The sequence below is a fragment of the Stegodyphus dumicola genome, chromosome 9 (assembly GCF_044657685.1).
Source record: "Stegodyphus dumicola isolate Sdum_Otavi_A_Nest chromosome 9, ASM4465768v1".
NCBI classification, from domain to species: domain Eukaryota; kingdom Metazoa; phylum Arthropoda; class Arachnida; order Araneae; family Eresidae; genus Stegodyphus; species Stegodyphus dumicola.
Genome location: NC_140776.1, coordinates 69,055,073 through 69,343,430, shown reverse-complemented (window position 1 = coordinate 69,343,430; position 288,358 = coordinate 69,055,073). Strand labels below are relative to the sequence as shown.

General features: G+C 33.5%; 1 protein-coding gene and 1 long non-coding RNA gene across 6 annotated transcripts in view; both read right to left on the bottom strand.

Moving 5' to 3' along the window:
* LOC118199653 (uncharacterized) overlaps window positions 1-9,173 on the bottom strand; it is a 14,979-nt gene extending 5,806 nt beyond the window's left edge. Inside the window, exons 1-2 of the long non-coding RNA XR_004759977.2 lie at window positions 8,960-9,173; window positions 8,402-8,589 (exon numbers count right to left, since the gene is read on the bottom strand). This is a non-coding gene — a long non-coding RNA (uncharacterized LOC118199653). The remainder of the gene's footprint in view (window positions 1-8,401; window positions 8,590-8,959) is intronic.
* A 37,648-nt stretch (window positions 9,174-46,821) lies between these two features.
* cno (adherens junction formation factor afadin) lies at window positions 46,822-243,319 on the bottom strand. Of its 5 annotated transcripts, XM_085823561.1 has the most exons (32): window positions 243,069-243,318; window positions 159,548-159,740; window positions 159,346-159,455; window positions 152,871-152,972; window positions 152,611-152,782; window positions 146,915-147,199; window positions 144,886-145,038; window positions 143,482-143,585; window positions 142,965-143,165; window positions 133,497-133,546; window positions 132,693-132,943; window positions 120,818-121,023; window positions 113,002-113,242; window positions 112,119-112,384; window positions 108,462-108,629; window positions 107,324-107,498; window positions 104,675-104,763; window positions 90,239-90,373; window positions 90,064-90,129; window positions 86,754-86,827; window positions 86,545-86,663; window positions 84,962-85,786; window positions 79,928-80,065; window positions 75,142-75,571; window positions 66,320-66,610; window positions 65,463-66,128; window positions 65,222-65,330; window positions 64,971-65,018; window positions 60,785-60,964; window positions 59,382-59,555; window positions 55,531-55,644; window positions 46,822-50,595 (listed from the first exon to the last, which is right to left on the bottom strand). In XM_085823561.1, exons 1-32 carry the CDS (start codon window positions 243,177-243,179, stop codon window positions 49,744-49,746), a joined length of 7,098 nt encoding a protein of 2,365 aa, XP_085679687.1. In that variant the 5' UTR covers window positions 243,180-243,318; the 3' UTR covers window positions 46,822-49,743. The 5 variants fall into 5 exon arrangements, with proteins under 5 accessions (XP_085679687.1, XP_085679688.1, XP_035207092.1 ...); XM_085823562.1 differs by lacking the exon at window positions 64,971-65,018; XM_035351201.2 differs by lacking the exon at window positions 84,962-85,786 and having other exon boundaries at window positions 243,069-243,317.
* Window positions 243,320-288,358: the final 45,039 nt, after the last annotated feature.

The following is a 288,358-nucleotide window of genomic DNA, read 5'->3' as shown; positions in this document are numbered from 1 at the left end:
TTTAATGTTAAAAAAATTTACTCTAAAATCTTTATTCTCTGAAAAGTTTGGATGTAAGCGGCACCTGAAAAGTACTACAGTGGAAAAAATATCTGCAAATATGAATAGTGTGCAACTACAATGAAAATATTTATAAACTTATTAGGTATTTCTCCCGCCTTCTTAGCGTGCCTTCGAGGCATAGTGGTCTGCACCACGCTGGGCGCGTATTCCAGAGGTCCGTGGTTCGATTCCTGCGAAGGTGTTGCTCATTTTTCAAGTCTCCTGCTTCCCCCCCCAAAAAAAAATATACCTAATGTCTCTACAAACTATTATATTAAAAAAAAAATCTAGAAAGTTAGAAAGGGCGAAATGTCTAGAAAATATGAAGCGATATCTTGCATTATAGAAATTCTTTTGAAGTCTTGTACTCTTGCAGAATAACTAGATTTTCATGATCGGTAAGTTAAGAATTCTTTGTAATAGAATAGGTGGCTGAGCAAATTTGTTCAGCGCAAAAAAGTCTGATCGATGGGTACGACGCAGGGTCATATAACTGCTTCAAGACTGTTGAGATGATTGCAGTTTTCGAATTGGTCAGGAAATAATTGAGCTGGAGCACGTAACTGGATGATTTTGTAAATTTGAATATCTTGATTCCCATATGTTTTATCATTCTATTTCTTATTCTGTCTACCCCATGGCATTTTCTTTTTTCCCCTTTATTTATGTATCTCAAAACTTCCAGAGGCATGACTGCATCGATTATTGTTTGTGGGTGTTTTCGTAATGGAAGTGACTGTGTGTTCTGTTTACAGATGAGAGATGATGTTTATGCAAAACTAAGAGAGCCAACTATCAGCTAGTGACTCAGATTTATCAGTTTTCAGTATATGCCATCCCGTTAGCCCATAGGTACGGTATTTTAGTGTAGCATGCTTTATACTTAGAAACAGCATTCCATATGAAATTATGCTCTGGAGAACTAAAGTATTTGGTCCACTGGAATTGTACTTCGATCTTGATAAGGATCATGACTTCGTGATTGAGTTCATTTATGACCTAACCAAACACGCGATAATAAATAATAACTTTATAAAAGAAACGAAACTAAATTTGTTATCGAGCATGATGATGATGATTGTGACATCAGTATACTCTTTTTACATTTTTAATCTGTTGTCGCTTGCAACGTTCTTTTTTATACTAATTTTTTAAACGGCAAAACAAAAGCAAGAATGAATTTTTCGTATTATAACATCTTTATTATTCTTTGTAGCGCTCGATAAATCCTTGTTGATTTTAGTCATGACAACACCTCAAACTAAGCGATAGGTGAAGTGAAAGTAGAAGTAGTAATTGCTAGTAGAAGTAGTTGTAGTTATTATGACCAATAATAATTGTTGCCTGTATCACTCCCGTACCAGTAACGAAGTTATGTTACTCTGAAAACGTGGTGGGGAGAAGATACAGATATACGTTGATACAAATATGTAAATTGAAATTATGCACACAAACAAAAACATAGTTAAGTTTTAAATTAATATGAAAGAGTTATAATTTCAAGAAGAGTCAATAACGTCATTGAAATGAACAGGAAGTTTTACTTGTCTTCCACAGCGTTTTGATTTTTTAAGTTGTTCTAGTTGCTGACTTATAACAGATGTATGCTTACTTGGCAGAGATGTATAACCATTTTTTGAAGTTGGAGACAAAAGTTCATTAGGTTGTAAGACATAAGCTGGTTTTAACCTATCCACAGAGATATTGTTTTGTTTATTTTTAATTGATAGAAGAAAATATTTCGGGGTTCTGCGCAGTACCAAAAAAGGGTCCTTCATATGGGGGCTTCAAAGGTTTTTTTTTACTTTGTCAACCCACAGAAACAGATGCGAGCATGTGTACAAATCTTTTGGGATGAAAATCTTTTCTTTACATTTGGATTGGTAGGTCGTTAAGAGAGCCATATGATTTTGAAGATTGCTTACAAAATTATCATTAGATATTGGCATGTTTGATTCTTTAAAAAATTCGCCAGGTAATTTAATAGTTTTGCCATAAACCATTTCAGCTATTGTATACTTAGTTCTCATGTAGAGCAGCTCACAAACCCATAAGAACTGTTTGTAATGGTTCTGTCCAATGAAGAGAGTTATGACACCTAATAGCTGTTTTTAAGTACGGTGTAGACGTTCAATTTTTCAATTACTCTGAGGATGGTAAGAAGTTGTATGGTTTACTTTTACATCACATAGCGAGGCCAAATTTCGAAACAGTTCTGAAATAAATGGAGTTCCTGTGTCAGTTCCTTGCAGAAAAATCGTTGTTGTTGCTAATGCTCACTTGTCTGACCTATAGTTAGCCCAAGCCTACGAAATTCCTCGAGAAAAATCGTGACATTGTAAGAATTATGTTAATTTTATTAACAGTTAAATTTTGAGTGAAAGTTCCTTTCCTATCTATTCTTAACTTCAACTTACACTTCCGGCCAGAACGTAGTTTTAGAATCACATCTGAATACATAATGAGGAAGAGCGGTATTTAACCGCGAAATTCTTCGGTCTTAGGGGGAGAGAGAGATACCAGGTATTCTGGCTGCACGCGTCCGCCTTTTTAGGCTACTCTCTCGTAAGCTATTATCACGCTCGGCCGTAGGCCCTTGATAGCTTCGCAGTCTATTAACGTTAAAGGGCCAACTCTGTTAGAATTTTGATAGCTTCGGATATACCTCTTTAGTTTAAGTTAATTCTTAGTATCTTAAGTTCAAGCCGAAGTGTCAGCTTTATTGTACACTCCAAGACGGAGTTTTTTTAGACTTTAGTTGGAATAATAAAGGGCTAGTTTACCCTTCTATCTTGTTATTTCCTGTCACACGAACTCAAGCAATTATTCGCTTATCAGTTCTTAAGAATCTTCACTTCCAAAAGTAACTTAGAATTACAAAGTGAGGAACTCTACAACATAATGCTAACGATAAGATTAATTCGGTATCGTTTTTGTAAGAACTCAAATATCGGCCAAATCTTCTGCTTTAACTATTCTATTAAGATGACAAATCCATACCTGATCAAAGTGTTACAATTCCGACACAAATTAAAAGTTCAGTGCATCAGATGCAGATGTGTGATCAAAAATATACTACAGCGAGACAAATATAGAGTCCTTACAAATTCATCGAAATAACTTCCATAAGGATGAAAATGGGCGGCCTTTTTGAAAAATGCACCATTCTAAAAAGTTTTACCTTGACGAAATAATCTCATGTTATTGTTTGGGTTAGTGGAATTTGCTTTCATTGTCGATTCTCTGATGTCATTTGTCCACTTCTAATTTAGTATCTAATGAATAATAATGAATGAAAGCACCTGGGTGAAGTTTTAGAATCGTACAAAATTGTACCTCACAGAAGATGCCTTTTATGCAATACAGTGAAATTGAAACAAAATTCAGAGCCGAATAAAAAACTGACAACCGAAGGTAATTATTAATATATAAAAAAGATTATATTGCTATAATGTGCTTCTTAGATTAAAGAGAATAACTGCATTTGACTGCGAATAATATAATGTTATGCGAACAAGGAATAAATTATACTAATACCAAATAATGAAATATTTTAAAGATTTATTCCACATATGGAGCAGCATGTAAAATGGCATGAATGGATATATAACAGATCATTACTTTGCAAAATGAATGATTAGAGCTTATGGCAAGAAAATTTCGTCCAGAGTTAAGCAATCAAAATATTATTGTTACAGCGGACTGCACCCCAAACGTTAGTCACATCGAACAACTTTCTTTAATCATCAGATTCGCTGATATCGCTCATAATATCGCAATTATAAAGGAGCATCTCATTGCCTTTTTAGTTATTAATAAGGTAACTGGTTCAAGCTTTACACTGTTTCTATTTTAAACTAAGACCTTAAATTAAATAATTGCAGAGGCCAAGTGTACGCGAATCGGGATAACATGAAAGGAAAAAGAAATCTTATTTGTATATAGAAAATATCTAATCAAAATCCATTAGCTCTTTTTTGTGCTGTGTAGACGTCATATACTTTATTACATTGTAGTGCTAAAATATCATCGATACAATCTTGTAAGACCAATACCGGAAGTTTGACCCAGGATCGATCGCGAACGGGCTGATTGCATGATTGGTGTTCCGCACGTGTAACATGAATTTGTGTCAGTTTCCATTAAAATGTCTTCCATGAAGTCATTCCTCCTCTTTGGTAGATAACTTCCAGTATCTATGTGCGTGCTTCCAGTATTCAAATAACACATCTATTAATTAGAAATATCGTTAAGAATGTCTTTCTATCCTCACACTAATTCACAAGGCTTCAGGAAATCTTCTATGGTGACGACGAATGAATAATTATGCTGAAGCATTTGAGGACTATCTGTCTAAAGGATGTCATGATGGATTTTTCCAACTTGTAGCAATTAACTTGTAGCAGTACTTAACAGAGCTATAGAGACCTTTTAGAATTTTTCAAAGTCAGGAAGCTTGAAGAAATCCGCATTTCATTTGTCGAGATTCGAACTTCGGACCTCCCAATGTTAGTCGAACCATCCAGTTACACGACAAAGGCACGCGGAAAGGGGAAAGAAAACACCGCATGGAGAAATGCCAGAAATTTTAATTTCTCGTATAAGAATATAATTTTTCAGAATCATAGTGAAACAGCATTAGTGTGAGTTACATTTTCCTTCGACAAATGAAAAGATTTTTTCAAAGAAGTACTTATTTCGCTAATTATGTTATTTCAGGCGGTGCATTCGCACTGGCTGATATACTATAGTAGTAGTGAAACCAGTTAGTTGCGAAATCTTATGCCAATTAGTTGTAACATCCAATTATCCTATCGTTTCTAGCGTACGTCATTAAACGCTTCCAATTAATTTTATATTTGCTATTTTAATCCAAACCGCGTTTCGGAAATCCCAAACTCATGGAGCGCCATCTAGGATAAAAAATCGGAATGAACCACAATTAGTTTAAACGTTATCAAATATCTTGAGAATGGGTTTTTTTTTTTTTTTTTTTTTTTATTTCCACCGAGAAATTTTAAAATGTTCACAAAGGTTTATTCCCATATCAACCCTCTGATGTGCCCCCAGGTATACGTACACTTCTGAAGTAAGAATGGCTGAAAACGAACCATGGCCTTACGCATAGCACTTTTTCGGGGGTTCTTAAAGTCTTCCTTCCTTGTTTTTATTACAGAAGAATAGGATTGTCAGGAATTACAAGATAATTTGGGATCTTCTAAAACCTGAGACTTACCTTTTGGGCCTAAATTGTAATCACAGTTTGTTTTTCAAAATAAATAGTTATTGAACCCTCTGGAAAAAGAACCGGTTTAGGTGAAAATACATTTCGAAAATTAAAAAAATTGTTTTTCTGCTTCTGTAATGGCAGAATCTTCCAACTTATGGCAACTAATGGCAGAATCTTCCAAAGTTTTCAACTTTTCTTTTACATCTCTAGTTGCATGTTGGAAATCTTAAGATACATCAAGTTTATTTTTTGTCTTGGCAATTTTATAACTTATTTTATTTAAAATATTAACTTTGATCTTTACTTCAGTGTTCAAAATTATCGCCAGATAGCTTACTTTCTAAAAGAACTTTTAATTGCTTTGCTTGTCATTCAAATACCCAGTATCCATGATGAAAATGTATAATATGTCTTGTACAGAAACCAGTTTTGGATGTTAATAACATTCTCTTGTTAGATTAAAAGATGAATATGACGAGGTTATTTACTTCTTTTGTTTATGAATAAAACATATTTGAGATGATTAACAATTCCTTGATGGAGTAACATTTCATTGTAATTCTGTCATCACCGTCTTAGCGTTTGTCATCTGTGTGTTAAAATTCATTGTAACTGTGTCATCTATAGCTATTTGTTTGCATTTCATATCAAAACACTTTACGCTATATTCATTTTTGTCTTCCTACAAACACTGTTATTTTCTTTCTTTCTTTTTTATTTAAAATTAAACAATCATTTTTTGAAGAACAACAAAAAATAGGTCGTGAAATATTAAATTAATCAATCAACATTAATTAGTATTGAGATAAAATTGAAATTGAAATTTCTCTAATATGTTAATGCAGTATCAGATCTCAGATAAATTTATTTTACTGATATGGTCAATAGTGTCATAAGCAGGATGCCTACCATTAGTATTTTATATTTATTGCTGAATATAATATTTTATAAATTTTAACAGTCTAGAACAGGGGTCGGTGACACGGTGCCCGCAAAAAGCAAGTGTCCGCGTTCAAATAGCTAAATCCTAAAATTTTTAGATTTAGAAATTTTAAATAAATAATCGTAATTCTAATAAATAGTTTTAGTATGAATTCTTATTTTAGCTTCACCATTTTAACAGTTGTACGAATTATATATTTAACCATTTGAAAAAACTGAATCATAGCGATATCCAGATAACACTACGTGATTAAATGAATCAATTTTCAATTGCTAGAAGCTTCTTATTCCGCAAACAGTGAACTGTTTTCTGTCCATGTTACCCTAGTCTATTCCGTCCAACCCCGACGTCCTAAGCTTTTACATCCGTTAGCTTTGTTCCTAAATTAAATTGCCATTTCATGAATTTATATTTAAAGCTCTAAGCAGAGTATGCATTATTCTCTTACTGAAAATATACAGATAACCGTTTTTGCAGTGGCCGGTGGTAAGAAAATAATTTATTTTTAGCTGATGGTTTGTGTGTGAACAACTTATTTCAGGTGTACAACAACAATTTGTAATTTCGGTACTACTTGATTTTTCCCCCGATTTCAAAAGGGCACCAATATTATCGCTGAAATTAAATTACTCGCATCTAATTTGTGGCTACCCTATATCTGCGATTGCTTTTAATATGGCATCAAATGGCTTATATTTCCCAGAGGATTTCAGCCACATGAATTCCGAAAGATATGACTGTAGATGGAGTCCAGCCGTACTCCTTTTCTTTCGGTTTCTCTATTTAACAGAGCTCCACAATATAACCACAATTTATGTGTGAGCACCCGATCTTGGATCAACAAAATCAAATGTGTAATTAATAGTTAAATGACTGCAGCTAACCTTTTCAAGCTCCCCAACAATATTAATATATTTTCGATCCTTCCACTACATCGTCTACAGTCATTGATATCAGTATGCTTGCTTCCCGATTTGGAACCTCAATAAAAAAACATTCGCCACTTCCAAGGCATAACTCGCCGCATATCCACCCTCTTGTGGAAGAACTCGGCCAGCGTTGTTTTTTCATCCCACGAACAAACGCTTGTCAGTTTCATCTATTTTTCAAGGCTGACTTATTCGTCCCTTAGGTCGAAGAAAATCTAGCGAGCAAACCTCTCTCATGAAACTATTCCAGGCAATCGTGGTATTATGACTCATTTTGAGCTGTTTATCCTCCCATTTAAGCGATATTAGTTCCTCTGCCAACAGTAGATAATGCGCAGCGTTATTAGGGACCTGGAACCACTAAACCCAGTTGTTGGATTTAATGCCTTTTTTTTTTTTTTTTTTTTTTTTTTTTTGTTTACAGCTTTTCACGTTCACCTCCACATACTTTCGTTTACATATAATTTCATTTCGTGGCAATTCACACATATTCGACTGTAAGGCAATATACTATGTTTTCCCTGGAAAAACGATAGGTATCTTCTTAACTCCTCTTTAAATTAAAATCGCCAACTTTCTTTTACAATATTTAAATTGAAAAAAGACAATTACGATATCATACGGTTCGTCAAATAGAAATCGAAAGTGAAATTACTGTTTTTTACATAAATATTTAAACTAAAAAATGAATATTATGATTTCAAGCCGTTTACATAATTTGGCAGTTTATCACGGTGGCCGTGAAAATCAAGTAATACCCAATTTTCTTGCTTGGCTAGAAGCATTTATGAACAATGTACTGTAGCAAAATTTTTTCATAAGCATTTTGGCAATAGCAAAACAAATGTTAGAATATTACAATTTTTACAATCTAAATAAATGGACTCTACTTTAATATTATTATTATTTTTTTTTTATTATCGCAGCCGCCATGGGGGAAAAAAAAGAAAAGAAAAAACAGAAGACGCATCATTTTAGTGTTGAGTAGGAAGAACAATTTTGTTTCATTTATTACAAAAAAAAAGTAGATGCTGATTATGCAATTCAGCTGTAGCTATTACTGAAAATGTAACGCTGAGAATATTATGGCGTACGCCGAACGATCACTACAATGCCAGCCGAACTCCTGTGTTTCGGAAATATGCCTTCCTAGTAAAAAAAAGGTTGCCAATCCCTAATCTAGAGTGTGCAGTACTAAATTTAATGCTCCCTTCCTACCGAATAACAACAAAACAAAATGATAAATTCATACCTTACCTTCAAGAAGTAGAAGATGATAATGAACAAACCAAATCAGTTTTAACTGCACATTAGAATCCTTTGCATATATTATAATCTCCTTCGTGGCGTGATTGGATAGAGCATGGGCTAGCATTGGGCAGGTCCGGTGTTGAATCCCAAAGACAGTACTCTGAATTCCTTCAGTTTCCTGACATCGAAAAATTCTAAAAGACAGTATAAAGAAAATATATTTTTTATTCTTAGCATTTATCTCTCATCAACAGTAATTTAAACGTAGATAACTAAGGCAATGAAAGATCGCTTTCACTTTCTAATTTCATTAATAGAAGATAAAATGAAAATAATTATGATGCATTCTCTTATGAAAAATCTAATATGTTAAAAGGATATCAAATGAAAAAGCAAATTTAATTGACGTTGGTAAATTAATAAACCATTGTCGGCTGGATACCTTTAGAAAGTTATGCACGAAGGTTATCTGCCTAAGAGGAGGAATACTTTCACGCACAACTTTCTAAGGAAGATGATTGGTTCGTATTCACGTTGCACATAGAAAAAAACACGAAAACCAACCTTTTCGCCTATGAGCCCGTTCGCCAGACTTTTCGCCTGTGATCGAATTCCCAACATTAAGCAGTGTTAGCCACTCGGTCATTGATAAGGCAATTAAGAGACGAAAGTGTAAGCTCTTCTAAAATGACTTCATATAAAAGAGACAAAAGAAATGTTTTGCCTTATATGCTCATATAAATGATTCGATTGTGCCAAAGCATGCAATGGAAAGGAAAGATATCTTCAACTGAAAGGAAGAGATATCTTCAAGGAGGAACTTTCTAGGAGAAACTCGTTCGTATTCAAATTAAATATAGGTAAAGCTATTGAAATGACCTTGCAAACAGCATTTCGCCGAGATTACAAAAATAGGTCGAATAACCAGTATTTAGCTGTTTTACATGCTCGTCCACTTAAAAGGTTTGTTGTTATTGCTCATGCTCATTAGTCATCCCAAGCCCACGAAATTCCTAATGGCAAAGAGCGCAAGATTACATCTGCCGTTGGCAACAGCCTTGAGCACCTAACAGGTGACAGTGCGATTTGGCTAAATTCCGCCGCCAATTCTGATGGAGAGCATCCCGGGGGAGGGACGGGTCCAACGGTCTCCCACCCCTCTCCCCTACCATCAAACCGCACGATAGGACTTTCGGCTCGCCGCATATGTGTGCCGCCATGCCACACCGACACCATGCATTTACAAACATCCATGCCTTCTCCGGGATTCGAACCCGGGATTTTATGTACTATGAAGAGTTATTTAGTTTAGAAAAATTTTATAAAAGGAACGAATAAATACCTCCCTTTTTCTCTTTCATGTAAGAATATCTATTAAAACATTAAAATCAGATTAAAATTTGAATGGTAAAATTAAGTGCTAGTTTTATAACTGAGATTCCCAGCAAAGATTATTAATAATTAGAGGTCTAAGATTCATATAGTGTTATTCTGATTGAAAAGAAACAAAATCAATTAAAATTTAATACATTTTCTCCCAGATTGCCCTATCAACGACCGAGTGGCTAACACTGCTTAATGTTGGGAATTCGATCACAGGCGAAAGGGCTGGCGAACGGGGTCATAGGCGAAAAGGTTGGCTTTCGTGTTTTCCCCCATGTGATATTTTTTTTTTAGTTAGTACGAAATGTTTTTACTAGGTGGTCACGCTGATTGTAAGCCTCAAAGATTTGAAGAAATATTATACATTATTATATATAAAATATAATTAATAAAATTTATAATATATATAATATATATTACAGAGGGTGTTTATACATTTTTAGAACGATTTCGGGGCCGTTTAATTAGTTTTTAAAGTGCAAACAGTATTTTTTAATATATTCGACCAGATAACCCTTTTTCTACAATATAAGTCTTCGTTGTGATTTTCATGTTAGAAAGGTTTTTCGTAAAATTTCTAGGAGTGCTGATTTCAGTTCCTCTTCCACTACTTTCTAAAGTCCATCAATCCTGGTGGGTTTGCTTTTAGAAAGAGAAAACCCACTAGAAGAAAAAGATCAAAGTGCTCTTAGAAAGAGCTCTAATAGAAAGAGCTCTTTTCAAGAGACCAAAGAAACAATGTCTATAGGTGAACCGTAAGGAGACTTTAGCATTAATACGTTGAAAATGTATATAAGCAATGCCTGTATTAGTCTTTTTTTTTTTTTTTTTTTTTTTCAAGGAATGCAGTGGTACTTATCAAAGTATGATTTTATTTTGTCTTGATGAAGTTTCACACTTTGAAAGTCATTGGAATAAAGAAATGGAATTTCTTCTGTAAATCTGGGACGTAAAACGTTTTCTTGAGAGTACGTTGATTTGGTTTTAATATTCTTTTTCTACTCTTTTTATTTTTAATTTCCCCTGTAAGAGAATCCTGCGACAGTCATAAAGCCCTTATTGAAACTTTCTTTGCATTCACGGAACCAGGCTTCTACAGACTTTTCTCTTCGTTTTTTATAATTAATGTACCTTTTTTTAAATTCTATTTAATTTTTTGTAGTAGTCATTTAGGTCAGTGATCTACAAAAAGGGATACGCGTACCCCAGGAGGTACACAAAGTGATCCTTGGGGGTCCACAAAGAAGTAAGCTCATGATCACTTGCATGTTGAATGATCGTATATATTATATTATATTATATTACAGGGGGTACAAGTTATAATTATTTTCGTCTTGGAGATATGCGATAAAAAACAAGTTTGGAGATCGCAGATTTAAAAAAAAAAAAAAAAAAAAAAATGTTTCATCAGCCGTTACAATGTTTATTGCTGGCCATTAAAATTGCAACACCATGCAGGAAAGCAAATACAAAAAAGATATTTATTGCACGTAAACAGTATGGCATGAAGACAAAATGATTAAATTTGTAAGCATTTTGGAGGTTTACAAGGGTGCGAAATTAGTAGAAACAGCTGCCACTCCTGGCAGCTAAAATGGCCCTTACGCTATAGGTATTGAGGGTTAAACTGGGCTTGGATGACAGAAATGGGCAACTTATTCCATGCTGCTTCAAATATATCCTACACTTCATCAACCGTATTAGTTGGAGAGGGGTGTATCCAATGGCTGCCCAAACCAACACACCAGGTGCAATGGCTCTATGCCGATATCGAATGCAAGCAGGCGACGTGCGGTCTCCTCAGACCCTCCAGACACATATATGGCCGTCAGAATACTGCACGTAAAAACGGGACTCGTTAAAAAAGAAACATTGTGCCACTCCTGTACCCAGCTTTGTCGTTTGGTGCACCAGAGGAGCCGTTTCTCTCTATGTTGTATTGTCAAGGGAAGCCGAAGTAATGGTTACTGTGCTGATAGTCCACGCTGCTGCAAACGTCAACGCACCTTACGAACTGATACTGGGCGTGCTGCAAACGTGCTCATTTCCTGACAAATGGCCAGTGATGTGATCGTACGGTTTTGCAAGCCTGACCCCACAATATGTCTGTCTTTTCTGGCGTTAGTCATGGGGGGGCGTTGAGATCCTGTATGCCGTTCAGTATGACCCGCAGCAATTCATTGATTACTATTAGCATGACAGTGGTTGGATATTGACCAATGCGATCGGCGATATCATGGAACGATAATCTACACTTTCGATAGGCAATCTATCGAATTTCGAAACTTGAAATTAAGCAATTCCTCTTCGAGGCATAACACAATATTCTGAGCAAACTCCAACCTTACGTAGCACTTTTCGAATGAGAAACTCGCTACACAACTTTTCTTTTATGCATTGCTTCAGATGTCGTTTCTCCCTCCTGCGTCGTCTAAATGCGCTTAAATACTAATTATTTGTATATCCCAAACTCTTCTTCCTTTCATGTGATTTTTGACGTTCGTCAGATCATTCCTTCCTGGTGTTGCAAATTTAATGGACATCAGTGTATTTCTATCCTATTCGTTTTCATAAAGGATTCTACAAATTGTTCTGCATCGAGCCACATGCCTCAGCATCAAAGCTGTTTATGTTTTTTAGCTTTATTTTAAATTGTAAATCTTGTTTTATTATTTAGTGTTGCTACAAAAGTAGTTATAGACTTTTTACAATTAATTTTCTGTGTCGATAGATTTTTCTCTTGTTACCAAAGATTTAATTTTAGCGACATTAGAAGCAACAGGCACCTTTTTCGGGTATTCGTTTGGAGTCTTCTTTCCATGTAAAAGTAATGACTGACGGTTTTTTCTTTTCCGATTAATAATCTTGCTTATTTTTCATTTACAGTGTCTCACAAAAGTGTTTGCACACTTTAAGAATCTGCAGAAAAAGCGCTGTAACCCGGAATTGAATCCGAATATAAGTCCAATATTTTTTTCATACCATCTCCATGTGATTTTGAATAAAACCAAACTTTTTAATTTTTAATACTGACTTACTTTATTTTTGTAAAATTGAAAATGTAAGGAGGCACCGATAAAACACGCCACGAAAGTGATCGTACACCGAAATATTCTTAAATTTCATAACTAAAATTATCGTCTACCAAATCTTTTTTATTTTTGTACTTAGGTGATATTAAAAAATTGTTTGGCTTTCTTTTTTGCTTGCTTACTTCGTTATATTTTATTTAATGTTTAAGAATGTATTGTAGTCGTAAGGAAGCAACGGACAGCATTCAAAAATTTGCAATTTTTTATAATAAGGATGAAAATTCGATTCGGAATATCGCTAAATTAGTAAATTTATCCCATTCCATGGTGCAGTACGTGATAAAATATTCTAAAAGAGAAAATCGGATCCAAAATAAAATAAGATTGTCCAGCAAAGAGCATTCAACGTGATCAGAGATTTATAGATAGAAAATTTGTGAAAATTTCACGTTTGAGTGTTCTAAAGATTTCTACAAAATTTACTGAAAATGTTTCTCTTTCAGGTTTCACTTAAAACTGTTCGACGAGTGCTCAGATAGGCTGGATTACACTGGCGCTCTGCTCGAAAAAAATCTTTTAAAAGTGCAAAAAATAGAAAGCTTAGGTCTTTTCATCTCAAAATCAATGGTAAATAAGCCCGAATCGTATTAGAATCATGCCTTATTTGCAGATGAAAGCAAATTTAACATTTTTGGCTCCTATGGGCGTATAATTGCATGAAGAAAAAAATGAGGAGTCTAATCCCCAAGACCTTGGTTGGGACAGTAAAACGTGGCGGTGGAGGTGTTCCAATGAGAGGGTACAAGCCAGTATCAGGATTAAATAGTTTAGTATTATTAATGGCGCAATGAACCATGCTCTTTATTTAAATATTTTAAAAGATAATTTAAAATTATACCCCGAAAATCTGGATACAGGGAACAACTTTATTTTGTATCAAAGAATCCTAAGCACACGGCCCTCAACCTTCGCCTTTTGAGTGTCTATAATTGCCCCAAATTCTGAAAACACCACCTACAGAATACATTTGGAGAGAATTAGAGTACGAAGACACATTAAAGCAAAAGACGAACTAAGAACAGTAATGATGGAAGGAGGGAGGAACATTGATGCAGTGCAGATATTACAATAAAAAAAAATTAAAAAAAAAAAAAAAATAAAAAAAAAAAAAAAAAAAGAACTAGTTGACTCCATGGCCCAAACGTTTGAAATATGTCATAAATACTGCAGGATATACTACAAAATACTAACTGACAGAAATACTACAATGTTTACTAATATATGCAGATTTCTTTGAAGTGTACGCAGACTTTTATATGGTAACTTTTCTGTTATTTTTTTATTACTGATTTTCCAAAAAAAAAGTTTTAATGTGTTCATTAAATGTAGTTTTTGCTAATAGAAAAACTATTATTAAAAACATTTTCCTTCTAAAATATGAAATTTTTTAATGAATAAAGGAATAAAGGAATCTATACACTAAAACTTGTAGGCGTACGAACACTTTTGTGAGCCACTGTATAAATTTTAATACCATGCATTTCATAGCGTTTTCGAATTGTGGAACTAGAATATTTCTCTTCAGAAAAAGCACAAAAACATATCCTTCAATCCACAGCTTCTTTACAAGTGACATTTTGAAAGAAGAATATTAAAAGTTGCAGACGATTTCTCATTTCAAATAATAAGTTGCTGGCAGAAATTTTTATTCCAAACCATTTGCTTTTTAAAATTATTTATCGAAATTATTTTAAACACCCTTTGTATTTATATAATTCAAATATTTGCGCACTTTAACTCGAAGGAGTGACTTTTGTGGAAGCAATCGTCTTTATTAAGTTTGTATGAAACGTCTACCTGATTCGCAATTTACTGGAAAAAAAAAATCTACATTAAGTAATACAGCTATACCTTCCTTAGTCACAGTAATCGATTCAGCCGATATGCCTGTCAGTCTGAAATCGGACTAATTCAGGAATTAAATACATGTAAAAAATGGTAATTTTTGTTAAAAAATTTTCTTTCTTTTTTACTTCCTTGCGCAAAGTAAAGGAAGTATTGCAATCGAGAAAATTTTCGGATATCATATTTCAACGAAAATATCAATTTTGACCGTTATCGAATGCAATTTAACGATGTTTTTGCGTGACATCTGTATGTTAAGGATACAATGAAGGATTCTTTTTCTCCAAACGAATTATAAAACTGATTTAAAATAAATTCAAAAGATAATTTTTCGTAGCGTCTGTACGTATGTCCGTACGTATGTATCTCGCATAACTCAAAAATGAATAGACACAGAACGTTTAAATTTTGCATATAGGACTGCCACAACATGTAGTTGTGTACCTCCTTTTTTAGTTGCAGCCGCACCAAAAGTATTTAATTACCTCTTGTGAGTTTTAATTATGCCTTTTCACTAAAGTTTTATAATTTCATTTACATTTTAAATTCTTTGAATTATATGCTCCTTGTTTAAAGGTAAAATTCTGATTTGTATTTTTCACTGAAGTATTTTATTATTTACGTTTTCAATTCTTTAAACAGAATCCTTTTTTTTTTTTTAAGGTGCAAGATTCTAATTAGAATTCCCTTTCTTTTTCCCTTGCTTTGGGGAGGGCCCAGAATTTTCGGGTGAACTATTATAATTAAAATACATTGAAATAGTTCATTGGCTAATTTTGGACACAGAAAAGCAAGGATTTTTGTGGAAGAGAGATTTCAATTGATTTCAGTGTTCTTCCTCCTAACGAAGTGGCATTGAAGTTAATAGAATTCCTCTTCTATTATATTGGTTTTTCTTTAAGTTTCATTGATTTTTTGAATTGGAGCTGCTTGTTTGAAGCTGCCTGTTTTGGTTTTAACATTTATTAAATTCTTTATTGCATTTATAGGATAATTTGAAATTTATTACTTATGAATTTCAAGTTTTGGTCTTTGAAAAATTGGTTCTAAATTTCTTACTTTATGTCTTTAATAATAATTTTTCAGCAGCTCATTGCGCGAAATACTAGACATAATTATACTGTCTTTTTAAATTGCTTTGTAATTATGTATATATATATATATATACATAATTACAATATATATAGTCTTAAATTCAATGCGAAATCGAGTTATTCTACTACTTGCGCAATAGCTGCAAAGTAAGTTAATAATAATTTATTTTCTAAAGAAATATTGATTATATTATCTCCTAAGATTAATTTTAGTAGAATTATCTAAAAAGAGTGAATGCATAGTTAGTAAGTTAATTCCGAAAATTGTTTTAAGGTAACTTGAATGTAAATTGTTAAAAATGTTTAACGGGGACTTGAATTAAATCATGAATAACTAAATTTCAATTGTAAAAAGAAATTAAATTAAAAGCAAGTAATCATTGCCATTGATCGGAAATTAGTTGACTTTTCAAGGGGAACAAATCAACTCCCGTTCATTGAACAATAATTAAGAAATAAATGCGAAGATATATATATATATATATATACCCGCTCTCTTACTCGGCTCGGTGAGCACAGTTATTTTATTCTTATATGTTGGTAAATTGTGTATTTTTTTGCTTTAAATATGATTGAATTATATTATTCTTATCTTCCGGTTAAGGTTTTTATGCCTTTAGTTAAACTACATGCAATAGTTGTAGAATTATCAACAATTTAAAAGTTGTTCAAGTGCGGTTAAGCCTAATTTTTTAACCATAGCAGCCATATTTGTTTACATTTGAAACTTAGCAAAATAGGGAATTAAGTCAGTTTCTGCACCTGCAGTGTCTTTTTGCCGAATGGGACCAGAAGCTTTCAGTCTCATACACCGAAAAATCTGCCTTCTTACCCGCTGGTCGAATTGCTTGCCTTTGCGTACAAACTCTAATTTTAACTGTAAAAATTGGTTGTTTTTTTAATTGTTCTTAACTGTATTTGGTGTTTTGTATTTTTCTATATTTTTCAATTTTTAATAAAGATATTTTGAGGTTTTATGTATTTTTGCCTTGCCCGGAATAAGAACTGAATGAATTGAATCAGACATATATATCACTAATTTAAGAAAATAAGTTTAAATGAAATGCAGCAAAATATGCGTATAATTTAATATTCCGTACAAGGAGGTCATGTGGTGTACACGTCAGATTTTTTAATAAATAAAAACGCAGTTTATAAATTCAAATGTCTTTGCTAGAAGTAATTTTCAAAAATGCATGCTTTATGTGATTCATTTTTGCTCTCTAAAAATTATAACGCCAATATCTGCACTTTTTCTTTTTTAGTTGACTTTCTTTATACACTTCTTGGTAGCAACGAATTACACTGTATATCATTCAGAGAATTTAAGGCCACGCTCAATATTGAAAACTATTTCCATAATATGCCCTGGCAAGGTCTCAACTGTTTCAATAATTCCTTATAATTGTTAATTCTTGCGTGGGTACTTTAATAGAGTTCGTGATTGCCTTAATTATTTTCCCGTTTTTCATTAGCCCGTTGTTTATCTATGCTAATAAGTTTTCGTTTAACGCATCCAATCCTACTGACGTAATCTAACTCATTGAAACCAGGTTCCTGTCCATTTTCCACTAGGTTATTAGACACTTCAAAACGAAACATCGAATGTCCCAAGCACAGGTACAGGGATAATCCCAGAAAAACAAAAGTATATATCATATGGCATGGGTTTGAAACCTCAGAAAAAGAGATTTGCCTGTTTAAGGAGGGGAAAAAATAGTCTTTTTATGTACTAAAGAAATAATGTTGTGTACTAATTATTCAGATTTTAGTCTTATTTTGCTCAATTAAAATTGAGTTTGTTTTGAAATTTTCAAACCGGTGAGCCCGGACTATGAGACATATTGTGTAAATAATAATAATAATAATAATAATAATAATAATAAAAAAAAAATATGGTTGCTCATTTTAAATTGTTTCAAAATAATTTTTGAATAAAATCACTGTTTCAAGCGAACTTTTAATAGGATTCTCGAAAAGCGTATTTAATGCAACCTGCAAGCAGTACTAATGTACCGCTTGAATCATTATGTTGTATCGATGCAGGAATGTGAAAAATGAACAATGTCTTCGGACCTCCCGAATACGCGTCGAACGTGCTTCTAGTTACACCACGAAAGCACACGGAAAGGAGAGAGAAAATACTTTATAACATAATTCCCAATACCCCCAATTTATTATTTTTTACCAAAAGAGGCGTTAGCCCAGAAGGGCTATTAGTCTCGAAACGGCATTTTGCGTTGAATCACTAAAAGCGTTGCATCACTTTTCAAATTGTTACCTCAAATATTATAACCCTGTATTATATTTAAAGAAATTAAATAATGAAAAATCTGCATAAATGTGTTTATATTTCTCGCACTGTGAAAAAACAACAGTACCTAGAATCATCAAATTCTGAATAACGTAGTACTCCACCAGAATGTGAATACCTGGGAGACCGAATTTGAAATCAGGAATTTGTTTTATTGCTTATGTCATATTTTGTAAAATTTTAATGAATTTTCGATTAGCAAACTCAGTGATGTCAAAGCAAGCAATGTCAACACTGCACAGAAAAAAAAATCTCCAGCGCCCCAGACTGTCTATTGGAAATCCTAAAGATATGCTGTTTTTAAATATTTTTACCTAAAGGGACATTATTATGCATCTTTTTATATTTTACAGATCCTCTAGCCCAAATGCTCTCGAAACGAATATGTGTGTGTAAAAGGCAGAAAGCTCCTTTGGGCTTAATACAAATCTAAAAGCTTTGAGTTTTTTTTTTTTTTTAAACAGAAAAAAGCGCTTTTGTGTAAAACTTGCTAACCGTGAAGAAATAGTATGTAAAATATCCAAACAGTAAATAGATTCATAATAAATTGCACTGCATAATAAAAAGATGCCCTTTCTATTGACGCTTATGGTTTTAGTAGTTACGTAAGACTGATTTCTGATATCAAAGAACTGATCTTTGTTTTTATTGAAATAAAGAAAGTGGCTTTTCTGTTGACGCATATAATTTCAGCAGTTAGGTAAGCTTGATTTCCAACCTTAAAGAGCTGGTCTTTGTTTAAATTAAAAAATTGCAGTAGAAGATTTGGAAGAGGAATCGAAAAAAATTCGTATTTCTCTTAACCCTCTAACCGGCAAAGCCGTATATATATATGCCGAATATATATCCTAGAATATTTTTATGATATCTCTAAGAATATATATATACGTGCATATTAAATTATGTCAAAGAAACTAAGGCAATATATTAAAAATACGCAAATCCAGGTATAAAATACCAGAAAAAGTTTTACATTGAAATCAAGAAAATAATTTTTTCTCAAACTAGTTTTGGGAAATTTGTGATTTCTTAGAGAACACCATGGCCTGTCTTAATGCATAACCAAAGTAGAAAGCATTCCTCATAAGACTTCATTTCAAATAAGAAAACCTTACATCAGTACCAAACTTCAAATTAAATAAACACCAAAGTAGTACCTAACTCTAGTAAGTACCAAACTTCAAATTAAATACACAAATCTCCTTGAAGAACGTAGTTGTAACAGGTCGTTATGGTGCAATGTAATTACTGTGAAATTCAACATCCTAGTAGAAATGTTTGAAACTGAAGAAACCTACATTCAATTTGAGCCACCTGTTGCCTTTACGGATGTCGGCGACGTACTGTTTATTTTGACTCGAGCACCAAAAAAATGGGTGGTTAACGAGTAAAGCCCAGTGGCGCGTATCAGTCATCTTTTCATTGTTCCTATCCATATCGTCATCTTACGAAGTGGCCCTGAACCCATGGTCCTCCGTGATTTGGCGTGTGATCCCGTCTACGGTAATCAACGTGATCGTCCGTCCATGCACGATTGATAAAACCGCTCTCACTCGCGTTTATAGGGGTTGCCTGTCTTGGCAATACATTGCCCCCTTTTTTTTTCATACTTCAAAGAACACCAGATAAACGGAAACTAATTTTCTGTCGCATTATTCGTTTTATTTGGTTGTGTAAAAATTGTCTGCTGAAGCATTGAAAACTTTTCATTTAATTGCCGGGTAGTTAAGGGCAAGGAGCTACCTGATGTGTTTTTTCGGACTAAATCTCAGCGACTTTTACCGTATTCTCTCGTATTTTTTCTTTTTTCCTATAAAAACATATGAAATTTAGGGACACTCCTTATACATGCGAATGATTAGAAATAGGTACATACAAACATGCAGCAACACAGTAACATGTGTAACATAGCAGCGCGTATTTAAGATTGATTGCAGGATTTTAAAGGTGTGGAATATCCAGTGTTCCAAACGGCTCTAAGGATGATATGCTGTGGCACACAGGGTGCCTGCCAGCAATAGTGATACTGGTAGTATAGGCATCTACTCTAATGATATCGACAGGGACAGTAACACAGAAAGACTTTTACCGATAATAAAGAGTTTGTCTTAGTGAGTAGTTGTTGTTGTTGTTGTTATTACCAATCTCACTTGTCTGACAATGGTCAGCACAAGCCCACGACATTCACCGGGGCAAGGAGTTAAATATTCCTGTCTCTGGCAAGAACCTTGAGCACCACGTAGATGACAGAACGACTTTAGCTCAGCTGCGCCTCCCAGTTTTGAGAGAAAACACCTCGGGAGAAGGGTAGGGGCCTGAGGGCCTTCCACCCCTCTCCCCCCTACCACCAACCTCTGGAGAGAACGTTTGGCTCGCCGCATATTTAGAGTGCCTCCATGCAGCACAGGTATTAAACATTTACAAATATCCATGTTGTTTCCCGGGATTCGAACCCGGACCCTTCAGTACGGTACTCAGAGTCACTAGCCACTTTCCCTGTTGGGCGGCTCAGTGAGTGGTGAGTACTGTATCATTTTAGTATCTTTCACACCTCCCTAAAAAAAATGATTGTAGAGGATAGATAGGCTATCAGCGGCTTATCCTCGAGAATTTTTATTTAATTAGAGGTTAAAATTAAGGGTAAAACTTATACACGCAAGCGTCTCATACACGCGAGAATACGGTATTTTCTATAATTCAAAGTGTTTTATACGGGTCGGGCAATCTCTCTTCCTTCCTTATATCACAAAGTACATTTTCTTGACAATATTTATCTATCTTATACCACAAAGTAAAGTTAATTTTCTTGACAACATTTATCTACCTTCATTCATATTAAAAATATGTGGACCGTATACGCCGCAGTGCTATGCAGAGTCGTTTATATTTAATTTTTAATAATCAGTTAATATTTAATAATCATTTTAATAAAAACATGAAGATAACGAGACGTTCAATATTTTCTCGGATTTAGTTAAAATTACATTTTTCATGCACTTTAACATGGATTCAACATTCTCTTTTGCGTTATTCCTCCGTAAGAATTAGCGTTGGAAAACCTTTCGAAGAAATGTCTTTTTCCCTATTCTTTCTCCTACATATATCCGATAGAATTTTTAAGTCCATAAATATAAGTCCATAATTTCCTAAGAATAAACTTCAAGACATTGTATAATAACCAAAAGCGAATATATAACGTTATACGTTTAGAATCGTTATCATGATGGAACTTAAATGTATCTTGAATTCCAAGTTTTCTTGCACAAACTTTCAGGTTTTTACTTATCTACATTATTTTTTTTTTATATATATAACTTAAGAGTTTCAATCCCAGAGGCACTGAAACATCCTCAAACTATTGTGCTTCCATCCACATGCTTAACAGCAAACAATAAGTTTTACAGATTCAATTTTTTTATTCAGCTTTCGCCGCACAGCAATTCGTCCATCGGACCTAAATAAATATATTAATTTGCGACTCGCGTGTGGAAATAATATTATTTTAATGTGATAAAACTTTGCTTACCATAGATTTTGCGCACGTCAAGTGACGTCAGTTGACGAAGAATTTCGTTCTTGCTGATCGGTCCTTTTATCTACATGGTCTAATGATTATTCTAACAGTTTTACTGTTAACTTTTATTGCAAATCGTTCTTCTAAACGCGACGTAAGTCTCGCAGCATTGATATTTGTGTTTTATAGCATATATCTCCGACTCTTCAATATTAGCTTGAAATGTGATCCAGACTTATGCTCATATTCAACAGTTCCACGTTGTTTCTATTGTTATATAACATCAAAGATAGTTGAACGCTTTACATCAAGTAATTTTGTGGATATTTCGCATATTTTTACCATCTTTAAAAAAATGAATACTGTTAGATTTCTAAGAGGACTTGTCGTTAATTTTTAACGTCCTGCCGTGCTCACCTTACATATGGAATTGTTAATATATTTTGTTAAACAAATTATAACTTCCGGATGCACACGATAACTCTTGTGACATATTTTCATTTAAAATAAAAAAATATGGCAAGAACCTCCATCTATCAAAGCATCTCATCAAAAGTTGAGAGGACTCGAATCATTATGAGATTTTCGAATAAATTAATAACTTTGTAGTGTTATAGCTAAATTAAAGTTGTTTAACTGCTAGAACCTACTAGAACTATAAAGCGACTGTTCGCTAAGTTCTGCTGGGTTAGTAATAAATGCAGAAGAAGGGTTAAAATACTCTTTTATTTTAACTAAAATATATTCATAGATGGCCCGCTTGGTCGTACAAATAGCACTTGTGGCTACTTATGACTTTAAATTAACTCTAAGCTGAATAATCAGAAGAGATTTAATGCTGCGCAGAGAGATTTAATGCGTAGCTGACTCTTCAAAGACATTAGGTATTTTTGGGAGCAGGCAAGATGAAAAATTAATAACGCCTTCGCCGGGAATTGAACCGCGGACCTCTCAATTACGCGCTGAGAGTGCAGACCATTACACCACGAAGGCTCGCTAAGAAGGTGGGAGAAATACTTTATAACTCTTTGACTAATATCATCGGCGTAGATTAATTGTCAGTTAATATGCACGGACGTAAAAAAGCAAGCTTTAACGAGTAGAAATAGCGTGGTCGAAAGGTAGAATACGCTCTGTCTGAAGTACCTCAGACCTCAGCTTAAAAAGTAAATTCTATCCTACTTTGCATAAAGCGTGAAACTGAAAACTCATTCTGGCAGGAAAATGAGGGTATAAAGGAAAGACTGTTTCTAAAAATTAATAGAAAAATAAAATAAACCCCTCCCCAACGGTTTGAATAAATTATTTATTACAAGGAATATTTTGATGATATTTATTTTGTAACAAGCAAGGTTTAAAACAGATGGAAAATACTACATTAGAACACAAATTGAGTCCATGTTCCAATACGTAATACAAGATTTATGTAAATAAATTTCAAAAATAGGAGTGTAATAATAAAGACAAATGTGAGCCACTGCATATATAATTCATAAATCATCAGTTCATCTTTCAGTATTCTTGCACAAGTATATAAAAGGGAAGAATTTATACTACGTTGCCGAATGGCAAAAATCTTCGTTTCTTAAATTTCAGCGCTGAAGATGATTAAAATTGAAAAGTGTATTGTATTTGCCGCATGAGGTACAATAGCTCTGAAGTACAAGAAGATTTCCCAATAAATTAATTTTATATACCATTCATTAATAATCTGTTACCAGATTCATTAGAAAGCAACAAGTAACAGTTTATTACACTAACTATACTGTTTATGAAAAAAAGCACACTTACTTAAGAGCATTATAGAGTTATACTAAATGTTTTGTCTTCCTAATTATTAAAACTTGAATTTGATTATGAAAGTTATTTTGAAAGTACACGAACTGGCAATACATGGTCAGTTCTGTCACTTTCGCTCGTGAAGATACTCTGTGTCCAGCGATTTTTAATGCAGTGGAAAGGTATTTATTTCATCCCTATAAAGATCAAATTATCGTTTGCATTACAGTGACGAAAAAACTGTTAATTACCATACAAAGGATTGCTAATACGTTTTATGTCAAATTACTCAAAAATAAGTAGGAAACGTTTTGAGATAATCGAAGAACATTATGAAAGCACAGACATTGTTGAGAAAAAGGTGGATGTTTACCTATTTATGATCTATTCACATGAACTTTATATCATTGTAGCAAAATATCGCCATATTATTATGCCCTAGTGGTGTGCAAGACAGGTGCTAGAATCACATCACGTAAGTAAAGAACAGAAGCGCCATCGCTGTTCAACTAGTGGAAAAAGAATTTTGAATTCTTGAAGAGAATAATCATCATTGACTGTTAACTGATCAGGTATTATTATCTAAAAACAAAGCAATAGTCCAGTGCATGGAAACTCCGTGAATAGCCGCTTCTAAAAATGTTTCCTAAAAAACAAGTTAATAATTTTATTTATTTATTTATTATTTTTTTGGGGGGGTGACAAAGGGACTTTAGATGGGCTATTAATCTCGAAACGGCACATAATGGGGCACATGAGGCACATGGTTAGTCTCGAAACGGCACATGAGGGGCCAGATGGGCTATTAGTCTCGAAACGGCACTTTACGTTGTATCACTAAAAGTGTTATCACTTCTAAAATTTTTGTCACCAGATATTATAGCCCTGTAAAAAAATTAAATAATGAAGAAGAATGTGCATGAAATTAAAAAAAATGAGAAATCTGCATGTCTGTATGTTTTTCGCATTGTGAAAAAACAACGGTACCTAGAGACATCAAATTTTGAGTAACGTAGTCCTCCACCCGCATATGAGCACTTAGAAGCCCGAATTTGGAATTTATTTTATTGTCTATTTCATATTTTGTAAAACTCCAATGAATTTTTTATTAACAAACTCAATGATTGCAAAGCAAGCAATAGCAAAACAGTACCGAAAAAAAAAAAAAAAAAAAAAAAAATTCAGGCACGCCACGCTGTCTATCGGAAATTCTGAAGATATGCTATTTTTAAATGTTTTTAGTCCAAAAGTGCAGTAACCCAAATGCTCTCGAAACGTGTATGTGCCTGTAAATGGGGGGGGGGGAGCTAGTGATGTAACAAAATGTCTGAAAACTTTCAATTTTATATTACGCCCAAAGGAGAGTTTTTTTAGCGTTTTGTGTGTTACATTTTATTTATTAAAAGTCATGTTCTTCGCTCTTAAACCATAAAATTAAATTCAACAGCAATATCACAAAATAAGAAATCTCGCGCCTAAAATATCTGTGCTTGAAGATGCATGCGATGTTAATGTTAATGGAATGCTTTGAAATAGTTGAGTTTGTTAATCAAAAGTTCGTTAAAGTTTTACAAAATATGAGAAAAATAATAAAACAAATTCCAAATTTGGACTTCCAGATGTTCATAATCGAGTGAAGGACTACGTTATTCAAAATTTGATGTGTCTAGGTACGGTTGTTTTTTCACATTGCAAGAAACATACATGCATTCATGCAGATTCTTCATTATTTAATTTCTTTAAATATAATGCAGGTCTCTAATATTTGGTGGCAACAATTTGAAAAGTGATTCAGACTTTTATAGTGAACAAATGCAAAATGCCAAAATGAAATTAATAGCTCTTCTGGGCTAATGCCCATTTGGGCTACACTTTTATCTCCAGCGCGCAAGGCTGTCTATCAGAAAACATTCAATAGGTTAGTAAGAAAACTGAACATTGATATGATAAACTGAGAAAAGACTGAAAAAAAAAAAAAAAAAAAAAAAATAACAGAAAAATGTATGCCAACACTAAATGTTTCATTGGGAATTCTAAACGTATGCTGCTGTGCTATTCTAAGCGTATACTGCCATGCTGATTTCAAAATTTTTGTAATTTTGGTGTTGAATTTTGTGGCGCAAGTGCGAAGAATATGATGCTTAAATAATAAAGCTTAAAGACCAAAAAGGGAAAAAAAAAAAAAAAAAAAAAAAAGGAAAAAAAATTAGTAGCAGAGAATGTAACAGCAGACTGGTAGCTGCGATCTCAGCGAGAGCGTAAGAAACCCTAACAAACCCTTCTGAGCGACCGTTTAAATCTGAAATCTTTCAGGTTTTTTATCATTATTATTTATGGCTATGAAATGATATTACAGCAGATATTACACAGTAACAAAATATAAATGGTAATTATTATGTTAATATTTTGCAAGTTCGTTTCCAGATAGTAATTTGAAGGGAGGGGAAAAAAATCTCTTTCAAGAAGAATGGTTTCCCTTCCAGGATAAGGCCACATGTTAGACCACATAAAGCCTCATGGGAGCTTTTCAGAAAATTAGTGAGCAGTGTCCAGTCTATCTACCAAACAGCCTAGATATAGGAAGGGTTAAAAGGACGGAAATTTAGCACAGAATGGGAAGTGAAATCCGCCATAAAAATACAGAGTGTGTGAAATAACACGAGTGTGTGAGTACAGAGTGTGTGAAATAAAACGGGTGCTGTTTTGAAAAAAGCACTCACATCAGATTTCTTAATCACATGGATTTCAAATTAAAGTCTCAGTCTACGAATATTCTGAACATTTACATGAATTTTTCTATCACAGGAATGTTTATCCTGGACTAAAGATATTTGTTTTCTTCCTAAGAATATGATATAATACATTATTACTCGAAATAAAAAAATTAAAAAATGTAGAACTAAAGTATTAAGCAGGAAAGAACTTTTTTTTTATTGCAGAAATCTTAATATATTACTAGCGGGCTATACCTCCACAAGATATTGCTAGCTGATTTGATTGCTAGCGGGCAAGCCCGCCAGCTTTATTCACGTATGCATCCACAACATTCTGCATATATATATATATATATATATATAATCTTAAATTCACTTAGTGCGAAATCGAGTTATTCTACTACTTGCACAATTGCTGCAAAGTAAGTTAATAATAATTTATTTACTAAAGAAATATTGATTATATTATCTCCTAAGATTAACAATGCGTGTGTGTATGCGTGTGCAAAGATTCATACAATGAGTGCAAAATGTATTTGCATTTGAGAAGAAAAAATTATAGGTTCAATATACATCTGAAAAAAAAAAAAAAATGTATAAACACATTTCAATATGAATGAAATCCTTTCCATATACATCTGAAAAAAATTTGTATATGAATGAAATCAGTTACTCAATAGCATTTCAATAGTTACTCAATAGAGTTTCTTTTTCAAATTCAGCTATGACAACGCACTCGAAGGCAATCTGCCTAAGGGGAGGGATGCCTTCCTGGAGGACGTTTTAAGGAAAACTGGCTCGTATACACGTTACAGATGCAGAAAATCACTAAAATACCCATGCAGCCAGCCCGTTCGCCGGGATTCGAAAGTTGGTCCAAACTACCAGTGTTCAACGACTTTAACAGAACCATAATTAGTCCAAAGGGGCAATTTACCCTGAAGGACTATTAATTTCGTTTTGGCATTTTGCGTCGAAAACGTTAAACGGCTGTATCACTTTTCAAATCGTTGCCACCATACATTATCGCCCTGCCTTATATTTAAAGAAATTAAATAATAAAGAATCTGCATAAATGTATGTATGTTTCTTACATTGTGACAAAGCAACGGTACCTAGAGCCATCAAAATTTGAATAAAGTAATCTTTCATAGAATATGAGCATGTGGAAGCCCTAATTTGAATTTGAAATTTGGTTTATTATGGATATCAGATTTTGTAACACTTCATCAAATTTTTGATTGAAAAACTAAACGATTTCAAAGCGAGCAACGGCAACACTGTACGGAAAAAAAAAAAAAAAAAAAAAAAAAAGCATTTTTATCTCCAGCGTGCGAGACCTCTGTATCAGAAATTCTAAAGATATGCTTATTTTAAAATTAATTTGCGATATTGGTGTTGAACTGAGTTTTATAGTTTGAGTACGCAGAACATGATATTTAATAAATAAAGGTAACATACAACACGTTAAAAAAACACCGCTTTGGACGTAATTTAAAATCTGAAACCTTTCACATTTTTTTTATATTACTTTTTTTTTTTTAATCATGACCTGCTTTTTAAAATTTATATCAATATCAAACAATAATTATTGAAATGCGTGGAACAAAGCGTATCTGTTTCTGCACTGATATTTTTTATATGATTTTGCTGCTCTGTAGCTGCACTTCACCCAGTATTATTTAAGCGAGTTAAAAATGCTCGCCAAGTGTGCCAACTCTTGGGTTTGTTTTCAAGTTCGTATAGCGTGCATTCATATCATGTTCCATCATCGTGTCTTGGAAACAGTACACAGGCCCATATTCCTTCTTTCTTTCTAGCAATAACAACAAAACGTACGTTGCAGAGAGGTTAAGCATGGGGGGGGGAAGATCAAGAAAAATATGAGTCCATGGCTTAGGCTCACGAATTTTCCTCATTACACGAATGGTCAAGTTCAAAGACAATCGTCGCCGTAGGCGATACCATTTTGAAAAAAAATGAAACATCGATGGTGAAGATAAACCGTCCGCTATTGTTTTGTGAGAAGATGATGGGTGACAGACTGAGTTCTGCCAGCTGCATCTGTATGATTTCTTTCTTGCACAAGTCGGAAAAGGCAAACGTAATTGTTGATTTGACCATTGACGCATTAATTCGATGTCTTCAGGCGTAAATCAACTGTGAAAGATTTCGGTAGTTGGATTAAGATGCGAAGAAGTTGTTTTTCATCGGATAACGAACTTGACGCAACTAATGATGACATGTCGTAAGGGTTTTCGGTTTATTATTATTATTTATTGAGCATTGTTTAACTCGCAGAAATATGGTAATTTGGATTTTAAAAATTAAACAAAAGCAAATTTCAAGGTCATCACAATCGGATTTTTCTTGTTTTAAAGGACCTTGCCGTTCTGTACAGTACGTTGAAACGAAAACACAAATTCTGGGTAGAATAGTTTAGCAGCAGAACTTGGCATATAAACTATTAACAGCCAAAATCTGCTACTAAACTATTATCATCCATAGCTTTGAATTCGAGAAAAATGATTGTCTTTTTTATGCGAAAACAATAAATAAATAAAAGTAATAAATGTGTTGTTGTGATTTGTCTTGACAGAACATCAGCAAAGTCCACGAAATTCATCGTGTTGGCGAGAGCCTTGAGCAGCATACAAGTGACAATACGACTTAGCTCAGTTACGCCCCCCCCCATTTTGAAGTTGAGCACTCCGGGGGAGACGGGTCTGAGGATCTCCCACCCCTCTTTCCCTGCCGCAGCCTCTCCAGAGGACTTTCGACTACCCGCAAAATTAGACTGCCCCCCATGCTGCACAAACACTATACATTTACAAACATCTCTGTCTTCTCTGGGTTTCGAGCCCGGGCCTTCTGTACGGCAGTCAGCCTTTCTAACCACTATACCGGCTGGGCAGCAGTAATAAATGTATAGCACAAAAGTAATAGTAAAAAAAATTGCATGTGCATCTTCCTCTTCTATTTTCAAGAAAATTAAAAGCAGATATAGAAGATAAATAAATCGCTTGACATTCTGAATTCATACGCTTTTTTCGGTATTTTTAAAAATAACTTATAAAAATTAACACGAAGTTGAAATTTTTTTTTAAAAATATTTCTGGCCTTATACGATTTTTATAAGAATAACGCATGAAAAATACCATTGGAGGTAATAGTAATTTCCACTTTTCGCAGTTCTAAGATTTCCATAAAAATAAAATCTGAAAATATGTTTACATTATCCAAATTATAGCATTTTCATGACTGTGTTACAGTGGCATCGTGTTATTGAATTTAAAGCGTGGACTTAATGCATGAAAAGTAGTCAATGAAACTTTTTAAGAAAACGTAAGATGGTTAATTTTAGAACAGATGAGAATTTTATCTAGAAGACAAAACAATCAAAGTCTTGCAGTCAGGAGTAGATGGGGCGGTCCGACAAAGAAGCCAAAGCCTTTGTGCAAGTTAAGTTATTGTTCACCAAACACAAGGAATTCGTGACATCCTTATGAACTTCAGTTTATATCATGAAGAAAGTCACTAACATATAGCAGCCAGCATCGTTATGAAATCGTCGGGCTAACCGGACATGAACATTCCCTACTTTTGTGCTATGAAGTAAAGAAAATGGATCCATCAGTTATGAACTTGCGAAGAACTAACGATGATGGATTGTTTCATGCATTTTTTAAACCATCGAAATCAGGAAACGATAGCCTCATAGCGCCCGTGTTTGAAATAGTACATTTCATACATATTTCTGAGTGAAATTTGATAATATACATTGGCGTACAAAAATTAAGGGCGAAGTTTAGAAATGCAACATCGGTAAAAACTACCGAAGGAACAATTAGGGCATTGTTTAAAGTCTAAAACAGTAAGAACTATTCTTTTCCTTACGAAGATTTAAAATGATTTTTTTTTTTTTTTTCCTTGATAGTGCCGTACTACTCGTCGCTTGGAGTAGCTGTTAGGATTAAAAAATAAAAAGCTGTGTGCATATAATTGTTTCTAGAATTGCTACAAAAGTTGCCAAATACTTTTTTTTTTAGAATAAATATGTAGGCAATATGCCTTTAATGAGAAAATATTTAAAATATACATTTTGTATAGGCTACCAAAAAATGGAATCTAATAAAGATTAATTATGTATTAAACAAAGGCATTTAATGAAAAAGATGTGTCATCGATAAATGGCATATCTCTGACGAAATTCACAATTGCATAACTGAACAAAATAATCATGATATATATATGATTAAGAATGATTTCAGTACCATACAACAAATACTATGTGCGTCACAAATAAAACCGACTATTTGTACAATATAAGAAAGTAATAGGCTACAAATAACCGTTACAATTTATAAGAGCATAGATGCATTCAATGTCAGATACGTCTGTTCTACGTAAAACCATTTCTGATTTTAAATCAGTAACATAAGTAGTGGAAAAAACAAAACTGAACAATAATAAGCATCAAACACAATAAGTTAAACAATTACCATTATGCAGTAAAAATCTAAACCCCGCAAGAACAAAGCTCAGTCGTACGTAGTCCAAATCGAAAGAGATATGTATTAAAAGGTCCATGAACAGTGAAAAATTGAGTATAAAAATTCGATGAGCTTCTTTGACTGAGTGAAACTTTTGGAAAGAAAGAGAAGACTCGTCTTCCTGTGGAGTCATTAGTCCATCTTTCCTGCCATTTCACAAGTAGTGCATTTAAAGTCTTGCTCTTCAAGTGTGAAAAAAGCAATTTCGTTGGATTTTCAATTCTGTTGATATCATTAGCAGCCCATTTAGCTAAAGTATCTGCTTCTTCGCTGCCCAGTATGCCAACATGAGCTGGCACCCAGGTAAGAATAGGTCTTTCAGATGAATTAAATCTTAGCAATTTCTCTTGAATAACTTGTACAATCGGATTTCTATTCGTAATGCCTCAGATAGCCTGCAGACTAGATAATGAATCACTGAAGATCTTAGTCTTGCCCGATAGATTTCTTTTAACATAAGTGAGAGCAGCGTTTATCGCTAAAAGTTCTGCCTGAAAAACAGTATTTCTGTTATCAAGCCTTCGAGTCCATGTAATACCTTTTGAGTATTGTTAAATACACAAAATGCACAACCTGTTCCCCGTTCAGTTTTAGAACCATCTGTAAATAGAGCAATGTCATTGGCTACTGGAGCCGTATAGTATAAATTGACTGCAGATTTGAGTTTTAAAGAGGCAGGATGGACAAGATTAGATGGAACCCGTAGTTCATAATCATTTACTAGGTGATGTTGGTTCCATAAATCCCCATTCAATCGTAATCGTAGGATTCGTCCTAAGAAATAGTCTCTTTGAGCCTGCAGATCTAATGGAGGTATACCCGTAAAAATCTGCAGTGACGCTGTCGAGGTTGTTCTATAACCTTTGGAAATGAGCAATAGCTGATGCCTCTGTACTGAATTCAGTCACTCATAGTTTTGTTCATATTAAAACCCCAAATGGAAACTCCGTACAAAAGAACTCTTTCAGTGATTGTTTTATACCACAGCCGCAAGATTTTTGGGGAAGTACCCCAGTTAAGGCCTATAATCTTTGCTATGCCATTCGTAAGAACGGCACATCTCTGTTTAAGATGTTTCACATGTGGAAACCAAGTCAGCGTATTGCTGATAACAAAGCCTAAATATTTCAAGGTGTTTGCACATTTTAGGGGCCTTCCATGGATTTTTATTGACGGATTTCGACGCATTTTTCTTTTCCTACCGATAAACAACATAGTAGTTTTTTCTTCGGAAATTCTTAATTTATGCACGTCTGCCCACTCTACAAACTTATTAATCGCTTGTTGAGCTCTTACTTCAATATCCTTTACATCTGAGATAATTAACAGAAAATCATCGGCATAAGCTTGCAGAGTTACTTGTTCAGTATTTTCAAACATAATTAGTTTTCCTGCTTCTTGCTAGAAGCGGTTTTAAGATCCGCGTCCTGGGGTATTCTACAGTTTCTTCGCATTTTGTTTTCAGCACCGAAGTTCTAGCACTTTAGGGTCGGTTTCTTATCACTAATATTCCGTCTCAAGGCATTCAGTTGTCTGCAGAGTCGTAGCTAGGGTTTTCAGCGCCCAGGGACAACTGAAGATTTCGCACCCCTACTGCTTGCCAAGGATGAAAAACATTTAATTCTAAAATTTCGTAATATCAATTTGGTGCCCCTTGGATGCTGCGCCCGGGAACAGATGTCCCACCTTGGCCCCCTCTAGCTACGCCCCTGGTTGTCTGGTTAAATCGTCTAGACGAAGAATGACTTGATTCACTGGCTCTTGGACTTGAGCAGCTCTGATTGGGTGGCGGTCTCTACGAGTTGCTTGCTGGGCTGCATGGAATTTCATGGCGTATATTAAAGCGCTTTTTAAATCCTTGCAATCCGTCATTCTTAGAGCCTTCTGTATTTTCGAATGCCATTCGATGAAGTACTGCAGGAACGGGATTTCCCTTGTTTCTCTCCGGCACTCCGAAAAGGCTAGGTGGGACATCCGTGGCGAGCTCCTGGAATGTTTCCATGGGCTTCTGTTTAAGGGATTTTAATTGAAGCCTGCTGCTGTCTTTGAAACATTTCTCCCCGAAGCGCAGCTGCAATGCACCGGACAAAGCTTCGAAATCTAGCCTTTGGTTTTCGGGTAGAGCTTGAAGGATATCGGCTGTGTCTACTCTAAAAAAAGCGGCGAGATGACCTATACAGCACACTTAGTTGCCATGACGTTGCAGTGACCTCTCAATGTTGTATTTTCTTCACATTACATTTGTGACCACGGTACAACGTTGCGTGAATGTCGTATGGATGTCACATACACGTCGCAGCAAACGTTTAATGTGACGACAGGTGACAGGTGACAGGTGACGGAGGTCGGGGACGCCTGGTGTTTAACACAGGTAAACAGGCGTGTGTCCCACGCCCTTCCCTATCTAGGAATAACAACTCCCTGGGGCCCCGTGAGGCTGCCTTGGGAGTTTATAATACAGATCTAAAGATCAATACATGGCCAAACAGGGGCTGAGGATTATTGTTTGACAATGGTTGCGTGACAATAACTTTGTGCATGGCTGTTGGAATAACACAGATACATAAAATACACAGATACATAAAAATATACAAAACATAAAACATAACACAGATACATAAAAATATACAAAACAAATACAAGAATAGATACATATACAGGCAAAAACAAACAAATACTAACAGATACGAACATAAGGGTGCATTGATATTAAGATAAATATGAAGAGAGACACATATGTAAGATACAAGAGTAAAAACAAGAGTAATAAATACTTAAAGAGTCATATGTGTATTGCTGGTATCCTTGGGGTTGCAAATGTGCTGTGAGCACTTAAACACAGAGATGAAGCTATTAGTACCGGATGTAGAGTTATGGTGCCAGGAGTTAGTGTTAGAGTTCGTTCAAAGTACAGTCTGCACTATAGTTCAAATTTGCAGGAGTTCAGGCTACACTAAAATTTAGTGTACACTGTGGTACTAATAGCACTAAATTTGGAGTTTGGCACAGTCACTAAGTTTTAATGCAATTGCTATAGGTTGGTACAGTCACTACAGCGCAGACACTATGTTAGGCACAATAATTTCAGTACACAGTCACAATGGTTGCACAGTTACTAATTACTGTGAACAAGTTTAAGAGAATTATCTAAGTCACGGTGTAGGTACTGATGTTCACTGATGTGTGCACTTATGTAGTCGGAGTTGGTGCATGATGTATACGTGCGGTGTACCATTCATTGCAATAGGTTGGAAGGTGATGTAGGCATTCGAAGGCACTTTGAGTTCACACAGTTGGTACTCTGCTAGCACACCGGTAGGTAAGTTCTAAAGAAGATTGACGTGTGCACATAAAGTTGAAGGCTTGGTGGCGGGGCGCTTTTGTTTAAAAACTTGTGGGGGGTGGCCCCTGAGTGAAAAGCTTTTGAAAAGGTTGGATAGTCGGTAGGGGCGACGAAAAGATGATCGTATTTAAAGAGTTGCTGGATAGGTCGACAAGAAATTCGCAGTCTTCCCCGCCCTGACCTTGCACACGTAATTCTTCTTTAATGGGAGGTATTCCTGCGCGCTGACCTCCCTCCGCCCGATTCATTGCTATGTGTTTCAGTAAATTTTAAAATAATGTAGAGTAAATGCCTTCGTGGAGGACTTTCTAAGGGAAACTGGCTCGTATGCACGTTACACATGGGGAAAACCACGAAAATACCTATGCAGCCAGCCCGCTCGCGGGATTTGAACCTCGGACAGAACTACCAGTCTTCCGGTCGCCCGCTGGTGGGCATCGAAGGTTCTGAAAACTTCGTATAATTGCGCTGCATTATACTATGGGACAAATATTTCTTTTAGTGTAAGAGGAGGAGTTTTATATTTTCGTTATTTTTAAATTTTAACAAAAGTTCTAAAGTTATCCCTACAAAATTAAGTAGTGGAATACTTTTATTTTCATAAATACAGCCAATTTCAATTTGAACTTAAGAATAACTGAAATTCAGCTTTAATTGCGTACTTTCTAAAATGAAAGGCATAAACGTGTTTTCATTTTTTTATATTGAAGAAATCAATCTATTTCTCTTCAGTTAAACGTATACTAAGGAAACTGTTTCTTTAATTCTCGTCTAGTAAAAAAATTATAACATCATTGCTAAAACATGTATTGATGCCTTTTTCGCATTTCAACAATTTGAAATCCTTTTTGATTTCAATAAAGAAATCAAATGAAAACTTTAAAGAAAAATTAAGTACTTTAAAGAAAGTAAAGCATCAGGGTCTTATCATCAGATTTTAATATCTGAAACTAATCTCATAACTACTTTTCCTAAACATTTTTATTACGTTTCAAGTGCTTATACATATACGTTCCAAATTCTTATACATACAGTATACGTGCCCCATTATTTTCATATGCCTGATTCACCCAAAAACGGTACGTCTCTGTGTTGCACAGATTCATTTAGATTACATTAATAACTTTTTGAAAGTATGCATTGTAAAACATGATATCTTCATATTATTGAAATTAAATTAAAAACTGAATCGTGTTTATATTAAAGGAGGATAGCAAGAACGCCTATATTTCATGTTACCTATGAGGTAACACATTTTCCGAATCCTCATCTTTGCTCTGAAAAATCGTATTAAAATAATTCCAAATGCCCTGATTTCATTGTCTGTTTGTAGAAATTTGTGAGTAGCAAAAGATCTTCATTCATTTTTCTCGCGCTTCTATAAAGTTCATGCATCTCTGGTATTTTTCTCGTCGATAATCGCTTCATTCTTAATTATAATTTTTAAATTTATTTTCAATTATTATATATTAATTATTACTGCTATCATTCAAGTCAGTATACAATAAGTGTTTACTCCCCATATGTGTTGATTAAATAAAGGAGCTTGTGTACTTAAACGCATAAACAGCCGAGTGAACTGAATGTTGTAAAGAGAGAAGTAGAGGGCGCTGCTTGGCAGTAGCGCAATGCATGTAAGTAGAAACGAAATGTCGTTTGATTAGGCAACATGATTTCTGTGAAGGTAGTCCACCTAACAATAGGACAGTTGTAAATATGTAAATATAACGAATAATAAATAGCATTAGAAAACTGAACCATCGGATGTTTTGTGATTGCTCTACGGGCCGCCATGGATAAATGCAGGTTCGTCACAATGGTGCATCGGCCGGGAATGTTTGGATTTGTTAAAGTGAACTTCACGAGGAAGTATGTGTCCAGACCATGCCCTAGGTAAGAGCATGATTATTATTAAATTTTGAGCGTGTTTGATTTGAATTTTGATAATTTGCAGTCTTGGGTACATTTGTGTATTAACGCGAAATAATGGCAGAACTAGATAGATTAAAACGAAAGAGAACCGCATTGAGAACGGTAGTATCTAAACTACTAAAGAAAGTCGAGGATAGCTTAGCAAAGAAAGATACAGATGAATTATGCGAAGTGCATGAATTATTAATAGAAAAGAAAAGTAATTTGAAAGAATTAGACGAGGCAATTCATTCCGTAATTGAGATAGATTCTCTAGAAGCGGATGTAGTTAGTTCTGAGGAATATCAGGAAAAATGTTCTCGAGCTATTAAACGAATTAATCTAATGTTGGAAGAGGATAAAATAAGTATTAAAGATCCTGAACAAAACTTGGTTAGACTGCAAAATGTACAAAGTATGGTAAAACTTCCAAAACTAGTTTTAGAGAAATATTCAGGTGATCCTGAAAAATTTACGGAGTTTTGGAACAGTTACGAAAGCACTATAGACAAAAACGAAAGTCTTAGTAAGATAGAAAAATTCGCATACTTGAAAACATTACTTACAGGTGCCGCGAGTAATGTAGTATCTTCATTAGAATTAAATGCAAAAAATTACGATGAGAGTATAAAAACTTTGAAGGATAGATTCGGGAAAAAAGAAATAATAATTAGTCAATTCATGAACAAACTGTTAAATTTAGAACCAGTAAGGAATTCAAGTAATATTAAAGCTTTACGTAGGTTATATGATGAAATCGAAATTGCAGTTCGGAATTTGGAAGCGCAAGGAGTTACGAAAGGTTCATTTGGTCAGTTATTAATACCTGTGTTGTTAAAAGCTATTCCAGAAGAATTCGTTCTGGAATTTAATCGAAGGAAAAACCCAAATGAAGAAATTAATGTTTCAGACTTGTTGGACTTCATAAAGCGGGAAATTGAATGTCGTGAAGCGTCGAGTTTATTGACGCGAGATAAAAGAAATACCTTGCCTCCACGTTTCGAACATGCTAAGTCTGATTATAAAAAAATTCACAGAAATGTACCTACGGCTGCCAGTTTCAGTGCTGTTGATAATCGTGCATGCATCTTCTGCGAAAAGTCCCATAACTCATTTTCTTGTGACAAAAGCATTAAAGAAAAATTGTGTAAGTTACGTACTGAAAATAGATGCATTATTTGTTTTCGAAAATATCACATTTGGAAATCGTGCAGAAATAAAACTAACTGCTTAAAATGCGGGTTTAAGTCGCATCATGAGTCACTATGTACGAGTAGTTCAAATCGTAACAAAGCGCGAACGGCTTCAAATCAAAACATAAAAGAATTGTGCGAAAGCTCGCGAGACAATTAAGTAGATGAAACACAAAACTCCCCGAAAGAACACACGCTTTCTGTTGTTCCTTGTGATAAATCATTGAATAAAAATGCTTTATTGCAAACCTGTTCAGTGTTAGCTCATTATGACGGAAAGTCAGAGTTAACTAATTTAATTTTCGATTGTGGTGCTACACGAAGTTTTGTTCATATTAGTGTAGTTAAGAAATTAAACTTAAAATTTGTTGGAGAAGAAACATTGTCTATTTATTCTTTCGGAATGAAATACGCAGTACCTAAAACATATAAGGTTGTCGAATTCTGTGTTTCAGATGCGAAGCAAAAGAACAAAATAAAAATCAGCTGTCTCGTCACTGACGCCATAACGGCTGCGCGTATGACCACGCCGTCAAAACAAACACTAAAAATGATGTATGAGTGCGGATTGCGAATCGCTTGTTTATGTAAAAGAAGCGTTGGAATTCTAATAGGTGTGGATTATTACTGGAAGATGGCAAGGGGGGAAAAGATTCAAATAGGAAAGGAAATTTATGCGATTTCTACTATGTTTGGATGGGTCCCAGTTGGCCTTCAAGGTAAAGAGAGCGAAATAGTATCTCAAAACACGGCACTAGTAAACCTTTCTTCTTGCGTAACTGATTCATTGAGATCGTTATGGACTTTAGATTTGATGGGCCTTACCGATGACTCAGCGATTTCTAACGAGGTGAGAGAAATTATTCAGAGCTTTGAAAAGGAAATATGGGTAGAAGGCAATAGATACTATGTCAGTTTATTATGGAAATCAGAAGCAGGGCAATTAGAAAATAATTTCGGAGTAGCATTAAGACGATTTGAAAGTCTTAAAAATAGACTTATTAGAAATCCTGAGATTTATCAGCAGTATAAATCCGTAATTGAAGAGCAAATGAAGGAGGGTATAGTTGAGAAGTGTTCACAGGAAATAACGGAGGCATCGTATTTTATGCCGCACAGGGAAATAATAAAACCTAAGGAAACCACAAGGTGTAGGATTGTTTACGACGCGAGCTCTTCTAGAACTAAAGGTGTAAAGTCCTTAAATGATTTTTTAGACATTGGACCTAGTTTGATCCCCGTGGTTTTGGACATAATTTTAAAATTTCGGAAATATGAAATTGCTTTCAGCGGAGATTTAGCTAAGGCCTTTTTAATGATAGGAATCTTAGAAAAGGATAGGGAATATTTAAAATTTCTTTGGTTCGGGAATAATGAGGAAAAATATAAAGTTTTAAGGTTTAAACGTCTTCCATTCGGACTTTGCTGTAGTCCAGCAATTTTAGCGATGACTATAAAATTCCACATTAAAAAATATAAAAGCACAAATCCAGAAAGTTATGAAATGTTAGATTCCTCGTTATATGTAGACGATTTATACTACGGTGCAGACACTATTGAAGATGCATGTCGATTATCCTCAGACGCGGTTAAGATTTTTAAAGACGCTGAGATGAATTTGAGAAAATTAAGGTCAAATTCCGAGGAACTTAATTCCTGGTGGATTGGAAAAGGTTATAACATAGAACCAGCTAAAGAGTCAAAATTTTTGGTCATGATCTGGAACTCTGAAGCAGATAAGATCAAGTTGAATTGCGAATTTTTAGGAAATTTATCCCATGACAGTGCTGAGGCCACAAAAAGGACTATTCTCCAAATGGTGGCCAAAGTTTACGATCCAATTGGTGTGTTTCAACCCTTTGTGATGAAAATGAAAATTCTGTTACAAAAAATTTGGACATTAGGTGTGGACTGGGATACCCTTCCATTAGAAATAGTTAAGGACTGGAGTCGCTGGCAAGCTGAATTAAAGATATTGGAGGATTTTTCTCTTCCGAGAAAATATTTTGGTAGTAGTGAAAAATCTAAGGTTAGTCTTCATGTATTTGCTGACGCTAGCCCTAAAGCGTACGGCGCAGTAGCATACTTTAGATACCTTGATTCAGAAAACATTATTTGCACCAGTTTCATTACCGCAAAGGGTCGCGTAGCTCCACTCAAGACTATGACTTTACCTCGTTTGGAGTTGATGGCTGCTTTAGTAGCCGCCAAATTGTCTATGTATTTTACAAAGCTGTTTCCTGAACTGTGTCATCAAAAGTTTCTTTGGAGTGATAGCCAAATAACTATCTACTGGATAAAGGGATGTGCAAGAAACTGGAAACCCTTTGTATCAAACCGAGTTTCTGATATTCAGTCACTCACGGATCCTGAATGCTGGTTTCACTGCAGTGGGAGTGAAAACCCTGCTGACCTTTTATCTCGAGGAGAAAATGCCTTTAATCTTGTGAGAAGTTCCCTTTGGTTACAGGGACCTAGCTGGCTGTCTCAACCTGAAAGTGTTTGGCCAGTAAATCAACAGACCAACATCGACAAGGAGAGCGTTCAGAACGAAGCAAGGGTGCAAACATCTCTTCATGTTTCTGTTCAAGACGTAGAATCTTCAGCATTACTAGAGTTAACGCGATTCAGCAGGCTGCTGAAGGTGTATCGAATTACGGCTTATGTTATGCGGTTTGCCAACAATATAAAACGAAATTCAGTGAAATTCAAAGGTCCATTAAGCTCTGTTGAGATTTCACGAGCTGAGCTCTATTGGGTAAAAGTTACACAACGAAAATACTTTGCGAAAGAGATTCTAGATCTATCAAGTGGAAAATGCTTAGAAAAGACATCGTCGATTTATTCACTTAACCCAGAATTGGATACCCATGGTCTTCTGCGTTTAAAGGGCAGACTTCAATTCTCCGACTTTGCTTTCGAAGAAAAACACCCATGGCTGTTACCTTATAAAGATAGATACAGTGAACTAGTAATTTTTGAGTCTCATAACAAATTGTTTCATGCTGGAGTCGAAGCTACCTTAGCCGATATTAGAGAAAAGTTTTGGATCATAAAAGGACGCCAATTCGTCAAGTCCACGTTAAGTAAGTGCTTTTTGTGTAAAGGATACAAGGTGCGTGCCGGTACACAGGAAACCGCTCCTTTACCACCTGATCGTGTTCTTCAATCATCTCCATTTTCTGTAACAGGGCTGGATTATGCTGGTACCTTTTTTACAAAGTACAGCAAGAATAAACATTATCTGCTTTTGTTTACATGTGCTACAACTCGAGCTTTACATCTAGAACTTGTCCCTTCTATGAGCGTGGAGAATTTCATGCTTGCGTTTCGCAGGTTTATTTCTCGTCGTGGATTGTGCTCAACGATATATTCTGACAATGCCAAGACATTCAAATGTGCTGATCTCGAGTTGCGAAAAATTTGGAAGTGTATTCAACATCCATCTGTACAAAATTTGTTTTCTTCCCACGGTATAACATGGAAGTTTATTGTGGAAAAAGGAGCATGATGGGGAGGGTTCTGGGAAAGGCATTTTAGAACGATCAAAACTTGTTTAAGGAAAATAGTTGGACGTTCTAGTCTCTCTTTGAATGAGCTAGAAACAGTCTTCGTAGAAATCGAAGCCATAATTAATTCAAGACCCATAACGTACGTGTACAATGACCCTTCAGAACCCTCACCGCTAACTCCTGCTCATTTCTTAATTGGTAAACGTTTACTTTCTCTTCCAGTTAGAAGAGTGTGCAGAGAAGACTTGATTGGGTCTAGACATTCCTTGATCAAAAGGTATAAACATCAACAAACCTTTTTAAACCACTTTTGGAATAGGTGGAGGAAGGATTACTTGCTTTCTTTAAGATCTGTGAATTTATGTCCACCTACTAAAGTGTCTGGTCACTTTAATGTTAATGATGTAGTCCTTGTACATGACGACCGTTTACCTAGGAATTTGTGGACACTAGGTAAGATAATAGAAACTTATCCTGGCAGAGATGGTCAGGTTCGCTCTTGTCTAATAAAAACTCAAACAGGTAATCTAAAGAGACCAGTACAATTGCTGTACAACCTTGAAGTGCATAATTAGTAGTAAAGAGTTACAGTGTAATAATCTAATTTGTTGTTTGCACATATGTCATCTTCTGAATATCTTTATTAATTGTTGCTAAATGTAGTATAGTTTATATAATTATTGCGAATTTTGATTTAGTATAATGTTTCTTATTTAGTAATTACTTTATAAGTTGATTTAACGTGTTTAAACATTACTTAATTGTTATTTGTAATTTGATGTAGTTTATAGAGTATTCAAATGTTGTGTTTGATTTAGAAATTATCGTTTATTTTGTATTCGGTTTCTGTGAATTTAAAGAGTTCACAGGTGGGGAGTGTTGTAAAGAGAGAAGTAGAGGGCGCTGCTTGGCAGTAGCGCAATGCATGTAAGTAGAAACGAAATGTCGTTTGATTAGGCAACATGATTTCTGTGAAGGTAGTCCACCTAACAATAGGACAGTTGTAAATATGTAAATATAACGAATAATAAATAGCATTAGAAAACTGAACCATCGGATGTTTTGTGATTGCTCTACGGGCCGCCATGGATAAATGCAGGTTCGTCACACTGAATGAAATTCAGTTTACCGTATGAGAAACGAATAGAATTTAAGCATTGCTGTCAAAGTCATAGTATAGCGTATATTCTAAGAAGTGAGTAATACAGATTTTCCGTAAGTCAGCTTCGGTAACAATAATTGTTTTATGAACTGGAATAATTAATTCATGCAAATTTGTTATGCTTTTGCATACGACTCTATTTGTTGAGAGAAAAGAAAAATGCTAAAATATTTAAAACAAATGCTTCACATTAATCATCAAATGAAACAAATTATGCGATATTTTTACGGTAATACAATTATTTAAATATATTGAAGCTTTGCAGTGTAAGACAGTTGTTTTAAATTTATAGCTTAAAAATCTCATAAAATTGTAATTTGTCAATGGAGTAATAATGGTGAAAGAGAATGCCCTTTTTGTGTAACTAATATAACTTAGTATAAATATTTATTTCCTGTAATTTAGTTTATATAACCACGTTTCCCAGCTACTGACTTTTGTAACCATAGCTATTTGTTCAGTAGTATAGATTAAGCAACAAATCGCTAATTTGGAAACGAAGATTGTAGTCAACTAATTTGGAGCCTATGATTGTGTTGATTTATAAAAGCTTTTAATTCAAAGCGAAACATTTCGTTATGTAACAAGATAATAAAATAGGTAAATGTCCTATATTTTAATATAGTACTAAAACGGTTTTTCTTTCATACAGTTATCAAAATAATTTAGCTCTTTTTCTGGAAGGAAAGCAATTAAAGAAAAAGAGGAATGGAGAACAGAAAACAGTATTAAAAGCTAAACTGTTGAAAAATATTCCAAGCCAAATAGAATTTTTCTACAGTATTTCTGTTTAGAATGAGGGGAAAAAAAAGGTATTAAGAAATATAGTTATTATAAACATTGCAAGTCAAAGAATATTTTTTTGAAATATTTCTATTTCGAAAGAGGGGGAAAGAAGGTGTTAAATTAAGAAATAAAATTAAATTTTTAATAAGTTATAATAAGAACTCAGATTTTTAATTCAATTTACGAATTTAGGAAAAATATGAACTGTCTTTAATATTAAATTCTAAAGAATGAAAGCAAAATTATATAGCTTCTGAACAGCTTATACTAAAAAGTATTAGCAATTTAATAAAGTTAGAAAATGACCATAGATCACTTTTGCATCAGATATATTTAACACGTTCTGCATTTTCTGTACACTCTAGTGTACACAGATATGTAACAAACATAAATGGATTAGTTATATAACCTTAATAGGGTGAGATACAACCTCAATAAGATGAAGAAATTTCAAATGATTATATTGGATATTTTCAATTATTTAAAAATTTCGAATATTACGGAAGTATTTTAATACCTTGAAAAGTACAATACCTTAATCATTAAAACATTGCTGTAGTTACCTATTCTCTAAAATAGGAGTTCATCACTCTAATCATGTAGAAAGTAATCCAGTGTTGCGTGACATCCATTTACATCTTTAGTGACATTATATTCATGGCACTTTATGCTGCATTCATGTCACTCTATGGTTTTTTATTAAGTCGAAATGAATTGTTACATGAATGTTGCGTGAGACTTCACAACAATATTACAGTATAACTTCACAACAAAGTCGCAGCGTGACTTCATAGCGGTGTCACAATGCGACTTCACATCAAAGTCCCAATCTGACTTCACATCAACATTGCAATGTGACGTTGCAAAAAGCGGACATTAAGCCTTCCTACAACGTTACTGCGACATTGAGGTCGTCGCAATGCAACACGTTTGCAATGTTGCAGCGACGTGCCGTGCTGTTGGGGGACAGGCCTTAGCTTGGGAATCCCATCATTCGCTTCTGCCGCTATAGAAAATTATGTCTTATAGACTTGCCAAGATGTCTTTCTATCGTATGTGGGTGGATAACTTCAGAAAAGGACGAGAAGGCGTGGGTAAAAATTTAAAACCATCACTATTGCTCCCTACCGTCGGTATGAATTTCTTTAAGATATCAACTTCTTTGGCGATCGCAGAAACCTGTCATCAAATTATTGTTCAATGGCAGAAACTCTCTCTTCTATTTGTTCTTTTATGGAAGATACTCTTTCTTCTATTTGTTCTTTTATGGAAGATACTCTTTCTTCTATTTGATCTTTTACAGAAAAAATTCTTCAATGTGTCCAACTTTACTTTTAACAGCGTCAATTCTGCCTTCCATAGCCTGGAATTTGTTTCCTGTTATGCAGGTAATTTCTTTTTTCATTTCCTCTTGACCTGCTTCAATCTTTTGTTGAATAGCCTTCATTTCTTCCTTAACAGATTCCTGATCAGCTGTCATCTCCTCATTTAAGAGCCGTTCCCACCGAGTTTAGCTGAGCTAAAGGAGTCAGTTCCATGTGTCGACTAGCTTCGCTATGCCTGCAGTTCAGATTTTTCAACTTACTGCCCCATGGGAAAAAACTGGTTTTGGAGATGGGTAGGCTACGTCAGTTGTCTCAGATAAACCTCAGTGTGAACGGCCCTTTATGGATTCCTGATCAGCTTTCATATCTGCTTTTTAAATGCAACAAAGACTGACACAAGCTGTCTTAACTGCTCTTCCATTGGCCTTGTTACTGGCATTCAATCTCACTTTCGACACCAAAAAGTGTTGCGTGTATAGAAGTTCGTAACAGATTGAATGCACAAGTCTGAATAAAAGGTTAATAAAATTCATTCTTATCAAGATATATAACAGAATGCTGGAATTTTCCTCAGAGATACTTACAAGTGTTCACAATATCATACAATATAATCATTAGTTATCCTTTAAACTACTAAAAACGTCAAATAGAACGCAATCCACAGCACATAGAAAGCTAATCCGATCAACAATAACAACTGAGCTGAAAAGTTCTCTCTGGGCTTTTTATAGCTTTTAATGGGTGAGAGAGTCTAGTAATTTTTACTTCTCGGGATTTCTGGAAAGCAAAAGAGTAGAATTACGGTTACAGCTAACACAATAGTCAATTACATTTATTCAAATTAAATATAAATTACTGAGATAAACTTTTATTGAAAGTTAAATGCACATGCTCCTTTTTCTTTTTTTACTTTTTCTGTATAGCTTTCTCTTTACACTTGTCTCGGGCTGCATTGCATGGGAAATTAAAACAATTTTAATTATAATTCTACTAATATTAGGATATCTAAATACAAAATTCATAACAATGCTTTTTCTAAGTGTTGCAGTTTTAGGGGCACCAATTTTAAAGTCAATCACATTAAATTTATATTTATAAAATATAAACAAGCAATAATTTCTTTTCAATGATACTTTTCAAAATACCTTGAGTATTAAGAAACCTAACGATACTTGCATTCCCATGGATTTCATTTATCTTAATTTTTTGTATTTTCCTTTTAGTTTTGTAGATGGTAGCCTTCTGATTAAGGATGGCACACTGAAAGTTAAGAAAATGTAATTATCAACTGTGAATTTCCCCCTTCTTATTTAAATTTCTTATGTATATATTTGTTTTAGTATTATTCTATCTATAAACTATATACATATGTTAATTTGAAGTTGAAATAACACATTTATTATTCCAGAATATATTCCTTAATTTGGTTAAACAAAAGATTATGTGATCTGTGACATTGCTACTCCACTCTACGTTTGAATTACTACCATACTCATAGTCACCAAGATAACTTTCATATATATTATGAGATTGTCACTTATGTTTATATTCAAATTTTTTAAACTGGTTAATCAGTCACCCTTGAAATCATTAGAGCTTTATTTTAAATCTACGCCAACCTAAGGCTTCTTTTACCCAAATTTTCAATTCTACATCTGGAGAAAGTAATAAAAAATGTGACTTAAAATTGCCATCATGCTCCTTAAGAAATTTCTTTCTTTTTTTTGAGCAGTTTGGTCAAGCCATATACTAGGACTGGATCAGATTATGGCAAAAGCGCTCAAGAGCTCTTTGCCTAAGCAAAAATCTTGTGGAAGGGTGGGATACCCTAAGGGAAGTGATACCTTTGCAGAGGACATTCTAAAGGAAGCTGGGTCGTATTCAATTTATGCATGGCGAAAACCACAAAAATTTTCCCGCAACCAATCTGTTTGTCTATTCTCTGGGATTGAAAATCTAAATTGAAATCATAGTGTTCAGTGATTTTACCACTTGGTTGCTGGCAGGCTACTGTGCATTTAGAGTTGAGCTAATGATTTTGGCTGAGTAAGTTAAATTTGACAAAAGATCAATAGATAAGCATGTTTGAAGAATATAAGTTTACTGTCTAATAATTAAACAGATTCAAAAATGTTTTTAGAAGTCATTCATAGACTATGCAAGTAATAAAAATATTTCTTAAACAAAACTAACCTAAAAAATAAATTTCATTATATGCATTTCTCAAAAAGAAAAATAATACAAAAATCCTTTAAGATTTTATATTACACCCAAAGGGGCGTTTTTGAATGTTTTGCATGTTACCCCTGCTTATTAAATATCATGTTCTTTGTACTTAAATCATAAAATTCAATTCAACAGCATTATCACCAAATATTTAAAAGAGTATATCTTTAGAATTTTCGATACACAGTCTCACGCACTGGAGATGAAAATGTCTCCCCCCACATTGCTCGCTTTGAAATCATTGAGTTTGTTAATATCTGACAAAACATGAAATCGATAATAAAACAAATTAATTAGTAAATTAGAGTTTCCAGATTGCCCATATTCGGTGGATGATTACATCATTCAAAATTTGATGGTACTGTTGTTTTATCAAATGCGAGAAACATACATACATTTATGTAGATTCTTCATTATTTCTCTAAATGTAACACAGGGCGATAATATTTGGTGGCAACAATTTGAAAAGTGAAGCGGGCATTTAAAGTTTTCAACGCAAAATGCCAAAACGGAATTAATAGCCCTCCGGGGCTAACGCCCTTTGGGCTAAAAAAAAAAAAAACTAATTTTTTAAAACTGGTTGAGGGTCAAGAGAATCTTGTCATATAAATATTTTTAATGGTTGCATTTCATGTACTTTACCGATTTAAAATTATATACAATAAAATTAAACACAGAACAAAAATTTATACATTTATTATATTACAGCTACAAAAGGATGGCTTGATAAGTATATGGTAAAAATTATACACTATATTAACATAAAACACATTGCTTACATGAAACTGACCAGCAATAAACTATACAATTTCTTCTTCCATGGAAGGTAACACAGCATAAAAGGCAAGCCTTAATGAAAACATAGCTGCTTTTCTACGAGGACGGATTCTATGCAGTTTAGTAAAGTGATGAAATTTCTTGGTAACAGGTCATAAATACGATTTTACTAGGCTTTTATGATATGTAGAAGTGTCAAAAAAGCAAATACCAGTAACAGAATGAAGGCACTATAAAAGATTCCAAAATAATTTTGCTCTGAAACACAGCATTTCAAAAGGAGGTCTCCAGCAGTCATGATAAGTAAATATATTTAAATCTGTTCAATGACGATTTTTTTTTTTTTTTTTTTTTTTTTTTAAATTTGAAACTTATTTTTTACCACAATTGCACAGTATGGAAAACTATTCAATTCATAGCAAGCAAAACATAAGATGAAGACTTCATTCTAATCAAGTTGTTTAACATTTCAGTAAATAAATTTTTTTAAATACATGATATAAAGAATAAAATTTTAACATGTTTGATAAAAAAATCAATATTATAAAACAGACCTAATTGTTCTTATGCATTTTAAATTCATTTATTCATTTTAGTTTTTCTAATTGGCATTACTGAATATATGAGCAGTAGTAAACTCCATTCTTCACAAAGCAGTACAGGAATCTTCAATATTTTTACTATAACACCTATCTTTGATTATCGTTTCTTACATACTAAGCATCTTATTATAATTAAAAAATATATATGAAATATGCTTTAAATTTCTCAACAATAAATAAAAGTAATCACAGTATAAATGGTTTTGCATACTATAAAATCAATATCCTTTAAAGCACTGTTTAGTATTAACTTAATCTGTACATTTATTTTACAATAAATAGCAGAATTGTTTCATTATTTCTAATTATTTTATATATTTTCAATAAGGCACAGACAGAGAAATGAAAAAATTATATAAAATTTTATCAATCAAATTCAAAAATTTTAAATAAAAAATTTTACAAACTGTTTATATAACACAAAAGTTCAAACTTACTTTATACAATATGTGTAATTTAACACATGGTTTAAATAATAAACTAATAAATATATTTCTTATTCCTATATTCTGCAGGACTTATTATAGACTAAATCTTCTGTTCCTTTCAAATCAATATTCACTCAACACACACACTTACAAAAAAGTTACCATTTGCATTTAAAATCTCGCTAAATCTTAATTTTTCATTTAGAAATGTGTTAAATCAAAAATTTTTGTAAATATTGCAAAAATTAAAGTGATTTATACAAAATACTGTACAAATGTTTCTAAACATAATTTTATAACCGTAAATAAGTTTAAAATTTTATATACCTTAATGGATGAATTACAGCATATAAATCTGGTATTGAAAAAGAATTATTAGGAAAAAAATATGGTTATTTACTGTTACATATTGCTATAGAGAAAAACATTGTCTTTTTCACCTTTCTTTAGAAAGTCAGAACACTAAAAGAAACATATCCGATATAAATACTTAATAAAAAAAACAGTGAGAATATAATTTTGGAATTTTTAAAATTTAAAATAATGGGTTTTAAATTAAGTGTAAAAAAAACACGTTCTTAAGCTAATAAAACTTAAATTTAGCAATCAAACAGTTTTCTCCCACCCTTCTTTCTATGCACACACATATGCTGAAAGTTTTTATTATTGCATTTTAAAGCTTTATCACTGTTAACAGGCACATTTTAAGGTATCAACTCTTGTCAAATTATTCATTAAAAGTGAATAGTTCCATACTTTTTCCATTAAGAGTAGAGATTATAAAAATATTTCAGCATAGAAGACTTACAAATTAAGCAACTAACACAATACAGAAAATAATTTGCACATTTTTAACTTAGTCTTAAACTGGTGCAAGTGTAAAAGTTTAAAAACATCGTGAACAATTTAAACAGTTCTACTTTATTGCATTCACTTGGTCCCTAAGCAAAAGCTTAAAATAAAATAATAAACATGGATCTCCTACAGTAAAACAGTTTTAAATTTACTGATTGCACACAAATATTTGCCACTGGGACATCGGTGAAGGGAAAGAAATTAAAAATATAAAAGTTCATGCTCATATAAATTAACAACATGGAATCATGCTAAAATTCTATGCAATTCTTCTGTTGATAAAATCAACCTGATTAAATGTCAACATAACAGTCAGCTGCACTATTTCACTTAAGCTGTATAATGACTTTTAAAAACACTCATACATTAACAGAAAAATTCATATTTTAATAATCAGCCACTTAATAGAACAAATCGTAAGTTTCTTTTCTGAAAATTAAGAAGGTCATGACTTTCATTGGAATAAACAGAAAAGTGCACATTGCTAGAAGCATGTTATAGATATAAAGTTGTTTCATGTATTTAATTCAGACGTAATTAATACTGGTTCATGGGTTTCACAGTGACATGGTTGTTATGAAGTTATCTAAATACATATTACAGATATTCAACACAAATTTTTAAACTAGAAGTCTATACAAAATATCAAAAATCTTTCTTTACAAATGCAATATATACTATCATGACAATATATATGTTCTCTTATATAAAACTCTCCAGTAGGTTTTCCTTGATTACACTTCTAAGTATAAAAAAAACTCAAAATGGGACATCCAGTGTATAGCGGCATAAAAATGTCTGTAAAAGAAATTTTTAAAAATGATATACATAAGCATCATTCTTTTCCTTTCATGGTAAGACACACAAAATGCTGCCCATGAATAAGTAGAATTTCAATACATAAATACATTATTAGCAGATTAACTGCCTACTTAATTGCTCAGTTTCCATTTAAATTAGTTTCAATATCCCTTTGAGCCCGAGATATTTTTACTTTATCTTTTGGAGTTTCTGGCTCTCCAACTTCTTGTGCAAACATTTTCATTTTCTCTTTGAACGTTAACTTTTCAGGGCCAGGATTTTTTGTAGTACCCACCTGCTGTGTGCGTTCAGCTTCAATACGCTGACGAGGATCCCGATAAACCTCCTGAGTACCTATTACGCCTGGAGTGTTACCAGGATTGTAAGTATTAAGGTTCTGACTATTATGAGGGGTTGCAAGAACCTCATTAATGTCATCTAATGTGTATGAGGACCCACCAGAACCCATCACATCATGATTTCCATTAGAATCACAGTCAACATTCTCCACAGAAGATTCGTGGAATGAAACTTTTTTGGGGTAATGTGGAGTACCATTATCACAATTCCTCATTGAAGATGAAACATAACGGTTGCCAGTCATAGCAGACATTTGATTTGTGACTTCGTAAGATGACTTTCGAGCAGGAGGTGCTGGAGGTTCTTGTAATTTATCATGATTCAACATTGAGTTTTGTTGATTCTGATATGATTGATTTAATCGCTGATTACGCAGTGATGTTGATTTCTGACTACTGACAGTCTGATAACAAGGTTCACATGGAGGAGGTGATGTAGGTAAGGGAGGAGGAACATCTTGATTTGAGATTTCAACTCGATTAATTTTTTCCGTAGTAAAATTTACTGTGGATTGCTGATGATTAACTGCTGAATGTTGTTGGTTGTTTACCATTATCTGGTGGTTCATAGGTGGTTGGCTGGGACGATTTGGTATCTGATGAGGGACACTATTGGGTACCTTAAATTCATCCTGAAATATATTTAACAAATAAATTTATAAAAATTATTGTACAATAATAGTACAAAATTAGAATGTAAAAGCACTTGAATACTTAAGTTCTAAGTATGTAAGAAATTTAAGCATTCTGAACAATTCAAGAAAATTAATCTTTTGAAGTTATTCAACAGTAAAGAACAACACCTGATACAATTTACCAAACACATGGTTCAAAATACATAAAGGTTCTAATAATCTGAATGTTAATACAAATACAACCAAAAAGATATTATACTTCTAATATTGCTTTCCTCTTCCCCAAAAAGAAGGAAGTATGACTTTTTTTGTTATTTTGTATAAATGCACTAGTAAAGTAACTAACTAGGTATCATGCAAACACTGTTAGAAAGGGCAGATACAAGATAATATTTTCTACAGAAAAGGGGGGGGGAAGTGACATAAAAGTATATTAGGTGTTCTACTTTAGATGTTTGTTAAGGACAAATTAATGAACAATGTCTAAGTCCATATATGGTATATGTCAAATCCACTGGTAATTTCATTGTTTTTGTAACAATAATAATAAATAAATAAATTTGATGTGTACACCACATGGCTTCCTTGTACAGAATATTAAATTACATGCACTTTTTCTTGCATTTCATTTAAACTCATTGGATTGAATTAAATCTACTTCGTCGATAGCGCATTAACCACAATAGAATAAATACACTCTTTAATATGCACTATATTTGTTTACTATAGGGACACTCTGGTGCTAGGCTCACTTAACAGCATTATATTTTGTTGTTCATATTATAACTCAGAATGCACAAAAATTATATCATGTTCTATTCAAATACTATAATTAATATAAAAAGATGTATAAAAGAAATTAAACAAACCAGAAAAGAAACAGTTTTTTACAGATGATTCAGTATTTCTCATTCAATTAATTCAGTTCTTACTTCCCGACAAGGCAAAAACTATTTCCTCGAAAAAATTCCAGAAAAGATTAAGCATGATTTAATTCACAATAATAAATGAAGGCGGTATCTTTGTTGCTGCGATGCTTAGTCTCTCTAGATTGGAAACAAATCTGCTATTCTGCTGTTTCAAATGTACACAAACATGTCCACCATGTTATTTAAAAATTAGGCTTAAAAAGCTTTTAAATTGTTGCCTCTTAAACAGCTTTTAAATTGTTGATAATTCTAAAAATATTGCTTGCAGATTTCCTAAAGGCATAAAAACCTTAACCGGAAGATAAGATCAACAAAATTCAATCATTTTTAAAGCAAAAAATGCACAATTTACAAACATACAAGAGTAAAGAAACTGAGATCACTGAGCCAGGTAACAGAGTGGATACATATATATATATATAAATATATTTATATACGTTTGGTGTGGCTGATTGCAACCAAAATACGAGGTGCACATCTACATGCTATAGCAGTCCTATATACAAAATTTCAACATTCTGAGGCTACTCATTTTTGAGTTACGCGAGATACATACGTACAGACACCATGAAAAAATCTTTTCAGAATTCATTTTAAAGCAGTTTTATAATTTTTTTGGAGGGGGAAAAAGTCTTATTCTGTCCTTACATACAGATGTCATGCAAAAACATTGTTAAATTGCATTCGATAGCGATCAAAATGCATATTTTCGTTGAAATATGCTGCCTGAAACTTTTCACGATTACAATAGTTTCATTTAACAAACTCAGTAAAACCAGCTATAAGAAGAAATATTAAAGAAAATAGCTACAGCAGAAAGGGTCATAGCAAAACTCTCAAAAGAATAAAGCATTTTTTTTAGTTTATTGTAAAGCCCCTATCACATATGCTTCCGCTACGTGGGACTGAACATCTAAAGGGACATGTCTCAGAACCCACACATTTTCATGGCAGCTATGTAGCTGGGTTACCATTTTCACTTGCCAAACAGTAATCGATTATCACTCAGATTGGGATTGAATGATCCTTCAGAAGCAGAATATTCACTTGATTGGTTGATTTCTACACAGGACAGTGCTGCACATGGAAAATTTTTGGCAAAGTTTCAAAATATCCTGCATAGCTGGGACATCATTTGCGTAGCTGAGTGGGACTTTGTTTCCAGCACAGCCGTTTTTTCTAGGAATTCTTCTGTTTAAACGAATGCTACCAGAATCTCGTTTCTCAGACAAGTTCTGTCGCTAGATGTGATAACCCCTTAAGGATGAACAAACAAATGTTTATTAAACTGATGCACTAAAATTGAGAAATTAGGAGGGTCATCTTTATTTCCCTCATCACTAGCTAAAGCCCTAAGAGTTCAACCTTACACTGCCAATGCTGATGGAAAAATGTATTCTGTACGTATATACATATAACAACATACAAAACCCAAAAAAAATTGATACATCTAAACTTGGACTGAAACCTCAGAAAGTCACATTCCTTATATAATAAGCATTTCACAGCTGTATTCACTGGAAGCTGATAGAACATAACCAAATATTAGATGCTATCTATGCTCAACAGCTAACAAGAGTTCAGAAAATTGTTCAGACAAAATGCTCAGTACTAGCGAGTAAGTCCCTTTCTAGCATAACACTAAATTAAAAAGCTATATATATAAAATTAGAAAGCTCTCAGATTTTATATTACTCTCAAAGGGGCATTTTTTATCATTTTGTGCGTTATCTCAAAGGGGCATTTTTTTATCATTTTGTGCATTATTTATTAAATATCATTTTCTTCTCAAACAAACCACATAAAATTCAATACGGCAGCAATACCAAAAAACATTTAAAAATAGCATGCATATCTTTAGAAATTCTGTTAGACAGTCTCATTTGCTGGAGATAAAAAGTTTTTCTTTCTTTTCTTTTTTTTTTTTTTTCTTTTCTTTTTTTTTTTTTTTATACAGTGCTCATTGCTCGCTTTAAATCGTTCAGTTTTTTAATAAAAAATTTTTTTAAAGTTTTACAAAATGTGAAATAGGTAATAAAAAAAAATAAAACATTCAGGCTTCCAGGTGTCTTGGTTGGAGGATTACATTATTCAAAATCCGATGGCTCTAGGTACCGCTGTTTTTTCACAATGCAAGAAACATACATACATTCATGCAGATTCTTCATTATTTATTTTTTAAAAACATAATATAGGGTGATAATATTTGGTGGCAACAATTTATAAGAAGTCATTCTCCATTTATAGTGAAACATCACAAAATGCTGTTTTTAAACTAATAGCCTTTCTGGGCTACTACCCCTTTGGGCTAATAATACGCACGGAAGTTATCATACATTAAAAACACATTGTGTATTCCAAAGAACACATCCTTAATGATGTTTAGTAGGTGATTTATTAACTAGTTAAGATTAAAACCCATACTAAAAGCTAGATTCTAAAAATCTTCTTGTTACTTTGGAAACTCAGTGCTTCCAAATATATCCCAGTAATGTTAAGTAGTTTCAATTTCTAATTTATTACTGAGTTATGAAATTTTTTGAGTAATTTTTACCTAATTAACTGTCTGTTTCTAAATAATTCAGAAACAGATACCGATAAAGGATTATTTTTGGAGTTTTTTAATTTTTTAAACAGTTATGTAGTTTGCTTTTTTTGGGGGGGGGTTCCTTTTTTTGTTTCTTTTTAAGTTCCTTTTATAATATATATTCAAAAAAATACTATAGAATACAGATTAATTTCATCTTTTATTCCACAAAGTACAAAATGAGGCTTATACAAGTAAGTTATAGTATGAACAAACTAGCAAATAAAAACAAATAAATAAAATTATTTGAAATGTTTCAGATTTTCACAATCTCTTTCTGAGCTCGCAGTCTACCAATCTGCTGTTACATTCACTTCTACTATCACTTTTTTCCAGATACTCTTTGTGGATAATACCACGGTATTCCTACCAGATACAAAGCCTGATCTTTCTGTTTGTCAAATTGTGCTTTGCAACGGTACCAACGGGCTCGCCGGGTGCAGGCCAAACCCCTTTTTTGCCTGTGTTCTTGAAGAAAATCCACTTTTCATCACAAGTGATAGTTCAATAGACAGTCTTGAGCACTGGAGATAAAAATATATATATATTTTTTCCATACAGTGTTGCCGCCACTCACTTCGAAATCAGAGTTTGTCAATAAAAAATTCCTTGAAGTTATATAAAATATGAAATAGATAATAAAACAAACTTGAAATCCAAAATTTGGGCTTTCAGATGCCCATGTTCAGGTGAAGGACTACTTTATTCAAAATTTGATGGGTGTAGGCATTGTTTTTTCACCATGCAAGACATGCATACATTCATGCAGATTCTTCATTACTTAATTTCTTTAAATATAATACAGGCGATAATATTTGGTGGCTGTAATTTGAAAATAAATATATTGTTTATAGTGATTCAACACAAAATGCTGTTTCAAGACTAATACCCATTCGGGACAAACATCCCTTTTGGACATATATATATATATATATAAAAAGATGGATCTGAATTGGGAAACAGGTCACATCTTTTGTACTTCTTCTATATTCTCGTTTCATCTACCTACCCCTAGTTTTACTTTTTAAATGCTTACAATGTTAAGAAGTATAACAACACTATTATGAAGTACTTTTTTATACCATAAGATAGGAATTTCTGTAGAAAAGAAATTAAAAAGTCATTAAGTACTGAAGAAATGTATTACAACTCACTTTGAAACACTAAAAAATACAACAAATGATTGATTGGTGAATTTATGATTTTTGATGACCAAAAATATATTTTTTGATTATACCTCAAAAAAGTTTATGTGGCACAACTTCCTTTGAAAGTAATCAATGTGGAAATCTGGAACAAAGACTTCAGATTTATATTTGGTTTTAAGTGATATTGCTATAATTTTTATTATTATTCAACTAAATTTCTTTTCTAATTAAAAAATACTAAATGTAAGTTAAAAACAATGGAACAAACCTGACGTCGTCTTGCTTCTCTGAGCAATCTTTCTTCTACATTCTTTGCAGCTTCTAATTCTCGTTTTCGTTGAACTTCCTCTAATCGCAACTGACGCAAACGACCTTCTTGCTCCTATACAATATATCAAGATATTAGAATGACAAAAAAGAATGTAATAAATTCTACTATAAATGGGTAATTCTTTAGTTATTTAGAAAAGGAAATGCTAGAAACTGCTGGAAAAATGTAAAAACAATAGGGGGGGGGGAGAATCTCTTAGAGCTATGTACAAGCTCTCGTAAACTGAAATTAAAAATTTAGAATTTTCTTGAAAGCCTAAGCTATCTCCAACTGAAGAATTTTAAAGAAGACTCTTCCAAAAGGCACATTCTTTGTATTTTTTTATGGGTAGAATATTAGATGAACAAACAATACACTGATAAAATTCTGTGCTCTACTGACAATTATTCATTCCCTCCTTGTTTCACAGCTGAATTTTCAAAACTTCACTTACTCTGCGTTTTAAATTAAGTACTGAAGCACATCAAACACTCGAATATCAATGGAGATCTTCAAAATAAATACCAGCAGTGCAGACAGAGAAACTTATGGAACAATTTCTAACGATAAATAAATTAAGAAATTTCTACATTTCCAAAGTAGTCTTAATTTAATAAAATTTTAATGACTAAAAATCTTTCAACATTTTAAACAAAATTAACTACAGGGATATTTTTTAATCTGATAATGGAATTATCTTTTCCAAGCTTTATTTATCCTCTAATTAAACACCACATATTACAAATGAAGCACTTTAAAAAAAAAAAAAAAAAAAAAAAAAAAAAAACCTGCTGATCTAAGGGACATACATAATTCTAAAAGTATTTGCTAACGGTTTCATGTCCCTTGTTGAAATTGAACATATTCATGACTTTCAGGCTTATTCTATCCCCTGCTCAAATATTCATTCATTTTATTTTAAATGCTTATGATTATAATAGCACTTCATACCTGACTATTTTCAGAAAATTTTGGTCTAAAAGGTAGAAGCATGAGAATATGCTACCCTTGTGGTCATTTACATTTGTGCTCAGTTTTCATTTATAAATCATTAATAATATAACAACAGTTCTTCATTTTAATGACAATTAAGATACTTTTGAATTATTAGATATTTTAAACACACAAACATGCATACCATACAGACCAAAAAAGCAAAAGGAAAAAAGTTCGAAAATAAAATGGAGCATTAATAAATTTTAACATAGTTTATTCACATTTGATAGAAAATAATGAAGTCTCAAATCAATATGAATATCAGGAATGTTTTTATTTTTTTCTGTTAGGGAAAGACAATTTTATATATGTTTTTCTTTAAAAAAAATTCAATGATTAAGCTGAAAGAATCTATCTGCCTAGTACTGTTCTAAAATGCAAGTATTAATACTTTTTTAAAGACAATTTTTGTAAAAAAAAATTATAAGAACTTTTCTTCAGAGTCTACTATTTCAGCTGATAACAGCTGTTTAAAGCCAACATACATAAACTAATACATTCTTATTTTTGAAATACATTGAATAATTAACAGTTTATATCACTTTTATATCAGCTTCCCGTTATAGTTACCCAGACTTGTTTTCAAAGATTGCAATAACCATAATCTCACTATTGAAACAGATTTAACAAATATTTCATCAACTTCAGTTACAAAGGAAAGAAATCAATACATTAGTTTTCTTTTCTTTTCTTTTTTTTCATACAGAACATTTTCTTGGTGTGTTGCACATTAACTTTCTTTAGTTGTGTACTTTATTTGTTACTGAAATTTAAACTCACATTCTTCCAGTCAGAATTCCCTTATTATATATTACAATGTCTTACTACTATATATGTATATATACACTACAAAAAGCCTAATGCTGTGGAAAAAGATTTATTATTATGCATATGTTTTATAAACTTACCTTACAGAATCACATTTTCCCACCCTGGCAAAAACATTTAAGGACCCACGTGTGTTACTTGATGATCTAGCCAGAAGCTACTTTTCCCAGTACGAAATTTGGCAGTTAGTCAGAATAAGATACGTGTAAGTTTTAAATTATGGTTTAGGCTGGACTAGTAAGCACATTTTTTTTGGTAAACCTTTTTTATTTAAAGTTTTTACTACTCCATTTTGTATTCAGGAATAATGTTATGAAATAAATACTTAATACATCACTTTTAGTTCCATTTTATTTTTCTCCAAATTTCTCTAAACATTCATTGTTTAAAGTAGCCTTAAAAAAAAAAAAAAAAAAAAAAAAAAAAAACTCAAACAATAAAACAAAAATTATGATTATGAAATCAAAAATTTTAGGAACTGATCCAATGCATCTAAACCCAGCACCCATTTGGAATGTAACACATAACCTCACGTCAATTTTTTTTTTTAATATTCTTCACAAGTTTCATCCGATAAAAGTACATGTTAGCACCTTAGGAAATTTCCAGTTATAATATTATTCAGATGTATATAAAAAACTAACCTCTTAAGGATTGCATTATTATAAAAAAACCATTCTAAAAGTATCCATATTTTTACTTAAGATGCTTCAAAGTGATTATATTCTGGAGTGAAAAAAAAACCATTTTCTATTTTAGAATAAAGTAAGCCAACGAAAAAGAACATTTAATTCTATAAAAAAAATATATATATAACAATTTTGTATCTAAATCTTGGCTTTTTCATGATATATATATATTTGTGCAAGGATGTTACCTTTTAATTTTAGTGTCTTGACACTTCCACAGATAATATAAAAATATTAATAGCAAGTGAAATTTCGTATTAAATTGTCCAAGTGATAAAATGCCTTCATAACTGCTTTCAAAAATCAATTTATTTCAGAGTCACCACTGGATACAATGATATTATATCATCACCTGAAAGGCCTATTTTGCATGATTCCATAATGTGCACAAACAGCAAACATTTTTTTAAATCAAAGAATTATGTGAATGCTGCAAAGACCAAGGAGCCTAAAATCTGCTATTACTTTAAACTCCATACATGTAAGCGTGACAGTCTTCCTAAATATAATCTAAAACAACAGGACTTTCTCCTAGCTACAACATCCAAGTTAGACAGTGAATTATTTAATACATTCTTTCCCTACAAAATTTCAGCTCAGGAATATAATATTATAGGCACCTATAATACAAATAGATACTTCAGCCACATACAATGACAGAAATAAACAGTAATGGGTTAAGTAAAAATCACCCTAATACAAATAGATATTTCAGCCACATACAATGACAGAAATAAACAGTAATGGGTTAAGTAAAAATCACCCTAACTTTTGCTGAGCAAACAAGAAATCAAATTTATTTCGTTCCCCCCCCCATAATATATATATGGCTATAGATTAACCTTCAAGAACTAAAATGATCAAAATCAAATACCACAGTAGTTGCAGTTTACAGAATTTCTACATTACCCTTCCCTCTTCTAAGACAAGAGAGTAGAAGGAATGATCAATCTTGGTATCATTGGAAAGCGACTTACTTGGTATCATTGGAAAGCGACGTTTTCATCAAAAAGCTTTTCTTGAATTGTTTGTTTTTTCTATTTATTCCTTTATTTAATTACATTTATTTTAAATTTACTACCTCTAATAAATCTTTTTTGAAATGAGTAATCTTGCATAAATGATATTTCAAAAAAGAAGGGGAAGCAGCATGTAATATGAGAATATCCATCTTTTTAAATGTCTTAAAGATTCCATTGCCTGGGTTCCAAAAGAGTTAAAATTAAGCCCATTTTCTAAACAAAAGAATGCAAATATTTAAATCAGCAATGACATTGTTTTAAAACATAGTTATACCTCTAATGACTGCTGCTGCCTCTTCCAATCATCATTGTGGTTTGATTGTTGTTGTAACTTCTGTTGAGTTTGATTTTGCTGCATCTCCCATTCTAAGCGACGCTGTCGAGCTCGCTCCAAATCTTCCTGCATTTTTAACTTGCGTTCACGGTTTTCAGCTCTATCCAACAAATCCTGGTGAATTGAGAGCTATTTAATTTCGGTAAACAATGTTTCCACAGAAAAAAAATATTTTCATGCACTGCCAGAAGTTTAATAGGATATGCAGCATAACATATTTAACTGAAATAAAACTGTAGTTCATCAGCAGTTAAAAGTTAACGCAGTAATTTATGTTAGCTAAGGTTATTTCTAACAAGTATTACATTGATCAATTTTACTACTGATAAAATTATTAGCGAATATTTTGTTGACTGCTCACACATGCATATTTAAATTTTGTTTCAAACTTGAAAAATTACGCAACAAAAAATGAAGTAAAATTTTGTTCCTGAGATGAATGATTCATGCTTTTAAATGAAATATTTTGAAGCAAAATACACAAAGATTTAATATTAATTTCTTTATTATGCATTACAACTACTGAAAAATCAAATATCAAATTATATATTAATATGCATTACAGAGGAACACAAGATCATTTTTGGGGATAAAATACTTCTCACCAAAAATATGCATTAATTTATTTACACAAACATTTTCAACATTTTGGAAATAACTTACAATATCAACCTAAAGAAATGAATCATTTAAGAAATATTTCAATTGTTTGACTATATTACACATTCAGGCAGATTTCACTTTTTTTACCATATATTTCAAAATTAAAATTCCATATATTTATTTTTAAACATAGCACAGCACTTACAAAACATTCAAATGTAGTGACTAATAAAGAATTAAAATTAAAAAAAAAAAAAAAAAAATGAAAGACACATTTCTAGAAATAATACTGTACAATACAGCAGGGAGGAAAAAATTAAAAATTTATCAGCAGAATATCCAATACTATATCATAGACAAAGACAAATCTACTACTATGCGTGTGGAGTAACACCCACATCATACAATGCAAGAAATTATTAAACTAAAAACTGATGAAGATTATATATGTATCCACAGCATAATATAATCAACTAAATAATACTGTGGGTCCACAATTTTTTTTTTTTTTTTTTAAGGAAATGTATATAATGAGGAGCACAGCGCCAACAACTATAAATTACAACTAACAGCAATTGAACAAATTACAGTAATAGCATTAGTATCATTCTGTTACATAGTTTAGCATAGGTTAAGATAAGCCGTATTTCATATTCAAGACATTTAGTTAAAACCACAGTAATCTTTTTCCATATATGCATTCAAATATAAAAGCTTTCTTTTGACAAATCCACACTTACTTCATCATCATCTTCCTCTTCCTCCCCATGGAGTTCTTCAGCTCTTCTTTGAAATTCTTGCTCTAATCTTAAAGTCCTTAAACGATCCTCTTGCTGGGGAGTGAGATGTGAACGACTCTCTAATTCACGGATTTCTTCATCACGAGCTCGTCTTGCCTCTTCAAGTCGTTGTTTATGCAACTGAAATTTAAATAAATATATTTTAGCATCGCAGTTAAAACTAATTTTTGTAAATAAATTAATTTAAACCAACTTTGCTAATTTTTGGATTATTATTTTAGTCCAATTCTACATACAATGTTGAAATTAATCAGTAACACATTTTACAATGCTCTGCATGCATTGTAAATCACCGAAGATCTATAAACAGCAGAACTAAATGGATAAAGTGTAACGTGCCCTAGAAAAGGAAGTTCTACCAAAATTATTTAAACTGCACATACCTAATAATTATACATCAGTCTCATAAATAAAACTCTATTAATTTTCATCATTAAAAACTTGTGTAAACTTGCGTTCATGTGCTCAATAGAACTCTTAAAATTTCTGGATTATTATAGATAATTTAAGACGCGGTGGCACAGCAGCAACACAGGTCTGGGGTTCGATCCCTGATCTGGGCAAGGTCGACTCAGTCTTTCATCCCTTAATTTCTATATTTTGGATCGATAAAATGAGTACCAATTCACTTGGGGACTAAACACTGGGGGTCCTGAGACAAGTTGACCACTTGTTCAGGGTGTATGCTTACGCACCTCAGGGCCAACGGTCAAGAAAGCAGATTTCAGGGCACTGCAGGCATTGACCCACTAGGGCTGTTACGCCACAGAGTTTAGTTTTTTTAGATAACATAATTAAGTTGCCTAGATATTTTTAATTTTTAATATTTGTGTTTAATAATATAAAAACTGCTTAAAGCATTGTTATAAAGAATACTTTATGTCTTAACTGCACATTTATATGCTAGTAAATGTAATTAAATGTTACGATTTTCAGTGGATTGCTGGTAACTAACTCATAATTGTTGATACGCATTTAGGCCTTTTGAAGAAATCAGCAAATGAATAAGATCACCAAAATCAATCATTTCAGAAATTATTCCAGTATTAAATTGATACCCAAAATTAACTATCAATGTGTTATGAATTATTTGATGTTGGAACCATGAAACATACTGAAAGGTAGGAAACATTTTTCACTGATTAAGATTCCAAAAGGAAAAACTCCCCCCAATAAGAATCAATTTTATAAAGAAGAAGTTAACACTACTTCACTCCCATTAATAAAGATATTCCTTATCAAAATCTTCTCAAAGATAATAAAAATTATGATCCTATTAGTACGATCTATAAATCTTTTTGAGATACTGTTGTACAGGATGAGTATGTATTGTAAATGCTCAATGAATCTATGAGCAATCAATATTCCTTCAATTATTTAATTTAGGCAAAGCACACAAAAGAACCTGTCCATCTTAACTTTATCAAGTTTGACCAACAGATCTCCAGAAATGGAATGAGATCTTGTACCCTCAACCTTTTTTTGCTCCATGCACCCCTCTTTTCACCACTGCTAGAAAATCATCCCCTCCCTCCCATTTCCAAAACTTAAAATACATATGTACATTTATTTAAATTATTTTGTAACATGTTTTACAAAATAAACAAAAAGTGTAGAATATGCTAAATACCAAAATTAAAGTTTTTTTTTTAAATTTTAATATTTATAAACTAAAACTAAATACTTAACACCTAAATAAATGACTCGCAACATTTCCCCTTGAAACTATGGAACCCCTGGCTGAGATGATAAGTGGACTTTCTATTCAATATTTTTATCTGTCCTATTGCCACCAAGACACTACAATCACAATGAAAGCAACTAATTATCGTAATTTATCTAAAACATTTTAAGAAATAACTTTCTCCACCAGCTATTATGGTGGTTTTCAATCTAGAAAAAAGGAGAAGCACAAGATAATTTTACTAAAACTATGCTCAACAAATATCATTTTTACATTATGATTTCACCAATTCTGAAAATGAAAAAAGAATAGAAATCTCCAGTAAAAATGTTTTGAAGCATTAGTTGTAAAATTGAAACATTCACTAAAAAGAAAAGAATTGTTTTGTTTTTAATTAACAAATTTTGCTTTATTTTAAAATAATAACTTCAATAAAGGCCTTGATATGAATAAACGTAGAATTTTTCATATGTATTTAATTTGCCAGGTATTCTTAATTTTAAGCTGAATATCCAACATCTAAGTAGATAAACCAGACAGATTTGCTAGTTTCCTAGATTGCATCCCTAGTTTTATTATAAGAAACAAATTACAAATACATACCATTTATTACAATAAAGACTAACTCTGTGTAAGTTATATTAGCTTTTAAAAATAATTAAGGTTTGAATAACAACAAAACAAATTTCCATTTAAAAAATATGTTTCCTATTGAAGATTACACAGAAAATAACAGAACCAGGGGGTCACAAATCCCAAATAAATGTATAATTGTTCACCTGTACTTACAAGGTTCATTGAATTTAATTACATGCCCAACAATACAAATACTAATCTACTATTTGAAATGTAAATCATTACCAGTAAAAGCAATAAACAATTATCTTCCCCAAATTATTGCGGGAAAAAGATTTTATCTGACTTTTTTAAAGAGAAAGTCACTGAGATTCCCTAACCATTTTTCACTTCACTAACCTTCTAGTAGAATCACAACCCTGCAATTATAAAACATCAAATTTCTAGTTTAAGGAAAAATATGCTTATGAAATTTGTTCCACCTTATCCACAGATTTTTAAATTTACATCCATGTAAAAAATTATTTTAAACACATTGCTCATACTTTTTATTAGCTTTATATAAATTTGGATTGTTACCAAAAATTAAAACCAAATTAAGATTGATTTTACAACTTTTTATTACACACATTTTACTGCAAAGTGATGAAAACAATACCATAATAATTGCTTTTATTTAGATTTAATGCTATCTTATTTTAGCAACAGGAATAGAATATTTTTTCGCAGTTTCTTTGTGTGTGGGGAGTTTTTTATTATTTTTTTTTATTTTTAAAACTATTTTGCTTTTACTTCATGAAAACACATTTAAAATTTTATTCATATGATTCAAAACAATATTTAGATTAAAATTCAAAATAATTAAAAGCATGATTTTTTTCAAATTAGATATTTATTCACTGATTTTTTTTGAGAGTGGAGTGATTAGAATTTTGACTTTTAGATATATTTTATATTCTTATAATCACAAAGAGATCACATTACTTTATTCTTCATAAAAACTATTGCTAACATAGCATAAAATTAAGCACCCTATTAAAAACTGTGGATAAGCTTGTTTCAGTGTCTTTCAATAATAATAATAAAAACTCACAAATTAAAAAAAAAGGTCATTCATATACACACACATACCAAACTTTACACATGCTACATGCTTTCTTTTTAAAATATGTATTTTATTGTTTTTATACCAGCATATATTACTGTAAAATTATTAGCTCAACATGGTCGGTCATTAATAAATAAATATCATACTAGGAAAACTTCATAAGCCATGTCTGAATAAACAGAAACTGAATAAATCCATTCTGTTTCTTTTATATGTGCCTAAATCACTGGCCAGCATGGATTTATACAACAGTTCAAAATTAGAAATAACAGTTTCCCAAACCATAAAAGTAGCATTTATTATACTTTTTAAAAACAATGCACATGCGATTACATTTCTAAAGATATATTAAAACAAAAACAAAACAAAAGAAACTTCAAAGAATTAATTACCAACCATCGAAATAGTAACTCATAAACCAATATGAATATTTTATGCAAGTTTTATACATATCATACATGTATATAATTAAAACTACATTAATCAAATACATTAGCAAACACTGGAAATAATGCCTTTCGGACACACCAGCTCACATTATTAATTTGACATATCTGTCACACTTACGCAAAAATGGGCAAAAAATGCAAAGGACTCGGGTAAAGAAACACTCTTCAAAATAAAAGACATGCACATCGATCCAGGGATGATACAAAGACATCAAAACTCCATGTCAACAAGAGACATTAAACAAGAGGAAACTTACGAAGGTTAGAAGCAGCGAATAAATTTTGAAAGATCTAAGAATGCATACTCACAAGAGTATGAGTAGTATAATAAAAGGTGTCAGATATACCATTGGCAATCTAAAGGTAAAGAAATTGGTTAGTATTGATTAATATATAAAGATGAGTTTTTAGCAAATATGACAATCTAAAGTCAAATAACATGACAATTTGCATTTTAAAGAGTTAATAGTTAATAAAATCAAAAATATTCAGAAGCTTATTTTTACAGAATAAGTCAAATAATTAAAGAAAGTTCATAACATCATGTTTGATATACTAACTTTTTCCTTTTCTTCTCGTTCCCATGGAGAAGGACTCATAAGTTTTGATGTTTCTTTCTTTTCATGACCAGCCTGCTGTGGAAGTTCAAATGTTACACGTGAACTTTGGCTGAAAAAAAAAAAAAAAAAAAAAAAAAAAGGAAATAACACTTGAATAAAGAAGCAATTTGTTATGGATCCCCCCCAAAATTTATAATGAATAACTCAGCTCACAAAAATTCTAAAATTCAAAAACAGTCACCTCATAGTTGAAGGCTTTCCATGAGGTGAAGTTATTCTTGGATCAGTTACCATTTGACGATTAATCTTCTGATCTGTACCGTCTTCAGTACGAGGTGGATATCCAGATGGCCCATATCGATAGCTGACATTCACAGGAGGTTGATGAGGCATTCTTGGACCTGACTGAGGAACATGACTATTACTTCCATCATGATATACAGCTGGATTTTCATGATTCACATATCCAGGTCTTGGAAATCTATCCATTGGTGCATTGTTATATAACTGTGCACGAGGTTTCGGTGCAGGTGGAGGTGGAGGTCCTGAATATGGTGCATGTATATGCGCAGATTGTTGAGGACCATGTTGATAATTAGGAGATCTAATGGCTGGATTGGGACCTCTTGGTAATGACCAATTAGTTCCTCGACCCATTTGGTGATGCTGTTGCTGCAAAAGCATTCTTTCTCGATCTTCACGCCTGCGCACTTCTTCTCGCATTTCTTCCATTTTAGCTTCTTGGCGTAACAGATCTCTCTGTCGAGGATCCATATGCATCATGTTATAATCTTGTGAAGGATGCACAGGATATGCTCTTGAATTCAACTCAGGATGTGACATGCTATCAGAATATGCCCTTATTTCATTTTCTACTGGTCGCAAATGGTCTGCACTGCGGAAGTCCCTGAAATGGCCATAATTAATTCAGGATTTTATATGCTATTAAAGAAATATTCTTATGATAACTAATTTTTAAACAGTAAATTTACAGCTGTTATTTAATCTTAAGAATAAATAACATGACGATCGTACGTTAAAACAATAACAGATTATTTTACTAAAGAAAAGAATTAAGAGCTTATGCCAATTTAATACCTTTGATCAGGTAATGGCCGTGAAGGCGCATAACCTTGAGTAGTATGGTGAGAATCTACTGAATTGTGATGCAATGCTTTAGGAGACATTGGTGGCCCAGAATTGGAATGAACATAACCCATAGAACTTGCATATTGTTCTTGTTCTCGAGATGATACTAATGTTGATAAGGGTCTTGAGCGATCTGCAGCTGACTGCAATCCCTGAGGATCAGGTCTATTAAGCGATGATTGAGATCCATGTAATGACCTCGGTGGCTGCTGAGGATGAGGCTGAGGCTGAGATGGTGACCTTGGGAAAAAAAGGAGAATAAGTGAACTAAAATAAAGACTAAAATAATCTGTTTTAAAAAACCTTACAGGTACTTCTTATTCAAAAATTATAAGTCTGGATGGTGATGTTGTGTTGTGATTTATCTTACTTGCCTTACAGTGACATCAGAACAAGCCCATGAAATTCATCGTGGCAGTAGTGCAGGATTGTGTCCATCATTGGCAAAACCTTGAACACCATACAGACGAGAGTACGACTTCATTCATTTCTACCCCCAATTTTGAAACAGCACACAACGGGGGACAGGTCTGAGGGTCTCCCATTCTAATAATTATGTGCATCTCCAAATCAGATGATGGTGGTTCAGTGGGTTTACTAATTTTAACACTTTTTCATTTTTGACAATATTTTAATTACTATATACAGAGCGTATTCTTAGGCCGCCGCCTTCAACAAGAACAAACTTTATTCTCTTACTAAGCGAGCAACAGCGCCCTCTAGCCTTTTTCTTCAAATTACACAACACTCCCCACCTGAACTCGGTGGAGAGTTCATCTTTCAATAATATATTCTAGAATATTCAATTAATATTTCGACAATAAATCCTGGAGAAATGGTTAAATATAACAAACATGCATACATAATTATAAGCACATAAAATTTTACAAAACATTAAACGATATCTATCAGCAAGGTCAGGAGAATCAAACATAAAAGTACAAAATACAAACATTAGTTAAGTTCCATATTATATAACAATTGTATAGGCCTTTTTAAGGTACCAGTAGGTGTTTTAATTATGCAAGATCTTATTTTACCATCTCTGCCTGGCATTAATTCCAAAATTTTACCTATTGTCCAAAGATTTCTGGGATGTTTGTTGTCATGAATCAAGACAATATCGTTGATTTTAAACTGAGATGCGTTAGAGTGTGAAGGACAAATATTGGCAGATCTCAGATTAAAAGGATACTCTGATCTCCAACGCTTCCAAAAATGATTTGAAATATATTGATGGTATTTATATCGTTTAATAATTGAATTTCTTGACCCAATCAAATTATTTGATGTTATTTTATTAGCAGGCAGAGATAGCAATCGTCTACCAACCAGAAAATGAGAGGATGTTAGTGGAGAAGGTTCATTGGGATCGGTAAACACGTAGGTAATTGGTCTACAATTAATCATTGCCTCGATTTCAATGAGCACTGTTTCAAGCTCTTTCACAGTAAGGGATGATCGACCAATAATTTTTCGCAAGCTGGATTTTATGGTTCGTACCATACGCTCCCAAAACCCTCCCCACCATGGACCCCTCTCAATAATAAATTTCCAATTTATGCCTCTAGCAGAAAATAATTCTTTAACAGATGAGTCACTCAAAGTTTTAAAAATATGTTTTAGTTCTTTATCAGCTTTTTTAAAAGTCTTGGCATTATCGGAGTACATGGTGGTACACAGTCCTCGGCGAGCTAAAAATCTTCGGAAAGCTAGCAAAAAACTTTCAGTGCTGAGATCAGGTACTATCTCTATATGTAAGGCACGAGTGACCGCACACGTTAACAACAGCATGTAAACTTTACCTTGCCTGTCTTTCGTAAAAAATGGACCGGCGAAGTCCAACCCGGTCGCAGCAAATGAAGGCGCCTCTTGGATTCTGTCTGGAGGAAGTGGAGCGATATCCTGTACCCCAGGGCGAGCACTATATCGTTTGCATATCACACATTTGCTGATGATAGTCTTAACACGCTGTCTTCCCTTAATGATCCAATATTTGTCTCTGATCTGAGTTAGTGTCGAATTAAGTCCAGCATGGAATACCCTTTCATGCGAGTCCATGATGATCAACTCGGTAAACTTGCATTTTGAGGGTAATAGAATAGGATGTTTTAAATTCTCGTGACAGTCTGCAAATTGAATGCGACCTTTCAACCGAAGAATTCCCTCCTCATCAAGCCTTGGATTAAGGGAGTAGATGGAAGAATCGAGAATTGATTTTTTATTTGATAACTTAATTATTTCCACTTGATATGATTCTCGTTGCGTAATTTTTACCCAATAATGTTCAGCTGCTTTAATCTCAAAAGCACTTAAAGGTCCATTTTCTGTAGACCTTTTCCGAAGCCTCCCAATAAATCTAAATACATAGGCAGTAATTCGAAGTAATTTTCCTAAAGAACTGAATTTTTCTATATGCAAAATTGGGGATTCATTGTTAATTACAGATGCAGTCAAAATAATACTTTTTCTTAACTCCAACGATTCTGAATTTGGTTTTAATTTCTTTTGTTTTGGAAAGTTTTCAATAGGAAAACGTAACCAGTGTGGCCCATGCCACCACAAATCATTCTTAATTAGTGACTGAGCACTAATTCCTCGAGTTAGTAAATCGGAAGGATTTTGTTTCCCTTCGTAATGGTTCCACAATTTTTTGTTGCATATACTCTGTATTTCTGTAACACGATTGGCGATAAATGGTTTCCAATTATTTGGCGAACCTTTAATTCAAGTAATGGCGATTTCGGAATCACTCTAAAAATAAACATCCTCAATTAAATCACCAAATAATTTTTTCAAATATTTATACATTCGAGCAGCCATGAGTGCTCCCATTAACTCTAAACGAGGAAGCGTGATTGCTCTTAAAGGTGCAACTCTGCATTTCGACATGATAAAGGAAGTTTTAATTTTAGAATCACTCGTACAATATCTGAAATATGAGATGGCCCCATATGCTTTAGGACTAGCATCCGAAAATAGGTGAAGGCTTATATTCATTGGATCGTCATCAAAGAAATTTCTCTGTATCGATATTTCAGTTAAATCATTAAGTTCCTCCCGCCAAATGTTGAATTTGTCCTTAATCTCTGCAGGAAGGACCTCATCCCAGTCAGAACCGGAACACCAGATTTCTTGCATAATAATTTTTGCCCGAATAACAAAGGGTGCAATAAATCCAAATGGATCGTATATTTGGGCGATGCTTTGCAAAAGTTTCCTTTTTGTAGCAAAATTGTTTCCAGTAGAAAAGTCAATTAAATTTTTTAAATTTAACTTTATATCGTCTTCAATGGAATTCCAAATCATGCCTAAGAAATTCGATTCACTAGTTAATTTGTTGTCTGATTCCTTAATCCCATCTGAGACCCATAAATCGTTTAATGCTTTAGAATTAGTTCTTAATTTTCTGAAATTCATCCCAGCATCCTTAAATATATTAACCGCATCTACAGATAACCGATATGCATCTTCAACCGTTCCTGCTCCAAAATATAGGTCATCGACATAGACAGAAGAATTTAACATTTGGAAACTGTCCGGAATTTTATCTTTATATTTTCGAATGTGATATTTTATAGTGGCGGCCAAAATGAAAGGAGATATAGTCAAACCGAAAGCTACGCGACACATTTGCATAATCTTAAAGGAGTCATTATTTTCATTAAACCAAAGAAATTTTAGAAATTTTCTATCACCTTCAGCAATTCCTATCATCAAAAAGGCTTTTTCAACGTCTCCACAAAACGCTATCTTAAACTTACGAAAATTTAACATAATGTCTAGTATATTTGGATTTAGATTAGGTCCCGATTCAAGGCAGTCATTTAACGAATTCCTGTCCTCTGTCCTTGAGCTAGCATCGTACACAATTCTTACCTTAGTAGTTTCACTAGGTCGTATCACTGCTCGGTGCGGCATAAAATATTCCAAATTTGAATCATTATTTGGACATTCCTCCACAATTCCTTCTAATATCTGGTTCTCAATTATATTTTTATATTCCCGAAAAATCCCCGGAGTTTTACTTAGTTTATTGTGAAGGTTTGCGAATCGTTTCTTAGCTACCTCAAAATTATTTCCTAAATTATTCGGACTGTATTTCCAGATTAAATTTGCCTCATATCTTCCGTTTTTAAACTGCAAATTTCTTTCAAACTGGTCTACTATTTCGCAGTCAATATCGGAATAATCATCAGAATCATTAATTCCCATATGTTCTAATTCCCCAAAACCTTTTAAATCTTTGAACACAACAGTGTTTGTCATTACCGCTAAATTTTCAGAACAATTTTTGTTTGTTTTATTTTTCTCGATTCCTGCGGCAACCCAACCAAACACAGAACTGACTGCGTACAACCCTTCAGATATTTTAATTCTTTCAGAATAAACTACATTCCAGAATTCATCCCCCCCAATTAATATCTCAACACCTATGTTATTTTTTCTTGTGCAATCGGCGATCTGCAACCCCATATGCTCCATGAAGTCTGCAATTTGTTTACTAGGCACACTGATGGACGCCGAGGAAATAACATCCGAGATCAAACATTCAATTTTTATTTTATTATTTTGTTTCCAATTCTGAATTTCGATTTCAACGACCGGATAGGAATGATTCATTGCCTTCGTCGCACCAAATGAATAAACAGAAAGTCTTTCATAACGGATTGGAGTAAGTTTTAAATGGTCGGCCAATTTTTTCGCTATAAAGGATCTGTGACTGCCTTGATCAAGAATTAATCTAGTTAATTTTGATTTATACTTAGAACAAGCATAAACTGTACAAGTTTGTAATAATATTTCCCTGGCATTACAGTCATTGTTATTATCACATTGAGGAACAGAAGCAATCAATTTTAAGTTTTTAACTTTATTTCTTTCCTCAGAATTCAAAGTCAGAGATTCAGTTTCATTTTTGGAATAACCTTGTTCCAACTTTTTGTTTACAAGGGATTTATTAGTACAAATCGATTCATTGTGATACATACCGCCACATTTATTACATTTAGTTTTATTTCTGCACCTTTCTGATATATGGAATTTTTTAAAACAAGAAAAGCAGCGGTTTTCGGATCTTAGTTTCTTTAATTTATCAGAAACATTCACTTCGCATTTAAATGACTCGTGCAAATTATCACAAAAGATGCATTTTCGGTTAACTGCAGTATGAAATGCGGCCGTGGGTGTATTTTTTACATATTTTCTAGTTTCATATTTTGATTGATCGACTCGTGGAGGCACAGTATTTTTCCTTTCGCTTAATACTAGATTTGAAACTTCCCTGCATTCTATTTCCGTTTTAATAAATTGTGTTAATTCCGAAACTTCAACTTTATCTTTCGATCGTCTTTGCCGATTAAATTCCAAAACTATATCGTCCGGAATTAATTTTAATAATATTGGAATTAATAAATGTCCATATGAGCCAGAAGTTACTTCTAAAGTTTCCAAATTACGAATCGAAACTTCTAATTCGTCATATAATTTACGTAAAGCCTTTACGTTAGCAGAATTTTTAACGGCTTCTAAATTGAGAATTTTATTCATGAATGAATTAATGATCAGGTCTTTTCGACCATATCTGTCCTTTAGTAATGCTACACAACTATCATAATTACTTTCTGTTAACTCAAAGCCTGACACAACATTCGAAGCTTGTCCCGTTAAGAATGTTTTTAAGTATACAAATTTTTGTATTTTTGAAAGCGTTTCGTTTTTATGTATCGAATTTTCGAAACTATTCCAAAATTCATTCCATTGTTTGGGGTCTCCCCAAAATTTATCAATCATTAATTTTGGTAATTTCAGCGTACTATTCCCACTAGAACTGGAACTTACATGCAAAATTCCATTACCACTAGACTGGTTTAAATCAGAACTTTGGGGATTCCTCGCTGGCGGTACTGCGGTAACCGTACCTAGAAACTGCTTAATTTGACTACAAGCAATTATACATTTGTCATTGTATTCTTCGCTTATACTACAATCTTCTTCAATTAAGTTAACATCAATTAACTCTTGTATTTCATCATCAAGCATTCTTAAACTATTTTTCTTTTCGGTTAATAATTCAAACAATTCTCGTAATTCTTTAATCAAATTTTCCTCCCCTTCAATTTTTAATTTATCTTCAATCACTTTAATTAACCTAGTAACAGACGATCTCAATGTGGAACGTTTACGTTTCAATCTATCTAACTTTTCTTCCATTTTATTTAATTTAAATACACCCACGACAGCAATAATAAATACTTACTAATGTACTACAAATAATCACTAAATAATTAATTTAAGATTTCCCTACCTTTATTTGGAATTCCATTGTCACTTGAATATGAAATATCCATTGAAATCGAAACACTTGGATCGAACACCTAAAATCTTCACAAAGCCTTAATTCCTTACGCCGATGCACCATTTAATAATTTTGTGCATCTCCAAATCAGATGATGGTGGTTCAGTGGGTTTACTAATTTTAACACTTTTTCATTTTTGACAATATTTTAATTACTATATACAGAGCGTATTCTTAGGCCGCCGCCTTCAACAAGAACAAACTTTATTCTCTTACTAAGCGAGCAACAGCGCCCTCTAGCCTTTTTCTTCAAATTACACAACACCCATCCCTCTTCCCCTATTACCAACCTCTTGAAAGCACTTTGTGCTTGCTGCATATTTAGAGTGCCCTCATGCTGCATAAACACGATACATTTACCAACATCTGTAAATGAATTGTGAAGGGCCCGGATTCAAACCTGGGCCATTCAGTATCGGAGTAGGGCTACCCTAACCACTACCTGGGCGGCAAACTTAATATATATCACAGCAAAAACTATATGTTCTTACATGCAATATCCTTATTCAAAAATTAAAAAAAAAAAAAAAAAAAAAAAAATACATAATGTACTTCAAAGATACTTTGCCTCACAAGAGGTAAAAAATGGCATCCTCATTATTATTATTTTTTTTTTTATTATGAAAATGACGGCTATTTTAAGAACATTAGTCTTAGCAAAGAAAAAGATACAGAACTTAAATTAAGTTTTTATTCAATTACAAAAAGTGAAGAAAAGGCAGTTATTTTTATTTCTTTAATACAGTTTTAACAAAATCATATACCACAGATGGAATGTCACAATTTGAAACATTTCTATAAATGCTACTTTAAAACGGCTAAACTCTTATGTACTCTCAATTCAAAATTAGATGGTCAAAGCATCTAGTTCAGTATCACGCAAAAAATATTGCTGTCAAAAATTAAATAAATCATTCTTACTTCACCTTTTTTCAGACACAATTTACTACAGAACACAGCCTACCTAGAACACTTTTTTATCATTGCATACATCTTAAATAATTAAATATCCTAAATAATAATTTAAATAGATAAAATGGATTCTATAACCTAATATTATGCAATATGTTCCAAATAAGCTTATATTCAAATCTTAAAAAAAGCAGCTAATTTGAATCAGGTTGATATACTGAAAATAATGTTTATGTTTAATTCTTAGGTTGCAAATTTTGTTTAGGACTATTTTGGAAGGGGCATACAATATCAAATTAGTCAAAAAGACATACTAGAGAAAGAGCAAATAAAGAACTTCTATAAGAATCATATGTAAAGCATATCTCTTTGTCGAATTTTACATTATGCCATTAACGAATGTATATACAAACTAGCTAAAAAATGGGATCGGACTATATTGAAAAAAGTGAACTGTGCCTGCATCTGGCAGAAAGCCAGATATAACACTGCCAGCATTGAGAATGCACTTACTTGGGGCCCAATGCAGTATTTTCATATATTTGCTAATAAAAGCAGTTTTGCACTGAAATTCAATTTAAGTATACTTTTATTTTGGATACCTTGTATACAAGCTTACAAATACTTTTGTAAACAATAAAATTAGGACAGAAACATAAACCAGCTACATTTAAGATATCAAGGTTGAGAGAAATTATATATACAGTCAAAAGTCTTTAATCCGGACTCGTCGGGATTTCGGCGATTCCAGATTGTCGGTTTTTCTGGATTATAGATCATCATTTAGAAAACTGCAACCAGAAAACTATTTGATGTGTATTCGTGATATTTATAATGACGAGGAATTTGATTTAAATCAAATCATGTCAAAGGAGTACATCGAGATGAAATACTACATTTAGTAAGGAATTATAAGCCGAATAAAATAAAAACATCTGCCCTGAAGATAAGGATAGCGCTGGCAGATCAACTCCAGCTAATTGCCGGACGCGACGCCCCCCCTCCCCACAGAGCAGGTGAAATTGATAAACAGATTTCAGAATGGTTAGAGAAACAAAGGATATGCCTTTATCCATTTTTTGCAGGAATTCCACTTTTTGTTTGAAACATACTTTCTCTTTGTAGATCCATTGGCAGCTCCAGAATCGGAAACTTTTTTTGACATAATCGAAAGTTCAAGCTTACTTTTATAAAACTGCTTTTATAGACTGCTCTAACAGTCTGCAAAAAATAATAAGCCGGCTCCAATTCAAAGATTAAGGAACAACGCAATCTGCAACATTAACTGAAATGGATAATTAGATAATTTTAGCTTAGCTTATACCGTCCGTTATAAATTAAACGCGCATGTGTAAAGGTATTATGCGTGTGCATAAATGCATAATGCGTTTATGCATGTGCAAAAAGTTTGTAGCTTTGAGGTCCGGATTATAGATCATTCCGGATTAAGGACTTTTGACTGTATATATAAACCCTGATATTTAAAGCAATACATAATTACCTGGCATGCAGAGTGTAGGGATTTGGCTGTTGCGAAGGCTGCTGTTGGTACATACTTATGTTTTGATAATGCCTCTCTTCTTGCACAATGGATGCAGGAATTGACTGCACATGAGGAGAATGGTGCACTGGTGGTTGATTTTGGTGCATGCTTGGATGTGCAACAGGTCGACTATTGATATTATTTGGAGGTCCTGGATAAGGTGGTGGATTTTGATCATCCACAGGATTTCCATATGGAAGTCTTGGATCAGCAGGTATATCTTGTCTAAGATTATGTGCTGATTTAGAACGAGAGTTATGATCAGAATATTCTGTTGCTTTAGGTATAGAAGCAGTACTCGATGTACGGCTATATGCCGGATTGTACATCTCATGAGAATGAATGCTGCCATTAGTTTGCATTCTCATGTGGTCAGCTTCATGGTTACCTATAAAGCAAAATAGATTCAAGTCACTGAAGAATAAGATGCAATTCATAGTAATCTAAATCAGATTTTAAAGAAATAGTCCAGATATTTTACATTCACTGAACTTTAATTCTTATGCATATTTTTAACTATTAAAACTATAAGTATATTTTGGTACTTTCTGATTATTTGTACCCTCAGAAACAGTCGTTAATTCATTGGAACTTAGTGAATTGGTGGAAAGCATTTGTTTACTTTTTTTATATTTCAAAAGTGCTGTTCTGTTCACAAATTAAAACAAAAAAATTTATGAGGGCAAAAATATTTGGCATATAAAAAACACTAATAAGTGAAATGACGGTTAAATATAAACAGGGTTTGCACACATTTCTACACACAGAAATTAAGTACTTTTAAGGACCATTAATGAAAAAATTAAGGACCTATGAGCAAATGAGGACTAAATAAATTCAATTAAAAATACCATCTGTGCCTGAACTTCACTTTTGTAATACCGTCCTAAAAATAAATAGATCCATAAGTAGGATGAAATACTATTTAAACATAACTTTTTTTTTCCCAATGGTAGATTGTGAAGAATTACAGATGTAACCCAGTCCATTAATCTATACAAGGAGGGATGTGGTGGTCTCTTTATTATGGAGGCACCTAATAGGTAGTGTAGGGTTTATATTTATTTTAACTAACATTTATTTTAAGTTTAAGCTATCTTTCCTGTCAAGCCTTTACTTTCCCCTGGAATTGCCAATGCCAGAGTATGTAAATCGTAGTAGAATGCGCAGAGTATTCAAATTTTTAGCAGAAGTAAATTGAGTTAAGTAGAAGGGAAACGAGATTGTAGGTGTGCTTCTTGAATCACGAGCGTGAAGGTTGCTTGGTAGAAAGTTTAAGAACCGCACGTTTCGGCCTGTATGCCTATTTCGACAGTTCGTTAAATCTTTCAAATTCTTAATCAGAAAGTTTGCTGAATCTCAGCTGTATCTTAGAACACAGTTAAGATGGTTACAATTATAGAGCCTCGTAGATAGTGACTTCCTTAGTTGTGCATCCTGTCATTTATTTTTAGTTGTACTTTTTCTATTTTTGTTTAACTGCTGGGTTGGCGCAGTTTGAGAGCGTCGAGTGAACGCAACTGCGATTTCTAAAGTGAAATAAAAAGGGAGTTAAACCCTTCTTAAGAGTCTGTGTAATTTCCAGTTCATAGCAGTCACTACTACTGTTGCTGACAAGTTGGGGCCTCCCAACATCACAATAGAATGAAATAAAATTTTACGAAATTTATCAAGTAGCATTAAAAATATTTTACACTTATAATAGTTGGGACATTAGAAAGAAGATAAGCAACATTTTATTTACGTTTGACTACCAGTTAGCTTTATGTTGATGTTTTCTTTTATGTCTCATTTTGTCACATACTTGCTCAGACTAGAGGTTTAGAAAACAGCAGGTAGATTTTATGTTGAGCAGCATATGTTAAATTGAGAAGTAAAATCGGCTAATCTTTGGAATATGGTAACAGGTAGTTTGGTGACATTTTGGTAAGGCGATAAAGGTTACTAGTTAGGACTTTAGCAGTGTACATGGATAAAGTCAAGAGTGTGCGCAATGCCATTTTTGTGCAATTCTGGGATGTTTTTTTAAGTGAAAATAGATCGACGTGTACATGGATGATATCGTGTATGTGCAATTCTTAGAAACACGGCAAGCAATGGGCGATTCTGCATATTGTCCCAATTTCGTCATGATTAAGCACTTTTGTTCCATAAAAGTTCTAGCATAAGCGTAATTCGGCTAGCCCATTGTTAGAAAAAAAATGTTGAGTTAAAAAAAAAAAAAAGCCCTTTACTTCGTGAAAACAAAATGGCATCAAACAAAAACTAGCAAGTTGCTGTAGCAGGGTTGGTCGCCAAATTACCATAATCCAAAGATTAACCGTAAAATCATAATCAGCATGATTTGTAACAAAAAACGGGTTGTTGTCACCACTGCTGCTTGCCTTGAGAGAGATCTGCTGATCAGAACAAACCTGAAAGGCCTGATGTAGGCATGGCTGGCAAGTTTTGAAAGTTAGTTGGGCCCTGTCTGATGCAGTTAGTGTAGTAGCTTTCCGCAGAGTTCCAGAGGTTGTAACCCAGTTAATTTACTTTAAGTTTTCAAAGGCCCCAGAGGTGATAAGTTGTTTTGTATTATTTAAACTCACGCTAGATGCGAAGAATAAGCTTTACTTTTTTGTGTTTTATCTTGTGATCACAATAAGGATTAATGAAAGGCAATAACTCGCTTAGAATTAGAGATAATTTTTAAGGGTAAGGAGTTAGTTATCAATAATTAAATTAGGTAGTTACTCATTATAGATTTACATGGCCACTAGTAAATTTATCTTTTAAAAATATTTGTTAAAAATGCACTATTAAAATCACAATCTATTAACATGTCACAGTTTAAAATACATGTAATTTATGACATAGATTCTTAAATGATAATAGAATAATTACACATTAAAAGCTACAAAACGTGTAGCAACAGTACTCAACAAAATATTTATGCGTCTTTTTAATTTAAAGCTTTTGCAGACATTCAGGCTAAGTTACATCAATTTCCAGTGTGGATAATCAGAGAGTACCTACATTTTATATGTCATAAACATTATAAATGTGAATAAAAATGAAATCAAAATCAATAACAATATACCAAAATCTAAATAAAAAAATTACTAAAAACATTACAAGGGAATTTCTGAACACTGAAAAAGTATGGCTGCTTATAATGGTTAAAACAAAAAGAAATCAGAAACAATAACTATAGAAAATGCATACTGTATTCCACAGATATTCTACTATTTAAATTCTAAAATATATAGCTGAAAAAAACTTTTGGAACATAAATTTCCAAATACACAACAACACTACATATTTTATTAAATATGTTATGCAAACCAAAAGCATTAGAATGCCATGAATTTATAAGTGTACGGAAAACAAGGCAACTTCAACTGAGAATTATGCAAAATTCAGCCCTAGATTAGCACTTACTTTGGAGAAAATGTATTTAAAAAAATTTCATATTATCCCCACTTTTCCAGTTTGTTCCATAGCAAGAACAAAAATGATTATTTCCTCTATTATCTTTATTTGATCAAAACTAAGAAATTCTGGTAAAATGGTCAAAAAAAAATTCCCCCCCCCCCTTGGGAAAAGGTCTGTGTTAGACTAGCCTGATCAAAGGTTTATAAAAAGGTAGCCACCATGCACTCTTTTGTAATTTATGGAATTTTAAAGAAATTTTTCGATAACTAACAAAGACTTTTAACAGAAAAAAAAAAAGAACTTTAAATGGCATAACTGCCTTCTAAAAGTTTAATCACAATGAGGTGGATGCTTAAAAATTAAAATACATTTTCTGAGCTTCGTGCATAAAATTTTAAAATATCATGCATCCTATAAAAGTATTTTTTATAAGAAACTGCTAATTCTGCCTAAAACTGCTAATTTTGACATGAATGTATACACAAATTTAGCATAAGATCAAGCCAGTTTTCCTACATAATAAAGGTTGAAATTTATGCTATAGTATGTAATTTAATTGAAAGCTGGAAACTACTGAATAGTCTTATAAAAAAAAATTTCTTTACTTCAACAGCATTAATTGATTTCATAAAATTTTATGCCTAATTTAAAGTGCTTTAATTAATGTATAAAAAATTCAGTGTCTATTATTCTTGAATTTAACAAAGAAAAGAATCCATAGCAGGGTAATGCTTTTAGGGACATGAGAGTTAATTTTCTCTAGCAAAATACAAAATATTTTTTAAATTTACTGTAATACTCAAACATTTTATTTTTCAAGGTTCTTTGAAAGTTCTCAAGAGATATATATGTGTGTGAAGTATATAACATATTTCTATGTTTTAATTAAATTTCAAAGATTGTGGAAATGAAAATAGGAATAAGGGGAACAAATTCTACCAACACAATGGCATACATATTATACATTTGTCATAGCAGTTCTTCGTTCCACCCATTTCTACACATGTGGCACATATGTGTTGCTGTCTAACTGAATCAAGAGTTCTGTCACAATAACAGATGCATAAAACTGCTCTGTTGGATTTATTCAAACTGAAGGACAATAAAAAGCCTAAATTCACTGCAAATTGAGAAACGTCAAGAAAACAATGTTCAGGTCATGATAATGTGCATATATGGTATCAAAATATTTAAGAAAGATTAACATAGTCCATTAGAAGAAAGTTAATTTTAAGTTAAAAGTTAATTATGATCACTAATGATTTTCCTAAACTTCAATCTTGACCTTTCTCATTATTCACAAATTGACTTTCAAATCATGGATTCTTACTATTCAGTGATGGTACACTCTTGCTGCCCTGCATTCGAGGAGGCATTAAATGGCCTGGAACAGCAGGTAATCTACTATCCTGTCCATTTTCATTCATTAATCTTGAAGGAATATCTCTTTCACTCATTCGACGAGGTCCTATGCATGAAGGAGACTTGTTGAATAAAGTGTCTTATGACATAAATAATTAAAAAAACATAAATAAACTCAAGCAATTAAAAATGGAAATAAAAAGTTACAAATAAACTCTGATTTAACTATTGTTGACAGACAATTGAAAATTATCCTTGTACTGGGATTAATGCTAAAACCAAGAATCACCATAATTCAATTTTAAATACTGAAATACAGTAAATAATGCTAAAATATTTGTTCTTCATAATTATCCACTCTCTCACAGATAACAGAAGTATTACTTTTAAAAAATATTTTTAAATGCAGATTCAAGCTGTTAGTTTCATGTGCTTCTGGCCAGATTAATGAAAACAATAATTAACATAGAAAATTAAATTGAAGTAAAATATAAACTTTATACAAAAATCTGATAAAAAAATTCCTGCTCTGCTATTTGTAATACATTTAATAAATAAATAATTCAATTGAAAACTATATACTTAATTAAAAAAGAAGTTTTATTCTTTCAATATTTACCAAATATTTAAAGAAACAGAATAAAGAAATTAGATAACAGCTTTAGAAGCACACTTTTAATTTAAAAGGCCAGCTATTTAAAACCTCAGAATCTAGTTTCACAGGAAACTCAACTATGACTCATTCCAAAATTTTTTCATTTAACAAAAACAGTTGAGTTATTTTAGTTAATGAGATGCTAAGAATGCTAAATAACCAAATTCTAAGAATGCTAAATAACCAAATTGTCATTTGATGTTTAATTTTTTCAAAAAAATTCTGTTTCATTTATATAAGTAATTTTATCAATTTGCAATAAATAATAAATTGCACATTTTCAACTGTAACAACGGCATACAACTGCTTTCATTAATTCCAAAAGAAAATTTAAACACCAACACGTAATACTTATCTGAAGACAAGCACACTAAACCTTTCATTTTAATTTCAAGCAAATTAAATCTTTAATTGAGAGCTTTATACTGTTAATTTAATAACTAATTCCTTTTGGTCTTTGGAATTCAGGTTCAGAATTTATTCTCTTTCACTATGGAATTTCTTAATACACTGCAATTTAACATAAACGATTCAAATTTAATTATAAAAATTTGCAATACAAGTACAGTTTCAAAAGCCACACAGCCACTGATAACAAATATTCTACATTGCAATTCTTTTAGTCTAAACATATACTAAATACAAATTTTTGTTAAAAAAATTGAATGCCCTTTCCATTTTACACATACAGTTAACTAAATTATACACACAGGAATTTATCCTGAGGAGCTTATAATATTAAGTAGGCTGAGCAATATATATACACAGACATATATAGTACCTGAAGCTTCTTAAAATCTCTCCTGTTTTAAAAAAACCTTTGGATTTATTAAGTGGTTCAGTTTAATAGACAGCAAGCAGTATTTTAAAAACTGTGATATCAGTTTTCACTTTTCAAGTAAAATTATGACTAACAAATTTATTAATCAATACAAAAATAATAATTAAAAAATGAATGCTAAAATTAAACTATTTATGGAATATTAAAAAATTTTTATAATTATATTCTTGATAAAATTTTATCTTTTACAAATTACTGTTCTCTCTGTGTTTGCATTCTCAATTTCATAAGACTGCTGATAGCTTTTTTGATTAGCACCTTTCTAGATTTGAATGATGATGGTATGTCATCGCTTCTTCTGTATCACTTTTGAAGGCAGCTGCTTAAGTTCTTTTACACATTGTCTCAATATTGTTGTGAACTGACACATATTCTAAAAATGAATTTCCATAATTTCTCCTTCATTGATGTTTCAAATATTAACTCCAATTCAATTACTCTGAAGCAGTGGTTCTCAATTTTTTTTTTTTTTTTTTTTTTTTTTTTGACTCACAGAGCCCTTTTTATAGTTAACTGCTCTAGTATAGCCCTTTAGGCCTATCCTATGTCTTACAAGTTAATGATAATAGGCGAATTCACAGAAAGGGAAAGCAAAGTAAGGAGATATCTAAAAATTGTGCAGTATCATGTAATGAAATTATAGTTAAAGATTTTTATGTTTATCACAGCATATCAAATTGTTCTCAGTTGCATACTTACAAAAATTAGCCATACATAAAATTTCTACCGAAGTTCAATAAACTAACTCAGTTGTGTTACAATAGATACTTCTAAATTACAGTATATTACTTTAAAAAAAAGTTAAATGAAACATCTGTGACTGGCCCCCCTTTTTAAAATTTTAGGTTCAGCTGTCAATAACTGCATGTGAATGCCTTGTTCCATTGTTTACAGGTGCTAATTGCTTTATAAATTAAAATTCTGGATTTGCAAAGATTCCTTAATGGTTTTGGTACCTATATAAGCAATGAATCCTGCATAAAGATGTGTTGACAAGAACGATAGCTACACTAATGTTGCTTTTCACACAACATTTAAAATTCCTCTTGTATGCAGCCAAAACTCCAACAGATTTTGGTTTCGTATTATGATTTTTTAGTTAGCTGTCGGATGATATTCGAATCATTATTCGAAGTTCAGATTTTGAGCGTGAAGGTGCAGTTGCCCCTCGCTCCCTATTTTTAACTTCGCCTCAGATCAGATAGCCTGGCTCAGTAAAAGTAGGCGGCCAGTGTAACTCTGATTAAAATTCCGGTTATAACCACGTGCAGTGCTGATAAGGACCTCGTGTTTCTGAGACTCCTTCCCCTTTAGTTTTCTTCTTTCTATGTATTTCTTTCTCCTGATGAGGAGGGACCTTTAGCTGCCCTCGAAATCAATTGAGTGTTTCAATATACTTATGCTAAATACAAGGTTGGTTTTACGATTTTGATTCTCTCCAAGCATTTAGCAAATTTTTGAAAAAAAGCTCTAAAAATAGAAACGTTTTATTTTCATAATCGGAAACCATTCTAGAAAAGCAGTTGCAATGTTTTTGGATTTTCTATCTTCCCCCCCCCCCTGTTTGAGTAAACTTCAGAATGCTGCTTGGAAAATTCTGTTTAAATGCAGTTTTCCTCTGGCTGGAATTATCAAGAACTTTACAATGTTTTAACAGTTTATCCTTTTCATTCAGGCATAAATTTCTTTGCTTGGCAGTCCGACATGTTACAAGTTAAGCATGAAACAAATTAAAAAAAGCTTCCTCCAATGATTTCTTCAAATTTCAAAATTTATGTTTTTAGCTAGCAGATAGATTACCCTTTCTTTGCCTGTTAAATTGATCTGCCCCCTCATGATTACAAGCATGACAAATGTTTTACTTGCTTTTGACTCAATCTTCCTTTCCATTGAAAGTTAATGTGCAGTAATGATTAGAAGCATTCATTAACTTTTTCTTTTTTAAAATTCTTGTGAACATAATGTAATCTGTCTCAAAGGGAAGATTTTAAATGTGGAAACCTTAAAAGATAAGATACAAAAATTACATTTTTACCTTTTATCAGCTAGTATTCCAAAAGGAGCCTGCACTCATTTACAGTGTTTCTGCAGTACTATTTTTGTTAACCTTAAGGTAAGGAAATTTTGCATCTCTGAATTCCAGTGCAGACAAAGAACTCTCGAAACTGTGTTTCACAGGTACAGGGACCAAGGGTATAAAATTTTCAATCCAACTTATTTTATAGAAATATTACAAACCTAAATGTTAAAACCATGGTCCACTTATACATTAAATGAATGACCTATAAAAAGCTTTGCTAGAACAAGAAAGATATTCATTTGGCTCTGCAGAATCAGTCTTCTGCCAAGCAGTTTTTCCATTGATTAGTACGTATTTGTTGGTCCTGAAAATTTGAACTTGGAACTGAACTTCAGTGTTTCAATTTTTTAAAATTAATTATGATTGTTACTGATCTCTCTTCCCTAATCCATTAGTCTACAACCTTATTACAAGAATTTGGTTTCTTCTAGTGAATTTATATTTTATATTACAAAACACTAGATCTACAGTTAATTGTGCTCTTTTCCTGAGCAATTTACAATTATTCCGAGCACGAATACAAAAAGTAGCAATTCCTCCCTTTTTCACATGTTCTTATAAAATTTCTGGATAAGTGAATTATAAATTATACCAATATTCATTATTTTACATCTCTGAAAGATATGTATACAGAAAATCAAAAATAAAGATAATATTTATTGGAAATTTAGGTTTTTGAAAATAGAACATAATAAACACCAATATCAAAGAAAATGCTAAATAATTTGACTTTTGATTTTCAGACCCAGAATAGGAATCAGTGTGAAATTAATGCGGCCAATTATACGTATTCCAAAATACCAATTCATCACATCTATACAAAGTAAACCACATGCAAATATTTGTATGAACATCCTTCAGTACTTTTTTCAAGTAGTCTCCCATTACTACAACATTACTTCACTCAGTTTATCACTTTGTAATACATATAATGAAGAACCTAAAGAAAGTTATAAGTATGAATTTGAATTGTAATGACACTTTCAGAAACAAAATTGTAAAAACAAACCACACTAAGTAGCAAATTCAATGATAAAAAGAATTTTCAAAATTTACAGTTATCTAAAACATTTCACTAAAATTGTGCAGTGCTATTTCAATAGAGTGACAAAGAATGAAAAGAATTTTAAGACAATTCAAGAAAAATAGTATTGAAAATAAAAAAAAAAGTATGAAACAGAGAAAAACTTTAAAAAATAAATAAATAAAATAACTAAATAAAAGCTAAGAATGGAATTAAACAAAATCCAAATCAATTTTTAAACTAAAATCTCAAATAACCAAACCAAAGCAGAGTATTTCCAAGATGCAAAAAAACTAAAAATTATGACGACTTCTCAGATTTAAGAAACATGCAAAAAATGAACTAGATAACAGAAAGCTTGCAACTGTTTCCAAATCATTTTTATGAAAGAAGCATACATACTGTGAGATGATTGTTGTAATGTGTCACTAGTCCAACTTCCTGAACTGCATAATGTCTCTGTACTACTAAACTTGGGTCTTGGAATTCCTAACTTGGATAATACATGTGTTTCTTTCTTACTGCTTTCCTTGAAAAATTCATTTCGGTTTATGCAACAATGATTGTTTACACAATATTTAGCATTATTATTACAATTGCCATTGCTATCAAAATTACTTGCATAATCAGTATTCTTACAGAGCTTAGCAGTACATCTTTCCATGACTCCACAGGAATATGCATCAGATGATTTACAGAAAATACAAACAAACGTATTGAATGTTTCATTACTTTTTGAATTAGAATTCTGTTGCCCACTGCTACACATTAGGCAATTCTGAGGATAATTCTTTTCGACATATACTGTATTTCTATCACTATTAGAACATATATGCATTTTGCTTAAGCCCAACTGACAAAATGGACAAGGACAGTCAAAAGTGAATTCTAATAGAGACTCTTCACTTCGAGGTTTTAACAAAGCTTTCTTATATGAACAAGTAGTAAACTTGGATGGAAGACCAGAACTATAAATGTTATATGAGGGTTTTTTAAAGTATTTATTTCCACTTATTATATTTTTAGTATCTTGAGATGTTGAAAAATTAGTCTGAGGTACAGTCTGAAGGCTTGATGCATGTCTTCTGGATGCAAGAAGGGGACTTTGCTGATAATTCCCAGTATTTTGCCAATAAAAACAATGATCTTGTTGACACCTAGGGGCGCAATCTTCACATCCACTAGGTGGTAATCCAAAAGCATTATATCTTTGCAAAAGAGTAATATCTAACGAAGGAAAGTTAATAGATCACATGAAATAATTTAATATGGTTAGTTACTAAGAAAGGTACAGCAGATATGATTAGTTAAATGAGAGAAAGAAAATGAATAAAAGCACACATGAAAACTAGAGATTTAAACATTAATTGATAGGAAATAATTATTACAATATCTTAGTATTTTGCAATCACTTTTCTAAAACATATCAATTTTGGGCTAAAAGAGCAAAAAATGAAAAATTTCCAAATGAAAATAAGAAAATAAAAGAGGAATGAAATATTATAAACACATGAAATTATTCAAAATTTCAAATGAACTGAAATATGTTTCGGGATGGATCTGCCCCTACCTAAGAAATCTTAAGAATAACAACTAGGGAAAAAATACCTTTCAACAGACCAATACCCCCTTCAATAAACAATTCCCATTTTCAACATTTTTATTTTGGATTAGCATGCATTTAAATTTCTAACATTACTTAAGACTTTCGATTCAAACCTTTCAATAAACATAAACTCAAGATTAATCTTTTGACATAATTTAGTAAGCTTTGATAGCTTTGAAAGTGCATTGAATACTCTAGATTGATCCTATTACTAGCTTATATAATTTGAATATCTAATGCTAATTATTAAATTTATTTTAATAAATCCTGCATTCATTTCTAAGCTTACTTAAAATATGAATTAATGTACCTCAAGTTAAAATACGAATTTGCAATACTTTTTTTTTTTACAACTTTATAATTAGCAGAAAAAAATTACCCCTCTGGATGATAGGAGATGGCTTGCTTAAAATATCTGATAATCCATTGTAAACTGCTCCTTGTTTTGCAACTTCTAGAGTTACTACAGGCCCAGTATGAGTCATAAGTTCTGCAGCCCTAATTTAAGTAATGCACAAAAGCCATTAATATAAAAGCATACTGAACAGTTATGTTGTATTTGAAGTAATGCCATAATTCACATCTTACTTCTCTTGATTCACTCCCACTAAAGAATGACCATCTACTTTAAGAAGTTGATCGCCAGCTTGCAGTCTCCCATCCTGCAAAATTCAAATACATTAAAGGAAATAATACAGGAACATATTTATTAACTATCTTTCAGCAAAGAACTGAGAATAATATAGATTTTTTCATTAAATTAAAAAAAAATATTTTAAATACACAATAGTAAATGAGATATCTTCTAGCAAAGAATAGAAAATAATATAATATAGATTTTTACATTAAATAAAAAAAAATATTTTAAACACACAGAAATAGTACATTATATATATATACTGGCGTAAATTTATGTAAATACTTAACCCTCTGACTGCTTATCCCATGATTTCCACAGACACCATAAATGCAGCAATATTTGCTTATCCTGAGACATCCGTCTGTTATGTCTATTAAAAGCATATCACATTTCAACTTTGAACTAGTAGTTTAACTGTCAGTAATTAGATTTTAAATCACATTTTTGTTTCTACAGATTGCATTAGCTGTCCATTGCATTTCATTTAATTTCACAAAATATGACATATGAAACAAAAAATATGCAACATTTAAGTAATTTTGTTTAGTTATTTATTTGTTACTTTATGGATGATAATTTTAGAGTGCTGATTTTATGTACTGATGAACTTGTGGCCACGTTTTGTATATAACTGCTTATTTCTTGAACAGAATTGCAATCTTTCAATTCTGAATTTAACTATATTTAAATTGTAAAAAAGCTCAACTAGAAAATGAGATACAAGTAAAAATGCTCCTGACAGGCTCCTTGATGACATTGATGATTTCTTGTCAACCTACAGACTTTCTGGAAGATTCAGGAACACACATTTCTGGGCACGATTTTCCCTGAAGTTTCCAGAAACTTGTGAAGCACCATTCAGTGAGTTAGCTGAATTGCATTTAAGAGTTTACTCCGTGGCTGATATTTGCTCTTTACAATGTTTCCCTTGCAATATTTATAGTTATTTATTTTGCTATGCATCATTATAAATTCTTATTAATTGTCGATTTCTTCTAATCATCTCGAGTAATTATTTAGAGAGACATCCATGAATTTGTAGCTCAGAATAATTAATAAATATCTAAAAAAGAATACAGAATAACAGAAAATTAAACATACATATGCATTTGTGTATGATGAAATATATGTAACTCAGAATTATTCCTTTTTATTTTGGCATTTTTATTTGGCTATCTCCCCTTTTCTGTTCTAAATTGTTTAAATAATTTTTCTGGACTGTACTTTTTCAAATTAATTTGTTCATGCTTGCTCATGCGATCATCCTGCATTGCAACAACTCGTATTCAATCACAAATCCAGAATTTAAATAAAGAAATCAAGTCTATACATATCACTGCTACTAATACACAGCCCTTTTTTTCCTGTTTCGGCCTGCTGCCGGCAACGTGCGTTCGCATCACTCCATTTTGCCTACTGTTTTTAAAATGTAATCCATTGTATTAAAAAAGTGAAGGGTTCAAAAACAATATGTGAACATGTTTATGCCCATCAAGAATGTCCACAAATAAATTACTGCATTGTTCATTAAGTCTATCTCCATTGTGTCATCCTGTGAATCTATGTATAAAAGCCTTCCCAAGTAATTACACATAACATCTCATTGTTAACAGCTATCTTCTAATCCTCAAGTAATCTACTGAGTTATTATACACACACATACATATGCTGTATTATTAATATCAAATAAAACTAATGTATGCAGAGAGTGTGCTAATTGGAAATAGTTTCATATAAAAAGATTAATATATAGTTTCTCATTTAAATACCAAATTATCATCTTAAATTAGTCTGCAATGCTTTTATTAAGCTGCTGAAAAACCTAAGAAATAGTGAAAATGATTAGCCTAAAAATTTTCCTTCACAAACATGTACACTTGCATATAACAGCTATATACCCAATAAATTTCATGTAGATTTTTTTTATACTAAAAAAATGAATTTTAGCGACATTTGCATGAAAAAAACTTTTAGCCTCTATGAAATCTTAGGTTTTATATGAAAATGCACATTCTATAAAAAATATCTGTGATGGAAAAGTGGTGCATTAGGTAAAAAGTGGAAGATAACATAATGAAAACAATATCTACCAAGTATGAAATATAAAACTGAGATAAGAACAGTAAGGTTAGTGTAAATTTTATGTATAACTGCAAATTTTGAAGGCAACTGGCATAGATCCCTCTTCAACGGAAGATAACATAATGCAAACAATATCTACCAAATATAAAATATAAAACTGAGATAAGAAGACTAAGTTAGTGTAAATTTTATATATAATTGCAAATTTTGAAGGCAACTGACATGGACTCCATCAAAAACTTTCAACCAGGAATTTACTTCCATGGAAAAACTTCTCAAATTTTAAAATCATAATTAGAAACCAAATTAATAATTTGAAAAAAAAAAAAAAAAAAAATAACAACTGAAAATGAAAATACTAAATACAAATTGGAAAAAATTAATGCAATTAACCCAGAAGTAATTTTTCATGTTTATTGCAGGTACACACACACTGTCGCTTTCCTCCCAAACTTCTAAAATGATACAGAAACAACATGCACACATATACAAGGAAGGAGACAACACCAAAAAAACATTAAATAATAAAAAAGATGCAACTTTCATAACTGGTTTAATTTTCTGCAACACGATCATCTGTATGTATAAAAGGAAGAGTCTATCTGTGTATGTGTGTTTGTCATTCATGCTGCACGTAAGCTAATAGACCCAGGGCTACAAAATTTGGTACATAGGTGCTTCTAGAAAAGAGCCAGTGCACTTCAAAACGATTTTTTTCAAAATTCGAATGAGATTTTTATTATTTTATGTTTTTTGATGAAATCGCATCAAATAGATACTTCTCTCTTATTATATCAGCAGTGATGCCACTTGGAAAAATGAGGCCGATACGTCGGTGCAGTTTTTAAATTCAATGTTTCTCTTGGAGACTGGACGTTTGTCGAGAGAAGGCAACAGGAAGTTGGTTAATTTATTTATTAAGATAATTAATATTTGTATTAAAGGATATTGCTTATTTCATTGTTATTTTTTAATATGTAATATGTTTTTATTGAAATTTGTGTGTGTATTTTTAATATATATATATAAAGTTATTCTTCAGAGTACAATTCTGGGCAGTTTTTGAATTTAATGTTTGGTGTTCCCTTTAGGCATTTTTCTGGTACATTTAAAAGCCAGATGAAGGCTGGCCACATGGTGGCTAGTATAATACAAAACTACATTTTTATTACTTACTAAATCAGCTGCTCCTCCTTTCACAACAGATTTTACATATATTCCAAGCTTATCTTGATCTGAGCCCTAAAAATTCATAATGATTAACATTAAGTGCAACTTTAAAAGTATATTTTATAATGTATTGTGCTATTTGGATACATAAGCACAGCATGAACACTAAATCAAAACATACCCCCGCAGCAACTATGCTTAAACCAATTCCATTATTACTTTTCTGAAGACGAATAGTAACCACTTCAGGCTCATGTTGTTTCCAGTTATTACTACCACCATCTTCAGCATGGCTATGAACACTTGGACTTCGTGCCTAAAATTTAGAAATGTCAAAAAATTATATGAAGAATATGTATATTCGTACAACCAATCTCCAAATTATAATGAATTACTAAAATGCTCATTAAAATGCATGATAATATGACAACACAAAATGACTGACAATAAAACATTGCCTTACTACCAATAATAATAATAAGATTATCTACTACAAAATCAAATACAAAATTTATTTACTTTCCATACATTTGTAACCAGTGAAAATGGCCATTAATTAAATAAAGCAATATTGAGTAAATGAATAAATTTTTTTTTTTTTTTGCTTGCACCATACTTTATTTGCATAATATTATTTATGCAACTTCAAGGGGTTTCACCTTTAAACTCTATAATAAGCTGAGCACATACATAATACTTTCTCATAATTAGCTCACTTGGATGCAACATTCTTGTTTCAGTTTGACAGCTAATTTTCTGTGACCTTTTATTAACTTGATACAGCACATTTAAGTTAACTTTACCTTGTAATATATTCAATATAAATACATAACTGCTTTTCCGGTCTCGAACAACTTGTACTGAAAACTTTTCCATCTATTAAATATGGCCTAAAAAAAAAAAAAAAAAAAAAAAAAAAAAAAAAAAAAAAAGAGTGGATCTTAATTTTATGAATGAGTTCTCTTTCTTTTGAAGTAACAAAATGACCTAATCTAATAGCTGAGAGGAACTACACTGACTTGTACCATTAATGTCTTTGGTTAAATAGAAGGCATACTGATAACAACTGATATGCTTTCTATTGAACCGAAGACATGAACATCGGCCATATAGCAATTCTTTTCCCTCCTTCCCCCTTTTAAACCAGAAACGAATATACTACCAGAGAAAACAAAAAGGCTAACTAATTCCTCACAGAGATAACACCTTTCTTGAGGCTAAGCTGTTTTTATCACCAGACTTTCACACTTTCTTCAGTCTAATTTCAACTTGAGGCCATTTGAGAAGGTTGCAAGAATGCCTGAATCCACACACATGTATAAACAAGACTGTCAGATACTAGAAATAAATCATTTGAGTTCTTTTCTGTCTTGCTATGCAGCCAACAAGAATTTGGAAGCATGTTAATTGTGAAAAATTACAGATCTTCATCTTTTAAATCAATTCAAGCCACCATTGCATGCACTTCACTGATCTTAGGACTTACTAATGCATTTTTGAAGCAGGAATGTTCCAAAACTGCCATTGTCACTTTCATCAATTTTTGACAATCAACTCTAAACTGTGATTTCTAGTGTCTACTAAAAATTCTAAAATACAGAAAAACCTAAAACACTAAATACATTTTAAAAAGTTAGATAAAAAATTTTATAATCAAAATTAAGAGTTTCAACACAAAGACAAGCAATTTGACCAACGGGCAAGAGACAAAATTTTCAGTGCATGAAATTGTGCAACTTTAAAGGTATATTTTATAACGAATTACTAGGTTAAGTCAATGTGGGAAAAATGGTAGCCTTGTTAGGCCTAGCGTCACTTTTAAACTGTTGATGATTCTACCAATACTGCATGCAGATTAAATAAAGGCATAAAATTTTTAACCAGAACTTAAGACCAACATAATTCAATCACTTTTAAAGCAAAAAATCAGGCATGAAAGTGCAAGTTGGGAAAAAAAAAGCTGAACAACGAGTGGACACAAAATTACACAAAAACTAAAAGTGCACATGCGATCTAAAAAACATTTTAATAAAATATCAGCCTTTTAATATTAAAAAGTATTAAACATATAATTAAACTAAAATAATACTTGTACTTACTATTTTGCTATTAATTTTATCTTCCACTTGTTAAAAAAAAATTCAGTAAATCGACAAGAGATTGTAATGAATTAACCTTCTTTAAGATGCTCTTTATGTAACTTAACAGTTGATACATGAATACTGTACACAACATTACAACACACTAATATACATATTTACGTTATATATTACTGCCCATTTTCAGGCAATGACAAGTTTTAGAGATAAAATATATATATATAACTGTTACTATAGTACTAATTCAGAAATCAAACAACAAATTCAGCGTTATATTTACAAAATTTTCACAGGACTAGTTTCGATGGTTTTACCGAACCACCATCCTCAGCTGCAAAACCGCAAAATTTTTTGTTCGATTTCTGAATTAGTATTTATTCGGCGTGTTACTATAGCTTACAATTATCTTCACTTTTAGTTCAATAAACAGTACTTTATATAACACCAGAAAAAGTAGTCATGTGAGATAATATAGTTACAAAATAACATATAGTTAAAGGAGGAACATAAAAAATAACTATTTTGTCTCTCTCACTCAATCCTGATTAAAAACTTTTAGGGAAAAAGCTTTTCTTTTTTTTGCTACTTTTGCAGCCAACTTTTCTAATTTCTGTTTGCAAGCTAGTCTCAATTTCTTTTCAGCAGCTTTTATACAATCCATTGATACTTTTTATTTTCTTCTTTATTTTCTGCAATGTTTAATTGCTTTTTTTAGATTCTCACTCCTCCTTTTTTATCTTTAGCTCTTCTTTGCACAGTTTATGAGCATTCCTTAAATTTTTACAGTTTTGTGTACTGGAGAATGCAAGCAGTCATCCCTTTTAAAAAATTTCAGAGCTGACTTATTGCAACTCAAAAATTTGTATTTTACTGTTTGTATAGCAGACAATGTGTCTATATTCATGCGGACACACTCCTTGTCTAACACACTGCTCATAGAACTAAAAGCACTCTCAACTTGTGGCTCACGGAAACAACTTAAAATAGCTTTTACTATTTTGGATAAAGCTAAATAACTGCCATCTGAAAATACTTTTGCCCACCACTCATCAAGTCTCATTATTTTTCCATCTATATCTAATAGTGAAGCTAATTTTTTTTTTTTTTTGGTGGTATTTGGTATTTATGCACTTCTAAATTATATGAAATTTTGTCATCTTGTGTCAAAACATTCTGGATTAATTCAGGCAATCTTTTTAACTTAAGTAAGATACTATGGTGACCTCTGGCTGTACGATCAATTTCTGATATGCTTTTTAATAATGGGTTTTCAATGGCAAAATCTTCTGCAGATATTTTGCACAGCTGATGAAAGCTTCAGTGGAATTTTTTAAAAATTCTTTAACATACGTTTCACTAAATCTTTTTGAAATAAGTGCAATTGTAGCTGCTCCTAAATACATATTCTTTGGGGTTAAAAGATTAGATTCATCTGCAATATCTAAAGTCAAAATTTCTGAGATAGATTTATTTTGGAGAAATTCTGACTTAATAAACAGTGCTAAAAAAATCAATAAATAGCTGCTTCTGCTCATCATGCAATTTATGTATTAAAGGCTCTTTCCTTTGAAATAGACAGAGATACTTTTTTAATAATGGCAATACAGACACATAAAAATCCATAATTAATTGCAGTTTTTTCCTGTCATAAAATAATTTTGAAATTATTCTTTCTTTTTGTTTCCTCCCATCATTTGTCAAATGCTTTTGCAGTAAATACCTGTGGATATTCTTAATACACTCTCTGCTTTCATTGCTTACATTTCTTTGTTTATAGATACTGCAACATATATTAAAATATTATAATCTGTCATGCTAATTTAAAAATCCATAATAAAAAAATGGTTAAACAATCAAACATGAGTAAATTACTCAATGTAACATCATATATGGACATACAGCAGTGTTTAATAAAATGTTCAATAGCAGTATACTTGACATTTGAAATCACACATATTTCCTCTAATTTTTCTTTTAAATCAACAGACCACTTAAAGTTATTATATATATCTCGTAGGTAATCTTCTACCCACCCACCAAATGGTTTAGAAAATAAATTGGATGCATTATGTATATGATGGCAAGAATCTCCATCAATATCTAACAAATGAGGAGCCTTCTCATTGCGAAGTCTCACCTCTAATCCAGACCTCTCATTATATTGCAAGAATCCATCAAAACAGACATGAGATCCTCAAATGGCAGCTGATTTTTGTCAAAAAGAGACACAATTTTTTGAAATAGTTGTTCAGCAGATGCATTAAAAATATTAACAGATATTAAATGCTTGGCCACTACTTTATTGTGTTCTGTAGAAAACTAGCTGGCTAATATGCACAAAACTCTCATTCGATTACTACTTGTACCTTCATCAACATTTAATGAAAATTTAAACTTTTTAAAATTGTTCACAGTTTCATTGAAAAATGTTTTTGAGAGGCCTAATCTCATTTTATATGAAGCAGTAGTGCAAGCCATTGAGAGCTGTGATAGTGCCTTCTTATCAGATGATATTGCTTTGGCCAAATCAATTATCACATGTGCTACAGTATTAGGCAAATTATTTTCAGCCATAACTCCAAGCAGTTGCCCTCTAAGCTGGAAACTTGATCACAAATTGGAATACTTGGAGCTGCTAATTTTTCTTCTATTTTTTCCTCCTGCATGCTTACTTTTGTTTCTGTCAAAGATGAATATGATGATGGCATCCTGTAATTATCTCTTTTCACTACTTCTCTCCCACAATGTTTTTTGCTTTTGATATGGCTGCTAATAGCAATATATCCCCTTTTTCCATAATATATTAGATCAGAACACAATGCACACCTCACTTTTCCACTGATATCCACATCCCCTTTTTCCAAATTATATTAGATCAGAACACAATGCACACTTAACTTTTCCACTGATATCCACTTTCTGAATGTAACTGCCAATGACCACTTCCATTTCTTCTCTATTCACATGAATTTTTGCAATGTTTTTCAGCCATGCAAATCTGAACTTTTTTTTTTTTTTTTTCTTCATTATCTACACGCCGAGCTTTATGCTCATGATTTGGATATAATATATTCATACTGAAAAACTTACAGCAACAAACAAAAAAGAAATAACATAACGATCTATATGCCAAATTACAGTATGCCACTTTACACACGCCAAAGCTTGCACGTGCTCTGGATAACATCAGTAGGGTATCCGTATGTCCGACAGATGGCGCCAGCACCGATCGCTGAAATTATTGAAGTCAGCTCTCGTTTGACGGTTGCTTGCTTTTCTTTGATTCGATATTCGTATGCATCTAGTTCCGTCTTTCCACATAAGTCCCACCTACTTCGCCTTGATGTGAAACAACGCATTTCGCGATCTCTGACATGATGTAAAGTTTTTTTTTTTACAAAGGAAAGAGGGAGAGAGAGAGCATGTCCTCCGTTTACCCCCCCCAAAGCACATTTTCCAGTCGTGAATTCTCAACGGTTCTGCATCGATCTCAGAAATAGCCCGGGTGATGTTAAAAAAAGCAGAATTTCGCGAAAACGCGGAAAACTTTCATGCCTGAAAAATGCACAATTTACAAACATATAAGAATAAAAAACTGAGCTCACTGAAACAGGTAACAGAGTGGGTATACATTCGGTCTAACAGAAAGCTATGTCCGTTTTATGATAACAATTTTCGACAGGTAAGCATATGCTTATTTGCAGTATGTTCGGCTCTCTATTTTTATTGCTTAACATATACATACTGAAGTAGCAAGTTAACTAAAACATTAGCCATGAGTGTGAAGCGATAGTGTACCCACGGCCAAATGATAAAGTTCATTTATGCCACTGTATTTTATATAAATTTCAACAAGGAAGAAATGCTACAGAAGCATGTAGAAATTTATTGAAAGTGTTTGGTGAAGGTACAGTTTCTGATAAGGCATGCAGAAGATGATTAAAAAAATTTGAAACAGGTGATTTCGAACTTTCTGATAAGCCATGTTTTGGGCGATCATCTTTGATCGGCGACGGTGTCGTTACGACCATGTTGGAGCAAGATCCTTTTGTGATAACATTGGATATCGCAGAAAGGCTTAATTCAGATCAGCAAACCATTTCGAACCATATTCGGAAGATAGGATTGGTGTGGAAATATTTAAGATGGGTGCCACATGAAAAGTCAGAAGAATTTGGATGATCGAGTCATCACATGCACATCTCTGCTTGCTCCGAACAAAATGAAGGCCTTCATGAACCGGATGATAACTGGGAATGAAAAGTGGATCACCCACAGAAACATTGTAAGGGAAAGGGCATATTGTGAACCCAGAAAACCTAGTCCTCCTACCTCTAAACCAAATTTGACCCTGAATAAGGAAAATGTTGTATATATGGTGGGGCATTCGAGGACCAGTACATTATGAGCTTTTAAAACCGAACAAAAAGCTCAACTCTGAGAAGTACTGTCAGCAATCAGACAATTTAAAGACAACAGTCCAAGAAAAGAAGCCGGCGATTTGCAACAGGAAGAACATCGTACTGCATCATGAACATGCCAGGCCAAATGCTGCTTTGGGGACTCGTCAAAAAATTGCAGAACTAGGTTGGGAAATTCTGTCACACCATTATTCCCCAGACTTAGCACCATCTGACTATCACTTGTTTTTGTCCTAACAAAATTTTTTGAAGGGCAAAAAATTCAAAAATGAAGTAGATATCAAACAAGCACCAGCTCAATTTTTCGCATCATAAGTTACATGATTTTTCAAAAATGGGATATACAAATTGCTCTCTCTCTGGCAAGAAGTAATTAATAATAATGGCAATTATATTGTTTTAATAAAGTTTATCGACGGTAAGAAAAATTTGTATTTTGTTTTATTCCAAAAACGGATGGAACTTTCCTGTAGACCGTATGTATACATAGGTAGTTCTCTCTCTCTCTCTCTATATATATATGTCTGATGTGGCCGATTGCAACCAAAATAGGAGGTGCAAAACTATATGTTATAGCAGTTCCATGTAAAAAATTTCAAGGTTCTACGATTAACCGTTTTTAAGTTATAAGAGATACACACATATAAACTTGAAAGTTATGATCACGATTCACGATTATCTTCTATTCACGAGTTGGGACAGCATCAATTTAATCGAGAATATATGAGTAATCAAGAGTTAATATATCCATTTTCACGTAAAGACTCAACTTGAAAATACGAACTTCCAATTGAAACACATAAATATTTAATGAAGAGCCTATGTACAACATTGTTTACATTTTTCAAAACATGAAATTTACATATAATATAAATTTTCCCATTATAGGACCAAGATTAGTTTTATCAAGAATAATTATTATAATTGCTGATTACCACTATGCAGCCAAGAACAGATAATTTCAAGCGTTACACTCAAAACAAACTAAAAGAGTTATTACATTCTTTCTTTGCCACCGATCGCATGATCTAGTCGGCGACAGAAGGTAAATAATAAAAGAAAAATAGACTCCATCGGAGGGAAAAAGAAATAATTTCAACAATAGATGATTACAAAAGTCATGAAAAAAAAAAATCCTTCTGAAACCATTTTGAAAAAGATTCCTTTATTCTGATCGTACATACAGATGTCAGGCAAAAAAATCATCAAAATGGATATTTTCGTTGAAATATAACTGAAATTTTTTTGTGATTAGACTACACTTCCTTTACTTTGTACAAGGAAGTAATAAAAAAGGGGGATAACAGAAAAAAATCTAAGGCAACTAATTTGGGATTCATATACGACTAAACACAGTCTAGAATTTTCAGATTGTAATTTTAAAGAAAGTCCCTAGCAGGTTTTTAATTTCTTCTACCATGATCAAAATTACAAACACTTATATCATTGGGATTCGAATTGTATCCCAGAGAAGGCACAGATAGTTATAACTGTATAGTATCTGTGCAGCTTGGAAGCACTCAATATATACAGCTAGCCAAATCCTCTCTATTGGTTTGCTAATAGGGGAAGAGAGGTGGGAGACACTTGGATAATCACTAGAGCATTCTCCATTAAAACTGGGTCAGCAGTTATACTGTCCCCCACCTATGTAGTGTTTAAAGGCTATGTCGATGACATACACAATCTCGTGCTCTTCACCATGATAAAATTCGTGGACTTGTTCCGGATTAAGTCAGACAGATGAAATAAACCACAATAACAAAAATTTTGAAATAAATAGCATGTAAAAAGTCAATGACATACACAATCTCGTGCTCTTCACCATGATAAAATTCGTGGACTTGTTCCGGATTAAGTCAGACAGATGAAATAAACCACAATAACAAAAATTTTGAAATAAATAGCATGTAAAAAGTCAATGACATACACAATCTCGTGCTCTTCACCATGATAAAATTCGTGGACTTGTTCCGGATTAAGTCAGACAGATGAAATAAACCACAATAACAAAAATTTTGAGATAAATAGCATGTAAAAAGTCAAACTCAATTTACATGGCTAGCACATAAATTTTCAAGATTAAAAAAAAAAATTCTATAAATTTTTGTTAAAAATAAGAAAGTAATTAAACTAACATTTGTGTTAAATATTTGCATAATCGCCTGTAGTAACAGCAACCGCCGGCAATAAAAAGGAGGTGCTTTCCTTAGTGGCACCGCAGTTCATTTTAGTTCGAGCCAGAATAGACCTGCCCGGGGAAGAAGCCAGGGGATGAGAGATTCCGGTTCCCGTCTTGTTGCGGATCCAGTCCTGTTCCGGTTTCCGTCTTGTTGCAGTCCTGTTCCGGTCCTAATCCAGTCCTATTCCAGTTCCAGTCTGGCCGTTTAAGTCCAAAACACGTAGGAGCGGAAGTCTGAATCCAGCGAATGGAGATATATGCCGAAAGGGCTAGATGGATTCTGTCTTTTAAGGGAAAGTGTTCTTCACCGTGCCGGCATAGCTGTTACTTTAAAGCACTTTGAATGTTTTCCGCCCAAGATGTTAAGTTTTCATCAGTGTTGAAGTTCCAGTTAAATAAACCTTTAAGTTTTAGACAAGGTTTTTGTGCTCTTCAGAAAATTTTAGATTCGAAGTCAGATATATCACATAGGATGTTAGCGGAAAAATCAACATTTGGCATCAAGCGACAGGACATTGTTTGCAAGGTAAGCAACTTTTTTATTTTTGAATCATGGAAGCCTTAAAGTTAGCATGAACTCAATATAGAAGACTATTCAGTAAAGCAAGTAATGAATTTGACAATGAAGAAACTAAATTTAATCAGGAAGAAAAATTAAAATAAAAGTTATTGCCGAGAAAGCTAAAGTTTTGTTTGATACTGAAATGAAAATACGAGAATTAATGTTTAAAGAAATTACAGATGAGACTTTACTTATTAAGGAAATAGATGAATCTGAATTATATTTTGATAGGTGGAGACTTATGGAAAGTAAAGTAAAAGATCTTACTTCTGGAACCCCGAATGTAACTTTAATTGATCCATCCTTTGTTCAGAATAAAATGTTACATTATCCGAAGATTAAATTGCCTATCTTTGATGGCAACGTGAAGAAGTGGCTAGGATTTTGGGGGCAATTCCAAAAGATTGATAAAGATCCTACATTAGATAATAATGATAAATTTGCTTATTTAGCACAGGCTATGGAGAAGAATTCTCCCGCAGAGGAAATAGTTAAAAGCTTTCCGCCAACTGGCGATAGTTACAAGATTGCAATAAGCATTGCAAACGCGTTTCAGTAACAAATAATGACTAACGGAGATTTATATTCGTGATTTGCTAACCCTTGTTATTCAAAAACAAGGTACACACTCTTTGCGAAAACTATACGATGAACTCGAATCTAAGAGCCTTGGAGATATTGGGAATAAATAGAGCCAAATATTGCGCGATATTATATCCATTGGTAGAATCAGCATTGCCGAATGAAGTCTTAAAAACGTGGGAGAGACTTAGGTTTTCGCGTAAAGGATCAGAAAGTTTAACCAGCGAAAACGCCGAGTTAAGAGAAAGGGAATCTGACCTTGAGCGTCTTTTATGTTTCTTGCGGGGTGAAGTTGAAAGTGAGGAAAGAATTTCTTTAGCAGCTAAATCTTTCAATGTTTTCGATCGATTGGCTCACGGTAATAAGAAAGGGAATTCGGGTTTAAAGATAAGAGAACCTCACTTAAAACTTACGGCAGCTGAACTGTTTACTTCTTCTAATGAAGCTAGAAAAGGCTGCATATTTTGTTCCAGTATAAATCATGGTTCTGCGGAATGTTTTCAGGCACGTAAGTTATCGTTGTCGGAAAGAGAAGTTTTGGTCCAAAGGACACGCTCTTGTTATCTGTGCCTGAAATCTGGACATTCTGTCAGGAGGTGTAGATTAAAAACAGTTTGTTTTACATTCGGCAAAAGGCATCATATTTTTCTATGTAAGGGTCATTCACAAATGAGTGAGACAAGGGCAATGGAACAGCCTCCAAATCAGGCTGAAACACTCTCCAACATTTCTTCTAGGTCTCCTAAAGTTTTGCTGCAAACAATAAGAGTAATAATTAAAGGAGATAAAAAATCTTGTTCGGCTCAAGCTATAATTGATACTGGTTCTCAAAGGTCATATATTCTGCAAAGCGCAGCTCAAGATATGGGTTACAGGTATATGGTAAAGGAATACCTTAGCCACGCATTATTTGGCGGTACGACGACCAGTTTGTGTGAACATAAAGTTTACAAAATTCATTTATCTAATACGTCTGGCTCTTACAGTTGTAATTTTGATACGTTAAGTCAGCCTGTTATTTGTAATAGTATACCTTCTATTGGACAAGGAATATGGCTTAAAGAGCTTGCTGACTGTGGAATAAGTTTAACAGATCGTTTAGAAGGACCTATAGAAATTTTAATAGGAGCCGATGTTGCAGGACGATTATTAACGGGGAATCGTAAACAAATTTCAAACGGTCTTGTAGCTATTGAGACAAAGTTAGGATGGACGGTTATGGGAAAAACCGGGGAGTTGAATAGTGAAGGTTCAACATTCTTAGTTACTTCAATGTTGAATAAAGCGGCTTGTATTTCTGATTTATGGGCCCTCAACTCGCTTGGTATTACGGATCCATCCGAACAAAAGACTAAATTGGAATTGTATGAGGCTACCAGGCAACATTTTCTTGATACTGTAAAAATAAAAGATGACCGCTTTGTAGTGTCTTTGCCTTGGTTGGAAGGGCACCCTCCCCTGTCAGATAATTTTGAGTTATCGCTTAAAAGGTTGTACGGTACGATTAGGCAACTTGAAATAGATAATCTTCACCAAGAGTATGAAAATATATTCCAAGAATGGCTCAAAGAGGGCATAATAGAGGAAGTACCCGTAAATGAATTGGATTTACCCCATCATTATTTGCCACATAGACATGTTGTTAAGGAACATAATACTACGAAGTTACGGCCAGTATTTGACGCTTCGTCTAAAGCAAAGGGTTCTCCGAGTCTCAACGATTGTCTTGAAAAGGGATTAAACCTTATTGCATTTATTCCTACAATCTTAAATAGATTTCGCCAAGAAAAAATAGGGGGGATTTCTGATATTCGTAAGGCCTTTCTACAAATTGGCCTGAATTCTAGTGACAGAAACTTCCTCCGATTTCTTTGGATAAAGGGTGAAGATGGCTTGAAGCATTTTCGTCATTGTTAAGTCGTATTTGGTGTAACCAGTAGTCCATTTTTACTTGGAGCTGTTATTCAATATCACCCAAATTCAATTTTGGAGAAAAATGATGCAGATGTAAAATATCCTTCCAACATTATTGTTAAATTAATGAATAGTTTCTATGTTGATAACTGTGTAACAAGTATCGGAAGTGAAGATGAATTACAGCGCTTCATGAAAGTATCTTCAGATGTTATGGCAGAACAAAAATTTGAATTGCGGGGTTGGGAATATACCGACTGTAGTTTAGAAACAGAAACTATTGCGAATGTATTAGGTTTGTTATGGGAAAGACAAGGCGATACTCTTCAAATAAATGTTGCTAATTTACAAAATCTTTGTTTCGAGAAAGTTACGAAAAGAAGTATTTTGGCAATAGCCCATAAAGTATTTGATCCCATCGGTATAACATGTCCAGTCCTTATATTACCTAAGATGTTATTACAGCGTACATGGGAAACAAAAGTAAAATGGGACGAAGAAGTTAACACCGAAATTAAAAGTAAATTTTTGAAATGGGTAAAAGACATTTTTCTTTTGAAAAACATTAAAATTCCAAGGTGGATACGATATCAGCCAAAACAGTGTTCAATCCATGTTTTTTGTGACGCCAGTCAAGCAGCATATGCGGCAGTAGTTTTTATTCGTGTAGAAGAACCTGAATCAGTTAAAGTCCAGTTGCTTCAGGCTAGGTCTAGAGTTTCCCCTTGTGGTAAAAATGAAACGACTATTGTAAGATTAGAATTGTTAGCAGCAACTATTGCATCTCGTCTTGCTGCAGACGTTCTAAAAGACTTTAAGGTCAGAAGTACATTTTTCTGGACAGATTCAACTACTGTCCTTGCATGGATAAAAAGGGAAGAACCATGGGAGACATTTGTAGAAAATAGAGTACAGGAAATAAGGCTTTTGACACGTGTGGAGGATTGGAGGCATATACCTGGTCACCTTAACCCTGCAGATCTTCCAAGTAGAGGGTGTTCAGTTCGCCAACTCTCCCGGTCAAAATGGTGGGAGGGTCCGAGCTGGCTTTTAAAATCGCAAGAAAATTGGCCGAGTGCCGAATTTATAACTGATGAAGTGGAAATAGCCAGCGAGGAAAAAAAGGCAGTGGTTTCATCTCTAGTGTCTACTGAAAGGTTTAGCTTGAGTGAGCGATTTTCTAGCTATCGAAAAACAGAGTTGTTGGTTGGATTCAACGATTTTTCTTTAATTGCAGAAATAAGAAAAAAAGGAAAGGTGAACTCACTGTTGATGAAATTGATTTTGCAGAAAAGGTTGTTATTCGCTTGATTCAATCGGAATCGTTTCAAGATATAGAAGACGCACGCTTACGAACTCTTAGTCCATTTTATGATGCGGGAATTGTAAGAATTAAAACTGGTGCGTTTCGAAGAGATGATACATTAGAGTTTAGAACACCTATAATATTACCAGGAGAACATCCATTAGTTAGGAATTTAATTATGGAAGAACATAGAAAGAAAGGACATGCAGGTGTACAATATATACTGAATACCTTAAGGGAAAGGTTTTGGTTGTTATCTGGCAGAACTGTGCGTTCTGTTTTGAGTAAATGCATTACTTGCAAGAGATATTCTGCTGTACCCGTTGACCACATATCAGCCCCACTGCCAATAGAGCGAGTAAATGATTCAGCAGTATTTCAAGTAACGGGTCAAGTAACCTTTGTGGTCCTTTATTGCTGAGAAACAAAGAAAAGGCATGAATTTGTGTTTTTACATGCGCCGTTTATAGAGCGGTCCATTTGGAGTTGCTGACTTCTCTATCTACAGAAGTGTTTCTTCAGGCTTTTCATCGGTTCGTGTCACAAAATGATGTACCCGTGAAGCTGCAGAATGAAAAACAAGATTCGTTGTCTGAACTTAAACTCAACATAGATGATAAATCTGTCAGGCCTGTAACACGATCTGGTAGAACTGTAACTCCGCCAGACAGACTGGCATATTAAGGCTCTTTGGCAATGTTTTACTTTGATGTGAAAGTTCACTTTTTTTTTCCTTAGGTGGAAGGATGTTAAATATTTGCATAATCGCCTGTAGTAACGGCAACCGCCGGCAATAAAAAGGAGGTGCTTTCCTTAGTGGCACCGCAGTTCATTTTAGTTCGAGCCAGAATAGACCTGCCCGGGGAAGAAGCCAGGGGATGAGATGAGAGATTCCGGTTCCCGTCTTGTTGCGGATCCAGTCCTGTTCCGGTTCCCGTCTTGTTGCAGTCCTGTTCCGGTCCTAATCCAGTCCTATTCCAGTTCCAGTCTGGCCGTTTAAGTCCAAAACACGTAGGAGCGGAAGTCTGAATCCAGCGAATGGATATATATGCTGAAAGGGCTAGATGGATTCTGTCTTTTAAGGGAAAGTGTTCTTCACCGTGCCGGCATAGCTGTTACTTTAAAGCACTTTGAATGTTTTCCGCCCAAGATGTTAAGTTTTCATCAGTGTTGAAGTTCCAGTTAAATAAACCTTTAAGTTTTAGACAAGGTTTTTGTGTTCTTCAGATAATTTTAGATTCGAAGTCAGATATATCACATAGGATATTAGCGGAAAAATCAACATTTGAGTCAATTAAAAAAAATCTTCTACACGTATTAATCTTGATTTCTCTGTGTAATTTTAATTTGTAATCTTTTCTTGATGAAAGTTAAACTTTAACTCCTAAATTCAAACCAATCTGTAAAAACACTTTTGGGGATATGACTGAGGTGTGTTCACACAAACTCTAAATTTTATTTATAACTTACAGAAGAAATATAATGACTTAAACATAGAATAAAACAAATAATTACAGATTAGATAACTCAAGATTTAGATTTCATACTCACTCCAGAAGGCACCCTGCCGATATCTTGGTCCGACATATAAATTGTCCAATATCCTGAGGACGTTGGTTGAATTGTAAGCCTACAAAGACCTGAAACACATTCATTTTTAATTTACTAAAAACTAATTTATTAAATACATTTTGATATTTCTAAATTTCCTCCAATATGCCCATAATTTAAGAAAAATCAAGATGACAGAAATGGTGTGCTTAGTTAACCAATTTTGCATGTAGAAATTTTTAAAAGAATTACATTTACTTCTAAAAATAAGATGTTTATTAATTTTCAATAATAACATGTCTTCTCTGTTTCTACTGTACACAGGTAAGCAATCAAATAAATGAAGATTATTTTTTTATGTTTAAATTAAAATACAGTCAAAAGTCGTTAATCCGGACTCGTCGGGACTTCGCCGATTCCGTATTATCGATTTTTCCGGATTATAAATCATCAGTTTAAATCTGGTAAGATGGCATTCAGAAATTATAAAATTAAAAATATGAAACCATAATTTATGAAATAAAGAACAATTATGATGTAAAGGGTATCAAAACTTACAAAAAAAAAAAAGCTTAATATTTATTTGTTTACTTTATTAAACATTTCTTTCGATGTAAGTTGTTTAAGTTGCTTTGTTTTATGTGCTAATACTTTCTCTTTAATTCTATATAAACAGACATAATTTCTTTTTCAGTTTCAAAGTTCTGCTGTTCAAGTCCTGTAATTGCTGTGCCAAGAATACCGACTAACTTGTAAATCGAAATTTTTTCGTTTTCACTAAACTGTCACTTTCTTCATGCCTTTATCAACTTTTTGCAGCAATTCCACTTTTTGTTTGATGGACATCGAAACATACTTTCGCTTTGTAGATCCTTTGGGAGCTCCAGCATCGGAAATTCTATTTGACATAATCGAAAGTTCAAGCTTACTTTTATAAAATTGCTCTAACAGTCTGCAAAAATAATAATCCGGATCCAATTCGAAGATTAAGGAACAACACAATCTGCAACATTAACTGAAATAGATAATTAGATAATTTTAGCTTATACCGTCCGTTATACATTAAACGCGCATGCGTAAACGTGTTATGCGCATGTGCTTATGCACATGCGTCAACGCAACACATGCGCAGAATGTTTGTAGCTTTGGGGTCCGGATTATAGATCGTTCGGGATTATGGGTGTCCGAATTAACGACTTTTGACTGTATTAGCATAAAATGTAGAAAGGTTCCAAAAGGTCTTAAAAGTATTTCTAATATTTTCAGATTATTTCTTTTTAGAAAAATATGAAATGTGTTTATTATTTTAGGGTTCATTGGAATTACGAACTGAAGGTTACTATTGCCAACCACAATTTCATATACTATCTGGCCAAAAGTATCTAGAACTGGATCTGGCAGTGATTTGAATTAATGCATATCAGAAAGCTATAAAAGTGTTGGTAGTGGTTTATCAGATTATATTAATGCATTTGTGAAACAATGTGAAAGTCAAGGGAGCTTGGTGACTTTGAATGTGGAAAATCAGTTTGTAAAATTTCGGACTTCCTACAGAAGCCAAAATCTACTGTGAGTGATGTAATTGTGAAAGGGAAATGTCAAGGCAGTAAAACTACAGAAAAACAAAGTGGCAGTCCAAAAAAAGTTCATGAGCACAGACGTAGAACTCTGAAAAGGGTAGTGAAACAAAATCCCAAGTCCTCATTGGTTGAAATCACTCAGAAGTTACAAAATTCATCAAGTTTTAGTGCTAGCAGAAGGACTATTCGCTGAGAGTTTAAAAAAACCTGAGATTTCATAGTCATCCAGCTGCTTACAAGCCAAACATCACTCCACAAAATGCGAAACATCGATTTTGCAATGGTGAAAAGCTCACCATCATTACACTGTGGACATGTAGAAAATGTCCTTTGGAGTGTTGAAGCTCACGTTACATTCTGACAGTTTCAATAGATGTGTCTGGGTTTGGTGGATGCCCGGTGAATGCTACTTAAGAGAATGCATTGTGCTAACTGTAAAGTGGTGTGTGTGTGTTCATGGTTTTGCCTGGATCCCTTAATTCCTGTAGTTGGAAACATTAATTTTGAGATGTATATGGATGTTCTGGATAATGCTGCTCTACCATGTCTATTGTAACTTTTTGGAGAAGGGCCACTTTTCTTCCAGCAGAATAACTGCTTTATTCACTCACTGAAACTTGCACAGCCATGGTTTGATGAAATGGGTGTTCAAAAACTTGACTAGACTTCACAGAGACCTGATATAAATCCCACAGAGCACATTTGGGATGAATTAGAACTCAGATCACATAGCCAGCCAAATCAACCATCCTCAGTTTAGCTGCGATAGACGCCTGGAAGTTAATCCTACAGCCAACTATCAAAAATTGGTGGAAGTCTTCCCAGACGTGCAGGTTGTCACTGATGCAAAAGGGGGGGGGCAACATCATATTAATATATGTCTCAGAACTTTCCAAGTCTGTACCACTGGGTGTTCGGATATTTATGGCAAATAGTATTACAAAAATAGATATTACAAGTAACTAATTTATATCACCCAGAAAAGAAATTATACAAACAGTAGGAGAGATAAGAATTACAATGAATATGGAATTTGGTTTTAATATCTGTATAAGTTATAAAAACCTACCAGCCTGAATAAGTGGCTGCAAAAACTCTTGCAACCCTGCAGGGACACCACGCACAGCATCACAAGAATATCCATCTTCAGGCAATAAGAAAGGCAACTGTAAATCAGAATCTTCTTCTAATTTCACTTCACGTCCTTCACTCCTTGTTAATTCATCAGCCATATTCTCAGCCACCTAAGAAGAAAAACTTAGAGTGAATCACATTATTTCATTACTCAGATATTATTTGCCCAGACAGGAAAATGGTTAGTGACTATGACTGGCTGTAATGAAGGGCTTGAGTTCAAAACCCGGAGAAGGCATGAATGTAATATTGTCTGTCCATTCAGAGGAGGCAATGGTAGCCCACTTATTAGGTGCCTCCATAATAAAAGGACCACTGCTTCTGGCCATAATAGTGGCCAATACCTATAAACAGCTAGAGTCTGCCAGTGGTAGTGGTGGTGGTGGTGGTGGTGGTGGTGGTGGGAGAGCTATTTGCTTTTCGCGAGCTTAATGTACAAACAGCAAAATATTATTCAACTAGCATTATAATGATTTCAAAAATAAAATTTAATTTTATAAAATTCATTCTTGTCAACATATAAATTCAGCATCTTACAGAATAATTAATACCAATTGAAATCTTTATTATTATTTAAAAATTCTATAAAGTATAATAAGAATAATGTCAGAAGAGGTAAAAAGTTACATCATTAAGCAAGTTAAAAAATATTCAATTAGTTTCCCTGTATTTCAAACAAAATTTAATGTACTACTGAAGAAACTTTCACACTTAACTATAATTTAAAATGTTATTCAGTTAAAAAACATTTATTAAATTAAAAATATTCCTATATCATAAAGATTAATTTTTATCAAGTTTCTTATTGCAAGTTTGTTGTATCAGCGAATAAATTCAAAACATGTCTGCACGGCACATATCATTTTCATGGATTTAAAGATTTTCTTATTTTCATTGTATGCTTTGATTAAAAAAAAAAAAAAAAAAAAAAAAAAATACACATAGAAATCTCTTAGGAGGTTACTTTGTATTAAATTCAACTGCTTAAAATTTTTCTTGAGCATCAGTTCACAAATAAAAGTTTGCATCAAATGCTACTTGAGTATTTAAGTTGGATATGAATAATGTAATACCTTCACAACACTATCAATAAATTCTCGAGGTATCCGAGGTTCATCTTCTGCGGGTTGATATCGTTCTAATAGGGTTCTTAACTGCAATGAATTCAATTTAAAACAAAGTGAACTGATGGAAGCTAAATCTTCAGAAGTACTTTTTGGAGCTTGAAGCAAATGAGCAGCCTGAAAGATATTAAAATATGTTTCTTAAAGCGCAACAAAAAATTAACTTAAAATGTAATATTTAATTATATATGTAAATGTCATTTAAAATAAGTCTATATTACACATTTTGCTCAGTTTTTTACATGAAGATGCACACTCTATTAAAGTTAGTAAATTATGAACTGTTAATTTGTTACTCAAATCTCGAAAATATTTATTCACATATAAGAATATTTTCATAAAATATTACATATTTCAACACATATGCAAATATCAGAATTCATATTTATAATTTATATATAAATTAAGTTCTTCACATAAAATTTTAAACACTGCAGATCATAACTTTTATATCATTACTTTAACATGGTAATAATATACTGAGGTCAAATTCTGCTTACAAGCCTCGATCAGCAATTGCTTTAGCAATATTTACTGAAGAGGTATTCTAACATAAACTATTTTTTGATACTATTTAAGCAATGTCAAGTTGCCGATAGAACTTTCTATTTAATTAACATTAACATTTCAAATTAACATTTCTATTTCTCTGAAGAAATTAACCTTAATTTAATCATGCCATTTATTTTTTTAGAATTGGAAGCAGATTACGCATATATACTAAAAGGCAAAGGATTAAAATGCCATAGCATTAAAAAATAAAGTGACTTGAGATCATAAATAGTTGAAGCTATTTGAAATGGAGAACTTAGGTTTCCATTCAATGTTACCCAGCATTATAAAATTAACACTTGTGAATATTCTAAACGTTTTAAATTAAGAGGAATTTATTACAATTAAAAATTGAAAGAGCAATTTAATTGCACTCTTAGCATAATGTTCAATTTTATGAAAACAGAGAAAATTTTATTTTTCTATATTAAATTTAAGTGAAGAAAAACTGAAACAGAACTGCTGCAAAATAACACGTAAATTTTCACCAATTTCTGCATAACAGACATTCAAAAATCATTTTATAATTAAATACATACACACATATACATATAATCACTGACAAAACAATATCAGCTATGTGCAAGTTTGTCATATAAAAGTTTATATTTGACAATATTCTGGCTAATGCACACAGCATATATATATATATATATATATATTTTTTTTTTTTTACTGACCACAGTTCACCACCACATGATGCTTAGAGTCACATAGTAGTTTTTCCAGACAAAAATTTAGTAAGTAAACTAATAATCATAATAGTCAAAATGTCAAATCTCCAAGAAGTGCACATAACAGATATTAGTTTTACAACAACCTTTTATATATATAATATAAACTTAAAGCATCTAAAGTTACACACACACACATATATATATATATAATTGAAATAGAAATTGTAAAGCTAACTAGTAACGAGACGTAAGACCTATTTGGTCTCAAAAAATTTTTTTGCGCATGAAAAGATATGAAATAATAGTAGGTAGAAACAATGCAGCGATCTTGCTAAAAAGTAACCAGGAGCCGTAGCTCCACGAAATAGTTCAATGCTGTATTACTAAAATATGAACTAAGAAAAATTTTTTAAAAAACTTATCTGGAAAAACGCGAAAAAAAGCGTTAAAATTAATGTTGGAAGACATGCGAATGCACGAAAAAATATCTGACCGTTGTGATATATGAAAAGTTAATACACATAAAAAATAGATTGACGGAATAAAATATATATGAAAAGTTAATACACATAAAAAATAATTGACGGAATAAAATATATATGAAAAGTTAATACACATAAAAAATAGATTGACGGGAAAAAAAAAATACCAAAACATAAAATGCAAAAATTATAATGAAAACATAAATTGCTAAAATACAATAATTACAAAGCGGAAAATGGTAAATTAACCCACTCGTACCCTCTGCCAGGCTTTTCAAGGGAAAAATGACTAAATGTACGAACTAGGCCAAATACCATTACGCGTTTCGCCAAAACAGACCATTGAAGCTCTTGTTTGATGCACAAAAAAAGTTTTTTTATAAAAAATGAATAATCCCGAATAAATCTTTTTTGGACCCCACTGCTCTGTTCCTTTTTCCCGACGCGTCCGCCGAAAAACACATTAGGGTGTTAAGAATGTAATTGCAACTCCGATCAATGTAAAATTAAAATCAAAATAAAATAAATAGCGGTCTGCTATTAGTAAAAAAATTACAACTACGTACGGGCTGGTCCTGCACAGCTTAAAGAAGATAGAACTTTCAAAAAGAGAATGGTGCTGTAGTCAAATTAATATGCAATTAAATTTTCAAGAAAACAAACGCCGTTGGGCCTTATTAGGACAAAAAAAAAAAAAAAAAAAAAAAAAAAAAAAAAAAAAAAAAACACTGACAAAAGAAACGAAAAAACTGACCTGTAAGGTGCTGTTCTTAGCATCGCGAAAAAATCTGAAAAGGGTGCAAATTCCCTCCGTGTCCTACCAAACTTCTCGTCGTGTGACGTAGTTGGGGGAAACAATTAAAATTGAATAGGCCAATGGGCTGAGATTGTAGTTTTGGCGGGAACTTCTGTTCCCCCCTTTTTATTATAGATGGTGTGACAGACATGAAAAGACACGGAAAGAACTCAAAATGGCGTCAGTCAAGTTGTTAGAAGAACAAAACTGCTTCAAATAAGTGAAAATGGCTAATTCAGCTAAAATTACTTACTTTTTGGCCACAAAAGAAAGAGTACACTGGAAAAAAAGTCATTTGTTAATAAAAGTCGTCATTCTTCAAGCTAGAGGGCGGTCAAACTACTATGAAAAATGAAAAGGCCCGATTTGTTAATAATAGTAGAATTTGGCCATCTAAATAATTTAAAACTATTAAAACAATAGTATTAAAGTATAGTGCCAAAATCTTTGGAGGAAAGAAAATGTATTTATGAGAATAATCTGTACATTTATACAATTTTTACATTAGATTATCTGAATCAGCCATCCACTTTATACCGTCCCATTGGGCTTTGAGCCTAAAATTTCATTATCCAAAACAAATTATCTAAAAATTGGTAAGGCTAATGCCAGCTTTTTTTAAGGTATTTTTAATTATTTTATGAGGAATTTGGTTATTTTTCAAAATTGTGATGAAGTAAAGTATTTCTTCTTGTAAGTGTTCTGTAGTATTACATATTCTTTTTATTCTAAGTAGCTGTGAAAAAATAGCGTTAATGATGATTCTTTTGGAAATTTTAGAAGTCCAATTGGTTAACTTTAGTGTAGAAAAAGTGAATTCTCTCCTCTTGTCCTAGACTTTAATAGAATTGTAATCAATAATATTTATCAAGGTATACTACATTATTTTGCATCGTATTTGTATTATTTAGTTTTAAGCAAGTCGGGTAGATATTAGCAGCTTCTATTTTGTTATGGTTGTTAAAGGCTATGTATGATATCATCAATGTAACGATATATGTGTTGGTAAAATTTATGTTCTTTATTTAGTGAACGGACAAAAGATATATATATATATATAGCTAATAGCCTATTTTATACTATTTTAAAAATAACAAACCTGCACAATGCGGCTTAAATGACAATCAGCTGCCAATTCAAGCCCCTGCTTCTCAGCCCATGCTTCTACTCGGGCCAGTCTCCGTTTTAATCGGATACCCCAAACTCTTGTACAAAGATTAGGTCGGGTCTCGCACACAACTTTATTGAAAAGCCACATGTTAATAAAATGGAACAACTGTGAAAACATCTGTATTGTTATAGCTGCATTAACTCGACATCTCCTCAACAAAGCCATCACATTAGCTAGAATAGCTAAAACATCAGCTGAAATAAAAGAAGGAAAAATTATAACATATTTAACAGTAAACTATATTCTGGGTATAAAACTTTTAATGATATTTAGAATTGGGAAATTTCACAAAAGAGAATTCCTAAAGTAATTAACAGAACCCTCCGAACAGATGGCTAAATGAATCCACTATGCATATCTATATCTATACATCACCACCTTCAATGGATACAGTATATACTCATTTTTAGAGCCTTTAAAATGTCTTCATTCTGTCTATTAATGAGGTTTTATACTGTAATTTATTTTTATTTTAATTATTTGTTTTTTAAAAAAATGTCCCATTCCATTAGAAGTACTATTAATAAGTTGAATAAGATGAATATCACTTTTTCATGCCTAAATGTCAAAAAAAATAAAAAAAAAAAAAAAAAAAAAAAAAAAAAAATCAAATTACATTTTTTAGTTTAATAAACATCTATTTAATTTTTTCTTTATAAAATAATACATATAAAGGAAATGAACTATTAAAAATTACTGCAAAGCCTGATAATAAAAAAATAAAAATGCATGTCTATATAATGAAATTTTTTTTTTTTTTTTAAATGAAATGTTGAGTGTATACAGATATAATCTGAACCACAATGCATACCAGTTGTGCCTTCCTCTTCATTAACATCATCCCTGTCTTCTAAAGTAGCTGGCATGGCATTCTGAAGCTCCACCTGCTGGCACGTTATTAAACTGCGATACGCTAATTGCACACTTTCTGCTAGTAGGTCTTGAGCATCTAGAGTATAAGCACTCAGGTGACGATCTTGCTTCAAAAAATGTAGTAACTCTGAAGTGTTAACAAGCCAAAATACTAGAGCTGATGAATCCCGATAAGAATCCTAAAATTGAACATGCCAGAAATGAAATATGATGATGAAATTATTAAAAGTTGTCTACAATTTAAACATGCTTGCAAATATAGTAAAATATTTACATAAAGGCTTAAGCTCAACAAGGATAGAATTAAGGTTATTGAAAAATGTCACAACAGCCTACATTAATATCTAAACTGTTGCAGCTCTTTTATGGTCCCTATTCAATTTCACTTTTAATGCAATTTTTTCTAACAACCACTTTTCTCTTTTAAATTAGGAATAGAATAATTTTCGAAATTTATTAAATTAATACATACTAAAGCTGCTTTTACTTGAAGTGAAGAACTTATGAAGAAAATATTTATAGAATACTGGCTATTACATGCAAGTATATAAATATTAATGTCCTCTGTTTGACACAATAAAATTAATCATCATTTCACAGTTTTAACTTTTAAAAAGTGCATCATTAATATTTCCAGAAAGCAAAAACAGAAAATCAATATAAATGTTTTTAAATAAAAATTTGCGATACTGTAATATATATAGAGAGAGAGAAACATAGAAAAATTTTTACATAAAAATATAAACATTCCACATATTTTCATGCATTATGCCGCCAGAAACTGATCAGTAAATACATAAAGAAATTTAGAACTAATTTTTCACAAAGACCAAAATTTGGAATTCATAATCAATATATATCAAAAAATTCTTTAAATGTAGAATAAGAATTCTAAAATTATTAAAAGAAAAAATAAAATAATCCATCACAAGAAAAATAAAAAAAAAAAAAAAGAGAAAAAGAAAAAAAAGGGAAGAAGAGGAATCTAATCAACTTTGATATAACATCGTCAGGAGGAGGATGCACTGGACTCAATTACAACTCCTCTTTTCTAAGACAAACTTTGCTTTTCTGTGTCCAGAATTAGCTAATGAGCTATTCCAATATATTACTTAATATTAACAGTTCACCCAAAAACTCTGTGAAAAATTAGTTGTAAATTTTTTTCTTTACATTATTTTATTACTTTGCATCTTTAGCCCAAGCATTAGACAATTTATTACTTATTTTTTTATACTTAAGTAAGAAAATACTACCACTCACTCTTATAATAATATCTCACTATTTTGAAATATATTTTTAAACCTGAGGAAACAGCCAATTTCTTACTGAATACTGCCCACCAGCAGACGAGCGGTAAAGTCGCTGAACACTGGTAGTTCGGTCCGAGGTTCGAATTCTTATCAAAGCAGATAATATACTAAATAATCCATCAGTAAATAAATCATTTTATTACTTTGCAGCTTTTTCACACATATTAGGCAATTTTTTTTGCGATTAATTAAAATGTTTACTTATAATTATATACAGTCAAAAGTCTTTAATCCGGACTTGTCGGGACTTCGGCGATTCCGGATTATCGATTTTTCCGGATTATAGATCATCAGTTTAAATCTGGCAAGATAGCATGCAGAAATTATAAAATTAAAAATATGAAACCGTAATTTATAAAATAATGAGCAATTATGATCTAAAGGGTATCAAAATTTACAAAAAAGAAGCTTAATATTTATTTGTTTACTTTATTAAACATTTCTTTCAACGCGCGCATGCGTACCTTACGCATAGCGGAAATTAGAAAATTGCAACCAGAAAACTATTTGATTTGTATTCGTGATATTTATAATGACGAGGAATTTGATTTAAATTATATCAAAGACGGAGTACATCGAGATTAAATACTACATTTAATAAGGAATTATAAGCCGAATAAAATAAAAGCATCTGCTCTGAAGATAACGATAGTGGTGACAGATCAACTTCCAGTTCATTGCGCGCCATGACGTCCCCCCCCCCCACGCAGAGCAGCGTGAAATTGATAAACAAAGGATATACCTTTATCCATTTTTTGTAGCAATTCGTTTTTTTGTTTGATGGACATCGAATCATACTTTCGTTTTCTAGATCCTTTGGGAGCTCCAGCATCGGAAATTCTATTTGACATAATCGAAAGTTCAAGCTTACTTTTATAAAATTGCTCTTACAGTCTGCAAAAAATAATAAGCCGGATCCAATTCGAAGATTAAGGAACAATGCAATCATCAACATTAACTGAAATAGATAATTAGATAATTTTAGCTTATGCCGTCCGACGCGAAAACGTATTCTGCACTTGCGCAGACGCATATGCGCAGTCGTAAATGTCTTGCGCGGATGCGTAAAACGCCTATGAGCATGCGTCAACGCAGCGCATGCGCAGAAAGATTTTAGCTTTGAGGTCCGGATTATAGATCATTACGGATTATGGGTGTCCGAATTAACGACTTTTGACTGTATATACTTATTTTTGTGTGGGTATATATATATACCAATAATTTATAATTAGAAAACTTTTCATATACCATTTATATACATTGCTAGTCATTAAAATTGCAACACAAGGAAGGAATGATCTGACAAACGTCAAAATTGTATGAAAGGAAGAAGCTGGGATATGCATATGATTAGTATTTCAGCACATTTAGACGACGTAGGGAGGAGAAATGACATCTGAAGTACTGCATAAAAGAAAGGTTGTGCAGTGGATTTCTCATTCGAAAAGTGCTTTGAAAGGTTGGACTTTGCTCAGAATATCATGTTAGGCCTCTAATAAGGAGAGGAAATGCTTAACATCAAGTTTCGAAATTCGATAGAGGCAGGATTGCTGCCTATTGAAAGTGTTGATTATCATTCTGTGATATCGCAGGTTACACTGGTTAACATCCAGCCACTGTCATGCAAATATGGAATCAATGGCTTGCTGAAGGACTGAATGGCATGCATGATCTCAAACACCCTCCCATGACTAATGCCAGAGAAGACAGACATATTCTGAGGTCAGCCCTGCGAAACCGTACGACCACATCACAGACCCTTAGTCAGGTAATGGGCATGTTTGCAGCACAACCAGTATCAGCTCATAAGGTGCGCTGATGTTTGCAGCAGCGTAGACTATCAGCAGGGTTGCCATTGCTTCCCCTGACAATGCAGCATAGACAGAGACGGCAACGCACATGCACCAAAAGACAAAACTGGGTAGAGGAGTGGCACAATGTCACTTTTTCAAATGAGTCATGGTTTTAAGTGCAGTATTCTGATGGTCATATAAGTGTTGTCCAAGGAGACCACATATCGCCTGCTTGAATTCGATATCAAGGCAGGGGCTTTGCACCTGGTGTGATGGTTTGGGCAGCCACTGGGTACATGATACACACATCTCTAGTTTGGATCGACAATAATTTCAATGCAGTTGGGTACATTTCTGACATCTTACGTCCAGTGGTTGTGCCCTATCTTCGAGGCTCCCAAATGCCATGTTCCAACAAGATAATACAAGACCACATGTTGCACGTCGTGTTCTGACCTTCCTCGATACTCAGGGTATAGGGGGTACATTCAGACCCTCCTGGCCACAGAGTAGCCTCATGGTCCGAAAAAAAGAGTGACCCCAATGATACTCAGGGTATTCGATTGTTGCCCTGGCCTGCACGATCTCCAGGTCTGTCACCCATTGAAAACATCTGGTCATGGCTTGCTGAGAGACCGGCAAGCCACCCCTTTCCAGCTAATACGGTTGATGAAGTATGGCACAGACTTGAAGCAGCCTGGAATGATTTGCCCATTTCTGTCATCCAAGCCCAATTTGACACCATGCTTAATGGGGTAAGGGTCATTTTAGCTGTCAGGGGTGGCAGCTGTTTCTACTAATTTAGCACCTCTGTAAACCTCCAAAATTCTTACAAATTTAAGCATTTTTTTCTGCATGCCATACGGTTTACGTACAATAAATATCTTTTTTGTATTTGCTTTCCTTCAAGGTGCTGCTATTTTAATGGACAGCAGTGTATACATATAAAATTCTTTGAAATAACAAAAGTCTAGAAATGAAAATTTTATCTTTACATAGTCTTACAGCCACTTTTCTACCATGCAGTAGATGCCATTGTAATGGTTGTAAACAAAGAACACAGTTATGAATTGAAGTCAATTAAAAGAAAAATTCTTGAAGTGTCTTTGTAAGCCTACAAAATTAAACTGCCAATCTTTACAGTGATTTAGGAACTTATATAGACTCAGCCCTTCAAATATTAGGAGCAACAGGAATTGATGATTTTAAAGAAACTATTAGTTTTGGTGACCTTATAAGCAACAGCATGCTCACTGTTAGCATTGAGATATTTGATGGTGTTCATGATTACTTTAGGCACCATCTTCAGAAATCAACTCATTTTTGCATCAAGGAAATTTCAAATACCCCACAGAACCATGGTGCACATTCTTCTTAAAAGAATACATGCAGTAAATTGCAAAATTGTTCAGCGCTTGCAGCCTAATGATTGTCCTTACAAGGATTCTCAGCAGAATAAATTATAACAAAGATTATTAAAATTGTGCTTTTCCAACAAATCAGCCTTTCAAAGTAAAAACACGAGGATTAATGTTTTGCATAGCCTAACATATATAATAGTCACTGGGATTTTTAATTTACCAAGACAAGTATGACAGTTTAAATTTACTCAGTTGCTCTGCAGCTATCACTGCAATTCAGTTAGAAAAATTTTACCCATGGAAAATTTCCAATTACACTACTGGCCACCCAAATTGCAACACCAAGAAAGACAAGAGATATCACAACAAAATTTACTTAGTAGATAACATGTTGACCAAGTATCAAATGATTAAATTTATAGACTTCTGTGAAGTGTGATTCCTTTCAGAATCAGTAGCCGGAGTAGCCGCCATTGTAATGCCACACGCCTTGGCATTGATTCAAAGAGACTTTAGATGTGTTCTTCAGGTACAGCAGACCAAGCAGCTTCCACACGTTTCCAAAGTTGATCTGGTGTGGCAGCTTGGGATGTAGTCTGTGTCAATCGTTCAGCAACCATGGACACATGTTTTCTATCGGCGAAAGATCCGGAGAGCGAGCCGGCCAGGGAAGCAGTTCAATCTGGCGATTGACGAAGAACCCTTGGACAATGCGTACCCTGTGTGGTCGTGCATTATCCTGTTGAAATATGGCTGTGGGCAAGCCCTGAAGGTAAGGGAGGACAACTGGCTCCAATACCTCAGAGATGTTGCGCTGGCTGTTTGAAGTACTGGCAATATGTATTAGAGGAGTGCGAGAGTGATATCTAATACCGCCCCATACCATAATACCTGGTGCAGGACCAGTGTGGTGGTGCATAATGCAGATATTCAGCATCCTCTCTCCACGGTGTCCACAGGACTCGAATCCGACCATTGTGGTGTTGCAGACAGAAGCGTCACTCGTCAGTAAAGACAATTTCATTCCATTCTGCCGTCCACATCCTTCTTTCATTGCACCATTGGTGGTAGAGACATCTGTGATTCTGCATCAAGGGTAGACGAGGTAATGGACATCTTGTGGACAGACCACTCTGCTGTAAACGGCATCAAATGGTGCGTGCAGACACTGGATGATGCGTTACAGACTGAATGTGCGGTGCTATGGTTCATGATGTGACTGAGCGATCTGTCACTGCCATGGGCACAATGTTCCTGTCATCACGTGAAATGGTGCACTGAGGTGGATCCAATCGAACACGTCGGTCCGTCGTACCCTCCTGCATCCAACGGTCACATATCCGCATTACAGTTGTTTAGTTTCGTCCAACAGGAGTACCGATTTTCTTGAAAGATAATCCACACTCTCTGTAGGCCACTATCCTTCCTCTGTCGAACTCGGATACTTGATCAAACGATGATCGCTGTTTACTTGAGGCATAATTGAACTTTTTTTTTTTGGAAAAAAAAAAAAAAAAAAACAAGAAAAACACAATTGCCGAACTTGAAATCGTCAAAAACTCTAAGCCTTAAATAGCGCTTTGAAGTGTACGTCTGCTCTGAAATTCTAATCATTTGCATATCTCACCTCCGCTAATGCATGTTGTAAATCTCATGTTATTTGCATTCTTCCTTCAGGGTGTTGCATTTCTGGTGGCCAGCAGTGTAGATGCTACACCCCCTCATCAGATTCTACCATTCTGAAGCTCTTGAATGAAAATTTCAAGCCAGATGGAATAGAAAGGTCCATATTATTGTGCCCCCCTGCTTTTAACTTCTCCTCTTTTTTCCTAATTTTAATTATTAATATTACTCCTTGATTTCTTCACTTGGCTTTATACCAAGCACAGAGTCTGTAGTATTAAAAATATTAATATTTTGAAGGCCTGAATAACACATGCTGTATCAAGTGTTAGAGAGAAAATGCTGAAGAATACTTTTCGAGAACTGAAATGACTCTAAAATCTCCTAAGCAGGTTCAGCAGGATTCTCTTCTAGAAATCGCGGAACATGAAATATTATTTGAATTCATCAATAAATCAGGTCTCGTAAGATTCAATCTACGCAAGCATATTAAGACATATATGATCATTTCATATAATACCACTTATAATTGTCTTCACACTAACCCCACTCCATTCTGTATAAAATTTTACAAAGAAAATTCATTTAAAAATATTTTGGAGAGTTACTTTCGATTCCTTATTCCCTCTAGATAATGGTAATAGCATTTGAAAAGATCAAGAACCAATCTGAACTAGGGCAAATATACCTTGGCAACAAAAATAACTTTCTTCAGAATTCTATATACTGTCTTATATACAGGACAAACACATTGCCTCAAATATATGAGTTACATGGAACAGATTATGAATTTTCGTGTTTAACCGTTTGAGTCTGGCGCGCACTTCACTTGTCGTATGCCAAAAATACAGCGCAGCGCGATAGCGTTTCTCTTGTTTTGTATCGAGAATGCGAAGACACTGCTGTTGGTTAGTATACTTCAAAAAAAAAAAAAAAAAAAAAAAAAATTATTGAAATATTCAATTGGTTTTGCATCACGAGGAGGGGCATGCTTTGGTCCAGGTAATTCAGAAAAAGTATTCGATTCGTTTGAAAAAATTGTATCCACGGGTAAAAACTCATCAATAATATCGTCAGAGGTACATACAGTTACTTCATCATCATCACTGCTATCACTAATAGCTCATAATCTCTTAGAACGAATGATGATGTCACTTCCACTATCACTTTCAAGGTCATTACTATACTCTTCATTATCACTTCTCATAACATAGTCACTTTCAAATTAATCAGAACTTGACATGGATTATTTCGTAATTATCAGTATAACACTTGGTAAAAAAATGAAAACAATTTCCAATTCCTAAAAAACAACTGCTACTGATATCACTACAACTGCTCTCAATAATTGCATAAAGTATACTAACCGACAGCAGCGTCTTCGCATTCTCGATACGAAACAAGAGAAGCGCTATCGTGCAGCGCCGTATTTTTGGCATCTGACACATTGCTATTTAAATGCAAATTTGACTTCTAGTAAATTATTGGCATTATTACACAAATAACATTACATTTTATTCAATTCATTTGTAAATTACACTAAAACTTTTTCTTCAGATTTTAATTCTGGAAACTAGCTTGTTAACAATGTGCTCTTAGATATGTTACTTTTTTACAAGTTGAATACAAGTCAAAATGGAAGGGAGAAGAACTATTATATTTACCTGAATGACTTGATGCATGACAGCTGCAACATTGTTCATTAAAGCTGTCAATCTATGTGCCCTATCTGTTGGTGTTGTTTCAGGCCTAAAATGAGTGGAGGCACGATACCTAGCTGCCATATAAAGAGCATAAGTTGGAGAAAGTTTAAATTGCACTTGACTAGAATCCAACTGAGTAATGGCAGCAGCTAAGAAAGCATCCTCCCCTAATAAAAATAATGAAACTTTCTTACATGCATTAAATGAATTTGAATATTTAAAAAAGCTAAATTAAACTTGGAAGAGGATTAATTTTGAAAAACAACATTCATCCTTATATATTAAAGAATTATAAACATTTCAAAATTACTGAACATGTACATATGAAATCCTTTATAAATTTCTCATCACAAAAGTATGATTGTTTTTCATTTAATATAAATTTCTTTAGAATAAACAAATGTTTAATTTACAGATTTTATTCCCGTAATATTTTTTTCAACTCTTTTCAAAATTAAAAATTTTTATATTTTGCTTTCTTATGATCATTTTCCTGAATAGAACTTTTATTATTTCCCATAACTATATCTCATGCAATTTTACTTTTATTTCTATCAAGTTGACTTCCTTTCACATTATTTAATTGCTATCATCTAAGCATTCTGAAATTGAACTCCTCAAGGAAATCCTATATCATGATTAGAAATTCTTCCACTTCCATATGTTGCATTATGGAAAAATCATAAAAGTTAGGCTCTACATGTATATCAATTTTGCATTCAAAACTGACTTCTGACATATTTCAGAATTCTTTAAAAAAAACTTCATACGTTTTTCAGAATTTTCTTAATTTTTAAAACTAGTTGAAATGAAGTTGCAATAACTATTGAGAAGATTATTAATCGAGAAGCTGCAGATGTTTAACATTACAGCAAATTATTTTTTTAAGACCCTCAATAATCCACAATGATCACATAAAAGTACATTTTCTGCATTTTATTACTTAACAACCACAACAGCACCATATGAAAGTACATTTTTTGTTGTTATTAGGTACCCTTACAACGTTTTTGCCAGTCTTATTTATAAGTTCTAAATTCTCCTTCGTAAAGTTAACTGGTTCATCACTATCACACTTTGCTTACACGCACATACAACATAATATATCATAATTTTGGAGATGATGATTTGAGGATTTGAAGACAGCAATATTTTAGGATGCCTGAAAGAGAGAAGACACTAATTATCGTTTATTCATGGCAGATGGCTCCAGATATCGCTGGCATACAGACAGCACGTGTAACAGACAGATGGAATTTAAAAGCCAAAAATAGTTGCATACTCACCTCATAATTTTATTTCTTGATGAATAATTTTTTAGGACACATATTCTCTTTTACCCATCACTATGGGTGCTACATGCAACCCACAATTTTATATATATCTTATCACATTTTGGACAATAAATGATGACACAGTGAAACAAGGAGACATGTGCTAGCAAGAGAAGAAATGCAACTGCACATTTCAGCAAAGGGGTATTTATAGAGTTGAATCCTCTGTTTGAGTTTTAGACTGCGACTGGACAACAGCTTACCATATTGCAGTATTAAAGGTAATATAACACAGATTAGTTTTCTGATATGACACACTTTAGCTTCCAGAAAAGGGACATAGCCTATGTAATAATCAGGAAAAGGATTATTGCTAAATTTAATTTAGTATTTTTCTTTTATATCTTATATCTTGCATATATAGTTCTTTCTAGAGATCTATAATATTATAGATTAGAAAGACAATAACTGTATGTACACTGTCCAAAAAAAAGGGGGGTAGTTCTGTATCTCCTGTTCTACTGGGCCAATTGACGAAATTCAACTTCCAATTTTCATGTCTCGAAAGTGAGACTTTGGATTTGTATTAGATTTATATATAACACTGTTCTAATATAGGTAACACAAAATCGGACTTTTTCTGAAATGACATACCATTTTTTTTTTCATATTACAATTCTACGACTTAAATTATGCCAAACTGCCATATTTTTTATTTAAAAATCGCACAAGTAGTTTTTACAAAATTAGCTCTCCGAATTTTAGCTCCTCAATGTTAATTGAATTTGGTATGTATTTATTATTCTCTCTCTCTTTTAAAAAAACTTATTTGATTCTTCCTCTCACATTTCAAAATTTAGGTTCATTCCAAATAAAATTTGCCCATTTTTTTGATTTATTTTTTAAATTTGTATTTTTAAATAAATTTTTCAAAAAAAAATTTGAATTACAGCCTGTAAAATTTTTATCATCATCTTGAAGAGATGTATTTCTAAGTACACCAACAAAAAATTACAGTTTTTTTATTCAAAATTTCCAAAGATATATGTGAATTTATATATTGGCGTGTTTTGAAATTTGGCATATTTGTTGAAAGCGATAACAGCATCAAATGTGGTTTAGGCACATTGTTAACCTTATTTGAAAGTAGGAACGATGTGACTTTTTGCCCACTCATGCACCATGTAAAAAGGTAGGAACAGTGTGATATTTTTTCCTTTCCTGCACAATGGAAGGGAAAGGAAAATAGTTTGCCATATATTAAGAAGTTCGGTAAGAGAATTGTTCTAGGCAAAAACTGAAAAAACCATGCCAAGATAAATTTTTGAATTTCTCTGTAAATTTCGCACTAAATTTTACAAAATTTAATATTTAGGCATAATTTGAGTCATAGGATTGAAATATGAAAAAACAGAACAATGCCATATATACAAGTCTAATATATATCCTATGTCCTGCTTTTGAGACACGAAAAATGCAATTTGAATTTCGTCAATTGGCCCAGTAGAACAAGAACTATAGAACTGTTCCCCCCTTTTTTTTGCACAGTGTACATGCATGCATATGTTAATATAACGTGATCACAAAAGTCCTTAGGTGGTCTTTATTTGTATAACCATTAGTCATTAATATAGGGTAACCAACACGTTCTTGCCATTTCTGATATGACATTGAAACAGTGAACCCCAACATAAAATAGTAACCAAACCTGGCATAGCAGTAGCTAGGATTTCCATCCTAGCTAAAATAAAGACAAGGTTCACTGTTTGGTCTGGACATTGACCAAAAGTATAAAAGTGTGTTGCATCGGTACTTAAAACATAACTCACACAGCTAATGATTGAAATGGACGCGTCAAAGGTGCTTGTTCGGAGTTTTTTGCTGTATGACTTTAAAGTGGGTTTGTCAGCAGTAGAATCAAGTCATCGAATTTGCCAGGCCTTGGAGGATGATGCCATTAATGAACGAGCCACTGGACAATGGTTCCAGAAGTTCAGGTCAGGAGATATGTCTCCTAGTAATGCACCACACAGTGGTCGGCCACAAGCGCTGAGAGCAGCCATAGAGAGTGACAGTAGCCAAACATGCAAGTGAGCTTGCTGCACACTTCCAGGTATCTGATGAAATGATCAGACTCCATTTGCACCGCAGAGGAAAGGCATAAAAGCTGAACAAGTGGGTACCCCACTCGCTTTCTGATGCAACAATGACAAACAGGCAGCATGTCGCTGCTTGTTTGTCATTGCTTATCTGGCACCTCAATGCATCCATATTTGATACAGCAGCTCACCAGCAGCATTCCAGACATGGGACCCTGTGGCTCACACTGCGAGACCTTCTCTAAACTTACGCAAGGTCATGCTCTGTATTTGGTGGATTAGTCACCAAGTGGTGCACTATGAGCTCCAGCCAGTTGGCCAAACGATCATGGCAGGCCTGTACTTGCAGCAGCTGGAATGTGTGCACCAGGCACTGATGCATAAAGAACTGATGATGCATTGGCCAATCATAAGGGTGTACTCCTCCTCCATGACAATGCGAGGCTGCATGTGTCTCGGGAGGCCAGGGACACCATCCAGTGACTGAGCTGGAATACACCCACTATACTCCCCAGACCTCGCGCCAACTGACTACCACCTTTTCCATTCCATGGACAACCATCTTTGTGGGAAATCCTTCAACAACTGGCCAGACCTTGAAAAGGCCCTCACGGACTTCTTTGCGTCCAAGACTCCTGAGGTTTACCATGATAGAATCCCACAGGTAACCACTCGTTGGCAAAAGGCACTGGATGCCGATGGTGATTGCTTTGAAGATTAGTGATGATTATTATTTGTTTTGTAACTTTTTCTTTCAGACTGTCCAAAACGGTAAGAACTTTTTTGGTTACCTTGTATATAATTCCGACTGAAAAAGTGCTTTAAAACAACAGATGTATTCAAGTTATGGCACTGCTAATTAAACCGATTTTGTAAAAATCATCAAATATAACTTTTTATATAACCCTCTGGTATCTATAATTACATTTATTAAAATTCATACTCATTATAAAAATACAATACAAAATGTTTTGACTCCCGTACCAAAAAAAATTGACCTACATATTTAAAGCTTGAGATCATGTTCAGGATTTGTACATACACTTGTTATCAGCCAATAGATGGCATTGTAGAAAAGCTGCCGATAGGGGCGCATGATGGCAATCGAGAATCGGGAAGTGAGAGAATGTGATTAAGGTTGATTGTTCCGTAATTGTATGTATATATGTATATATTTACCATAATAATAAACAATTTATAAAATGCAAGAGTTATCCCGATTGAATAAAAAGTGAAAGCCCAACTTACCCCTAGCCGTCCTGATATTAATAACGGAGATTAAAGCTAACATTTCAGAAGCGGGATGATTGATGCAAGCACGCACTGAATGACTCGTGTCTAAGAGCATGGAAGAAGGGGTAAGTTTCGTTTTTAAAAATTTGAATGCATGCAAACTGTAGATTAACTCTAACAGAGTATAGAATTTAGAAGTATATAATTATATTATTAGTTAATATTATGGATGAGACTACAAAGAAAGCTTTAGATAAAAAAAACCAAACGTAAAACTTTAAGAAGGTTAACAACACAAGTAATTAACAGAATATCTGAATTATTGGAACATGATATTGCAGATACAAAATCATTAGAAAAATGTGAGATGAATCTACAAGAAAAAGATCACCTCAGATATTTAAGTTAGATCTAGAAATTGAGAATTTAATTAGTTAAGTATCTGAGCTCGAAACAGAAGTCGAGAATAATCAGGAATACAGAGAACGTATCATCTACACATATCGAAAGTCAAGAATTATCTCCAGAATTCAGATAGAAATAAGACAGATTTGTCGTTGAAGAACAATTCTTTACTTATTTCAAATAGTGAACCAGACAAACAAGAATAAATTTGCCGAAGCTTCATGTAGAACCGTTTGAAGGTAATTTAGAGAAATTTCAGGAATTTTGGTCACAGTTTGATAATGAGATTCACAGTAATCTTGACACAGCTTTCTTGAAAGGACCAGCCTTAATTAGTGTTCAAGGACTATTGGTATCGGAAAATAATTATGATTTAGCTGTTGAATTGCTTAAAGAAAGGTATGGGGAAAAAAGAAATTATTGTAAGATCTCATATTAACCATTTATTAAATTTAAATGCAGTAAAATCGGCTTCGTATTTGAAACAGTTAAGAGAGTTATACGATACGATAGAAATACAAGTACGGGGTTTACAAACTCTTGGTGTTGAACGTAATTCATATGGAAGTTTGTTGTTTCCACTACTAACAAACTTCCAGATTATTCCAGATTCGATTGTGCTAGATTTTTATAGACAGCATGAAAAAGACGATTCTTGGTATGTAACAGAATTATTAAGATTTCTTAAAAGAGAAACAGAAACGCGAGAACAAACATTTTTGTTTCGACAAACAAGGGAAAATAATGAATCAGTTAAAAGCATAGACTATAAGTTGTCAGTTAATAAATTTTCGGAAAAGGGGAATAGATTCCAGAAATTTAAAGGGAAGCAGCAAGATTCGATTCCTAACGCAACCGCACTGAGCACATTTCAGAAAATTTGCATTTTTTCAATAATTCTGAGCACAGTTCTGAAAATTGTGATAAGAAACGCGAACAGAAATTAAAAAGTTTAAGACGAAACGAAAAATGTTTTTTTATGTCTGCCAAAAAAAAAAAAATCATATGGTTAGGTCATGTAAATTAAAAGAGCGCTGCTTGACTTGTAAGCGTAAACATTCTAGCTTGATTTGTGACGCCAAATGCCTCCCGCGTCAGACAGAGAGTCGCGAAGAATTGATGAATTACAAAATGAAAGATAAAAATAGTGTTGCGATGAATCATGATGGATTATCTGATGTTTCAACATGTTTGAAGAAAGCAATAATCAATGACAGTGAACCAATCGAATGTTTGATAGCTACTGGAAGCGCTGTCAGTCTATTAAGATTTTCAGTTTTTTTAAAATTATAATTGCCAGTGCAATCAGAAACAAGAAAACTGTTTGGAATCGGGAACGTAAATCACGCACGTACAACGACCTTGGGAAAAGTTCATGTTTCACTCCGAATCGATGAAATCCAAAGAGCCGCGAATTTGTTTATAGTAAATATGAGGTACAGCCGTATGACCTATTTATTGGGAGAGATACTTTAAACGATCAAATGTTGGCTTATGGAAAAATAGGGGATTCATTTAACATATGGTATGCTAATAAAATTCCATTCACGCAACTGATAAACAAAACAGAGCGTAAACGCATTAAGTTATATTCTGAGAAACAAACAGAAATAAAAAGTAACACGATAAACTTTGTGCATTCTGTAACCCCAGATATAAATAATAGACTAATCTTATTTCAAAACAAACATGGAAATCCGGAATCGGTAATAGAGGTTACAAATGGTAGAGTAACAGTCCCAGTTATGAACATAGGACACAATAACATCAGAAGAAGAATCAAAGAAAATCAGTGTATCAGCAGGGTAATAGATATAACAGAAGATTGGGAATTAAAAGAAGGTGACACTCCCAATATAAATAAAGATGAACAAAACCATGTATTTTCCATTTTTCAAAATATTTACCGAATAAAGATAGATGATATAAAGTTGGATGAGGCAACTACAGATAGTGAAAGAACTGATATCTTAAAATTAGTAAATGAATTTAGGAATTGCTTTGCTCTTAATTTAAATGAATTAGGTTGCACGGACATAATAAAAATGGACATCAAAGAAATTGACGGAAGTAAGACTGTGTCTTCTCGTCCATACAAAACGAATGCAGCTGAACGTAATGTAATAAAAGAAATTGTTAAGGAATGGAAAGATAATGGGATAGTTTCCGAAACTAAATCGCCTTATGCTAGTCCAGTGTTACTAGTAAAGAAAAAAACAGGGGAATGTAGACTGGTAATTTATTACCATGGACTTAATAATCAGACAATAAAGGATAAGTTCCCTTTGCCTTGAATAGATGACCTTTTAGAATGTTTAGGAGGATGTAAAATTTTCACTACTCTAGATTTTAATCCATGGCTATTTGCAAATACCATTAAGTGAAGAAGCTAAATTAAAGACGGCGTTCATCACTCCAGATGAAACAGGACAGTTCGAAAGGATGACATTTGGGTTGGTAAATGCTCCTGCCGAGTTTCAGCGCCTAATGTCGTATGTCCTAGGCACCTTATTGAACATTAAAGTGTTGTGTTATATGGATGATTTACTTATTCCTGCAATATCTTGGGAAGAGATGATTTTCAAATTAAAAGAGGTATTAGAACACCTAAGAAAAACAAATTTAACCTTGAAACTATTTAAATGTGAATTTGGGAAAAGAGAATTAAACTTCTTGGGTTTTATTATAAACGAAGATGGTATCAGACCGGGCTCTAGAAAAATAAAAGCCATAACAGAATTTCCAGAACCAAAGAATGTGCACGAAGCGCAAAGATTTTTGGGCCTGACTGGATTTTTCAGACGATTTGTGCCGAAGTATGCGTTAAAAAGCGAACCATTGACCCGAATGACAAAGAAGAATCGAGACTTCGAGTGGAAGCAAGAACAAAAGAGGTCGTTCGAACTATTGAAGAAACAACTGACTGATAAGCACATATTAACTCACTATCAACCACATGCAGATACTGAAGTCCATTGTGATGCAAGTGCAGAAGGTCTGAGTAGAATGCTAATGCAACGTGATGAAGATGGAAAATGGCATCTTGTTTATTGTGTCAGCAAGAAAACAACAGAAGCAGAGAGAAAGTATCATTCCAGCACATTGGAGTTAATGACCATCGTATGGATGTTGGACAGGTTAAGCCAGTTCTTAATCGGCCTAAGATTTACAATTATTACTTATTGCCAAGCTCTTATATGTATATGAATGCGAAGAAGACTACAAATCCTCAAATAGCTCGTTGGTGTAGTTTGATTCAAGAATACGATTTTGAGATAAAGCATAGGTCAGGAAAAAGACTAACATATTGATGCTTTGAGCAGAGGTCCTCTATCGGAAGCTGATGACACAATGACGAGAATAGCTGAAAATTTTGAAGTTTGCCAGTCCCTAACCGAAGAAGACCAAATACTAATGATACAACGTGCGGACCAAGACCTGAAAAGAATTTTCGAAATTTTCAAGAAGAAAAAAGATGAACGAACTGCTGAGGAGAAACAAATAATTAAAATTGCGTGTTTAAAAAGAAAGACTGTTTTGGAAAACCGTAGTGGATGGAAAGGAGAGACTACTCTATGCGATCCCTAAAAGCATGAGGAAGAGTGTAGTGCTAAAATTCCACAATTTATTTGGTCACTTTTCTGTGAATAGAACAGTTAGCAAAATTAAGGAATTATATTGCTTGCCAAACATGAAACGATACGTACGAAGACACATATCAGCATGTATCGAGTGCCTTATGAATAAAGCAACATGTGGCAAGCAACAAGGACAGCTACATCCCAAAAAACCTGGTAAAAGACCGTTTGCTATTGTTAATTGCTTGGGTCCTTTTGTAAAGAGTTCAAGAGGTAATCAAGAACTATTAGTGATAATTGATAACCTGACTAGGTTCGTGAGAATTTTTGCAGTTAAGAATACTAGTGCTAAGAATTTTTTACAGTCTTTGAAGAATTTTGTTAATGATTTTGGACTACCGGAAAGAATAATAAGTGATAGAAGATCTTGTTTTACATCTCACCAATTTAAGCAGTATAGTACAGATAACGGAATACATCATACTTTGAATTCTACCGAACACCCCCAAGCCAATGGTATGGTAGAGCGCGTCAACAAAACAATTTTAGGAACGATAATGACAAGTTTGACAGATAAACAACACAGAGATTGGGATTCAAAAATAAAAGAGACGGAAAGAAATCTTAACAACATGGTAAACAAAACTACAAATAAGCCTCCATTTGAAATGCTATATGGGTATTTGCCCATGTTTAATGATGACATACTTAGGAAGTTAGCAGATGAAGATTCAGATACATGGAAAGCCCACGAGAAATCCAAGAGCAAGCATGAGGAAGAATCGAGGAACAGCAAGTGAAAATGAAAGAGAGATTCGATGGGAAGAGGTGTCGTACACTAATACTTGAGCAAGGAGAAATCGTTGTGATGAGATGTGCTCCTAAGGCTACATATCAAACTACCAAAACACAGCCAAAATATCAAGGGCCATTTATAATAATCAAAATATTACCTAGCGATACCAACAGAATAGCTCAACTATAAGTGAAGAATCGAGGTCGCTACTTCACTACCACTGCTCACGTGAGCCAGCTGAAGCCATGGAGGCACGATCCCAGCTCTGAAGATGATGATGATGATGGCAACGATCAAGATACTGACCAGTTATCAAGCTTAGTTCCTTGAGGGAATCCAATCAGATCTGTCCGTAAGGACTGATGGAAGTTCTCTTCCCTGTGATTAAGGTGAGATCTTTCCTTTTTTTTTTTTGTGTGTGTGTGAGAGAGAGAGTTTATGTATGTTTGTTGATAGAAATCTTTAGAAACTTTTGAACATTAATTGACTTTGAACTTTCGAACTATAGCTGAAAGACTTTAGTGCATATTCTTAAACTTATCACTTTAGGACTGATAATAAATGAGTTATTTCATATATATATTTCACGTATTTAGTAACGATTTACAGAAATTTTTATTTTTATGCTAATGTATAAAAAAATATGTGAATTTATGTATGTGAAAATATTTGAGTAAGTTTATTATCATATCAAATTTTAGCATAATGTGTGTTCTTCTTAGTGTATTAGTAATATGTATGTTAAGTAATGTGTATATGAGTTGAAGTAGAAAAATGTATTAATTATAAAATTGATTTGTACTCAGAACAATCGGGATGATTGTCAGGTAGAATGACCAAGTGTTATCAGCCGATAGATGGCATTGAAAGCTAACCCACTGAAGGCTCAAGTTTTTATATTTGCAGGTAATTTAAACAATGAAATGATTAGTTTAGGAAAAACATTTCTGATGTTAACACATTAAGAAAAGAGCACTGCTCTGCAGACTGTTATGAAACATTTCAATCATTGCAAATTTTTCCAAAAGGGAGCCCTATTCACAGAATTTATATTCTAGAAAGCAAATTCAACCTTCTGAGCTAACTTTGTACATTATGTAAATAATTAAATATTTGTGTGGCCTTACTTGATTTATAACATCATTTGTATAAATTAAAATGAACATTTATTAAAATGAACAAGTCAATTTATAACATCATTTGTATAAATTAAAATGAACATTTCTACTCCAATGAATTTTTTGTGAATACTTGGATTATAACAATAGTAATAAAAGTATATGTGAAAGTAATAAAAATGTATGTAAATATTATTAATGCCTTTCTAGCATTTAAAAAAGCTCTCATCATACCCAAAATAACAAAATTATAAGATTATTTGAACATGGCAAAGTACACAAGTGCTATCTGCTTGACAAAAGGATGCCCTTAAGGACTCAAGTTAAACAAGGAGAAAAGAAATTATGTAGCCAGCTTGTTTGCCTGGATTTCATTAAATGAAGATGCAGACAGATGTTTTCCTTTTTTCTGCTTTCAATTATATTACAAACATAAGAAACACAGGCTGAAATTGTGAAACAGTGGGTGCACCTGTTACAGTACTTGGACTATCTCATTATATTTTACTATATTAGAAAATATACTTAAATAAAGGTTGCCATTTTAGCATTTAAAAACGTATAAACTACTTGTGTGAGAAAGCTCACATCATATGAAAAATGACAAAATTATAAGGTTATTTGAACATGGAAAGCACACAAGCAAAGAGAAAAAAGGGATCAAAATATTATCCATAAGAGATCCTGCTTGAGAAAAGGATCCCTTATGGAGGTCTCAAGTTAAACACTGAGTAAACAAACCATGTAGCCTGCTTGTTTGTCTGGGTTCAAATACAGATCAAACTATGAGTATTTAGCAGTCTTTAACTGCTCGGCCATTGGTAGGACAACAAAATTATAAATTAAAGAATGTAACTACTAATAAATACCAAAGAATATTATTAAAGACCATTAAAAAGGGGGAAAATCAACATTTTTAACCAACCCCTGAAAGAAAGCAAAAAGGTGGCAAATTTCTGAATTCAGAAATTAAATATCTTCGATTTACGTGGATGTCAAACTTTTAATTTTATTTTTTACAATATCTTCAATTGCATCTTCATTCCATAGAACAATCCAGGTCCAGCACCATCATTTTTTACACCAGACCCACAAATAGCACACATATGATATTGTGATTTGCTAGTCTCTATTTTTTTTTCCCTTTAAATTTGGTGTAACTCTTTACATTCAGTACAAAACAGAATAAGGAAGATAATTAATTAGTCCATTTAGTTTCTATATACTCTTAGAAGGACTAAGCCCCCTCCCTGCCCTCACATACAAAAATTTCAATAACACAATCTGTTAACAAAAAAGTTAATTTTTTTTTTAAACAAAAATTTCCATGTACCTTCTTCCCAAAATTCCAAGACAGCTGGGAGAATTGGGTCATTGCCCCGCTTCTGTTCAAACCTTTCATAGCTGCCTTGGCCTCGTGTGCTTTCTCTTCCTAACGATCTATGGGAAAGGGCATCATCTGACTTTTTTGACAGACGATCATCTCTGGAATGTGTAGAAATAGTTTCAACATTACCATCAGCATCAAACGTAGTTTCATAACTGCCATGATGATGAAGGGATAATTGATCATCTCGCCGACTTCTACAAAATAATAATGATCATGATGTATAATCTTTTTAATCTTAACAAATTTTAATATGAATAAAATAAAAATGTTAACAGCAACCTAAGGACAGTATCAAGTTTTTAATAATTATTCTAACTTTTAAGAAGTATACAGCTGAAAGCAAGTGGATTTTCATACCTAATTAACTATGTGTCATGCTGAAGGTGGATATACAATCCATTTGCCTTGGACAGAAAGTGACAGTGATTAGAAAACTTGACATAAATTAAACATTGAGATGGTAGTGAAAAAGAATAGTCAGGAGAAGAAATTTAGACATTTTTCTCAGATGTAAAAATATACCAGTAACACTCTGCCAATTTAGAACCCAAATATTAAAAATAATGGGGAATTAAAAATATTTTGAGCTGTATTTAAAATGCTGGTAACTCAAAAAGACATTGTACTCTAATAATGAAAATTTGTCAAGGCTAGTATATGTAAAAACATCTGCAAATAAAAACGCAACTCACAAATAAAATATTATAATACAGACATTCAATTTAGTAAATACATGGATTTTGTTACCTTTCAATGAATTCCGGATGCTGTCGAGGATCAGGCATCATGTTAAGTTTCTGTAAGGGGAGGGAGAAAAACATACATTTAACAAACTGAATTTATTTAAAAATGTAATGAAAATATCGTATGTCATCAAAAAGGCTACATTTGAACAAATTAAAACTGCATTAACAATCAATTAAAATTTCATATACAGAACACAAGCTTAAAATATCTTTCACAAATACTCATATTGTAAAAATATCTTTTACAGTTTCTTAGCAAAAGGTACATAATTTTTTTTCCTAAATAAATGAATAATTAACTAAATAATCTGGTAAACAGTATCACATACAACACATCTTTACACCAAAAAATTATAGACTAATGTGTTTAGAGTAATTAAATAATAACTTGAATAGGTTATTTTTGAAATTATAAATGATATTCCGAGTTATTTCCCCAAATCATTCCAATTTTCTGAATTTTTCAAATACACATTTTTTTTTTTTTTTAAAATTTATAAGGCTCTTCCCAACTTTTTCTTCTTAGGAAAAGGAGAGGATATAATCGATAAAATATGTATACTTAGATGATGGTTCAAACTGCTAACCATTCAAAATGACTTTTTAACATAACTTTGAAATTTCCAGAAATAATTTTAAAAAACTATTCATATTTACTTTTACCTAATTCTCTAGAAAACTAAGAGTTAAAAAAGCTACCTAAATAACAGAGCTATACCCATTGTTCGGTTTAATATAGTGCCCTCTAGGATCAGCACCCTCTTGTGAGAGGAGCCAAATTTAGTTTAGTTGGTTGTTGAAGAATGTACACAGCGGACCTATAACGCTCCACCTTGTCTGTACTAATGGAGCACTTAACTTGTAACTTTGTACATTATGTAAATAATTAAATATTTGTGTGGCCTAACTTGATTAGTTTTATTTTAGAACCAGCACCATTATCTCTCGTAACTCATCACATTTTATACAAAACAAAATTTTTGGTCTGCTCGTGGAGTTTGTTTTGTTAACTAAGTTCATATTAGTTGTAGAATGGCCACTATATTTGCTTTAAATCGAAAGACGGGCTCACTAAAAGCCCAGTTAACCAGAATAGAGACTGTCATAACGGATAGTTTCAGCACATGGACTAAAAATAGAAGCCAAGCTTGGAAAAGATGTCTGTTGCATCGGATACACTTCGATCGGAATATTATATTGCTGTGCCTGAAAAGGATGACACTTCTGAATTAGAAGAGGAATTATTAGATCTAGAAGCAAGAATCGACGATCCAGAGGTAAGTTTCAATCAAATGTTAATTGATAATGTTGGTAGTATTAATAAAGTTGATATCGCGAAGAGTAGTTGTAAAATAAAGTTACCTGAAATCCCACTTCCGCAATTTAGCAGAAAGTATGAAGAGTGGAGCATGTTTAAAGTTGAATTTAATAATATTGTTACCTCAAATTCTCAATTAACAGATGCACAAAAGCTACATTATCTGCATGCCACTCTTAAGGGAGAAGCAAAATTGTTGCAAACTCAGGAAGATACTTTTGAATCATTATTTAGGGCTTTAGGAAATCGCTTCGAAAATAAGGGAATTCTTGTTAATGTTCACATTAAAGCTATCTTAGAATTCGAAAAAATTATTCATGAATCATCGAAAGAATTAAGCCGTCTAGTAGATGCTGTGAATTAAGAGCTTTAAATAATTTGGGTTTCGAACGAAACAAATTCTCTGATATTTTAATTACTACTGTCATTTTAGAAAAAATAGACAAGGAAACTCGAAAGCAATTCGAATTATCTGTAAACGCTTCAGATGTTCTTAATTTTGTTATCTTGATGACGTTCTTAGAAAAAAGAAGTCAGACTTTGGGAAATATCCCAAAAAAACACAATAAAATCAAAACAATCGAATGAAATAAAAACAAAAAACCTTCTTGTTTATTCAAATAATTCGGAGAGAAATTGCGTTATATGTAATTCGCCACATTCTCTTTTAAAATGTAGTAACTTCCTTGATATGAATTTTGGTGAAAGATTTATGCTAGTAAAACGAAATAATTTATGTCTGAACTATTTGGGAAAAAAGCACATTGTGTCGCAATGTTGATCAAATCATTTTTGCAATATTTGCTATTCAAAACATCATACATTGCTTCATAAGGATGAGTCATCGAATTGGGATTCTGTTTCAAATAAACATCCGCAGACAATAGAGCAGAAGACAGCTGGGGGGAAGGATATTCCTCCAGCGCCTAATAGGAAGGCCACGAGTCGCCTTCTAATTGTTTATTAGCTTTGAATAAAAGTGTTATCTTGCCATCTGCGATTGTTATGATGAAATCTTTAAAAGGGACATTCATCAAAGGAAAGGCTCTTCTTGACAGCTGCTCACAGATTAACTGCGTGTCTGCTCATTTTGCAAACAATTAGGGATTAAAAAAACAAAAGTTTTCGCTCAGATTTCAGGACTAAATGGAACTAATATTACTTTCTGATTACAGATTTAACACACCTGAGAAAATTGATTTATTACTGGGTTCAGAATGTTTCTTTTACTTATTAAAATCAGGTCAAGTTCACAGCGTGACAAAAGACTTATGTTCCAGAAAACGGTTTTTGGATTCGTAGTTAGTGGTATTGTGCATAATTCACCACTTGAATCACAATACTGTGGTCTGCTTAAGCAAAATGAAAAAATTGAAGAAACACTGCAAAAATTCTGAGAGGTAGAAAATATTAATTTTCCGGATTCAGCACTTAGTACTGAAGAGAAATATTGCAAAAAACATTTTAATGACACTCATTATCAAACCTCTGATGGTCAGTACATCGTATGCATGCCCATGAAGGACTCTGAATTTTTGGGCGAGTCTAGAAATTTAGCCGAGAAAAAGACTTAATCAGGTTTGGCAGCAATTGGGTTGGGACTCGAATTTACAACGATTGTATTCTGAATTCATGCAAGAATACAAAGATTTAAAGCATATGGAACTAGCTGAGAGATCTGAGTCCATAAATGATTCGTACTATATGCCTCACTATGGGGTTTACAGACCAGACAAAAGTAGTACACGTTTAAGAGTGGTTTTTAATGCCTCCACTGCCCCGACATCAGGATTGTCATTAAGCGATATTTTGTTGAAAGGAAGAATTCCACAGCAGGAATTATTTTCTATAATGGTTAGATTTAGAAAACACCGCTACGCCTTCACAGCAGATATACAAAAAACGTATCGACAGATTCTAGTCCATCCTCCACAAAGAGACTTGTTCAGAATTCTATGGAAGGACAGTGTTGATGCACCAGTGCAAACTTATAAGCTCAATACCGTAATGTATGGAACGTCAAATGCTCCCTATCTAGCAACTCGAGCTCTTAAACAGTTAGCTATAGATGAAAGCCAAAACTTACCTCTAGCATCGTCCATCGCTCTTACTGACTTCTATGTCGACAACATACTTTCCGGAGAATCATCACTCGAAAAGGCTAGAATTCTACAATCCCAATTAATAGATTTGTTAAAATTAGGAAAAATGGAATTGCATAAATGGCATTCAAATCATCCAGATTTGCTTGTCTGAAAATAAGGTTACCGCTCATTCAGAATACACTTTTGAAGAGCAACAAGAATCTTCGTCCGTAAAATCTCTTGGTGTCCTACGGAATCCTCAGATTGACTGTTTTTTGACTCAGATTACTCACGCTAACAGTTATAGTAAACTAGATGTTCTGTTACTAATTTCGAAAATGTTCGATCCACTTGGTTTAATTGGGCCAGTGGTCACAAAGGTCAACATATTCATGCAAAAGCCCTGGCTTGCTAAACTCGATTGGAATGACACATTGCCAAGGACTGGATTAATTTCATATGCACGCTCTCTGAACTAAGTAATCTTAAGAATCCAAGATTTGTATTCCTGGAAGATCACATAGTTCTCCATGGATTTACAGATGCATCCTTTTCGGCATACGGAGCTGCAATCTATGTTCAAGCTTTACCAGTTTCGGGATTGCCAACCATTCGACTTTTGTGTATCAAGTCCCGAGTTGCACCTATAAAAACTTTATCAATTCCTAGATTGGAGCTGTCAGGTTGCCTTCTATTATCCAGATTGATGGATAAAGTGATATCTTTGTTGAATGTTTAAGTAGAAAAAGTAATTCTTTGGTCTGATTCTACGATTTCTCTTGCTTGGATTAGAAAATCATCATACTTACTAAAAACTTTCGTGAGCAACAGAGTTGCTTTAATACAAGAGCTTACGGGGTCATATCAATGGAAATATGTGCCATCTGAATGTAACCCAGCTGATGTCATATCGCATGGACTGGATGCAAACGACATTCTTACGTGTGATATCTGATGGAATGAACCAGACCTTCTCCGTAAGGACATGCATTATCCAGAACAACCTCTTGAACCTAGCACTGACAAGGACCATGTCAAGGAACTAAAATGCTTATCAGACTCTAATTTTGCAATATTAGAAAATAATTCTAGTTTAACCTCTCTCTTAAATCGAACAAATAATTATATGAAATTAATCAAAATTTGTAGTTTTATTTTTAGGTTCTTCAGAATCATTAAGAATAAGGAAAGGGTTTCAGGGCCTATATCCGGAGAGGAACAGAAAGGGGCCGAGTTAAGAATGATTCGGGAAGTGCAGAAAGGTGAGTTTTATTATGATATTGAGTCACTTAAGAGGGATAGCCAGGTACCTCATACGAGCAAGCTTAAATCGTTAAATCCATTCATCGATAATGATGGAATCTTGCGTGTCGGTAGCAGATTTGCGCAATCTCAGGTAAGTTAGGATCGTAAATATCCAATCATTTTGCCAGCTAGACATAGGTTGACTTATTTGATCGTGTACTATTATCATCTAAAATATTTGCATCTTGGACCAGAAGCTCTATTGAGTACTGTTAGACAAAAGTTTTGGCCCATCAGCCGCAGGAATCTTGCTAGAAAAATAGTGCATGAATGCGTACAGTGTTTCAAACACAGACCTGTACCAATAAATCAGATAATGGGTGATCTGCCTGCTGAACCTGTGTCAGTTGAATCAACCTTTAACAAGTGTGGACTTGATTTTTGTGGTTCGTTTCTTATAAAGGCAAACAATCAAAGAAAAGGAGTTTTTCAAAAAATGTATGTTGCAGTATTTGTGTGCCTTGCTACAAAAGCAGTTCACTTAGAAATTGTCTCAGACTTATCTTCGGAAGCATTAATTGCTACCCTAAAGATATTTTTCGCTAGGAGAGGGAAAACTCAACCATATTTAGCAATAATGCTACAAACTTTCGTGGAGCCCGAAATGAATTAAACAAGCTGTTTAAATTAGCCAAAGTACCAGAACAAGGATTATTCGACTATTTGTTGTCAGAGGAGATTGAGTGGAAGTTTATACTTCATAGAGCACCGCATTTTGGTGGGCGTTAAATCGTTCAAAACGTATTTTAAGAAAACAGTTGGAAATTCAAAATTAACTATTGAAGAATTTTTAACTTTAGTAACACAAATAGAGGGAATATTAAACTCCAGACCAATTTTTTCCTCTCTCTCAGATGCAAAGGATTTTAATGCGTTAACGCCTGGACATTTTTTAATTGGGTGTTCTATAACAGCCCTTGTAGAACCAGAAAATATAAGCAAGTCTGACAACAGATTGTCCAGCTGGAAAGAGTCACCAAAATGACTCAAAATATTTGGAAAAGGTGGCAACAGGGTTATTTATCGCAACTTCAAGAACGAAATGGCAGTTTAAAAAAGATAACTTTACATCTGGAACTATGGTGCTCGTGAAGGAAGACAATTTGCCTATTTGTCACTGGGTTTTAGGTCGAGTTGAAGAAGTTATACCCGGATTGGACAAAAGAGAGTAGTTCGTGTACGCACGGCAAAAGATCTCTTCAAAAGGCCTGTCACAAAATTAAGTATTTTGCCCATATCAGACAACTATCAGATATAAAATTTCCATGTTATGGATAGGCATTATTCATTTAGTCCAAGGGTAATATTTTTATGTGTGACAATTTTTATTTCTTATTACATATACTGAATTAAATTGTAATTGAAATAATTTGTGTTAAATTGAATTTCATTGTGTATTTCATATGTATGTCTAAATTTGAATTTGATTGCAAATTTTTATGGCATTATTGAAACTTGTTTCAATGGGGGCCGGAATGTTCGGTTTAATATAGTCAGCGCCCTCTTGTGAGAGGAGCCAAATTTAGCTGGTCGTTGAAGAATGTATGCAGCGGACCTATGGTGCGTTTGCTCGCTCCATTTTGTATGTGCTAATGGAGCACTTAACTTGCAACTTTGTACATTATGTAAATAATTAAATATTTGTGTGACCTAACTTGATTAGTTTTATTTTGGAACAAGCTACATTATCTCTCGTAACTCATCGCATCTTATACCAAACACCTATCTAAAGGAAAAATACCTTGTTAATGTCCGGAATCCGAAATTACCTGTTTGTTTTCTCATAGCAAGCAAAAAACGTATCATGTCTTCCAATACATTAAATAAATTTAGAAGATTATTCCTGTTTGCAAACTTGAAATGGAAGTAACTTTACATTTTATTTTAATCTTCTTTAATATGTATTAAAACAATATACTATGTATTAAAACAATATATACTGAGCTTATGCTTTTCAGTTTGTAATCCCCCCCCTCAGAAGTCAATATAGACGTCACTGATGATAAAAACAAAGATTAAAATGGCAAGCTCCAGCTAATTATACCATGTATCCAAATGAATATGAAAACTATTGTTTCAGAAACGTAGCAATTTTTTTAACCCAGCATTAGCTCAGATGGCTATTAGTCTCGAAATGACATTTTGCATCACTTTGCTATAAACTGCACATCCGTTTTTAAATTGTTGCCACCAAATATTATCATCCTTTATTTTATTTAAAGAAATTAAATAATGAAGAATCTGCATAAATGTATGTATGTTTCTCGAATTGTGAAAAAAACACGGTATCTAGAGACCTCAAATTTTGAATGATGTAACATTCCACCTGAACATGGGCCCCTGGATGCCCGAATTTCAAATTTTGTTTTATTATCTATTTCACATTTTGTAAAACTTTAACAAATTTTAATGATTTCAAAGCGAGCAATGGCAACACTGTATGGGAAAGTACACTTTTATCTCCAATGTGCGAAACTGTCTATCGAAAATTCTAAAGATATGCTAATTTTAAATACTTTATGATATCGCTGTTGAACTGAATTTTACATGGTTTAAGTGCAAAGAACATGATATTTAATAAATAAAAGTAATATACAAAATGTTTAAAAAAAGGCCCTTTTGGGCATAATATATATTTTTTAAGGGTTACGTAGAAGTGTCAAGTTGAAATGAAGAAACATCTCCATGTGCAATTGTTTGAAACCAACAAAAGTTTTAGTGCTGCAATGTTGAAAGGATCATGCTATTGTTGACAGGATGGTTTGAAAATAAATTTACAGGTTCCATGACACAATGTTTGATCTCGACGATCATCCCATACTCTGATCCCTCATCCCACTTTGGTGAGAAACTTCTTAACTACCTGATCCACACCAAACCATGAATTTATTATCAATTGTGATCAATTTTACCATTCTCATGCAACACTTCAAGAGAAAAGTCCAAACAAACGACATGGCAATATCCACATGGATAACACTAGACCACATACGGTGAAGATGACAATTCAGCAGTTAAATGAAATGTTCTTCCAAGTCCAACATATTCCCCAGATATGGCTCCTATCGATTACCACCTTTCCATATCACTATTAAATGCACTCCATGACAGATCTTTTGAAATCAAATGAAAACCACATAATTTTCTGGATGCATTTTATGCAACCAAACTAGAGAGTCCTTTCAGAAGTTAGCTTTTTCTTTAAAAAAAAATTAGAAATAGGAATTAGATTATGCACAATGCGCGGAAGAATACATCAGTGATGCAGTTTGATGCTTAGTTTATTAGTTTAATGCTGAAAGCAATTAATGTAACTGGTCCAAAAAGGGCACAAAGTTAGGCATGAGTTCAATTATCAGTATTACTTTAAAATATTATCATCCTTTATTGTATTTAAAGAAATTAAATAATGAAGAATCTGCATAAATGTATGTATGTTTCTCGAATTGTGAAAAAAAGACGGTATCTAGAGACCTCAAATTTTGAATGATGTAACATTCCACCTGAACATGGGCACCTGGATGCCCGAATTTCAAATTTAGTTTTATTATCTATCTATTTCACATTTTGTAAAACTTTAACAAATTTTAATGATTTCAAAGCAAGCAATGGCAACACTGTATGGGAAAGTACACTTTTATCTCCAATGTGCGAAACTGTCTATCGAAAATTCTAAAGATATGCTGATTTTAAATACTTTATGATATCGCTGTTGAACTGAATTTTACATGGTTTAAGTGCAAAGAACATGATATTTAATAAATAAAAGTAATATACAAAATGTTTAAAAAAAAGCCCTTTTGGTCATAATATATATTTTTTAAGGGTTACGTAGAAGTGCCAAGTTGAAATGAAGAAACATCTCCATGTGCAATTGTTTGAAACCAACAAAAGTTTTAGTGCTGCAATGTTGAAAGGATCATGCTATTGTTGACAGGATGGTTTGAAAATAAATTTACAGGTTCCATGACACAATGTTTGATCTCGACGATCATCCCATACTCTGATCCCTCATCCCACTTTGGTGAGAAACTTCTTAACTACCTGATCCACACCAAACCATGAATTTATTATCAATTGTGATCAATTTTACCATTCTCATGCAACACTTCAAGAGAAAAGTCCAAACAAACGACATGGCAATATCCACATGGATAACACTAGACCACATACGGTGAAGATGACAATTCAGCAGTTAAATGAAATGTTCTTCCAAGTCCAACATATTCCCCAGATATGGCTCCTATCGATTACCACCTTTCCATATCACTATTAAATGCACTCCATGACAGATCTTTTGAAATCAAATGAAAACCACATAATTTTCTGGATGCATTTTATGCAACCAAACTAGAGAGTCCTTTCAGAAGTTAGCTTTTTCTTTAAAAAAAATTTAGAAATAGGAATTAGATTATGCACAATGCGCAGAAGAATACATCAATGATGCAGTTTGATGCTTAGTTTATTAGTTTAATGCTGAAAGCAATTAATGTAACTGGTCCAAAAAGGGCACAAAGTTAGGCATGAGTTCAATTATCAGTATTACTTTAAGATCTTAAAGCTAAGAATATAAGACTGTACTAATAGACCTTCCACATTTCTTTCAATATCTTTTATTATTTAATTTTTCTATTAAAAGAAATAGAGCATTTATGTCAAATAAAATTTTAATAGATTCATATTTTATCACCAAATTTCATTTAGAAGTGCAAATTTGGATAGTCTGATTGCACATTCATTAATATTAATAAAGATATAATACCTGATCATGTAAAGGATCAACAAATCTAAATGTGTGAAATTTTCCAAAACAGACAACCATTCCATTCTGTAACAAAGTGGTTTCATAAATCCTCATATTGTTAACATATGTTTCAGCATCTCTGCTGCTAGGTGTAACAGTTACAATTCGATCTGTATGTGCTATAACACAATGGCGAGGCTGTACATTTGGACCATAAAGCTGAAAACACAAAAGACATCACACTAGTTATACAAATCCATATTCTAAGAAAAACTAAAATAATTCTGAACTAAAATTAACTCTGTGATAAGAAAATCTATAACAATAACATTAAATCAGTTAAAATAAAATAGTTCTTCATTGAAACGCTTTACATTGAGTTACGTTATTATTCAGTTTTACATTTGCACACTAATATAAATTATAAGACTTTTAACAGGTAATGATGTAAAAAATCTTAAAATCCTCATTACATTTTCGTTAAGAGAAACACAAGTTATCTAAGGAAAAAACTGCGATCTTAGAAAATGCATACCTGCAAATACTGTCCACCAGTGGAACTGCTTCTTTCACTGCCAACTTCAGTCATGTTAAGATATAATCTATGTTTCTTAGGTGGCCCATGAGTTTCACTTCCATCTAAAATAATTATTAAATAAAAAAAAACATAAAGATATATATTTACAATAACCACATGTTGCTTTTACAGCAATATTAATGCCTTTACTAACAAGCATCAGAGGAGGGGGGAGAGAAAGATTTAAATTGATGTGAAAGGATTACAGGAGATCTAATTAATATTATCTGATATGCATACCTCTTACCTAGTTAGTAATAATACAGGCAGATTTTTTACTCCCTTTACAAAGGCTAACTAATAAATTTTGCAAAAAGGCACAATTTAATAAAAATATAATTTTTCAAATTTTATATGCGCTCAACATGTGTTCCACTGGTGACACAATAGACATCACTTCAGAATTCAAATTCCTGTTAAACACATCACAACTGACATAAATGACTATATGCATGACCCTTCTTCACATTTGTACTACATTATATGGCAGAGTAATACAGAAGAATTCTGTATCATCAAGAAAAATTCTTATTTTAATATAACGTGTAAATATAATTTTAGTGTGTCTAATTGTCAACCTACAGTATTTCATTTTGTTTTTAACTTGATTTAAGCATTTCCATTTCATTCTCCTCTGAGCATTATTGCAATTTTTATTGTTTTCCAGATTTACAAATGACTTGTTTACAGTTTTCTACATTTAGTCATTCTGAAATATAATTCTTTTATACTTTGAAATATTAATCACCAGTTAATGTTGCCTTCATTTTTAGTGATACCTGTAAAATTTTATTTTTTAATCACAATTGACATTAGAAGGGCCATAAAATAATGTATCACTGAGAAGAAAAAACAAAAGATCAAACACTAATAAAATCACGAATATTACCGATTTTTGATCTACTTACTTCTAGATATTACTGTACCTTCCCCATTATTTTTTAAGCTAATTGCTGACACAGTAATTACAGATTTCAGATGATACAGGCCCGAGAGAGTAGTCAACAAAGATTCTATTACATTACACTTATCTGATTGATTCATATATGCAGTTTTTGCAAAAAAGCAATTCTTTACCTTATTATAATCAGCAATTTGTTAATTTCAGTAAACTTTTCTGCAACATTAAGATGATTGTTTATCACATAATTAAGAGCAAACAATTAGTTTTCCTTTAAAGCATAAATGATCAAACATGATATATTAACTGATCATATGCAAGCATATACAGAGAAAGATAACTCAAACTGAGTAATACTTATTTAATAAATACTACTAATGCCATGCAAAATGCAACAAAATGAATTGAAAAAGAGATAAAAGAAAATTATACTGCAGAAAGAAATTATAAGCTAAGTATACCTGGATTTAACTCTAGTAGATAGGGCAATTTCTCCGAAGAATCTTCAGGGCGGTAATTATGATCTATTTCCCCTTTTGTCGGCTTTGGCTTTTTTTTCCGTTTACGAGGCTGGTAGTCAGCAGGCCGCCTTCTTACATGAAATGTTAAAGTACCTATGACAAATTTTAAATTATGAGCATACTAAAAAACATGTATAAAAAAGAGAAGGATTCTATAGTAATTTAGGAAAAAGTCAACACCAAACAAATTTTCATTTATTTAAAAGTTCTATAGAAAAATGAATAAACAAAGTTTTTTAAATACTGGAAAATAATGTACCATAGTATGGTACAACAAACCCTTGATTAACCAGCCTTTATGACATGGGATCTCTTGAAATGAAAGGCTGTTACTCATAAAAACCTCTAAAAATAGCAGTTACAGGTTATAAACCACATTTAAAAAACATGTATATATATATAAACACACATACATTCTATGACATCAAAAGCGATGCACCAAGGAGTGATCCAAATGGGACGAAAATCAGCAGATGTGTTGCAAACACATTGATAACGAAACACTAAAAGTATCTTAGATTTATCCAAATGAACAAAATCAGCAAATATGCTGCACATGCATTGAAAACAAAACACTAAACTATCATAGGAACAATGTTTCATTTAGAAAATAACACCTAAAAGAAGGGGAAGGAATAACGCATTGGTCCATCTCTGGCCCTGATGCAAGCTGTTACCCAGTGCATTGACTCGTAGAGTTGGCGGATGTCTTTCTGTAAGAATGTTGCCATAGACTTTCCATATGTGCATGATCCTGTCAAGATTATTCAAGAACATTCAGAGATGTCTGTTCATCACTGTCCAAATGTGCTCCACTGGGCTGAGATCTGGCAATAGTGCTGGCTAGGGAAGTGTTGGGGAAGCATTAAGACAAGCAGCAGAAAGGCATTCCTTCAATAGGATCAAGGCATTATACTATTGAAATGGATGCCAGGGTTCAATGAAAAGATCAGCAATATTATGGGGCATAGAATCTAATTGATGTAGAGCTGTGTGGGAAGAGAGACCTAAATGATAACCAAAGGGTTTCAGCTATCAAATGAAATGGCACTCCACACCATAACTCCCAGCTGTCAGGTTATGTGGCGGATGAGACTCAGGTAAGCATACCACTGCTATCCTTGAAATCTCTAAACATGTCTTTGTGGCTCAGTGTTAAGTAGGATTCATCATTAAAAACAAGTCTACTCTAGTCCATGACATCATAGATCAAAGGTGTCTGGCACCACAGCAAACGTGCCTGGCAGTATGCAACAGTGACAAGAAGTTGGTGAAATGGCCGTGACTTAAGCCTTCCATTTGCTGAGTCACTCATCACCTCCCATTTGCAGTCACTTTTGTCTTAATTACACATTGTATCATTAATAAAGACGCATCAGGGGCTGTAAAATGCTCATCAATTCCTGCCAATATTCCTGAACGCCTCTGACCCAAGTGTCTAGTGATCCTGCGATTTGGCCACCCTGATTCCTTTAGCCCAATGTACATTTTCTCTTGGATGGTGTCATTTGCTCATACTATTCGCAAACTGCAAAGCACTGGTATTGTCCATATACATCGACGAAACCACATACACATAGGAGTTACACATTAGCATTAGAATCCCCCCCCATTTCATACACCATCCGGATGGTCCAATGCAATATACTGAATTGAAAATAATCAGTCACTGACTGCCAAAAGTTATTCATCTGAATATTTTAATTTAAGATATGGGCACATGGAATTTCATCCCATTCGGATAATTCTTAGTGCATCGTGTTTGATGTTATAGAGTGTGTGTGTATATATAATAGTAAATATGTATTTATTTAAACATTTATTTGGTTAAAAGGATTAGTAACTTTTTTCACAGGTTTTTATAATCAAGGAATTTTTTTTAGCATGCCACCTTGTAAATTATATTTTTGATAATGTAAAATTTCAACTTACATCAAGAATTATTTACTAGAGAAAAAGTTACATTTACCTCTATTTCGATTATGTTGATGCTGGATCATCAAAGGACAGTCATCGTCATCTAATATGTATTCACGTATACCACCAGTACTCTGAAAATCGGAACCATCTGCTTGATTGTGATGAGGAATAATCACCTGTACCAAGCAGTACTGAACTGGATCTTCCTTGCTATAACCATACTTATCTAGTATCTCTTTTACAACATAGGAAGCAGTATCTTTTGTAGATAACAAAAGTGTTTTATATGGTACATCTTTATTAAGTGATTCTCCAAAAATTCTGAGAGTTCCACCTAAAAATTAAAATAAATATATAAAAACTTGTACCATAAATGATGGGTCTAATCTGGTACCATGATAACAGTTCCGTTTTCAGACACCTTGTACTTAATGCTAATGATATTTTTAAAGCAAGTCTCTTTCAAATGCCAAAAATCGTTTGACAAAATATCATTGAACACATCAAAGCAAACTGTCTGCAATGACGATATTTGTGGTGGTGGTAAACTTTCTATAAAGCCAGATATATATTACTGGTTTAGCAACAGTTATAAAAATGTTAACCTATAAAATTTTGTAGCTTGCTTGAATATTGAATCTGGTAAACTGTCGTCAAAGTTATCTGCATTTCATTGCTAATATCTGAAAGGCAGTATGAATTTCAGGCATTGGTTGATTTTCGGACAGTGGATGTTTGATCCTCTATTATATTTACATTTTGGTGCTTGTACACAGTAAAACAACTCATAAATACTCACTGCTTTGTAAAATTTCTTTTAGTTACCATGTGTGCTATATTTTTTTAATGTTTACTGATGTAACATTAAAAAATCTTTTAGTGAGTATTATTATAACAGGGTTGCTACTCAAACAGAAGAATGAAATTTCCAAACTTTTCCAGGTGTGTTTCAAGAAAATTACAGACTATCCACATAATGGGCATTGGCTGCACTGAGGGCAAATTAATCAAAGTAGTCAAAAGTCGTTAATTCGGACACCCATAATCCGGAATGATCTATAATCCAGACCTCAAAGCTACAAACTTTCTGCGCATGTGTCGCATTGACAATGCGCGTAAGACTTTTACGGCTGCGAATATGCGTGTGCGTTTAATGTATAACGGACGGTATAAGCTAAGCTAAAATTATCTAATTCAGTTAATGTTGCAGATTGCGTTGTTCCTGAATCTTCGAATTGGACCCGGCTTATTATTTTTTGCAGGCTGTTAGAGCAATTTTATAAAAGTAAGCTTGAGCTTTCGATTATCTCAAATAGAATTTCCGATATCTATTTACTAATATGTAAAGGATCTACAAAGCGAAAGTATGTTTTGAAGTCCATTAATTGAAGTCCATTAAACAAAAAGTGGAATTGCTGCAAAAAATGGATAAAGGCATATCCTTCGTTTCTCAAACCATTCCGAAATCTGTTTATCAATTTCACGCTGCTCTGCGGCCCGGGGTGGAAAACAGCGAAACGCCGCAGCGCGCTATGAATTGGAAGTTAATCTGTCAGCACTATCCTTATCTTCAGGGCAAATGTTTTTATTTTATTCAGCTTATAATTCCTTACTAAATGTAGTATTTCATCTCGATGTATTCCGTCTTTGATATGATTTAAATCAAATTCCTCGTCATTATAAACATCACGAATACACATCAAATAGTTTTCTGGTTGCAATTTTCTAATTTCGACTAATGTATGCTTTACGCATGCACGCGTTGAAAAAATGTTTAATAAAGTAAACAAATAAAGATTAAGCTTTTTTTTTTTTGTAAATTTTGATACCCTTTAGATCATAATTGCTCTTTATTTTATAAATTACAGTTTCATATTTTAAATTTTATAATTTCTGCATGCCATCTTGCCAGATTTAAACTGATGATCTATAACCCGGAATCGCCGAAGTCCCGACGAGTCCGGATTAAAGACTTTTGACTGTATTCGCTTGGCACCTAAAAATAAATACAATTTAATTTTCCACTCATATTAATATTAAAATAATTTAAATCAAAATTTTGAACATTTTCCAAATTTTCATTGTTTAACAGTTTCCCCTTTACAGATATTGCAAGCAAAGTAATTTAAGCAAAAAATATCTGATGTGTACACCACATGACTTACTTGTACGGAATATTAAATTATACGCATTTGTTTCTTGCATTTCATTTAAACTTATTGGATTGAATTAAATCTACTTCGCCGACAGCGCATAAACCACAATAGAATAAAGGCATTCTTTAAAATTCACTTTATTTGTTTAACATAGCGACACTCTGGCACTAGGTTCACTTAACAGTATTATATTTCATTCATATTATAACTCAGAATGCACAAAATGTATATCATTTAAAGAATTATGTAATCGTTGACACATGTTCTTTTCAAATACTATAATAAAGCTACAACGATGTAAAAATGAAATTAAGCAAACAAAACAAACAAACAAACAAAAAAAAAAAAAAAAAAAAAAAACAGTTTTTCACAGACGACTGAGTATTTCTCATTCAATTAATTCAAATTTTCACTTCGCGACAAGACAAAAAAAAAAAAAAAAAAAAAAAAAAAAAAAAATACACATAAAAGCTCAAAATATCTGTATTAAAAATTACTAATTATTAAAAATTAAATTACTAATTATTAAAAATTTACTAATTATTAAAAATTAAGTAAATCTTAAACACTTATTTCCTCAAAAAAATTCCAGAAAGGATTAAGCATCATTTAATTTGCAATAATAAATGAAGGCGTTATTTTTGTTTTGTGAACCTTAGTCTCTCTAGATTGGCAACAAATCTACAATTCTGCTGTTTCAAATGTAAACAAATATATCCACCATGTTATTTAAAACTTAACCCCACTTAAACAGCTTTTAAATTGTTGATAATTGTACAAATATTGCATACAGATTTACTAAAGGCATAAAACCCTTAACCGGAAGATAAGAACAACATAATTCAATGATTTTTAAAGCAAAAAATGTACAATTTACAAACATATAAGAGTAAAGAAACTGAGATCACTGTGCCAAGTAACAAAGTGGATATATATATATAAATATAGTATTTATATACGTTTGGTGCGGCCGATTGCAACCAGAATACGAGGTGCACATCTACATGTTATAGCAGTCCTATATACAAAATTTCAATGTTCTGAGGTTTTGAGTTATGCGAGATATGTACGTTCGTACAGACGCCACGAAAAATTCTCTTCAGAATTCATTTCAAAGCAGTTTAATAATTTTTTTAGAGGCGAGTCTTTTATTCTGTCCTTACGTACAGATATCACGCAAAAACATCGTTAAATTGCATTCGATAGCGGTCAAAATGAATATTTTCGTTGAAATATGCTGCCTGAAACTTTTCGCGATTACAATACTTCCTTTTTACTTCGTACAAGGAAGTAAAAAGGAACTTTTCTGAAATCAAAAGACGAGAAATTGCTTCCATGCAATCATTCTTTAACAGTAAAAGCTTAACTAACTGGCATACTCGGAAATAGCCAAATATCTGAAAAATCCGAATGGTCGAGCGTAACTGGTAAAAGAGGAAAAAGTGGTAGATTATAGACGTTCTTTAGAGTTTTCAGCTAAATAATGCTTTTTACATTTCGATATGTGAATCATATAAAAAATAGCCCAATGGAACTGAAAAATAATCTGCTTAGCAAGCACGGTAAAACTTTTTTATCTCTGTGAAATATCACAAATGGTATTGCGCAATACGTGCACCATAATTCTTCTGCACTGCCGGTATTTGGAGAATAAATAACTAAATAAAGGAAAATGCCCCTTTGTTTCGTATGGTTTTCACCATCATGTGCCCATGTGGCATATTTATCATTAAGCAGAACATGTCGCACTCTGCACAATATCCTTGCAATACTGATATTGATTAATAAAGATTTACCAATCTGGGGTGTTTTTCCTTCTAATTTTGAACAGACTGCGTTTTCATACATATTCCTGAACAGAATTTCAGGAATAGAATCATTCTTCTCTTGGGTTTGTAAACCGCAGAACTTTTAGTCTTATCCAATCCAGGATGGAAAGTGACCCCCCCCCCCCGAAAAAAAAAAGAAGAAGATGAAGTCCGTGGCTTGCTTTGCTGTGAACTGTAACGGTTTCAATAGTTGAGATTTTGCGGAGAAAGGGGAAAACCCCCCAACTTCCGTACCGTATATGCATTGGGAGAAAAAAAAAATTATTTTGACTATTCGATTACTTTCACTTTATTTATGCCATTCTGAATATTATTAATTAGAAAACTAATTTGTGTTAAAACACATTTACCCATTTTTGAAGTCTATCTATACTTCAGCAGTTACTGCAAATATATTATTATAAATATTCGTACATATGCTCATAATATAAGCATACCGATCATACCAAACGCAAATATGAACGACCAGGCTGAACGAGAATGTAAATTACTAAAATCTTGATAGAAATTCGAGCAAAAGAATACGGAATGTACCGGAATTTTCTACTGCTTTCGCAAGTCTTTGACCAATAGAGCGACATGCACCTGTCTATACTCGCGCACCAAAGGTTATGTTAATGCAGAGAAAGGGCCGAAAAGCTATTTCTGGGAGTATGATTAACCACCTGATGTTCCAATATAAGGAAGAAAAGTTGTTTATTTAGTTTCGGCTTTGGTATGGGAAAAAAAACGTGCATTCGTTAAAAAAAAAAAAAAGGCACCAAAAGCAAAAAATAAGCACTAAAAACAAAAAAAGTAAGTGCTTTAGAGAAAAAGTAAGCACCTATAAGGGCTTTTATATTTTATTTTCAAATAAAAGAACTTATAAGCACTTGTAAGGACCACTACGAACCCTGTAAAATATTTAAATCCCCTGACTTGTTGGTCAATTTTCAAATTCTCCAACTTTTTCCGGTTTTTCAGGCAGTATGATAATCCTGTTAAAATAAATACGTAATTTTTTTAAATGCATCAACTGAATTAGTTTAAAAAAATTTCATCTTATCCAAACAGGTTCTGAATGAAAATAAGTTTATTAATCCTACTTTAGATAATGCACCTCATATAATACAGATAAATGAATTTTCAAGCTTTTCAGTTTGACTTATTTTCATCAAGGCGTGTGTCATCAAGGCATCCTAAATATATTTTGTCATCAAGGCGTCCTAAATATATTTTGTACAAAGAAACACTTACCTATTAGTGATAAATAAAATTCCACAGAATGAAGTACTGTAAATTAGATATAAGAAAAATAAAGCATTATAAAATTAGCATCAAACTCATTTCGGAAGGCATGTGTGCTTTGGGGGTGGAAGCAACTTCACATACAACACACACTAATGAATCGTTTAAGCAATTGCTCTTTCAGAATATATACACATTAATTAAGCCTTGTCCATACACAACATAGACAAAGTGTGCCAATACACCATTTAGATTTGCAATTCAATTTCAGACATGGGTGATATTTGGAAAAAAAAAAAAAACTATATATATATATATATATATATATATACTGACATTTATAAATTGGTGGCAAAATATTTTTATGGCATGCAAGATAAGATAACTGAAACAGTTATTAGATCAGAATACTACAAATATGCATAATACAGTTATCTCCAAATAAAAAAAAATACTAAAAATAATACAAATAAGTTCCCCCCACCCAAGGATGGGGGAGAGATACTCTGTAAAGTAATGGCATTTTCAATTACCTGCTTCTGTACCACCTTCTTGACAAAACTGCTGTAATTTTTTCTCAAGCTGCTGCTGCCGTCTCCTTCTCATCACAGCTTCAGGATTAGATATAGATCTAGTAAAACTGGTTTCTGGAAGTTCTGAATATAAATGTTGTGCTATCCCATCTTTCTTGCTCTCTTCAGCAGCCTAGTTAGGTAAAAAAATATTATATTTTGCAACATTCGAAACACACTTTAAGAGAAAAATTAATCATACATATAATGATCTCTCCTACTTTCAATCTCTCCTTTTTTTCTCGTTTTTTCTTTTCCTTTTTTTCTCGTTTAGAAAGCTTTCGTCTAAAGTTTTCAGTATCACAAGCATCCATACTAGATATCTATTTTTAAAAAGATAAAATGGAATTATCAGTTAGACTAGAAATACAATTTTTATGCAATTGAATAAAGTTACTTTTAGAAATCACAAATATTTAAGTAATTTCTATTATAAATATTAGAGAAAGATTTATGGATTCACTTTACTAATTTGCTAATGGCAACACAGTTGCTTAGCAAAACACACAAGAATTATCTGGATGAAGAAAGGAATACCCCCACGAAAACTTTTTATGGAGAATTAACTAGCATTTATATGGCATGGCAAAAATCACAGGAGGTGGGCTTATGTAACTGGCCTGTTCTACATTTGAGAAGGAAAAATTTTCCTCTGAAATTGTTTATATAACTTTAAACCCTAAGTTTCAACATCTGCTAAGACATCTAAAAAATAAAAGAATTTATGTCAATAACAATTGTATGGACTATTTTGTCTAAGTTAAGACTTGTAGAGACATTAGGATTTTTTTTTTTTGGGAAGCAGGAAAGATGAAAAATTAGCAACATCTTTGCCAGGAATCGAACAGCGGATCTCTGGAATACGTGACCAGCGTGCAGACCACCATACCACGAAGGCATGCAAAGAAGTTGGGAGAAATACCTTATATACTCCCCTTTTTAAAGGGGCGACTGGGGTTTTTAGGCGACTCAATCCCCAAATCCTGGATGTGGAGAATCATCATCCAACATCCTGTTAGTTCGGGCGCCACTGTAGAGACATTATGCTTTTTTTTTTTTTTTTGGAAGCAGGCAAGAGAGATCAAAAAATTAGCAGTTTTTTTGCCGGGAATTGACCTGCGGACCTCTGGAATACGTACCCAGCATGCAGACCACTACACCACAAAGGCATGCGAAGAAGGCGCAAGAAATACCTTACAGACTCTTACTGTGATTAAACAATAAGTGACATATTTTTTGTTCATTTAAGTAGTTTTCATAACCTACATCATTAGCCTTTCTGCAACTATATTTAATATTCCTTTTAATATCTTTTCAGTTCTACAGCATACAAGCTAAATATGAGCAAAGTGCTTTTATACAGTTACTTCATCAGTATTAAATATAAATAAATACAAGTAACATATTAATTTATCCCTAAACTTTGAATTTACATGAATGCTTAGTCTAGAACATTACAGGGTGAATGTTGGTTAAATTTTTAAAATTCAAAATTAACTACCATACCTGTTATATAGGTATACCAGAAATATGAAAATAATATGCCTGACATACAACTTATTTAATGGAAACTAATATAAAAAAGGCATGAAAAATACAGAAATCATTGTTGTCGCTTACGACATTATTTTTCTACATTCATAACTCACTTATGCATTATAAGATACTGCATTTTTTAAAGCTAAAATGGTTCACATAATGTTAAAATAAATGAATGATAAGAAATATAATTGGAATAACATCAGTAAATTTGCAGGACCATGGCTCCAAATATTAAATAAAGCCTTCAATTGTCAGAGTGAAAATGATCAAAAAAGAATACTCTTAGCCTGGACAAGTTGTGCTCTCCACCTCATGTTGATACTTTCATGCAAACCTGTCACTCGTGAAAACTGGCAGATATTTCAGCAAGTTGGCCAAACATTGTATTGTGTGATTTCTACAGAAGTTTATAGATCTGTATCTAGTAACCCTTACAGGGACATAGTACCTTTTCAACATTTTTAACATATTCATATTTATACTGAAAATTGTATTTTAACGGGGAATTAAAAAATATCAAACTATTTGTTCAAATAAAATGTTACTTTTTAACAATTTTTTTTTACTCGCACCCACAGAAAAAATGAGAAAACCTGAATAATTCTTAGCTAAAATATTTTTTTAAAAACTACTACAGTACAATGTCCTGACTGGTCGGGACTTCGGATTTGGGATTTTTTCGGATAATAGATCATCAATTTAAATCTGGTAAGATGACATGCAGAAATTATACAATAAAAAATATGAAATCGTAATTTATGAAATAAAGAACAATTATGATCTAAAGGGTATCAAAATTTACAAAAAAAAAAAAAAAAAAAAAAAAAGCTTAATATTTATTTGTTTACTTAACATTTCTTTCAATGTAAGATGTTTAAGATTCTTCCACAAAAAATTCAAAAAGTTACTTTGTGTGTGTGTGTGTCATATACAGAGGTGCCATACTCCTCGCATAATTTTGAGACAGATATGCCTTTATCCATTTTTTGCAGCAATTCCACTTTTTGTTTAATGGACATCGAAACATGGTTTCGCTTTGTAGATCCTTTGGCAACTCCAGAATTTGAAACTCTTTTCGACATAATTGAAAGTTCAAGCTTAGTTTTTATAAAATTGCTGTAATAATAACAGTCTGCAAAAAATAATAAGCTGGATCAAATTAGAAGATCAGGGAGCAGTGCAGTCTGCTAAATTAGTTGAAATGCCTTAGAATCAGTAAAGATAATTTTTGCCTAGCTTAATAGCATCCGTTATACATTATTGGCTGTGTATCACAAGATTGGCGATGAAAGCCAAGTTGTTTCACTAAATTTTGTCTTGCTCCTATTATGTACTGAATTAAGCCTGAATTGTATTAGTTATTTACTATACCTATGTCTATTTTTTGCACATGCTTCAAACTAATCTGAGCCCTAAATAAATAAACTCTGACATATACTTAAGGCTTTAGCTAGGGCTGGTGATCGATACCGCCTGGTGCAGTCTCTAGGGGTCCTAAATTCTGCTACAAAGCACTTTCCTAAGTTCTAAATTTTCACTGCGCCTAAACTTTGGATCCCAGTGCTTTCCCTAAATCATAAAAACTTCTCATCCCTTAATTTTGCCGCTTGGTGCTTCCCCAAATTCCAAAAATTGCGTCTTCCCTAAATTCTGCTGTTCGGTACTGACATATTCTGCTGCCGCTTCTGGGTTTATGGTGAATAACATATCAGTTAATCTTAATTAAAATAGCACTAAATGCAATTTTTTGGCCTATGAGTTTCATTAACAAAATCTATTTTTAGCATATGAAAAGAAATTTTTGTTGAATTTTTTCTTGTCACCATTTCTTAGAGCATTTAATCTATAACAATCGCCAAGCGTAATGTTAGCATAAAAGGTTGCCATACTCTTGTTATTCAATTACTAATATAAAAAAGTTTAGACATCACAGCATGAGTTATTACTGAAGCTGTCATGTATTGATAAACAAGTAGTGATGAAAGCAAAATATAATAAATAATGACTCGCTAGGTCAGCGTCAGGGATATAAAATAGGTGAATGTTTCGGTTTGAGATGTATGCCAAGTAGATACTTGGCTATGGAGCAAAATTATTAATCTCACAAATTTATGCTTACATGATTGTTTTTCCATAATGAGGTATTTTATTTAGTGCCTAAGTGAAATTAAGAATCGGAATTTTTAAGTGAAAATCTCCACATGATTTACTATGGAGGGAAAAATCAAATGCGCATGCGTAAAGCATTAATAATAAAAAAAATGCTTATGGCTTTGAGGTCTGGATTTTAGATCATTCTGGATAATGGACATCCGGATTTCGGACTTTGTACTATACTAGAGATAACTGCAAGCATAGTTTCATCAAAAATATAATAATAAGCATATGAAAAAAATCTGAAATCTCTATCCTAATTTAACAAACTCTGCATTTTAAAAAAGTGCAACACAACCAAAATAATAATAATAATAATAATAATAATAATAATAATCATGAAGAAAAAATTATTTTATTCAATTTTTTTTTCAATCTCAAAATTCATTAGTTTCACAGCAAATCTGCCTAAATTTCATGCAGTGTTATAAAAAAGATATCAAATTATAGATAAAATACTTTAAACATTCAACTCCAAAACAAAAAAATCCTGTAGTGTTTTAAAATGTTGAATTATCAGAGGTGCATGTTTAGAAAAACCTGGATTTCAATCTTCATTTGTGGAAAACATCATTAATAAAACATAAGCATTTGCATTACATTTTATCAAAAAATTATAAACAGAATTAGAAAAAAGAATTTATTTAACTGGAAGCTTAAATAAAATTTTTAATTAAACAAAAATGTGCTATTACATTTTTAAATAATGATACTTTTCTTTAAGTTCTTTTTTTAAAGCATTCCTTGAGAACTGTGCATGGAATAATGTGATGCTTTTTTTTAAGACTTTTTGCTATTGTGCTAGTGGAAAAAAATCTAGCTATTTCTTACTCTAAATATTTATATAAAAATAATCAAAAATTTTAATGCTAGTTCCATGTACAGTTTTATCATAAACATAATCATAAAACATGCAAAATTATGAATCCACTACCTTAATTAAAAAATAAAAAAAAATCAAGCAACAATTTCAACTAAAAAAAAAATGTTTAGAAAAAATCATTTAATTTTCAAATGTAAAAATACCAGTCTAACAACAAAACTATTGATATTTTACTTCTCTTCAGTTGTCATTCACTTCATTTAGAAATTTCCACAGGTTTAAAAAAAAAAAAAAAAAAAAAAAAAAAAGATATTCCATTAGGTTATGATGCTAGCAAATAGCAGTCAATCACCATAAAAATATAAGAACTTCTGAACTACAGAAGGTAAAGTTCTGAGATTGCCCCTAAATATTTAGAAAAGTAACTAATATTTAAAAATTAAAGCTAAAAAAAATAATAATTTTAACCCTTTAACTGTCGAGTTATTTTGATGATTTGGGTACACAAATTGTCAAATTTTTTTATTGGAAAAATAAAATGTTTAGTACAAAATAAAATATACTTAAGTAGTTAAAAATTTATATTTTGAAGTAAATGGGTAAAATTTTTAAAGTTTTGTAGCCACTGCGTATTTGCTTGAGGCGGCTGCCACTCAACATGGCAGTTGTAAAGTTCGCTTCTAGTGGAGCATTATTTTCTAAAAATGAAAGAAAATTAATTATTTTCTAAAAAATAAATAAATAAAAGTGAATATGTATTAGTACCAGTAATTCAGTCTTGTGTGGTACAACTGGAAACACTTTTCCAAGCACAAACCAACTCCACAATCACTACACCAGAACCGTGTTTCCTTACTTATCTTTTTCCCATTTTTATCCTTTTTCGAACAACACCCTTTGCACTGTCTTGTAGGCTCACATTTCACAGGAGTAGGAGGAATATAGGAAATAAAATATCTTTCAGTAAGACGGGCAGGGTTATCTATTGTAGGTGGTCTGCCAACATTCTTTTGTCCAGAAGCTGCATCATCATATTTACGTAAAAGCTCTTCTACAACTTGGATTTGAAATTCTAAAAATGTAGTACGTTTCCCAACTACATTTTTATAGAGTAAATATGAATTCCAAAGTACCTTATCTAGTAAATGTAAAAATATCTTTTTATAATATTTTTCTGACGTTTTCGGATTGTTGGATGAAAGGATATTTCCTAATCACAGCGATCTACACCACCCATATTTAGACTGTAGTCAGAAACAATCTTTGGCTTGAGTATATCTTTTTTTTTTTTTTTTTTTTTTTTGAGGTTGACCATGGAAATATCATGAATACTGCTCATCAGACACACATCTTTCATCTTCGGTTGAAGAATCTATATAACGTTTCAAAGAACTGGACGCCATTTTACAACAAAAAGATCCCGTGCACTTTGAACCAAAGAACTTATAACCTCTAACCTTTGAAATCTGTTGTGCTGTCATCTATTGAATTGAGCGCACATTAACTTTTTCCGAGATACAGTCAGGTTTGACAAAGAGATGAAGCCGAAATAAATGTCTCCCGATATATATTTGGGTATAACAATACAAAGCACTCAAAAAAAAAAAAAAAAAAAAAAAAAATTACCCCGAGTAATACTCGTGCGTGACATTTTCGAACACCAGTGCTGTGCCCGAGATTAACTCGGGCATGACAGTTGAAAGGTTAAGGTGCTTCTTGGGGAAGGCAATGTATGCCTCCATAAGCATGCAATAAAGTAAGTTTTTCTTAAATATTACACAGCAGTTTAAGCAGCATTTACATCTGCTTTTTTTTTTTTTTTTTTTTCACCTACTGGTAAATGATTAAAATTTGAGATCTGACTTTGGTGGAACAACATGCAATGGGATATTTCCAAACTTATGGAATCATGCCACCTCCCCCAAAGAAAAGCATTAATGCTCATGACATGCCATACTACTTGGGCACTGACAGACAACGGCAATGATTGCCACAAACTTTGCTAAGATGTGCACATATTTGCATGAAAGATGAAACCAATATGGGAACATAAAACTGATTTATTGTAGATCTGCAATACTGGATTCAGTATCACACAAATTAACATTAGGTATTAATGAATTACTAAAGTTATATTTGATATAAAACTTTTATAAAAAAATTTAAAAGCAGCTTACATAAGACTTTTCATCCATGCGCCGCAGTAGAAAACGCCCTTCCCTATCATCTTTGTGCCAGTCAAGTTGCACTAGTAAAGGCCTTTCATCTGCTCGAAGTTTCCTTTCTTCTGTTTTATGCAAAATTAAAACAGATTATATAAATAAATATTTATAGAATGATCTAAAATAAAATTTTGAAATGAAATATAAGCACTCCTACCCCCATTTTCATGAATTTCATACAAGGCATATTCAGGAATTGAAAGCATGCGTATATCAGGACGGAATTTTTCAATCAATGTCTGGATAACATCAGTTGTGGTGGCTGTGCTAGCAACTCTTATACATTTTGTTGCAACTTTCTGACCTGCATCTTGAAAATAAAATCTCATGGCACCATGGAACTCTAAATCCTAAACGGGGAAAAGAAAAGAAAAATATGGTATTATAATGAATAAGAGTACTTAATAAGCATATATTTAGTTTTATTATTTCCTTTATTATTAAGATACATAAACAATGACAATAATGAATGAAGTTCAGTCAATCAGTTCAATAAATGAGTCAAACATTCATTTAATGCAAGCATGTCTTAGATCCAACGATTGCTTAAATGCTTCTGAAGTTTGCGGGATTACCATCATATTTAGAATTGAAAGATTAAGAGTTTGTTTCTGTTTCTACTAAAAATATCTTAAATCTTACTTATCTAATATAAAAATATTTTTATCTTACTAAAAATCTCTTAGACAAAATGGTTACCAGCTGTTACTGCTTGATTATAATCAGAAGCGTAGCTAGGGTTTACAGTGTCCAGGGACAGCTGAAGATTCCATCCCCTTTACAAAATGCAATGGGAGAACATTTTATGGATGTTGCACCCAGGGACAGATGCACCCCTAGCTACACCACTGAATAATTAATCATAAAGTTACTACTGGAGTCATTGAATTTGAATATCATTCACAAGCCTAAACTCACTCTAGGAAAACTACCACCAACTTCTACAACATTTAATCCTCAAGTAGAGACAAAAATTTTTAAAACAATGAAACATCAAGCTCAAACTCTGCCAGACACATACAAGAACATTTTTTTTTTTTCAGGGGGGGGGGAGGAATTAAATTAGCTTCAAAGTAAAAATTTTAAATTCCTTATATTTCACTCTTAATATTTATATATAGAGAAATTATAGACAATTCAGATATGATTTTAATAAAAATATATGCATAGAATCTTCTCATTTTTGTTAGATGTACCATCTAAGAAAATATGAAAGGTAAAAAAATTCAACTTTAAAAGTAGGATTAAATGATGTAAGATATACTCATATTTTATCCAAAATTTCTCAATGGAACTATTTTGTTATATATACCTTCACTTAAAAAAAGTTTAGATAACAGTTTTTTTAATCAGAATAAATAATAAAAAATTGTGTATTATATGGTGATTTCTTATTCAATTTCAGAATGAAAGACCTTTTTGTTACTAATCTAGTTTGAATAACGTTCTTTTAATATTTTAAGGATATGTTGTATAAATTCTAGTACAAAAAACCGCAAAAACATGCATAGGGAAAAAAAAAAAAAAAAGACTGAATAAATTGCGAAAATTAAAACCGAAATTATTCTTTCACATTTTGCAGGAGTATTCAGAAATTATCCACAAACTGATGCGACATCATAAAATAACGCCGAGGTTAAAAATATAATCAAGTCACATCTCAACACGGCACACGGGAGGAAGAGCAGGGGGAATTTCTAAAACAATGGGAAAGACGATGATAGCTGCTGTTCAAGGGAACGTTATGGTTACAGGTCCTCTGGGTCGCATATTATGTCCTTATCGCTGGTTGCAAAGAGGAAATGGAGATAAAAACAAACAAAAAGTAATGATTCACAGACCAGTCGGGTATTGAACGAACGACATATTAGGGGCCATTTCTACATTAAATACAGTAAAAAGTAGATATTTAGAGTTTTTCGACTTACTCAGCCAGAACTTTCAGGTTGACTTATTTTATACGACAAGCTATCGAAATGAAATCTATTAAAAATAAAAATAACCGAATTTCGGAAAGCAATGACACCATGTATGGTTTTCGAACTTGAAACGACAAACCTGAGTTACAGAATAAAAGATTTATTTCCTGCGTCATTTTCAGAGCCCACAGCCTTAGAAATGAACATTTCAAAAAATGCCTTCAAATTACATAGTTCTAATAGCAAAAGCTTTAAAATTATTTCTTTCTTGTCCACCCCATTTAGCGGAAATAGTGAAACATAACTGAATGGGAAAAGCCAAAAATCATTCGTTCATTTTACAGTAATTTTTAAATAAAATATTTGTTCGCCCTCTTCAAGTTGTTTACCATTAAAAAATAAATATATGACTTTTAACGCAAACAAGTATTGTAATATATGTTATGTGTTAGATAACAATAACAGTGGAAAGCGTGACTTTTAAATACCTACGATGGATTATGGCTCTTTAAATGGCGGCGTCTCGAATGCGGTCAAGAGGGGGATCTTGACGTTAATTGCGAAGGGGAAAATAAGCAAGTGCGTTAGGGATCATAAGGGGATATACATTGTAAAGAAAAGTGTTTTTAGGTCTCATTCAACAATATCAGGAATAAAAACTTGAATGGAGCTACAGAGTTCTCTATTCTTCACTTAAGTCAGTAACGTATACAAGGATATAACATCGTACTAGAATGGAGAAAAATTATATAGAATGCGAAAAGTTTTGATTTACTTTAAATCGGCGCTATAAGATTTCTCTGAAAGTGAATAGATTACCAGAAAGAAAGCTCCACAGATTTTAAGTGGGGGAGGGATCTGAAAGATTTCAGATTTTAAATTACGTCCAAAAGGTCTTTTTTTAACGTTTTGTGTGTTACCTTTATTTATTAAATATCACGTTCTTTGCGCTTAAACCATAAAATTTAGTTCAATAGCAATGTCACAAAATAATTTTAAAATGAGCATATCTTTAGAATTTCCAATACACAGTTCCGCGCTCTGGAGATAAAAAGGTCCCCCCCCTTACAGTGTTACCATTGCTCACTTTTAAATCGTTGAGTTTGTTAATCAAAAATTCGTTAAAGTTTTACAAAATATGAAATCGATAAATAAAAGAAATTCGAAATTTGGGCTTTCAAATGTCCTTAGTCTCAGTAGAAATACGTCATTCAATATTGGATGGCTGTAGGTACCGTTGTTTTATCACAATGCGAGAAACATACATACATTTATGCAGATTCTTCATTATTTAATTTCTTCAAATATAATACAAGGCGATATTATTTGGTGGCAACGATTTGAAAAGTGATACAGCCTTTTAAAGGTAACGCAAAACGCAAACCGAAAACAATAGTTCTTCAGGGACAAAGCCCCTTTGGACTAAAAAGTAAATTTAAAATGGAAATTTATTTTATTCTTAATAAGTTTGAAAAATAATATTGTTGAAAATAATGCGAACAAGTATCAGCCATTTGTATACTTTACGAAAATAAGCCTGACCACGGGTATTCCAGAAAAAATATATTACGAAATAATTCATTCGAATAAGCAGCAAGGTTTCATTATATTTTGCTGGACTTAATGACAATTTCAGAATTATTTTTAATAGCAATTTCCGAAAAAACTAAACATTTTCTGCTTACTATATTTATAATTACCTATCTCGTTGTAGTCTTAAAAGATAAATATTTATTGCCACAGTGAATTTCACGCAACTTAAGCGGGAACAAAAATTTTAAATATATTATTCCCTAAAAGTAGAATACTCCTGACAATAAAATATATATATATATACCTTAATTTTAAATAATCGCATTAATAACCCACTTTTCTTGGTCAGTAAATGATTTGGTTCATCGTTTACACATCTAAGATTTCCTTCAGCCGTTCATACTAACAGTTCAATTTTCGCACGTTACGCCGACGACATTGCGCTGGCAGTGAAATCTGAGAACGTTAATCATGTCATCAAAAAACTCCAAGATCACATCCCTCTTATAGACGACTGGTGTAAAAACTGAAAAGTACAGATCAATGCCTCTAAATCGCAGCTCCGTATCATCGGTGGAAGAAAAAGAAAGTCAAACTAAAGAAACAATTACTTCTCTTCAAATAACCTATCTCTCTAGCGGCTCAAGCCAAGTATGTGGGAGTAATCCTGAACAGCAAATTGATATAGACTAATCACATAAATAATGTGAAGAATAAGGCAATCTACGAGATGAAGTGCCTCTACCCTATGTTAGGACGATTTTCCAAGCTCGACTTGTCAAAAAAAGAGACTGATTTACCTTTCAATTCTGAGGCCTATAATGACGTATGGCCCCAGCCTAGGCCAGTGTCAAGGACTGATTTACACAAACTACAAGTGGTGCAAAATCGTTTCCTTACACAGATAACTAAAGTTTACTTCATGCGAAATGAAATACTCCAGAAGGACTTCACAATCGAACAGCTGCATGATTTCCTCCGTAAAACGAATGACATATTCTTCAGGAAAGCTAAAGACTGTGAACATCTTTATATATTTAACTTATTTCACTATGAAACATAGGATGAGGACTGATACCTCCGCCTCTTTGTTGCCTTCATTTTGAATAGCAATCAAAACTTTTCAACATAATTGCTATTTACTCAATTATTATAGTCTGATAGTACGAACTCTCAAGTACAAAATGAAGCAGCATCCTACAGCGCCTGCACCTGAGAGGGTGGCCTCCCACATGGCTGTGCTTCACGATTTATTGCTATTATTCCAGCAAATTCTAGCTTTCCTGAAACTTTGTATATATGTAAACACTGAATATTTAACCAAGAAGGTTGCTTTCTATGTAGTTATTTTATTTTGCATTTTATCTTCTATTTTTTTCTGTATTTTGTATTTATGCCATATTTTCAGGCCAACTACTTAGCAACAATCAGATGTCATCTCGATGATCACGTGACTTGGTCGGACCCCTTTTCCACTTTAGCTATCCTGTACCGTCCAGCACGACCATTTCTTCACCCCCAGCGCTCATAGCAGCAGTTATTTCATGACTACCGGAATACAGCCTGCAAATTTCCATACTAATCGCGGCATAAAGAGGAACTTTGAGAGCGATCAGTCTGCAGAAAGTTCCACTATTAAAATGTGAAAAGACGTCAGGGTATCGAAGAACGTGGATGAAATCATGTATTCCATAGCACAACGTGTTTTTCTAGTACTGGAATTTCACAGGTTAAATTACAGTCCTACGGCAACAAGGCGCAGTTTTCAATCCAGATTTAACATTGCAAAAGGTCCTGATTCGAAAATTATTCGTGTGCTTTTCGATAAATTTCAACGAAGCGTAGCTGATGAGTTTGTGGGAAATGTTGGTTCCAGGCACTCTGTAGTTACTCCTGAAAATATCACGACCATTTCAGCACAATCCGAGGAACTCCATCCGAGGACCTTGCAGCAGAATCCGACTTAACGCGATCCACCAACATGCACAAAATACTGAGAAAGAGGCTACACATGTTTCCGTTCAAAATCCAATGTCACCAAGCTATTCCCGTTCGAGATGTACAACAGAGAAGAAACTTGGCGAACGAAAGGCTCACAATGATTGATGATGATGGATTCGATGTTGGCTGCATATGATTCACTACTACATTCCCACTACTTAAAAGTGACTGTTTGGGCTGCAGTAGCACGCAAAGGTACTGGCCCCTTCTTCTTGCGGGAAACTATCACTTCTGACCGTTATATTGAAACAATTTGTCGCCACACTGTTAACGTTAGAGGATCGACCGGCACTTCGAATTTACTGTAACAGTCATAGATTGGCTTCCATGCTCACCCGATCTTACCCCTTGTGACTACTTTTTGTGGGGCACCTTGAAGGATACAGTCTTCCATAAGAAGCCTGGAACACTGGATGAGCTTAACAATCGATCTGTGAGACATGTGCATCCATTTCCGTTGACACACTACGGGAAGTGTGTGAAAATTTCGCTCTTCGTTTTCGCCACCTCTGTACTGCGAAATGTGGACATTTTGAAAAGACTGTAATGTGACTGCAACGACGGCTTGCAGAAGACAACGTTTGTTACTTTTTTCTAGAATGTACTGCGACTGCAGCGCCACCTATTGGCAACTTTTGTAACTAAATGTGAAACTTCTGTATCAGACTTTTACAACAAGATACCTTTTGCTTCATTCTTCTATCGATCTGTTTTTTCGAGTTACTTAAAAACGGGGATCCTTTGTAGGACACCCTGTGTATGTTTCAGCCTTTTACGATTCCAAATATATTCGATATCCTAAAATAAAAAAAATGTATACAAGTTAATGCTTAAAAAATTACTACCAAAGAGCAAAAACTATAATTACTCGGAAAAAAATTAACGCCAGCATTTTCCAACATACATTATTCTATTTTGTAACATAACATTCATATATTATGAACGTTAATGCCTTAGAACACTACGAAAAAGGTCGGAAACAGTTAAAAATCAATATTCCAAAAACGAGATATACTTCAAACGCAGAATATATATTATTTCAAAATTTAGCTTACTTCTCAACTTTTATTTTTCTTTGTATGCACTTCTTGGATGAAGAGCATAAGAAATTATGCCAAGCTCTACTTCAGTTAAGTCACTATGAAACTTATTAGAGTTTCATCCCGTTACCTCTTGAATGAAAGACCAAAATGTTGTATTAAAAAAAATATTGTATTAAAAGAAGGCAAAATAAAGCGGATGTTTCCATGCAACTACTCCAAAAAATTACCGTTTTATACTAATTAATTAAAGTACGAGTTTTTACTCATAATTTTAATGCTTTGTCTAGTTCTCAGGTTATGATGAATGCTCATATGTGTTCATGATAATACAAAAGTTCAAATATTTTCGCAAATCTTCCCTCCAGTTCTATAATCTGGACAACAGTAGTATACGATATCACTCCTAGACGAAATGACACAGGTCACAAAAGTTTTTCGTAACCATTTCACATTTGACATTTAAGTTGCTACTTTAAAATGAAATGAAACTTCGATTATAGATTTGTATCATTACACACAAAGTATTAAATATCAGCACTGATAATGAGTCGCATGTAAAAATAAATAAAAATCTTAAAGCTTTCAGATTTTATATTGCGTCCAAAGGAACGTTTTTTTAATTTTTTTGTGTGTTACCTTTATTTGTTAAATATCATGTTAACCATATACAATTCAATTTAACAGCAATATGACGAAATAAAGATTTCCGACAGACAGTCTCGCCATATTCGCAATGTCCATGCATTTTTTGGTTCTGCTGTACGTATTCCTAATTTGTTCTTACACACATATCCTGATGTATTCATTGTCATCAGCACCAGTGTCCTTGCAAGTAATTATATTCTTCTTATGTATGCCTAATTTCTTGCATTTTAGATTTTTTGCTTGCTTATTAACACTTTAGACCACTTTTCGCCTAATATTCGAACTTACCCTTATTTTTGTTTTGTTGTTTCCATGTTATTTAATTGTCTTTCAGGATGTTGGTCACTAGCTCGTTCTGCCCTCGCCCAGATGTGCATTTTCAGAGTCTCTACGCACGGTTTCACCACACTTATTTTAAACTTTATTTTGGCTCAAAGTTCACTAAGCAACTCACAAGTTATCAACTGTATAAAACTTAGAACGTACCCTTAAATTATTAATACTTTATCTTTTTGTTTAATGCACTAATAATTAGGAAATGCCCAAGCTTTGGTTCGATAGGAGTAGGGCCTGCGGCCCAGGTGTGTACACCAATCTCAAGTGAAACAGCGACAGCCTCGCGCGCTGTACATAATTTTTTCCTCCCCCCTACAGTGTTGCCACTGCTTGTTTTCAAATCGTTGTTGAGTTTGTTAATCAATAATTCGTTGATGGGCTCTAAGTACCGTCGTTTTTCACAAACCGAGAAACATAACTGCATTCATGCACATTTCTCCTCTATTTAATTTCTTTTAAAATAATACAGGGTGATAACATTTGGTGGGAACAATTTGAAAAGTGATAGCCTTTTACAGTGATTCAACGCAAAATCTTGTTTCCAGACCAAAAGCCCTTATGGGGAGAGGGGGGGATCTGAACGTTCTCATATTTTATGAGAGTCCCCAAAGAGACTTTTTTTTAACGTTTTTTGTTTTACCTTTCTATTAAATATCATGTTCTCATTTAAACCATAAAATTCAATTCAAGAGCGTATCTTTAGAATTTCCGATATGTAGTCCCTCCCCGCGCTGAAAACAAAAATGTCCCCCCTCCCCGTACAGTGTCGCCACTGCTCGCTTTCAAATCGTTGAGTTTCTTAATCAAAAACTCATACATGCTTTATACAAAATGAAACAGATAATAAAACAAATTCCAAATTCGGGATTCCAGATGCCCGTATTCGGGTGGAGACGTACGTTATTCAAAATTTGATGGCTCTAGGCACCGTTGTTTTATCACAATGCGAAAAACATACATTTATGCAGATTCTTCATTATTTAATGTCTTTAAATATAATGCAGGGCTCTAATTTTTGGTGGCAACAATTAAAAAAGTGATTCGCCCTTTATAGTGAATCAACGCAAAATGGCCAAAAAAAAAATTAATAGCCCTTTTGGGAAAATAGCCCCTTTGGGCTTTTTTTTAAAGCGGGTTTTTACGGGGGGAAAGGGAAAAAATTATGCTTATGAAGGTTATATTACATAAAGAGTTATATTACGAGAGCATTGAAATACTACTACTTGCATTAGTACATTGTTTATATTACATTAGTATTTATTGAAATGTAACGTTTATCAAGACGCATATTTGCGCGCTTACCTAAAATATCCAGCATAATAATCTTTTTTAATAAATATCAAATAAATATGTGAATTAGATATTTTTTTATTATTCCTTTCAAATTATCTTCCACACTTAGTTTTAATCTTACCATCCTATTCTAAAAATAAGGACCGATTAAAAATGTCAATATCATTCCCGCAAAAGCTACAGTAATCTTCCGAATGTAAAAGTGACAAAGAAATTTTGCATGAGCGAATGTTAATGACTTTTAGAATACGAAAAAAAGGTACTTTTTTTTTCTACGTTATAGAAAGCTGTGTCCGATTTTCAGTCAATACCTATCAACTGGCAGGCACCTAATGACAGACACTATTCTATCAACTGACAGACACTATTCTAATTTAAACTGAGAGTATCTCAGCGGTATCTGAATGTCTCATCTTACTGAACAAGAAGAACCCTTCATACAAAATTTCACTGAACTACTTTAAACGCCCATTTATATATAATATGATAAAAGTTATTTAAACCTTGCATAAAGTAATCATGCTGGAAACAATATCTTACAGTTCGCTATCTCATACAGTGATCTTCATTAAACTAATAACCATTTATCATTGAAACTATAATTATTTCTGAAGAAATAAATTTCGATCACTTAACAACGTAAGCAAAACAAGATTGGTTTAAAATATAATAACGTATTTGGTGCAACTTTAATTAATATTTGCAAAAGAAAGATAGACCTTTTTTATCATATTTTATGAAATTGAGCAGCATGGCAAAGAATCTCCTGAGATTCGTTGCCATGGCTTAGAGATTCTTTGGCCATTGTTTGACATAAAATGCGTGGTTTATTTCAATAGCTCCAAAAGTGAATATAGAAGTTGCTTGTGGGTAATTACTCTAACAAAGTTCATGTTTAACTCAGAGAAAAGTTAACCTGAAACCCCAGGGAAAGGTAAAATGGTGCACGTTGGCCAAGTAAATATATCCTAATGAAAATATTTAGCAGAAAAGCTTCAGTTATTATTATTATTTTCCTTTAATGTAACGAGAAGTACATAACGGCTATGAAGATTTTCTAAGGGAACTGTCTAGTATCTACTTAACACATTTTAGAGATTTAAAAACAGTGAAGAGTGCAGTTTATTTGCCTTGATTCGAGCCCATGTTGAATGAAAGTGTTCAGCACTCTTATTCATTCGGTCACTGCTAGCCTTTCTTTTATTAAAAGTCATTGAAAATTCTACTTGTAAATAAAAGCAATACAGAAATACATCAGTTTTTATTTGGAAGTATGAATGTAGCTACATACTGTTATTCCACAGACATATTTTTATAATTTCTGCACAAATTAGAATCCTAATATAAGGCAACACTTACTGTTAGTCTCTTTAAATACTTTTTGACTTGGTAATTATTTAAAGATAGCCCATTTAGAAGTCTATTCAATATGAAAAATTTATAATCTTTTGAAAATCTGATTCTTTGATATTCTGAATTTTTAGCTACTAGGTTTTCTCTACTATTTAATTGAAGAATTTCAGAATGCAAATCTCAAGAGTACTTTTCAAAATATTTTATAAAATATATTTAAAATCACATTAATTAAATAACCATAAGTCTTAAAATTATTTATTGTAATTGGTGCATAATGAAGTAAGTGAATAACTAACTATACTGAATACGACTGAAATATTATTACGAGGGAAAAAAAGTAAAAATCAGATCTTATTCTTTTATTTAGCTGTAAATTTAAATAAGGTAGGCTAAAATGAAAAGAACATTAGATTTTAAAAATGCAGAATGAAAACTACTGCAGACCGGGATAACTCTTCTCAATATGGTGTTCTCAACAAAAATGCACATGGAAGGGCAGGTTCCCAAAATTCTTCAGTCTGAATTAGGGGGAGCAGGTTTTCCAGAACCAGAAGCATTTACAATCGTTGAAAGAGGAAAAGGGAAGGAAGCAATGGTGTATGGTAAACAAAAGGGATAGGTGCTTTTTCAATGTTGTGTATTTGATGAGCACTTAGATAAAAAATCTTGGTGCCGCAAGGGTCCCCCTACCCTATGCCGGGGGGCACTATTGCAGTTTACTTGCGCCCGCTGCTGTGTGACCATGATAAAAAAAAAATTATTAGTTTTTATGAAAATATTGTGCAGTTTTTAATAGTTATTAATAAATTAGAGAAATATAAGGGTATTTGTTTATAATTATGTTTTTACCATTTTAAATGTGCTTACCAGCCGTCCAATAGATCGGAATTGTCCCAGTTTGAAGGTATGATCCTAGCCAATTTGTCTTTTATCTGGGTTGTTCATTAAATATTAAAAAAAGTATCAAATATTCAAGCATTTAAAATATTTTAATGCTTGCGTGCACTATACCAGTGTTTTTCAACCGCCGGTCTGCAAGAAATATTTGCCGGTACGCGAAATATCCAGCTATCTATCCAAAAACTGTGACTTTGGGTCGAATTATTAAAATTACCGGTCCGCGAGAACGTACCGAAATATTTTACCGGTCCTTGGAGTAAATCCAGTTGAGAAACACTGCAATATACTGTAGACCGTTGTTTCTAGATGGGGCCATATACAGAGCGTAATTATTCGCTGCGCATGGCGGTGCCATCTTGTGATGTTTTATTTTTTGCTTGTTATATGTTCATAACTTCAGTGTAAGTTGTCTCTTTTTTATTGCTGATGTCTTCTACTTCGTTATTTTTATGTACATTGTTATTTTAATCCCAAAATTAGTTTCTCAGATAAAAGACAAGAAATTATAATTTTTACACTAACTGGGCAGAATCGTATTGTTTCGTCAATTTTAAAGTGTTCGTTTATTGTGCGACACTAGCGTTGCAGTGCTGAAAAAAACAATGTTACACGTCACGTCAGACAATTCACGCGATTTCGTATTTTCGTATTCGCGTTTTAATATGAAATATTAATTTAAATCTGAAGTAAGAAAGAAAACAATAAATCAGCTAATTTGAGGATAGTATTGGTACGAATTTGGTATTTAAAAAGCTAATGTTAGTTTAATTATAAATTAAATGGTTTTATTTCTCGCGCAGTGCAGTGCGTGACGAATATTAAAAGAAAGCTAAGCCGGAAAATTGAAAATACAAGAGCGTGTGCATTAAATAAATAAATATCTCTTTTTGATTTCGAGAAAGTACTGGAAAATTCTAGCGCGTGATTTTAAAATCTTATAAAAGAAGAAAAACATCTCAGTTTGTAGTAGTTGCTTAGTTTGTTGTTGTTTAGAAAACTGCTGTTGTTGATTATAGCGAATTCGCGGATTAGCGTTCTTTAGCTGTTATGAATTACGTTCTATTGTACATTTGAGTAGTTAAAAGATAACTACTGTGAGATATTGTAATACTGTATGATAATTTGAGAAAATTTAAGCATTTTTGTTGTGATAATAATAAATTTTTGTTCATTTTTCATCGGATTTGTGCATTGATTTCATAACGAACCCGTACGTACGCAACAATTTTTGGTGTCAGGAGTGGGGTTTGAATGCCAATAACAAGAGCGATGGAAGAACAATTCAGGCAAATGATGACTGCATTTGCTGCTTTCCAAGAAAAGATGGAAGGAGCCGTCAACTCCGTTAAAGAAGAAATTAAAGGCGAGATGAAATTGGGCCAAGAATCCGTTAAGGAAGAGATGAAGGCCATTCAAGCTGGTCAATTAACTTTTAAAGACGAAATAAAAGCCGTACAAGTAAAGATTGAAGAAAGTCAATACGAAATGAAAAGAGAAATTGCCTGCATAATAGAAACCAAATTCGATGCTATGGAAGGTAGAATAGATGTGGTTGAAAATAAAGTTGGGCAAATTGAAGAAAAGGTTTCTTCTGTCAAAGATGAAATAGAAGATAGAGTGTCGGCTGTGGAGCGACAAGTCGAAGGAAGAGTTTCGGCCTTCCAACAACAAATTGAAGAAAGTTTCTGCTGTCCAAGGACATATTGAACAACAAATCGAAGACAGAATTTCTGCTGTCGTCGCCAAAGAAGTTGACACTTTAAAGAAATTCGTAGCGATAGCAGGGAGCACTTCGGATGGTTTAAAATTTCTACCCATGCCTGCTCGTCCCTCTCTGAAGCTATCGACATATGATGGGAAGACCTCCTGGCAGGTGTATAAGACACAATTTTCTATCGTGGCGGATGCGAATAGATGGGATTCCCAAGCTAAGGCCTGTCATCTCGCCGCTTCTTTAAGAGCCGACGCAGCGGATATCCTTCAGACTCTTCCCGAAAACAAAAGGTTAGATTTCGAAGCTCTGTCTGGCGCCTTGGAGCTGCGCTTCGGGGAGAAACGTTTAAAAGACTACAGCAGGCTCCAATTACAATCCCGTCAACAGAAGCTCACCGAAACACTTCAGGAACTCGCCACGGATGTTGAAAGGCTGTCACATCACGCCTTTTCGGAGTGCCCGACAGAAACAAGGGAAATCCTGTCCCTGCAATATTTCATCGATGGCATCCGGGACCCTGAAATACAGAAAGCACTGCGAATGGCGCATGTTAAAGATCTGAAAAGCGCTTTAGTGTATGCCATGAAATTTGAGGCAGCCCAGCAAGCCACCCGTCGAGATCGCTACCCAGTCAGAGCTGTGCGAGTCCACGACCCAGGGGACCAATTGATGGCTCGTTTAGATGATTTATCCAGACAAGACGATGCTTTGATAGGGAGTAGCAGTGAGAACAAAGTTGGCTGTAAGATGTTGGAGATGTGGTTCTGAAGGTCACCTACAACGGCATTGCAGAACACCCCAGGGCACGGATAATGAAACGGATGAGTTGACAAGATCAGTGAATGCTTTAAGATGGAATAGTGGTGAAACAAAACCGACCATAAAGTGCTGGAATTGTGGTGTTAAAGGCCACCTACGAAGGAACTGCAGAACTCCCCAGAGCACGGAAAATAAGGCATACGATTTAAACAGACAATTAAATGCCACGGGAAGGAAAAGGACTGACAAGAAACCAAAGTGCTGGAACTGTGGAGCTGAAGGCCACGTACGAAAGAATTGCAGAACACCCCAGGGTACGAAAATTGAGAAAATTTCTGAGCAACGACGCAGGAAACAAATTAATGACCATATCAAGGAACGGAGGTTGCCAGATAATGAAAAACCCTGTTTTAAAGCGCTTAAGATCTCTATAGTGAGTGGCAACAATAACGGACTGTCCATCAATGGGAATATCGATGGAGTTCCTTGCAATATGATCATTGACACAGGAGCTAATGTTACCATCATTAGGAAAGATTTAGCTGAACAGTTTAAAGATAAACTTATTTGGACGCCATCCTGTGCCTTCAGACTGCGTCTGGTGACAAGATCGAGATAGCTGGGAAGTTAAACGTGAACATCACGTTTGGAAGTGCCGCCTACCATCACACGGCTTATGTGGCGGATATCACAGATCCATGCATACTCGGATTGGACTTTTTAAGGAAATACAATTTTTCCTTAGACTTGAGAAACAACAAACTGCTTTCAGGATCTGAAGACATGACTATCCATCCTAAGAAGGGATCCTCACCTGGAAATGCCGACGCTTTGTCCGAAAGAACCAGCTCGAGAAACAGCCGAAATCATGCTAGGGTCGAAAAGAAACACCAGACTACCAGCTATTCTCCATCTCAGATGCTCTTCGGTCGAGACCTTCGTCTGCCTTGTGACCGCCTGTTTCATCGCCGTACGAATGCGCCTTCATCGCCTGAGGAACACATCCAAGATGTCAAGGCCCGTTTTGAAGTGATGCACCGTTCCGCACAAAAGCGAGTGAACTTGGCGACGGAGAAAGTGAAGACCAGATACAACGCGAGAGCTACTGGACATAGATTCAACAAAAGAGACAAGGTGTGGTTGTGGAACCCGATTCAACGAAAAGGACTGAGTCCTAAATTACAGTCACCTTCGGATGGTCCATATACAGTGCTGAACACGAATGACGTCGTGGTTCGGATCCGTGAGTCTTCGAACTCTTACGACAGGTTAGCGTATTACTATGGCCATAGTACGTAATGTAAATAATTGTAAATAGTATCAGACCATGGTCCTTTTTGTTTTTAAATGTGTATTTGATTTGATTTGTATTTAGTATTTGATTTGCATTTAGTATTTGTTTTGTATTTAGTATTTGATAGCATTTGATTTGTTTAAGTTAGTTATTGCATTTATTGTTTATATTGTTTGATATTGTAATGTAATGTTTATGCCTCAGTTGCATTTATGTCACAGTTGTAAGTTTAGCTTCCTGTCCAGGGATTGTACTGCCCGGGACGTGCAGTCCTTGGGAAGGGGGCAGTGTTACGAATTTGGTATTTAAAAAGCTAATGTTAGTTCAATTATAAATTAAATGGTTTTATTTCTCGCGCAGTGCAGCGCGTGACGAATATTAAAAGAAAGCTAAGCCGGAAAATTAAAAATACAAGAGCGCGTGCGTTAAATAAATAAATATCTCTTTTTGATTTCGAGAAAGTACTGGAAAATTCTAGCGCGTGATTTTAAAATCTTATAAAAGGAGGAAAACATCTCAGTTTGTAGTAGTTGCTTAGTTTGTTGTTGTTTAGAAAACTGCCGTTGTTGATTATAGTGAATTCGCGGATTAGCGTTCTTTAGCTGTTATGAATTACGTTCTATTGTACATTTGAGTAGTTAAAAGATAACTACTGTGAGATATTGTAATACTGCATGATAATTTGAGAAAATTTAAGCATTTTTGTTGTGATAATAATAAATTTTTGTTCATTTTTCATCGGATTTGTGCATTCATTTCATAACGAACCCGTACGTACGCAACAGTATATTGTTAAATGAAGGGTTTTAAGTAGTGCAGATTACTTATTCGAGGATTTAATAAATAAGACCTTACAGTTGTCATATTACACTGTCGAAAGAGGACTACATGCTACTGCAAAAAACATGCTAATACACCTAAAGCGCGACTGAAATATGCGATAGGTTCTCACTACAGTTTGACGAGTCTACGGATAAATCAGGCATTCCACAAATATATATATATATATATATACTGAAAATATTACTCATGAAAGGACGAACAAGAGGTAATGATATAAATAATATATTTACAGCATGAGCAAAGTCGATAGATAAGCCTCTGCATAAACTAACGGTGATGATGGGAAACCAGCAATGGTTGGTAATATTAACATATTTATTGTCCTCTGCAAGTAAGATAAATGATTTTCAAACTTTATGTTCTGTCACTGCATCATACACCAGGAAGTTCTGCATTGTAGAATACTGCTTTTTGGACACATCATGAAAATAGTACACTTAATTCGAGCAGCAACACCACTTATTCAAGGCCTTACTAAAAAATCCAGGAGATAACTGCTCTTGTTCTGCAGTGTGAAGTACATCGGGTCAGTAAAGGCAAAGTTGTTGCAAGAATCATAAGCTGAGCTAATGAATTTTCGTTGATGGTGAATTTAGGTTTTCGTACGGGCATAAGTGAGAAACTGAATTATGTAAACTTGTAGCAACAGAAAAAGATAAACATAGCTTTATTAACAGTGCCTGTTAGGTTGTTTAAAGCTAAAGTGGTTTTGAAGATATCACATTTACAGATCTAGCCACTTCAGCTTTTAGGAAATATGAAGAAAAATATAGGCGAAGTTGAAACTGATTTAATATCAATCTCAGTTACTTCAACAGCAGTTTGAAAAATGATTTATATAGTTTAATATTACCGAACCAATGATCACCTTTCTCGAAAATCCTTTTACTTGCCAAGTAAATGCAACTAAAACAGCTGCACAGATTACACTTCTTATTCGAGCAAGAACGAAAGAACTGGAGATAAAAATTGGAATTTCCAATGCATCAGATGAGAATTTCTGGAATATAGTTGGAAAAAGATTTTTCATTCTCGAAATGACCATCGTACAAGACAAAATCATTTTTTGGTACCACATATTTGTGCAAATGATTGTTTTCAATAATAAATATAAAAAATCTGATGTGTACACCACATGACTTCCTTGTACGGAATATTAAATTATACACATTTTTTCTTGCATTTCATTTAAACTTATTGGACTGAATTAAATCTACTTCGCCGACAGCGCATAAACCACAATAGAATAAACGCATTCTTTAAAATTCACTTTAGTATTTGTTTACCATAGCGACACTCTGGCACTAGATTCACTTAACAGTATTATATTTCGTTCATATTATAACTCATAATGCACAAAATTTACATCATTTAAAGAATTATCTAATCGTTGCCACATGTTCTATTCAAATACTATAATAAAGCTAGAATGATGTATAAAAGAAATTAAGCAAACAAAACAAAAAAGAAACAGTTTTTCACAGACGATTGAATATTTCTCATTCAATTAATTCAGTTCTCACTTCGCGCGAAGGCAAAAATACATAAAAACTCAAAATATCTACATTAAAAATTACGAAGTAAATCTTAAACACTTATTTCCTCGAAAAAATTCCAGAAAGGATTAAGCAAGATTTAATTGGCAATAATAAATGAAGGCGTTATCTTTGTTGTTGTAAGCTAAGTTTCTCTAGATTGGCAACAAATCCACTAGTCTGCTGTTTCAAATGTAAACAATCAATGGCCGCCATCAAAAAAGGCTTTGTTGCACTTAAAGAACTTTAAAATTGTTGATAATTCTAAAAATATTGCATACAGATTTACTAAAGGCATAAAAACCTTAACCGGAAGATAAAAACAACATAAGTCAATCATTTTTAAAGCAAAAAATGTACAATTTACAAACATATAAGAGTAAAGAAACTGAGATCACTGAGCCGGGTAACAGAGTGGATATATATATAAATATATTTATCAAGCAAAGCAGTAATAACAATTTTGGTCAAGAAAACATCTTGCACAATATGCTGCAAAATAAGTAAAAAATAAGTAAAAAATAAAAATTGTAGAAAGCTCGCCTAAAAGTTACCAAGAGCTGCCGCTCCAAAAGGTTAAAGACGTTTTCAAAAATCAATACACATGAAAAGCAAATCATTAGACATGTAAAACATAAATACAATAAAATTAAATAACAGAAAAAGTTAAAAAGTAAGCGGAAAATGGTAAATTAGCCCAATTCGATATCCAAACAGACTTTTCAATTTATATACGTTTGGTGCGGCCGATTGCAACCAAAATACGAGGTGCACATCTACATGTTATAGCAATCCTATATACAAAATTTCAACGTTCTGATTCTACTCGTTTTTGAGTTATGCGAGATAGGTATGCACGTACGTACATACGTTCGTACAAACGCCACGAAAAATTCTCTTCAGAATTAATTTTAAAGCATTTTTATAATTTCTTTGGAGAAAAAGAGTCTTTTATTCTGTCCTTACGTACAGATATCAAGCAAAAACATCGTTAAATTGCATTCGATAGCGGTCAAAATGCATATTTTCGTTGAAATATGTTGCCTGAAACTTTTCGCGATTACAATAAAAGAGCAGATCTCAACTTCCAGATGAACATCTTTGTTGATTGCTTACGAGCAGGAATACCATCATACTCTCCTAATTATGAAGCAAAGCCAAACATCACACTGACTTTAAGAACTGAAATTTATAAAGAATTTTTATATCAATAAATTGTAAACTAAAGAACTTGTAAACTTTTGACTGCATTTTTAGTAATTATTTTATATAAGAATACAATAATAAATTTTTATATTTTTAAATTATAGTTTTGGAATAATTTTTATAGTATGTGTATTACTAACTATGCAGACCCATAAATGTTCCTTGAAAAAATAAATCTGCCCGCCGCACCACCAGTATTCTAAAATTCTTCTTTTCTCTTCCAATTTTGCTAACCACACGACACCCCCTCCCAAAAAAAAACCTCTTTACAATGACGAGGTTATAGACTGAGTACGCGAAATTTTTTCATTAATGTAATACTGCAATTTAAGAATGGAAAATATTACCTTCTAAAATTTCATATTATCAAGTCTGACGCCCCCTGGATGCTGTGCACGGAAACTGATGCCCTCTCTTGCCCCCCTTTAATTATGCCATTGCATAAAAGTGAAGAAAAGAATTATTCTGAGCATTAATTTGTCAACTAAATGAAGGCTGAACGAATCACAGAAACTCTTTAAACAATCCGCCATTCCTAGAAGGGGGGGGGGAATAAAAAAAAGAAAAATATATAAGATTAGACAGGAAAAATTCAAAACACTACGACAACGGAATAAGAATATAATTCTTCAACGCATTCTTGTTCCATTACGAAGACTACGTATGGACTGACATGCATTGTTACACACAATAATTTACTTAAAGCCCACTCAAGCCCTTCAAGACTTAAATTCCTAGTCTATCAAGCTATCAAATAGGTTCATTGCGATTATATGTGTCTGAAGCATTCGAAATGTTACGCAGGAGAAGATGAAAACATAGCATAGACTTAACGTAATTCAAAACAGCTAAAGAACGTAATTCAAAACAGCTAAAGAACGCTAATCCGCGAATTCGCTACAATCAACAACAGTAGTTTTCTAAACAACAACAAACTAAGCAACTGCTACAAACTGAGATGTTTTCCTCCTTTTATAAGATTTTAAAATCACGCGCTAGAATTTTCCAGTACTTTCTCGAAATCAAAAAGAGATATTTATTTATTTAATGCACGCGCTCTTGTATTTTCAATTTTCCGGCTTAGCTTTCTTTTAATATTCGTCACGCGCTGCACTGCGCGAGAAATAAAACCATTTAATTTATAATTGAACTAACATTAGCTTTTTAAATACTAAATTCGTAACACTATAATACATTTATTCTTAAACACTGACCGAGAATTTATTCTAAAACATTTCAAACTGACAAACACGTAAAGAAAAATAAAGAGATATTTGTGAGCTGACAGGTAGCATGTATCAGCTATACCCTGTGATATGTAGTATCTATCACCCTGTGATAAAGCCCCAATTTTAATTGTTTTAATTTTCCAACCGTTTAATACGTATAGTTTGCAAATAAAGAATGTGTTCCATTACTTCTGGGAGACAATGTATTAGAATTTATTTCAGCACAGACAAACGAGAACTAATATTTCAACCATACTCGAATGATTATTAAATGATTTCACATATACGATGACACTTTTTGTATGAACAAATTTTAAGAAAAAAGAAAGTGGGGAGACAGGTTGTGTACCAAAAAAAAACAACAAACATTAACATAAGACTGATGCCTTGACGTAAATCTAATAGATGTTTTATTTTAAAGGAAAAGTTAAAAGGATAAAAGATAAGTAATTTTAAATATCTGTTTTAAAGATTAGTCTCCACATACAAACCGATAAAGCAAATAAAATTGTTGAACACTGATAGTTCGACTGAAGGTTAAAATCCTTGTGAAGGGGTTGGCTCCATAACAGTTTTAGTGGACTTGGACTTGCTCATTAGTAACGTAAATACAAGCCCATTCCCTTAGTCATTCACTAAGGCACTCCTCCAAGTAGGCAGACAGCCCTAGTGTGCTTTGTTATAATCTAATAAATTCAGTTCTCTACACATAAAGCGGGAATCTCGAAGAAAAGAAGAAACTGCAGAAAAATATGGTAACCCCCCCAAAGGGGGGAAGAGACAGTAGAAGAAAACCGAAGAGGGAAAACACTGACGGATAGAAAGTGAACGAGAAAATAAATTTGTACCGTGTATCCGCTCGTGGTGACAACTTTCGTAACTACCTATGAAAGTAATAAGTATTTCCAATAACATCAAAGATCGATAGTAAACACGACCTCTTTAAAGCAACCACTTTTCACGTATGTCCAATCTCGTCATTTTCTGAGTTGGTCGTTTTAGGAAGATGAGGTCAACAAAAGAGAATCAAAACAATCAAGAACTTCCTTTTATTCCAGTCGGTTCCTCCTCTATCAGTGATATTCGTTCCTCTTACAACCCACTATAAAAACGGTAAAATTTTCAAAAAACGTAGTGTAAGTAAATATACATTACATCTTATATTGGGAATAGCATGATTAAGGCTAATTAAGACCTTTAAAAAAAGAAAAATACGATGTCCTTAACATCTTTTCAGTAGTTAAAACTCTGATTAAACTTATGTTAACATATCACTTATTAATCAAATAAAATGCATGAAAAACAGCAGATTTATTTAATTTGCACAGTATTTCATGATGAAAATACAAACTGAAATCTTCTGCGATTCAAATTCATAAATTATATAGTATTAAAGAGATCTTTCAAAAGTTTTACCGAAGCAATCGGTTCTACGGAACCTGTTGAAAAATCCCTTTATTGTTCTGTCACGAAAGGAGTTGACGGACGTCCAAAGATACTATCACGGGTGAAATAAGGATTTCAATGAACTTCTCAGAAAAGGTAAATACAAAAGAATTCCGAAATCCTCCTTCGCCCACTCATTGGACAGTCCTTTTATTACTGTCTATAGAAGACATACAGAGATATTTGAGAACTGATAGGTGGTAGCACATGGGGCACTAGGATACTGTCCCAGTTTTCCACGTACTTTGCTTACGGCAATCAAGTCAAGAAAATGTCTTTATGGTTCTACATGACAACTACAGGTAAAAAAAATCTGCATTAATTTCTGAAGAGTTAAAGTATAAATGACTTTCAAAAGAATAAACAAATTCCAATTCGTGCTCAAAATTCTAGCGTATTTCTTGTTAAAAATCTTTAGAAGATAGAAACGTTAAAAATATCGAAGTATGCTGACAGCCTCAATAAAAAGCACTTACACTGTGAAGCCTGATCTCCTACTCCGATCAATCACGTTATTTTAGTATCCTGCTTTCTGTCGCCTATTTATAGAGCCAGATTTAGACTTGATAAGGCCTTAAAATATTTGAGATATGGGGCACCTATATCTTTGAGATAAGTCAGTTATAATATATTTTAATTTTTTGGGTGGTCCCCAAGAAAGTGGGGACCCTAAGCTACAGCTTGTGTAGCTTTTATGTAAATCCGGCTCTGCCTATTTAATTACCGATATTAGTTTTTAAATGACTACATACTCACTGAAAGTGTGAGTCACACTTTCAATGAGTATGTAGTCATTTAAAAACAGTTTTAAAAACCGAGGTATAATTAAAAGAAAACAGAACATGCTTCACTTCGCAAACTCCTGGGAACAAGTTACTTATCTTGTTATCTAACATGTGCACATAAATACCAAATCATGTTCTTTCGGACTGCATAAGAATTCTTTTCAGCTTCAGCAGAAAGTCTGTAGAATTCTAACACGTGACAGCCAACAACAAACAGAAGGGGGAACTACGCGAAAAAAATGACCACAGTACAATAAACCTACAAGTAAAAATTTTTAGTTGTGCGATGCAATCTATCTGAACAGGTATGACCACGTAGACATGCTACAGAATATGACATTAAAAGGAATTTTATTAAAGGAACTTGTTGTATTTTTTATTAATTTAATATTAACTTTTATTTATTTTAACTAACTAACTTTTATTCCCGTCGGTTCCTCTATAAGTCGATATTCTTTCCTCTTACAACCCACTATAAAAGGGTAAAATTTTCAAAAAATGTAGTGTAAGCATCTTATTATTTTGCCTATATTATCATTTCTACTTTCGTCAACTCCTACCAGAATTCAAATTAGTTAACGTACATAAGGGTAGAATTTTTTAGTTTGAGAGACACTTTAGCAGCTAAATGCTGACCAGTTACTATTACACGTCCCTGCTACTAAATAGATTTATCGGCTTAAGCTTCAGTAGCTGCATTTGCTTTATGAATATTTATGGCTCAACCAAAGCTTATTTAGGCGCGTGTTAATTTGTATTTCATATTTTAATCTGACTGAAATACCAGTTGTGATTAATAGATTTCTGTTATTGTATAGTCTGTGTAACCGACAGGATGACGTATTAATAAAAAATTTCATTTTAAATTTTCATTTCATTGTGTATTAAACGTATTGAAAAGTTACGATGGGACGATAAGTCGTATCTCTGTCTTTACGGTCTTTTTCCTAGAAATTGCCAGTGAAATTAGTGTAGAATCACACAGCCTAACATCAATTCTTTCATAAAAGTATCTATGTCTACAAAAAATTTCCTTATACACTTTCCAAAAACTCGCTTTGCTTAATTTAGTTACTTTATCACTAAAGTAATCCAAGGCATTCCAGCTGTAACAGCATTTTAAATGAACTTCTTGTACCGCGAAAATCAAGAAAAAGACGCTTCTAATGTCGAAAATTTTCACAGAATTTCTTTAATACAGGCTGGATGTAATTACCAAAATTAGATCTCACGAAAAAAATTTTTAAATTTTATTTTACAACTACCGTACCATGTTACAGATACTGAATTCTTAAGGAATATGTCCTTTATATGTTCGTATAAATATTCCCCCGATTTCCATAACATTTTGAGCGGTGAAGAAATAATCTTGCGTGGTACATTATTTGAATCCTTGCGGTATTTTTTATGTAAAAGTCCGTGAAGTATTTTATGCATAAGTAAAAGCACCTATGCAACTTCACAAAAACAACGCGCAGCTTAAAACCGTAAGTACTCTTAACGGTTAACACCAAATCTTTAAAAACACAGATTACTCATTGCTCATATGCAGAAAAAATGAATGATCAATATATTTTATGTAACAAACATCCAATTCAATCTGTTCGAAATGCAGTAAAAAAGCCATAAAAGAAGCAACGTAGATAAAGAATTACAGATTGGGAAAAAGCATCTTCCGAACCTCCCCCCCCCCAATCCCAGACTAATCAAGAGCAGCACTAAATCTAAAACATAGTAAAAAAAAATCTCGCCAGCAGATCTTAAATGCTAATTAAGTGACAACAAACAAGATATGTATCAATTAACAATACACTAAGCAAAAGTTAACATTTTACGGATCGTATAAAATTTTAAAACTTCTGAAACTGTTTAACAGAAAATATGAGACCTTGAAAACAAACGCGCAGCAAAATCATCGTATTAATTTAAAAAGCGCAAATTCTGTTACCTAATGTCTAAAAAAGTTTTTTAACAATATATAAAGTGAGTGACAAATATATTTCAAAATAAAGAGAAAATTCTGTTAGATTACCACAGAAAATTTACAATACTTAATTAGCAATACATAGAACAAATAAAGTTTTATTTTAAAATTTAATTTTTTTAAATTAAAAAAAAACAACGGCATTTCGGATATGATAAGACAGAGTTTTAGTAGTTAGTAGTTCCAAAAACTCCATGCCATCAAAATATAATAACTATCAACTGATCCTATAATGAATCTGATGCAACTGATTTCGATATACTACTATTTAAAATTATAAAATAATAAAAAAAATTATTGGCCGGCAGCGGAGAATTAGACAAGTACAGAAGACAATTTAAAAATATTTCGGGGATATTTTTACACGTTGTTATGTCATTATACGACATAATACGATTCCTTACACGCTTGCCATCATGCATGGGCTAGTTGAAAAACAAACTCCTACAATTATTATATAACCTCAATTAACAATCTTTACTGCTACGACACAGTCAATAACATAAATCAAAAAAGTTTGTATTACGCTACAAAGCCCAAGCCCCTGATTTTAACAAATTGAGTACGCGAAGGCGTAAAACTTGCTACGGTATGAATGGCACGGAAATGAGAAAAAGGAGAATTAAAAAGAAGAGAATGAATTCAACTTTAAAGTTCTACACACATTTTGAGACTTGGCAATAAGATTAAACGAAATTAAATAATATTAAATATGCTGAATCAATTATTTTATTGTTTTATTTTACAACATAACTCTTAACTTTATGCAACACTGATAAGTTAAAATAAATCAGCTAATGAAATTAATAAAAAACTTCAATGCTCACAATATTACAGATAAAAACATTATTAATAATTAATAAAGAATGATTTAGCTGAGTGCGTCCAAGCCCCATATACCCCCCCCCCGCCTTATCTAATATAAAAGATAGCTCCTCTCTCAAAACAGCAACATATCGATGAAAAAGGAAAGTCTTATCATCCTTTTCCTAGCCCATCGGATGTGCTTACTGTAACTTCTAAACTTCAATCATATTCGATAAAGATCTACCAGTGATAAATAAACAGGCAAAAGTCGAGAAGTGCTGAACAAAAGCTTCTCTATCAAGTGTTCGTGAGATTTTCTTGGAATCCATACGCGTAACTTAAGTATGATTCACATCTTTTCCGTAAGATTTCCATGAAGGCTTTTCACTCCATAAGCTGAGCCCTAGTGTGCTTTGGCACATTTAAATTATCCTACACAAACTTCAATTTGACTCAAGATTCAAAACATAAGCATACATGGGATCGGTAAAAATGACATTATTTCATTAAGATATATTTAGAACTTTCATAATTAACATGAAACAACTGTTGAGACATATTCAATGCTTCTGGCATTCCTTACACGGGAGGGGAAGGAGCAACCAGCGATTCTACAAAAACAAACTTTTCTCTGACATACACCACATGGAGGAGAGACGATAACCCATTTCTGGAAGAAACTTCTACAGCGAACCATCAACACGTATCAGGTTAAGCAAACATCCCCAAAGGCATGTTGAGCAAGAATCGGTCCCTGAATAGATACTTTATCAGATGCTGAAAAATGTGGAACAGTAAGAAAAATAACTCACAAATTTTACGGGAAAGTAACTCTTTTCCATACATTTTAAAGTTTGAAAAAAATTTTAGCTTAATCTAAATTCCCAAACATGTCACAGTAAGTGCATTCAAGCAGAAACAAGAAATTTGCGCCACTGTTTTGTCCTTACTTATAAAACAAATATAAAAACCTCTTTTCTTTCACCTTTCTTTTTCTACTGTCTATTCCAAAATAAAGCTCTAACATATTTAAGCAATAAATGAAATTATACTGGTTTTCTAAAAACTGTCCCTCTTAGGAATTCTGCTACATTTAGAAATTTAGGAAGGAAATTCAGAAAATTTTGAAATTTAAAAATTTAGGAAATTTTGACAGAAGAATAGAAACAGTGATATCGTTTATTCAACTTAAAATTTAATTAATACTCATTAATTATACCTTTTAATGCATAAAAATTACAGGCTACCCCTCCCCTTTTTTTGGTCAAGTTAAAAATCAGAGATTTTCAAAAGCTAAAAATCGTCGAAATAAAAATTTTATCTTGAAAATGAATTTTGGCTTACAAATATGTTCTTCGTTCCTCGAAAAACATATTGAATACAATCGTGTACTGCAAGGATGTCAAACTCACGGTTCGCGGGCCGCATGCGGCTCACAACAAATATTTTTGCGGCCCGGCCAATATATCGCAAATAATAATATATAATAATAAAATAACATATCGACGAAGAAAAAAAATGAAATGTTTACTGCTAAGTAATTAACGATAATTTATTCAGTGTTGTTAGATTACTCACAGCGAGCTGACACACACACACACTACTTAAATTACAAATGCGTGTGAGTAGCTTGCGTTCATCTACCTTCGGCTTTTAGGGGACACGTGCACTCAGAACTTGTATGCATCCCCCGATAGCCGAATGTGGCCGAACTCATGGTCTCAGTTTTCCAATCATACTTTTGTACGATATATTGGTAATTAATTATTACTTAATTCATATTGTTACGGATTTCATAGTTATTTCATAGTCAAGAAGTTCTATGCACGAAAGTAATAAATATGGAGAACGTTTTGTCATATATAAAAAAGTTATAAATTTTATAAGATCTGGAGGTTTAAATCAGCGTCAATTCACTGCTTTCTTAAGTGAGTTAGATAGTGAATATTCGGGTTTGTCCTACTATACCGAGGTACGTTGGTTATCTTGCTCCAAGATTCTCAAACAATTCTGGGATTTGAAAGAAGAAATATGTCAGTTTTTAAAAACGAAAAATCAAGACGTAAGTTTGTTTTACGATCCAATATGGATACAAGATTTATCTTTCTTGCTTGATATAACCAAACACTTAACCGATTTAAATTTATCGTTACAAGGAAAAGATCATATCATTACGAACATGTTTGACATAATTAAAGCATTCAAATGTCAACTAGTTCTTTGGGAAAAACAACTTAAAAATGAAGATTTGACGCACTTCCCGACGTGCACATGAACAAATCAAGTTTAGATGATACTTGTTCGTATAAAAAATACGCAGAAAAAATTGCAAATTTAACAACTGAATTTGAAACGAGGATTAATGATTTTAGTTCCCTCGAAGACAAATTTTTTTGTTTTCTTCGATTTTCTCAATAAGTATTGACTTAGTACCTAGCCATATGCAAATGGAGATGATCGAGATTCAATACAACTCAAATTTGAAAGCAAAATTCATTGAAGTGGGCGTGCCTGAATTTTACAAATATTTACCAGCCAGGTTTCTACTCGAAAATTCGCATATGAAATTATTTCTATGTTTGGTAGCACTTATCGGTGCGAGCAGTTATTTTCAGTCATGAAAGGTAATAAGTCTCCGATTAGAAACCGTATTAATGATGCTCACCTTGAGTCAGCGTTGAAAGTTATCACTGCAAACAAAATTTCTCCCGAAATAGGAAAGATAATAGCAGAGAAGAGATGTCAAGTATCAGGACGTAAACATTAAATTTTTCTTGTTCTTTTCTATATATATATATATATATATATATATATGTTTATTATTGTATTATTCGAATAAATCTACGTTTCTATAAATATTGATTGATATTTTTTTTGGGGGGGGCCGCCTAAAGTTAAACCTTGTTTGTTTGGCCCAAGTGTACCTATGAGTTTGACATCCCTGGTGTACAGGTTCAAAATTTAAGTAAAAGCTTTATTACAGTACTAACCGACTACTCAACAATTCCAGACTGTTTTGGTTTTCTTCGGAGGTTGCGGTTTAGGGAATATAATTAACGGTAACAATCATCAATATGCATATTTATGTTGTCAAAAATAACGATCACTTTTCAAAGTTGATCTTATATTGAGATTGCACCATAAAAAATCACTCTTCATAAAAATAGTGCAACAAAGAAGTTTACCATTAAATTAACGACATGTGATGCAATAATTGAATACAATGGATAATACATTGAATAATATGATTCTGATTATAAATATAAAAATCGGTAAAATGAATAGTTTACTGCTGCAAACTGAGCATAACACAGTGAATGTAGAGAAAGCTTTAAAAAGCACGCATACATGTATCTAAAATGTTCTTCAGGGACAGGACTTACAAGAAATTTAAATGTTTCACTGCTTCAGTTTCTTAGCCACTATCGGGTTTACTCGCTCATTTTAATCGATTATGAAAAAATACGTCGCAGAGATCTGCCATAGGAGGGATGCTTTTGCTTTTCTCTATGAGTGATTGATATTTACGCTACATATCGGGAAATTCCACATATGCCAACAGCCTCCCCGAGTTCCGAACCCCAGTTGAATTACCAGTGTTCAGCAGACTTTTCCCTCGGCCACTGGTACGCGTTCTTTCACTTGAGGGAAAAAAGTTCATAGTTACCCACATTCCTTTTTTAAGATTATGCGATAAAAATTCTCCACAAAATTCGCACTATCGAAAAAAATAGGTATTAATTGTATTCACTTTCTCTATTGTTGTTGATATTAACCTTTTATTTAAACGTTTTCTTACCATTCCTTCCTACGCCGACTACATAGTATGTCTAGAGAGGGAGATCTGTGAGATCATAAAATAATAGGTCTGGAGATTAAAACAGACTGGAGAGGGAGATTTGTGACTTGTATTTACATCTATTATTCACTAATATCACACACATAATCAAGAAGCTTATTAATTACGGCGAAAAAGAAAGGATTTAAGTTATTGGGCTGACTTATAATGATTAACAACCAAGGAATTAAATTCTCACTTTACTACTACTTTTTACTTTTAGTATAGTACTTGATCGTTGTAAAAAGATATATGCTTATTCTATGCATGTTTATAAGCTTACGCATATATATTATATTCATAAAAACTATTTCATGTTTATAAATTTAATTTCACATTCAACATATCTCTGCATATATTTATTACAGAATAGTGGAAGAAAAAATACCTATAGACGATCGCACAGAATATGTGAATTTTTATAGTTAAAAAATCCATTGAAGAAATTTTACATATTCTCCAAAGTTTATTTATGTAAACAAATCAGCACAAATGTTAATTTGTACCCTGTTAATGAAAATGTCACAGCCCTTTTTTTTACTTTTTACTTCGATGAAAACGATACTATTCAACTACATGATATTCTGATTTTTACATTCCATTAAAAAAAAAACCCCGCATAAACACTCAATTTTAATCTCACTTTAAAACGAAATCTGGCATATCACAGTCCTTCAACCTCACTAGGTCTCAATCAGCAGGGAGGGAATGACAACGGAAAGCATGAGGGGGGAACATCCTGTAACCCGGGATGTAATAAAGTGGTTAATAAAAATTCTGGCACAGATCACAGCAGACGCAACGTAAACTCAATGTCACAATGCGATGACGCTTGAATTCCTAAGCATTAAAAAATGCTTTTTGTTTAAATATTATGAACTCATAAGGATGTATTGATTCAAATTTAGTAAATCCCGCAAATCCGGTTTATAACAAACGAAAGCTTTGGTAAGGTTAAATTTCCTATATATTTAATCTTATTTTATATTAATTCAGCAAACCTAAATGCATGAAAAAAGGAATGAATTTTATAGATATCTTCAACCGATTCCCTCCCCTTTTTTGCCCTTTTCGTATTTTTTCCAAAATTTCTGCAGTTTTAACTGAAAAATTATAAATCTCTAAAAACACCCATGGTTTAGACCTATCAGGACAGAGAAAAACACCTTTGCATTACTTATCTTCAACATTCATCTTTTTTTGCGTTCTAAACAAAGGCTATAAGAGGAAAGTTTAACATCCTATTCTTGAAAAACTAGAATACAAAACAAGCCTACTCTACAAGACTACTCTTTAAATTTAACACATAATCTGGCTCCACTATTCTATGACTACAGACTTAAATTTCAATCAAACATTCATCAGCTCGTATCAACAGCGCTAACGGCGGATAATTACAAAGCTATGGCAGAGTGCTGTGACCAACTCTTTCTCCTAAAACTTAAGATTCTTGTTCTTTAAAATTCACTTCATTCACACAGTTTGATACAACAGAAGAAGCGCAAGAAAGATTTAACATAAAAAATAATGAGTTAATTAAACGTAAACTTTACAAAAAAATCATTAGAAGATGATTATTTTAACTAGCAACACCATAATCAAGAGTTGAAATATCATAGTTCCCTCTCCTTTTAAGAAAATTACTCGCTAGGATAGCAAAAATATGTCCTATACGTATAATAGAAATATAATCAAGATAAAGAGATAAAATAAATTAACACTGCGACTGGAAGCAGCCACTTTAATCTCAGTACAATTAGTAACAACAAAATTAAATCAGGTATATGTTTTATACCATATCAGCTGTCGATTTAGCAATAGAAATTTTCACGTCGATCATATTTTCCTAATGTTAATAAAGAAGGAAAACTTTAAAAATGAATATCAGTACTTTCTGCTCAAATTTGGTTCGCAAGATTAAAATGTATGAAACGAAGACCAGCATTATTCACTGCATGCATAACGAACTATGTCGTATCTGTTATTCTGCCCTGAAAATGGAGCTACTTTTGAACTCCGATTTTAGCCTGATTCGAATATTTTATTAATCTGATGAAACATAGTATGTCACGTGATATATCATGTGAAAATCTAACTAACATAAGATGTGTTACTTTCCATTAGATTGTTTTTTTTTCAGCATAATACGTTACCGCATAAATCGTTTTTGAACCAATCTAAATCATATCCGACAGTAGACGAATTTTTTTAATATTATTTCAAACACATATTTCAAAAGAACAAAATTTCATAGCCATTCCTGCATATTTTAATGAAGCATATACAGAAAGGAATGCACAAGTATAAAACCAATACAGCTGAACAGCACCTGGGATTTGCAAACTGCCAAACACTGACTAGTTTGTTTACACGTATCTTGAGCAAACAGAGAACACACAGACAATCGTCTCAGGGAACACGGCAGGAAAAGTTGTAACACTGATCTCGGCAGAAAGAATAAGCCTGTGCTGGAAAGGCGGGAGACCTGAATGATGGAACACCAGCTTCAAGCACCGCAATCCCCGAAATCCCTGCAGGTTAACACCAAACGCACGTGCACGCATTTCAAATGATGTATCGTACCGACTCAAAGCGCATTCCAGAAAACAATTCTTCCTGTCTAAATTATACAAGCACATCATGCTCACTGAAGTAGTTCACTAAGAAAACAAATGACTTTTCCTGGGTGATAAAGATTGTTTACACACACATGATTAAGTGAAGAGGAAAACACACAGCTAAAGAACCTACAAACCTATCGGGGTATAATTTTGAAAATTTCAAAAGAATTAACAGAGGAATAAATTAATTTAAAAAAACGCAGTGCCTAAATATAAAATGCAAGTAATCAACATAAAAGAAAGGAGAGAAACCTCCAGTTTTTTGTAGTCTTTAATTTTATCAATGAAATGGTCTAGCTGCATGAGTGTTTGAGAGATTTAAAACCACGAACAATTGATATCATCAGTTTCCTTTCGAAAATCATTTATGAAGGTATCCATCACCATTACGATGATATCCTCTAAAGCTCGGACAAACAGCCAACTAGCAGCTCAGTCTTTTAGTCGTAAAAACATACGTATATATGTTCTAAAATGCGCCCTTTTTTTAAAAGGACTATCTACTTTAGTACAGGCTTACTAAAGTCGCTGAACACTGGTAATTCAGTTCAGGGTTCGAATCCCGGCGAAGGTATGGCTGCATAGGTGTTTTCGAGGTTCTTCCACGTGTACATGAACCAGTTTCCCCTTGAAAGTCCTTCATGAAAGCTTCCATCCTTTAGGCAGATAGCTCTCGAGTACTTTGACATAGTCAAAATAAACAAAGTGAAGATACACTGAAAGTGGAAACTCAATGATTTAACAATCACAGAATTTTTAAAATTAGAATTTCAGTGTTGTCGTACGTTTCTCTTTCACTCTTTTCTCAGTTTATGATATCAGTTTTTTTATAATATGACTTATTTTTTCTCATTTTATTTTAATTTATTAAACATCACTTTTTTTCATTACGCCACACAAAATTCAGCAACAAATTTATTAAACATCACTTTTTGCGCATTACGCCACACAAAATTCAACAACAAAATGAAAAATCTTTAAAATCAGCACTTTATTATTTATTTAAAAATAATACATAGCAATAACATTAGAAGACAGCATCCTTTTATTTGAAAAGTGATTCGAACAAAACTGAAACAAACACAAAATTGAACATTGAGGTTAATACATTTAATTGCTTTATATCTGAAAGACTGTGCAGAGTAAAGTATCACTACCATCAGTTTCAAACAAAACCTAATATGCTATTTTACTGAAAATTTAATTCTTTATAAGAAGGCAGAAAGCTTCAATATGGAAAATCAAATTTTTTGTAAGTTTGATGTAAGAGTTATAATGGAAGAAAACATCGTAACACGCAAACACAGTGACATTCTAAAAATAGTAAAAACATAATACAGGAACCCTAACTCTATCCATTCACTAAAAACTCAGTATCGAATTTTTGGAACGAAAATATTACCTCCCTTATTTATGTATGTAGGCTGGGAAGAGGTAAAAAGCATTAAAAAATACATAAATTTTCACAACGAATACTGGACAGAAATGTCGTATTTCCTTCCCCGTCACACTGACGGGTAGCATCCAAGGAGAATGAAAAGCCCAATCATAAATTACAGTAACAATACATTAGACATTCCTGATGCGCTTCGAACCGCAAAGTAAAACTGCATTCGCGGACTATGCAGCAATAGCAGGGCCTAGGAAAAATTCCATATAGCATAATGTTACCGTCATTGATTAACTTACAGATGTGTACGAATACCGCTTAATTGTTATAGTCTAACTGTAGCAAACAAAAATGTATGATTAAAAGTGCCAACTGAAGAAAAATAATTTGAGAATATTCAATGAATCAATTTTAATTATTTTTAACTAACAGCTACGTGGCCAGCCTTCGTCTGGCTTTTAAATATACCGGGAAAATGCCTGAAGGGAACACCAAACGTTCAATTTAAAAACTGTGCAGAATTTTACTTTGCAGAACAACTTCACAAAAAAAAAAAAAAAAAAAAAGTATTACATATAACAAAATTACAATGAAATAAAGCAATATCCCTCAATACAAATATTAATTATCCTAATGAATAAAAATTAACCAACTTCCGGTTGCCTTCTCTCAACAAACGTCGAGTATCCAAGAGAAAGGTTAAATCTAAAAACTGCACAGAATAATCGCCCTCATTTTTCCAAGTGTCAGCAGTCCAATATACAACTGAATGAAAAACTGTTGCCAAAACCACATTTCTAAAAGAAAGAAACTATTCAAAATGATGTGATAAAATCGAAAAGATAAAATAAAAACCAAAAAGATCTGATTCGAAATTTGAAAAAATTGCTTCGAGGCACTGGCTCTTGTCTAGATGCACTTATATATCAAATATTGTAGCCCTGGGTCTATTAGCTTACGCGCAGCATGAACGAGTAACACAGACTCTTTCTATACGTAGAGATTAATAGGTAACACACGCTAAGATTACTGGCACCTTGTATTTTTTAAAACACAAAGATCTCTTCATTACAAAAGGCATTATCATATTACAGATGTTTCTTTTTAATGTTAGTTCTCTGTTTATTTAAAAGTTTGGATGACTAGTTTTCATCAATAATACCAATTTGCTTTATATGAAATGTAACCCATAATATATTAGCCACTCCAAAAATTCGATGTACAATTTATTATGTAAATTCATCATACAATGAGGGAGGAAGCTCCGATACAGGACATTTTAGGTGACAGTAGCTCATATTTTACACATGGTGTAAACCATGAAAATATCCGCAAAGCTGGTTGTTCGGGAGATTCAGGCCCAAGTTTGAAGTACTATTATTCAGCGGTCACTGGGCAGTTGGTCATTTCCCTTCTTCTAATAGATGGTCAGAATAAATCTTCTTCCGACATCATTAATAAGCTCATTTGCAGTTTAAGATTAAATATAGAAAACAACGATAAAAATTAATTAATTAATAAATGAAAGAAAGAAAAAGAAATGACGCATTCGGCACAGTAACATGGTAATAGTAGACTGTTACCATATTTACGTAATAAAGACCATACCAGTCATAAAGATTTAAACATGGTCAGAATGACTGAACAGATCGGTGGCATTGATTTTATACACAGGATATATGGGTGATGTCTGTACAGAGAAACAAGAACTGCGATCATCTGTTTTCTACACTTTAAAACAGAAGTTAGAGTTAAAGAAATGTGGCTATCGTACATTTTACAACATGCATTTAGATTTTAGCTGATAATCCAAAAAGCTACCATACGGTGCTTAATACCAACTACATTTCATGCTTGCCAAATTGAACTAAATGTACATAAATATTTAAAGAAAATTATAAAGCACTATATTCGTTGGTACATCATAATATACTTAGATGTAAATACAGAATAAGTCTGCAAGATCACGTGAATTGATATTACTTCGGATAATTGAAAAATTCATATAAAATAAAATACCGCATTATTTCTGAATAAAATTTACAAATATAAAAAAATTCTATTTTTTCAGTAAATTTAAAGTTATTAAAAAATAATAAATAGCACATCCACAATTTTTGGGGGGAAAAGAGGGTAGATCGTTATATTGTGGTTCAAATGTACCACTGAAAATTCTAATTCTGTTATAAAGAATATATATTCAAAAATATATATATATATATATATATATATATATATATATTCTGTTATAAATTCTAATTCTGTTATATATTTCTAATTCTGTTCTAATTCTGTTAAAAAACCTAATTCAGTTATAAAGCATTTTTATCGTGTTGAACCTTCTTAAAAATGTCTTTTGAACCCCTTTCGTTTCGCGACATACTGCCTCGCACTCATCTGCATTATGTACCGTCTTCTTAATGTAAATTTACGAAAGTTACATTTTCCATGGCATGCAGATCATTTTTTGATGAGAAACACTAAATGATTTTTAAAACACTCGGTACAGCAGTTACGAAGCTTTTGCCAGACGAACAGGAAAACAGAAAAAGATTGCTCATCATTACATAGAATTACGCCATGACAAAGTACAATATTTTCTCTAATCGTTAATTACCTATCGTATACCATTCCAAACTGCATTATACACGAAGAGGATAACTTACTTTATCACCCAATATTAACTAATATTCAGTTTTAGATGAAATGCGATTATCAGTTTGATCATAACAATGAAAATACAAAAACTGTAATCGGCAGCGGCATTATTCAAACAGAATATTCAGCACTTATACTTTTATTCAAATAAATATAATACAAATGGATAATTTTCATATTAAATTATGTTATTTATTTCTAGACTGATTATGTTAACGGACGAAAAAAATGATGATATAATTGGCTAACTTCTAGATAAAATATTCATGCTTTTTGTTTTACTTGACTAAAAAATAATTATACTTGGCAGAAAGCATTTTTTACGTCGCTTTGTAAAATCATAATCAGGAAATAACAATTAAAAAAAAGAAACACGATCATGCCCCAAAAACGACGGAAAGAACAAAGAATCTAGAAGCGGTCCCTGCCAGATGTTGCCAGACACAAAATCTTTAATTTATCTTTAAAATATAATCTATTCTCTATTAACAGCTAAGCGATTTAAAAGCAAAAAACTCACTTCTTAATTTTATTTTACTTTATTAAATAATGAATCAAATTGATATAAGCTAAATCATTTATAACATATTTAACAGAGATATTTGAAACGCCATGTGTGTTACGCAACTAATAAAGAATAATTTGTTTTTCTAATTTTTACATGCTTTACACTTTTGAATACTTTCATTTTTAATAGTAACCTTCCCCCCCCCCCGAGGTATTAGAATGTCATTAAAACTTTCAGATTTCAAATGCTAATTTTCCTTTAAATTAAAATTTTTTTTTAAAGACAAAATTACATGTTTAGTTTTAAAATTAAGGCCCACATAAATAATATTTCATTGCATTCATGGCTTTATAGTTGAAGCAGAAACGGTTGACCATGCAAATAAAACACACAATTCCATTTCTTATTTTTGTTCAAAGAGTGGTTTTACAGAAATAAAAAGGACTTTTGTAACTCTATAATCTTCGTTAAAAGAAAATATTACAAGCCAGAAAATTAAATTCCCTCACTTATGAGTAAATGCAAATGTATATTTCCCTAACAGAAATAAGACACTATTTGGATAAATTAGTTAATTCGAATAACTGGAATTATGAAAAAAAAAATCTATTGATTGAGAAAATACATTTGAATTATTATTATTATTATTATTATTTTTATTTTTATTTATTTATTTATTTTTTTAAAGAAACACTAGAAATGCGCAATGCCCTCGCCGGGACTCTAACATGGACCTCTCGAATACGCGCAGAATGTGCTACCATTACACCATGAAGGCACGTCGAAAGGAGGAAGAAAATGCCTTGGAGTTTGAAAGGACTGCAGGCAAGGATGTTGAAATATTCTTCCCTCATTTGAGAAAAACTCCCTTTTTCAACTCACTTTTTGAAGGCACTTAAACACGCAATGCTGATAAGATTGATTGCAGAATAAAAGGTCGCTGAATTGCTGAAAGGATTTATAATAGTAAATAAAGAACACATATCTTTAGAAGTTAAATATATATATATATATATATATATTTAAATAAGCAAGCTGCACTTGAAATATCAAAATGGAATTGATAAATGGGCACAGTTTATGTTCATATATGATTATTGCTGTGGTGCCAATGAAGAAACAGTAATCGCAAAGCGCGAATAATACATTAAAAATATTATCAATGTTAAATTATAATATTAGGATGAATAAATCTGATTAAATAAAACTGAACTACAGAACGCATGTAGAGAATACAAGACATTAGTTTGATGATACAAAGAATAGTATCCATGTCTACCGCAGTTTGATTTCAAACTGGTTTCAACAAAAGTACATTAACGAAAAATGAACTGTTATTTAAGAAATAGTAATTTGAAAAATTAACAACTTTTTAATATCAGAATATTATGAAATACCTATTGAACCGGAAAGTTTAAACTGGGGAAAGAACTAATGACAAATGAAAACCTTAAAATAACGGCCTGTTTGCGCAGTTACCTTCGACTTTCAAGTAATATTTTTAAAACTAACAATTTTCTTCGCACACGCCTTAAATGCTTTTAATAGGATTAATTCCCAAAGCCACAATGAGCAACGCCCGACCACAATGGCGCGTCATTTGTGACAGCATTAATTAATTTACTTGACGAATCACCCGAACGATAATCAAAAGCTAACAGTTTCTATTCGTAGACAAGGACAATTCTTATAATGTATAATCAATGCAATTACATTTACCAACGTGAAATAATTTAAGTTCTATAAGGAACAAAGCTTTTACTATTACTCTACTATGTATAACTATTTTAGATTTGCTGCTACCCCATTTTTGCATAATACTGTTTAAATTTCCATCATATTATATTACATTAACAGATATTTCGCTATTTAACTAGTGATAGACAGGCCAATATATTGTCAAGTCTACGAGGTAAGTAAAATATTTTCAAGTCGCTATTTGATGAATATTTGAAACTATATTACAATTATTGGGTATAATAATATAATTTCTAATATTCATACAATAGCGGATATTTTCTTATACGACAGAACTAGAATTATGATAGTCTTGAAGAGTGCTTGAACTTTTTAATATTAAATTTTTCAACTAAGTAAAAAATGATCATTGTCTGAACCCTTTCCATTTGAAATACGTAATTAGAATTTTATGATTAAATTAAAATTTAATTACAGCAGGCCTTTATAATTATGCATGTTTCCAAACGGAGGTCCTAAAAAACACCTGATTTAATGCCCAAGATCGTTAGCAATACTAGGAGGGGGGGGAACAAGGTTCCAGTAATACACGCAGCTTTTTGAATTCGTGTGCCAAGCGAGCCTCTAGCTTTCGTAGTGATGAATGTCAAACAATCGAAAGGGGAAGGGTATTATTACCTTGCATTTTGTTACATGACCATGATACTTTCTGATTAATCCTCTCCTCTAAAAAACTGCTGTGAAGGTACTGTCGTGCAAAGCACGCCTCTACGATATTAATAAGTGTAGGTACGCAATCTGGCAACATGCGACTGAATGGTGGTGTATTGAGAATACGGCAAAGCACACTAGGGCTATCTGCCTAAGGGAAGGGATGTTTTCGTGGAGGACTTTCTAAGGGAAACTGGCTCGTATACACGTTACACATGGGGAAAACTACGAAAACGCCCATGCTGCCAGCCCGTTCGCGGGATTCGAACCTCAGACCGAACTACCAGTGTTCAGCGATTTTACCGCTCGGCCGCTGTTGGGCTCAGGCAACTGAATAAGAAGTGAAATGAAGTACGTGTTACACTGGAGAGCGAACACGGTATTTTGAAGGCTCTCTAAAACGAAACTTTCGATTTCAGACTTACTGAGAAGTTTATGGGTAACTTTTAATAACAGGAAATGTGTGCATTTTTGAAAACTTTTATTTACATGTAAGTATGTGTGAATAAAATTAATTGTTCTGTTCATGATAAAAGTTGAATTTAACACCCCGCCATGACAAATACATTTTCATGCATAGTTCTTTACAATTTTTATAGTAAATATTTACATATTGTACATTGATTGATTACATGATTAGAATGCTGCACAGACACTATACATTTAAAACATGCATGCATTCTCCGGGATTCGAAGTCGGGCCCTTCGGTACGGCAACCAGTAGGGCAGGACAAAAACCCAGGGCATATGATCATAGCCTTTTTGCTTTGTCTCTCTAATTTGAAAAAGTTCCATACGGATCTTTCTCAAATTAGGCAATCTACCGCAACGAGAGTGAAGAACTTCACCATTGTAATAAAAGTGCTCACCCGCCACCCAACCGGGATAGCGGTTAGCTACGCTGTAACCGCTATCCCGGTTGGGTGGCGGGTGAGCACTTTTATTACAATGGTGAAGTTCTTCACTCTCGTTGCGGTAGATTGCCTAATTTGAGAAAGATCCGTATGGAACTTTTTCAAATTAGAGAGACAAAGCAAAAAGGCTATGATCATATGCCCTGGGTTTTTGTCCTGCCCTACTGGTTTAACTGATTTCAAAGACTAATCGTTTAAGACTTGCATGTATGGGTATTATGCCTGGGCATGGTATAATTAATACTGAATATTGTAGTAACATTTTAAAAAAATGATATCTTACTACAGCATATATATGTAGTACGCTGTACGCAGAACAATGGAAAAATTAAAGGTCCATAGTTTTACATTTTGTAGAATGCGGCAAAATACATGAAGACTACCTGCCTAAAGGAAGAGATGACTTCGTGGGAGACCTTTCTAAAAGAAAGTGACTCATATTTACATAACACATGGAAAAAGCCACGAAAATGCTTCACGGAGCAGCGGAATATAAAGGAAAGGAATCAATCGGTCAGCAGGCAAAATTTTATTTGATGATGAATAGTTTTACAAATTACAAACTATTTTATTGAAACGAAAATATGTAACTAAACCATACATATAATTAAAGAAAATATCCGCATGATCTCTTTCGGCGCATCATCTGTAATTCGTTCTCACATACCAGTTTCCGTACAGCCACCCGCCTCCTTATTCCTCACCGGCTGATACTGTGGCAACCGAAGTGTGTCTAAAATATTTTATTTTTATATTAGTATTTTTCTTTTGATTTGACGCCTACCCACGCGAATCGAATAGTAGGTTTAGAGGGAAGGGAGGTGGATGACGACAATTACCCATTTTATAGGCAATGTTTCGCTCAGTGAACATGATTTAAGGGCGATAGTACTTTTTTTTTTTTTTTTTTTCCCCCTCTGAATATAGTGTTTGTTAAATTTACCTCTACATTCTACACCTTTAATGATGGTAATATGTTACACGGCTGGCATCGCGGTAAAAAGCCGGAAGCAAATTAAACGCATCAAAAATATGCCACACATTTTACGGCCCCGTCTAATACAACAGTAATTTAAGCATTAGAACAACAATACGTAATTAACTATTCTGTTATATCGATCTGCAACGAAGAGTATCGTTAAAAAAATAGGGAGACGATGATCTTTCGCCAACAATTAGTTCTGTAGTTCCGAAAATTTCTCTTTAGACACGCAGCTGTATAACACAATACTTAAAAATGACCATACGTTTCCCAGAAATAAACACACATAAATTCTTTAATTGTGTAATTCTTACATATGAAAATAAAATACGGAAAGATACGCGAAATAGAACTGAATGAACATTATTCGCAAATACTAAATTCATACCCAACACCGTCAACGGAGAAACCACAGGCGTTTTGCCTTCGGTAGATGACGTAAGAAGGCATGAAGCGCGCAAAGCTCCTCAACAGATGTCAGGCGACGTGCTTGGAATTCTTTCCTACAACCACCACCGTAGATAAGAAAAACGACGCAATCGCCAAGCTACAGTGAATCTACGTTGTATTCGAAAAACAAAGGCGTATGCTTGAAACGAAAGCGGTCTTCTTAATGGAACATATATTAATCTTAGCTCCCCCACCTTTATTAGACAATTTAACTTGTGTTCAACACTTGCGATTTTGAACTGAACTTTTGGAGAATTAAATAATATAACTTGCGTCACTCCAAATTTTTCAGCTTTAGCAGTTCTCAAGTACACTGCAGATGGTGATATCAGAATCGAAATAAGATGCATGCATTCCCAAAACAACTGTTAAGACTTAAAAAGATTTAAACAGTTAACATATTACGATACCCTAGGGGTTCGTTTATTGTACTGGCAGAGATCTGTACTCTGACAGTCTCGATACAAGGAGTATAAGCTATGAATCTGGGATTCCGGTAACTTATGGCAGACGGGTAAAGCCCTAAACTTCCGCTAAAACCGTTAGTCTACAAGCCAGTTAACACCTTCTAGATAGCTATATTCGGAAACATACATATAGTTACATACAAAGATTATTTTTCGAGACGGCGTTGGTCCGGCCCATGTCGTCCTGGCGAAGGCAATTTGACGACAAGCCATTCTCCTGATTGATAGATGATCCACCCATCGTAGCCTCTGTGCTCTCGGGAGTGGCGATTCTGTCAGCCAGTGAAGCAAGGTGGCTCTAGAGAGAACCATTATAAAGTCCACCATCTCCAGAAGTGTGGGACCCGGAGCATGGGGCAAGTGAGATTAAATTTCCTTTTTAAGACGGTCTTTGATGCCAGCCCACCTCCCGCCTGATACGGAGGTAAAAGGGTAAGCACATATGTAAGTTTAGTGACGGAGCACGAAAGAAAGTCTGACTTACTATATTATGCTACAAAAAAAAAAGGTTATTAAAAAACAAAATTTTACTAATAGGCATACCTAACGTTATAAATTTAATTAAAACCACATCATTTGTTTTTGAATCCGCCCTCAGATTCGCTTCAAAAGCTTGCTTTGTTCATAACGAAAACTTATATTAGAAAAAAGGAAAAAATATACACATATTTAAAAATACACAAAAATTTATCAATATGATTAAAAATGAATAAGTAAAAATTTATTTTCATTTTTTATGTTTCACATATAAAAACATATTCTGCACTCCTACTTTATCTAGCACACACGAATTTAAAGAAGAAAAGGAGTCAAAATCTGTTTGAGGAGAGGAGGAAAAGAAGAAACTTTCTCCTTTCAATTTCTTTTAAAGCATAATTAACATGGACGAATTAGTTTTCAAATATGACGCAGTTTAGAGAAAGTTATTGCTAGAGAGAAAGTAGCCAAATAAAAAAATACGGAAATTAAAATTGTTATTTAAAAAGCCTCTTGATTGCTTATTTTTAATTTGGATACTTTCTCTCTAGCAATAACTTTCTCTAAACTGCGTCATACTAATTCCGTATTATGTAATCTTTAAACTTCTGCATTACCTATAAGTTTTAGCCAATGAGATTAACGAAAAATTTTATTATAAATACCGCTGTAACCCAACTACCCTTCCTCTTCAATATGGATCTACGTCAACACTTCTCGGTCTTTTCCTTGCGTTTATTATGTCAATTTTAACTTTTCGCTATTTCAGGATCTTCCCCCCTAGACCAGTACTTTCGACAACATTCTGGCATGTTATGTAATCTCTACTATAAATGCAGAGTTCGCGCCATTTTTCGTCAGAATGTTCCCTGCCATCGCTGCTATAAGAACCTGCGGTGCTCTGTCTCTTCTTCTTCTTCCCTTTTAGAATAATTATGACGTCGAAAGTCTAAATTTAACCTTATTTTAATTTAAATAATTATTAGATATGTAATTTTGGAGAATCTATAAGAATAGTGATCTGCCATTTTAAGAGAATACAGATATGGAGTTTTTAAAAGTGAAATTCTTGTCTGTCTTCAATTCGGCTGCCTTCCACTTCCCAACGACCACACCCGAACTCTGATGTGACCAGATTGCCAATCTTCATTATTTCCAGTGCCCATCTTCTGCAAATATCACATATATATACTTTTGGTGCGACCGATTGCAAAAAAAAAAAAAAAAAGAAAGAAAAAAAAAAAAAAAAAAAAAAAAAGAAAGAGGAAGGCTCATAACTACATATTATAGGGGCTACATACAAAATTTTAAGGTTCTGAGGCTACTCGTTTTTGAGTTATGCGAGATACATTACATACATATGTACGTACGTACAGATACCACGGAAAAATTCTCTTCTGAATCCATTTTAAATCAGTTTTATAATTCCGTTTGGGGAAAATGAGTCCTTTATTCTGTCCTTGCGTACAGATGTCAAGCAAAAACATAGTTAAATTGCATCCGATAACGGTCAAAATGGATATTTTCGTTGAAATGTGGTACCCGGAATTTTTCGAGATTACAATACTTCCTTTTTATTTCCTACAAGAAAGTAAAAATGGTAGATTTTTTTCTCTCCTTCAAACTCATTCCAGAAAGAAAGGGAGAAAAAAAAAAGGGGGGGGCATTTTACATTATTTAAAATATATATATATATAAGTTAATAAAATTATTAAAAAAAATTATTAACTGTAAAATATGATCATATAAAAAATGTCTACACTAAAAAATCTCAGTGAAATGGCTTAATAGTCAACATTTTCAACAGAGAATATGGCTGGCCATAATTTTCCTATATCACGTTTTTTCTGCAGTTCATGGGAATCTTAGCATGCCAGACGATTCGATTAAAAGATGAGACCCCGCTCCTCTTCTTACGGTTTTACAAAAAACTAATGCTATTTAAAGATCTCTGTGAACTCAGAATTTTTTGCATATTAGGCTAGTAGCTCTTACATGTTTTTATTCCTCTTTTTCTTTTCCATATTACAGCTTCGCAAACTCTTATCAAGGATTGCAAACAAAATCATATACAAGCTTAAAGGAGAGGATGTTCGACTCTATACGTAGGTTCATTAAGGGTAATGTAAACACATAAACCTGTATCAGTAAAAGTTAAATAATGTCGACGATGAAGCTTACAGATGCTATCATTGTATCAAACACTGGCCTTTCTACTGATTGATAAAGATAGCGGACTTTTTTCTTCCATTAAACGTATTAAAACCATCACTTTCATTCAAAACTTTAAAATATATATGTCATAATAAAAGCAAAGGAAATGAATAGTTATGCAAGATGGAGGCACGCGAGGAGAAAAGTTTTGGTTTACAAGGACAGTTTCAGTTCCCAATGATCACGTCATCAGAGCTGCTCCGATCATAGAGTGATCTAGAAATGACGCAATGCAAAGAAGTTATAAGATTTTAGAATAGAGAGGAAGAATTAATGTTTTATAGTTTAATCTATAATTTTGATTCATATATTTTTATCTTACATATATATACGTTAAAAGAATATTCTTAGTGCTTCGGCTAAAAGTGTATATTACAATTTCTCTTCTCATTTCCTGAATTTTGCAGCATTTTGCGCAAAAAAATTTATAGACCAAATTTGGTCTTTTTAATATTGTACTTACAACCTAACTTTTAATTATATCAAAATCGTAAAAAAAACAACCTTGTATTTAGCGTAGGTATAATGAAACACTCAATCGATTTCGAGGGCAGCTAAAGGTCCCTCCTCATCAGGAGAAAGAAATACATAGAAAGAAGAAAATAGGAGGAGTCACAGAAACACGTGGTCCTTATCAGCACTGCACGTGGTTATAACTAGTTTTTAATCAGAGTTGCACTGGCCGCCTACTTTTACTGAGCCAGGCTATCTATCTGATCAAGCATAAAGAAATATTAGCGAAGTTAAAATAGGGAGCGATGGGCAAATGCACCTTACACTCAAAATCTGAACTTCAAATAAGTTCAGATTTTCACTCAAAATCTGAACTTCAAATGAGTATTTAAACTTAAACTAAACTATATAAAATAACTTAAAATATTCATTATTTTAAGTTATTTTATATAGTTTCTGTCTTTTAACGACATATGCGTCGAAGTCAGAAGATATTTATAAAAACCCAAATTAAAATTTTTGTTGCCTGTTTACTTCTTTAAAATAAGAGATTCATATATATTTCGATCGTATACAAGATGATAGGTTAATGATGATGAATTCGAGAGTTATCTCTCCTTAAAAAGATCTTCCAGTAAATTCTAAGAATATTTATCTAGCTCATACTTAAATTATATCAGGGGAAACCACATATACATCTTTGCAATCAGCTTGTTCCGTCGCTGAGAATCGAACCTTGTATGAAATCGGCAAATAGTGGATTCATACACATGAAAGATAACAGAAAAGTAAACATTTGAGCCCAGTTATCACTTTTGATTAAAGTGACCGGAGATTTCTGCAGTTTAGAAAGATAATTTCGCCAATTTGGCAATGAACTTTGTTTTAAACGTTATTTTATTACATCAAAATATTGATATTCAAATTGGGAACTCAATGTTAGCTCGTTCTGCTGCCACTGTCCTGTGGTGCTATCTGTTGTAACGTTTGAAAACGCGGCGCCAATTGTTCCTCAGTACACTGGCGATGGTAAATGACTTCAGGGTCGAAAGTGAAATTTGCTCAATAAAAGTGAAATACTACCGCCACTGCAAAAGTGTAACTGTATTCACACTTAACATTTGAAGCTGCTCCCTGGTGAGAGCACCAATTGGTCACCAAAGGCTGTCACACAGTTCTGGCAGCGTTTCCCAGTGAGATAGATAATAGAAGACGGAACTGATCGTCACCACAGACCAAATGTTCTACGCTTGTTGTTATAAACGCTCTGCGTCGATATGGTCGGGCTGGGGCGGCTCCTTCAATTGACATGTCCAATAATGTTTTTTGTTGCATTGTGGGAGATGAGACGTCTAACGTTATATTTTTCCAGATGATTTTGTCACGTCCGTTGTCATCAATGTTGCAGACCGTTGCCGTTGTCTCGCAGACCTACTGCCGTTGTCTCGTGGCACTACCTCTCAATAAAGTTGTAGTGTGCAACGCGCCACTTCCAGCCTTAGTGTGTTTGAGGATGATAAATAATCTTCAAATCATGCTGAGGTCTGATGCATAAAAATCAAATATCGTACCGCCGATGCAAAAGTGCATTAATGCATTCGTTACTATTTAGATCTGTTTTCTAGTGCTAGCGCTGATCGGTCTCCGATGCCACCACACAATTTTTTAAACTCTAATACGTTTAATAATCATTAATAAGACAATGATATTAACAAGAAATTAATTTTCAAATATTATTTGTGTGGAAGCAGTTATGAGTCAGTCTATGGACTTTCACTTGTAAGCACCGTCAACTGTTTTCATTGTGCGAAGACATACGTACCTTCTTACTAGTAGCAACTATCCGAGAGTTCTTTCTAACAGTTTCGGAGAGTACTTGTTCTATTTAGTATATTTCGTAGAACTAAATTAGGAACGATTTTTCAGTTTTTCTTTTGTATGTTATATCTTCAGATTCATTGCACTTGAAAACGAAATCAGAGGAGATGCAGAATACTTAGTTGCTCACCCTCTTCCCTAAATCAAATTCCTTAGGTAACACACACGTTGAAGAACGATAAAAGCCTTTTACAATAGTCGTGAAGTTACGTCTGTAACATTAAGTAATTATTACTTCTGTAATATCAAGGAATGTCATCTCATAATTTCTTAATAGCTCGAGTGTTCAGCATCGGCATTTATTGGAACTCATGTGGAGCGCTGAATACTCATGACCAATCAATGTTCGCACCAAGACACATCCCAATATTGGTAGGGAATGCATAGATGCACTTTTGCATTGACGATCGATATTTGACTCCCATTTACTATTCTCAAGAACACTGGACCAGCCTTTCCAATCTTACTAACAAACGACACACGAGAAAGCAATAATAAACAAGCTAACATCGTGCCACCTAACATTCTGGTGGGTTTCTTTAGTTGCTCATATGCCAGTGCCGATCTCCATGGCTCCAAATACAATTTCTATCTTTTGTAAAAATGGTCACCTTATAAAATCTGATTATCAGCGATGTTCCACACTTTATGTTACACACGATTTTCCACATGTTATGCTCTCAGAAATACTCTCATTTTTAGAAATGCTGGTCATGAAACATTTCACTGTTATTTTTTGAAATATAGCTGTGTTGCTGCAGTTGTCCTCAATAAGCGAAGTTCAGTTATTAATGCTACAGAATTGAAAGAAGCATGTTGTTCTAATGATAGGAAAAATCTCATTCCATTTCGCTCAAATGTTTAATTTTGAGTATTTTATGTCTTCGAATTATTATCAGATAATTTTCTTTCTAAAAGCATTTTCGTCATGTATTTATATTCTACAATACTTTCAAAAAGTAATCTATTTAAACATTTTCAAAGGAATTAATTTCACTGCCAATTTTCTATATATTTTCATTATGGGAACAGTAATAGAACACTAGAAATAATTCTTTAATAAAATGTACATTAAAATTTACCTTGATGTAATTTGAGGATAAATTTTAACTTCAATCCACTGAGAATCTCTATATAACTGCATGAAAAATGCAAACTAAATAACATTCCTTTTTATTATACTTAATAGGATTTCATCCAGTTAATGATGATTGCTAATCCAAGACTCCAGACTACGAAAGGATTCATAAAAGTTTTGCTACAGAACAAGCATCACACAAAATGCACCGCTGTCTGCCAATTAGTTAACCAGATCACGTCAACTAAAAATATAAATAAAAAAAAAAGTATGCATAATTCATGATACTGCACATCTGCGTGCATCCAAGAGACCAACAAGCAAAACTATTTTGATGGAAGTTCAGCAATAATTTCTACGCAGGAATGACCAAAAGATGAACTGCTATCTGAGGGAATGATTCTGTAAAGGAAATGAATATTTAAACGGTATCGAGACAAAGTTATCAAAAAATAAAATGCAAACGTGATTCTATCTGCAGTTAAGTAGCTATTGTATACACATAGTATGAATACAAATACATTCTAGCAGGATTAATGCAATTATCCTTCTTCAGATTCCAGAAAGCTTTTCGCCCCATCAGTGTTTAAGACCGCTGAACACAGGGAGTTCGACCTGAGTTCGATTCCCAAGAATGGACTAGAGGCATGGCTGGTTTTTGTGGTTTTACCCCCGCATAATGTAAACAAGAGCAAGTTTCATTAAGAATATCTTTCACAAAGGCATTCTCCTTTAGACAGATAGCCCTTATGTTCCCATATTTAACTACGCTTCAGTGAGCTTTTGACAAGATGTAATTAATAAACAATAAATATTATCCAACTTGAAATGCAGCAATTAAGTTTTAATGTTGTCAGAGTTTAAAAAATGGAACATTTATCAACAAAATACAATATCATGACAGTTGGAATCAAAAGATATCATATTAATAACAATAAATCTTAACCAGGCCAACCACAGCTAGTAAATCACATATGAATGGGAAAAATCTACGCAATACCCAGATAAGAAAAATAGTAATGAAAATGATTTGACCTGCAGTCACAATTATTGTGTTTTTTTTTTCCCTCCCTCCCGCGTTCCAATAAACTGCCGAAAATCCCAATATTCCATTAAAATGTAAACATATTCGCATAAAAATTTCTCCTTTCCACTTCGTTCAAATTCAAATAATGAACTGAACATGACTTAAGTATTGCCAGAATCTGAAAATAAAAATGATTTTTAAAAACTTTTAAATATACACCAGCTCCTTCCAATACATATAAATTTTCCCACATAGATAAGAAAGCAAATAATAGCGAAGAACTCCTCAAAGGAGTCTCAACGAAAATTACTTATCCATAACAAATAACTTTTGTCATTTTCCTAATTCAGTTCAATATTCCAAAAATAAACAAGTTTTTTTCGATCACTAATAAGAAGAAAATATATCAAAATATGAAGAAGATATGCTTCCTTTTGGTTTGAAATGAAAATATTTTGAGCCGTTAATAAATGGGTCGCAAATGCAGAATCGCGCTGATTAATTCTATAGTTTCATCTCAATATGATTCACAATTCTACTGTACATAAGATTAAGATTAATAATGAAAAAATATGGCCCTCTTCGAAGGCGAAAATGTACGATAAATGTACGCCAAACAAATAACAAAACTAAATTTTTAATACATTTTCTATTTTACGAACTCATAAGGGTTGCAATAAAGTTCGTAAGATGTGTAAGTTCACAAACGAGAAGAGAAATACGATAATTTTTTCCTCCAAAACCAATTGAACCATACAACTGGCTGTTGAAAATACGTTAACTCATAAAAATGTAAGTATACTATATTAACAAAAAATATGGGTTATATTTATATTATTGTTAAGTATATATAGATACGGCAAGTAGGTAATTTTACAACAACAAAATAATGAATGACTATTTTACTTCAATGAGTTGTTTTAAGGGACTTTAAAAAGCTGTTTCCTATTTAACTTAAATTATATTAGCACGGATTAAACACACATAAATCTACGCAACTATTTTCTGCTACTGGTAGAAATGGCATTAAACACCTGGGTGCTTGGTACGAGGCCATACTCCAAATGGAACATAACTAGACTTGCGAATGAATAAATTACATAGCATGCCAAGCAATAAGTTAGACTGCACAAAGTTCTAATAGTTTTTTCAACAACAGCGTCCAGCTGTTAAGTAGTGATTAGTAGCAATTACGAAAAGCTGACATATACGAGTAAAACTGTACAAAAGAATATTGGTACAGCAGCATCAGATGGCATCCAAGGGTAATTAAAATATAACAGATTTGTAATCTATATATTTACACAAAATAATAATATAAATATTGAACATAAACTGGTAAATTAAACTGTTTGGTGATTAAGATCAGCGTTCGGCCTCTTACTGTTTACAGAACTGTTGTAGTCGTAACTGCAAATTCTAACTTTTTGAGTTATTAATTTTGTCTCCGGAGAGCTCCTGGCTAAGTGATAGTAGTATGTCCGTAAATGAGCCATTTTTAATTATTCGTGAATTCTCTTGTCACGAACGAACCTAAAAAAAGTATTTCTTTCTTCAGGAAAGCATTCCTCTGAGAGAGTTCTCAATTAAATATACTCCTCCAAGAAAACAATATTCCTGACTTTTAAAGCATGTAAAAACCTCCACTGGATAGAATAAATTAACAGAATGAAATAATAGAATGAATTGGATTCTCTACATATTAATATATATAAAACGCAAAAGTGGGAAAATATCTCCCCTTCCTTTTCCTTTATGAATAGTCTCAATAGAATGATGATCAAATACACATGATTATTTAAAAGCGATTAAATGTGATTTAGGCCTAGCTAAAAAATACATGCAAAGCGATTAGCGAGATTTTACAAAAATCAGACAAGAAGATAACAACCCGTGTTTTCCAAATCCAACGCTACTAAAAATTCGATATCTTTTTTTTTTTTTTTTTTTAAACTCAGGAAGAGGGGGAGATAAAGTTGTGTGACAACTATTAACACTCAAGTGGAGATAATCTGTCGAGTACCTTATTAGTAGATAAACATGGTATTTCAAAAATGCTTTGATAACGATGGAGATTAAGTATCTTAGAGCTGTAAAGATGAATTCAACTCGCAACTTCTTGCAACTTAAAATATTTTGCCATTTAACGCTCACTTACAAAAATTCATTTTATGAATCTTAGTATCGAATTAAAAGGAAAAAGCAACCGCACGTAATAATTTAATTTCAGGAAGCAATCAATAACGCAATTACCAACCAGATCGAAAGCAAACAATTCCAAACACTGATCAAGGCTAACTTTACTGACTGATCGCAGGTCAATGATCTAATGGGAAAGAAATGTCACGCAAGATAGCCACTTGGACAAAGGTCAAGGTGGAAGGGCAAGTAAGTTCTAGTTGAGTGAATATACTCCACGAAAGAATATACTTCAGAATACTAAAAATGTCTTTCTTATACCAAAAAAACTGCAGCACGATTTAAAAAAAAATCTGCACATTCCATCCAAAAATCAAAATCAGAAAAATTAGATTCAATCAATTAATCATAATAGATTTCTATTACATTTTATAGCCCCAGCCCCCCCTTTTTTAAACAGTTCAAGACAATTTTTCTAAACAAGATCGATACTATATTACTTTATAAAGAATAAAAGTACATTAAAAAAAATTAAATACATACAATAATAAAATTTAGTACAACTTAAGGCAGCATAATATATATTGTTATGTATTTTTCCTCCTTTCTTGACGTTACGTCACGTTCAGGGTTCGCGTAGATTTGGAGTGAATAATGACGACACTTGATGAAGTATCGAATTAGCCAGTATTGTCAAAACAGCTCCAAAACACGTTTTACAGTCGTCAATGAACTACTATACACACGCCGACACGATCAGCAACACAGCCTCCAGGTTATTAGGCTATCACGGTGGAGACAGCTTCAGGGCAAAGCACTAGAGTACATCACCCGACTCTGCTCGGTCGTGTTCGGAACTCCACGTACTCACGAGACTCTCCACGCTACAACCCGCCATGCACTCGACGACACACAGAGCATGCTCCCGACTCTTCGGTTCAGTCGTTCTCGGAGGCGTAATGGAAAACTGCACATTTAGTTGACAATGTTAAACTAATTTCGCACTCTGTGCATGCGCAGAGAGGAATTTGGCGCAATTTTAAAAGAGGATAAATACGGTATATTGTTGATTTTCTGTTATTTGGGCGTAAACAGTTTGGGTTTTTAAAACTTGTTAGTTTGTAAGTTGTTTCATTACTTAGAGTGTAAATACCGAATGTAAATTAGCAAATTTTCGTTTAAGAAGGATTACAAAACAGGAAACATTGCATAATATATTAGCTGAATATTTATTGATTATACTTCAGAGGAATAAAAGCGATCGAGTATTTGCCATACGTTTCATTCGTATATATTTTAACAAATTAAGGAATAAATCCAGTTTAAATCACTGAATTAAAGTCAAGGAAATTATTATAAATAACTGATATTAAATGTAATGTTAAGCACAAAATAAACCAAACTGAAATGGAACAGAAGCAAATGCAATAAACAGAAACAAATTTCCATAGTATTGTAAACAGTCGATAAGATCTACATGACGAACAGACTTGTGCAGGGTTGCTTATGCTTAGTCGCCAGTATTTATTTCCTCCCACGCCAAAGGTACGCCACTGAGCATGCGCACTGACAGAAATTCATTAACATTGATCAACTCAATGTGCTGTTTGCCATTACGCTTCCGAAGCTCAAACACGCTTTTTCAATGATGCACTAACTGCGATACACTAGATTGACTCGCTAGACGAGACACCAACTCGATACTGACTAACTCGCACTCTAGACGAGGCACACACACACACACTGACTGACTGCAGACCAGCAGGGTTTATATAGCTTTCGGTTTGTGTTCGAGAACATTCTGGGCTAAACCGGTAAAAATTCGTTCCAGAAGGTTCTCCAACCGTCCATGGTATATCGCCAATTTTGTCGCCAAACGGGCGATTTCTAGCCAAATGTTGCAAAGCTGCCTCTCCTTGTCATTTTATGGCAACCCTAAAACTGCCTTGCTATTTAGCCATCTTACCGCGCCTGTACATTTCGTAACAATATATATGTTACGGTGAAACACCGAAATCTGGAGAATGTCGACTTTCACCGGCGAATGTCAACATTCACATAGTCGCTTGGTGTATGTCCGAAATATTTTTCAAATACTCTTATTTCTGACTTACACCGGTAAATGTCGACATTCACCATGTACTAATGGTGAATGTTGAACATATAAGATTATGACTTAAAACACACAGTACATTCAATATCAAAAGGAAAATTATAGAAGTTAAAAACTTAACTAAATTATGTGATTCAAATCTTATATATTGCAAGAACTTAAACTATTATGACACTTTGAATTGCACAAGGGACCCTTGCTTTTACAACCGCATTTATTTGTGAACACTTCCTTTCGCAATGCGAGCGTGTACATATACTCCTCTCTTTTCGACCTACACCAGAGCATATCTGTGACTGTCGACATACACCAGTGAGGGTCCGAATGTACAAGAATGTAATGCAATATTCGATCTTTCAATGACGTATTTGGTGACTACTGACATTCTCCGGTGAAAGTCGCCATTCTCCAAGTTCAGTCTTTCACGGTAACATATAAACTGTTTAATCATAATAAAAAAAAAAAAAAAGAGATATATATATATAAATTAGAAGATAAATTTTAGTACGCACGCTAAAAAGTTGCCAAAAACTGTGACTCCGCGAAAACTTCAACATAAGCAAATTTAATTGCTATGAAATGTGTGAAAAGAGAGAAATATACAACATTTGAATATTTACAAGTAAAAATTAACAAAAATAGTAAGCTATATGTTAAACTAATTAAGTAGATTTAAAACACAGTAAAATACTAATCAATTGATCGAGGTAAAAATAAAAATAAATATTAAAAAGCGGTAAATGGTTAATTAGCCCATTCGAAGTTCATTTTAGCACGTCAGTGGAAATTATATATTTACACACATGGTGCATGTATATGAATAGATACTTTACGAAAACACTAATTTTTCTTACGATTAGAATAACGGCGATAATTATTTCCTTACTTAAAATTTATACACATATTTAAGGGGGGGACACTTCCCAAGCAACTCCAAATAATATCGATAAATTCCAAACATAACTTCATAAAAACTACATAACACGAAACTTTCGATTCGAGGGGGGGGAGAAAAAATCTCAGAACGCACACTTATCAACAAAATAAGGAAGTCCCAGTAGTTATAAGAATGTCACAAACACTCTAAAATGAGTATATAATAATGTTCTCGTTTAATTTTGCATGTTTTGTCTATATTTCCCTTTCTTGTGTAAAGAAGATTTACCATTTTGTTAAACAATGATAAAAACTGAGCCAAGTTAAAAATTCTGTGAATAATTTATATCTTTTATGACAAAATACAGATTAAATTAAAAATATTCTAATCGGGAATAAACGTAAAATGGGTGAAAATACATTATAAAAATACTGGTTTATTTTTATAATGTATTTTCACTTAATGTTATTTCATTTTTATTTACTGGCTGGAATTTTTATTGTAAAACACAGTTTATGTGTCCAGGATAACCTGAACCAGTTCCCGAAGTCCCTCGCCCTCCATTTGCCTTCCACTTAAAACATTATGCCCTGATTCTCCGCTGAAAATAGCACTTCTGCAACAGTAAGCCGCATATGCACGTTATAAACAGTGTATGAAGCGATGAGAAGTGGTGGAATGCCAAAACGGTTTCTAAAATTGCAAGATTATTTCAAGATTTGATAATTTTCTTCAATAGCAAATCAGAATAGATGCGATTATTAAGGAATCGCATGAGAGAAAAATACAAACTAATACTGATTTACTGAACTAAGCTAATAAACAACGTCTTTGTGATATGCACTGAACAGAATATAAAAGCACACAACCGCCTTTAAAAAGGAAGTACCCACTTGAAACCGAAACTCAACTCAGAATAGACGCACGAAGCGGGAACATAAAATACGGTGATATAAACACATAAAAAAGGGCTCTTTTATACATTCTTGAACTAGTTTTCTTTTTAATATAATGACAATAAGGAAAAGCAGACTCTCGAAAAAAAAGCAAACGATGACGGAGGAAAAGAACCTACTTATGATAACTCCATTTTTCGACTTCCACTTTAGAAGAGTGGTGAAAGAAATAAAAATGATACTGCATGGACGTCAGCAAAAAAGATATTTTGCTTAAGCGGCAAACAAAAATACCAAACAGTAGCCTTTGTGTAACAGCTTCTCAAACTCACTAATATTTCAATAATCCATTATTCCTTTTAAAATTTTGACAAAAGAATGACACTCAACATATATCTCAACACAAAAGACGATCAAGGCTGGTTAATTAATTTTGGCAAAAAAAAAGCGAAGGCAATCTGCCATTAGAATACTTAGGGCTTTCTTATACATGAAAGATGTGCTTAATCAATCGATTTTGTTAAAATGCTAAGATGTAAAATTAAACTTCTGGTAAGTTATATGGGGAATAAATATAACTGAAAATGTGAGAAATTAAATTCAAAATATGTAAAATATCGTAGTACCACATCCATGCTACTGAAAGCTAAGCTATGCTACAATTAAGACAATAAAAACAACAATTGAATCGGAAGACGAGTTCCACCATTTTTAGAAGATTGGCTATTATGATAAGATTTTTTGGAAGTTTCAAGATTTCATAAAGATGATCTCAGGAATCAATGCATTAATATTTTAATAAGAACTGAACTCAAGAATCAACATTATGAACACGATTCATTTTGTGAAATAATTGTATTAAGGCATACACACAAGGGGAATGGATAAGCAACTAAAAACAGTTGTTCCAAACCTTAAATTATGTTTTGACGGATTGTGGTATGCACACTTTCCTCCCTATTTATTTTCATTGACGGAACAGACAAACGTCTCACAACTATAAATACATAAATTACAAACCCCCCCCCCAAAAAAAAATCCCAGTCTTTCTCAGGTTCCTAGTGCCCCATTACCTCACTACCTCGGAGATTCCAGGCAACGCCAAGCATCTCATAAAGTGGGTCTTGTTTTCTTTCTTTTTTAGACTAAAGGGCGTTAGCCCAGGAGGCCTATTAATTTCGTTTTGACATTTTGCGTTGATTCACTTTTCAAACTGTTGCCCCCAAATATTACAGTCCTGTATTATATTTAAATAAATTTAGTAATGAAGAATCTGCATAAATGTAGGTATGTTTCTCGCACTGTGATAAAACAACGGTACCTATAGCCATCAAATTTCGAATAACGTAATCCTACACCGAATATGGGCATCTGAAAGCCCGAATTTGCAATTTGTTTTATTATCGATTTCATATTTTGTCAGACATTAAAGGCCCACCAGCGGCTGAGCGGTAAAGTCGCTGAACACTGGTACTTCGGCCCGAGGTTCGAATCTCGCGAATGGGCTGGCTGCATGGGCGTTTTCTTGGGGTTTTCCCATGTGTAACGTGTATACGGGCCAGTTTCCCTTAGAAAGTCCTCCACGAAGGCATCCTTCTCCTTAGGCAGATATCCCTAGTGTGCTTTGCCATAATTAAATAAACCAAACCAGACATTAAAGAATTTTTGATTAACAAACTCAACGATTTGACTCAAGCGAGAAATGGCAACACCGTAGGAGGGTTAAAAAACATTTTTTATCTCCATCGCGGCTCAAAGGGTATTAGCCCAGAAGGGTTATTATTTTAGTTTAGGTATTTTGCGTTGGAAACTTTAAATGTCGGTATCTCGGATGATGAAAAGTGTCTAGAGTTACGAATGCCCAAATCGGCAATAAATAATTTGCAATGGTTCTTTGAGGCCATTTGTGATACAGAATTAACACTCAGGAACTTCTAGAAATATATTATTATTTGCCATCGCTTAACTCTAACAAAGCCAGAAAGCAAGTGACTTTCGTTTCGTTTAAACAAGCATGGAAAGCACACTAGGGCTATCTGCCTAAGGCAGGGCCCCCACGAAGGAATGGAATCTGGCTCGTATGCACATTACACATGGGAAAAACCACGAAAACGCCAATGCAGATAGCCTGTTTGCTTGGATTTGAACAGAGATCGAAATTACCAGTTTTCGGCGATTTCACTGTTCGGCCGTTGGTGGGCCCGAAGCAAGTGACTTACACTACTACGAATTCGGCATGAAAGGAAAGTAAGGCCATATTGTGCTCCAGACACAGATTTCGAGGGCTTTGACCTTTTTTTTTTTTTTTTTTTTTTTGTTATGTATGATATTATGTCTCTACGAGAAATCATGAGCTTGGAAATAACAATAAAAATATGGAAAACTTACTAGAAGACCGCAAAAATGAGCTCAGCTATAAAGAACTGGAACAACTTCAGAAACAGCAGCAAAAGTCGATGAGAAGGAAGAGTTTTCATAGGAAGAGAAAGGATAAATGAATTTAGTTCCTAGATCTTCGAAATTTGAGCAATATGGAATAAGACACAAAGTTTCATTTCAGATATCATTCTTATAAAACCATAGAAAGGTATAGCATTAAGAATTTTCAATGACACACTTATGTCTCACTTTAGAAACATTTTAAAATGTAGACAATAACAAATCACATTGGGTGAAACGGAGGCCCACTGAAGACCCAGAGTCTACAGCGCTGAACCAGTAAAAATAAAAAATAAAGAAGGAAATAAAATAATAATAAAGAAGGAAAAAAAATAAAATAATAATAAATAAATTTTAATAATAAAAAATAAGGAAAAAAAATAATAACTGTATTTGGCGTTTTATGTTTTTCTATATTTTCAAATTTTTAATGAAGATATTTTGTTTTTTTATTATTTTTGCTTTGCCGAGAAGTGAGAACTGAATGAGAAATACATCTCTAATGAAATTCGAGGAAATAAGTGTTTCATAAAGCAGAAAATACTGTCGCGAATCTGTTTCGGACAGAGGAGAATGTTTACGAGTAGCGCATGCGCATTAGGTTAGCAGCACTGAATCGTCATTGAAAAACTGTTTATTTTTAACTTGTTTAATTTCTTTTATACATCGTTTTAGATTTATTATAGTATATGAATAGAACATATGGCAACGATTAGATAATTCTTCAGATGATACTTTTTTTTTTTTTTTTTTTTTCATTCTGAGTTATAAAATGAATGAGATGTAACGCTGTTAAGTAAGCCTAGCGTCAGAGTATCGCTATGATAAATAAATGCAGTGAATTTTAAAAAGCGCAATTTTTCTATTGTGGTTTACGTACTATCGATGAAGTAGATTTAATTAAATTCAATAAGTTTAAATGAAGGAAAAAAATGTGTATAATTTAATATTCCGTATAAGGAAGCCACGTGGTATACATATCACATTTTTTAATAGGATTTATTTAAAACCTTTAAAAGTTTTACTCGATTAAATATACAGTGGTACGTCGGTATATAATACATCCAATTAAGTACATATCCTGTTTGGACGCGAAGACCTTAGTCTCGTATGCACTTGTTTAAAATATGACAAGTTCGATGAGTCACGACTGCGCACACTATTCTTGTTCACCCCTTTTAAGACAATGCTACAACTGAGCGTCAATAAGCCTGTTACTACTTATCAGTAAACTCCGTGCATAATTGAATTTTCAAGTGATTTTGTGTTTCTTTGCGTAAATTCATTAACAGTGAGTTTTATTAAAATTAAAGAGAACAGTCAAGTAACGAATAAATTGTTACGATCAACATGGACGTGGGAAAAAAAAGATTGTTGAAAAGTATGAAGACGGCATGTATATCACGGACTTGGTTGTTGCATACCGTATGCTGCCCTTTCTAATATGGGAACGTTGCGAGGGAGGTTAAAATCGATTACCAAACAAAGATCATAGCATTACAACATGTTGAGAAATTGCTTTTGATCTCGATAGCAGAAAAATATTTATGTATAGTATCATGTTCAGTGCTTCATTAATGTACAGGATATATTCCACCCACAGCCTTTGTATTTAGTATTATGCTATGCAGTGTTATAATAATAACACGACTTTTTTATAAGCATTGATTAATAATTTCCCCTTTATTTCTTATAGGAAAAATTCGTTTGGTAGCGTTCAAGGATCTGGAATGGATTAATGACTTACACTGAGGTACCGCTTAATCTTTTTTAAAGAAACCCTTGATCAAAATGCGTCGACTTTCTGCACCTTATTTACATTTGCAGGAAATGGTTAAGAGATAAAACAGAAGAAATTAGGAATAAGAATTGAAATAACTTTTACATAAAGAGAATTAAATGATAAAAATCCACACTATTCGATTCAGTCCAAGCCCTGAATATTTTCCAATGGTGTAGAACTCTTACTGCAACCAATATCGAACTACGAAAAAAATAATTATACTAAGGATTTTAATTTACTTCAATTACAAATATATATATATATATAACAAATTGGCTATTATGCTATTTGGCAAAGTAAATCTCCTATACGCTATCCTTATTTACACATTCATATTTTATAAAACACATGGGGAATAGGAAACTAGCTCATTTTAACATGCAATAAAAGAACAAAATAAAAAAACTACGATAACATATACAAAAAGGAGTACTTAGTATGCATTTAATACAACGTAATGAGCTAGTTTCCTTGCAAAATTGTAAAAATTTACTTGCAAAAACTGTTTACTAAATTCTCGAAATTTTTTTAGAAAACACAACAGCACTGAAGTTAATCCGCTGAATTTTACAACGCTATAAATCCGGAACGCTTCTGATAAGATGAATTTTTCCCCTTGGTGTGAAAGAGCATATTCTCTCAACGACAGCATGGTAAACGCGTATCTTGAAACTGACATCTTCTCTGAAGTGCCGCGTATCAGTATAGATGTCTTCGCACTTTGACAGAGGAGATCACAGCACCCAAGTCTCTTGAGAAATTCCACACGCGCCGTCTGTTATGTCAAACGAAGAAGCCATGTGTCTAATGTACATAAAACCCAACCCAGCGCTAAGAGGCAGGGGGTAATCTTGAGCAGCAGGAAGAATGATCCGTCACGGATGAAGAAACAAGAAAGAATCAAAAGACTGCTTGATCGGACGAAAATTCTGAGATGCTATTATCATTGTAACAGACGCTCAGACATAAATGCAGAATGACTGCTTCAAACAAAAACTTCACTATCTCAAACAATGACGCTATTCAATATTCCATTTGGAAATTTAAAATCTGATCATGATTGAAGTGATAATATTTTCTACAAATAATATATTTCTACGAAATATGCTTATTATAATGAAATAGTGCTGGTTAATTACAGAATAAATAATAAATCCTAAACCGCAATATCTTTTTATAGTCTACAAAATAATAAGATTATCAAACGAATTGAATTATTCCAACAGCAATTTGATTCATACCAAACACCAAGATAATTCAAACCATAACCGATGTTAAGCAGATCTAACAAGACAATCTAATCACAGTATCTTTCCAACCTCTTTTTCGCAGAAATTCAAATCTTAAAAAATAATAAATCACCATGCAAAGTTACTGAATTAAAAGAGGTTGCTCTTGAACGACTATTAAATATTGTAGTAAATTTATGTACATTCTCATGTATTTATTTGCATTTTACAGCACAATTTTTTATATTAAAATACATTAACTCATTTAATTAATATTTGTTATTTGTATCTTCTTATTTTATTAAATCTGTGGGTATTCTTGTACAATTTCTGCGGATAAAAAATTTTTCTTTCCCCTACCCTCCTCGCTCGTGTATGCTCGATTTAATGTAGCGTCTACAATTCTGTGGATATATGCATTGCAATTAAAAGTAAAGGCACGGAACATTAAGAGATGGAGGTTCAATATTTAAAAATCTACCTGGTCTCAACAGCCCATTCTGTGCCCAAGTTGACCAACATTTAGCTATTTTTTCCCCATACCTGACATCATTCTGAATTATCTACACATATAAAGGGATTGGACAATGAAAATGAGACACTTGGTGAATACAACACGCCTTATTTCAAATCAACGTATGCATTTCCGTTTGGGGGGAAACATGAATGATCTTGAATTTTATCAAGAGCACCACAGAGTTAGGTTTGAATTTTCAGTGGTATTAGAGAAACGGACTTCAAACATTAAGAAATAAGGAAATAAATGGGGGATATATTATACACTGGATTTCAAAACACGACAAATTATCGACGCTCAGTTGACCGCGGCATTTCTGTTATAAAGACAAACGGTCTTTCTATTATATCATGGGGGGCACATAATCCAGCCACATATCGTTACATTTAAACTGCAGGAATGAAAAAAGTTATCTAAAAAGGATATTAGGCGCCTAAAAAGGACTGTAGCCGAAGATATAAAAAATGACTACTCAAATTCTGGCAGAACATTATTTTGAAGCCAATCCATATTTTTTAAAACTGAAAACCAGGAGCTTCACAGTATTAACATTCACTGTCCGGCAGCTATAACAAAACCATCAATAATCAGCATCCATGTTAAATGCTGATTTCAGTGGTGTGAGATGCACAAAATAATAAAAAATGTGTATTGTTCAGCAATCCCATCTTCACAGTCTTCTCCATACAGCAGAGCACTTAGCAGACTTGTGATAGTTTGGTCGGGAATATCATGAAAATACCTAGGAACACTGATTGTTCTTAATGGGCACATCACTATCAACGACTATATATTTATGTATTATAAAAGACTAATTAAAGTCCACCCAATTGCTCTAATACTGTGCTCCGAAGGCGTTGCCAATTATGAAGAAGACAACGTACCAGTTTAAATTAGTGAACCAGTTTAAATTAGCAAAATTAGTGACAGAATTGAAAATGAGAAACATAAAAGACAGCTTGAACATTTTCCATATCCTGCACAATTTCATAATATCAAAATCACTGATCCTGTCAAGAGACATGCTAGAGGACAATCATGGAGTGAAAAAGTCACTGTTTTGCATGAGGAATACTTCAAAACACTTTTAATTATTCGACAAGACTTATATCAGCCATTTCCAGGAAGAATCACAGCAATATTGGCACTGAAATCAATGCCTACGCAGAATTACTATAGTAATGCATTAGAAACGAAAGTGCGTCAGTTTCATCATCGAAACATATTTCCGTACACCCAAAAGCGCACAGAATAATTCTTCCTGAATATTCGATTAAGTCCTAATGCCGCCCTCCGATTGGCGAAAGAATCAAAAAAGGCCATCAGATGCAAGGCTGTCAGTTTAGACCAGGAATAAGCCAACTCCACCTCGCCGGAAAGTTCTATCCATCCCGCGGAAAGAAATTAAAAGAAATATATATTTATATATTCATCTCCTTTTCTACTTTGCTTAAATATTATTTTTTCCTTTTTTCCAAAAAACTGATTATCTTTGTACTTTCTCTATTTTTGTTCTACAAAACGTAAATTGACGGAAATAGCAAGCACAGACAGCTTTCAATCGGTAAAGTGTTAAAAGCCGAAGTTCTTTGTTAGTTATAGCTGTAGATATGCGCCAACAAGCGTAATCTCTTTCTCGGAGAGCAAACATATTTGAATCCAATATAGGTGAATTTGACCTCTTAGAAAAAACTGAATCTTTACTTAATTATCTTAACTTAAAACTTAATCTGTTTGCTGAGCATCTAGCTAAGAACGACTTGTCTCATTTTCCGAGGTTAAATTCAAAGCCCTCAGTAACTGAAGAGAAGCTTCAGAATTATGAAGATGGCTTGACAAAACTGCATTTTAAGTTCGAAAGAAGATTTCAAGATTTCAGTGCCATTCAAACAGAATTGGATATTTTTACCATGCCTTTCAACGTAAATTGTGAAGCACTGAGGTCAGATTTGTAGCTTGAATTAATTGAGTTGCAATCTAACAATCATCTCAAGCAGCTGTTTCTAAATATGCCAAAGTTAGAGGTTTACAAATCATTATCGAAATTAAGTTTCCCAAATTTAATATTTCATGCCCAGAAAAGCAGGGCTATGTTTACTTCATATTATACATGTGAAAAAGTGTTTTCAACTATGAACCTTAGAAAGAATTATTTCAGAAGTAGACTGACAGATGAGCATTTAGCCTTGTTCCTTAGAATCAGTACATATCACTTCGAACCTCAATATAAGGAATTTATAAAAATGAAATCGCAATTTCATTCATCTCATTAGTATATTTAAATTGTAGTACTTGTTTATTGTTTTTAAAATTTAGAAAAATTGATCTTGGCCCGCCAAACATTTTTTTTTCGATTTTTGGCACGCGACCGAAAAAAGTTTGCCCATCCCTGGTTTAGACAGTTCAACACCAGAACTCAATGAAAATCCACGTATCCTGCTTTTAGCTTGTTTAATGAATAAGCGAATTTGTAATTCTACTCACCTACTTCTGCAAAATCATAATATATCATTTCTATCACAGGCGTTTTGTAGTTTGGAAAATATTAGAGTGATATATTTCGTTTCCCCGCATTCGGTCGAACAAACCCCTTAGGGGGGATTCCTTCCCCGATTAAAAATTCCTGCATAATCTGTAAGAAAACTGGCTTTTAAATTATTTAAAAATTGTTTAGCTAGATTCTACATGCTGACTAAAAGTAAATTTAACTCGATGATTCAGCTAACAAAAATAAATAAATAAAAATAAAAAAGACGCTGCAATAACAACATTCTATACTTACATTTCGAAAGAGAAGCCTGGAAAATAAATTTATTATATTTCTCCAAGAAGAAAAATGTAAAGGCAATCAAAACCTCCCGAGTTCTAGCAAAATAATCTAAAGTTTTATTCTCAGTAATCACTGAACAAAGCATTCAAAAGGAATGATAATTGTTTTCGACAAGATAACCAAAGCGCTTGCAAAAATGCCGAGACTCGATACTTAGTTTTCCTAATTTGTGACATGTACAGCTTCTAACTCCAATTAATCTTACGGTTTAAAAGAGACGAGGCACGCACACATGACAGATGCCCAAGAAGGGGGGAAAATTTTTTTTCACACGAAATTTCAGTAAGCCGCATATGGCTTCCTTCCTATTTCTTCTGGGAGAGATCTGAGTATGATAAAACATTTTTTTCGCATTCTCAAGAATCCGGTAAGCCGGATTAACTTCTCCCATAAAACGCATCAGCGACAGTTTTATGAGAATTACAAGTAAACCCCCCCCACACACACACACATGGTCACAACTGAATTGTTCATGATAATACGTGCGAAAATACCTGAAACTGTCAAAAGATTGAAAGATATTTTTTAAGCATACTCTTACTACAGAAAAATACATTCGCGATCCAGATGGCCAACATTAACTCTAGGAGACTGTCCAAAATAATAATTAAAAAAAAAGTAATTTTTCGATAATTTAGCTTCGCTGCCTTAATTATTCACATCATTAAATTCCTGCAAATATAAATACGTTGAATATAAAGAATATATTCAACGTTATTCAATTTGATTTCTTTTTCAACTTCTAGAACAAGTAACTCGAATGTGCAGGGAATTAAAATTATTCATTAAGCAGCATACCATATTCACTGGGGCAAAAAATATGTATCCCCAAAAAATAATAAACATTAAAAGCCTCAGACTGTTGAGTCATATAGTTTGACGACCTCGGAAGTTACCATCCCGCTTGTATCTCTCGTATATGTTCCTTGTCAAATATCCGATACTTTCAAAATTAATGTATAACAAACTTGAAATCGATTTCAAATTTGTAGAAATGTTTGACAAAATCGCATCGTATGCAGTTTCTAACAAAAGTCACCAGCAACGAACATCTGACATCACAAAATTATACATAACGCTTCGGTTATGCATCGCGCATGGGCGACAATTTTTTTAATCGCGCGCTGGAGATGAAGATGTTTTATTTCAAACAGTGTTGCCATTGCTCGCTTTCAAATCGTTGCGTGCGTTAATAAAAAATTCATCAGTTTTACAAATTCTTAAAAAACAATATACGACAATATTATTTGATAGCAACAATCTGAAAAGCGATACGTCGTTTATAGTAAACCCACGGAAAATCCCCTTTCGAGACTAATAGCCCCTTTTGGACTAATAAACAAACTATGAAAACTTCCTAAATTTTCACTGCAAATTTTCCAGAATGAGACTTGAGAACAAATAACAACCTATTCCCAGTCCACATCTCAATGTCTCTAAATTCGTTAGTATTTTAAATTATCTCCTGATATGCAACGACTTATGTCCCCCCTTAGCTTCCTATGCTTTTCTCTTCTCATAATAAATACCATGTAACGATCCACTATGCAATACATATATACTATTTAAATTTATAAACGCGGTGTTAATAACTAATGCATAATTGAAGTGAATTCGCGGGCGCAAAAAATTGCTTCCAGGCCCCCAGGTTGAGGACCGTCACATCATCCAAATATCAAAAAATGTTTCAACAACATCTACGTGTAGGATTAAAATTCGAAGCATACAATTCAAAAGTAACTAACTCTATACCTTTATTTAATGAATATTAAATTATTACAGCTATCACAATCATGGTAAATTAACATAAAATAATATTTTTTGCATTTTCTATTATTAACTTCTTTTTATAAGAAACTTCTATTGTTCTGCTATATTATTCTCTCCCCCCCCTTCAATAGCTCTGGCTATATAAAGCGAAGCAATGTTTTGACTAAGCTTTGAATTTCGTCATCCAACGATAATTAAAAATGAAGTTTTTTAATATCTTCTTTAAATACAGTAAATACATGCCAAGTACTCTTTCGGAGATCGCACAATTTTGTCATTATCAATGAACCTTAACTCTCTATTAATACAGCACTAAGTTAAATTATCATTAAAATTAAATTCGTAGGTGGTAATAAAATGTTATATCACGGATCAGGAAGATGACGAATTCTAGAAGTAAGAAAAGTTAACTTCTTACTGGTTATCTCTTTCAGTTTCTCATGCCAGTGGCATTGCTTGCTTGGCTGAAATCTCAGAAAAACTGCATGATGCAGAATTCATCTTACTTAGGCAGATAAAAATTCCTGAAGTTTTACAATTTATTTTTAAAAAAATTACGTACCGACACTAATTCACATATGATTTTAATGTCATATTTCGTTTAGAAATTACATTTATAAACGAAACCTAATCGCTTGGAATTACTAATAAGAAAAGGTGCTTTAAAGGATTTTTATCAAAATTAAATTTTACAAAAACCATTGTATCCATTTGCAAATCCTTTATGGAATTAATCATTTCTTTAAAAGCATCAGCACGGAATATTAAATTTTTACGAGAATTTCGAACAGTAAGTTTTACTTCACGTAGCACCAAATCATGCCAATAGTCAAATAAGCTAGGCACGTACTTCAGAAGGAAAACGAGAACGAGCACAAGATATAATAATATTAATATTAAAAGGAGATTTTGTGGGAGCTACTTTTAGGTTTGCTACGGGTGCTAAAACGTAATAGCATGGCTTTACTTTGCGCACAGATAGATCAGAAAGCTGTATTAATAAAATAGAAATGTTTAAAAAAGTCACTAAAAGAAAAAAAAATTGCTTGCAGGTCTCCCCCCTTTTTTTTAAACATATCACGGATAGTTGATTTTTAGTTTTTTTTTTTTTTTTTTTTTTGTGCTTCATTTTACACTTATTCGAATAACCAAACTCCGCTGCTATTTTTAAATTAAGAATGCATCCTTCGAGCAACGTGTTAATTAGAAGTGACAAAATAATAACCCTTTCGCATATGATAACGAAAGAGTTAACTGACATGCAAAGAATAGCGTATCACTTAGCTCTGGACCACTTAGCATCCTGACCCTTTAAGCACTGACGTCACTCTTAAAAGACATATCCGTCAAGAAGCTCATAAGTAAAACCGCTACGTTTCCTCCTCCTAAAGCAAAAGGGAATTTAGGTACGCGGCGGCAAAGCAAGCACTATAAATGTCTATAAAATATAATTTCAGCATTGTCATATAAAAAATTCCCCTTCAGTATAAAAAACCACATTTCAGCCGAGTCTCGCATTCTGTCTCCACGGGTTAGTTCAGAGAACTACATTTTCTTCGCATTTTGCGGCTAATGCTTACAAGGAAGAATAAAGAACGGTACAATTTAAAAAAAAAAAAAAAAAAAAAAAAAACTATCGTTTCCCACGGATTACATATGAAATCAGACTGCCTCTGTTGACATTTTTCACGAATTAAATCGAGAGTTTAGAATTTTGGCGGCGTCGAAATCTCACCTTCTGTTCTTCATTAAAATACTTTAAAAATCTAGAATCAATATTTGATATTACCTCAATTTAGGAATAGCTAAAGGAATATTAACCCAGACTCCCAAAGTTTAAAACAAGGCCACTCTCAAATGAACCTGAAGAACGAAGTCAAGAGCATCTTTTATACGCGCAGAAAACAGGCAGAGCACAACCTTTAATGCAGAACATATCCAGGTTATTCATTCAGGTTCAAAAAAGGGTCAAGAGCAACATTGCCCTATTTCTGGGATCAGATAGCTTGTTCACAATAGCAGGAAAGAAGAAGCTTATTTTTTACGGATCAGAAGATGAACAGTCTTACAAAATATGTACTGAAAATTTTTTGAAGCAATAAAATCTAAACTCAATGTAAAATAGAAATTTGTTTCAAATTCCTTTTGCATTATGGAGGATTCTTTTTATGATCTTGCAAATTCTCAATGTTTTCCATTTAAAATTATTATAACTGGTTTTCTCAGTTCTTTTTTGTTAATTATGAAATAGCAGATCCTCTAAAATTTAAATTCCTTAACTTTGTCAATTAGTTATTAAATTGTAGATTATAGATCCCCTATGATTTGTCTCATTCTTCAGTTACCAAATTACAGATCCTCCAAGATTCAGTTTTTAATTTTCCTTACTTTCTTCATATGCACACAGTGAACATATACTGCAGAAAGGAGAATTTACTACTATTTTATTATTAAATTATAAAAACATATTTTAGATGTTTTAATAACATATATCTGATGAAAATCGACTAATTCAATTCGCAGAATAAGAAAAAAGGTACATGAATGTACCAGAAATTGTAAAAAATTAAGATAACATTTGTTATCTATTTGAGAATATCTGATTCTCAGATGCTAATTGCAGATGTAAATTGACATAAGGCAGACAATTATCAAGATGTAATTTGGACATTTTTAGAAATCTATTCAAGAGATAAACTAGTTCAAAGTATTATGCAAATTCTGATGGAAAATATTACACACTAACTTGTTAAAATGCTTCTGTAGGCTACTTATCTTATGTAATCAAAATATTAATGACAAACATATTAAAAAACTAATAATTAGTTTAAACACAGAAAATATGACACTTACCTTTCACTTCTAGTCAACAAAGTGAGGTGACCTTTGATTAAATTACTAAATTAGATTCTTTCAAAAATATAACCTAATGCTCCATTACACAAAATTAAATACATAGCAACACTCAAGCTCCTATTAAGACACTCTAGGGTCTAAGCAAAACATTTATTCTGGTTATCTATGTTACAGTTTTCTTGATTTTTTTTTAAACATCGTATTTTCATAATATTACAATATGTATTTCTCAGTTTTGAAGGCCCAAGCCTTGTGGACTTCTTGATACTAAGCATGGTCTCACTATTTAGTTCTTCTAACATCCAGGATTATTTAAAATCAGACAGTCTGAGGTGTTAGTTAATCATGAGAAGGGGGATTATCAATTCAAAGACTGTCTGCCATGTATTGTATATGTATTTCTCAGTTTTGAAGGCCCAAGCCTTGTGGACTTCTTGATACTAAGCATGGTCTCACTATTTAGTTCTTCTAACATCCAGGATTATTTAAAATCAGACAGTCTGAGGTGTTAGTTAATCATGAGAAGGGGGATTATCAATTCAAAGACTGTCTGCCATCTTTTATTAACTATCTGTCTGTACTGATGATTCCATATTTAAAATGAATAATAAGGAAAAAAATGGACAGAATGAGGTTATTAATACATAACAGGATAAAAATACTTGAAAAATTTATTTTTTATACACATCTAAAGTTCTCAATCGATAATGTACCTACTTCTTCATTTTCCTCTCTTTGTACTCATGTTTATGAAAATGACCTGCATTGTCTACCAGAGCCAGGAAGAAGGCAAGACAAGTGAGGCATTTGCTTCAGGTGAACAGGGGTTCCCAACCCTATGCCCGCGGGCACCATGGCACCCGCCAATCGTTTAACGTGTGCCCGTGATGTGTGATCACAATAAAAATGTTTTAGTTTTCAATAAAATTCTATGTGAAAGTTTTCTCATTTTTAATGAAATAGAAATTGCTTCAACACAGATAACAGCAAAAAGTGAAATGCAAACGATCTCTTTTTTTATGTGCATGTATTATTAACTCTATTCAACTATAAATTCAGTTTCAAAAAGTAAATGGTGCCCGGCATCCAACAGATATTCCAGAAAATGCTCTTAGAGACAAAAAAGTTAGGGATCCCTGCTATATTAGCTATAGAAATTTAGAAATTAATTTTAGAAAAGAGATTAATTAAAAAGATTTTTAACTTCTATCTTTGGATTACATCAAGAAGTATCAAACGAATTGTGCATTATAAACACACCTTTTAAACTAAAAAAAAAAAAAAAAAAAAAAAAAATGGATAAAGTTAATTTATTCTAAAAATGTTAGAATTTCACATTACTATATACAAAGATGAGCCAAAACATTATGATTATCCCCACATTTTTCAAAGAACTCGTCTGAATGACATGGAGGGCACTTGATTAAGTGGGAAAGATATTTAATTGCTACTGGAGAAGATAAGGACTCATTCTTGCACTTACTTTTGAGAGTAATGGAAAAGGCTGATGATCTAAGCGAATTTGATAGAGGGCAGATTGTAATGGCCTGAAGACTCGGAATGGTATCTCCGAAACTGCATGACTGGTGGGTTCTTCATGATTTGCCGTTGTTAGTATTTATGCAAAGTAGATAAATGATGGTGAAACCAGCAGTAGATGCCAAAGTGTCCATGTACCATCAAAGAAAAAGGACACTGGAGACTGTTCTGCTTAGTACAGTAAAATTAGCACCAGATAGTGGCTGAGCTGACAGCCAAGTACAGTGCAAGTGTTCGGAACACGCAGTTCAGTGGACAATATTGGATACGGGACTGCACAGCATACGTTCCACTTGTGTGGCTCTGTTGACCAAGCATCATTATCAATTACAAACTACAGTGGGCCCAGGAACATCGACACTGGACCATGGATAAGAACTGTGGACTTAGTCGGATGAATCAGGATTTCTCCTTCATCCCGTCAACAGACGTGTCAGGGTACGCCATTTTTCCAGGCAAATAGTTGCTCTCCCCTTGTACAACTGGTCATATACAGGTTGGTGGTGGCCGTATTATGCTTTGGGGTACGTTCTCATGCTTTGAGACCCTTAGTTGTGACAGAACAGACCATGAAAGCTGTGGAATATCTGAACATAACTGCAGATCAGTTGCCCCCTTACATCAGGTCTTGTCTTCCCAACTGGAAATGGAATCTTCCAGCAAGACAACGGCCATGTCACAAGTCTCAAATTGTATTGGAATGGTTCAAGGAGTATAAGGATGATTCCAATTAATCTCCTGGTTACCTAACTGACTGGATCTTAAACCGATAAAGCACATTTAGGATGTCATAGAGCAGATGTCGGAATATATTGAATTTGCATCACCACTGCTTAGACATTTGGTACAAGCTGTCTCCAGTCATCTAAGATGAACGTGTGGCATCTCGCCAAGGAGAGCTGTAGGTGTTTTGCAGGCCAAAGGTCACACAACATATTACTCAGTAAGTGGTCATAACGCTTTGGCTCTTCAGTGTATGTTGTTTTCTAAGGTTCAAATTTATTGTTCAAACTAATGTATTAAAGTTAACTTATGCTTGTTTATACTAGCATATAGAGCTACCTAAACTAGCATAGAAAGCACTATGCTGCTGACATTAAAAATTTTCTAGTACTTTCTTTTAACCTTCCAACACGTGCATATGCATAAAATTTACGACAAATTCAGTTTTTAATGCACATTTTTCAAATATCGAAGCTGAGATGTCTAAATGTCATTTCTATTCCTCCTTTCTACCCTTCCCCTCATCATGGAATATGCCAACAGAAAGTCATTTGACTTTTTTTTTAACTGGGCATGTGTGCTGCGTGGCAGCTTTTTCGTAAAAGTAACGACACACGTGCGTTTGTGGGTGAAAATTCGAGAAAAAAATTTTTTTCTAAAATATTTTGTAATTTTGTGTTATTAATTGCCGTGTATTACTTTAATTTGAATACATTTGGCTCTGTAAATTTTATATCGGTTTTCATGGCAAAAAAATATGTGCAACCAACTGATTTTGCTCGCATTCTTCAAGAATTATCTGATAGAAAAGGAAGACAAGGAAACCTTTGGATGGGAGAACAATAGCGATTTCCATTCCTTATTTTCTTTTATTTTTATTTTTTAGAAATAAATAAAAATATTAAAGTTCGTTTAAAGTGCGTTTTTGTACCCAGTAGAAAGTAAATTTCCTTGCAGAAGTAAGTAATGCTAAACTTACTTTTTTCCTACCTAGATGTTTTCCTTTTTTATTTGTCTATACTTGCCTTTGATGAATATTAAAATCAGCTTTGATTTTAAAATGTAATTATTAAATAATAAATTTAAAATGTTCTATAATGAAATACATCATTGCATTTACATCTCACTAACATAAGAACTTGAAAATAATTTACTTATATTTGAATGTGATATCATTTGTATTTTGCAATAATAAGATTAATATTTTATTTCTTAACAAATTTATTATCAATATTCACTCATTTCTGTCATTTTTCGTGCCAAAAACGGTAAAATAACGGATGTCATAAAAAATACGACGCGCGCATGCTCATGTAAAATTGCCAAGTGCGCATGCTGGAAGGTTAATTTGAACTAAAGCTGTTGCTTTGCGATAAGATTTACAAAATTCACTAGCTGAGCATAAACAAAGATGCAAACAATGTCCGCAGTTCACTGATAGTCAAACTGAATAGTCTAGGGGTTCCTAATGGGGTCAGTATCGACACTCTGTGGGTTGATGAAATTTTTAAGCAGGTTAAGGAGTCATTTGAGAGTCAATAGCCAAATATGAACTGATGGTTGATCATCATAATCAATATTCTACTGATTCCAAAAAATGTATTAATAAAATTGATAATTAATTGTTTGATGACATAAAGCTATATCACATAAGTTAAGCTAATCTTGTAAATATACGTGAACGAAAATATGTGATGCCGATGCATATGTAGACGCCTGCGCCGTAGACGCGTTTCACAAATTGCTTAATCCTTATTTGGTGTCTATTATTGTAGTCGCGGTAATTTGTGCACCATTTATCTTTTTTCTGTTTTTTTTTTTTTTTTTTTTTTTGGGTGATTGCTTGTTGTTATTGTTATTTTACATAGAAAAATGTAAATGCAGTTACATATTATGTTAAATTAATTAGGTTTTTAATTCAGAAAAGTGACAATTTGAGCATAATTACTTGAAAAAATGCTTTTTTACATGAGCCATTTTTTTATTAAACTAAAAATTTTTTTATTTCCAGAAGAAGAGATTGACATATTTATGGAGTACCACTTAATTTAAAATATACCTATTTGACATTTAAAGAAGTAAAAATAGAAAAGGTATTCTAAAATAAAGAATTGGGCACTTTCTGATTTTTAGCCATATGAGAAAATGTTTTGTTATTTCATTACGTCTTAAATAGATATTTTAAATTTGATTTATTTACTTTAAACAAAAGATTACCACCACCTCCTTGAATTATTTGGTATTGATCTAATAGTTCATATATTTTCCAAGCAATGGTTCAAGATATACTCAGTTTTTCAGAAGTAAGGTAAAATGTTTCAAACAGTGACTTTCTGAGTGCTTTGAAGAAATGTTTTACGCAAGAGTTCTTATAATAGTTATTTTCTACTTTTAGTTTTAATTCTACTTTTTTCGTTTTCATTTTTCCCCAGATGTCGGAAGAAAAACAAAACAACAACAAAAAAAAAAAAAAAACTGTCTGGGTATCAAAATTTAATGAAAAAACGAAAGTGTGAGGAAACTTAATAAGCCAGAAGTTTAAAATTACTCAGTTTTTGGAAAACTCGGAGAATACCCAAGCTGATGCTACTAGCACTAGCTGTCCAATGTGTCAGCTACTATTGAAATTACCAAAAGAACCTAATAATCAGAAGGAATTAGAAAGCATTTTCAGCCGAGAATTACCCTTAACTTCAATGCAGCCAATCGAAGAAACAGAAGAAATACTAGAAAAATCTACAATTTCTGCAGTATATACGCATTTTCCTGCGCCTGATTATTCCCGATTATGCCCAAGTCCATTAATAAAATTCCACGGTCAAGCTTTAATAGAAAATGATCTTGGATATTATGAAAACCTGATATCCAGTTCCAATTTCCCAAAAGACAAAAAAACGAGGTAAATTTAATGCATTTCCGGAATCTGCATCTTTGTTCTGATTTCTTAGAACGATTAAGAAAGAATAAACCTGGTGGTTCGGAATTTCAAAATTTATCAAAAAAAAAAAAAAAAAAAACATTTTGCGATGTTACTGAAAGAATGATCTGTGTATGCTATTCAGTTTTCAGCCAAACAAAACTTAGCCTTCCTTGGTTCTAGTAAATTATGCGAAAGAAATAATTTTTAAAGTGTATAGAAATTATCACAAAATCTCACCCTATCAGGTCTGTATATATTAATAAAATTCAAACTAAAAAAAATATGCCTTATTACTTTGGAGATAAAATTCGAAATGAAACAATTAGCTTATCAGGGGATAATATAAAGCAAATTATTTTAAATAAGGTTAAACAGGCAATGTATTCTTCTATTTTACTTGATTGTACCCCTGATGCCAGCTATCAAGAGCAGTTATCAATTTGCATGAGGTATCTTAATTTAGAAAATGCAGACATAAATTTTGAAGAGAGGTTTTTAGTATTTTGTGTTACAACAGATACAACTAGTAAATGACAAACAACATTCTTATTAAAGACTTTAGAAGAAAATGGTTTAGATATTAGTAATTTACGCAGCCAGGAATACAACAATGGTTAAAACATGGGAGGTAAGCAGTTTTCGAGTAATTATGCTCAAATCTTTGCTTTTTCGATTAAAAAAGTTAACCTAAGTTTAACATAATGTGTAACTAGTCACACCTTTTTTTTTTATGTAGAATAACACTAACAACAAGCAATCACAAAAAAGATAAATGTTGCACAAATTACTACGATTACCACAGCAGACACACAAAAAAAGGATTAAGCAATTTGTCAAATGTGGCTACATTTAAGGGGCACTCAGACATGGCAAGCTAGAGGCTGACGTAACACAGTTAAATGCCCCAACTCCTAGAGGAGATCCTAGAAGCCGCTAACCTATCGGTTGAGCCAACGTGCTAAGACTAAGCTGAGTCGACAGGAATACTCAGTAACTTACATTCCAAGTCCCCGTCCTGGAGGGATGGTAAAAACATCTGGCATCAACAGAAGCCCCAACACCAGACAGCAGAACGAAATCCCTTAAACGCTGTCAGACAGACTGGACCACCAATCCGGCCTGCTAACACTACCTCATGGTATACAGACGTCGGCTTTAGGTGCCCTCAGGGAAAAACCAATATAGGATATGAATATGTAGTTTCGAGGCTCCAGGTGCCCACTGGAAACTTCAAACATTTTAAAGTCTCGCTTAATTTGCCAACTCCACCGATGGTGGTGTTTCGCCCCAGACAACGATCAATATCTAACTATACAGCTTCACTACAATGAATGGAACGAACCAAACAATGCCATATGGTCCCTGCCAAGCCTGAAATAGCCAGCCATGACTCCAGTCCTGTTGGAGACTGATTTTAAACACCCATGGCCGAGACTGCTTAGGTACAGATCCTAATCAGCGGCTTCCCAGGTTTTACTTGAGTCGATCCTCGGAAGGACATTCAAATAAGACAGGTGGCAGGATACCACTTGATGAGCAGCTGTGCCATCATGAAGACATTCAGCTTTATTGCTCACTCAGTGAGACCATGTTTATTTAAATTTTATAATCTATACAATATATGAAATTTGGGTACAACTCTAATATACGCCCTAATTTCACCAAATGTGGCGATATGTGTTCTGCGCTGGTTTTTGGCACGATTGCGTGTTCTATGGCAACCCTGTTGACGTTGAAAAATCTTTCGCTGGAGCTTGTTGGTTCGCCTCTGTGTCTGAGAAGATCGGAGGGAAAGATAAAATGGTAGTTGTTGAATTGAAGTTCGGCAAAAGGAAATATGATTGTGGCTTTCCTGTTGAGGGGTAGTGGGTATTTGGAACTGTGGAAAGAGGGTCTGGGAGATTATTTTTAATGGCAGTGCATGATAGAAGTAGGGATTTGTGATTTTATTTATTTGTGAACCATAGTATAAATTTTCTGGATAGTGTGTCTGGCTGTCATGTAAATACGATAGTGATTACGTGGCGGCATGTTAAAGGCGGTATGAAATTTACATTTCTGCTATTCGAAAACGCATAAATTCATGGTAAGTGCATTTTATTTTATCCTTGTTCTTATTTTGTAGAATGTTATGTTCATTGGTTCTTTAGTATGAATTTCTGTCGTTATTGTTGTTTTTTTAAATTGTTTGAAATTTATTTTAGTTTATTTTTTTGTTTAGTGTCTAGACTGTACAATTCGTAGATGTTTTTTAAAGTTGAAACAGGACGCTGTGTACATGGTATTATTTGAAATTTATTGTTGTTATGTTATTTTATTAAAGTGAGGAGTGCGTAGATCGTAGATTCCTTTCTTGCCTAAATTGTGCAATTCGTAGAATTTTTTTAAAGTTTAAACAGGATGCTGTGTACATGGTATTCTTTGAAATTTATTGTTGTTATGTTAATTTATTAAAGCGAGGTCTGTGTAGTTTGTAGATTCATTCGTTGCCTACATTGTGCAATTCGTAGATGTTTTTTTAAGTTAAAACATGTCGCTGTGTACATGGTTTCTTGTCAAATATTTTTGGTTAGAAACTTTATGTTTTTGCTATATAAATTTTTTGTTTTTGTTTCGGATTTTTAGCTAAATTGTGAGTTCAAAACGTAGTTTTTGCATGTGCGAAAACCGCGTTTTTGGAGACATTTTAGGCTAAAAGTTCAAAATGTAGACAAAAAATTTAGATAGTAATATGGCAGCGTGAAGTTTCTCACCAAAAATATTTGGCGAGAAATTTGGTGACTTGAGGGCGCATATCAGAGTAGTTCCGAAATTTGAATATATACATATCGATAGGAGGACTGAGGTTGTGTCATAATAATATACATTAAATCATTATACATCAGTATATACATTAAATAAAGATATGAGAAAAAATTTGATATATATATACATAAAATTAATTAATTCTAATTTGAAAGTTCTGTAATAGCTGAGGAGATGAATTTAGAGTTTTTATGAGTTCAGAAGTGTTTATAAACAGTTCATAAGAATTTGAGTTCATAAAGATATTAAGTACGTAAGTTCAATTAGCACATTGAAGTTTATAGAATTATTTTAAAGGGTTAAAAGGTTCATACGTTCCTTTTTGATGTCTTGAGTATCAATAAGACAACACAAAAATACGTTCAAATAAGACAAGAATTTTCCTGTTCGGACAGGCAGTGAGATGGACTGCTTGTTTTAATGATCGCCCAGGGCCTTTTTGACCTGGCGCCGTCGTGCGCTTCACGACCCTCCGCGTCTGGCCAATGTTTCGAAAATTTCACAGAGATATTAGAAAGGCAGCTTTATATTTCAGCATGTACAGTTCTGATATAGTTCAGCATGCATGTTCTGATATCTATTGATGGAAGAATAATTTGAAGAGAAGAATGTATGGTGATGTTACTATTCTATTAAAATTTTAAATGAAGTATGAGCTGAAAAGCTGTCTATAATCAGAATAATTTTTTATATTATCCAGTAAGGCAACAAATTTCAAATGCTACCAAGTGCTGGACATGAAATGATTTTCAAACCAATCATTCATTAATATTTGTGTCATCCATGCTCTTTTATTTGAATGATAGACGATAGAGAAAATCTTCACTCCTTTAAATATAGGAGGTCGTGTATTTCTCAGATTTTGAAAAGTCTACATATGTTTATTCCTCACTTTAGAATCTTTGATACTTATTACGGTCTTTTCTGAAGAGGTTACCAAAGTATTTTTTGAACACATGTGTTGCCAGAAAAAAAGTTTCATCAGCAGTCATAAATAGGTACTGGAGAAAACTTTTCATTATTACGGATTTTGATGAATTTATCTGCACTGCAAACTGCTCACTTCTTCAGTATCAGCTGAAGCCTTTTTCCTTGAAATTTTTAACAGTCATGTGCATGTCAATTTTTAAATTGACATGCACATGACTGTTAAATTAATAAAGTACTAGCCCACCTTTGTCCCTTATGCGATTTGAAATACAGCTTAGCATTGACTCCTGCAGGATTTCTTGCCAAATTCTCCCCAACTGTTGAGTTGGATCAGCAATAACCCAGGACAACTGGAAGGCACCTGCTTGTCAAACCCCAAATGTGTTCGACTAGAAAGAGATCTGATGGTCTAGCAGGCCAGGAAAGTGAGGTACGTTCAGTAGAAATTATTATCATAAGTAGCTAAGCCTTATCTTATTGAAATATAAGCATTGGATGCCTTGAAAGGAAGAACAATGAGATACAGAATATTGCCAAAGCACCATCGTGCCATAAAGGTGATATAGCTAACAAACAAATACAACTATCAAACAAATAGCCCTCGAGACCAGAACTCTATTATTAGACTGAATGACTATTATTAGACTAGGTCAGCATCCCACTGCTGCCCTAAATGTCTATAGACATGTCTTTGCTATTCATCATGGTTCCACTTGAAGAAGAATTTGACACTGAAAGTATGTCTACTATAGTGAGATTCCAGTTCGAAGAAAGCCGGCACCACTGCACACTTGTCAGTGTGCACATGTAAAAGGTTGATGAAATAGGTGGAGTAGAATTAAGGCTTCTTTCATCGGCTATCAAAAGTTCTGTGGCCACCAGTAGTATCCCAGTCACATACTGGATCACTAATAATGATGAATCAGAGGCTGTGAGAGCCACTCTGTCTTCATGTTTTATCATTTGCCTAGATTTGCCATTATCTTCTTGTTGCTGCACTTTATCATAGTTCACCCATTCCTACCAACATTATTGAGTAGTAGGATTGTTCTTATCTAAAATGCCACGTAATTCTTTGATTTGAACACTCTTCTTTTCCTAGGCTGATAGTACATCCTCTCTGAATTGTGGTAGACAGACAGAAAGAAGTACAAGGGGCACCAAAATATCGCCATGGGCAAAACTGGTATCGCTCCACTGCACTAACCATCTCTTGAAGTGCATCCCTGACTAGGCATGCTAACGCAATGTTCGGGCATTTGTTTACTTTCCAGCATTCATAATACACAGTTATATATTAATGGCATAATTTGCATTGCTGACTATATTGTCTATGTTTGTTTGGCTTTTGTGTTACATGGTTCACAGTTTATAAGTTCATTCATAGTGCAGTTCATAATTCAGCATAAGTTCATAGTATATGCAAACCAGTTTACAGGGTATTGGCACAATTAAGATTAAATAGACTTAATTAAATTCAAATGAACTTATGCCCTTGAACTGGAATTTCTCCTCTTTTATACAATACCTGGATGCTAGCACCAAATATTCATTGTTTGCACACTGGCTTGAAATATATACATACAAAACTTCATTACAATCAGATAACTTTTTCTTAGTGTTAATTTTTTTAGTCTTAAGAATGTAATAGCCATCTTCAGAATCATACAATTTTATCAGAAGAAAAGTATTTTTTGATTGTTGTTTAATTAATTGGCTGATCTTTAGAATATGGTAACTGGTAGTTTGGCGACATTTTGGAGGCGATAAAGGTTACTACCTGGAACTTTGGTAATAATGTGAGCAGTACTCAGTTCCGATTACGCATTATTTTGTGTGAGGGAAATGAGAGATCATGGGATATGTCATGTGATATTAATGGACGAATTACGGTTCTTTAATCGGAAAAGGGGGGAAATCGGGAAAAAATCTGGAAATTTTGTATTTGGTATTATTGGGAAAATTGTTATTCTGTGTTGTGTGAAACAGTGTTTGTTAATTTTTGGATTCCATGGCCCTAACTAAAGTGAATTCGAAATGGGTATTTAGTGGGATTGAAAGGGGTAGTAATAAGTGTTTCTTTAAGGTTGTGCGAGATAGAAGTATAGATGCTTTATTAAGTTATTTATTTTACCTGGTACCTTGCTGTGAACTATAAGTATGATTTTAAAGATCCTGAAACAGAAATAAGAAAAGTTTATCGGACACGTAATCAAGATTCTGAAGAAGATTAGGTAAGTTAGTATTTTTAATTATTTGAGAATTTTATTTTTATGCATTGTTCTAAATGTAAGGTGGAAGTAAAGTAATTTGGTATTATTGGGAAAATTGTTATTAGCAATGATTTAAAGTAGTTATGATTGTAAGCTAATTTTTATTAATTTAATGTATGTGCTTATTTATATTTTAAGTAGTGTTTTTGAATTTAATTATATTTTAATTAAATGATAGTTATTTTGTGAATTTTATGTTTGTAGGAATTTGGTATATGTTTTAGTTGAAGTAAACGTGCATGGAAATAATTTAAATATTTGACACTAAGTATTTGTTATGTTTGCGGTATGAATTCATTGGTGACATTTATAATATAATAGATAATTTAGAGGTAAAAGTTTTTGGATATTTTATTTATTTTACACGTGGAAATGTTCATATTTGGAAAGGGTATATACTTTTTCGTTATTAGGTAATTTCATATATGTTCTTTTTAACGGGTTTAAAGATTCAGAAAATTGTCATGCATTTTCGTGAAATTTTTCTAATTTATGAGAAAAAAGGAGTGTACATGGATATGGTGAAGAGTGTGCGCAATGCCATTTTTGTGCAATTCTGGGATTTTTTTTTTTTAAGTAAAAATAAGTCGACGTGTACATGGTTTAGTGATATTTTAATTAAACGATAGTTATTTTGTGAATTTTATGTTTGTAGAAATTTGGTATACGTTTTAGTTGAAGTAAACGTGCATGGAAATAATTTAAATATTTGACATTAAGTATTTGCAATGCTTGCGGTATGAATTCGTCGGTGACGTTTATAATATATGATTTAGAGGTAAATTTTTTGGATATTTTATTTATTTTATATGTGGAAATGTTCATATTTGGAAAGAGTATATACTTTTTCGCGATCAGGTAATTTCATATATGTTCTTTTTACCGGGTTTAAAGATTCAGAAAATTGTCATGTATTTTCGTGAAATTTTTCTAATTTATGAGAAAAAAGCAGTGTACATGGATATAGTGAAGAGTGTGCGCAATGCCATTTTTGTGTAATTCTGGGATGTTTTTTTAAGTAAAAATAAGTCGATGTGTACATGGTTTATGTGTATGTGTTATTTTGAAAAACACATAAGGAGTATGGTATTGTGCACTTTTTCCCAATTTTGCTGTGAATATTTGTCATGAGTAAGCAGTTTTGTTAGATAAAATTTGTAGCATAAGTGTAATTCGGCTAGTAGAAGATTAGAAGATTGAAGTAGTAGATTGAAGTGATTGGAAGAAGTGTTCAGTAGATAAAAAGAAACATGTCTTTACTTCATGAAGACAAAATGGCGGCGGGGAAAAAAAAAATAGAGGGTTGCTGTAGGAGAGTTGGCCGCCAAAGTTTCACCAAGTTACCATAATCTAAAGATCAACCAATTAATTTTATTATTTAATATTTAATTTATTATTTAATAATCTTTAATGTTTGCTTCCATACTGCTAATAAAGTTTAAAACTGCTTCCAAATGAAATAACAGTGTTACTCAACTTGTTGAATGTAACATTTCTTACATTTCCAGATGGTATTACTTTAAATCATTTCTTCATATGCACTTTCTTTGAAGATTCAAATTAGCATATTGGATGAGAACATATCTAAAAAAATGGTCCAACTGTTTTACTTGTCGCATATAAGCACATACTCTATCAACTTTTCACAATATAATCTGCAGATTGAAATTTACTGTACGGTTCCGCTTGGTTTCTGTCTGAAAAATATTGCCAAGTGGTATTCATTGTTTATCAAATCTGGAAGCCTGCTGTGTGAAGTAGGTTTTTTGGTAACCCTAATATTGGCGAAATTAGTCTTGCAGAAAATTGCGACTATTGCCAAACGTGTTGCGATAAGTTGAGATTTTGGCTATTTTTTGTCATAGTAACCTTTTCGTACGGACCGGAGATTTTCAATTACTGTGCTTGGTTGCATGTGCGTAATGTTTTATGAAAGTGGTGCTCTATGCAGGAGAAAAACGAAGGACGGCTTACACTATTATTTGGCCGAATATGTGTGGTGCATGAAGAAGCAGGAAAAATAAAAAACGGATTTATGGCTTTCTTGGACACAATTATACATATATATCCGCTATCAACAGCGGATGAGCCGAAAAGACCAGTTATTTGATTAAACTGCTTACGTGGACGAGATGCTGGTGGGAGGCGTTAACGCAGTGATTCTCAATTATCGTGATGTCAAATTTTAAAAATGTATATGGTAAAAATTATAATAGGTTTAATCCTAGTATACGGTACACATAAGAATTGGCTAAATTCGGTTTTTAAGACATTAATATGCGTGTCAATTGTGGTATCGAAGCCGATTTTGGTGCCGAAGACTTCTGTATCTGAATTAACTTTAAACGAAGAGGAAAAACTAATTTCACTTTCTAATAATTGAGATTTAACTTTACAATAGTTGGAAGAATCAATAATTCATTTTGGATTGACATTAGATGTGATTATCCCACGATAGCCAAAAAAGCTTTAAAAATATTATTACAGTTTTGTACATCTTATTCGTGTGAATACGGATTAACCAACAAAAAAACGAAAAAAAGATTGAGACTATTAAGTGTAGAAGATGATTTGAGAGTAGCATTGTCATTTTTATGACTGAATATAAATGAAATTATAAAACACATCAAGCTCAAATTTCTCATTAAAAGTATTCTTATTGTTAACATGTAATTAATCCCTTAATAAACGTACTGCTGTTTTTGTAGTGCATACTTTATTTTACATTCAAATTTATTATCATAAACAGTGGTAAGTAAACAACTTTTAAACTTATCTTTTTCTCTGTGTGGCACCAAATTTTAAAATCATTAAAAGTGTGCCGCGACAAAAAAAGGTTGAGAATCACTGTGTTAACGTATGCACGTGAAGAAAAGGTATGTTAAAAAATTGACGTTTTATTTATTTATTATGGTAGTATATGTGTTTTAAATGTGGATGCAAAAGCATTGAAGATGACACATATGTTGAAATTAAAGACTAAGACTATGATTGCACTTTTCGATTACAAAGGACTTATTCACCATGAATCTGTCTTTAAAATATTAATCAATTAAATCAGTATTTTTATAAAAAGGTGCTTTTCCGATTAAACAGGATAAGGGGCGTTAAGAAGGAACTTTCTTATTCTGGCCTTTTGTTTCTTTTACATGATATTGCCCCATTCAGCATTGTTTGCACAGTAAAATCTTGATAAGCATTCAACTGCAATGACTGTCACCTACTATTTTCTTCCGACTTACCCGCAGCTCATCTTTTTTTTTTTTTTTTTTTTTTTTTCCTGAAGCTAAGATGACCATGAAAGGGCAGGGATTTGGGAACATTTCAGATTTTTAATCAAATGTTACGTTTATTTTGTGAACAATTAACTCCAATTCCTATTAACAGTGTTTCTTGACCTGGAAAACCGTATAGACAACTCTGACAGTTATTTTCAAAAAGATAAATTTATTTGAAGGTTAGTAATCTTTTTCTTATTTATAAGAAACTGCTCAGTTACTTTATGGCTACACCTCATATATCATTCAAGTACAAATTGTAAAAGACGATCCATATTAATACCAACACAAAATTACAACATTCCTCTAGATTAACAGATCACAAATATTACAAAACTACCATTCAGAACTGTTATATCCCTTTAAAAAAAAATGCATTAAATAATAGTCAAAAGCCACCTGGTACAAGCTTTTGCGAACAGCAGGCAACTTATGTTTCTGCTAATTATTAACTATGAACTTTTCAAAATAAGTTCCTAATGCCAAAACTAATTACTTCCAATTATTTTACACTTGCTTTTCTATAAAATAAAGAAATCCAAGTTTTGTCTATTTTGAGAACAAGCAATTTTCATATTATTCTAGAGACAGCATATTACATTATGAAAATGAAGCTAGCAAAAATATCCTTTATCTTGCTGCTTAATAGATGTAAAAAAACACATTAAAAATGACGTTTGCTCTATTTTTGAAATTTTAACACATAACACGATTTATAACATGCTACGACTATACACACTACATACAATAATTCAGTGTCTTAAAATACCCTTGAAAGACATACACCCTGTTTAACATACACTACAATAATTCTAAGACATTCAAATGAACGTAAAAATGAAGTTCTTACTATTATGACAACTTGCCTTGAATTGTTAAATGTTTGGCTTTAAAATTTCATAACCATGAGAAGGTGTCATCCATACATTTATTAAAATTATGATATCCTTGTGTGCTTTGACAAATCAATTATTATATGCACATTTGAGAAGGATAGTGCAAACACCCCGAAGCCTTGATCAAGAAGTGATTACTTCGCGGATGTATTTTAAATCATTGCTTGCAATCTATATCTGCAAAAACCTCACAGGAGAAATAAGAAAATCGTAAGAAAACTCCTTGCAAATGCAGTACAATTTATTTAGTTCCGAAGAGAGGTAATTCATGATGTCGAACAGTAAAGTGTTCTTTCTGCATCTAAGCAGTGGGTAATATTTAATAAAGCTAAACAGTCAACGACAAACAGCTACATTAATATTTTAGATGCAAGAACTATTATAAAACTAAAAAGCTACGTCATTAAACATTTTTAGCGTGACAGATCGAAAGGAGCAAACTTATTGAGCTAATAGGAAATATAACGCTTTAGAAGCTTGATCATTCGCTACATGTAGCGAGTTATTTACATTAATACCACCTGCAAAATATAACTAGAAAAAGGTTAACTTGAATGTGCTTTGCAAACAGCTAATATTTTCAAAGAAGGTGTTTATATTTATCATGAATTTTCATTCCTTAACAAAAACGAACCGCTTTTCCAAAGCAACCAGGTATTTAATCTCCACCCTACAACTATTCTACTCTACCTGTCCGGAGCAGCCTTGAGGGTGTGCTACTACTACGCCATCTTGATTTTAACAAACGTAAATAAGGCCAATTAAATGCGAGATTTAAGGAATACAATTCAAAAACAACACGATTTAACCGATACCAGAATAAAGTCAAACACCCTTAATCCAATTCATAAGTTTATTTTTAATTTAGCTTACCTCATTGGGTTCGGATAACCAAAATATATCCAATCGGTTAGCATTCCACTGGTTGATAATATTCTTTAACTTTTCGCGTTCTTGAACTTTTCTGTCGTGATCGTTGGCCATTTTGACAATAAAATCCGTTTGTTAAGATTTCTACTGGACGGTTTCAATTTTAGGCACTATGACAACCTTTCACACACGTTACACAACACTTAATGCACAAGCAGTTTATGTGCGACTTCCTCGCACGATATAGAAAATGTTTCTAAAGCTACCAGAGCGATTTAAAAGTCACAAGCGCATGCGCGATGAGCGCCCTCACTAGTGTTTGGGACGCAACAAACACTAAATTATATGTTCCAATGTTTTTAATATCGTATAAATCATTATTAATGTACATTTATTAATAAGGCTTATCATTAATATTTAAAAAATCGACGTTAAGAGTTAATAACATAAATATTAATTAAAAATTAAAGACCCTGTCACGGAATTTGAATAAAAACCACTACGTCAGACGTCTCACTATTCCGGAATTACCAACGCGGGTGATTGTAATACTGCTTGAAAAATTATTAGGGTTCTTGAAAAGAAAATCCGAACCCTAAAACAATTTAAATTGACTCTGGAAAATAACCTTCTTGGAGCCACTGAAAGACTCTATTACTGCTATGAAGAAATTAGGTGCCGCAATGCAAGACTCGTGCTCGTGATAATAAGTGTGATATTATTCAAAGACTAGCAACACCCTCCCATAGCAAGTCCTAATATTTTTTCTGAAAGGAAAAACTAAAGATAAATATCCCGAAGATTTATATAAAAATCTGGAACATCAGACCAATTTCCTAACCTCCTCCCCCCCTCCCCCACGTAAAAACATCTAAATTACAAACGATTGGTAATACTCCTTCCGATATCTTAACCCAAAAAAATTAGGCCTCCTTCATAGTATGAATAAAAATCCAGATGCCATTGCATAACAAAATTCTATCCCTGGAATAATGCTGACCCAGCAACACATATTCCAGCTATTCTACCCATAACGATGAAACCACTAGATAATATCTCGTGGATGCATAGATTTCCCGAAATACATCTCACAAAAAAACAATGTTCCATTTTTTGTCAGCATGAGTATAGTGAATATCAAAATTTTACCTTCAACTCAAGAAGCATAATCAAAATTACTAAAAAATCTTTAATTCAGCCTACATTGAACCTTGTATCATTACTCATAAATATAAAAGACCAGTTGAAATAGTTTTCATGAATTACCAATAAAATCCCCCAAAGAAGATAGTAACAGCTCTCACAAATCTAGGCATTCAAGTCACGAGAAACAGAACTTCTATACCGAATGAAAAACGAGAAAAGATTTATACAGTTAATCCCCTACTTCAGTTCATCATATAAAGACAGAGAAATACATTACTAAAAATTTTATAGCACAGTGACATAAAAGTTAAAAACTTAACTACTCGTCAGAAAACTGTTATCTCGCGTCTAAGTGCACCAAATGTAACACAAATCGGCTGTCTGTCCTCTTAAAGGTCGATCAGAATAATCAAAATGTGCAAACTGTTTAGCTCACATTGATTCATATGCACGAAATTTATTAAAAAAATAAATAAATAAATACTGCTCGAAACTTTCAAAGGGGAAATTGAGCACTACTTCTGTGAATCCCCATTACTCTATATCACAACAAAAAATCCAATGATGAGAATTCACTCCCAACCCACCTGCTACTGACTATAATATTAATTTCTCACCTAAATCCTACGCAAACAAGTTAAAATCAAAATTGACACCAAACATTAACAATTCGTCTTTGAATTCATTAGGTATTTTCTTCCACCTTTCTGAGTGCCTTCTTGGTGTAACGGTAAGCGCACTCGGCCCGTATGTCCCGGCGGCATATTTCACAAGTGCACATCCGTGTAGCCACCTTGGGAGTGGCTTCTAGGATGGACCAATGAGCATCCAGTAATATTTCTGTCATGTCACATGACCTTCTGCGTGCTTTAAGATTTTAGCAAGACGGTTGAAAATATTCTGCCACGCAATTTTTTGTGAAAAATAACTAAAGCATCGTCAACTGCTTCTGAAACTTTTCACTGTGAAGTTAGATCAAAGACAGGCAATTATGAATATTTCACTTCCTGGTTAAAATAAGTATAAACATATGTTAGATGCTTCGTAAAAATATCGATGTGAAATATTACTTAAAAGTGGTAAATAAGGTGAAGAAAGAAACATATGATAAACATCTGAACCCAAATGCAATCTTTACATAAAACCATGCGCATGAGAAAAATATTTACACCAGTTGGTGCTACTTTGGTAGACGGTTGCACGGATTTTTGGCGATTTACATTGGCGCAATTGTTGGCGCGGTTTTTACAGTCGTCAGCCATCTTGAAAAATGCTGTTTTTACGTATTTCACGCATAGTAAAGTATTCGAAACTTTAAAAAAATAAATATCCTTAAAAATAATGGATTAATTTTTTGTTGAAAACGTTGTTTTCATTAAGATGGCTGACAAGTGTAAATAAATACATTTACTAAGAGTATAAAATGCTAAAGTAAGGTTAAATTATTACTTTCATATAATAGAATAAAAACATTGCGCCAACATTTAATTGGAATAAAATATTACTTAAATTGAATATTGAATTAAAAACATCATACCAACGTTTAAAAGAATTAAAATTTTTCAATTACTTAAATTCAAATCCTTTAAAATAAGTTTTATAGGATATAATTATTTAACATTAAAACATGTGGCAATAAATATCTCAGGAAATTTTAAAAAATATGTATTAAATTTTTAATAAAAATTGAAGTACACAATAATAAAGTAAAAGAAAAATATGTACTTACATTTAAGCATTTTACTATACGCATATTGATAAGCACCAGGAAAAAAAAAAAAAAAAAAAAAAAAAAACTTCATTTGTTATCCACATTTCTCGCACTTCATTGAAGAAGCAATTAGCGAGGTTTCCTTCAAATATTTTAAATAAATTTCCTCTGACCCTAGTAACAATAAATAAATCTTTGATTAGGAAATCCAGGTTGGCCAAAATAAGGTCTCAAACGGCAATTTTTTTATGCCGATACCAGTAATTCTTGGTAATTACCACTAACAACATTCATCTTCGAAACGAAGACATTCATTCGCTTTGAAATCTGAGGAAATCGAAGAGATGAATAATAAAATTTTAAAATGGCGCTGTAATGCACAAATATTAAGTAACCAATCAGGGAGCTGATTACATCACGCCTAGAATTAAAATTATTTAAATAATCATTCATAATAAAATCATATTTAAAAAATGCAAAATTAAATTGTGTTTTTATATTTAACAGCCATAAATAATGTTTAAAACATTAGACTAAATTTATAGATATTAAAACTAATTACTTTTAAAATAAGGTGACGTCATTGATTACATCATCCACAAAATAAAATTTCATAAAATATCATAAACAATAAAATTTTTATTTCAAATAAAAATGCAAAATTAAATTGATTTTTAATATTTAAAAGCCATAAATAATATTTTAAACACGGAATTTATGCACAATAAAACGCATTATTTTTTAAATAAAATGACAACAAAGTATCGGTTACCATAAATAACTTATCCAGCAATGGGTTTACATAAGTCGTATTACTCGCCAAAAGAAAAATTGCCAAAAACTCGCCAAAATCCGTGCAACCGTCTACCAAAGTAGCACCCACCAGTTATATATGTAAATAGAAGTCAGCACTTTTTATTGCAGTCTATATGAAAAAGATGTTCTATAATAATAACCAATGCAGAATTTTATTCAAAGTGAACTTTACTATAATTTGCATTTGTATACATTTAGTGCCTTAAATTTCATATTTAATAACTGCTCACTCTTAAATGTACTCTCTACACAAGAAATACTCATCAAACAGAGTGAATTTATCTTATTCACAACGGATATATTCAATTTATATACAATTAATTTTTAATGTTAGGCAATGGATATATATCCTGAATATTTACACTTTAAAAATCAAAAGAATGCAAGCACTGTAAGAAAGCACTAGATTCATTGTAACCCTTTCAGTCATTCTCAGCTCAATTAAAAAAATATACACTTGAATTCTTTTAATCCACATATATTCACAACATCAATCCAAATCCAAATGCGTAATAAAAATCGCGAAAGTGAAATATCAGCGATTAATTAAACTCAACGAAAGCACTACAAGATTTCTACTATTACGCCATATATTTATAACTGCGAAACAAATGCAAATTAAAGCGTTAACAATATATGCTCACATGCACGAAGATTTAGTGTTACAATATCAGGTTCAATATTTCTTCTAACCTTCTTCGGAAACATACAATGACCTGACTAGAACAGAGAGCTTACTAAAGCTATGTTCACTAATTGTAGTAAGTAGACAGGATACAGACGAAGGGTATACAAAACCCTTTATTTTTTTCTTTATATACAATGACTTCCGTACTTCGGAATACAATGACCCTCCACTCGGGGTCTAACTTAAAAGATATCAAAATAAAACTAAACTCTAATTTAACTTTAGAATAAGATTGGCCTTATAATAACAGGAAGCGTATGTAGCACAGAGACTGTGAACACTACAATACGTTTAATTTATCAAGAGGATTAAAACCTCTGGCCTGGAAGGCAAAGTAGCAACTGCGTAACTTCTAAGGTAAGCGGCCTGCTTCGAACTCACGGCTTCCTCTCTTCTGCTTGGCAAAAAGGCCACACTTAAATACTTGGCGTTCGCCAGACAACTTTGCATAAACTCCTTCACGCTTATAATTCTGGCCGGAAGTAGAAAATAAGAAGTGATAGTAAAGATTTAAAATAAAATAAACGTTAGTAAAACTTAAGATCCTTACATACTTTCCGCCAGAGTTAATTAGTTTGAAACTGAGGTCTAAAACGACCTTGTTGAAAACTTTTAGCTCTAGAAACTAACGCGAGGCCAACCTTTTACAATCATAACTTAGCTAGAAACTAGAAAATTTTAAAAGAAAGAAATTTGTTACAATAGCAGCTCCCGGAATATACAACAATCTTTTTTCTTTTTCATCTGTACTGCATCTAAACAGGAGCTTTATTCAATTCTGGTTCCTTCCAGAGATCTGGAAGGAAAACTAGTTTAATGAAATGTTACAGAATGACATTGCAAATAACATATAGAATATACTTTTCTTAACATTCTTATTTCATTCATGACTATTTTAATTATCTCTCCCCGTGCTCTCTGTTGTAAAAGCACCAAACACGAATGTGTTTCTGTCTATGTGTTCAACACTTCCTCCTACAATCAAAACACTAACGTGTTAAAATTCAACATACGAGACCTCTTAACACACCCTAATTTCAACTCTAGACCCTGAGGTACTATTCTGAAAGTGGCTAACTCTAAAGTGTAGCGTCAGAGAGCCTAACTACATCATTCAACCTTTAACACATATTCACCATGATTTAATCTTTACAGTCACACGAATAACAAATTTTTAACATTACTTTCACTTTTACCATATCACGGTATTTCTAAACATTCAAAATAACAGTTCACATGTATACAAGAACATATCAAGATGCCGTTCATTTTACACATTTGAAAACATACATTAGTAGTACATTGTTAACTTCTATTCTTTTCAAAGCAAGTGCCAATTCTTTCTACATTGAAATAATACTACATTTCAAAAAGTCTTTCAGACTAAAACTTCTTTCTTGTTAGAATGTTTTAAATAAAATTTATACAATAACTTTTTACAATATTTAAGTCTTTATACAACGCTATTATACATCAACTTTAGTTTTAGGCGCGAGTAATTGAAAAACATAATAAGAAAATCGGTCACAACTCATTTCTCGCCCTTTTGGCGATAAAGGTAGAACTCGCATGAGGTAAAACTTCTTGAAATCTGCCACTTGCAGTAAGAATGAAAGATTAACTTAAGTTTGTAAAGTAACATAAAATTTTACTTATCTTTGTAATATTCAGACATCCTTTTCTGAGCCCAGTCTTTAAAGGTGCTGCAGACCGTAGCTTGGTTGATCCTCCTTCTTGTACGGGCTCGCCCTTCAGTGCTTTCCTCTGGAAGCTTCCGTTTTTCACCACTACGGCCACCCTTGAACATCTTCCTTTTGTGCTCTGCTTGTGGTCTTGGCCGTTTGAAGGCAGCTGGTCTTGGTGGAACCGGGAAACTTCTGTCGTGATCCTGCTTGGACCTCGTTGTTGGCCGTTCAAATTTTTCTTGTACTTTTTCCTCCGCCGCTGATGGCCCTTCCGCAGTTCGGCGACTTTTGCTGCGGAGAGTTCTGTCGGATGAGTCAATCTTCCGTTTCACAGCCGGGTTATAGTTGCCGTCCTTTCTCCCGGTCTTTTCCACATACGTCGTCCTTCTCCCTTCTTCATTCTGGGGGTGTTCGTGAACTCTGTTTTTTGGACGGTGGAACGGCTTCTTTTTCTTTTTACCTTCAGTTTTTCCGCGGGGCAATTTTCTTTTCACTTGCTTCTGTCTCTCATTGGCTTGCCCTTGTATCTGTCGTTTTCCCACCTCTGGAACTTGTACCTGCGGTGTCTGCCGTACCGGATCCTGCAAAAGATCACTTGTCGGATTCTATCTTGCTCGTCATTAGGCAGGTGGTCGAGATTTAACCTTGGCGGTTCAACCTTTTCTACACGCACTGGTTTCATCGTCAGCTTAAGAGACGCTTCATTAAAATCCAGTGTAGCTTGTGCGTCTGAAAGAAAGTCTATTCCTAGTATTAAGTGTGCTTGCGAATTCTTTACTATAAAAAACATCACCTTTACTTGTTCGTCCTTGATACGGATGTACAAAGGTACTTTACCTACGCACTTACATTGTTCTCCTTGCGCCGCTAATACTGTTGTATTATCCGCATTATATATGCGGTATTTGCGAAAATACTTTCTAAAAAAGACTTCTGCCACACAGGAACACTGCGCGCCGGTATCCAGGAGTGCGGTGGCCGGGATATTATTTACCAAGACTTCAATCTTCGGAAGAGTTAAATTTTTCACCATTACTGTATTTAACTTGTAGGAAGAGGGGTTTTCGTGGCCTTCGGATTTCCGCACCCTCTCGTCAGCAGAAATCCGTTTTAGTTTAAATTATTTTTTCTTTCGGTGCTTTCCTTCTTTCTCCACTGGCCTTGAGACTTTTTTCCTGGGTTGCTATTGAACTGTCGACGTTCGCCGGCTGTTTTTGAATGCTCGGGTTTCCTTGCCCACTGATTCGCTTTTTCTCCGTAGCCTTGTGCTTGAGTTTGCTGTAGTCTTGGCGTACCAAATTGGTTTCGCTGTTGATATTGGCGTCTTCTTTCGACGTCCGCCGTTCTTCTACTTTCAAACTGGATTGCTAGCTCAAATAATTTTTCCAGTGTAGTCGGATTTCTCAATTCAATAAAGTCTTGCACTTGGGGTAGTAACCTCGGCAAAATCACTTGAATTATTTCAGGATCCGGACGGTTTCCATACAAGAGCTTGAAAACGTGAATTTTTCTTAAAATAAAACTCGAGAGGTTTTCCATTCTTTGTTGATATATACTGAAAAGTTCTGTTTCTAATTTCGCACGATCCCTTACAACAGGGAAGGCTTTTAGTAGGGCAGTCTTGAAATTTTCGTAGGTATAGGTGGGACTTCCTGCTTGACCCAAGAGACTTCTGCCGATATATTTGAACCAGTTAAGCGCTTGGCCCCTCAAAGCGCTGGTAGCTAAGGTAACTTTTTGAAACTCGTGCACGGGGTAGAGCATGAAGTGGTCATCCAATTTTTCCAAAAAACTGGTTACCTGTGAGTTTCCATTAAACGTTGCTTCTGGTTTCATCGAAGCGCGCATGGTCTGGACAATGTACCCAAATCCTTCCAGGGCGGCAGCTGGCATTTCTGGATTCTGAGCTGTTTCTGCAGGCAGCACAGGTTCTTCTTGAAACTCGGCCATGGTTATTCTTCGTCGGGCGCCACTATCAGGTTCAATATTTCTTCTAACCTTCTTCGGAAACATACAATGACCTGACTAGAACAGAGAGCTTACTAAAGCTATGTTCACTAATTGTAGTAAGTAGACAGGATACAGACGAAGGGTATACAAAACCCTTTATTTTTTTCTTTATATACAATGACTTCCGTACTTCGGAATACAATGACCCTCCACTCGGGGTCTAACTTAAAAGATATCAAAATAAAACTAAACTCTAATTTAACTTTAGAATAAGATTGGCCTTATAATAACAGGAAGCGTATGTAGCACAGAGACTGTGAACACTACAATACGTTTAATTTATCAAGAGGATTAAAACCTCTGGCCTGGAAGGCAAAGTAGCAACTGCGTAACTTCTAAGGTAAGCGGCCTGCTTCGAACTCACGGCTTCCTCTCTTCTGCTTGGCAAAAAGGCCACACTTAAATACTTGGCGTTCGCCAGGCAACTTTGCATAAACTCCTTCACGCTTATAATTCTGGCCGGAAGTAGAATTGCCTCGGAGAATTGTTAATCGTTCAACGTGATATTCAAAGTTTGCTGAATTAGCAGCGGTATTGTAAAACGCGGTGAGGTTAGTTACTTTTAGAGAGCATCGTAGTTAGAGACTTGTTATTATTTCTTTTCAGGTTCTTATTTTTATTTTACCGCCGGGTCGGCGTAGTTTGTGAGCGTCAAGAGCACGCAATTGTAATTTCTTAAGTTGAATAAAAAGGGACTTAAGCCCTTAGCAAGACTCTGTCTATTTCCCAGTTTCAACAGTCACCTCTTGGTTGCGTGCAGGTTGGAGGCGCGCAACTCTACATTGGCGCCCGAACTCTTATCGAACTGAAATGGCCGAAAATCGGATGGAAGCCGCGGGACAACACCAAGAAATGGCAAGCCAGTTGGAAGGATTTGGATACCTGGTCCAGACGATGAGAGCGTCAATTAAGCCAAACGTCAATTTCGACGGAAAAATTTCGGTGGCGATATTTCTAGAAGGCCTAGACAATCACTTCCAGCTCTACCCTGTGCCTGAAAGACAAAAGGTTGCCATCGCCACATCTGCATTAAGACGACAGGCTGCGAAAGTAAGGCTTGGCATTAAAGATAGTTTAAACTTAAAATAAATGTTAGTTAAAATAAGTATAAACCCTACAATCAAACTGAGAGAATGTACCCAGTGGTGGAAGAATATAGGCAAATTTTTATTAGGGGAATTTGGAGGCCAGACATATACATTTGAAAATTTCAAAAAAATCGTTATTAAAGGCCTTCCCCATAGTGAAAGATCGAGCAAGGCTAGAAGCCGAACTATATAGTTTCTATCAACGGGATATAGAAGAGTTGACGGACTTTATTCTACGAAAAATTAAGCTGACGGATATGCTGTATGGCAAGAAACCCGACGCGGAGATTATTGAAATAATCTTACCAAGATTGCTACCTGCTGCTCAAGACTACTTCGAAATTAGAAACCCAAGCACATTGCAGGAGCTCTTCGAATTGGCGGTGAAGTTTCAAAATCGCAGAATAGCGGAAAAAGCTAGAGGAGCATCGTATTCTCAAAGTATCCGAAGGCAATCTTCAAATGAGCAGACCAGAAATGCAAACCGCTCTTATGGGGAAAAGAGCTATCAAGCTAACTCATCGAACCTCGAAGGTCAAGGCCCAAAAAGGAAATTTGAAAACAAACGTCCGCGTACCCAGAAGGCAGAAGTTGAAAGGAAAGATTTAAACGAGTAGAGGGGCCTGTGAAAGCGAGGGTCCAGACCCCGGAAGTTTTGAAAAATCCCTCAAAAAGATACTTAAATACGGTCATCGTAAAAAACTCCCATCTACCAAATATACAAGTCCTGGTTGGCGATGTACCAGTAGAAGCCCTCATCGATACAGGAGCAGAAGGTAATTTTATGAGTGATACATTTTTCAAGAAGAATTTTAATAGGTTACGATAATTTAAAAATAAAAACACAGAAATTATAGCGGCGCAAGGAAAAACCTGTCAATGCATAGGGAAATTATCATTAAACATACAGGTAAAAGATGAAAGCCTCAAAGTATTAATTTTTGTAGTAAAAAATTTGCAAAACCCACTTATTTTAGGTATGGAGTTTTTAAGGGCCGCGAGGGCCAAACTGAATTTTCAGGACAGTTCTATTGTGCTGGAGATGGACTGCAGGGTGGTGGAACCAGTGGAAGAACCGCAAGTTGACCTTAGCCATTTGAAAGACCATGAAAGTCAAGCCATCCAGCAAGTGGTGAGTACTTTTTCAAACTTGTTTTCAGAACGGCCTGGTAGCTGTCAAATAGCTACGCATGAGATACAGTTAACTGCCGACAAACCCTGTAGGACTAAGCCTTATCGCTATGATAAACAGAAAGACCTAATCATAGAAGAACATATTCAGGAAATGTTAAAGAACAAAATAATAACGCCCATAAATAGTGAGTACATGAGTCCAGTCGTACTATGTAGGAAAAAGAACGAGTTTCCTCCTTCGGATAAAAGGGCTTGGAGGTTTGCTATCGAATACAGAAAGCTGAATAGTATTACTAAATTCCCAGTTTACCCTTTGCCGGTTATATAGGAAATTATTAGAAAGATTAAATCTACTATATACATGACTACTTTGGACTTAACGTCTGGCTACCGTCAAATAGCTATGAGACCTGAAGACATACATAAAACCGCGTTTATAACAAAATCGGGTACTTACGCATTTTTACGCATGCCCTTTGGGTTGTGTGGGGCCCCATCAACATTCCAGAGAGGTATGGACATTGTTCTAAAGCCTGTCCTAGGAAAATCGACTTTAATCTATCTAGATGATATAATTATAACGAGTAGTACGTTGGAACAACATATTAAAGATCTAGAAGAAGTTTTTAAATTATTAAAAGAGGCCGGTCTTACAATTAACGCCTCAGAATGCAAGTTCGCAACTAAAGAACTTAAATATCTCGGTTATAAAATTTCGCAAAAGGGTATAGAAACGCAATATTCAAAAATGAAAGCAATCAAGAATTTCCCACCTCCCAACACCGCCAAGAAACTTTCTTCTTTCCTTGGGTTATGTTCTAACTATCGGTCATTCATAAAATATTTTGCTAATATTGAACCCTTGTTAGTAATTAAAAGAAAGAAAAGTAAATTCACGTGGACAGCGGAAGCAAATACCGCTTTCGAAAGGTGAAAAGAAGCGCTTATCAATGCCCCTGTTTTGAAATTCCCGGAGGGGGACGAAAACCTGGAAATTGCAGCAGATGCGTCGGACTATGCTGTAGGTGCTGTTCTCATGCAAAATGGCCATCCTTTGGCATTTTTTAGTAAAAATTTGAACTTTACGCAAAGGAATTATACAGCTACAGAGAGAGAAACATTAGCCGTATTAATGGCTGTACACAAATTTCGAGTTTATTTCGGCAAAGCACCAGTAACAGTCTTTTCGGATCATGCGGCTGGTGGTAGACTTTACTCGGGGAAAAACCTAACTCCCAGGTTAAAAAGATGGGCTTTAAAACTCCAAGAATATAATCTAATAATCAAATATAAACCGGGTAAGGAAAACAATGTAGCTGACGCACTTTCTCGTATAAAATTCGACGATGAAGGCAGCGAACTTAAATGCGCTGTGTTGACTTCAAAAATTTTAGATTCTAGAGATACAATTATCGCTGAACTGAAAGCTGATCCTGAATTTGGAAGTATCTATGCATATTTGAAAGACCCCGAAAGCTTTGAGCACACAGATATCAATGCGATAAGAAATAGAGCAGAAAACTATGAAATAATAGATAATTTATTATTTTATACGAAAACAACAAACGAAAATCTCGAGTACAAACCAGTCATCCCAGCCTCGCTTCGATTTAGCATTTTGAAGGAATTACACGACGCGAAAACAGCGGGTCATTTAGGGGTTAGAAAGACTTTAAAAAGGGTACGCGAGGCGGTATATTTCCCGCAATTATACAAAATAGTAACTGCGTATGTCAGGTCCTGCAATCAATGTCAGTTAATAAATGATATTAATTACAGCCCGGCCGGGTACTTAAATAGCATTCGCGCTACATATCCGAATGAAATTTTAGGCATAGATCTTCTTGGTACTTTCCCCCAGAGTGAGTTAAATAAAAATCATTTTCTTTTAGTAATTGTAGATCATTTTTCAAAATGGACAGAAATTGTTCGTCAGCCAAAACAGTCGCAGATGCATTCTTACACAGATACATTTTAAAATACGGTGCACCGATAAAAGTCATTAGCGATAACGGTAAACAATTCATTAGTCAAATATTTGAAAACATATGCACTGGACTTGGCATACGCTATATCAAAATGGTTCCGTATAGACCACAAGCAAACGTAGCAGAAAGAGTTAATAAATATATTGTAAAAATAATTACGTTAGTTATTACGTTAGCACACATCACAAGCGCTGGGATGGCTACATAAATGAGTTAGCTTATGCTTTAAGAACGGCAAATCACGATAGTACGGGAAAAACCCCAGCAGAATTATTTTTAGGACGAAAGTTAATTACGCCATTAGATAAATTATTCTTTTTGCAACAAAGAGAGCAAGAATTTAAACCGAAAAACGTGCAAACACTTATTGACCAGGCGGTTAAAAGCTCGGATACGGCAAGAAATAAGCAAAAAGTATATTATGATAGAAAACGCCGTGAAACAGATTTTAAAGTTGGTGATAAAGTGTTGAAGCGGAAATTTTCTTTATCAAGTGCCCCAGACAATTTTACTGCAAAGTTAGCTCCAAAATTTGAAGGCCCCTATGTAATTCAGGAAATCAAAGGAGTCGTATTGTACCTTAAGAAAGAGAGAGGGGAAATCTGTAAAGCAAGTCCCGACGAGGTGAAAAAATATTATAATCAAACTGATTTTGAAATCCTTAAAAGTTTCTTGCAGGACTCAAGCGTAAAAGAAGTTGAAGGTCCAGAAGTAATGTCACCCGTTCCATCACCCAAGAAGCAGAGAACTGAAGAGAAACCTAACCCTTCTACAACCCATGCGACGGTACCGAAAAGAAGAAACGAAAACTTTCAGACTCCAGCATTTAAGAAAAACAAGAAAGCAAAGCCGCCGCGTAAAGAAACCTTGGTAAAGAGGAAAACACCACTTACAACGTATCGCAGTAGAAATTATACATCGAGGAGAACGCTCCCAGGGCCAGAGAGTCAGGTGCAAACAAGGCCGCCGTTCCCGAAAATAAAAAGACAGCAGGAGGAACGAAAAGACCACCACCAACAGAAGAAATTCAAGCATGACTCCAGACCGGAGGACGCCAAGACCAGCCGTCCAGGGGAAAAACGGAAAAGACAGCAACCCGACGACTACCACTCCAAGAGGTCAGTATGCAGAGGGCGAAAAAGAAAAATTAACGTGGACGACACTCGGAGGACATTAAGGAGAAGACTGACGTCCATGAAACATAAAACGTGGGAGCAGTTCTGCCAGAAAAGAATGTCGGAGTTCCAATCATCGAAAACTCAAAGATAGGTTAAAATCTTCTATAAAAATTTTTTTCTTTTGTTCCGAAATGTTATGCGTAAATACGAAGTTCTATGTTTTGACGGAAGTCAATGTGTCTCGGTTGAGACTTAGTTTTGTTTTAAGGCAAAAGTATTATTTTCTTTAAGTATAAAATCTAAGTACAAGCAGTTTCTGTTGGTCGAAAGACTAATTCTGTTATGTTAAAGCCAAAATTCGGCCGAAGATAAAAATAACTTCGTATTCTTGTATTAATAAGAACTTTAGTTTCAGTGCCGCCAGCTTGGCGAAGAATGAGTAAAGTAAAAATTTATTTTTCTCTTATTCATTTTATGGTAAATTGTAAAAATCATATGTATTAGAATTTTGTAAATATACGTAAATACTTGAAAGTTATGTAAAAGTAGAATTTAGTCTAGAAGCATAAAATTTTAGATGCTAAAAGTAAACGCTCAAAAGCAATGAATTCAAATTTAAGTATTAAACTGTAGATAAAATCATGCTTTAGAGCGAAAGCCTGCATGTCTAAAGATGAATGAGGGGGAAGTTAGAATGAATGTGTTTTGTAGGTATCTCCACCTACACTTGAATTTTAAGAATGTTAAAGTAGCTTATCAAGTTGTAGAATGTCGAGTAAGGTGTGTCTATTTGGTCGTTGAATTCTAACAAATCATTGTGGTTAGGGGAAGCGTTGCAATACTAAAACACGAATATTCCCGTTTGACACCACACATGGTGGAGAGCCAGGGTAAAGTTAAATTCATGTTTGAATACTTGAATGAATGCGAATTAAGCAGTAACTAAGGAAAACAAATTGTTCAAAAACAAAAACTTATTCAGTGTCGAGAAAGTGTAAATTATAATGTATTTAGAAAGATACTGATACTTGTTCCTTCCAGATGCTGGAAGGAAGAGAACAGATTGATTGCTGAAGTCCAGGAAAAGTTGCTGTAAGAAGAGAGAATTAAATAAGTATACACAGAAATTTATTATACCTTTTGTGAGATAACAGATTTATTTTTTTATGTAAACGAGGCTCTTAAAATTTAGTTCAGAATTGTAGAAACATTTCAACAGGTCGTTTGTAGGACCTGCTTCCAAGTTTTCCAAATTCTGGCAGCGGCAAATGTAGGGTTTATATTTATTTTAACTAACATTTATTTTAAGTTTAAACTATCTTTTTTGTCAAGCCTTACTTTCCCCTGGAACTGCCAATGCCAGAGTATGTAAATTTTAGTAGAACGCGCAAGGATTCAAATTATCAGCGGAAGTATTCTGAGTTAAATAGAAAGGAAACGAGTTCGAAAGGGTGCTTTTCTTGCTTCACGAGTGTGGAGGTGGCTAGTTGGAAATTGAAGAACCACGCGTTTCGGCCTGTGTGCTTGCCTCGGCAAATTGTTAATCTTTCAACGTAATATTCAGAGTTTGCTGAATTATCAGCGGTATTTTAGAACGCGGTGAGGTTAGTTACGTTTAGAGAGCCTCGTAGTTAGTCACTTGTTATTATCTCTTTTCAGTTTCTTATTTTTATTTTACCGCCGAGTCGGCGTAGTTTGTGAGCGTCAAGAGCACGCATTTGTAATTTCTAAAGTTGAATAAAAAGGGATTTAAACCCTTCTCAAGACTTTGGTCTATTGACAGTTCTCAGCAGTCACCACTTTGTTGCGTGCAGGTTGGAAGCGCGCAACTTTATATTATGTACGTGATGTAAATTTTGGAAATTCACTTGGATATTGTTGGCCATCAGAAGGCAGCATATACTTTTGACTCCAATAGATAGATTTTCCAGATGGTTTGAAGACATTTCTATCCTCGATATGAAAACGGAATTTTATAATATCGAATAAACTCGATATTTGCAGAGCTATTTTCGACTCATGAACATCTCGTTTGGGCTGCTTATTGGTCATAACAACAGATCATAGCTCTCAAATGAGATCCGCAATGTTTGCAAAGTTTACATGAATTTTGATTACAAACAGAATCACAACAAGCGTCCTAGTTTGCCAGTCAGAAAAAATGGAACCCCTAACTATGGCAGACTAAATTAGACTTAAATTTTTACAGCGTTAACTATTACTTTGTTTTATTTAGCATTAGGATAGATTGCTGTTATTTCAAATGCCCGGACACTTGCAGCTTAATGCATTCGCCAGGAATGGCCAACACTCATTGGTCATTTAGCGGTCTCATTACCGACAACATTGCAAAGGGTGCACTACAAGGGTGACTGATTTTACGCCCTTGAGAACGGAAGAGTTCCGTCTCAGTTTTGATGGAGAGCGCCCCGAGAACGGGTCCGAGGAGCCTCACCCTTTCATATCACGAAATCAGACGTTTATTCAAAATACTGGCGAACAGAGTTCGCCAGCATTTTGAATGTCCAAAGCTGCACAGACACTGTACACTTATCTCGCATAACTAAAAAAGATTAGCCGTAGGGCGTTGGAATTTTGTATATGGGACTGCTATGACACTTAGTTGTGCACCTCCCTATTTTATTGCAATCGGTAATATCTTATATATACATATAATTTATTTACTAAATAAATATTGATTATATTATCTCCTAATATAAATTTAGTAGAATATATCAAAAAGAGGGAACAAAAGAGGATAGGAAGTTTGATTCCGACAACTTCGGTTTTATGCATAATTTTAGATCATACTTCCTACATATGGGTTCCCTCTACTTCTACTAAATTTATATTAGGATATAATATAATCAATATTTCTTTAGTAAATAAATAAATTATATATATATGTCAAAATTTAATGCATAGGAGGAATCAGCTTGCAGTCGTCATGGCCGAGGATGGATATTTTGATGCGCTGCAGCTTGAGGTCTACTTAGATAGATGGATGCATAAACCACAAACTTCCAGATGGAACAGTTTCAAAATATAATTTTATTCCATTTATAATTCACATCAGATGAATTTTGTAGAAAAGGCATCTATCCAATCATATTTCAATACGATAATTTTTATGTACACTTATTTTAAAAGTAAGACGTAGGTATCTGAGAAGCGAAGCGGCGCGAGGTTGCCACTACAGCACTTAGGGAAAGGGATGGAATGACGTAATTAATTTGCTAACGGTATTTATGCCGAGTAGATGCGGAAAGTATTCTAAGCTATGATTGGTTAATTTTGGGTTTTAGTTTCATTTTTTAAGCATTGTTATATTCTTATATAGCATGGAAAGATCTCGAATTTGGGAGAACCGATGAATTTAGAGGGAGAGCACCAATTCTAGAATAGTTAATTTTGAGGTCGCCAATTATTTTTAAAGCAGCCATCGTATTTTGTTATGTCTTACATGAATATTACATATATATGTTTTATCTTACATTGTACATATACATACACACTCTTACCTGGTTTGAAAGTCCTGCTCCGGCCTTTATTTTCGCAATCGTTGGCCGATTGCAGCGATGCTTTTCCTGTTTATCATACACTTCCAATTACAGAAATGGTTTAAATAACGAAAATATTCATGCTTTAGCAATGTCACATTAAAAAAAAAAAAAAAAAAAAAAAATCTATTTTTGACAAATAACGAGACCTAACTTTTAATGTGGTATCCCGGTTCCTATACTTATATTTGGGAAAGTTTTATATTCATTATGAAAAAACTGTAATAAGTTTGACTCGCGTACGACGAAAATTGACCGGGATATTTTATTTCAAAACTTCTTCTATGTCATTTTCAACCTGCTTTGAAGAATTGGTTAATTATGTTAAAACAATCTAAGGAAATAAGTTTAAATGAAGTGCAATAAAAAATTTGTATAATTTAAAAGACCAAACAAGGAAGGCATACGGTGTCCACGTCAAATCTTTTTATTAATATATTGGGCGTCTGGTACACAAAACAGATTTAGAATCTGAGATAAACAATGGATACAAAAGAATGAAATGTTCTTAAGTGTTTATATTAAATACGAATAATTTAGCACTGTTTCCAAAATAGACGAAAAGGTATGAATAAGTTTTGAAGTATTAAAATTAAGGATGAAAACATTATGCGCTTAATTTCAAACAATTGAAAGAAATTGTAAAAGATAAAAATGTCATAGAACATGAAGTAGGAGAAGAAATGACGAAATCCAGTAGGCAGGAATTAAGATTAATGTTAAAGAAGCAAGCTTTACTGAAATAGAAAATTCAAATGTTCAAAATGAATCTCAGATTGGGTTTTACGCTGTTATCTAAAATACAATAAATGAAATTTAATGGGGATTTGAGAAATTGGATTGGTTTCTCAGACCAATTTTCCTAAATCTCATAACGTTCATTTTTTATTCATTTCAGACAAATTTAAATATATAAGACTTAGTATAAAAACTAGGTCATCAGCACATAAATTAATTGAAGGTTTCCCACAATCAACGGGAAAGTATGAAAAAGCTTTGGAATTTTTAAAATCAAGATATTGAAAAGAAAAATTTTACAGAATTATGTGCTCTTTAATTCTTATTTCTTGTTCTACTAAAAGGGGGAAATATTCCAATTTCGCAACTTTATGACAAACTGGAATCGCGATTATGTGTGTTGGAATTGCTAATGTTGTTTTTGTTGCTTATGCTCACTTGTCTGACGTAGTCAGCCCAAGACCACGAAATTCCTTGTGGCAAGCAGCGGTAGAATACGCCTTTCATTGGCAAACTGCGTTGAGGAATTAACAGCACCCCCGGGGGGGGGGACGGGTCCGAGGGTTCTCCCCACCCGCTCTCTCTTTCCGCTAAACCACACGAGAGGACTTTCGGCTCGCCGAATATTTAGAGTGCCGCCCTGCCGCACCGACACTATAAATTTGCAAACATCCATGCCTTCTCCGGGATTCGAACCCGGGCCCTTCTGCACAGAAGTCAGCGAATGACCACTATACCGGTGGGCGGAGGAATTGTTAATAGCTAATGTTAATGAGGTATGCAGCGATGCTTTTCCTGTTGTTCGAATCAGAGATTCCGTAAAACATTTTTTTAAAATTGGGAAAATCTTTGGATAACTAAAAAGCCTGATGACTGTTTAATTAAGTTGTGGAAATTTTTAAAAACAGAAGTACAAGGAAAGGAATGAGTAAAACTAAAAAAAAAAAAAAATATTTCTTTTGAAGCCAGCGAACATAAATCAGATTCGTGGGTTACACGTAAAAATAAAATATAGAATACTTTTAAGAGTGCTGGTCCCTTAGTTTTGCACATAACAATTATGTGAATAAGGAAGGAAAGATTGTAATATGTTAACAAAGCCCTAGACACAAATTACTAATTTATCAAGTTCACTTTTGATTTAATTAGTGGAATCCTGAGAAGAAAGTTACAAAGAAAATATTGATTCTGGTTAATAAAGAAGTTAAATTACCAAGAATTCTAGAAAAGATTTAAACTTCAAACCTACGGGTGTGATGTATGAACAACAAAAACCACAGTGATGTTTAAATTAAGAGAATTTTGACGTTTGTTTGATTATCTCCAGAATCAAGCTAAAGAATTTAATGACATTTTTCATGGACATAGATTGATATAATGCAAAAACATATACCAAATAATAGTCATGGTACACGTGTGTGATAGTGTAAGGGTCAATGAAGTAGAGGTTTCGGAATCAAATAAAAAGACGGCAATACAATGTATAATTTTCTTTAACAATCATCAGCTCTCACAGCGTGATTTCCTATTGAAAACAAGGTAGTTTATGAATCCGTATAGTAGTTAGCCCCACTCATGTAGCAACGTTTATTCAGCTCCTGGAAGTTCCTAGGAGGGGAAAGACGAATTGCAATTATCCTTCCAAGAGGGTTCCAGTCGAAGTAGACATCCTGTTGGACAGGACCACAGACCTTTATGTGTTTGAAAGATACTTCTTGACTGCTGCAAGGTATAAAGAAAAGATTTAAAGTTCTGTGGTCGCTTTTTCGGTGCGCAGTTACCCCTCAGTTCTTTTTTAAGGACCACAGCAGTCGATCTAGGACTAATCTGGAGGATGATTTTCTGCGAAGTGAGAATATTAAAAAGATGTATTTGACAGCCAAATCTCCAGACCTAAATCCTATGGAACATGTCTCGGGCACTCTCGATAGGGCAACTAGAAATCCTGTTTCTTTTCCCAGAGCCTTTCTGGAACAGAAAATAGCATTGCTGCAGCAGTGGGATGAGCTATTACAGGGATTCATAAGCTACCTCCAATGTAAAACCATGCTGAGAAAGTTGCATAATTTTTAGACGGGATTATACACTAATAGCTTTTTCTTTGTTGATCTTACAACTTCTGCTAAAGACTTTCCTGCATCAATTATCTTTATGCTCGATTGTGCATGAGTACCATGACTGTGGTATAATTTTTGCATTACATCAATCTATATTCATATTAAGTTTCATTAAAATTTGTTCATAAGTTCTCGAGATAATCGACCAAATGTAAAACTTCTTTAATTTTTAACACCAATGTATTGTTATGTAAATACGACTGACTGCACTTACATTTCGCTGTACGCATAAGCTCTTAAAGACAAACTTAGAATTTCGTTTTCAGTGCAAAGTAAATGTATTTGATCAAACTTGCATTTATAGTCCTGTTCTTAAAGTTAGACGCTTCTCTTTACACACACACACACACACACACACACACACACACACACACACACACACAAAAAAAAAAAAAAAAATCTATTTAAGTGATTTTTCAAACAGAACGGATGATCATTTTGTTATTTGGGTATTATGAATTTTGTAAAATTAATGAAACTTTAGAGACTATAAATACAAAATTTACTAATCAGTCATTAGTCGGCCCATATGGACTGATAGAAACGTCTCCTCAAGCATTTCAGTTGCGTCATTTTGCACTCAAGATAGTTCCAAATTCTGGCAGTTAGAATATCTAGGAATCAAAGAAATAAGGGTATAAGTTGCACAAAATGAAAGAGATAATGAAATCTGTAAATCTTTTGCATAAACTATAATAAATGCAATACAGAGTTATGTACTGAAAAAAAAATAACCTTCGATCAAAGAATGCCCATTTCTAGAAAATAATATTTTGGAAGCACCAAAAGCAAGGCTGCGTACTACAGTTCGAAAATTGAATCAGCTTGGTAAATATGAAGACTAAGTCATATAAGACTGCTATGAAAGAGGTATAATTGAATTAATTGGAGATGTAGAACAAAATTTAAAAGCCTTTTATTTACCTCATCGAGCTTTACTGAAACAAAATAGCACAAAACCTGCAAGATCAGCCTTTGATGTGTTACTGTACATAAAAGTTGACTACTTTAAACGAATTCTTAGAAAAGGAGCTTACGTAATTGAAGAAATACTGTGCTTACTATTTAAATTTCAGGTTGGGTAATTTTCTGACTTCCATAAACAACAATATTTGATATGAAAATCTAAATAGCTCATCATTATAAAATGATTCAAACCGTTCTGTCGAGAGAAAATACATGAATAAAAGTTCAATAGTACGGCTCTCGTTTCACACAACATTGCCGCAGTAAGATGACACTACTGATTCTGCAGCAATATTCGGAAAGGCTCGATAGTTTCTTCGCGTCCTTTGTTATTTTCACTTAGCCTATGGTTTGAAATTTCTCTTTAATATATCCTTCATTTGCTTTCTTAATTTATTTAGAATGATTTCAAAGTTGATAAATATGTTGATAAAAGAATAAAATGAATACTTGTGACTTAAACTCTATAGCAGATGTTGGCTAGTATTAATGCAACCTATGAATCAAATAGTTATTCAGTACTTTAAATGTATAAGAATTTATAAGAATTCATCTGTGCAAAATTTGTTAAAATTTTCCTAATGTATGTTTCCTAATTTATGGAAGTTATATTTAGTGGAATTAAGCAACAAAGGTAATAATAATAATCAATGCAAATTAATTTACAAATGAAGGTAAATAAAACATGATTTTTTATTGAAATTTAGCTCTTGCAATGAGAAGTTATATTTTAGTATATTTATACTGGTCTGTAAGGCATTCAGTTTTGTAAAAAAATTGTTTTCATACACATGGTGATATACTGCAAGTATGTATTTTAATGATACATATTTTCATTCTCTCAAAACTAAATTATAATCTTATGTAAAAAAAAAAAAAAAAAAAAAAAAAAACAGATTGCTATGCTAGCTAAATTGTCAATAATTCTTGCTACAGATAGGCTCATTAGCATAAACAATTTGCAAATTGCTTACCCATAGCAACAATGAATTAAAAAAAAATCAAGCTAAGGATCCAATACAGTAATTGAATAAAAAATACCAGAAAATGGCTAATTTAAAATTTTATGCCTGATCTCTCAAATAACTTCCTATAATTTACAGTTAATGGCTCAAAATAACTACAGTTAATGGTAAACGTAATTATAGTTAATGGTTTAAGGTATTCTCAATCCATGTCGTAATATCCGTATGTCGTAATAGTCCATTTTACTGTATTCCCAGTTTCCCAGTTTATGATTCAACATTCCCCATTCTTGGTTCAACATATTCCCAAACCTGTTACCAAATAATTGTTCAGCCAAAGCACCAAAAATGGCTCAGTGTTTTACTTCCTTTTGGTTGCAACTTTTTCAGTACTATAATTTGGTGAAACCTTAAACCAAATTTTTAACAGTGTACATTTAATTGTTCACCATCTAAAAATTTAAAATCTGAAGATATTTCACTTAACTTTTTGCATCGCCATTTCAATTGTGAGATTAAAATATCTAACGCGGTTTTGCAGCTGAGGTTTTGCAGCGTTATATTTTCAAAATTTTCACAGGACTAGTTTCGGTGGTTCGGTAAAACCATCGAAACTAGTCCTGTGAAAATTTTGAAAATATAACGCTGACTTTTGTTGTTTAACTTCTGAATTAGTATTTATTCGGCGTGTTATTGTGTCTTAATCTAACGCTTCTTTAATTTCTATAAAAATATATTCTTCTCAAAAACTAGAGTTCGTATCAATTGATTCTTCCCAATTTGATTTATTAACCTCTCTTTTTCATTTGTGTTTAAATTCTGATGACATATTTATCTCTAAAGCTGAAGTTTTACACTTTTAAAAAATACGTCAAGAAATATTTTCTGTCATTTCTTGTAATGAAAGACATATTTCCTCTATTAAACATTCGGCTTTGTAGATAGTTATAGTTTTTGACTGCAAGGCTTAGTTTACTTTTTCGATTTCTTGCACTATTCAAGTCAAATAAGATGATGCCGTATCTTTTAATAATTTATGTATTTTGATTTTTTGTAGACTAATTCTTTAACAGCATTTACTCTTGATGCCCATCGCTCATTCATATGACCTTTTACTGTTGTTTTTAAACCAGACATAAATACATCTACTCGTTGAAGATACAAAACCCTCTGTACATTTCCTCTGTACAGTTCCAAAAATTATCAACGTGCTTGAATTGTAGAAGCAGCATTTTTGTATACTAAGTTTAAACTTTTTCCTCCTTGATGGATTGATCCTCTTGTACAGAAACTGTTACAAAAGCATATCTTCATATATAATAATCATATATAAGTTGTTCCATGATTCAATACTTACTATTATAACTATTTCTAAAACATTTAAGATTATTATACAGTGAGAAAAAAGTTAAAAGTACGGCTTGATAAACACAACATTCAAGGTCTTAAAAATTTACTAGGAGAAAAATTCGTATCTTCCATTTGAAGGTGTTGATGGAGTAATCGGAATCTGAAAATCCTTAGGTTCTTTCCCCCCCTAAGCTGACGACTCTAAAGAGATCACATTTATTTAAGCTTTAATTCAGAATTTGAAAAAAAAAAAAAAAAAAAAAAAATGTAATATTACGTTTCAGGATATGAGCGGTCAAGTAAGTATGCAACGGAACGAATATGAAAGGAGGAAATATGAACTTCAAATTGTTCATGGAAATACAAATCTTACGGCACTTTTGTTCTGTATAATTTAAATACTTTTAAGATACAGTATGAATATTAAATTAATATTATAATTCAGTATAAGGTAAAAATGCTTTATTCATACAGAGGAGAAAAGCCTTGTACAAAATGGGCTGGATATTCAAGGAAATAATAATAATAACAATAAAAGAAACGATGAAGGATTAGAATTTAAGGCATCAATTGAAATTCGAAGAAGACATAGCGCATCAGAGTTTCAATACAAACTTAGCGGCAAATAGCCCCAAAAGCTGTAAATAAATGCACAATTAACTTTTGTATATGCATTTTGATGTCATGGCACTTAAGCTTAAATTTTTGAACAAAAATATTGACAGTGCTAATACTAGTACTAGGAGGGAAAAAAATAACAACTTACTGAAAGGCCCTTAGTAAAAAAGACATACATAGTATTGAGTTACTAAGGAGGTGCCCTCAGCTAAAATAAATTTAAAAGATCAAGAGTCTTTGCTTGTTTATCTAATAATTTAACCCAACACTTATGTCAAATTATATATACAAAAGAAATTCTCCATAAAATTTAAACTAAAGATTGTTTTTCAAGTGTGAATTTATAGCTGAATCCTACTTCCTAAAACCGCTCACGATGTGCAAGGAAAATGAAAATTAATTTTCTCAAAAAGCGCCATTTCTGAATTCACATGTAAGCGCCAAAAACCTCTAGCGGGTTAAAGGTCAGATTATGTTAATCAGTTAAGGAAAAACAACTCGAGGACTACCTACCTGAAATGTTACAAGATATGTAATTTGCTGATTATATTTTATGTAATTATCTTTAAATTTATATTTTGAAAGTGTATTATTATTGCGTGTGTGTATTATTATTGTTAATTATATATTGTGTATGTGCGATTATGGCAAAGCCTCGAGGGCTATCTGCCTAAGGGGACGGATGCCTTCGTGGAGGACTTTCTAAGGGAACTGGCTCGTATACACGTTACACCTGGGGAAAACCACGAAAACGCCCATTATATTTTGAAATATCAAGAGCACTATAGAAAAATGTGCTTAGATTTCTTTCATGAGTAGGTTATAAAAATAAACAATATTTCTCTTATTAAATTCACAATGAGCTAAACAGAATTCTATTTAAATCAGTTTATTGAATTCCCGTTTCCATTCATTTGTGCAAATTCTGATTGCGCTGCATAAGCTATCTAAATTTCAAAAGCATTTTTAAATGCATTTCTTTCTTTAGTAATTTATGCGGAATATTTTAGTGATGGAAATAACAATATAATTCCGGGAAAGGTATAACATCTTTAGTCAGTAGAGTAAAGTTGCAGAATTTTAAATGCAAATTAAGAATAGGGTGTTTTTAAATTGGCATCATAATAAATGGAGTCACTTGCTTCGCATTGGGGTGCTAGAACTAAAATAAAATGTTACTATTTGAACATTCTAGATTGGTTTCTACCTATTTTTCTCTATTTATTCTTTCTTCTGTTTAACATCTGCCATTAAAAGGGCCATTGAGTCTGAAAGTTCTTTCTGCAGATAGGGATACAAAACTCTTACTATAGAGTACCGATTTGTGGGCCACAGAGAATTGTCATCCAAGTACGCACAATTGTATGCACTGATGGCCATAAAAATTGCTCCATTTCAGTTAGCAAAATTATATTTATTTAAAATATACATTATAAAGAAATAATGAAATGATTAAAATTTCAAACAATTTTGAAATACAGAACATTTGGAAATCAATACACTCGCACCCATCTCTGGCAATGGCAAAAACAGCAACAGCAGTTATACGGCTGCACATGGAGCCGAGAAGACGTATGATGGCAATTAATGAGTAATGCAGTCTACACGGCTTCAGGTCGATGCAAGAATTCATCTGTCGTACTGGTTGGCGAATGTCATCTTGTCAGTTTTTCTTTAATCATTCATCAGATGTTTTAATAGGTGAGAGAATCCAGAGAATTCACCGACCAATACACGAATCGAATATCTTGCGTTTTGAGGAAACGTCGAACAGCGTCAACAATATGCGGTCTTTTTCCTGCTTAAAGGGGGAACGAAGGAATCTGAGATATGACACAATGATAAAGAATCTGAATTAGAGTTCTTAACATTACGTATTTTCAATTAAACAATAAACTTCGAACAACTTCTTTAACCATAAAATAGCAAAAATTTGACTCCCAGAATGGAAGCCCAGATCTCCATCAGCATTTTTAATCACATATATTCGAAACACAGTCGGTGAGCCTTCCTAATATGACATTAATTTTTCTCAGCCTGCTTTCTCAATATCTTCTCGAAGAAAGAATGCTAAACCGCTTCAAGATGATGGCGGATCACAGCAACAGTAATGCTGATTGAGCCGGCCGATTTTTTTTTTCGTACGTCTACCGTCAAGAACGTAGGAGCAAAGAATTTGTAGGTGCAGTTTCTTTGGTAGGAGTCATTGATCGACCTCCAGGACACAAGGGCCAGAAAGCCCTCCTTCCTCCTCTCCTACCTCTGGAAGTTTCAGCCATATTTCCGGGCTAGTCGGCCCCTTGTCGGAGAAAAACTGGGCCCCAGCCTGTTTGTGCTGGCAAGCCTGTAGGAACGCAAATTGGCTCCAGTGCCTTATTGTTTTTTACTTCTTAAAATTTCAGACAAAACTGGTTTCAAAGTCAAGCAACCTCCAAGGAATGTTTTGTCTCTGCGCCCAACTAAATTTTACAGGTTGGAATATAAAAATTAAAATTATGCCTGATCAACCGGATGACTTTTACTCCTTTCCTTTTTACTTTCATTTTTCATTGCTCTCCCCAAAACTAATAGGAAAGATTTTGAATGCCTGCTACAGTGAATCACCAAACACCCGTGCCAAAGATTAAAAACCCCTAAGCAAAGATGCGAATTATTATTATTTTTTTTTTCAAAAGGCACTCAGTAACTAAACCGCAGGTTTACTCTCGCCTTTCTAAAGCGCAAAATCGCGCAATTCATATTGCAAACTGATGCTTTCTCGTCTCAAAACAATAACAGGCGAAAACGAAGAAGCAACACTGATCATTGTAATTAAGAACTCCTTATCTACCCTTGTTTCCTTTCCAGATGTTCAGAAAATTATCCCTGGCATGCGAAAACCGAGAACTGAGAATAATGTAACAAATTTTTAACTGCCAAAATAAATACCCACTACACTAGTCAATAATTTTAATTAAATAAAAACCTTAATAGCTATTACTTATATTCATTAATACAATTAAAACTTGTGATATAACACAATACATTCACCAATGCAATTAATTATGCATGCATAGTCTCTGGAAATTTGCAAAAAATCTTAACAAGAAGCCGATTTATAGCAAGCCTATAGATTTATAGCAAGCCTATAGATTTATAGAAAATCATACCGTATGCAATGATAAAGAATAAGCAGAGATTTTTTGTGAAGCTCCTGGAGACGCAATTTATTCCCAAATCCTTCCCTGCTGTCCTGGACTTTATCAAGCACATGAACATGTACTTTGACGACTGGATCAACTCACCTGTGGCTAAGAACGTCATCGAACTCACGATTCTGAGAGAAATCCAAGATATTGTTAGGAAAATCTGTACAAGGAAAGCGCCAGGCGAAGATGGAATTACAAACAACATGCTTAGTAACTTACCAAGGAACACCATCACAAAGTTAAACAGACAATAATGAATGCGTACCTTATATGCTTGTACTTCCCTCGGTCATAGAAAAAAAGCAAACACATTCCTGCTCCTATATCCTGGAAAAAATTACCTGAAGTCTGATGGATTCCACCCGATTAGCCTTCTATCAGGAACTGCAAAATTACTGAAATCCTTGACCTGAGTCGGTTCAAGCCTAGATCTATTGTACTTCCAGAGAAGCAATATGGGTTTAGAAAGGAATTAAATCCACGAAATAATTATTGAGGACTCGTGAATTCCTGCGGGTTTACATAACAAAAGGTGCACTGCACTTTTTCTGCTAGACGTGGTGAAAGTTTTCGACCGCGTTTGGCATAAGGCTAATTTACAAGTTCCTATCACTAAAGTTTAGCAGAGAAACTATTTTAATTCTTAACTATTTCCTAGAAGAGAGCACTTTTGTAATAAGACAAGGCTTAACATATTCTTCCTGAAGAAGTGCTGTGCAGAAGTTCCACAATGGCCTGCTATGCAGACGATACCGCATTTGCGGTTAGATCATTTTCGCCGAGCCAAGCAATTAAAGAAATTATATGCCCAAATTTACGAAATGATAGATTGCGTCGAAAAAGGGAATGGAAGCAAGTCTCAGCCATTAGTTGTAATTCGGTACAAAGCCGAACGTAAAGCATAGAAAAAAGGTGATTTGTTTAATAAATAAAATAACCAATGCTAAGTATCTGGCAGTTACCCTTAGTCACAACCTTAAAGGAGACTAGCCCTCAAAGTATGCAACCAGTAAAGTCAACATGGTAATAGTACACCAACTCCTGCCCTTACTTGGTTAAATACCAAATCTGGACCGTAAGAACAGAACTTTATACATAATGAATTTCAGACCTATTTTAGGTTATGCCGACCCTATCCTGATTAGCGGCTACCCCGACTGATATGAATGAACTGAAAATTAATGTAAAATAAGGTGCTTTGTACTATCACTAATGCTTCAACTTTCATCTAAATTCGTTACTGCATCCGGATTTAAAAGGCCCTCTGACTAGCGAGCATTTTAGAAACACTAACGAATATTCGTAAGTTAACGAAAAGTTCTTTACTAAGGCATTTAACAGCTCTGCTGTAAATTACCCACAGTAAATTATGCAGTATTGGAAGATGGAAAGTTTATTAGTCGATTCGCTAAGGATCTATAAGTTACTATAAGTTTGTTTCTTAATTTTGAGAATTTAGAATCCCGTATAGGATTGTCTATTTTGATTCTCATTAGCATACTCGTAATAACGTTTAATTTCACTTCTTGATTCCGTCTGTCACTACTGTGGTAGTTTACACTTCTGTTAGCCTAGTCTTTCATTAGTTTCATATTTGTATATTTGGAATATTGCCTCTAGAAACCTTTGTAGAGTTGCGAGCCTCCAACCTGCACACAACCAAGAGGTGACTGTTGAAACTGGAAAATAGACAGAGTCTTGCTAAGGGTTTAAGTCCCTTTTTATTCAACTTAAGAAATTACAATTGCGTGCTCTTGACGCTCACAAACTACGCCGACCCGGCGGTAAAATAAAAATAAGAACCTGAAAAGAAATAATAACAAGTCTCTAACTACGAGGCTCTCTAAAAGTAACTAACCTCACCGCGTTTTACAATACCGCTGCTAATTCAGCAAACTTTGAATATCACGTTGAACGATTAACAATTCTCCGAGGCAAGCACACAGGCCGAAACGCGGGGTTCTTCAATTTCTGGCTAACTACCTCCGCGCTCGTGAAGTAAGAACAACACACCTCGAACTAGTTTCCATTTTATTTAACTCAGAATACTTCCGCTGATAATTTGAATCCTTGCGCGTTCTACTAAAATTTACATACTCTGGCATTGGCAGTTCCAGGTGAAAGTAAGGCTTGACTGGAAAGATAGTTTAAACTTAAAATAAATGTTAGTTAAAATAAATATAAACCCTACATTTGCCGCTGCCAGAATTTGGAAAACTTGGAAGCAGGTCCCACAAACGACCTGTTGTAAAGTTTCTACAATTCTGAACTAACTCAAAAATGCCTCGTTTACACAAAAAAAATCTTATGTAACAAAATGTATACTAAATTTCTGTCGATACTTATATATAAATCTCTCTCCTTACAGCAACTTTTCCTGGACTTCACCAATCAATCTTGTTCTTTTCCTTCCAGCATCTGGAAGGAATAAGTGCTGGAAGGAATAAGTATCAGTATCTTTCTAAATACATTATAATTTACACTTTCTTGACACAATAAATTTTTGTTTTTAAACGATTCTTTTCCTTAGTTACTGCTTAATTCACATTCATTCAATTATTCAAACATTAATTTAACTTTACCCTGGCTCTCCACCATGTGTGGTGTCAAACGGGAATACTTGTGTTTTAGTCTTACAACACTTCCCCTAACCACCATGATTTGTTAGAATTCAACGACCAAATAGACACACCTTACTCGACATTCTACAACTCGATGAGCTACTTTAACATTTTTAAAAATTCAAGTGTAGGTGGAGAACCCTACAAAATACATTCATTCTAATTTCCCCCTCATTCATCTTTAGACATGCAGGCTTTCGCTCTAAAGCAGGACTTTATCTACAGTTTAATACTTAAATTTTGAATTCATTGCTTTTGAGCATTTTACTTTTAGCATCTAAAATTTTATGCTTCTAGACTAAAGTCTACTTTTACATAACATTCAAGTATTTGCGTATATTTACAAAATTTTAATACATATGATTTTTTACAATTTACAATAAAATGAATAAGAGAAAATAAATTTTTACTTTACTCATTCTTCGCCAAGCTGGCGGCACTGAAACTAAAATTCTTATTAATACAAGAATACGAAGTTATTTTTATCTTCGGCCAAATTTTGGCTATAACATAACAGAATCAGTCTTTCGACCAACAGAAAATGCTTGCTCTTAGATTTGCACTTAAAGAAAATAATGCTTTTGCCTTAGCTAAATAAAGTAAAACAAAACTAAGTCTCAACCGAGACATATTGACTTTCGTCAAAACATAGAACTTCGTACTTATGCATAACATTTCGGAACAAAAGACGGAACAAAAGAAAAATTTTATACAAGATTTTAACTTATCTTTGAGTTTTCGATGATTGAAACTCCGTCATTATTTTCTGGCAAAATTGTTCCCACGTTATAGGTTTCATGGACGTCAATCTTCTCCTTACTGACCTCCGAGTGTCGTCCACATTAGTTTTTCTCTTGCGTCCTCTGCATGCTGGCCTCTTGGCGGAGTAATCTTCGGGTTGCCGTCTTTTCCGTTTTTCCATTGGACGGCTTCCATTTTTCCATTCCGTTTTTCCATTGACGTCCTCCGGTCTGGAGTCCTTCTTGAATTTCTTCTGTTGTTCCTGGTATTTTCGTTCCTCCTGCTGTCTTTTCAGTTTCCGGAAAGGCGGCCTTGTTTGCACCTGACTCTCTGGCCCTGGCAGCGTTCTCCTTGATGTATAATTTCTACTTCGCTACGTTGTAGGTGGTGTTTTCCTCTTTACCAAGGTTTCTTTACGCTGTGGCTTTGCATTCTTGTTTTTCTTAAATGCTGGAGTCTGAAAGTTTTCACTTTTTCTTTTTGGTACCGTCGTCTGGGTTGTAGAAGGGCTAGGTCTCTCTTCAGTTCTCTGCTTCTTGGGTGGTGGAAAGGTTGTCGTTATTTCTGGACCTTCTACTTCGTTTAGGCTTGAGTCCTGCAAGAAACTTTTAAGGATTTCAAAATCATTTGGATTATAGTATTTTTTCACCTGGTTGGGACTTGCTTTACAGATCTCCCCTCTCTCGTTTTTAAGGTACAATACGACTCCTTTGATTTCCTGAATTACATAGGGGCCTTCAAATTTTGGAGCTAACTTTGCAGTAAAATTGTCTGGGGCACTTGATAAAGAAAATTTCCGCTTCAATACTTTATCCCCAACTTTAAAATCTGCTTCACGGCGTTTTCTATCGTAATACACTTTTTGCTTATTTCTTGTCGTATCCGAGCTTTTAAGCGCCTGATCAATAAGTTTTTGCGCATCTTTCTGTTTAAACTCTTGCTCTTGCTCTCTTTGTTGCACGAAGAATAATTTATCTAAAGGCGTAATTAAATTCGGCCTAAAAATAATTCTGCTGGGTTTTTCCCGTAGTATCGTGATTTTCCGTTCTTAAAGCAGAAGCTAATTCATTTATGTAGCCATCCGAGCGCTTGTGATGTGTGCTAACGTAACTTCGAATTATTTTTACAATATTTTTATTAACTCTTTCTGCTACGTTTGCTTGTGGTCTATACGGAACCATTTTGATATGGCGTATGCCAAGTCCAATGCATATGTTTTCAAATATTTGACTAATGAATTGTTTACCGTTATCGCTAATGACTTTTATCGGTGCACCGTATTTTAAAATGTATCTGTGTAAGAATGCATCTGCGACTGTTTTGGCTGACGAAAAATTTCTGTCCATTTTGAAAAATGATCTACAATTACTAAAAGAAAACGATTTTTATTTAACTCACTCTGGGGGAAAGAACCAAGAAGATCTATGCCTAAAATTTCATTCGGAAATGTAGCGCGAATGCTATTTAAGTACCCGGCCGGGCTGTAATTAATATCATTTATTAACTGACATTGATTGCAGGACCTGACATACGCAGTTACTATTTTGTATAATTGCGGGAAATATACCGCCTCGCGTACCCTTTTTAAAGTCTTTCTGACCCCTAAATGACCCGCTGTTTTCGCGTCGTGTAATTCCTTCAAAATGCTTAATCGAAGCGAGGCTGGGATGACTGGTTTGTACTCGAGATTTTCGTTTGGTGTTTTTGTATAAAATAATAAATTATCTATTATTTCATAGTGTTCTGCTCTATTTCTTATCGCATTGATATCTGTGTGCTCAAAGCTTTCGGGGTCTTTCAAATATGCTTAGATACTTCCAAATTCAGGATCAGCTTTCAGTTCAGCGATAATTGTATCTCTAGAATCTAAAATTTTTGAAGTCAACACAGCGCATTTAAGTTCGTTGCCTTCATCATCCAATTTTATACGAGAAAGTGTGTCAGCTACATTGTTTTCCTTACGCGGTTTATATTTGATTATTAGATTATATTCTTGAAGTTTTAAAGCCCATCTTATTAACCTGGGCGTTAGGTTTTTCCCCGAGTAAAGTCTACCAACAGCCGCATGATCCGAAAAGACTGTTACTGGCGCTTTGCCGAAATAAACTCGAAATTTGCTTACAGCCATTAATACGGCTAATGTTTCTCTCTCTCTGTAGCTGTATAATTCCTTTGTGTCTGATTCAACGTTTTTCTAAAAAATGCCAGAGGATGGCTATTTTGCATAAGAACCGCACCCACCGCATAGTCTGACGCATCTGCTGCAATTTCCAGGTTTTCGTCCCCCTTCGGGAATTTTAAAACAGGGGCATTGATGAGCGTTTCTTTTAATCTTTCGAAAGCGGTATTTGCTTCCGCTGTCCACGTAAATTTACTTCTCTTTCTTTTAATTACTAAGAGTGGTTCAACAATATTAGCGAAATCTTTTATGAAAGACCGATAGTAAGAACATAACCCAAGGAAAGAAGAAAGTTTCTTAGCGGTGTTGGGCGGTGGGAAATTCTTGATTGCTTTTATTTTTGAATCTTGCGTTTCTATACCCTTTTGCAAAATTTTATAACCGAGATATTTAAGTTCTTTAGTTGCGAACTTCCATTTTGAGGCGTTAATTGTAAGACCGGCCTCTTTTAATAATTTAAAAACTTCTTCTAGATCTTTAATGTGTTGTTCCAACGTACTACTCGTTATGATTATATCATCTAGATAGATTAAAGTCGATTTTCCTAGGACAGGCTTTAGAACAATGTCCATAGCTCTCTGGAATGTTGATGGGGCCCCACACAACCCAAAGGGCATGCGTAAAAATGCGTAAGTACCCGATTTTGTTATAAACGCGGTTTTATGTATGTCTTCAGGTCTCATAGCTATTTGATAGTAGCCAGACGTTAAGTCCAAAGTAGTCATGTATCTAGTAGATTTGATCTTTCTAATAATTTCCTCTATAACCGGCAAAGGGTAAACTGGGAATTTAGTAATACTATTTAGTTTTCTGTAATCGATAGCAAACCTCCAAGCCCTTTTATCCGAAGGAGGAAACTCGTTCTTTTTCCTACATAGTACGACTGGACTCGCGTACTCACTATTTATGGGCGTTATTATTTTATTCTTTAACATCTCCTGAATATGTTCTTCGATGATTACGTCTTTTTGTTTGTCATAACGATATGGTTTAGTCCTACAAGGTTTTTCGGCAGTTAATTGTATCTGATGCGTAACTATTTGACAACTACCAGGCTTTTCTGAAAACAAGTTAGAAAAATTACTCACCACTTGCTGGATGGCTTGACTTTCATGGTCATTCAGATGACTAAGGTCAACTTGCGGTTGTTCCACATGTTCCACCACCCTCTGGTCCATCTCCAGGACAACGGAACTGTCTTGAAAATTCAATTTGGGACTCGCGGCCCTTAAAAACTCCATACCTAAAATAAGAGGATTTTTCAGATTCTTCACTACAAAAATTAATACTTTGAGGCTTTCCTCTTTTACCGGTATGTTTAATGATAATTTCCCGATGCAGTGACAGGTTTTTCCTTGCGCCGCTTTAATTTCGGTATTTTTGGTTTTAAATAATCGTACCCTATAAAAATTCTTTTTGAAGAATGTTTCGCTCATAAAATTTCCTTCTGCTCCTGTATCGATGAGGGCTTCTACTGGTACATCGCCAACCAGGACTTATATAATTGGTAGATGTGAGTTCTTTACGATGACCGTATTTAAATGTCTTTTTGAGGGTTTTTTTAAAACTTCCGGGGTCTGGACCCTCGCTTTCACACGCCCCTCTACTCGTTTAAAGCTTTCCTTTCAACTTGTGCCTTCTGGGTACGCGGATGTTTGTTTTCGAATTTTCTTTTTGGGCCTTGACCTTCGAGGTTCGATGAGTTAGCTTGATAGCTCTTTCCCCCATAAGAGCGGTTTGCATTTCTGGTTTGCTCATTTGAAGATTGCCTTCGGGTACTTTGAGAATACGATGCCCCTCTAGCTTTTTCTGCTATTCTGCGATTTTGAAACTTCACCACCAATTCGAAGAGCTCCTGCAATGTGCTTGGGTTTCTAATTTCGAAGTAGTCTTGAACAGCAGGTAACAATCTTGGTAAGATTATTTCAATAATCTCCGCGTTGGGTTTCTTCCCATACAGCATATCCGTCAGCTTAATTTTTCGCAGAATAAAGTCTGTCAACTCTTCTATATCCCGTTGATAGAAACTATATAGTCCGGCTTCCAGCCTTGCTCGATCTTTCACTATAGGGAAGGCCTTTAATAACGATTTTTTTGAAATTTTCAATGTATATGTCTGGCCTCCAAATTCCTCTAATAAAAATTTGCCTATATTCTTCCACCATAGCGCGGCCTGTCCTCTTAGTGCAGATGTGGCGATGGCAACCTTTTGTCTTTCAGGCACAGGGTAGAGCTGGAAGTGATTGTCTAGGCCTTCTAGAAATATCGCCACCGAAATTTTTCCGTCGAAATTGACGTTTGGCTTAATTGACGCTCTCATCGTCTGGACCAGGTATCCAAATCCTTCCAACTGGCTTGCCATTTCTTGGTGTTGTCCCGCGGCTTCCATCCGATTTTCGGCCATTTCAGTTCGATAAGAGTTCGGGCGCCAATGTAGAGTTGCGCGCCTCCAACCTGCACGCAACCAAGAGGTGACTGTTGAAACTGGGAAATAGACAGAGTCTTGCTAAGGGCTTAAGTCCCTTTTTATTCAACTTAAGAAATTACAATTGCGTGCTCTTGACGCTCACAAACTACGCCGACCCGGCGGTAAAATAAAAATAAGAACCTGAAAAGAAATAATAACAAGTCTCTAACTACGATGCTCTCTAAAAGTAACTAACCTCACCGCTGCTAATTCAGCAAACTTTGAATATCACGTTGAACGATTAACAATTCTCCGAGGCAAGCACACAGGCCGAAACGCGGGGTTCTTCAATTTCTGGCTAACTATCTCTCGTGAAGTAAGAACAGCGCACCTCGAACTCGTTTCCATTCTATTTAACTCAGAATACTTCCGCTGATAATTTGAATCCTTGCGCGTTCTACTAAAATTTACATACTCTGGCATTGGCAGTTCCAGGTGAAAGTAAGGCTTGACTGGAAAGATAGTTTAAACTTAAAATAAATGTTAGTTAAAATAAATATAAACCCTACATTCTATAAAAGACATGTAGCCCCTGAAAGAGCAGTGCATTGGGATAAAACTCTCCACTCTTCTTCCATCTCCTATTATTTGGAGCATTCATCTTATCGGACTTCAAGATCATGTCCTTTTAGGCAGTTCTTTATTGAGCAAGGTACGGCATAATCGGGATATAGGCTTGCATACCTATAATACACTTGTGTTTAAAATTAAGACAATTTGCAATTTATTTAATTTGCACATATAGACAATTTCTTGAAAAAGTATTAAACCGAAGGTATTAATTACGCTGCCGAAGCATTATGCAAATATTAAGAGTCGAATTCTTGCAGAGCTATAATTGTGAGGGTGTATAAGCGCACAAGGGCTTTCCGGCGATCTGTGTGCTTCAGGAGTTTCGCCGTGTTTTTCGTAATAGTTCGATAAATTTTATAAACAACCAGGTACCAGGTAAAACGAGTAGCAGTGTATGGATGACGGAATGAGATGAGAAATTGTCGATAGATCGGCGACAGGGCAATCTCAAACGCATGTGGCTACAGAGTTTAATGTGACGCCCACTGTCATTTGCAGTTTGTGGAAACAGTTTCAAGACACTAAATCGACATCACGAATACCTGGAAAAGGTCAACAAAGATTCACAATGGCAAATGAGGATCGTTATTTGGTATTTTCTGTGAAGCAGCACAGTATTGTTACAACTTCACAGCTCTCACATGAACTGTATGGTGCTAATGGAGCTCCAGTTTCACGATGTACAGTTGCCCGAAAGCTTCATGAGATAGGGCTGGATGCCAGAAGACCCACTGTCTGTGGTTCATGAGATAGGGCTGGATGTCAGAAGACCCACCGCTCATGCAGATCTGTACCGCTCATGCAGAACAAAAGAGATCGCGTTGGTGCAGGTAACTTGGGCCTTGATCCAGACTTCAATGGGACACCGTACGTTTTTACAGAGGAGTCATGATTCAGCCTAAACATCGATTTTCGGCGCACCTGCACCTAGAGAGAGCCAAGAACATGATACTCATCCTCTCTTGTAAGGGAAAAGGATCATTACGATGGTGGAGGTATAATGGTTTGAGCAGGCTATTTTGGACGGCCCACGCTCGAATTTTCATGGGCGCAGTTGGTCCTGAATTCCTGTTAATGGACAACAATGCTCGTCCACATAGGTCTCAGCTGGTTGACAATTACCTGAAAAGTAAAGATATTCACCTCATGGATTAGCCAGCCAGATGTTCTGATCTTAACCCTATAAAGCATACCTGAGACGCTTCTGCGAGGACAATTTTATTTCACAATCCCATTCTGATAACCATAGTGAAGTTGAAAACTGCCTTGCTGCAGAAGTGGGATTGAACGCCACAGGGACTCCTCAACTGATTGCTGTCCAATATGTCGTCTCGCTGCGGGACCTGCTTGGGTGTCAGAAGGTTTTCGAATATGAACTTGTGATCATTCGCCCATCCGTCACATCTGTTTCTAAAACTTTCAGTAATTCAAATGTTATGAGGTATGATTTCTTTAAAGCAACAATATATTCGTCTCTCCACCACACTCTTTAGTAACATTCAATAACAAACAAATAAAATTATCAACAGCATAATTTTACTAACACGAATAGCGAAATTACAAGCCTGTTGATCTAAGATAAAGAAATTGGAGGGGGGGGGAACTGAAACATTTCAGATTAAACATTATGCCCCGTCTTGTGTCTTACCTTTTGTCGTGTTGTTTTTTCTTTTGGTTCTTTACATTTCTGTCCTCCGTGGTTGTAATCCAATAATGGAACTTCTTTCACACATTATTTTATTTAAAAATAAGAGGTAATTAAATATGTTACAAGATATTTATTAAAATGATTAACATTAATTGGTGTCAAATGACGAAGTACACGACTGCACATTATCGTGGAGTTCTATCAAAACTTACGATGAGTACACGCCTGCGATAATCGTGCAGCCACCTCTCCGACGCTGTCCAAACCCTAACTGAACTCTCTCTTGCAGCAATCAATCACCAGAGGGAGTTGTACAAGCTTTTTGTACAAGCAAGGAAGGAAGGTATCAGACATTACAACTTTATTAAATATCATAGTCTCCGCACTCAAACCATAGAATTCAGTTCAACAGCAATATCGCAAAATAATTTTAAAATGAGCATATCTTTAGAATTTCCGATATACAGTCTCGCACGCTGGAGATAATATTTTTTTTCCGTACAGGTTGCCATTACTCGCTTTGAAATCGTCAAGTTTGTTAATAATAATAATAATAATAATAATTTTTAAAAAAATCGTTAAAGTTTTACAAAATATTAAATGGATAATAAAACAAATTCCAAATTAGGGCTTTCAGATCTCCATATTCTAGTAGAAACCTACGTTATTCAAAATTTGATGGCTCTATGTACCGTTGTACCACAGTGCGAGAAACATACATACATTTATGCAGATTCTTCATTATTTAATTTCTTTAAATAAAATACAGGGCTCTAACATATGGTGGCAACAATTTGAGAAGTGAACCGACATTTATAGTGAACCAACACAAAATGGAAGGAAAAAAAAAATTGTGGCTAAAATGTGCTTGAATCATATTGTACTATACTATAATCCATTGCTCTCAAACTGGGGACCCGCGGGCCGAATGCATCCTTTGAAGGAATTTTATATGGCTCGTGAATACATTTCAGTTATATTATCAGAACTTGTATGTCTTTTTATTTGCTTTGGAAATATGATATGTCCTGAATAGGAACAGGGAGCTTACTCAAGCTATGTTCAAATATGTGTGGAATAGACAACACCAGCAGGGTTGACTTTACCCTTTATTCTCTACAAGATCACCGGTGCTCCCGCACTTCGGGATACAGAGACCAACCACTTGTGGTCTGAACGTAAAAATATAAAACTAATAACTAAAATTCTAAATAAGAGCTGACTTTGAATTAGTTTACAAATGCCTAACATTAAGACTGGCCCTTTAAAAAATTAAGTATGTAGTACGCAAACTGCCGAAACTACAATATGTTTTAAATATCAAGAGGACTAAACCTCTGGCCTTAAAGGCAAGCAGCAACTGATTGAAAAACTCACGTGAAAAATGCAGGGGCAAGGCGGCTTACTTCCTCCCTCTATTTCTTTCTCTTGGCAAAAAGCCACAACTTAAATACTTGGGCGTTAGCAAGTACAATTTTCATAAACAAGTTAACACGCTTAATTCTGGCCGGAAGTGGAAAATAAGAAAAGATAGTATTTTAAAATAAAATAAACGTTAGTAAAACTTAAAATCCTTACAATATTGCAAACACGTTGTGTTGCAAAGATTTCAAAACTTTAATTTTTTTTAGCCCGTGTTTACATTATTTTCCTAATCGCTAAAAGCAGACGTGAATATGGATAAGAAAATCTCTAAATAGAGTTAATTAATTTACAACGTGCTATTCAAACCTTTGAATCTTGTTCAAAGATTTACAGATACAGATTGTATCAAAATTTATTCGCATTTGGAAAAATAAACAGGCTCGGTTACGAATTTTTGCACAAAGAATAATCGCTTTGTTTGGGAATGCACTTATATGGGAAAAATTCTTTTGCACATTTGGAGAACATAAGAAAAGAACTAATTGACCAATGAGCGTATATAATACGTGATGAATATAATTTTTAGTAATTTAAATTAAAATTAAGAGGGAATTTCACAGAGATTGATAGATAATAGAGTTACTGTAAAGAAAACTATAGGTATATTCTTAAGAATGTGCATTAAACAGAAGTCGTAGTCAAAAAAAGGTAGGCGTCTCTTATTACTTTTATTTTTTTCTCAAGGTAAAAAATATAAAAATAATTTATTTTTGAAATTTGCTTAGTTATTTGATCATTCAATAAAGAATACTAAATATGACCGTTTTGAATAAAAATTTATATTTTTCAATGACTAAATTTTTTTTTCCATTTCAGTAATTCCTTTAATATGAAATTCTACAATATTAAATTCATATATTTTTAGAAAACTGATTTAACCGGCAAGGCCGTATAAATACGGAATATTTTTTGTAATATCTCTAAGAAAATATATATATACCTGCATAATTAAAATATGTCAAAGAAACTATGGCAATATATTAAAAGTACACAAATGCAGGATACTAGGATAATTTTTACATTAAAATTTTTTAAAAAATTTTCTTCTCATAGTAGTTTTGGGAAATTATTGTTTTCTTAGCGAAAACCCTGGTCGGTCAGAGGGTTAATGAACAACTTTTTCGTTTATTATTTTAGCTTATCACATTTAACAAATAGTGGAAACTTTCAGCACATACAGGGAAAGAAATGTGTGGATAGCGTGTTTTAAATATTGTAAAGTTTAACTACGTCCGGTACACATATTCTATTTTGTCCTTACATAAATAAAGGCACTGGTCCAAGAAAATCAAATGGGTTTAAAATGACGTATTTGAATTCGTAATGCGCATATATATGTATTATCTGCATATAAGATATATATATATATATATATATATATATATACTAAATAATATTGATTAATTGATTATATTATCTCCTAAGTTTAATTATAGTAGGATTATCTTAAAAGAGTGAATCCATACTAGTAAGTTATATTTTGAAAGATGTTTTGAAGTAACTTGAAAGTAAAATGTTAAATATATATATATTATCTGCATATAATGATAGAAATATATGGTATTAAATAAACGTATTATGACTTTGAAAAAATATGGTATTAAATAAATGTATGTAGTGAAAATATATGTAGAATTCATGAAAAATGAATTTTTACCAAAATTATCCATAATATGCATAATAAAAAAATAGGGAAAATTTATATAAATTTCTGCGTCAAGTATACGTTTGTGAAAATTAAAAAAAATGCTCAGATATACGTAAATTTTTACTAAAAATATACGAAGTAAAAAAAATGAGAAGATTTACGTATAGGCGGTAAATATACACAAAAAATATACGCAAATCTTTAAAAATCTACGTATATTGTACGTCAAAACTACGAATAAAGCTAGATATATGAGGTATTTCTTACCCGCCTTCTTGGCATGCCTTCGTGGTGTGGTGGTCTGCACGCTGGGCGCGTATTCCAGAGGTCCGTGGTTCGATTCTCGGCGAAGGCGTTGCTCATTTTTTATCTTGCCTTCTTCCAAAAAATACCTAATGTCTCTGCAGATGATTTGCATGAATATACTGAAATTTTACGCATAACTCAAAAATATACATAAATATCTACTATTTTTTCGGAAGCTTTTTATGACGTTCAAGTTTTACGTTTTTTATACGAAGGACCATTCGTATATTGTACGTATTTTTCACGAGCAAGGCTCGCCAAAGCTACAAACTTTATCAAAATGTAAATGCTATCAAGCGCACAGCTGTAGAAAGAAATAAAGAAATTTATAATTATTTACATACAAACACTTATATTTTTACTTATGTCTCAAAGGAAAATTTATAAGAGAAAGAGACTTACTTTGTCATTATTTATTCTTAAGTTTTGCTCCGTTTGGGATGCTTTCTCTGTAAACTTAGAAATTTTCACAATTTGTTTATTTTTAATTTAACAAAGTTATTCAGTGATTAATTAAACAAGTTAGAATTGTTTGAAATACATTGCTGATCATTCTAAATGCAGCACGAAGAAGAACAAGAGATTTCAAAGCCATATTTGTTTCAGAGATTTCACAGAGTATCAATGTTAATTGATTTGAAATATAGCCTTCTATGAGGTGAGGAAGACGAGAGGACCAGTCGTGAGTGTTGTCTCCACGTTTGTCAATAACCGTTGCTACACGCCACGGCATTGAGAGAAAGGAGGCTTTGGATGTGTTGCTAGGGAATGGCAGCCCACGCTGCCGCCATACGTAGCCAAATTTCATCTGGTGTGCCCACGGAAGCAGCATGCTGAGCTAGGCGTTCTGCAGTCATTGAACATACATGTTCGATAGGCGATAGATCTGGAGAACGAGAGAACCAGGGCACCGATGCAATACGGTAGGCTAAGAATAAAGTTTAAATAATAAAAATGCGTGCAAAGTACATTCGCGCATTGTCCTATTGAAATGTCGCAGCAGGTAAGCCCTGAAGGTAAGGCAGGAGACCAGGCTGCAAAACCTCAGAATTATAGCACTGGCTGGTAAGTGTACAGATAATGAGTAATAGGGGGTGCGGGAGTGGAATCCAATACCAAACACCAGACGTAGAACTACTATGATGATGCATAACAGAAGAGTTGAGTAGCTTCTCATCACGGTGTCCCCAAATTTTAATCTGACCATCGTTGCACTGCAGGCAGAAGAGTGATTTGTCCAAAAGCACAATGTAATGCCGTTCGGATGTCCATCTTCGCCGTTAAGTGTATCATTGAACGCCTGTGGTTTAAAAATACAGTTAAGCGAAGAAATGGACGCCTACCGGATAATCTGCTGTGCTGTAAATGACGTTGAATTGTTCATGCAGAAACCAATTGTTGTGTTACAGACTGCATTCGTTGTGATATGGTTGCGGTTGTGGCCATGCACTCCATCATTACCATACACACTATCTTTCAGTGGAGTGGTGCGACGAGGCAGTTTGCAGTTGCTCCTGTCCGTCGGCCTTCTCTTCCTGCATCCACTAATTCTATATGATTTTTTTCTTGGCTACGTCTGACACGATGACCGATTTCTCGATGGCTGATTCAAGAAGATAATCCGCAATCCCGGCATGCAAAGATTCTGTCTCTGTTGAACTCAGAAACGTGCTCGAATGATGTTCGTGTTTTTTTTATGAGGCATACTGAAACTGCAAACGCAAAAAAAATTCTCAGGAGAACAGTTCAAGTTATTCGAAACGGCAGTCTTTCCTCCCTTTATATATGGATTTTAAGGAACGCTGCAGTCGTCTATAATGTGGTCGTGCGCTGAAATCGTAATCATTTGCATATTCCATCAGGGTATACACAGATGCGAGTTTATGCTGTTTGGATTGTTATGTCGCGTATTTATTTTAATTATTAATATGTGTTTCAAGTCATTATTATTCTAATATTTTTGTTTCTATTCATGTGTATTTTAATCCGGAAAAAAGTATTCTTAAGCTGTTAAGGCTCTATTTAACTCGTTATTCTTGAGTAGGAATTGTAACAAAGGCGGAAGACGGTTGCGAGGAAACACATCTGGTTTATTGGTTTATAGCCTTTTACTAACAGTGGAGGCAGTAGGGTGTTGTGTTGTCGTCTTTTAACTAATGGCGTTTGAAACGGAAATCGTCTTGCCTTCGCTTTGTTAAAGTTGTAGTTTTGTTTACTTCAAGACAGTGGGGGTTGAACTAAGCTTAGGTAATTGGATTCTCGTAAAGCTTAGTTTCGCTTGTTAGTTGGGGGGTCCATTTTGTTTCTCACGTTGTGTGTACAGATGTTTTTCGGACTGCATTGTCAGATTTTCTGGTGTTTGATTCGTCATGGGTGTGTCATTTTCTCAGTTTAGATAACGTAAAATTCCGGCATTGCTGTAATTTTGATTTTATGATTTTTGAAAGCCTATGAACTCACAGAGGCGGAGAAACCGAGATTTCCTGGGTGCTTGCACTAGGCTAGAGATTATTCTGATTCTGATTTTCAAGAAGAGTAAGAGGAGGAAAAGTGGGGGCTTGACCCTCCCGGGTCTTGCTCTCGCGAGCGGCGTATACCAGCGAGCAGCGGATATGATTTTCTCTCGGCTTTTAGCTGGCGAAAATTTGCGTTTGGCATAAGGCGTAGAGCTCAGCAAAGAATTCCGATTCTCTTGTTCCAAGAATTGAAATGCAGATTCTCGTTGTGATCCTAATGCGGTGTTCCTGTTTTTTCCCGACTTTGACTTCGTAATTAGATTCTGGTTTAAAGGTGCTCTACGTTTTTGGTGGGTTTCGAGGCTTCCAGAATGAAAGAGACTCGTGTAGGATCCATGTAAGGTGTGCGATGCTGTTTATTCTGCCTGTGTCAGCTGCGTCGATTTTTCATCCTTCCGAGCTCTGGAATTTATTTATTGTAAGGACAGCTTCAGTGGTGTTTCAACCAAGTCATCTTTAAAATTCGCAAGAAATGTCTATCTACATTAACGAGGATTTTGTGAATAAAGGACAGCAGGCTCGAGTAGATAGACAATAATGTGGCGCTCGAGTAAACTTTGGACGCTGAACGATCTGTAGAGCAGTCAAATCGCCTTATTAATCAGTATACGAAGGTATTCCCGAGTAATGGGAGTGTGCGGTATGGACTTCACCCCGTGAGTGATTTTTTTTTTTTTTAAATTTGTTTTACTTTAATAATTATCTTAAGCAAAAGTCGTCATGCTAATGTTTGTAGAAATCTGAGTAATTACTTAATTAATCGATGTGAAAATTATCAGTGTTCTTAAAGGGAATTACCATGATAAATACTTAAAGTTAGAAGATGAAATGGGAGAAATACTAGTGTTACACTTATGATACAGTAGGATTTGATACTGTTAATCTTAATTAATGTAAGCTGTAATTTGGTGTGGTATTTATTATGTGTTATTTTGCTTAGAAAAATATGTGGTGTAACAGACCTATTTAAGTGTAATTGAACTATTTTATTCACGCCATGAACTCATGAACTGTAACCGAACTATTTTATTTAAACGCCATCTCGTGGCGATATGAAAAAACGTCAGTCGACCTCCAGCCGCCATGATGATAGCTTTCTATGTTATGTTATTCTCAATATTTGATGTTCCATTTGGTATATGTTTCATTTTTATGTATATTTCTTTTGTTTGTAACCGTTCCTGTGTGCTCTGTTAATAAATGTTCCTGTGTGCTCTGTCAGTTCATGACATGAATAAAATAGTTCAATTACACTTAAATAGGTCTGTTACAACGAAACGTGTAATACCACCCGAATCTGCACCTGTTGCACAAGGTGCTGGTGACACTAAATTTCCTGCTTGTCAAACTGGAGCCCATCCATCTGATTCTCCGCCCGCTGCACAAAGTAGACAAATGTCAGTTCCTGACTTCTTGCCGAGACGTCTACGAAGTCAGAGGGGGAGGATGTAACAGACCTATTTAAGTGTAATTGAACTATTTTATTCATGTCATGAACTGTAACCGAACTATTTTATTTAAACGCCATCTCGTGGCGATATGAAAAAACGTCAGTCGACCTCCAGCCGCCATGATGATAGCTTACTATGTTACGTTATTCTCAATGTTTGATGTTCCATTTCGTTTATGTTTCATTTTTATATATATTTCTTTTGTTTGTAACCGTTCCTGTGTGCTCTGTTAATAAATCCTTTTAAAGCTAGCCGGCATTAGTGTCTATTGAGGAACGGCTACATCACAGTGGTAGGATTACCGATCAGTTAGACATTATTTAGTAATATAATAATATTCTAGAATTTAATAAATGTGTGTTTAAAATTTAATTGTATTTGTGTATTTATCTTGTGTATAATTTACTGTGGTCTGTCATGTCCCTCCAATTGTTTGAGCCGGGAGGCTTTTAAGAAACATGGAGTAATTAATTGAATTTAGGTTATTGATTTTTTCCTTTGCATAGGTTACTCACAACGCGAACCTAAAAGTTAAATTGTACTACCACTATACGAATGTTGATAAGAATGTCGATATGAATTAGATTTGTTTTGATTATATATATATATATATATATATATATATATTTTAGTTAATTTGTCCGGCACCATAAGTTGAATCAAAATTAGGGTTTAAAGTTTTAAAAGGGTATATAAAACAAAATTTTCAGATATTTAACAGGATGCTTCTTTCATGGTGTAGCATTTTAGATAGACAGCACTTTAAATACTAGTCTGAAAATATAATATATAGCTGTCAATGTATTTGAATTACAAAGCGTAACGAACAAAA

Coding starts and splice junctions, on each gene's coding strand:
- cno (XM_085823561.1), bottom strand. CDS start 243,179: ATGGCCAACGATCACGACAGAAAAGTTCAAGAACGCGAAAAGTTAAAG. Junction 143,166..143,481: donor CTGGTGGACAGTATTTGCAG/GTATGCATTTTC, acceptor TTGTGTTTTCAG/CTTTATGGTCCAAATGTACA. Junction 66,129..66,319: donor CGGCCATTACCTGATCAAAG/GTATTAAATTGG, acceptor TGGCCATTTCAG/GGACTTCCGCAGTGCAGACC.